At 43.3% G+C, this 252,343-nt stretch overlaps 2 protein-coding genes across 3 annotated transcripts; both read right to left on the reverse strand.

Moving 5' to 3' along the window:
* Nucleotides 1-18,052: 18,052 nt before the first annotated feature.
* MINAR2 (membrane integral NOTCH2 associated receptor 2) lies at nucleotides 18,053-31,584 on the reverse strand. The gene is made up of 3 exons (XM_079995873.1): nucleotides 31,295-31,584; nucleotides 19,311-19,556; nucleotides 18,053-18,233 (listed from the first exon to the last, which is right to left on the reverse strand). Exons 1-3 carry the CDS (start codon nucleotides 31,457-31,459, stop codon nucleotides 18,054-18,056), a joined length of 591 nt encoding a protein of 196 aa, XP_079851999.1. The 5' UTR covers nucleotides 31,460-31,584; the 3' UTR covers nucleotide 18,053.
* A 1,491-nt stretch (nucleotides 31,585-33,075) lies between these two features.
* On the reverse strand, nucleotides 33,076-161,262 carry ADAMTS19 (ADAM metallopeptidase with thrombospondin type 1 motif 19). Of its 2 annotated transcripts, none has more exons than XM_079995339.1 (23): nucleotides 160,863-161,262; nucleotides 155,476-156,080; nucleotides 133,001-133,142; nucleotides 126,731-126,903; nucleotides 125,920-126,003; nucleotides 123,638-123,795; nucleotides 118,015-118,058; nucleotides 94,214-94,319; nucleotides 85,581-85,721; nucleotides 83,150-83,300; nucleotides 80,868-80,969; nucleotides 78,835-78,965; nucleotides 75,729-75,901; nucleotides 70,693-70,820; nucleotides 68,931-69,051; nucleotides 64,687-64,767; nucleotides 57,168-57,325; nucleotides 54,735-54,888; nucleotides 53,455-53,590; nucleotides 52,095-52,299; nucleotides 50,914-51,066; nucleotides 36,816-36,993; nucleotides 33,076-34,625 (listed from the first exon to the last, which is right to left on the reverse strand). In XM_079995339.1, the coding sequence occupies exons 1-23, from the start codon at nucleotides 160,945-160,947 to the stop codon at nucleotides 34,474-34,476; spliced, it is 3,561 nt and encodes a 1,186-aa protein (XP_079851465.1). In that variant the 5' UTR covers nucleotides 160,948-161,262; the 3' UTR covers nucleotides 33,076-34,473. The 2 variants fall into 2 exon arrangements, with proteins under 2 accessions (XP_079851465.1, XP_079851464.1); XM_079995338.1 differs by having other exon boundaries at nucleotides 132,977-133,142.
* Between the last annotated feature and the right edge of the window lie 91,081 nt (nucleotides 161,263-252,343).

Raw genomic sequence — 252,343 nt, forward strand, 5'->3', positions numbered from 1 at the left:
GGGGAGGGCGGGATATAAATAAAAAAATGTATTATTATTATTATTATAGTCAACGCTCATTCCTGCATATTTTAACTATAGCCACTCTTTATTACTTCTCCACTCTTGCAACACCCACAAATGTCACTTGCACTGTCAATTTTGTCTCATTCTGCCCACATTTTCACCTGTGTGCTATGGTTTTCCATGTACAGTGGTACCTCTGGTTACGAACTCCGCTTACCTGGAAGTAGGTCTCCTGGTTGCATACTTTGCCCCAGGATGCGAACGAAAATCATGCACTGGAGGCCCCATTAGCGAAAGCATGCCTCAGGATAAGAACAGTTTCAGCTTAAGAACAAACCTCCGGAACGAATTAATTTCGTAACCAGAGGTACCACTGTATCATTTCCCCACTCATCTTTAAATACCGGTTCTTCTTGCTCTCTCATTCCGTATGTTAAACCTGCTAATTCCAGAAATAAACCAGAAATAGGCTGGCCTGGATTATTTTTCGGAAATTGGGTAAATGTTTGAAATGTTAGATATGTCTAAACCAGGCATGTCCAAAGTCTGTTTTGGGGCCCAGTCTGACCTGGCGGTGGTTTTAATCTGACCCCTGTGGTAGTTTATTTCCTGGGGTAAAATCATAAAAAAGCTCAACAACTTCAATTCTTTGGTTGGCCCTTCGGTCGGCCCTCATGGTCCTTCACTTCATCAAATCTGGCCCTCTTTGAAAAAAGTTTGGACACCACAAAGCTCAACAGTTTTGGGTCTCCCACTGAACTCAATGTCTCTTACTCCTGAGTAGGCACAAGACAGCGCTGTGGGAGTTATTTAGGGTTGCCATACATTCAGGAAATTTCAAACATGTCCTCCATTGGGGGCCTACCTGCCCACCTGGGGGTATTTTTACCTTTTATAGCAAATGTTTGGGATTTGGGGGGTTTGGGTTTGGGTTGCGACAAGGGTGCGGGCAGCTTGGGCTTGGCTGGCCAGAGGGTGAGTGGGTGCCAAAATAAGCTCAACTGCTTTATGGATGATTGCTGGAATTTTACCTCTTGATATATGGCAACCCTGTATTTGGGAGCACAGATAGTGCGTACTGCTGTCTTCTGCACAGATCTACATGAGAAATAAGGTAAAGTAAAGGTAAAGGTACCCCTGCCCGTACGGGCCAGTCTTGACAGACTCTGGGGTTGTGCGCCCATCTCACTTAAGAGGCCAGGGGCCAGCGCTGTCCGGAGACACTTCCGGGTCACGTGGCCAGCGTGACATCGCTGCTCTGGCCAGAGCCAGAGCCAGAGCCGCACACGGAAACGCCGTTTACCTTCCCGCTGGTAAGCGGTCCCTATTTATCTACTTGCACCCGGAGGTGCTTTCGAACTGCTAGGTTGGCAGGCGCTGGGACCGAGCAGCGGGAGCGCACCCCGCCGCAGGGATTCGAACCGCCGACCTTTCGATCGGCAAGTCCTAGGCGCTGAGGCTTTAACCCACAGCGCCACATGAGAAATACCCTCCAACATTTCTCTGAGTCCTTCCCAGCTCTATCTGGGATTGAAGCTAGAAGAGAAAAGAGATCCCTTGTTTCTGCTTATGGAAGGGTAATCTCATGCTTCTCTGGGAAGAAGGGACGATTGGCTATGAAACAGATTGTGACTGTAGTGATGATTATATGCCTTATGAGTAAATGGCTAGCATTTACTTTAGGTTTAATTTGGGCCAAGGGACAGCACCAGATCCTGTTTTTGAAGCAAGGATCAGTCCTGGGACATGCAACATAGTAACAGGGGGCTTCTGAATACAGTGGTACCTCGGGTGACAGACGCTCCAGGTTACAGACACTTCAGGTTACAGACTCCGCTAACCCAGAAATAGTACCTTGGGTTAAGAACTTTGCTTCAGGATGAGAACAGAAATCACGCGGCGGCAGCGAGAGGTCCCATTAGCTAAAGTGGTACCTCAGGTTAAGAACAATTTCAGGTTAAGAACAGACCTCCAGAAGGGATTAAGTTCTTAACCTGAGGTACCACTGTATAGCCATGGAGTAACCACAGGCATCGGGGAAAGCGTCAGGAAGACACATCAGCCAGTCCACACATGCCAGGGAATTGGAGGAAAGAGCTTCTAGGGGAGAAGTTGTGGCTTCCCAACAGCTTGAGCCTTCGCCCCTCACCGTTTTGAAACCCAACCACTGTGTGGTTTCACAGAGCAAAGAAGGAGAGGGCATAAGTACTTGCAGCCCTGTAGCATGTTGGCCAACCAAAAATAAAAAGTATAGTATGGCATTTAGAGACGCTGCAGGCATGTGCAATGTTACAGTGACAATGGTTGGGGGTGTGTGTGTGTGTGTGTGTGTGTAAATGCTACTCTTGCACTGGCACCTTTGTGGTGGGACAGGAGATAAATAATGCTTGCATATACTAATCTCAGCTGCGGAAAAAAACATGTTCCCCTCTTTATTTTCCACTCTCTTGGGAGCAGGAATTTAATCTTAATTATTTACAATTTTTGTTTAACCCACAAGAAACAAGGGCTTTTTCCCTGGTTAGGTTCAATTCTAATCCTTCTAACCTCCTTTAGGGTAGGTTTGTGGGTATGGCAGAAGGAGATTGGATCTGCCCATGTGATGCCCACCTGGTGGAAACTCTAGCTCACATGGCCCTTAAATGTAAAAGGTATGATGATCTCCGCCAACAATTTTTAGACCAACTATGTATCCCAATATGGAAACCAGAGACAGAGGTTAGACGCTTCTTATTACAGGGAAGAGACCAAGAGCTCACCAAGACAGTAGCTAAGTTCCTCTATTTGATTTTTTTGCCACCGAAGTACGCTACAGGATCCTGCCCTTGCTGGAGACCCACAGAGATGAAATAGATTGCTTGCCTCTTCTTCCCTTTGGCAAATGACTGTACTGTTGAAATGGCGACAAAATCACACTGGCCTATTTATTCTGAATGTTTGTATGTGATGCCAATAAAGGTTTGATGATGATGATATACTTTCATAGGGGAGAGTAGGGAAACAATACTACCTCTGGGGATTGGGAGCAGAGGAAGAAAGAAGTATTGGACCAGTACGACTGTCTCCAAAGCAGCAAACAGATAATGCTAACAGTGCTACAGACTTCAGGGCAGCAAGGAGAAAGAGACAGCATTGGGCAATTGAATTTATTAGGTTTTATGCTTCCTATAAAATGAAACTGTCAAATGAAACTGTGGAAAGGGCTGGAGGGCAACAGCAGGATGTGTAGGGGGCAGAGAACTGTACTAATTTCATCTCAACAGGCACTAAAATTACTGAGCAGAAATTGTACAAACAGTGTGCAGTAAAGCCTAGAAGAGGACCTTGTACTAAAAAAAAGATGCATAAGATGCACATGACTCTGAATGTTGCATGCCTGTGCCACATTCACTCTCCCTCTGGCATTGTTTTAGGGATGAAAGAAGTGGAAGCTTAAGACCATGGGTAGACGAACTAAGGTTCTCAGGCTGGATCAGGCCCAATTGCCTTCTGGATCCAGCCTGTGAACGGTCCGGGAATCGCCGTGTGGATCACCAGCACGTGCGTTCTTTCCCTCTCTGTCACCCAGCAGCGGCGGCTCCTCCCTCCCTCCTCCTGGCTTCTCCCTGCCCTGCCTAGAGGAGGAAGGGGGCTGAGCTTTCTTGGTGCCAGCAGCAGCAGCAGCAGCAGCAGCGCTCGAGTGGCTGCCATTTTAAGCAGCCCCTCTCTGGAGCCCTTTCGCTCACCGCTCATCATCCCTCCACCACCACCACCACCATCGCCAGCCCCTGCTGCTCGCAAAACACAGGTAAGCAGCCACCAGGACTTGTGGTAATCTTGCTTCTTCTTCTTCTTCTTCTTCTTCTTCTTCTTTTCAAAATATAGTCCGGCCCCCCACAAGGTCTGAAGGACAGTGGACTGGCCCCCTGCTGAAAAAGTATGCTGACCCCTAGGTTAATCCATGGTTTGGGCTTAGTGTTCCATTAAGGGGGGCAACCTGTACATTTACCTGTACACAAGAAAAGCATGACCCCTGCTTAAGACACTGACACACCTACTTAGAATTGTAGAGTTGGAAGGGACCTGAAGCATCATCTCGTCGAACCCCCTGCAATGCAGGAATCTCAGCTAAAGCATCCATGGCAGATGGCCATCCAACCTCTGCTTAAAAACCTCCAAGGAAGGAGAGCCCACAACCTCCCGAGGGAGACCGTTCCACTGCTGAACAGCTCTTACTGCCAGAAAGTTCTTCCTGATGTTTAGTCGGAATCTCCTTTCTTGTAACTTGAAGCCATTGGTCCTACCATCCAGAGCAGGAGAAAACAAGCTTGCCCCATCTTCCATGAGGCAGCCCTTGAGATATTTGAAGATGGCTGTCATATCTCCTCTCAATCTGCCTTTTTCCAGGCTAAACTTACCCAGCTCTTTCAACCTTTCCACATAAGTCTTGGTTAGTAATTGAGGGTAATTTCTTAGCCTGTGGTTTCATACATATTGTTACATCCCAACATCCAAGTAGTGAAAGATTCCAGGGGTTCCAGACACTTATTGGGATTTGGTTTCCTTGGAATGAGGGACAGGAGAGACTGTGGTGTCTTTATGATATGTAAATTTACACATATATACAATCTATGCCTAAGATGGAGGGGCTCACAGCACTGACACTCCAAAAGGTCTTCTCCCATAGTCACAGCCTTGGAATAAAACATCTCTCTCCCTCTCTGATTATGCTATTGTTATTTATTGTTTGTGAAATATACTCAGAGTCCTGTAGTGATTTCATGCTCTTTATTGCAGCTTGTAAAACAGTGCCCCCCAAACCTCAGGCTTTTATATACATTATTTACACAATGAGTCCCATCTGATTGGCTGATTCTGCTTCCCTCCTGGAGCCTGATTGGTCTTTTCCTGCAGGCCAATCAGTTGTTGCATTCTACGATCCTTCCAGTCTAATAGGCTGATTAACTCCCTCCTGGAGCCTGATTGGTCTTTTCCTGCAAGCCAATCAGTTGTTGCATTCTAGGAAGGCTCCTAGAATGCAACAACTGATTGGCTTGCAGGAAAAGATCCTATTGTTCTAGGATCCAAGCTTAGTACATAACAGTTCGTAAGCCAATTGGGGGTTCCTTCTAAGAAAAAGTGGCATAGAAATCAAATCTCTCAGCTTCTGCCTGCAGCTTGCTTTCAGCTCAGCTTACACACAACTCCTGGCTGTTGTCATTCGACCTACCAGCCAGCTGATGGGGAGAAGGAACACCCATTTTTCCTCTGGCACAGAGCAACTTCTTTTGTAAATCTAATGATGGCACTTAGGTGGCACCTACGTCCATTATCCCAAAAAGAAACTTGCTTGGCTAGTTCAACAATGGAAACCTCCATTAGATTTTAAAACCTTGCTGGATTCAGGAGCCCAGAAATTATAAAGGGCTCAGGCATCAGACAAACTAATTCCCACCCACCCCAAACTCACAACATGCTAGCAAAAGGAGGAAGAGGTTCTAACGTTGCAGGAGTATACAAGAAATGGGCTATCAGCTATCTCCATCCTCTGGGATTTCTTAAGTAGTAGATCAATAGTATCAAAGTCTGAAAAAAGATCCAATGTACTTTGTCTATTTCTCTGTGACATATACAGTCTAAGTGTGAAACATGACTCAAAAGCCAGTTTCCAGCACTTCAAAAATATCCAGGAACTGCGAGGAGGAAAGGGAGAATTTGGTGCTTGTGCCATTCCTGAGTTTTGGTGGCATAGCCTAGCTTTTGACTACTTGCCAGCCGACAAAGTAGATATGAGTCGAACCCCCAACTTATTTCCAAATACAATTAACAGTGGCACAGTTAGGTAATTTTGGAATCTGGAATTAATAGTCTCATGCTCTCCCCCCCCCCCTTTAGATGGTAATGTGAAGTTACTTTACTTACTTCAAAATTTAATAAGCCAGCCCTGCTGAGTTAGGGATGCCTGGACATCTACCCCAAAGTCCTGCCATGACAGTGTGACAACAAGTAACAATCAGTGACAGTATCTCAAATCTCATATACAGTGCTTCTGCATTCCAATCAATATCTCCCCAATTCATCATGCAGAAAACAGACATTTTTTATTTGTCAAAGAGGTGGCAAATTCTGAGGATAACTCACTCTCCAGGCAGAGACAACCCGAATGCAACAGGCTGTTCACTAGCTGGAGCAACTGCTTCATATGACACTTTGCAGATTCAGTGGCAGCAGAAAACAACAGGTATTTTCCAGCACTGCCAATGTGTCCTGACCTCCTGGCCTACCTGGCAGACAAGGTGAAGTCCCAAGTGCAGAATCCAATCCACACAACAAAGTCCCAAGTCCCAAAAGCCAATCTGTACGACAAAGTTCCAAGTCCAGAAGTCCATCCTTGCAAACCAAGTCCAAAGATCAGGAAATGCAGTCTGGGGTCAGTCCAAGTAAGCCAAGGTAGGAGTTCAGTAGTCAATCTCAAAGTAGAAACCTGTGAAAGTCTAAGGAGAACACAGGCGAGGTCCCTCAACATGGGCCAGTTGAGCAGATACAGTACCTCAGCTCTGCTGCCTTCTGAGCATGAGGAGGCAGGTGACCCTCACCTGCTCAGCTTGCCCTAGCTGATGAATCACATGCCTCCTTCCCAACCTAGCAAGCTAGTGAACTAGGCTGCAGACCCTGGCCAGCCCGTTTCCTGGAATGCCCCATCTGCTGTTCCCTATGTCTTAGGACCCACCATGTTCGTAGGGGTGGGGGCCTCCCTGGCTCTGGCCAGGGGTCCCACTGCTCAGCTTCCTGTGGACTAGCCCCAGCAATAATAATAAAAAAATAATAATAAAATTTTATTTATATCCTGCCCTCCCCGGCCAAAGCCGGGCTCAGAGTGGCAAACAACAATAAAAGTAACACAGCATTCTAAAATCAATTCATTTTAAAATCAATTCAAAATCAAATTAATGGCAACCATTCAGCTAGAGTTCTGTGAGGATTACCAAAGGAGGGGGTCAGACTGTGCCTCGGCCCAAGGCCTGGTGGAACAGCTCCGTCTTGCAGGCACTGCGGAAAGATGTCAAGTCCCGCAGGGCCCTAATCTCTTGTGACAGAGTGTTCCACCAGATCGGGGCCACAGCTGAAAAAGCCCTGGCTCTGGTTGAGAACAGCCTAACCTCCCTGTGGCCCAGGACCTCCAAGATGTTTTTGTTTGAAGACCGTAAGGTCCTCCGTGGGACAAAAGGCCCCCTGCAACGTTTGGCAGTGAAAACCCCTTGTTTCAGTGCATTCCACAAAATGAGCCTTTGGCACTCTAACCCGCGGTCATGAACTGGCAGGATTTCAGAGAGTAGGAAGAGGATCCCGGTGAGGGGTGCAGCTGGGAGTGTGTCACACAGAGCAAGCTGGGTTTGGGGAAGGAGAGGTTGTTGTTGACAATACTCATAGGGTGACAGAGGATGAGGAGGAAATGGAGATCAGTGCACAGGAACCAGGGCAGCAGGACACACCAGCAGAGCCTGAGGGGCCCCTGTCTCTGCAAAAACAGCAGACTCTGAGGCATGGGGAGGAGTGGGCAAGGCACTCCAGGGTAGAATCTACACACGTATAAAAAACGCGGTGGAAATGCTTAAAAAAAAGTTTTGTAAAATACATTGAAATTGCCATAGCTATCATCACATTTGTATATTGCACTTTACAACAAACTTGAAACTTTTCCTTTGCAGCTGAATAGCTGAGTCCTAAGAGGCAGAGAAAGGGACGCGGGTGGCACTGTGGGTTAAACCACTGAGCCTAGGGCTTGCTGATCAGAAGGTCGGCGGTTCAAATCCCCGTGACGGGGTGAGCTCCCATTGCTCGGTCCCTGCTCCTGCCAACCTAGCAGTTCAAAATCACATCAAAGTGCAAGTAGATAAATAGGTGCCATTCCGACAGGAAGGTGAACGGCATTTCCATGCGCTGCTCTGGTTCGCCAGAAGCGGCTTAGTCATGCTGCCCACATGAACTGGAAGCTGTATGCCGGCTCCCTCGGCCAATAAAGCGAGATGAGCGCCGCAACCCCAGAGTTGGCCACGACTGGACCTAATGGTCAGGGGTCCCTTTACCTTTACCTTTAAGAGGCAGAGGCAGGTAAGGGCCCACTAGCTGGTCAGGTGGGGCTTGCTAGCTCTGGAAGGAGGTATGTGATTCCTCATCTGGAGTAAGCTGGGAGCAGGTGAGGGTCATATACCTCATCAAGCCCAGATGCTGCAATCAGCACACAGAGTAAGAGCTATGTCTGCTATGTCTGCTCAACTACCTGCTCCAAGATCTCTGTGGGACTGTGCTTCAGTTTGGACTTTGGAGACTTGACGTACTGACTTGCTGCCAGGTAAGTCAGGGGTTCAGGACATGAGGGGACCAATTACAAGCCCCATTCTGAGGTTCCTTCCTCCCTGTGGTGTTAAACACATAGAGGGGGCTATGTGGGCAAGCCTGCTCACTCTACTCCTCTATCGCATTCCCAGTCATCATCATCCACAAGTTGGGAGGCAACTCTCTGTAGCAGGTAGCCTCCTTCTATACAGGTAGGCTGCTTGCTCATTTTCGAACCCTACTTTCATGCAAGCTCCCCACTGCAGACAGTTGCCCTCTAGCTCACTGAGGATAACTGGGAAGGAGATGGAAGTGGGTGAGTGTGCACGCGCAATTCCTCTTTCATATTATTAATGCCGTGCGGAGCGGGTGGAGGGTAGAACATGACTTGGAGCAATCAGGTGAAGAATGATACTGTGATTGATACTACCTATGAATCTATCACCAACAGTACTTTAGGTAAAGGCAAAGGGACCCCTGACCATTAGGTGCAGTTGTGGCTGACTCTGGGGTTGTGGCGCTCATCTCACTTTATTGGCCAAGGGAGCCAGCGTGCAGCTTCTGGGTTATGTGGCCAGCATGACTAAGTCGCTTCTGGCGAACCAGAGCAGCATACGGAAACGCTGTTTACCTTCCCGCCACAGCGGTACCTATTTATCTACTTGCACTTTGATGTGCTTTCGAACTGCTAGGTTGGCAGGAGCAGGGACCGAGCAACTGGAGCTCACCCTGTCATGGGGATTCGAACCGCTGACCTTCTGATTGGAAAGCCCAAGAGGCTCAGTGGTTTAGACCACAGCGCCACCCGTGTTAACAGTGCTTTAGGTAAGCAGTAATTCTGATACCGCACCTGATATTTAAGGGAAATGCGACCCTATCCAGAGCAGGCATAATAAATCACATGGAACAGACTTTCTATTCTTAAGAAAAAAAGGGGGGTGGATCAATCACTGTGAATAGCTGCTTGTTTCTTTTACAACAAGCCTGAAATGCATGTCCTAAGTCACTGGTATTAGAGTTTGGATTGCAGCCCTAGTAAATATTCATAATCTAAGAAATGCCTATGGGAAAGTAACTCATTGGCAACTCTTGAGTAGATGGTTTCAGGTTTGCACCCTTCAATGAATGTTTCATTTTCTAAAGTACCATCCACTTTGATTAAGTACAGCTAAAGAAATCAGTTGTTCTGATTGCATTTCCGGCCCATAGAATAGATTGCAAACATTAATAACACAACAGCCTGTGATATTTGGAGAGGGTAAACTTGTAAGGCCAGGTTTTCCTGCATGTTTTGTGGCAGGGGTCAGCAAACTTTTTCAGCAGGGGGCCGGTCCACTGTCCCTCAGACCTTGTGGGGGGCCAGGCTATATTATTTTTAGGTGGAAATGAACTAATTCCTATGCCCCACAAATACCCCAGAGATGCATTTTAAATAAAAGGACACATTCTGCTCATGTAAAAACACGCTGATTCCCGGACCGTGCACGGGCCAGATTTAAAAGGTGATTGGGCTGGATCCGGCCCCTGGGCCTTGGTTTGCCTACCCATGTTTTATGGGTTTGGAGAAGATAAGGATGGGCACATCCTGCTTTGTGTATTAGTAGTAGTATTATTATTTATTCTGTAGTGCCCTTCAAGGATCACAGGGCTGTTTGTAATATAAAAACACAAAATACATAACATAGTAACAAACAAAAACACACAACCCAGACATACAGTTTAAAAGGCCATAGACTCTTTAATTAGCTAAATTAGGTGTTTCACATACATTGAATAAGTCTCTTCCATCCCATTTTCTGCAGCTTTTAAAAAATGTACATTCAAATTGTATGTGTTTTCTCCTAAAAAGCACATTTATATGTATTCCCCCTCTAAAATAAACATTTCCTATGCTCCCCCCCCCCATTGCAGGTGGCGCTGTGGGTAAAACCTCAGCGCCTAGGACTTGCCGATCGTCAGGTCGGCGGTTCGAATCCCCGCAGCGGGGTGCGCTCCCGTTGCTCGGTCCCAGCGCCTGCCAACCTAGCAGTTCAAAAGCACCCCCGGGTGCAAGTAGATAAATAGGGACCGCTTACTAGCGGGAAGGTAAACGGTGTTTCCGTGTGCTGCACTGGCTCACCAGATGCAGCTTGTCACGCTGGCCACGTGACCTGGAAGTGTCTGCGGACAGCGCTGGCTCCCGGCCTCTGGAGTGAGATGAGCACACAACCCTAGAGTCTGTCAAGACTGGCCCGTACGGGCAGGGGTACCTTTACCTTTACCTTTATGCCTCCCCCCTAAATTATGCATTTTCCTATAAAATACAAATTTTGTACACTTAAAAAAAAACTGCATTGAAAAATTCAGAGAAGTATGCAATCAAATTTGTGTACAAGTTCAGGAACTGCAAATTAAGCCAGTTTGCTTTAAAATGCAGATTGAGGAAAATTCTCAACCATCCCTCGCAGAAGAACAATAGACACAGCCTAAAGTGTAACTGCACCACCTTGTGAAGCAATATTGTGGCTGCAGCGGCCTTTTCTGGATGCGTTTAGGCTCGTCCTCTTTCTTCTCAGCGCAGGCATTCTTATTTATAAAGGTAGGGAATAATTTTAATAGGAAGACATCACAAGCCGCTGTATTGCTCTATTTCATGAGGTTAGTTACTGGACATTCCATTAGAGTACTTGAAAGCATTAACTTGTGTTCGCTGCCTTCTTGCGTAATTTAGCCAGCACAAATTGAGCAAGGACATTAAAAAGCTCTTAGGAGCAGGGATTTCTTCCAGCAAGAGTCTTCTCTCTTTGGCAAAATAAAAAAGCCCTTACTTTGGGGGCTCTAGGCCAATAATATTTTTAAATGCTGAAATAAACACATGGGAACATCTCTGGGGAGAAACAAAAAGGACATAGATCTTTTGTAAAACTTTCACAAATGAATGCATTTACAGTATTGTTGTGCACCGAGTGTTATTTCAACACACCCCTGGGGTTGGATTCTTGCCATAAGATTGACTGGGGTTTCTTGTGAGGCGGCTACACTGTCATAAGCAAACCTGATTTTAGAACTGTTGATCCCTAATTTCATTGTAAAACAGGCATATATAATCAATGTTACTGGCAGGAGGTTTCTGTCCCTTTCGCTGCCCATTCATTCCTCCAGTCTTACCAACTCCTTTGCCTAAGCACTGAATGTCGGCAGACGTATGTTCTCACTTCTGTCCAGATCTGGATCTGTGACTGAGCCAGGGTTGATTTTCAGCCAAGGGATGAGCTATGAAATCTGTTTTAATACCAGAGCTCAGCTCTGGAATATGCAATGTAATAAAGATAATTCCCGGGACTGGAGGAAAGGACTCTAAAACAGAGGGGTTGACTTACAGGCTCCTCTCATTTTAAAAACAGAAGGCAGAGCCACAGGACGACCTGTTTAGAGACAAATGCTTCCTCTCGTTCCTCACTGTTCTGTTTATTCCTTAGCCTCTTGTTGTTGTTGTTGTTGTTGTTATTTAGTCGTTTAGTTGTGTCTGACTCTTCATGACCCCATGGACCAGAGCACGCCAGGCACTCCTGTCTTCCACTGCCTCCCGCAGTTTGGTCAAACTCATGCTGGTAACTTCAAGAACACTGTCCAACCATCTTATCCTCTGTCGTCCCCTTCTCCTTGTGCCCTCCATCTTTCCCAACATCAGGGTCTTTTCCAGGGAGTCTTCTCTTCTCATGAGGTGGCCAAAGTATTGGAGCCTCAGCTTCAGGATCTGTCCTTCCAGTGAGCACTCAGGGCTGATTTCCTTCAGAATGGATAGGTTTGATCTTCTTGCAGTCCATGGGACTCTCAAGAGTCTCCTCCAGCACCATAATTCAAAAGCATCAATTCTTTGGCGATCAGCCTTCTTTATGGTCCAGCTCTCACTTCCGTACATCACTACTGGGAAAACCATAGCTTTAACTATACGGACCTTTGTTGGCAAGGTGATGTCTCTACTTCTCAAGATGCTGTCTAGGCCTGTCATTGCCCTTCTCCCAAGAAGCAGGCGTCTTTTAATTTCGTGGCTGCTGTCACCATCTGCAGTGATCATGGAGCCCAAGAAAGTAAAATCTCTCACTGCCTCCATTTCTTCCCCTTCTATTTGCCAGGAGGTGATGGGCCCAGTGGCTATGATCTTCGTTTTTTTTGATGTTGAGCTTCAGACCATATTTTGCGCTCTCCTCTTTCACCCTCATTAAAAGGTTCTTTAATTCCTCCTCACTTTCTTCCATCAAGGTTGTGTCACCTGCATATCTGAGGTTGTTGATATTTCTTCCGGCAATCTTAATTCTGGCTTTGAATTCATCCAGCCCAGCCTTTTGCAAGATGAATTCTGCATATAAGTTAAACAAGCAGGGAGACAATATACAGCCTTGTCGTACTCCTTTCCCAATCTTTAACCCATCAGTTATTCCATATCCAATTCTAACTGTAGCTTCTTGTCCCACATAGAGATTTCTCAGGAGACAGATGAGGTGCCCACTCTTAGGGTTGACATATTTCAAAAAGTAAAAACTAGGACACCCCAAAGGTTGTTGAGGTCTCCTGGGACAGGGCAGGCAGCTGAAGAGCTTGCATCTGTATGTTTTAGAAAGGGAAGCCTGCAAACAGCGACAAGAGCAAGCAATTACCCATTTCTTGGACGAATCCCTTATTAAAGAAAACACTTTTGATCCTGTTGTGTCGCTAGGTGGCAGGATCGTAACGCAGATTAAGTTTAGGAAAAAAGCTGTCGAGTGGCTTCTTATCCTATTTCCCCACCTTCCACGAGATGGCAGCAGCAGAACTAAAATGTGCCAATAATGACCTTAAAGGCGGCGGCCCTGGAGTGGAGGGGGGAGCCATGATTTTCATCCCTACTGTCAAACGCACAGAAAGAAGCCCTGTTAAGAAATGCTCTCTATTGGCTGCTTTCCTGGAAACTACAGAACTTTTGCTTTTTGGTCTCCACCCACCAACCTCACTAATGTATACAAATACATTTCCTTTTTCAAACGTTGCTTGCAGTCTACTTTAAAACAAGTGTGCTGGAAGTAGAGAGCTAGATAAGCAGTTATTTTGTGTGTGTGTGTGTGTGTGAGAGAGAGAGAGAGAGAGAGAGAGAGAGAGATTAATGCTCCATTGGTCTTGTAAATTCCATGGCACACTTTGCAGTATTTTTATTTTTTTTAGTCTAGCATGGATTGAGACCTAATTTCTACCCTGCCGTCTGAGATAGCAGCGCCATTACTTGCTTAGCACGCTAAGCGTATTATTGAACCATAAATTATTCTCGAACTCCTTCATTGTGTGGGTCTGCTCCAGGGTCTGCTATGGAATTCCCATTTCGGTTCCACATTTTTTGCTCTGCTCGCTGTGATATGTCAGAACAGAGTGACAAAACCAAATGCAACACTCCAAGAGGCCCTGATGATACACCCAGAGATAATGGATTTGGAGTGTGATGGGCTCTGTCAACGCTCCCCTTAAAGAATGGTCCCCTTGTGCAAACAAAGTCAATTACCCTGACCGTTGTTGTTTTCACACAACACACAAATATGTCAGGGGTCAGTCCCACAGAGGGGAAAAAGGCCGAGTGGTTCTGTGTGTATTCAGAAAACAGATGGACTCTAGTGCAGTTGGAGAATTTCAGACTGTAGACTAAATACCGTATTTTTATGTGTATTAGAGGAGGTTATTTTATTAGAAAATCATGCTAAAAGCTGTGGGTCATCTTATACACAGATTTTGGAGAGGTGGGACGGATGATTGTTGGATGCAGCAATGTCCGCTGGCTATTGGCTGCTGCATCAATAGGGTGGGCGATTGGCGCTTTATTTTGGCATTTGATTGGCTGTGGCTGTCCTGCATGTATGCGATTTCTGACAAACCCCGCCCCCCCAGAAAGCTCAACAAGTCTGGGCAATCTCACCCCATTTTCTCAATTTGGATTCTCCCAAATACACGGGGGCATGTTATACACAGGAAAATACGGTAGTCTTGTTTGTGTGTAGAGGGGAGGTCTTTTAGATGGTCATGTGAATTACTTCAAAAATGTGGTTTCTCATTATTGGGGAGGGGGCACCTCTTGCTAATTCTGCTGAACAGTCCTGCAAACAACGTGGGCTGGATCCAGACACATCAAAGAAGCGCTTCAGAAAAATGCATTGTAACCTTTATACAGTAATGAGAAACCGTGTCGGCAAAAACGGAACTCCACAGCGCCATCTGGTGTTGCGGTGTTATATTGCCTACGAAACACTTTTTCTTTACCAGTCTAGCTAAGACCTTGGTAACACTGCAAAGCTCATAGCTGTCAACTTTTCCCTTTTCTTCTGAGGAATCCTATTCGGAATAAGGGAATTTCCCTTAAAAAAAGGGAAAAGTTGACAGCTATGAAAGCTGCAGGGCTGACCTATCCCACAGAAAGCAGGAGGCCCTGTGCCTCAGTTGCTGTGTGTGCCATTGACCACGGCAGTGAGTGAATGCCCACCTAAGGTTTGCAGGCAAGGTGCTCCTGGGGAGTAATTTTCTGTGGCAGTTGCCATAGAAAAAGACATGGGAGCGGTGTCAGGCACGGCTTTAAGGGATGAATCCTTTCTGAGAGAGTAATGGAGGAGACTAAAGTGACCTAGGAGACTGAGCCCCAGGGAGCAGAAAAAAGAGGGTTCAAATTGGGAAGGAAAGATTCTCCGAAGTACAGCCCAATTCTTCTTCTCTTATCCTCATGTAAGAAAAACAAAAACAAAGCATGTCTTCATTCTGCTTGAACCCAGGGCTAGAAGGAGCTGCAGGAAAGGAATTTGAGTCATGTGTGCAATAACTCTTGCATGTGGCTCCCCACATCACACCTGCACCAGGCCTCGTGTTAAAACTTCTGGGTGACGCTGCAAAGCTGATCACAGCTACTCTCGTCCTGCTCTCTCCCCCTGACCCGGTAGCAGAGCTGCTGTGGCCGGACGCATCTCACTACGACCAAAAAGGGCTGTTCTCTGCCACTGGGTCAGATGTGACCAGGCGCAGTGGCGTCACAATGGGGGGGGCAATACACCCCACGTGGGATGTCTGCGGGGGTAACAAGAAAGCACCCCACGGGGGCACGAGCAGCCATCGCGCCGCCACAAACGCATGTGGAGGATCCTCCGTTTGTAATAGAGGATCCCAGCACTGGCGGCAAACCGCTGTGTACAGCGCATATGCGGCGTCGCACACATGCACTGTACGGAGCAATGCCACACATGCGCTGTACATAGCAGTTTTCCACCGGCGCAGCTCCAGCGCTGTACAGACGGTGTCGGGATCCCTCAGTCGCCGCTACAGCCACAAACAGAGGGATCCGTACAGTGCTGGAGCGCTGGCGCCGGCAAACCGCTATGTACAGCACACATGTGGTGTTGCTATGTACGGCGCACATGTGCCCTACGTAGCAAGGCCCCACCCCGGGTGTCACAGCACTTTCGTTCACCCCAACCAGGCGGAGGAGCTGCTGCTGAGGAGGGTGGGTGCCAGCGTGGCCGCCCACTCTCCTCCTGGTTTCCTCCCCCAGGGCGGGCCTGACTCTGGGGCTTGTGCGGCCAGGCACAAGCACAGCAGCTTAGGCACAACTCCTTGTGCGGAGCCAGGCCTTGGTTGAAGGAGCCTGCTGTGGGGGGTGCCTGTTTGTGCCCCCTCTCCAAATTCCATCCGGGGCCACGTCCACCTCCCCGCATCTCTGGGTTTTTAAGCAGAGGTTGGATGGCCGTCTGTCACAGAGATTCCTGCATTTCAAGGGGTTGGGGTCCCTTCCAACTTTACAATTCTGTGGTTCCTCACTTACGGTACTATTTACATAGCTGTCAAGTGTCCCTTATTTGAAGGGACAGTCCCTTATTCCAGCGCCATGTCCCGCTGCTGTCCCTTATTGATGGATGTCCCTTAAATGTCCCTTAAATGATGTCCCTTAAATTTCAAAGGAAGCAGCTCCTCTCCCTCCCTCCCTCCCTGCCAGCCAGGGAGGAGGGAGACTCCAACTGTGTTGCTTGGCTGTGTTGCTCACCGAATAAGAAGTCTAAGAATGACTGGGGGGGTGGAGCTTGCATGCCTTGTGTGTGGCTAGTTAATGCAAGCTGAGTGGGGTTTTGAATGCTGGACGCCATTTTGTTGCACATGCTGCTGCAAACTTTGCAGTGCAAAGCCAGGCCGGGGAGCCATCTTAAGTTGAGGCTGCATAGGCCTTGTGGTGCATGTGATTCAGATTCTATTCAGTTGAACCTCTGGTTACAAAGTTGGTTGGACAGTGTTCTCAAAGCTACCAGCATGAGTTTGACCAGACTGCAGGAGGACAGGAAGACTGGAGTGCCTGGAACAGGTGAGGCTGCAGGTCCCTTATTTTGGCTGCTGGTCCCTTATTTTCAAGGCTGCTGGTCCCTTATTTCCAAATCTGTAAGTTGACAGCTATGACTATTTACCCTAGGGCTGGCCATTTCCCAAGTTAGCTAAAGATGGAGTCTCCATATTCAGAGGAAACATGGCCCTGAATTCTATTTGTTGAGGAGCAAAAATATAGGTGGGCTGTTCTGCTGGTGGAGTTGGGCACTGTGGAAAACTGTAGTAGAAATGACTCTGAGCTGATGCCTGACAGAGGTTATTGGCAGGGCCGGAATTAGGTTTCATGAGGCCCTAAGCTACTGAAGGTAATGGGGCCCTTTATATGTCCAGCTGTCCTTTGTCAACAACAAATTGTCACTTTTTTTTTCATTGAATATATGCTATATGGTAACTTATGGACCTAATAGTTATGTAGGTTTTATTTTATTTTGTTTTTTTATCTTATATTTTGGAAATGTACATCCAGGATTTTTCCCTTTAAATTTTTTTGGGGGGGGGCCCAAGAGAGTGGGGTGCTAATGCTTGTTTAAAGGTAAAGGTACCCCTGCCCGTACGGGCCAGTCGTGTCCGACTCTGGGGTTGCGTGCTCATCTCGCTTAAGAGGCCGGGAGCCAGCGCTGTCCGCAGACACTTCCGGGTCACGTGGCCAGCGTGACGAAGCTGCTCTGGCGAGCCAGCACCAGCGCAGCGCACAGAAACGCCATTACCTTCCCGCTATAAAGCGGTACCTATTTATCTACTTGCACTTAGGGGTGCTTTCGAACTGCTAGGTGGGCAGGAGCTGGGGCCGAACGATGGGAGCTCACCCCGCCACGGGGATTCGAACCGCCGACCATACGATCGGCAAGTCCTAGGCACTGAGGTTTTACCCACAGCGCCACCCGCGTCCCTAAAGCTTGTTTAGCTTATATGTAAATCCCGCAGTGGTTGTTGGACTACACCTTCCATAAGCACCAGCCAGCATGATGATCCCATCAAAGAGATTGGCATTTCTAGTCCAGAATATATGGAGGGCACCATGTTGGCTACCCTTGCCTTAGAGGCACAAGATAGATTGGATTCTGCTGGCTCTATTCAGAGTTACCGCTGAGGAGACTGAATCAATCGATGACCCACTTGCCTTTGACAGATTCAGTACAGAAGATTTTCCTTCAAGGTGTAATCTAAAAGTCATCACATTTAAGAGGTACCTTGCTGTTGATTTAAAAAATGGATTGCAATGCTGGAATCACTGTGGCTTTTGAAAGACAACCAGCTATGCTGTGTGATGTTTCTAGCCCTTTGATGAAAACAAAACTACAGATTGCAGTTTCCAGTAAAAAAATTTTTTTCAAAGGAAAGCATTGTCCAGAAACTTTTATTGGCTGAATTTGGCTGTATCAGGTAAACAGAACACAAACTGTCACCGTTGTTATGATGACACAAACCAGCAATGTCAGGAGTAGCGCAATGAGGCAACATCGCGAGTGTTTCCTTTCTCTCTCCTTCTTTTTCAGCAGGGTGTCATATCCTGGTGTGTAAATATCTTCCAACCAGTACTGCAGATCGTTTGGGTTTTCCTGCAAGAAAAATGACTGGGTTCTTTCTTGTGCATAGACAATAAACAACAACAACAACATCATGCAGTTGAATATATTTTGGCTGCCACCAAAAAATGAACTATGGCCACCCCAGATATGTCCAAGGGTCCAACCTGCAACAGTTCAGACCAGGGGTCAGCAAACTTTTTCAGCAGGGGGCCGGTCCACTGTCTCTCAGACCTTGTCGGGGGCCGGACTATATTTTTTTTTGGGGGGGGGGAATGAACGAATTCCTATGCCCCACAAATAACCCGGAGATGCATTTTAAATAAAAGCACACATTCTACTCATGTAAAAACACACTGATTCCCAGACCGTGCGCAGGCCGGATTTAGAAGGTGATTGGGCCGGATCTGGCCCCTGGGCCTTAGTCTGCCTACCCATGGCTGAGACGCTTCCACTTAGTAGCATGAGGGCTAGATGGGGGCGGGCACCTTCATACCTAAAAAAGGTGCACAGCCGACTCAGTGTGATTGACCAGTTTACATTACTTGTGAAACTTTAGAATCCTGTCTTTGACATGGAAGCTTAATGGAGCAACAATAAACAATTTAGAAAGAAGGAAAACACAATCTGATTTGCATCCTGGCTTTTTGTGCTGTCGATAGAAACTTACTCCATTCACAGAACGACCCCTCCCATAAGTGCAACTTTCCTTCCATGAATGGAAGCGCTTTCCATTCACAGAGCCAAAATTTAGGATCTGGGCTTCTGCAAGCAGTCCCAAAGCTTAGTGCTCCCTTTGCTCTGTGCGGTACCCAATTTCCCCAGTATCTTAAATGTCCAGTATCTCAGGCACAAATAAAACAGTGTAGTTCTGGGGTTGCCAGCCTTTTGGGGCCCATGCTTATATTTGCAAACCAGAGAAAGTGTTGCTGGCATTACCCCAACCTATTGACTTGGCTGAAACAGAATGTTTCTTTCATGTCTAATTTCAGCTGTGGGGATAGGACATGTGTGAATCAGGGAAGGTCTCTATGGGTGTCTATGGGCATCACATTACCAACCCCAGTATATTTTTTTTGTGGGGGCAGATGCGATTTTGCGGAACTGTACCTTTAGATAGTGAGCCAGGCTAGAGTTTAAGGAATGTCTGTCGTAGTCTTGGACAGTCCAGGATGGGTATTTTTTCCCTTCCTTCCAGCTGTCATCAGGGAAGACATCACTGTAAAGAGGATTTCTTTTGATGGTTGATTTCAAGGTGATCGGTGTAATGTGTTTTCCAAGAGCTTTATCTATCGCTGCAGGATGGGGCTCACTCACTTCCACGACAGGCTGCTCACGTAAATTTTTCTTTTCTCTCTGGAAGAGACACATACGAAAAGGATGAAGGCTGTCATCAACATTTACCTAAGAGCATATTATTTCACAGACTTCCTCTGGAGCTTAACAAAGCCCTTTACAGTAATTATCAGCTAATCCTCATAGCTTTGAAAATCTTCTATTGAGAGGAACAGTCATCTTTGTTCTTGTAATATGGTCAAATTACTATAAGAATCTGAAAAGTTCTTTAAGAACCTGGTCACAAGAAAGGCTTGACTAAGATTCAACAATTATTCATGGAATTCAGATATAGATGAATACAAAGCAACCTGATGCCAAAGCACATTATTTTAAAGCAGCAATTTACCTACATATGCAGCCAAAGCTGACACCAGGCAGGAATATTTCCTTATTCATCATCACCAAAGCGAGAGAGTTCCTATTACTTTTCACCCTGGAAGTGGAATGCCAATTCAAAGTTCCCAGTTCAAAACCCCAAACTTTAGCCAGGTATCATTAATTTCACAAAAGACAATGGTTATTACACATTAATAAGTTGAATTACAGGTTTCCTCCAGACTATCAGCATTTTGCAGCAGAAATTCAAGTTCATGCCAGGAATTTAGCTTTGCACAGTTAAAGAATATTAAAGCATATTATTGTCCTAGAACACTGAATCTGCTTAAACAAACAGACAAACTTCATATTTTTTTCTTTTTTGTGGTTAGGAAAGTGATGAGGAAATGTGCTGAAAAGTGTGCACTGAACAAATGACAGATATGAACCCCAGATAAATACCCCACAAGCAACTCAGAAATACGGCTGCATGTTCATTGCTGTGCAACCTCCCAGCATAAAAATAAGAACAAATGCTCCATAAACACTAAACATGTTCACACACACAAAAAAACTTTGTGCAAACAGATCAGGATGAATGCTTAATTAACAGGTCGCATGAAGTAGCCTGTAGATTGAGAAGATTCTTTTGGATTTATTATTTTTTTGCCAGTGTGAAAGAGGGAAGCAACCCACAGAACGAGCCCAAAGGGAGCAGGGTGGGGGACAATGGTTGATTCAGCCGGCCAAGTGATGAGCTGACTGCCTCAACTGCTCTGTCTCCCTTGTCCTCTCAGTTGTGGCATAAGAGGGCAAAGAAATTAGGGAGGTGAATCTGCTGTCTGATGCCCCCATCTTCAAGAGAGGTTGAAACGTCCCTATCAGGACCACTTGCTGCTTTTGCCTATCCTTTTTTATGAGAGGGTGGCACACTGTTTCAGCTGGCATGCTTTTCTGCTCTGAAGGAATTTCCACCCTCCCTTCCCCACAGGTGGGCGGGCCTGGGCGGGTGCCTCCCACCTTCTTGGGCTGGCCTTTGACCCGCCCTCGGCCAGGGAGGACAATGGACGGCCTGCCGCGGGTGGGGTGGGGCTAAGGCCAAAGAAAAGAGCCTGACCCCTTTGTCCAAGCCTCTTTCAGTTTTCTTCCTTCCAGGCATGTAGGTCAAACTCCCAGGACGAGGTTACTGGAAGGGCATGCTGTGTAAGTTTGTGCTTCACAGTCCCCTCTCACTGGACCTCACCTGCCTGCATATCCTCAGCCAGATGGGCTGAGAGGGTTACCTGCCAAGGCCTGTGCCAAGTTTCCCATTTCTGAAGCTAAATAATGTTGTGGCAAATTTGAACCCATACCCTGGTCTCATTCTTTGGGGAAAAGGGTAGGCACCACAGACAGGGTTTAGTGCGTGTGCCCGCAAAGGGATTTTCTTGTGTAGTAGCCTGCCTGACCCAGCAACTGAACCTCCATTGTTCTGCCCGGACGCTGAGGTCCAGCGCCAAGGGCCTTCTGGCGGTTCCCTCACTGCGAGAAGCCAAGTTACAGGGAACCAGGCAGAGGGCCTTCTCGGTAGTGGCACCCGCCTGTGGAACGCCCTCCCACCAGATGCCAAAGAGAAAAATAACTACCAAACTTTTATAAGACATCTGAAGGCAGCCCTGTTTAGGGAAGCTTTTAATGTTTAATAGGTTATTGTATTTTAGTGTTTTGTTGGAAGCCGCCCAGAGTGGCTGGGGAAACCCAGCCATATGGGCGGGGTATAAATAATAAATATTTTATTATCATCATCATCATCATACACCACCCGATTGTAAAACAGACAGGCCTCAAATCAGTTGACTGTTAGGTAAATGGCGCACTGCCTTACTGCCATCCCAATGACTAAAAAGGTAAAGGTAAAGGTACCCCTGCCCGTACGGGCCAGTCTTGACAGACTCTGGGGTTGTGCGCCCATCTCACTTAAGAGGCCAGGGGCCAGCGCTGTCCGGAGACACTTCCGGGTCACGTGGCCAGCGTGACATCGCTGCTCTGGCGAGCCAGAGCCGCACACGGAAACGCCGTTTACCTTCCCGCTGGTAAGCGGTCCCTATTTATCTACTTGCACCCGGAGGTGCTTTCGAACTGCTAGGTTGGCAGGCGCTGGGACCGAGCAGCGGGAGCGCACCCCGCCGCAGGGATTCGAACCGCCGACCTTTCGATCGGCAAGTCCTAGGCGCTGAGGCTTTAACCCACAGCGCCACCTGCGTCCCATCCCAATGACTAGACTCCAGTAATTACAGGGGTCCCCCACCAACATTCGATTTCACTATGGTATGCAGGTACGCCACTGTTGTTCTGAACAAATTTGGGACTTTAGCCTTTTTTGGGCACAGGAGATGCATTGCAAATAAAAGCTACGTGAATCAATTATATCATGTATATTTAAGCTATTTCAGTTGGATGGTGCTTAAAAAGATGACTTTGTTCCCAGTCCTTCCCCAACCTTTCGTTTCTTCTTAAAAAAGCAGTCCCTCTTGCCATCCATTCTTGTGTATGGGGGATATTTACTTTGTCTCTTCTTTTTCCTTCATGTGGTATATTGCCTTTGTAAATAATGCCTGAATGGGGTTTCCATCAATAATGTCCAAATACATTATTACTACCCACTTTTCGTACTCGGTAAAGGATGCAAATTTCTCTCCTTATTTGTTCATAGTACTACACCTCGGTGCTAATTATGCAGTACTTAATTAATAGATGCCACGAGCCTAATTTTACTTTTTATAATATTTTTGCTAAAAAAATTCAACATAAAATCCAAAAATCAACCTAATTTACAAAACATAATAAATTTAAAAAAGAAAAAAGGAGAGAAAGAGAGATAAAATAACTGTATATACATATCCAATTATTTATCTACACACAGAGTAGACCTTCCCATCTCCCACCTAAGCCTACTTCTTCTCCTGGTCTCTCAGTCTGAGAGACCTTTTTCTACCCTGTCTTTCATGCAGGGATCCCGCTCCGCCAACTGTCCCCTTCCTGTGTATGCCATCCTCAGTCTGAAGTATTTGCACAGCTTCGAAAAGCTTTTACAGAGCTACGACTAAATACAATAAGCTCTGCTTATAGAGATGGGAGACACAGAGGCATACCAAAAAACGAACGTGTTTGCATTAGGGGATGTTCTGAAGTAGAGGACCTTATGCATTATATCTTGCACTGTCCGTTATATAATGATGCAAGAAAAAGATTTTTGGTACCTATAATGACAGGGTCCCCTGACCAGAACCCCCTTGACATGATGTTATATCTCCTTGCAGACACAGATAAGTATGTGACCTGGTGGGTAGCACTTTTTGCAACTGCTGCTAGGAAAATTAGAGCAAATTATATAGCCAAGGTAGCCATTAACTGTAAAGGAGACGAATTTATTTGATCCCATCTATCTACCTCAGGCTATGCTCTATCTTTGTCACCAAACTCTGAGTATAAATTGCACACTGTATTAATTGATACTGTTTTTAACATTAGTGACCATGTGATGATTTTAGCTTATGAATTTTATTGTTTAATGTTTTAATTTGTACATTGGGGTACTTTTAGCTTTGTTTAGAGTATGTAATGTTTTAATAATACAAATGTTTTTAGTCTTTTTTTACCAATTCAGTATATTTTCTTTTAATTGTCAAATAATTCTGTGTACATTGCGGCAGCCTTTGGCTATGTGCAATAAAACTGACTGAGACTGAGACAGTCCGAAGTAAATATATTTCTTTATATTTGGAAGCCATTTCTCTCTCTCTCTCTCTCTCTCTCTCTCCTGCTCCTGCAAGGGTCAATATTTTAATAAGGAACAAACAATAATTGGACCAAGTACATATCCCCAGCTGGGAGTTTGTATCAAACAATTGTTGCTGTTGGCGATACTGGCACAGATGCATCTTGAAGTGGGAAAACTGACGGATCTGGATTCTGATAGATTTCTGGTCGAAGCACCTAGAGTAGAAAGCACCTTTTCCTCTTTCCTACGTGTAAACTCACAGAATGTTGACTTCCTGACAAGGTTTACGGTTTCCAAGCAGAAGCCACGACCGTGAACTGCGATCCTGCACCACCATGCATCAGGCAAACCCCTCATTCCCTTTCCCCTTGCTTCAAAAGCAGAAAACAAAATCAGTTGTGGAATACGCTCCACAAGATTTTCCCAGGTGCAAGTCATGGTTTGAAAAGCAAGACGTGCAGGAAAAGGATGCTTCTTCCAATGAGCAGCGTCTCTCAGAGCCAATCAGATGAAGAAGCGAGGGAGCCAATCATGGGAAGATTAAACTAGACTATCTGGGAAGATACTTGCGTACCAGATGGAATTCTGATTGTTCACCATTAAGGGTTGCAGGTACACACACCATGCTTGCAAAGCAGAGACAAAGATGTAATCAAATGCGAAATAATTGCTGTCTGTTTTCGGATTGCAGCCAGAGAGATTGCAAGGAAATCGTTATAAGAAACGCTGTGCAGGAGGATTCTGGCATTCACACCCCTTTCACATGCCTAAGTTGCCAAGTCTGTTTTAGAGCTCTAAAATTATCCTCGGCTACTGCTAGGGAGTGAATCGATCTGCAGTGCCCGCCAGCTGCAGTTTTAGCTCCCGTCAGTTTCCATATGCCATTTCTGAGCCCTGACATATCCTCAGATCAGATTATCGTGCGTGTCTTTTGTGAATCGTAGTTTGCCCCCTCGAGCTTTCATGAGCCTAATTGAAATGGCACCACCGCAATAGCTTATCGTGTGTGTGTTTGTGTGTGTGTGTGTGTGTGTGTGTGTGTGTGTGCCGTCATTTCATCACCCTATTATGTATTTAAAGTTCTTCAGAGATGCTAATGGTGTCTCAGGCTTGCAAACTGGACGTGGAAAAGAAGGGCTGTTTTACTACTGGTGCTATTAGGGTGGGGTGGCAGATGGATGTGGAAAAAAGGCATAAAAATAATGCGATCTGAGTGTGATGGTTATTTTAAAAAGTGTTGGGGGGAAAGAAGAAAATCAGATATCAGGATGTACAGTGGTACCTCGGGTTACATACGCTTCAGGTTACAGACTCCGCTAACCCAGAAATAATACCTCAGGTTAAGAACTTTGCTTCAGGATGAGAACAGAAACTGTGCTCCGATGACGCAGCAGCAGCAGCGGGAGGCCCCATTAGCTACAGTGGTGCTTCAGGTTAAGAACAGTTTCAGGTTAAGAACGGACCTCTGGAACGAATTAAGTAAGTAACCAGAGCTACCACTGTACTCTTAAGAGACAATGTGCCGTGGTGTTAGTACACTCTTAGGTCACAGATGTGCTCCCACATACCACTGGGGACGGCCATAAGAGGGATCATTTATTCAGTGACAGATCTCATGTTCTGCACACAAAAGGGCCCCAGTGCAATCCTTGTCATCTCAGGTAGCAGGTAATAAGAAGACCCCTGGGTCCTGAGAGCCTTGAATACTAGTAGCAGTTAGAATAGACAGTAAGGCTGGGCTATATATTGATATATCATCGAAAACCACTGTGAAGACCATATCGTGATATGGGTTTCATATTTATTGACCTGGCAATATATTGCGAATCATGTGTGTGCTATGCAAAAATCACAATGTGGGATAAACCTTGAAGCCAGCCACTGCTTCTCTCCATTCCTGCAACCCGTTAACTCCGCCATCTCAAGTCTCCCCTGCCTTCTGCAGGGGGCAGTGAATCATGAGCAGGCACCAGAAAAAATCAGAATGCAGGAAAAACTGTGAACCCAGCCAATGCCTCTACGTAGATCCATCCTTATTTCAGACATTGTGATATATATATATTGCAATGTTGAGCTGGTGATCTATCACTATGTTGAAAACCAGGTGTTGTCCAGCTCAAATGGACAGTGCTGAGTTAGAGAGACAATTGGCCTGATCTGTATAAGGCATCGCCCCGTTAAAGAGGAGTAGCCACAGTGGTGCCTGGCAGATGATATTGGATTACAGTTCCCATTATCCTGGACTACAGACCATTTTGTCCAGAGCTGATGGAAGTTGGAGTCCAACCACGTCTGAAGAGAATTACCGTATTTTTTGCTCCATAGGACACACTTTTCCCCCTCCAAAAAATAAGGGAAAATGTGTGTGCGTCCTATGGAGCGAATGCAGGCTCCTTGGCTTCAGCGATAGCAATGTGAAGCCTCCGAAGCGCAGAGGGAGAGCTCCCCCTGCGCTCCGGAGGCTTCGTGTTGCTTTTGCTGAAACCGCCTGAAGCTCCCAGAGCGCAGCGGGAACTCCCCCTGTGCTCCGGGGGCTTCAGGCAGCTATCCGCAAGCCTTCGGAGCACAGCAGGAGTTCCCGCTGTGCTCCAAAGGCTTGCGGATAGCCGCCTGAAGCCTGGAGAGTGAGAGCGGTCGGTGCACACCGATCCCTCTTGCTCTCCAGGCTTCGCTTCGCTGGAGAGGCGCTGCATAGTTTTCCCTCTCTGCTCAGCGCCCCTTCAGCGAAGCGGGAGGAGAAACTGAAGGGGCTCCATTTCTCCTGCCGCTTTGCTGAAGGGGCGCTGAGCAGAGAGGGGGAGAATTCCCCCCCCCCCGTTCTCCCCCTCCTATGGTCCGGTGCGTCCTATGGTCCGGTGCATCCTATAGAGCGAAAAATACGGTACATTGGCTGCCCCCTAACACGATGAATTAGTGCCAGAGTTTGAAATTTCTTGTGGAATTGTGAGAGCAATTGTTAGAAGAACGAAACTTTTTCGTAGGGGCCATGGACAGCATCTGGCGATGCAGGAATGTCTGGCCTTCTGTGACCTTCCAAAAGCATCTGGCTGGCTGCAATTAGAAGTAGAACACTGGCTTGCATGGAGATGATTCAGCAGGGCAGGTCTTGTCTTCAAAGATGTAAATTAGTTTCAGTTCAGCCACTTTTGGGGGGTGAGTAGGTCACATTCAGTAATGGGTTTTCTCCCCCATTGGTCCTTACTGATCAGCTGCATGGTGGTGTCTGAGAACTTTGATGCATCCAGATCTCATTTTTTATCATCACCATGAGCAACGTTGTTCAAGTATACGCACTTTGTAGAGTGGCTTAGGCAACTGCACCTCCAAGCACATGTGGACCGAAAGCAAAGACAGACCAGAAAGTAGTATAATTGCCCCCCCCCCAGGCCATGTGACTTGGTCCACAGGCTGTAAAACTGGCTGGTGTGTCCAAGCGTAAGTGGAAGCATTGCAAGAAGATGGGCATTGAAGTCAGTCCTCGCTGCGACTACTACAGAGGTTAAATCTAGGGAGGGAGGAAGCTTACGACTTTATTTGCATCATAAAAGCCTCCACATGGAATTCTGATTGCTTACCATTAAAGGGAAAGCCTGCAGGAAATTGTTTTTTGGAACCTGAGGATCAGACGACCTCTAGCCAACTCATGTCTGCTTTTTGCAGTTCACACACAACCCTCTTACATCCTGATGCTACAAATTTTCCTGGAAGTTCGTGTGTTTAATTTGGCTTTCTAAAGTCTATATTTGATGGGTAATTCAGTTGCCCTAGTTGGTTCATGCCAGTCTGCATGGTATGGCTCAATGTGCTCTCTTACTGTAGGGATAACCTACAGGAAAATCTACTGTAATGAATATATAAGCAACACATCCAACTGCTAGGTAGTGCTGTACCATAAGTTTAGTGCTTTACTTAAGTCTTGTCTTCTTCTTGTGGCAAAGGACTTGTTTGGTATTGTAACAGATCCATTCCTTGCTCCAAACTAGTATTTCCAAATGCCCCAGGTTAATCACATGCTATTCCATCCCTGGGCATAGAATACCCTCCAATATTTCTCCTATGAAAATAGGGATATCCTATTCAATCATCATTTTATTTATACCCCATCCATCTGCCCCAGCCACTGTTCCAACATACATAAGAATACAATAAAACATTAAGCATTAAAAAAAACCTTCCTTATATGGGGCTGCCTTCAGATGTCTTCTAAAGGTTGTATAGTTACTTATCTCCTTGGTTTGGAGGAGTCGCATAACTCCATCCCCTCCTCCATTTCTCCAATGAAAATAGGGGTGTCCTATGATTCTATGATTCTGTAAGGAAAAATGGGACATTCTGGGATCAAATCAGGAACTGGGACGGCTTCTGTAAATCCAGGAATGTCCGTGGAAAATGGGGACACTTTGGAGGGTATGAATGGCCTAGACTAGACGCACAAAGGTCAGATTCTAGGATTTTTTTGTGGCTGCTTGCCAGGAAAGAGCCTGAACATCACATCTCTTAAGATTAATCTGCAGCCATGGTTTTATTAGTAAGAGTCTCACACCCTCCAGTTGCAATGCTATTGTGGTGTGGACCTGAGAGATCTGGGCACAAGTTCAGTTTGAGCTTGGAATTTGTTGGGTGGCCATAGGTAAAATGACTAGCTTTCAGGTTCAGATTGCCACCTGCAGCATGATAATGAGACAGGTTTGCTTCCTATGGGTTTCATGTGGATAAACAAAGGGTGTATAATTTGTTTAGGGGAAAGAGAAGGTTAATTGTAGTCATTCCACCTAGTGGCCATATGTTCTGAAGCACCAAACAGCTAATTGTCAGGCTTATTGTGTTTCTAACAGGCATCCTTGTGCACAAGCCCAGCTGCTGCCGCACGTGTGTAGTTGGATCGGGGCCAGGGAGTCTAAGTGTGTGGTTTAGCAAAGAAAAGGAAGACCGCTCTCTCTTTCGCGGAGCAAACATTTTCAGTGCAAAGGCCAACACGGCTTGGGCAGGTTTTACCTTCCATTATCTGAAATTAGATGAGAGGGGAGGAAATAGACTCCCCCAAAGCAGATATTTTTAAAAGTCAAAAGATAGACAATTGGTCTGAAACCGGAGTTACCTGCCATGGCGGCCTCAGAATTTGGTGGAAAATAAATGAAAACACTTTTAGGCAAAGGAAAGCACTTTCAGAAGCACAGGGGGGGGCACATTAATCTGAATGATCTCTCGGTAAAGGTCGTGACAATCTCACAAACACAGCACGGAGGCAGCAAGTCCTAAGAAGCAAGTGTTTGTTAAAATAAAATGAATTCCAGGGCTGGGAATTTAGGTGGCTTTCAGGGTTTAATGACTTCAGGAACCCGGAGGTCACTCACATCTCTTCTGAAAAGGAACACGAAACCCCCTCTCCTATTCCGGTCTTAACTAACCCTTAACCTCATTAGGCCTTTCGTCCTAAAACAAAACATGCTATTCATCAAGCATTCATTCTACACACTGCGTACATCATGTTTATTTTGATATCTGGAACACGAAAGACATATGCAGTTTCTCCTTATTTTTTGATCGTTAAAACAAGGGGGGGTGTTAACAGTTAAGGCGGCAATCTCAAACGTAATTATTTCCAAGTAAAACTTGCTGAAATCAGTCAGACTTATTCCTAAATTAGCATGGATAAGATCAGGCTTTAAGTTTGGACCTATCAAGGAATGTGTTTCTGTTTAATTTTACATTTCAATAAGACATACTCCCAGAAAGCTCTCTGAAGGTTTAAAATATAGGGTTTCTTTTAATGCCCCACATCTCTCTCTCTCTCTCTCTCTGCCAGGTTGGACCATACTTTCTTCTTCTTCTTTTAAAAAGGGAATCTCCTCTAAGCCGTGAAGAGAAACCTGAGAGTTTTTATTGATCTGCATTATGAGGTACCAAACACATACACTGGGAAGGGGGGAAGGGAGAGAAATCCAAATACTTTAGTGTAACACTTGCTGAAAACCCCTTTTATTAAAGGGTTGTGCGAACCAAGGGCGTGTGGTTGCTGTGGGGAAAGCATTTAAAGTCTCTTCTAGATGGCCATGCGCAGGATTCGGCACATTGGCAAGTGCTTGAAAAACAGCACTAAACAGTGAATGCTGCTGAAGGCTGAATGTTGGCGAATGTGCACACTTGGCTTACTGTGGACAACATCAACGTTTTCAGCAGCCATCATGAGCTGTGTGGCAATAAGTCTCAAGTCCTGTGCTCAGAACTCAGGGTCCCTACACATGTGTCCCAAGTGTTCTTGTGACACAAGTGAGATAAGCTGAGCTAGTGTTTAAGGAACATGTGTTCTATCCAGTGCTGGATTTACGTATAAGCTAAACAAGCTACAGTGGTACCTCGGGTTAAGTACTTAATTCGTTCCGGAGGTCCGTTCTTAACCTGAAGCACCACTTTAGCTAATGGGGCCTCCTGCCGCCGCCACACCGCCAGAGCAAGATTTCAGTTCTCATCCTGAAGCAAAGTTTTTAACCTGAGGTACTATTTCTGGGTTAGCGGAGTCTGTAACCTGAAACGTATGTAACGTGAAGCATCTGTAACCCAAGCTACCACTGTATACCTTAGGGCCCCACTCTCTTGGGGGCCTAAAAAAAATTAAAGAAAAAAACTGGATGTACATTTCCAAAATATAAGATAAAGAAACAAACTAAAATCTGCTTACAGCAACAGTGTTTTGTGTGGTGTAGGCTCCTTAGATGTAAAGTAATGGGCCCCGTTTGCTAGCCCGCTCCCTAAAATATCACTGGTTTTCTCATTTCTGTATATAGGGTGCCTACATTCTGCATGGACTGGTGGCATGGCAACATGTGCAAATGGCTTTAGATACCTACTAGGTCCATAAATTACCATATAGCATATTTTCAACACAAAAAACAGCTACAATTTGTTGACAAAGGACAGCTGGACATATAAAGGGCCCCATTACCTTCAGTAGCTTAGGGACTCATCAAACCTAAATCCAGCCCTGGTTCTTTCCCACACAGCATCTCTGTCACAACCTTCATAATTGAAGGTTCCTTCCAGATGCTTCTTTTGTGGGTGAGATTCAACGGCATACCAGTAAAGTCAAGTTGCATAACACATTTGCATGCCTGCCTGCCCCCAATTGGATTTTTGGCTATAGGAAAAGTGATGGGGAGCTGCACCGGAGAAAGGTAGGGTAAGAATTGTTTGACGTGACATTGTATGAGCTCCCTGCAAACCAACAAGATGAATGCTCAATAATCTGCCGGTATCCTATAACTTCCTTGCAAATTTGTGCAAATTCAGGATGAGTGCTCGATAAACAGCATATAGGGAAGAGACCAGAGAGGACTGGTGATTGTTTTGAAGTGGTACCAACTGATCAGTGGTTGCTAGCTTTCATTTTAAAGTGTATTCCCTCGCCCCTCAGATTTGCTTCCTTTAGGTTTGGTTTGACTGTGAAGCCCTCCAGTTTAATGCCATACAACAATATCTACCAAAAACATGTAACGATCATGCCAGCAAAAATGAATTTAAAATATCAAGCCACTTAAGTCTAAAGCACAGGAGCTAAGCTAAGTCAGGGATGTTCCCAAGATGGGATGTAAGGTTTCACAGTCCAGTGAAGTTCTCAGTAAAAGGTACAACAAACTATTGAATTACCGGTAGTAGAGGTGAATCTGCAGCTTTAGCTACTTACCTGCGAATAGACTCTGTTGTGCCATTGCTGTTGCCCAGTAAAATGTGCGTCTGGAAAATTTGCTAGCCAGGTTTGTAAAAAGACGGAGGTTTTTGCTAAGGATTTCACGTCTAGCTGCAGGAATTTGTCGGGGTGGTTGTTGTTTGGCAGTGCAGAGAGATCCATGTTTCTCTGTTACATATTGGTGAAAGCCCGTTTCTCTACCCTGGAGCAGCTCCCAACTTCTTCTATAATTAATTAAGTGAACGAGGATATTGCCTTTCTCCTACCTGAAACTGTAGCTGACTGGTGTCAGGCAGATACATTTCCTATTGTCTGCACATGAAAACGAGCAACATGGCTGCTCCCTTTAAAGCAGCCTTTCTCAACGCGTAGGTCCCCAGATGTTGTTGAACTACAACTACACCCCTACCTAGCAAGGCCAGAGCTCAGGGATGATGGGAGTTGTAGTCCAACAACATCTGGGGACCCACAGGTTGAGAACTGCTGCTTTAAAGGATTAGCCGATGTTTCCAAGAGCTGGTCTGAAGTGAAAGGAAAGCTCTAAACGTGATGATCAGTTACCGGGTGCCCGGGATGAGTGCAGCAAAAGTTGCAGAAGTAGCGATTTCTGCAGCAAGTAGGCATAAAAATGACACCAGAACTTACAGTGTAAAATGTAGCTTAAAAAAACCCAATCCCAACTTTATTGCTACGGCAGCATTTCAGATGTCTATTGAAAACACTCTTGACTGTCACAAGATAATCACTGGCATGAAATACAGCACTGCACATTGTGGTAAAGGTAAAGGGACCCCTGACCATTAGGTCCAGTCATGACTGACTCTGGGGTTGCGGCGCTCATCTCGCTTTATTGTCCGAGGGAGCCGGCGTACAGCTTCCGGGTCATGTGGCTAGCATGACTAAGCCGCTTCTGGCCAACCAGAGCAGCGCACGGAAATGCCGTTTACCTTCCCGCCAGAGCGGTACCTATTTATCTACTTGCACTTTGACGTGCTTTTGAACTGCTAGGTTGGCAGGAGCAGGGACCGAGCAATGGGAGCTCACCCCGTCACGGGGATTCGAACCGCCGACCTTCTGATCAGCAAGTCCTAGGTTCTGTGGTTTAATCTACAGCGCCACCCGCATCCCTGCACATTGTGGTAGAAAGACCTTAATATCCCACATACACTTATGAGGTCTGAGCTGGCACAGTGATGGATCAGAAAAGAAATTGTGTAGTGGACAACTTGCTAAAAATGCAGCCTGACCGAGTGTCTGGCAGTGAAAGTGGTTACATTCCACAGAAATAAAACAGGACTTAAAACCTCCCCCCTTTGCAGGGAACAGGAACTGACTAATAAATAGCAATTTAGAATTTATCCTCATAATATTTCTTTGAAGACCAGTGCTCCAGAAACTGTTGGGCTTACATTGGCCATGTTGGCTAGGACTGTTAGTCTGCTAACTGGACTGCTAGTCCAATGACATGTTGGGAGCACCATGCTGGCTTATCCCCCTGCGCTAGATGGGTAGCGTGGTCCACCTTCACATATTTGGTTTTCTCCATTTCATTTCTTATTTTCAACAGAAATCAACCAACATTATAAGGTTTGTGGGAAGGGAAGATATATATAAATGGAGTTTATATACATATATATTTATTGAAGATGTAAAAATCACGTGACTCACATACAAAATTTTCTCATAAGGAAAATGTAAGTTGCCTTGTTCACGTTTCACAAAATTGCAAAACTATCTTTATAAAAAAATCTTTTTTTTAAAAAAACAAAGCTTATCACAAAAAAACAACCTGAAAATTTAGCCCAATTCATGTTAAACATTAGGTTTCTCTCCATGTGCAAACCACATGAGCACCAAGAGCTAGGCGTGGATCGTTCGCTGAAAACCCTTGAGATCAAATGACAAGTTTAAAAACAGTACAGATTTCTTTCATAGGATGTTACAAACTCTAGAACGATGTTTCTCTACACTACATCAAACAGTGCAACCGAGATTCAGTGTTAATCTTTACAGTGTTTAATTGATTCAATACTTGTGTTCAAGTATATGTTCATACACATGATTAAAATCCCTACTTTGTCATTTTGTCTATTTTTGTTTATAAAAGTTTCTAAGTTACAGTAGATCATTTCTTACAGTATGTTTTTAAGGGCATGGAGAAACATGAGGTGTCACGCTGGGCCGCTAGTGATCTGTGGTAGGAATCAAGAATCCATGACCCTCCAGATGTTATAAGACTCCATCAGCCCCAGGTTAGCACCACAAAAAATTCAGTTATAATAGGAGCTATAGTTCTGCTATATCTGGGGGACCGTAGATTTCCCATGCCCGCTTAAAGGAATCTGCCTACAACTTCGTGGAATTGATTCTTACAATTAAGTTGGTTGAAAATGGGCTGCTGTGATTATGAAAATTAATCCTGGGAAGCTGTAGCTGTGTCAATAGATGTTCTGGGTCCAATGTCACATGCAAATAAATATTGGGACAGTTCGGAAAGTCTGATTCAGCCCTTAATAAAACAAGAATTGATTTTTCCAATACATTCTGTAATATAACCTGTTCAATGCTGTTAGATCAACTCACCCCAGAACCTGTTGCAAAAATTTCTGAAGTCAATCTGACACAAAGCATAAAAAAATTACAATAAAATAAAGGGGGTCTCATTTCCATACACAGCAAAACTATTAACCTAAAAAAAAAATCCAAAAAAATCAGGGTAATATGATGACTTATTACTTTGCACAATCTTGTGGACAGTTAAGTGTGTTTAAGTCCCATTAACTGCAAGTGAGCAGGACTAGCACACTAAACAATGCACAGTATCGTCCTCATTATTTGTCTTTTGGAGGTTGGGGGTGGGGGAAAAAAAGACATATTGGCCTACTGAATATAAACATTTAAAATAGTAATTTTAAAAAAAAATCTGATAAATGTATCCAAAATAATTCATATAAAATTAATTATGGAAACTCTGAGCATAAAACAAAACAAAAAAAAAAAAGCTGTTTAACCAAAATAAAAAATAAAAATGTATTGGCAGGCAAAAATAAATTAATTTGATTAAATTATATGTAATCTGATAATATTTGGTCTGAAAAAGCGTGCTCTTGTGTGTGTTTATAAATAGTGTCGCTGTGAAGAGCTGAGAGCTACCCAGCCAGTCTGCCTGCCAGAGGTCAACTCCTTTGCTGAATTTTCTGAGCATAAAAGTCTCTGCACGTCTCACAGCAACGCTGGTACCACCTCATATCTTGGCAGAGATTCTTCTCTCGTATCACTCTGCAGTATACAGGCCACTGGTCTCCAAGGCACTTGAATGTTAAGGCAGCTGTGGAACAACACAAAACCAAACGGGGCATCAAAATTGCATTTCTAAGGTGTGAAACATACAGTGGATGCATAGCACAGGAAGCCACTTACGTACAGGCAGCAAAACAACAACAACAAAGTGACTTGGGAATGAAACGCAAGTAACAAGGTGGTTTTATAGAAGCAAAAAGGGCAAAAAAAAAAAAAGCTTCAAAACTTAGAGATAAAGGATGCAATTTACTAGGAAGTAAGGCGCTGTGGTCTAAACCACTGAGCCTTGGGCTTGCCAATCAGAAGGTCAGCGGTTCGAATCCCCGCAACGGGGTGAGCTCCCATTGCTCGGTCCCTGCTCCTGCCAACCTAGCAGTTTGAAAGCACATCAAGTGCAAGTAGAAAAATAGGTACCACTCCGGCAGGAAGGTAAACAGCGTTTCCGTGCGCTGCTCTGGTTCACCAGAAGCAGCTTAGTCATGCTGGCCACATGACCCGGAAGGTGTACGCCGGCTCCCTCGGCCAATAAAGCAAGATGAGCACTGCAACCCCAGAGTCGTCTGTGACCGGAGCTAACGGTCAGGGGTCCCTTTACACTTTACCTTTAAGCACCATTTAACACAGGAGCATAAGAACAGGGCTGAACCAGACAAAAGACTAGGTGATATCTGGTTTTCAACATCGTGGTATTATCACCAGCTAATAACAGGGGTCAGCAAACTTTTTCAGCAGGGTGCCACTCCACTGTCCCTCAGACCTTGTGGGGGTCCGGACTATATTTTTTTGGGGGGGGAAATGAACGAATTCCTATGCCCCACAAATAACCCAGAGATGCATTTTAAATACAGTGGTACCTCGGGTTAAGTACTTAATTCGTTCTGGAGGTCCGTTCTTAACCTGAAACTGTTCTTAACCTGAAGCACCACTTCAGCTAATGGGACCTCCTGCTGCCGCTGCGCCGCCAAAGCCCGATTTCTGTTCTCATCCTGAAGCAAAGTTCTTAACCTGAAGCACTATTTATGGGTTAGCAGAGTGTGTAACTTGAAGCATATGTAACCTGAAGCGTATGTAACCCGCGGTACCACTGTAAAAGGACATAGCATACTCATGTAAAAACATGCTGTTCCTGGACCGTCCATGGGCCGGATTTAGAAGGTGATTGGGCCGAATCCGGCCCCCGGGCCTTAGTTTGCCTACCCATGAGCTAAACATTGTGATGCACTGATATATCACCATGTCTGAAATAAGGATGGAGCTATGTAGAGACACGGGCTGGCTTCATGGGTTTTCCCACATTGTGAATTTTGCATCACACACACACTGATGCGCAATATATTGCCAGGCCAAAAATTATGAAACCCATATCACGATATGGACTTCAAACCTGTGTTGGACAATATATTGCCCAGCCCTGATAAAGACCCATCTAGTCCAGCATCTTGTTCTCACAGTGGAAAACCAGACGCCAGCTAGATCCTAACACAAAGGGACCCTTACATCTTAAAAGATAGCACATTATTTATAACATAGAACTATCTCCCACTGAAGCCCCGCAATGTGCAGACTCCCTGCCTGTGTCCTAGGCAACCAGATGGCTCCAACAACTCACACAGATGGAGCTGCATAGGTCCTCTGGGGTCCTCTGGGTTCCAGATCATGAGGATGAAGAAGAAGAAGAAGAGTTTGGATTTGATATCCCGCCTTTCACTCCCTTTAAGGAGTCTCAAAGCGGCTAACATTCTCCTTTCCCTTCCTCCCCCACAACAGACACTCTGTGAGGTGAGTGGGGCTGAGAGACTTCAGAGAAGTGTGACTGGCCCAAGGTCACCCAGCAGCTGCATGTGGAGGAGCGGAGACGCGAACCTGGTTCCCCAGATTACGAGACTACCGCTCTTAACCACTACACCACACTGGCTCTCTGGATCTGGAACACAGCTCTAATGAATTGATTTTAGAATGCATTTCAATTAATTGATTGTGATTTTATGTAAACTGTGTTATTTTTATTGTTGTTAGCAGCTCTTCGGCTGGGGAGGGCGGGATATAAATAAAAAATAAATAAATCATCATCGTCATTGTTATTAATGTTCCCCACCCACAGGATGAGCAGCGGTGCCATGATTTTGATCCTGGGAGAGTTGGGGAACCGTGACACGCATATGAATGTGACAAGACAAAGAATAGTCACCCCCCCCCATATGACCTCGCAACTGCTTACCTAACCTAGGAGATGTAATTGTGTTCACATTAATTTTTTCATTGCAGGGCTGCAGGTGGCAGGGTCTATATGCTGCAGGTTTTTCAGAGGAGAAACACTCATTGCCGTGTCTTCCCGTGATCTTGTGCATGCACTGGATGACTCGGGACTGCATTCCTTTGCCACAGGTAATGGAGCACTGCAAGGAAGGTAAGAGAAACATGTAAGCGCTTTTGCCCATGGAACAAAATCTTATCCAAGCCTGATGTTATGATTGACTCAATGTCTGAATTTAAAACAATGAGAAAATATAGTTTCATTTTGCACCATCTTACATGGAGCACATTCTTCTCCCAAACATGTGTTTTCAAGCCATGTAAATTGCATTTCCAGAACCCTGAAGGATATATTCTGATATATGAAATAGCATTGGATATGGTTTTCCCAGTAGTGATTATGGAAGTGAGAGCTGGACCATAAAGAAGGCTGATCACCAAAGAATTGATGCTTTTGAATTATGGTGCTGGAGGAGACTCTTGAGAGTCCCATGGACTGCAAGAAGATCAAACCTATCCATTCTGAAGGAAATCAGCCCTGAGTGCTCACGGGAAGGACAGATCCTGAAGCTGAGGCTCCAATACTTTGGCCACCTCATGTGAAGAGAAGACTCCCTGGAAAAGACCCTGATGTTGGGAAAGATGGAGGGCACAAGGAGAAGGGGACAACAGAGATGGTTGGACAGTGTTCTCGAAGCTACCAGCATGAGTTGGACCAAACTGCGGGAGGCAGTGGAAGACAGGAGTGCCTGGCGTGCTCTGGTCCATGGGGTCACAAAGAGTCAGACACGACTAAACAACTAAACAACAACAACATATCTCTGATAAAGACCTGTCTAGCAGTTAAAGCTGAGAGTGTAAAGTTCCCAGGCAGCTGAAGCTCACCTGTAAGGAACTGCTGGAACAAGCTCTAAAAAAGCATTGTCCTCATATACAGTATTGTGTGGCTTGAGTAAAATACTCAAGGACAGGAGACTTCCTATTTTTATCCAGCTGCAGTCTGTTAGCTCTAAAAAGGCCAAACTTCGACCAAATCATTATTTTTATTGAAGGAATACAGTATCGGATCATGGTTTACGATCCTGGCTTCTTTCAACAAACCATAGTTTAAATCAATCAGATGAGCGCTGGTTAATTTAAACCAGAAAGTGGGCACTTCCAATCTCTTCCCTATGAACTCATCAGAGGAAGAGAAGGTAATGAGGAATGCATGAGGTTCCTATCAGAAAATAATATTGTTGCTCGTCCTCCATTCATTGTCTGCTGGTTGCAACCAAGACAATATAGCTGCAAATGGGTGGCTTTTATAGCGTTTCTGGAAGGTCAGAATCTCTGTACGCTCTAGTGTGTGGCGGCCACTGGTACTTGAACTAAGGGAACCAGAAATGCCTTTTCTTCCATGTATGCGGCAACCTTATGAGGAGCAGAAACCTAGACAAACACTGACTTTGTAGTTAGAACGTGAAGTGATCTTAGTAAATCAATTCATTTTCAGGTTTAACCACTGGCAAAAAGGTATTATTGTACGCACACATGATATGTGTTGCTTCTGCCTGTAGCTGATGAACAAGAATTCCTGGACAAAAACTAATAAGCATAAACAAAATGTTCTAATAGGCAGCCAGATTTTCTTTGTGGAAACAACACTTTGCTGTTAATCTCTGCATTTTGAATGCAGCCCTAAAGGTACTGTTAAACTGTTCAAGCAGCAACTCAAGCAGAATATTTTTGTCAAAGACTGTACAAAAATGATTCCTGGATGAAGGTACTTGAAAGCCATTAAGGAAAGAATGATGGGTGGTATTTTTTCTGCAAAAGCAGCGGTGATCTATTTTGAGACTCTCTTCCACATAATTTAAGTAACTGAACTGTAAACACTATATCAAATTATCTTTCAACTTGGCACCCGCAACTCTCACCCTAAATTCTCCCTTTCCTCTGCCTGAGAGAGACATATATTTTGAAGCTGAATCCCTAGACCAACGGCTGAGGAAGGTGCCGTAATGCTACAAGCCACTTCCAGCTGGCCTCAGTACGAAGTAAATTAAGGGAAAAATTGTCACTGGCAGAGAGCAGCATTTAAACTCTGAACCTCAGCCAAGATAATAGGCAATCACTGCCGAGCTTGATAAAAATCTGCAATTGGAAGTGCCAATCTGTAACAGTGTTAACAACATAGACTTGGACAACTTCTTCCAAGAACAAATGATTACTCAGGTTGCAATGCAGAAATCACTTGTTCTAGAGTTATTACACAGAAGACAAATGAACACAAGAATGGCGTTCCTGGATCCGACCAAAGGCCTCCTGAACACAAACCAGACCAGCATCTTAAATGAAAACTGCAAGGTTACTGACTGGCCTGACAAAGGATGGCTTTAAAAAGAAGACGACGCCTGGTGTGGTGGTATGCTTGCTGGCCCCAACCCACCTATAAAACAGGATTTTAAATATATATATTTTGAGTTTGTCCAGGCTTCTGTACTTTGATATGTTCAAAGGCTGGACAGCAAGCTGGCAGGATGTAGCCTTGCTGCTAAAAGACTGTAATCCACTGCAGAGTAGATTGAGATGATAAGGGGGAGAGGGAAGAATTTCTGTGGGCTGCAGAGTGAGTGCCTCCCACATACCGTATTGCTAACAACTCCCTGGAGTTATTGCAGAAATCATCTCTTTCTAAGTTTTTATCTAAGTGCCAAAATGTGTACATCCACCCATCTATCAATCTTCCTTCCCCTTTTTGAGTTCCCTTCAAGAACAGATCACAAAATGTTGCCCCACCTTTAAAAAGAACCCCATCCTTTCACGTACAGAACAAGTATTTCAGTGAGAAGGCTGAGCTAGTTCAAACCAACCCCTGTTTATCAACCTGACTAAGGCTTTTGACACTGTAAATCATAATGCCCTGTGGACTGTCCTTCTGAAAATTGGCTGCCCAGATAAATTTGTAAATATCATATAATATGACAGCAACAATTACAGATAACAATGGCTCTCAAAGTGAACCATTCACAGTGGGATCAGGTGTTAAACAGGGTTGTGTTATTGCCCCAGCTCTATTCATTATTTTCATTGCCATGATCCTACACTTTGTCAAAGGGAAACTCCCCATTGGGGTAGAAATCGTATATCGAACAGATGGAAAGCTCTTCAATCTGAGCAGGCTGAAAGCAAAGAGTAAGGTTACCGTAACTTCCGTCATAGAGTTTCAGTATGCTGATGACAACGTAGTGTGCGCACGCTCAGAGGATGACCTCCAAACTATCCTAAATATCTTCGCAGAAGCTTACGGAAAGCTTGGCCTATCACTCAACATCCCAAAAACCAAAGTGCTGCACCAACAAGTACAAAATAGCCCCTCTGCAGCGCCACAAATCCAACTCAGTGGTGTAACGTTGGAAAATGTCGATCACTTCTCCTACCTAGGCAGTTATCTTTCCACAAGGGTCAACATTGATGCCGAAATCCAGCATCCTCTGAGCTCTGCGAGTGCAGCTTTCTCCCAATTGAAGTGCAGAGTGTTTGAGGACCGGGACATTCACAGGGAAACCAAAATGCTTGTTTACAAAGCTATTGTACTACCAACCTTACTGTATGCTTGTGAAACATGGACCACTTACAAACGCCATCTCCAACTTCTCGAAAGATTCCATTAATGGTGTCTCCAAAAAAATTTACATGTCACTTTGGAAGACTGGCAAACTAATGCCAGTGTACTGGAAGAAGCAAAGATCACCAGTGTCAAAGCAATGATTCTTCAATGTCCCCACTGTGGAAGGACGTGTGGGTCCAGAATTGGCCTCCACAGTCACTTACAGACTCATTGTTAAAACTGTGTTTATGGAAGACAATCTGACTCGGCTATGAGTGATCGCCAAAGAAGTGCATTTTCTACTATGTACAATCCTTCCATCATTAGGAAGAGGGTTTTTTTATAATGCCTCTGAAAAGGTGAGAGTTTTATTCAATATTTCTCTCTCTATTTTTTTAAAAGAGGATTTTAAAAATGTCTGCTGTGCCACCAGTAAATAAAAGTGGGGTGGATACTTCAATATCAGAGTTGTGCTGCATTTTCTGTTGAAACCATGCAAAATATCTATTCCGTATTCTACTCCATATGGAAACGAGCTGTCTGCCATTTTTATCCAATTTCTCTGAAATTCAGAGTTACAACAGTTAAAAACTGGAAGCACAAAAGCTTCCCTTCTCTGCCACAGATTCCGGACACCTCCAGCCAGCTTTTGTTGACAATAGCTTCAAGTTATCTGTAGATAACTACAGATAACTGTGAACCATTCACTTTTTGTCTACTGTATCTCATAGGGCTGCTGCAAGGATAAACAGGGGGTCGGGGGGGGGGAATCTAGGTGCTGCCCTGAGCTCCTTGGATGAGGGCGGGGGCATAAAAGAAGCACAATGATTCAACACGATTACTGCTTACATGTCACACAACCGAAAGCTTTGACTAATACTTTCCATGTTTCTCAAACATGAATGAATTTATAGGAGCCTTTGCTTTTCTCTTAAACTGAATTTTTTTAAACTGTAGAATATTAACTTCATTTTAAGATGCTTGCCTATATTGCATTCCAATTTCCTCCTAGTCTTCTTAAGTTGCAATGTTAGTTTTATTATAAACCAACTAGGAACTGATATTGCTTCACACCATTCCATGAAACCACTTTTCACACCTATATAATATCTCCTTGAATTTACACGCTTTAAGGGTCTCCTATAGCAACCTTTGTACTCATTGTGATTGTCTAGAGCCTCCTCCGAAAATATTTTTTAAGGCAAAAATCCCACCAGATTCCACTGGACTTAACTTCCAACTTACTATGCTTACAGTTGGAACTGAATTTTCTTTTTCAAGCTGTTTCTAATTCTCTCAAATTCCGTTCAGAAATATAATTTCTCAGAAATCTGATGTCACAGGGACTCCAAATGAAGTAAGCCCTCCTTGCAAATACTTCACCACTAAGATTAGCTTTCAACAGCAAGCTCGTTTCTGAATATAGGTCCATTATAGCAGCTAGATGCCTCTTTGAACGCATTCTACCAGCTGTTTCATTGCTTCAAGATGGGACACTATATCTTGTTCTGATCAGCCTCTTGAGAAACATCCTCAGCGGCAACTTGTGGCAAAGCCTTGTTACAAAGCGTGTTCTCCCTAAAATGAGAGCACGTGTCGCGGTGTGGGCCGCCAGGCCAGCCCTCTGTTGCCAGGCAGGTTAATAGTTATTGCCTGGCACAATGATTAGCTGACCGGGTTGCTGGGGCAAATTGCATGTAGCAAATTGGGTGGGTGGGACCATAGGCTTTAAATATTGGGGCATACTGCTTTTGCTTTCTCTTTCGCAGAGTGCATCGGATCACCCGCCCGCCCGCACTGTGTTCCGGTTGACCTTGCTTTGCCTGTCATGGGGTCTTCTGCCATTGGGGCAGGGGCCTAGTAGGAATTTTGCCATTTGGCTGATTGGCTGGTGCCATTTCGTTTTTGCCTACTACTTAGCAATTCGTCACAACTTGTAAGGTTGGTTAGGCATTGGTTGTAAAAATTGGTGGTGGAGGGGTCAGGATAGGCTGTGTCTGCCCCTCCAATGGTGCTGGAAGGGAATTCCGTTAAAGGAATCCTGGGGCTTGCCACGATTTTGTCCAATCCCTGAAATGGGACAAGGGCCGGCAAGCCTTGGGAAGCTGGTTGGGTGAGTGGTGAGGGACTGACGCTCAGCTCAACTGATCCCCCAACATTGTCTTTCCCTTCACTGGCTTCCGATGGAGTTCGGAAAGTCAGTTCTGTCCGGGGGGGGGGGGGGGGGCAGATAGTCAAAACCAATGTCTAAGCAACCACTCACAGATTTTGTATTTTAATAAAGTAGTGGCCAAAATAGTACCAAAAACCTTAAACTAAAATTACGTGTGATTTCTGAATTATTTTGAGGGGTGGCTTGGGGACCTACACACGCAACAGACTTCAGTACTTCATGATCGGAGCCTTCACTTGGTGTTTGGAGATTCCCCCCTCAGCCTACCCCAGACAGCAGCCCACCACAGTAAGAAGCGTCACGGAAGCCAGGGATAATTTTTTCAGGGGGTCAGGGGGCTGGCACTGGACGGAATGGGAAATTCCAGCTAATACTAGCCCCTTCCATTAGCTTTTCTCGTGATCCAGCCCAAGCAAGAGCATTGAGACTGCTGGGTATGATGGTAGGTCATAGTTATGAGGCAATAGTTATGAGTTATGACTTTGTGTCAGTGCATCCTTACCATACATTTAAAGGGCATTTAAAGTGAATGGCTCCCCCCAAAGAAGCCTGGGAACTGGAGTTCACCCCTCGCAGAGCTACCATTCCTAGCACTCATAACAAAATACAGTCATACCTCGGGTTACAGACGGGTTCAGGTTGCGTTTTTTCAGGTTGCGGACCACCGAAACCTGGAAGTACCGGAACAGGTTACTTCTGGGTTTCTGCAGTCGCACATGCGCAGAAGCGCTACATCGAGCTTTGTGCATGTGCAGAAGCACCGAATCGCAACCCGTGCGTGCGCAGACGCGGGTTGCGAACACTACGGGTTGCATCCTACACGCATCACGTTCACAACCTGAGCATCCACTATACAGTTCCCTGGATTCATTGGGAGGGAAGTAATTTGCTTTAGATGGTATTGTGCGGACTACACATTATCACAGATGGTCAGGACATTGGAATTCTTCTTCTTCTTTGGCAATCACTCATAGCCGAGTAAGATTGTCTTCCATAAACAAGGTTTTAACAGTGAGTCCGTAAGTGACTGTGGAGGCCAATTCTGGATCCACACGTCCTTCCACAGTGGGGACATAATTATTTCACTATTAATATATTTCTTCTTAATTGTATCTCAGTTCATTACTTTGATAAAATACATATTTTGTTATGTGCAAATGGCTTTAGATACCTGTTAGGTTCATAAATTACCGTATAGCATATATTCAACACAAAAAACAGTGACAATTTGTTGTTGACAAAGGACAGCTGGATAGACAGGGTGAGTCTTTAAAAAAAGGCCCCAGGGAACATGTGTACTCTGTATCCACGGGGCCTCTTTTAAAGGACTCGCCCTGTATAAAGGGCCCCATTACCTTCAGTAGCTTAGGGCCTCATCAAACCTAATCCAGCCCTGCCAATCTAGTCCAGCATGCTGTTCTTACAGTGGCCAACCAGATTCCAAGCAAGACTGGAGCACTTTTGAATGAATAAGCAGCTGCCTTCTTTTAAGCTTGTAACTTGCCACCAGCCCCCAAACTGATAATAGCTCATTTATTCATAAGATGACATAGCAAATAGCTAGCCGGCCTACCCAAAATGTTTATATTGGCAGGTTTTAGTAGAAGAAATCACATTTTGTTCTAGATTTTTTTTTTTAAAAAAAAAGTTGTTTAAAAGGCAGATGAGTTCAAACAATAAATATCTATAAGGGGGGAAAGGTAGACGATTATGTCTCAAAGGATGGGAAAATACAAAATGAAGAACATCTGATTTTTTCACGGAAAATATCCAATTTAGGATAAATTTGTTCGAACTGTATCATCAGACATGTCTTCAAATTGACATGAACAGAACTCACTTAGAAACGAACTTTCTGCTTGACTGGAAACATGTCTATACTGATTATACAATCATTCCCAGTTAGATCAGGACTCCAGAGTTCAATCATTGGTGTCAGCGTCAATTTTAAGGAATGACAGGCTTGTTGGGAAAATGAAAGGTATACTATATTGGCTAGCCTCTAGACACCCTGAAAGAAGAGGCCTAGACTTGAAACTTAAGTAAGATTAAGCTCGATTTTTAAAAAGGTTTTAAAAAGAAAAAAAACCTGATTGATACTAGAGCTATACTAAAACGGCCCCTGAATATTCAGTCTCCATTTGTGGACTGTAAACTAGGGGCAGGGGTGTCAAAATTGGACACTTACTTTTTGCAGCACTGTAGTGGGAGGGACAGATTCAGTTTATAAGCACTAAAAAATGTCATCTCACTACTGTCATGTCTGCCCCCCATCAGGGCTTTCCCCCCAGCCAGAACTCAGTTCCAGAATCTCTCCGGTGGGCGCCATTGCCATTCTAAGAGAACGAGGGAGGCGTTTATGGTGAGTTGCAGCACCTCTTTTTCTAGAAAAATTGCACTGCCTGAAATGATGCTGCGTCTGGGTCATTTGGTGGTTAAGGGAATTGATGGAGAGCTTACCTAGAGGGGAACTGTATTGCTGTCAATGGCACTGCCATCACAGGCAACCGTGAGATATACAGTGGTACCTCAGGTTTCAGGCGCTTCAGGTTACAGACTCCACTAACCCAGAAATAGTACCTCGGGTTAAGAACTTTGCTTCAGGATGAGAACAGAAACTGCGCGGTGGCAGCAGCGGGAGGCCCCATTAGCTAAAGTGGTACCTCAGGTTAAGAACAGTTTCAGTTGGAACCAGGCCTTTTCTATAGGGCCACCCCAGGTTACAGATCCAATAGGGCACCATCTCAATTGTCTTTTCAGCACCCGTTGAGGACTTTCCTCTTTCCACAAGCCTTCTAAGTGCACATTTTTATCCTAGTACTGGATCTGAAATAGTTTTTATATATGCTTTCATTGTATTGTGAAATTGCTTTGAGATTCTTTGCAGGAAACAATTACTAGACAACGATGTAGTCTAGAAGAAACAAGGAGGGACAGGCAATCACAAATTTCGCCCAAGTTGAGCTACACTCCCCTAGAAACCGTGGCAGTGTATATATGTGTGAGACTATGTGTTTCTAAAACCTCGAGAACCTAGCTAATAATTATGATAAACGAGCCGTATTTCCTCTTTCCCTAATTTTTTGCCTTTTAGTTGTGTGAGATAGAGGCCGCTATACTGTAATTACCTAAGAATTCTTCGATTAGGGAATAAGAAAATGCATCTGTTCTCTCATTTTATTTTTTGCGGGGAATTTCACTTGGTGACCCCCTTCCTCCTTTACTAAGGTAGAGAAACAAAGGAGCAATTTAAACTTCAGCAATCCTCTTGTACTGACAACTTTGTTTTCAGAGTGCCTTACACTAATGGCTCTCTCTAGACCACATGGCTTGTTCAATGCGACTCCCTAGGCAACTGTAAAGTGTCAGGATGCATTTAGTCTCTTACGCTCAGCATTCTCCTTTGACACTAGCCTCAGGGATCCAGCACACACACTAAAAGTACAAGACTGTTGCAAAGGGGGAACTTGACAAAACACACAAAAGCAAGGCAATGCAGCTAACTTAACCTTTTCACCAACTAGTAGGCAAGTTACCATTGCTCAGGAATGACTGCTTTTAGCACTAAGGCTGCAGACCTACACATGCTTTCTAGGAACTCTCACTTACTCAGAACCTGTGTACACATTGTTGATTTAAAAGGCAGCCAGATTATTCTTGATCTCAATTCAGATTGAAGCTGGTTGGGGGAAAACATGTCATAACACAATTTTTCATAAGAAATGATGGGACAGGCACAGCACAGAGATGGGTTGTGGCCAGGATGGATAAAAATCTGATTTTTTAAATTTAAATCTGATTTTTTAAAATTTAAATTGGATTTTAAAATAAAATGCTTTTGGAGAAAAAAAATCTTTCTAAAGATAAGTTTTCTATTTAAGTTATATTATAGTCCAAAGGCTATTCATCAGGAAATAAGGATTTGTTTTAAGTTTTTCATGTGTGCTAAAACTCAGACTAAGTTTTGTTTTTAAAAAACCCACAGTTTAACCACATCAGTTAACAAACATGGATACATACGTTATTGCTTTAGTTAAATAAATTGTTATTAAGGAAATGATTATTTTTCTCCTTCCAATAAAGTACAGCAGAAAAATTGTCCAAATATAAACAGTTAACTTATTAAACCTCACAATAATGTCATAATTATTTCTAATAGTATAACCAAATCAGTAATTTTTGATATAACTGTAAAAACTACTCTGAAAATTTATTATTCCAAAAATGAAACCTTCATCTGGTTGTAAATATTAAGATTATACCAGCAAGAATGAGTCTTTTTTTTTTTTTTAAAAAAAAATGATTTAAATCAAGTCTTGCTGACTAGTGATTTAAATAAAATCCACCCTGGTTGTGGCTAACATTGTGTGTACTTCCCAAAACAATGGTGGCAGCACACTGGGTGCAGAGTTAACAGGAATGTATAGACAGCCTGAGTAAACCTGGTTAGGCGTAGGGTGCAGCTATTTATGTTGGGGAAAATGTATATAGCATAGCAGGCTATTAGCCATATTTTTTAAAAATAAAATCAAGTCACCTTTTAATTATTTGTTTAATAAATAAACAAATCTCCTAGCAGTTTACTAAAACAGTACTTATCAACAGTGTTAGAAACAGAGATATGAAAGCTGGGAGCTAACTGGCACCTTAAACCCAGGTTATGGGCGCAACAACTGAATGTCTAGGCTCACTTTTTTATAAGAATACATAGCTGAAAATGACTGAACTGCAGCTAAAATATGTTCATTTTCCACGTGGTCTAGTCCTTCCGCTGCCCATCCCCCTAATATTATTCAGAGGGTCTCTTCTCCAGTCTGCAGAGAGCAGCTGGAAGTGGGGAGGCAGAAAAAGGTCCTCCTTGTTAGAATTCCTGCTCCGTGATTGCAGTCATGGGATTGTTGTCTATCACATGACGGTATATGTTTTGACTCCACAGAGTGGGAAGTGACGGAGACAGGATGTTTGTGTTACTGTGTTCCGTGAAGTGGGACTATTCTCCTTTGTTCTTCTTCTTTTCTGTCTGATGCTAGAGAGAGAGGGAGCCATGTTGCAGTGCTCCGTGTGTGTTTATATGTAAATAAAGTAGATTAGCCAAAATGCTGAGTTACTAAGGTCTGTTACGCAAGCTGCAAAGACTCTGCGGATCCCTAAGTGTGCTGATGTCTGTTGGCATTGGTCGCTGTGATGGTGGGGCAGAAGAAAGCTTTTGAAGCTCCCGAATGATCGACTAGATGAGAGGAAATATGCCAGTCGGGCATGTGTCTCTGCCAGGGTCCTACTCGAGAGTAGGATGAGTTCCTGACACTCCTTTCCTTCCAGCACTGGCAGTTTTAATCTGAAATCTTAGGCACAGTTCTGCGCTCAGAGCTCAGAAACGGCTTGCGCTAATGAAATTCCCTGTCGCAAAATCCGCCTAGAACAATGGGAGTTTCAATCACTGCTTATCAAAAAAATTCTGATGAAGTCAACAAACTTGAAAAAAACAAGTAGACATAATAAAAATAGTGGGGGGGGGAAATCAACATGATATAAAAGCAAGCATGTATAACAAAATTACCATCTGGGCTGGCATGCGGAAACAAGTAAGATTTTGGAAGGCATTGAGAGCAGTAGAACGTAAATGCCTGCCTGATTTTAATAGGAAGAGCGTCCCAGAGCAAGTGTGCTACCAGACTAAAAGATTGATTTCCTCCCCAAGTGCAATCTACTGTGTCAGCTTTCGGGTTCTAAGAACAATTCCTTCTGCTACTCATTACCTGTATGCTACAAAGGGGGATGAAACAGCAACAGTTTGAGTCTTGGATACGAATCGCTAAAACTATTCACATATCAGGATCGGTAACTGGATCTCCTCACTGCTACTGCCACCATATTTTTAACCCTTGCTAGTTGCACATGGAGATCTGTTACATACAGCTGCAATAGGTAGGCAGGCTGGATGAACCTATCCATTTCCTTTTCTCTCTGTATCTCTCTCTCCCCCCCCCCTCCATCAGTTTGCAATTAAAAAACAAAACAAAAAGCCTTCATGACGAAAACTCCATTAGAATTTTAGTGCATATCCCCCCCCCCCAAAGAAAATATACACTATGTAAATTTTTTGCCTTATATATACACATTTCTGCAAGGATTTTCACCGGATATAATGTGTGGTTTATGTTATTTTCCCTAATATATGCATTTTGCTGCACACTTTCTGCCGCCGAACGCATTTTCGTTCACATTATTTGGCTGCCCAACTGGATCGCGAAAGCCGGAAAAGTGCAAATTTAAAAGGAAAGCTGGGTTTCGGAAAATGAAAATTAGGCAGGTGCACATTAAAATCCTAACCAAACTGCAGTTCTCCTCTATCTCTAGGGACAAGGGGAGATACAGCATTAGGGCAGGGTCAACATAAGCACAGAGGGCCACAGTGCCTCCAGCCTCCTAGTCTCTCTGCATAGCCTCTTAACTGAATATTGATGAACTCCATGATGGTGCCAGTTGACGCAGCTTACACTGGTATGCCCATTTTTATTTCTATTTTTAAAAGCCCTCCAATACTTGTCCTCATGAATATGAAAAGCATCCTAACTCTGAGCTCCTTCCAGTTCTTTCTACCACTAAGCTCCTTTGGCCTAAGAAAATCCGGTTTATACATTGAATTGTGTGCAAATTGTACCCCACGGAGGGTCACTTATGAATGCTGACCCAAGACAATTAAAAAAGCTTGCTTTGCTTTTCCCTGGATCCCACACTGCCATCAGCATGACAGGCACACAACACAGACTGACGTTAGTTGCCAGCACTTTACCGCTTAGAGCCACTTTGTTTGCTACTAGCATCTATTAAAGACCTGGGTGTATAGCGCTAAAGTTTCAGAGAACCTGACACGATACATTGAGCTTAAGGAACAAGTTTAGCATCCCTTTTATCTGGCTTCTGTTCCGCTGAAATGCTGAACAATAGAAACCTATAATCTTTTATTTTTCTGAAACATTTTAAAATCCATTTTTTATATCTTTGCTTTGGTAACACTGTCTTTTATGCTCTACTTTTCACATTGTCGTTTATTTTACCAATCCTCTAAGTTCAAAGTTAAAGGGATGCTAAACCCTAAACAGAAAGCCAAATGGTATCCGATTAAGCTTCCTGTCGCAACATGTGACATTTGCGTTTCTCAAGCTGCATTTTGGCACCCGTTTGACAAGAACTTGGCATTTCTCAAAAGAACAGCTTCCTATCAATGTCCAGCGGAAAAAATCCCAAAGAGCAAAACCGAGGGTGATAGAAGGCTGCACTAATTATTCTGTATCACAGACAATCAGCAGTGAGCAAGGATATGGCTCTTCAATTTCTTTTTCTAATTGAAGCTATATTACCATGTAAGCTGCACCAGCATGTTGCTATGCACTAGTTTGAGGGTGGGATAGTATAGTCACGGAGAGAAAAAGACAGGAAACATGTCAAAGCTGAACTCATTCCTCTGCCGAGAAATTTAAGATGCATACTGCTTTGATATAAACCTTTGAAAATCTCAACTGCGAAATACACAATTCAGCTGAATATCCACACAGGTCTGCTCATTTCCCTTACAGCCGCACGAGATACTTGCTTTAATCAAGTTCACAAATGACAGCAGTGTGACTGCAAAGGTGACTATAAAATGCTTCTGGTTAAAAACCTGCAAATGACACACACACACACCCGCCCCCAATTTAAATTGTTATGTGATCTGCAAGGAGATTTCACTATGGTTGCCAGATTTCAAAAAGTGAAAATTTGGATTTCACCAGACATTTTAGCCGTATCCACCCAGACCCTGCAGTATTCCGGCTATGTCTGGGAAATTCCTAACTTCACTCACTTTCAAAAGGGCAAATCTTTACATATAAAAGAGCAGTGAAGCAAATAAAGATTCTAGAAAAGAGCATATAGAAAACGACATGCGATGCAAACTGGCATTCTTTAAATAACAGGTTTCTATTTCTTACAGTGCTGCAGATGAGCTTGGAAGTCCGTCAGGAAGACTTAGTGAATTTCGGGATCTGACTCTAGACTATAAGGTCACAGTTAAAACACTGCCAGAGGGAGAGGGGATTTGGGAGGGGGGGCTGGGCCAGATGGGAAATGGAGTTTGACAATATCTGAAAGGCCACAGGTTTGCCACCCCCGATCTATTATGTGCCTTGTGACAACTTTACCACATTGTTCTGTTCAGTCTGCATTGGTCTTGTCTTTCATTGGAGAAGTACTGTAGCATATTTGAAAATGGCTAGTAAATATAACATCATAGCGCTAGTACAAAGTATGTTGTACCTTAGACCAGTCTCCCATTCTCCAGACGTAGCATTTGGAATAGTCTTCACAGTCTTCTGCTTCTCTAGGCCTTGTAGACAAAACACACTTCTTCCGAGGATTGGTGCATCTTACAGTCCGATGGCGTACTCCCTTTCCACATTTTACAGAGCACTGTAGAAAGGTGTTTAAAATGATGCACACACAAAAGACACATCATGGCATTCTGCACAGAGATCTATAAAAAGGTAAAGGACCCCTGACAGTTAAGTTCAGTCGCGAACGACTCTGGGGTTTACTGGCCGAGGGAGCTGGCGTTTGTCTGCAGACAGTTTTTCTGGGTCATGTGGCCAGAATGACTAAGCCACTTCTGGCGAAACCAGATCAGCACACGGAAACACAGTTTATCTTCCCGCCGGAGTGGTACCTATTTATCTCCTTGCACTTTGATGTGCTTTCGAACTGCTAGGTTGGCAGGAGCTGGGACCGAGCAACAAGAGCTCACCCTGTCGCAGGGATTCGAACCGCCGACCTTCCAATCGGCAAGCCCAAGGCTCTGTGGTTTACACCACAGCACCACCCGCGCCCCTACAGAGATCGATAGCTCTCTCTTTCTTTTGCCTAATAAATGCAATCATTAAAATGAAATTGAATGGGCAAAGTGCAGATACAAGAAAACATTGTGGAAGGATTCAGACAATAAATGCAGTTAATGTGCAATGTTCCTATTTGCTCCCTGAGCCCAACTTTACAGTGCCAAGGTTTGGAGGGGGGATATGGGACTAGCTAGCCTCATCTATTTAGGGGACCAGTTTGCTTGAAAATGGACACTGATGTGATATATCTGTTCTTTGCTTTAACTGGCATAGCCAGGACACTTTTTCAGTTGGAACTTACCAGAACTCAGTTCAGGTGGGAGCTATTGCCATTTTAAGAAAACAAGGGAGGCATTCCTGCTGAGTTCCAGCACCTCTTTTTGTACAAAAATAGCACTGGGCACAGCACGTGCTATGTGAGAGAAATATACATTCATAACTGGCACAAATTAGACATAAGGAGCTGTTTTGTTCTCATACTTGCATATGCAAAATTCTGCAGCATTCACCGATAAATCACAAACTCAACTTTTGTGTTCTCCCCGAATGTAGGTAATACAAATGAACAGAAAATAAAAGCATAGAAAAACAATGCATATACTCCACCTCGGACCATACGCCAGCCTCCCACACCGTCATGCAGTCCTGGCCTTCACAGCGCTGCGCCGAAGGGGGTTTGGGGACAAGACAGTCTCTCTCACGGGCTCTGATCAAAGTCCCATTTCGAAGCTGCTGAGTGCAGGCGACTTGTCTGTTCTGTGTCCCCTTCCCACATGTCCTTGAGCATGGAGTCCATTCTGTCATCATCCATCTGTAAAGGCAGGTCAAAGCATGATTACTCCTCGAAATATTTTCTAGTGAGGTTTAAGACACATTTTAAATTGACCTCTGTGATAAATGCAACACAAGTGCTTTTTGAGGGTCATCGGCCCTCAATTTTGAGGCAACGGCGTCTTAACTTTCAAATTACAGCCTTCCTTCTGCTATTGCATGCTTTTATCCAGTGCTGTTTATAGCAGCTAAGAACCAAAAGGTTGATTCGAGAATACTCTTCTGCAAACAAAGGGCTCCTTTGGAGCAAGACACAGGTCAAGCAGAGGCTCTGACTGGATGCAGGGGGTGGGAGCTGATCTTTGCAGATTCTTCCTCTTCCCTGCAACTCATTGCATCCCTTGAAAAACTGCTCTGAAAGGGCTGGGAACTCTCTGGAAGAGCACAGTTGGTGGCATTGAGAGCACACAGAGAGGAGGTACAAACTCAGCAACCTGCACAAACAAACACACACATGCACTCAGCAGCATTTTTTGCCTGCTGGGCAGCACTGTGGAGCAAAACAAAGGCTCTTTTTACCTTTGTAAAAGGAACCCTTCTCCCTCTGGTCAGTGGCAGAGCTACCTGCCCCAGCACAGGGTGGGGCTAGCCGGCCCGTGGGGACAGTACTAGTCGCCCGCATGGCAAGCATCCCTAGCCACCTGTCGCCCGCACAACAAGCATCAGTGGGGCACAACTAGCTGCCCACGGGGAGCGTCCGGGAGGACACCACAAGTCGCCCACAGTGATAGCGTTACTAGCGGCCTACATGGCGAGCATCTGGCGATGTCACCCCCCCACACACAGATGACACCCGGGGCGACCGCACCCCCCACACCTGCCTTCCTCTGCCAGTTCCTCTGGTTTGATGCCATTGTTGAAGGTCTTGGAGTGCAAACAGGAAGAAGAAATCAGAAATCATTGCCCGGGAAGGAGGGTTTCAGGACCCACACGAAATTGCTCAGTAGGCTGGATTTGCGGGTGATATGGCAGGCATTAGAGCCAAAGGAGTGGATAGCTCAGATATCTTTTGAGTTATTGCGGATGCCTTGGGGCATTCTTTCATCTCAGCTGGGACACCCACCGGGTGAGAAACGGGCGCTTTCTGAGCATAAGCATCAACTAAAACACTCATTAAATAATGACTCACTATCACCTTGTCTGGCATGGCTGCTCATTGCACCTTCGGAGCTGTGGCTCAGGTTTCGTTAAGTATTTGCATTTCTTGCTGTCCACAAAACTGATATTCTTATTCATGATCTTTGTGCAGGATACTGTTGTCTTTCTTTCTCCTGGTAAGACACAAAAGGGACGTTTTTGGAACGAAAGGAAAGCTTTGCGCAGGGAGAGGTGGGCGGGCTCTGTGCAGCCCCCTGGCCTGCCCAATCCTTGAAGCAGGTTGGTGTGTGGCTGAGTTAGGAGCAGGTCCCAGCTGGAAGAAGGAAGTGGCGAGGGAAAGATTGTAATTTTCTTTCAAGATCAAATCAATATTATTTTGATGTTGTTGCGGGGTCCCGAAAAGGCATGGGGCCTATTTGGTAATCTGGCACTGACTCAGATTTTGCAAGTAAGGGTCCCTCTAGTAAGTCTCTAAGAAGAAGAGGCGACTTGGGGTTCTGAGGATTCTTGTTACCTTAGGGCAGGACAAACTCTGACACTTTTCTTTTAAAAATGGTCTCTCAGGCAGCTGCTTTGATTAAAAACGCTGGCCAAAGAACCACTTCCTGCACTTCTTCTTTTGAACAGCAGGTTCTCTTGTCAGATCAGAAATTGCTTTTGGCCACCCCTTCAGTTTCAAAACTGCATCTGTCGTGCAGAATGAGACACTGTCCTCTGAGAAACACAACCCAAAAGACCTGTTGGGCACAGGGAACGAGGTGTGTGTTATCACAAAGAATGACATGAATGGCACTCTAAGCCAAACTTTGACTTTAGCTGCTGTCCCATGCTGAAATGCCTAAAATGCCTTGGGAAGAACAAAACAGCTGCAATCTCTCTTCAGAAAGCATGCGTTAATCCATGGTTTGGGCATAGTGTTCCATTAAGGGGGGCGACCTATACATTTACAGGACACACGAAAAGCATTCTGTGTCCTAGAAGTGAGTGTCAAACACTTATCCGTGAAGTTCCATGCATGTTTTAGAGACCATGGACCTCAACTATAATTTTAGGTCAAGAACTAGCAGTTTTGTGAAGTTTAAAAAACACCCTCCAAAAATATATTTCTAAGTAAACAAATCTGCCTGGATCATGTAACAGTTTTTTTTTTTTAAAAAAAAAAGGAAAGAAAGAGAAATCAAAATATTTTGAACTTTCCAGGACGTGATATTGTCCGAATGGCAATAATGGCAGCCCTAGCGCATCAGCACCAACACCATATCTTCACACAACCCACTGAATGTTTTGCTTCTACCACAGATTTTTAAGAATCATTACCTCCTCCGCATACGGCATCACAGTCCTCCCAGCCTGAGTGTGTCCACATAAAAAGAGGCTCCGACCCTTTGGAGCTCTGATTCTCAGGCAGAGGGTCCAAAGGAATGGTGTATTCATAGTGTAGCCCGTAATTCTGATCTTGAAAGAGCAGAACCTGCAATATATAGAATAAAAAATTGGGGTGTCTCGATATCACATTGGAGAACGGTGATATTTCTACATTTGAGGGGAGAGAGGTAAAGCTCTGTGGCAGAGCAAATCCTTTGCACCCATCTTTTCCACGTTCAATCCCCCATCACGGTCAGCTTAAGAGATCCTTCTCCTGATGCTCTTGAGAGCGATTGGCAGCGACAACCAACAGTACTGGGATAGACAGATCCATGGTCTGAATCAGTACAAGGTGGCTTCATCTGTTAATATGAAGAAATGCAGCACTGGCTTGCATCTGACAGACATTCTGACATTCTCACAGAAGTCATTTGAGGCAATTCTCGTAGGGAAAATCAGAGGGTTTATACATGCAGTGCTAAATTTTGCCTGTGGATGCAGGCAACCTCTGAAAAAGGCTATTCTTACAGAACAGTTCATGTAAGTAATAGTTATCAGCCTGATTCAAAGTGTTGGGGCTGACCTTTAAAGCCCTAAACGGCCTCGGTCCAGTATACCTGAAGGAGCTTCTACACACCCAATGTTCAGCCCAGACACTGAGGTCCAGCTCCAAGGGCCTTCTGGCGGTTCCCTCACTGCGGGAAGTGAGGTTACAGGGAAACAGACAGAGGGCCTTCTCGGTAATGGTGTCCGCCCTAAGGAACACCCTCCTATCAGATGTCAAGGAAATAAACACCTGACTTTTAGAAAACATCTGAAGGCAGCCCTGTTTAGGGAAGCTTTTAATGTTTAATAGATTATTGTATTTTAATATTTTGTTGGAAGCCGCCCAGAGTGGCTGGGGAAACCCAGCCAGATGGGCGGGATATTCATCATCATCATCATCATCATCATTATCACTGTAACAGGAGGCAGTGACTAAGATCAAGGGATATTTCCCTTTAATAATTTCCATGGTCATCAACAGAATTTTCTGGGAGAAGACAGAGCTTTATCTGCATATACTCACCATCCATTGTTAAAACCAACAACTCAAAAGCAAAGTATGCATTGCAAAAAGCGGGCAATATCCAGCTAAGCCATACTAAAGAGTAGACTTACTGAAATCAAGAGACATACGTCCACTGATTTCAATGTGTCTACTCTGAGTGTGACTAACACTGGAGATCACCCAGCATTAAGATGTCAGGAGAACTTTAGTCATAGTGATTCTATCTGCAATAGTCATTTTAAAACTGCAATAATATAGCGTAAGTGTATTGTGCTAACTCCTGCCCCAAGGACTTAAGACTTCAAGTAAGCTTCTATTTTTAGAAATACATTTTTCATCATAAATTTGAATCACAGAATAATTTCGCTTCATGACTACACACTCTTTCTAGACCCAAATACTGGTCAATACTGTGTTGTTACAAGGAAAGCTACTTCCAGTTTAGCCAGTGATTATCACCATAACGAAAACTTCACTTTTCATTTTCTCAACCCCCTTTGCCTTGTTGCCATCCTATTCCAAGATTATAGGCACAAACATCAGGGGGGGGGGACCTCACTCACTGAAAGGGAGAATAATTACTTGCAAAGATCAGCTCCCTCCAGCAAAATTTAAGGAAGAATTATTCAAGAGGAAATAGTTCTTTGAAAATGTGTTCTGCAAATTCTTTGAGCACAACTAGATAGAAATAGCTTTTATCCACTGCTAGGGTTTCAGCATACCTGCAGTTGTGAAGGAAACATTTTATAATCCATAATGTGTCCCTAAACGATCCAGCTCCTTTGTGCTAGCAATTTTGAATTGATATCAGCTTGTTTATTCTTCAGTTAATGGTCCAGGTTATGTAGAAATCCCCACACTGACTATAGATACATATGTCTTTGACAATTCTCTCCATTTGAAGAGATTGTTGCCATACTTCACTGCAAAAAATGGTGAGTGTTTGCCTGCCAGGGGTGGAAGGGAATTTTGTTTGGTCTTCATTTTTAAGTAAACCAGCCTAATCTACATAATTATTCCCTGAATTTATCATTTCTCTGAATTTTGTGGTACTGTTCTCAGCTCAAAAATGTACTGAAATGTGTAAAAACTGAACACTTTAGCATTAAATTCATTTAGAAATGCATACACTGGGATACAACTGTCAAATACAAATTTTCATACAGATTTTAAAATCATCATCACCATTGCCGATTAACTCAGAAATGGGATGGAACAGATTAACCAATGAAAACAAGTGAAATCCATATGGACCAGAAATAGAGTTATCCACCAATCCCTAGTATATTAGGATTTATTATAGCATAAAATAGTTTTAAAATGGTCATCCATACCAATAAATGCAAAGGTGATGTGGTTGGACCTTTGGCTGAGATTTTTTCCCACAGACCTCTCCTAACGTAATGAACAGTGGTACCAGCAATGTTGAATGTTCCAGAATGTTCTATCTTCCAGTCACTATTAATAGACTGTTTGCCGGCATCTCGGAGAGCTGTAGATAACATTGGGAAACAGTATAGAAGAAAATGGTTCATTTTCCAGTTGTTCTATGAGAAAAAAAAATTTCTACGCTGGTTCAGTTACAAAGCTATTTATGAATAATAAGCATGATAAAGAAATCTCAGCAAGAAAACATTTTATCTGTTTCCCAGTTGGGATAAATGATAAAAGCCATATATTTAGATTTGTCTAAATTCTTTCCATATTTAGGACAGGGTTCAATAAAATAGTGAGTGGTTGAGATAAAGGGCTGCAGGATTTAGTTCACCATCATGCAATATGGATAGTACAAACTATACATTATGGATTCATTGTTTGTGTTACATGAATGCACTAGAACGCGGTATTTTAAAATTAATTACAACAGCAGCTAAGAAGATGCAATAGAATCTCATTACTGCACTCTGTGAACTTCCTGTGCCAACGTAGCTGGATCTTAAAATGTGCTTTGAACACAAGCTATTGAGCAATAGAGCTTTGAAATTACTAACTTAAAAAAGATGTGGTGATGGCAAGTATCTTAGATGGCTTGGGGGGGGGGACTTAAGAAGCATAAGGTTGGCTTATTTGTTCCAATCTATGATAAAACTCAGGGTTGTATTCTACTAAGAGCAAAGCCATTAACATTAATGGACCCAAATTAGTCATGCCCATTAATTTCCGTGGGTCTACTTTGAGTAGTAGTTAGTTGGCTACAACCCTCAGTTTCCCGCATTCACCTCATCCTGCACCTCATTATCTTCTTACCACAAAACTTATCAGGTCACAAAACTCCAACAGAAGCTACAATTAATACATCTTTCCATCAAGGGAAAGAGCTTTTTAGGCTAAGCCAATCACAAACTTGCAATCTGTGGTGTGAGGCCTTTGCAAACCCAGAGCTCCTAGATCATCTTTCAATAGCATGCCCCAAAGTATGCCCCACAGAAGGGCTCACGGTTATCTCTACAGCTGTGGTGGTCAACTGGGCCATCAGGCTAGGAAAAGAGGGTGGAGCATGAGAGGTATGAGTGGGTCAATGGTGGTGGTGGTTGAACAGATCACACTGGCTGGCAGGTGGGGTGGACATAATGGTGGTAGTCTTTACTCTTTGTATTTGTCGCAAGTCACCGCGAGACCTTTGTGGTATAAAGGGGCTAATAAAGAACAAAAATTGAATTTGGAGTTCTGGTAGCTTATCAATTCCCAACAATTTGCCATATCCTTCCCCAACTTCATCAGTATGATCACCATTTGGATGTCAAACTAACAAAAACCATCAAGCAACAGGGAAGAAAGTTAACAATTAAATGCCCAGGAGTGGAAGAAATTATTGGTCCAGCAATGTTGGCCCCGGGCAAACCTCACTGGAGAGAAATTCTTTAGAAGGGGGTTACTACTGAAAAGGTCCTCTCTCTTGTAGTAACAGGAGATGACCTAACAGGCCATGCAGGTTCAAATGTAAAGTACAGGGGTCCCAAGCTATGTAAATATTTACAGAGCAAAACCAGCCCTTTGAATTGCACCTGGAAATGTATCAGAAGCAGCACACCCAGGCCAGAATAAGTGTTATATATTTGGATTACAGGATCCTTGTTATGAGTCTGGTTGATGAATTTTGCACTAGCTTTAATTTATGGACAGTCTTCAAGAGCAGCCCCATGGGCAATGAACTGCAGTAATCTAACCTGAGTCTTATTGGAGCATAGGAACAAAGCTGGTGGATGCTCTGTACCACAGAGGTCACGTATACATCAGAGTGATGTATCCAGAAGCAAAAGGAAATGATTATTATGAGACTGGGGACAGTTGTGCTCTGATGTCAGCCTCCCAGAGACAGGTGGATAGCTGCTGTCAGAAACAAAATCCTATACTTGGTGGAAGTTGTTCTGTCCCACTGGATATGTTGAAGAAAGAACTAGAACTATTAAACTTGTTCCACAGCCATTTCCACCCAAATATGTTGGATAAATAGCAATTATCCCAATTAATATGGTCTGTTTTCCATCACCTTTGTGCTCAAAGCAGTACATCCAGCCTTCTGGCTATCAACATGATGAGCTTGATAAATAACCTGCAGGATTTGAAAGCTCACAAAGCTCTTAAGAACCTTTTTGATCATGGCGCTCATTTGTATCTAAGTTGGTGTGGTTAGTACATGTGCAAATACCTCATCTATTCTTGCGAAGTGCTAAATGTTAGCACTTACATTTCTAGACATTTTTAACTGTGGCTTTTGCAAATAGACATTAATTTGATCTTTCCTGCCAGGAATAACTTTTTTTGGCCGACTCTTTCCTCTCCCAGGCCCAATCAATCCCCAAAAGCATTTAATGAGGTCAACTCAGATACACTTCAAGGAATTGAGGGATACACAACTTTGTCATTGCTGATATATAATTCTTCATTCTCTCTCTCTCTCTCTCTCTGTAATGTGAATCTTGAATGCCTCAGGCCCCTTAATCAGATATGTGAAGTTTGACTTGATGGCTTGATGTCATCCTCTGGACAAGACTGCCCTAAACATTCTTTCTCACTGAAATTCCATGCTTGGCATTCGTGATGTGAAAGTGCCTTAACTGTTCAGTCCTTGCCCAAATCTCTTCATAAAGTTGTATGTTAACGTGAGTCATTCCTGGCAATCAACTGCCGTCCTATCCATATTTGTACTGTTTTGTTATGTTTCTATGGGAAACAATGGCAATAGCACCATCAACTGGCGGCGATACAACTACATTATCCAACAATCACGCATGCCACTAAGGCACAGTACAATGAATCCAAATAGCACAAAATTCCTAAAACATCCTTGCAGCATCCAGTAATGTTACAGTTCTAAGAGGTTTCTTTTTCTGATGTAATATCTCGACATTTTAAAGTCTTCTAACTAACCATTGAATAAACGTAGATTCTTCTCCACCCAATGGACAGCCATCTTTGGTACAGGAGTACAGCAGCATGGTTGTTTCACAGCCATCTTGTTTCTGAACAATTACCCAAAGCACAAAATGCTGATATTTTAGGAAGTGTAGCTAGCCTATCAGATACAGGACAGTTGGACCTTATGTGGGTATTCAGCTCCAAGGATTCCGTATATACACAAAAATCACATATACCCAAACCCTTGAATTATACAATGCCAAGTTCATTCCCTCACAGCAGACAAGCCAATACTGTCTTGACATAAACAGTGTCCACATTCAAAGCCTTCACAATTTGTACAGGTAGGTCATATATGCAAACAGCTTCATTTCAGGGAAATGGGCAATGCAACTCAAAATCTTCCCGTGCCCTTCAGTTTGTAAATGGTATAACGAGGCCTGATAAAAGTATGCTCTGGTTTTGAAGAAGAAAAAGGGCATGTGCATTACATCCCAAAAGCTGTAAAGGGGACACCTCAGTCTTAAAACGGTCAAAGCAAATTCTTTTCAACTCCAGGGGAAAATTTTTTGGGGGATGTGATCAAACCAAAGCAATCTACACACATTTACGTGAAAGGTAAAATTCTAGCTGGCCTTGCATTCCGTATTGAGACACTGTCACCAAGTCTAATGTCAACTCTTTGTTGGGAGTTGCAGTCCAAAATATCTCAAAGGCCTCAAGTTGAGGAAGGCTGGAGAAAGTCATGCTTTACTTGTTTAAAAACCTACCAACCTTTTCTAAGGTACTACCTTGTGGAGTGAAAATAAATCGAGACTTATGAGTTTAGAGTCACTGGCTGCATGGACTAACTGCCTCTCAGTGGCGTCAGAGCCACTGGCCATTGGTGTGTGTCTCATATGTGGGCCAACTGCAAAAAAACTTTTTGTTTAGTATGTCTCTACAGAACCTTTCTGCAATTAAGTAGCAAAAGTGTACAATTTCAAAATAAAACCTATCAGTAGAAACACCTACACATAAAGACCAGATAAAAATTACAGCATGAAAACAGCAGCTAACTAAAATGCTGAAAACAGGCAAAAAATACATCTAAACAGGGGTTTTCTGTGCTGCTAGACTAGCAATTGTTGTTGCTTAGTCATTTAGTCGTGTCCGACTCTTCGTGACCCCATGGACCAGAGAACGCCAGGCACTCCTGTCTTCCACTGCCTCCAGCAGTTTAGTCAAACTCATGCTGTTAGCTTCGAGAACACTATCCAACCATCTCGTCCTCTGTCGTCCCCTTCTCCTTGTGCTCTCCATCTTTCCCAACATCAGGGTCTTTTCCAGGGAGTCTTCTCTTCTCATGAGGTGGCCAAAGTATTGGAGCCTCAGCTTCAGGATCTGTCCTTCCAGTGAGCACTCGGGGCTGATTTCCTTCAGGATGGAGAAGTTTGATCTTCTTGCAGTCCATGGGACTCTCAAGAGTCTCCTCCAGCACCATAATTCAAAAGCATCAATTCTTCGGCGATCAGCCTTCTTTATGGTCCAGCTCTCACTTCCATACATCACTACATCTGCTCTGCCTGAGAAGGCAGTTGCAAAGCTTAGGAGCAGTCACCAAGAAGGCCCTATCTTGTGTCCCTGCCAGATAGGTCTCACTGCTGAGCTATGGTCCTTCCCTATAAACAGGGTTACCAAACTGTTTTGTCAAAATTGTTATTTTACTGACTTAGGGGTGGAGCTAAAACATGGCCCGTATAAGAGCCCTGGAGATTTTTTCTGCGGCCCTCAATGCTTCTCCCCACAGAAATATTTTGGCAGTGGCAGCAGAATTTTAATGTTTATAAAATGGGTCTGTTGCACATTGTACCACTGTCCCTGGTTAAATTGCTGCAGGGGAACTGTTCCAAATGTTATTGTGCTCCCAAAGGTACTGAAAAGTTGCTTGTGGGAAGCACTGCTGCAGCGCTCTCTGCTCCGGACAAGCCATTGTCTATATCTCTTTCTGCTGCTTCGCTGCGCAATAATCCATTCTCTGAAGCTACGGATGCAACCACAACTGGGAAAAGCAGAAAAGCAGCAACCAAAGCGAGTGCCCCTCATTTATGGGGGTAATCTTGCTATTCATTTTAGAGGAATTGATTTGGAGGCAATTTGGAGACATTAATCCGCCTGCATTCTGTGCAGCAGATGATGGGAACTGGCTTGTAGCAGGAAAAGTATGAAAGAATTGGCGTTGCATTTTTCAGGGACATCCTTTTGCCTTGTACTCAGGTTCCTGGGCAAGTTCTTGTCAATAGTTTTACTGGGTGGAGTGAGGGGTTCCATCCCTATAAAGCACACCCAGTCCAGAAAATTCTGTTGGCTGGCTAGTAGAGGAGCTCTCTTGAAAATCTTCAAACCTCAGGTTTATGTCACAATCTGATCTCCACTAATTTGGGGCTTTATGAACTGACATTTTCAATTAAGCCCAGTTGGCAGCCAGCACTTCTCTTGTAACAGAGAAGTCACATGTTCTTGATAACTAGTCCAGGTCAACAGTCTGGCTGCAGCGTTCTGGACCAGCTCAAGTTTTGGAACACTTTTCAAGGCGGTCCCACAGACAGCACATAAAATTAACCCATTCAAGATGTAACTAAGGTATATGTCATTATGACATATGTAACTAAGGTATATGTCATTATCTGACATTCCAAGGAATGGATGTAGTTTATTTTATTTATAGCATTTCTGGGTCACCAAATAACCAAGGATTTTGAGGCGCTTTATACAAGTTAAAAACAACAAGTTGTTAATGCAGCAACCTCAGGTATGTGATAATGCTCTTGGCCACTATTCCTACCTGGGCACTCAAGCTTGAAAAGAGGTCCAGGGTCACACCCAAACTGGATTTCCAAATCCTTAGAAATCCAGCCTCTAATTAGCATCAGTTCCCATGTATGTGTGTGTGTGAGAGAGAGAGCGCGCATGCAAAATGGGCTAAATACAGGACTACGCTCATTCAAATTTTTTATGTTAAAGAGAATATAATGTGCGCCCGTTTTTAATAATTCTAACTACCACAGAAAGTATGATTTTAATCCCGGTTATTAGACTTGCAAATTGATTCCGTGCATACTTATTTGCAAGAAAGCTCTGCTGGTTTCAAGGGGGCTTGTGCCTTAAGTAATGATCCACAGAATTGTATCTTTTGTGACTAAAAAAGGAGTAACTGCCTCGTATCACCTTTCAGTTTTCAGCCTACCGCTTTGGCAAAGTTAGATTCCTCTAAATAGTTCCACAAGGCATAAGCAAATATCAATTGAGCATGACAACCCTTAATACTCCTAAATCTGGCTATTTTCCAAAATGTGCTTTCAGTTGCTGTCAGTTGTACCTATTGCGTTAGCACTTACAACCAAACCTGAAGCTTGGACTCTGACTGGCAATTTTTCTCTTCCAAAATAGAATTGATCCTTTGATAGATTGGAAGAGACAGCAGGCCCCGCGGAGTCTTCATTGTTTCCACATTTTACAAAAGCAATTCAGAACCCTTTGTTGGGGGGGGGGGAGAAACCTATTGATTTTACACAGTTGTATGACTCTTGAGAGTCCCATGGACTGCAAGAAGATCAAACCTCTCCATTCTGAAGGAAATCAGCCCTGAGTGCTCACTGGAAGGACAGATCCTGAAGCTGAGGCTCCAGTACTTTGGCCACCTCATGAGAAGAGAAGACTCCCTGGAGAAGACCCTGATGTTGGGAAAGATGGAGGGCACAAGGAGAAGGGGACGACAGAGGACGAGGTGGTTGGACAGTGTTTTCGAGGTTACCAGCATGAGTCTGACCAAGCTGCGGGGGGCAGTGGAGGACAGGAGTGCCTGGCGTTCTCTGGTCCATGGGGTCACGAAGAGTCGGACACGACTAAACGACTAAACAACAACAACATGTTTTGATACTTGTATCAATTAATTTTTTTAAGATTATCGTTTTTTAATCAATTATTACAATTGTCAAACAAACTGATAACAGCCTGCAAACAACAACGACAACAACTAAGTAAGCTTGAGAACCACCGTTTAGGATGTACAATGAAAAAAACGTGCTGTTTTTATCTTTCGTACCTTGGATTTAATTTTTAATCATTTCTGTCTTCTGAAAAATCTTTTACCTGCACTTTGTTCATTTGGATTTAATTTCTTTGATTTTGGGTTTTCAATAAAGAAAATGGACATGGGAGAGGGAAGGTCTACCTCCTTGTGGACCACAATATGTTATTGTTCTACAGTTCACCGGGGGCTGACTGGGGCTAATAGGAGTCCAAAATCATCTGAAAGGCCACAGGTTCCTCATCCGGAAAGTAATTACTTGCCTAAAGCTATTTAGTGACCCCAGTGTGACATTTGAACTGGGGTGTATTCCACACTCATAGTTTCTGTTTTGAATCTACGAAGAATATTTTTTTTAAAAGGCATAAAGTTTTCTATCTTTTTTGTCAAGAACGTATTACAATTACGGACAAAACACAACTCACCTAAGTAACTGTGAGCAGGTTTTTCTTCCACAACCTTGATTCTTCTTGCCCCTGCAGGTATCACCAATGCTTCCACATAACCTAATTACAAGATGAAATATTCCATGTGATGTTCGTAATCAACAAACACAAAAGATTTGTTTTAAAGAAATACAATAGTGTTCATGTCTGATTTCCTCTTCTTGTTTATGAAGTTTTAGAATCACATTTGCCTCTCATTCTGTCAGTGTCCCTGGACTGACCCTCTGAAACCTAGATTATTTTTTTTACTGTGTACTTGGCACTGTTGTCTTCTTATTGAATCAGCCAATATTAATTTATTGACTCTCCCTTGAGTTGGATAGTTCCCGGGTCAAGCAGAGAAGCTGAAGGGGTTGTCACCAGTGCTGACTCCATGGAGCCAGAAAACATAGGTGGGGGTGAAGACAGGGGGTAAAGTGGGGAACCTTCACACTTCATGAAATATTTTCATGAATCTGCTTTTCTTTCTGGTCTGTGTCTGGAGCATCAATAACAGCCTGATCTGAATAGATACAATAGGGACTGCAGGGCATTCAGCTCATAGATTAGCCACAATCACAATAATCTGGTGGCCAGCCATACAGTGGTACCTTGGTTCTCAAACTTAATCCACTCTGGAAGTCCGTTCCAAAGCCAAAGCGTTCCAAAACCAAGGCACACTTTCCCATAGAATGCACATAGGCAAACTCGGCCCTCCAGATGTTTTGGGACAATTCCCATCATCCCTGACCACTGGTCCTGGTAGCTAGGAATGATGGGACTTGTAGTCCCAAAACATCTGAAGGGCCGAGTTTGCCTATGCCTGGCATAGGAAGTAATGCAAAATGGATCAATCTGTTCCAGACTTTTAAAAACAACCCCTAAAACAACAATTTAACATGAATTTTACTCTCTAACGAGACCATTGATCCATAAAATGAAAGCAATAAACAATGTACTGCAGTCAGTAGCTGAACTGGGTTCCACACAGTCACAAAAACAAAACAAAAGAGCAGCAAATACAAAAACGCAAAATAAATAGCAAAAAAAGACAGACCTCGGTGTAACACTCAAAACGGAAGTGTGGCACTCAAAACGGAGCACGTTTGGCTTCCCAAAAAAGTTTGCTAACCGGAACACTTACCGGTTTGCATTGTTTGGGTTCCAAGTTGTTTGAGTACCAAGGCGTTTGGTACACTGTACTTCCAAGCAGGTGGAAGTGCCTGAGCAGTTAATGCTCTTTGTTGACTTCTGCCTTCTGGACTAGCCAGAAGGCCATCAAAAAAGTTTGCTAACCGGAACACTTACCGGTTTGCATTGTTTGGGTTCCAAGTTGTTTGAGTACCAAGGCGTTTGGTACACTGTACTTCCAAGCAGGTGGAAGTGCCTGAGCAGTTAATGATCTTTGTTGACTTCTGTCTTCTGGACTAGCCAGAAGGCCATCTTGGCGGTTCTATTGTTAACAGGCAGGTTGTAAGCAATGCTGGACAATCCCTTCTCGCCCAATGCAAAGTTCATGAATACCATAAATAAAATGGCTGTCACCTGGTTCAACCCAGTGTGTGTTTTTGTCCTACCTCTTAGCTCATGCCTGTCATATGGACTTGGATTATGGCAGTGTGAAACTTTAATAGCTTGTTTAAATCCCACTGCGTTTCCACAAAACTCCCAGAATGCTTGTATTTCCAGAGACCTCAATAATTAAAATTCCCCAATGGATTTCTCCACACTGCTCGTGAAATAATAGTCTTTCAACATATTATTCCCTTTCAACAATGTACATATACATGGTATAGTCAGAGGCCACCACAACCCACAAGTAAAACAAACAGCGACAACATAGCATTGTTGTTTGACATCTGTATCTTGTATCTCTCTCACCCACATTTGTTACTGTCTGCTGATAATATAGTGTACTTCTTTTTACATTTCCCATTTCTACTAAATATTTTTACCCTAAACTGCACATAGTATGTGTAGTTTATGTAAGATTCAGTAACAAGTAAGAGGGCTATGTCCTATGCCGGATATAATATTTTATTTCAATTAAACAATGTTTCCTGCAACTATAAATGGGTAGCGTCCAAGAGACTCACAGATGATGTTCTCACCAATCTGATCCACAAATTTCATAATCTGCAGTGAGACTCATTCATAGATTCTAATTCCCTTCAGGATCAGGCCACACACATCTATTGTGTCAATGAGATTACATAATACCCATGTGCCTTTAATATCAAGAACATAAGAATATAAGATGATCCCTGCTGGATCAAACCAACATTCCGACATGAACAGTTATGTTTCAGAAATAAACTTCCAGTGTTTACTTTTCCCCACCGCGGGGGGCAAGGAAATGGGACTCCCAGATTTCCTTTCCAGACTCATCAGAAATGACTTGGCAAATTCTGAATAAAATTCTGAATAACCCTATCCAAAATAAACAAATATAAGGCATGTGTGTTATATGTCTATACAGTGATCTACAGTTGAATGAACACAAGAGAGTAAGGCATTCCTTCAAGCATTTCTTTGGGCAGAAACCACAGCAATGACACTGATTCAATGAAAACAAATAGCGCTTTATCATTAAGACCACAGATAAGCACTGTGGTTGCAAACGTCCATAGAGTTATGCACGCATAATTCTTGAAGAAAAGAATGGGATTTGTAACCGTGTAACTAGGCATAGGATTGTAGTCCATGTTTTTACAGCCTTTTAAGTTGTTTTAAGTTGTTTCCATTGAGAAATATGCACCCGGCAAGCTATTTCTGAAACTCAGGGAAGGGGGAGAGCTTCATAAAAACTGGCTACTGTGTTAAAACGGAGACAAAAAGCCCAAGTGTTCATACACAATCCCTTTTGCGTTTGTAAAGTCAGATTATGGCAAACATGCTTAAAATCTGGGGTCTACATTAGAAGGCATTTCTGTGGTTTACGTTAGTTATTAAAACAGGAAAACATTTTTCTTTCAACAAGTACTCAGCCATGTAACTGGAAAGATTTAAACAGATTTCCTTATGGATATTTATTTTTGCCAGTGTTTTATTGGTCAGTTTAAAATCTCTATAAATATAATTTCAATATCCAATCTCTCCAACTTTCTGTCTTCTGACTTAGACCTTCAGGGTAATTTGTGATTTTGCCTCCCTTTTCCTAAATTATCTCCATCTTAGGACACAACCACACCTGAAGACTCAAAGCATGTCTTTAATTTTATTTTCTGAACCCCTGAATGATTTGGTATAGATTGTGATGTTTACTGCTTTTGAAACGTCTTGGCTTCTAATTCGGTTTTTTAAAAATACTTGCTGACTTACTCTGAATATTGAAATTTAACAATTTTGAAGACGCCTAAATTAAAGTCCCACTAATGGTTCCCCCCTCCGGTTTCAAAAATATATGCTGACACCTGATGCTTGGGCTAGATATGGGAAACAGTGAAATCAATTAAACTTATCACTTGCATTTTGCACAGAAAAGAGAAAAAAATTCTTGATTTCTGGAAGAAGTGGACTAATTTTGTAAATAATTATGATAGGATATTTGATACACCCTATTTTTTCATGCACTAGGTGGCATTATGCATGACTTCCAAGGGCCCAAATGTCATTCTGCCAGCAAACCTCCAACTACGCCAGCAGAATGTTACTTGTGCTGTATCCTGAGGCTCCCTCAGATGGCCTCACACTAAGTAAATGATTGCATCCCTAATGCAAAATTTTAAAATTCAAATTCAAAATGTTTGCTCTTCTGCAAAGTAACACACATCAGAATCTGGACGACTGTTTAGCTTCTCAGCTATTTCATTTAGGGGGGGAAATCATGTTAAGTATAAATACTGAATTCAATATATATTGAATCTTTGGATATTTGCTCCCTTTTCTTTCCTTCATTTAATGTTTGAGCATTGGAGAGCCGCTAATCCAGATAAATGTTTATGTTCAACTATGGTAAATAAACCCAGGTATCATGTGTCAAAAAGTATGCAGTGGGGTTTACTAAATACTTGTTCCCATCTGTTCCTAATCACCCCCATCTCAGCAGTAATAAGTCTGAAACTGGGTATAAGGAAAGCCTTTTCTTGCCCTTATCTGCTTATCATGAATGGAATGCTACCACTTAATCAACACAAAATATGAAAAGGTACTAATCGATTTATCTAATGCAGAATGCTCATTACATTTACAAATTTCTGTAAAAAAGCATTAAATTTGAAAGGTTGGGGTTTTTTTTTTTTTACCTGCTCCCCGAGTGTGATTAAAATCTCCTTTAACAACTCTGCACGATTTCCCATCTCCATTGCAGACGCCACAGTGGTCTTCCCACGCCAAAGATCCCAGGATGCCATCACACCCAAACTTCTGGAGGCGAAAAGGAAGCATCAAGTATTAATATTACAATATAAGGAATTGACTCTGACAGCCAAAATAGATGTGAAGTTAATGGTGTATCTGGCCCTTATATCCTTGCCCCTCCCCACTTTCTGTTAAATAGCAGTTGAGAAGAACTGGGGCTGGGTGGAGTGGGGGAGTTCTTTGCTTTCTTCTTCTGGACTCCCCCCGCCCCCAGTGGTTGCTAAGTGCCCCCATTCATCTTGCATTCCTCTACAACAGGAATGTCCAACAGGTCGATTGCGATCTACTGGTAGATCCCCGTGAGGTTTTGGTAGATCACGGGTTGATCTCTGGCTCCCTTTCCTCAGCATCGTTGAAACTGACTCCTCCCCTGCCCCCTACCCCTGCCCTCCATTTTGTTGTCTGATTAGTGGAAGGGAAGACGGAGCTATCTCTCTGTGGCTGTTTTCATTCAAAGAGATATTATTGTGAGTGACTTTTCCCCTTTGACCCTTGCCTTTAAACCCCCACCCCCATGGAACTTCCCTCCTAAGAACGTATTTGTATAAAAACTGGGCTTTCTTCCTCCCTAAAAAGAAACTCAATGACTTCGACCTGAACCCCCCCAAAACAGGGGTAGATCATTGCCAGATTTTAATTCTGAAAGTAGATCGCAGTCTCTCTGGAGTTGGCTATCCCTGCACAGTTGGTAGAGCACGAGACTCTTAATCTCAGGCTTATGGGTTTGAGCCCCACACACTGGCCAAAGGATTCTGGCATTGCAGGGGCTCTCGTGGTCCCTTCCAGCTCTACAATTCTACAATTCTTTGATTCCTAAGCAAAGAAAGGCAACAGTCATGCCTAACAGTCTTTGGTTGCATCCATAACTCTTCTTAGGTTAATGGGGAAGGGAAAGAGAGATTCCCGTAAAATAAAAAATAATCCTAAAGCAAGCGATTAAAGGAACTGAACACCCCCGATTGTTTAACAGTAAGAAATTAACACTGAAACCCTATACATTTTGCTCATAAGTAAGTTATGTTTTCAACGAAGCTTACTCCCAGGTCAGTGGGCATAGAAGGGAAAGGACTCCTGGACAGTTAAGTCCAGTCAAAGGCGACTATGGAGTTGCGGCGCCCATCTCGCTTCAAGCTGAGGGAGCCAGAGTTTGTCCGCAGACAGCTTTCTGGGTCATGTGGCCAGCATTGACTAAACCACTTCTGGCACAACAGGAAACCAGAGCGCATGGAAATGCCATTTACCTTCCTGCCGCACCGGTACCTACTTAGCAACCTACAAGAATTTTAAAGGTCATTTACTTTACTGAAGAATAAAAGCTCAGCAGAGATAGTCCTTCATCATGCTGTTGATGTGGTTGAAAGAGAAGTGGGCATAACAGGATGCTTCTCCCGTCAAGGTATGCAGATGAGGAACAAGTCCCCCATCACAAGCAGGGACTATAAACACTGATGCTAGCTTTAGTTTTAGGAAGATGCAGAACCCATAGGGACCAGAAAGAATGCATATAGCAAGTACTAAATTGGCCCCCACCACCCCCATCCCACAAAAGCAGACTAAAGTTTAAAAGCAGGATCCAGGGAACCAAACATTCAAGAAATACTGCACAATAAATAGATATTAAAACCTGGCTTCTGAACACTGATTTACCTGACATCTGCCATTCGCACATATATCCATTTCCTGATGACCGCATGGAGTTCCATCCATCACTTTCTCCGTTACTAGTATAGGCTGCTCTTTTCCATTTGGAGAGCAAAATAATGCACAAGGTTTTTCTGTTCGAGTAAGTGGAAACCGGGTAAGCTTGATAAACCTCATTTCGTAGATACAAAATTCTGCTTATACTGGTTGCAATACCAAGCTACATTTCTGCTATATTCCAGATGGGAATTATGGACACCTCTTCAGATGTTTTACATCAGAGTTAGGTCAACATGCAATGAAGGCAGCAGCGGGGGGAAAGCATGCAAACTCCAACCCTACCATGATCACCATACTGTTCACCTCCACAAGTTTGAAGGCAAATATTGGAGTCTCCTGTACTTGTAGTTGTTCTCTATGGGTTTTAAAGGTAAAGGGACCCCTGATCATTAGGTCCAGTCGTGACCGACTCTGGGGTTGCGGCGCTCATCTCGCTTTATTGGCCGAGGGAGCCAGCATACAGCTTCCAGGTCATGTGGCTAACATGACTAAGCCGCTTCTGGCGAACCAGAGCAGCGCACGGAAACGCCGTTTACCTTCCTGCCGGAGCAGTACCTATTTATCTACTTGCACTTTGACATGCTTTCAAACTGCTAGGTGGGCAGGAGCAGGGATCAAGCAACGGGAGCTCACCCCGTCGCGGGGATTCGAACCGCCAACCTTCTGATCAGCAAGTCCTAGGCTCTGTGGTTTAACCCACAGCACCACCCGCATCCCTTCTATGGGTTTTAGAACCCTGGAAAAACAGTACTTTGATCTCCAAGACATGGGCAGCAATGGAAAAGGACAGTTGGCATCCCACCTGAAGGCTAGTTTTCAATTCTCCATGGAAAGGGCTTTCCCTATTGGCTTTCCCCAATGGCTGAAGGACGACAGCAACCTGGGCAAGGTAGAACTGGGTGGGCTTAGTGCTGTATGACTGAGCTTTCGCTGTCCTCCTCATCTGATGGAGGTTCAGCGCTGGCATTTCTTTGAAAGATGTCCCTTCATCGAAGCAATCCAGAGAAGAAAGGGGAGAGCAGGGGTTAGAGAGAGCAGAGGAGGTGAAGGATCAGAGTGAATCAGGGGAAGGTGCCTAGAAGCCAGAGCAGGGTTTCCCAAACTTAAGTCTCCAGCTGTTTTTGGACTACAACTCCCATCAACCCTAGCTAGCAGGACCAGGGATCAGGAAACTGTAGTTCAAAAGCAGCTGGAGACCCAGGAACACTGGGCCTGAAGAAAGGCACAGGTAAAAGAAGAAGTGTATGAAAGAAGATAGGGAAAAAACATTTTCAAATAGGCCTGAAGAGAAGTAACAGCAGGAGCAAAAGGAAGCAAGCTAGCTGCTTATAACGGAGGCAGGAGCAGAACTGAATCGTGGCCATGCCTACTTCCCAAAGGGTTGTTTCCTGTCTTCCGCTAGTGGGAGGAGCCATCAACCCAGCCCACCAACCTTTCACTGGGAATGGGAAAATGGCAATGGAAGGGGCAGAGCTACATCCTCTTCTCTATTGTGTGTTTACTTAACCCTGATGCAGAGCACCTGAAGAGGATTCGAGACATGCAGTATTAAAACGAACGAGAGCTACACAAGATCGCAACGTCCCTCTCATTTTAGTAGGTTAAGCACAAGGAAAGCTCTCCTTCCAAGCAGACTTACTAATGAAGGGCATACACTAAAACCTTCCTTGGTCTCCTGCAAGGAGAATGGATGGGTTGAGACATAAAAAGAGAGTAATTTTCAGTGAGGGACTCTTCCCAAATGAAAACAAATCAAGGGTACCCTCTGCCGGAGATGCACAAATGTTGGCTTGGCTTCCAAGCCAGATATTATTTATGGTGGCTGAGGATACCTCAACAATGTTCTCTGGAATTTGGGGGAAGGCAAGCATGTTCTCCAATAGCCTGCAGAAGGTAATAAAAGTTTCTTTTGAGCAGCTGATGTATCTTCTTCTCTCCAAACCACAGCACAAATTAGAGAAGACCCTCTCGGTCCCTCAGTGCTCTTTCACGGGCAGACGTTTGGGAGGAAAGGTCAACTCTTTAATTTGTGCTGCAGTTTGCTGAAGTTAAGAAGCACTCATCTCTCCTTGATGCTCAATAGAGAATTGAACCATTATTTTTTTTTTTACCTTCTGCAAACTGCAGAACAAGTGACAGCTCTGCAGAAGTGATTTGAGGGCTACCGGAAGCCCTGCTCAGTGGGGACATGTCCCTGGCATGTGTTTAAAGCTTATTCAATTCACCTTAAATACAAAAGGAATAAAAAGTTATTTTCTTGACCTCATAACTAAAACTCTCTTTTCTAAACAACCACATTTGATACTCTGTCTAAATAATATTCGCATCAAATAAAAAGAAGAAATCAGTTTCATCCACACATCCCTTTGGCCCTTCATTAAAGGGACAAAAGTGGTTGTTACTGTAATCCAGTGATCTTTTCTTCTCCAGGTGTGGGAACTCTGTCGGGGCATTTGTGTAGAATTGGCACACCCAAAAGAACTGAGTGATGAGAGCCTAACCCATCTTTTGAAAATGCAGGAGGTATAAGTGAATGGCATTTATGCACAATCAGACATCTATCAATAGGACACTATTTTCTGTTAAATCTCATAATAATTAATGGAATTTGCATAGCATAATCCAATGAAACACAAAAAAAGACTATATCAAAGCATAAATGCTGTCCTTGTGACTATTTGAGGCATTTGGGCTTCAAATCCTGCACTTTCTACAGGAGCAATGTTTTTTTGTTTGCAGAGTCATACGCCACTGACATTCACATGAACTGTGTGAATTTCTGTTTCAAATCTTATCAGCCTCTTATCACTTGTTTCAGGTTATGATAGGACACTGTCCTAAACAGGGGGGGGGGGGGGAGGGGATTGAGCCTCATCAAATATAAAGAAGTTAGATAAAATCTGTAGGTGAAATCCACATTTCATTTAATTAACCGTTGTGACATATCCTCAAATACTAGCATAGCTTAATATCACGAGTGTTATTCATCTTCAGGCTTTACATTAACAGAACAAAAACAGCTATTTTCTTTGTAGAAAAGGAATATGGTAATTTGAAGCCAATGCATCTGTAGAGTAGATAATGTTCACATTCCAAACAGGGTAGTATGTAAAATATTTCTATTTTTTTAGACCATCAAGATAGGACCATTGGTTCATCAAACTCAGAATTGTCTACAACAGGGCTCAGGAACCATCTGGCTGATGGGCCAGATCCTGATTTTCCTCACCTCCCACAGGCCACAGTGATAGATGGGCCTGTCAATCCCCAGACTCCACTATAACTGAACCTCAAAAGGAAAGAATGGGATGAACACATTAAGGATGCTCCTATTTATTCCTTTATTCTTTCGTGTCCCAGCTTGAATTTAGCTTGTAGATGCAAATGAACATTTTTTTCCTTTGGAGTCTGTGTTGAGTTCAAGCCTTCCCCAACCTGATGCTCTCAATACAATTTGGACTATAGTTCCCCCTCCTGCCAGCTGCAGCCGATGGGACTTGTAGTCCAAAACTTACAGAAGGCACAAAGTTGGGGAATGCTACAATATACGAAGGATTTAGGTTTGGCAATCCGTATGCTGGATTTTAAAGAACATATTCCATGGCCAACTAAGATATACATTAGTTGCGGTTGCTTGCCAAAATACAGTGCAAGGTATGTAAAACATTTGAATGCTAAAAGCCATGCTTCCTTCTTCTCCTTTGAAAAAATCCACAGTCTTTCTTCTTATTTCTGTTGTGTACCCGGCCTGACAAGTATGAAGCTGGATTACACAGAGATAGACTCACAGTAAAGGTAAAGGTAAAGGTACCCCTGCCCGTACGGGCCAGTCTTGACAGACTCTGGGGTTGTGCGCCCATCTCACTTAAGAGGCCGGGGGCCAGCGCTGTCCGGAGACACTTCCGGGTCACGTGGCCAGCGTGACATCGCTGCTCTGGCCAGAGCCAGAGCCGCACACGGAAACGCCGTTTACCTTCCCGCCGGTAAGCGGTCCCTATTTATCTACTTGCACCCGGAGGTGCTTTCGAACTGCTAGGTTGGCAGGCGCTGGGACCGAGCAGCGGGAGCGCACCCCGCCGCAGGGATTCGAACCGCCGACCTTTCGATCGGCAAGTCCTAGGTGCTGAGGCTTTAACCCACAGCGCCACCTGCGTCCCAGTAGCATTATGTAAACTGAAATTATTACATTAAAAAAAAGAAGAAGACTTGAGTCGTCAGGTTGTTTTTTTGTTTACATTTATAGAGCAAAAAATATCCTCTTGAATTATATATATGGAAGCTTACAAAAGAACAATATGAGTGGACTCTCTGTGCCCCTTCCACAGCAAAAAGACTGATACTGATGAATTGGGATAATAAAAATGCAGCTCCCTTCTACAGTTGGATTGAAGACTTATTCAAACTCGCAACGTATGAACATCTTGCATATAAACGCAGACTTGCCATGGGCAAATTCAATGATATTTGGAATCCATTCTTACAAATACTGTAATAGATTAAGATCTGGTGAAGTACAATAGCAACCTTCAGGTAGGTAGCCGTGTTGGTCTGATGTAGTAAATAAATAAATAAATAAATAAATAATAACAACAATAATATTTTTTAAAAAAAAATCTGAAGAAGTGTGCATGCACACGAAAGCTTATACCAGAACAAACTTAATTTGTCTATAAGGTGCTACTGGACAATTTTTTATATTTTTATTTTATTAGCAACCTTGTAAAATATACAGTTTTGGGTTTTCCCCCTCCCCCCCTTTATTTTCCTTTCCACATGGGTTCTGCTTTTCTTTTTCTTTCTCTCTCTTTTATTTACGTCTCTCCATGTTCAGTGCACATGTAATTATGTACTTTTTGAACTTTCAGTAAAGATGTTTTTTTTTTATTTTAAAAAAGTTTGTCATTTTTTTGCTAGTGAATCACTTGCAGTAGCATAACACATATCAGCGCAATGCTAGCAGCAGAAATGTGAGTTAGGCTTACCTTCGTCAATAACAGCCTGCCACTGGTGGATATGTTTCTGATATGATGCTCTTACACTGAAGACCTGGCATTGCCAGTCCCTGAACGCAGGCACTCCAGGGGGACAAGAGGGATTCTCACATATTTTGTACTGTATTCTGGAACCGTGACATTCCCCCACTTCATGAACTGGACTAGGGAAGACAAAACCAAAATAGTAAACTTGTTTGCAGGGGATATGTTGAGGACCTTATACAGCAGGAACAGATTGCCCCCCCCCCATTGTTCTTTGTAGTCAGAGATAACGTCAGTGATTATCTCTACTTGGTTAAAGGGTCACTTTTAAGTAGCAGTTAAAGGTACTTGAGGCGAAAGGGAAATCTAGACCAGGGGTCAGCAAACTTTTTCAGCAGGGGGCCGGTCCACTGTCCTTCAGACCTTGTGGGGGGCCGGACTATATTTTGGAAAAAAAATATGAGCGCATTCCTATGTCCCACAAATAATCCAGAGATGCATTTTAAATAAAAGCACACATTCCACTCATGTAAAAAAACCAGGCAGGCCCCACAAATAACCCAGAGATGCATTTTAAATAAAAGGGCACATTCTACGCATGTAAAAACATGCTGATTCCCAGACCGTCTGTGCACATTCTACGCATGTAAAAACATGCTGATTCCCAGACCGTCCGTGGGCCAGATTTAGAAAGCGACTGGGCCGGATCCAGCCCCCGGGCCTTAGTTTGCCTACCCATGATATAGACCAGCCTTTCTCAACCTGTGGGTCCCCAGATGTTGTTGAACTACAACTCCCATCACCCCTAGCTAGCAAGGCCAGAGCTCAGGGATGATGGGAGTTGTAGTCCAACAACATCTGTAGTCCGACCCACAGGTTGAGAACCGCTGATCTAGACGGTAACTAATGGCAAGCTCAAATGGCAACTGTCTTGAGGTCATCTTCTGCAGGAACATTATTGTCCCAAACTAGAGCTGAGTGAAACCATTCAGAAAAGGCAAGCCTTCCTCCTTCTGTCACAGATTATAAGAGAGAGAAGAGTGTTGCATTTGGAGTCCCTACACATGCAGTGAAAGGGCTTGTGTGCAGAGAAGGGTAACAGATGATCAAAGGTCTGGAAACCAAGGCTTATGAGGAAAGGTTGAAGGAGCTGAGTATGTTTAGCTTGGGAAAAAGGAGACAGAGAGGAGATATGACAGCCATCTTCAAATATCTCAAGGAATATCTCAAATATCACATGGAAGAGCGAACAAGCTTCTTTTCTCCTGCTCTGGATGCTAGGACTCAAACCAATGGCTTCAAGTTACAAGAAAGGAGATTCCGACTAAACATCAGGAAGAACTTTCAGACTGTAAGAGTTGTTTGCCGGTGGAACGGTTTCCCTTGGAAGGTTATGGACTCTCCTTCCTTGGAGCTTAATACCAGAGGTTTGATGGCCATCTGTCATGGATGCTTTAGCTGAGATTCCTGCATTGCAGGGGTTTGGATGAGATGACTCTTGGGATCCCTTCCAACACTACAGTTCTATGATTCTACGACAGTTTTCATAGATTATGGGGGGAATTCAATATTACGTTCTTCTGATCATTCTGTCTGCACAAACTTTTCTGCTTACCAGATGGCTCCCAGTATGTTCCGAGCAAAATTCAAAGTGTTGGTGCTGACCTTTAAAGCCCTAAATGGCCTCGGCCCAGTATACCTGGAGCATCTCCACCCCCTTCATTCAGCCCGGACACTGAGGTCCAGCTCCGAGGGTCTTCTGGCGGCTCCCTCACTGCGAGAAGTGAAGCTACACGGAACAAGGCAGAGGGCCTTCTTGGTAGTGGTGCCCGCCCTGTGGAACACCCTCCCATCAGATGTCAAGGACATAAACAACTATCTGACTTTTAGAAGACATCTGAAGACAGCCCTGTTTAGGGAAGTTTTTAATGTTTGATGGCATAATTATTATTATTATTATTATTATTATTATTATTCTGTTGGGAGCCAGCCAGAGTGACTGAGGAAACCCAGCCAGATGGGCGGGGTATAAATTATTATTACAGTGGTGCCCCGCAAGACGAATGCCTCGCAAGACGGAAAACCCGCTAGACGAAAGGGTTTTCCGTTTTGGAGGTGCTTCGCAAAACGAATTTCCCTATGGGCTTGCTTCGCAAGACGAAAATGTCTTGCGAGTTCCTGCGGGGTTTTTTCCCTTCCCCCCCCCCTTTTCCTAAGCCGCTAAGCCGCTTATCAGCTGATCCGCTGATAAGCCGCTTAACAGCTGATTGCTAAAAGCCGCTAAACCGCTAATAGCGCTAATCCGCTAAACTGTCAATGGGCTTGCTTCGCAAGACGAAAAAACCGCTATACGAAGAGCCTCACGGAACGGATTAATTTCGTCTTGCGAGGCACCACTGTATTATTATTATTATTGAACAACCCTGGCTCTCCTCCCTCTGTGCAATGTTCTGGGGGTTCTTCTGACCCTCCAGAGAAAATTTGGGGGAGCTGCAGTGGTTGGAGGGGGAAGCTCTGTTGCACGAACGGGATCCCCTACCCTGGCTTCCTCTTGGGTTGGTTGAATCTGGGCCACGGTTTCCACAGTGCATAGCCGGATTATGGCTAATGCGTATACAAGCTCCGTGGTTACAGGCCTCTTATTTATACTCTGTTGTGAACAAGAAACGGAATTACAATTGGAGAATCGAGGGGATAGGGCTAAGTAGACAATATTTGGTTCCATTCATTAACCACGTTAATTAGTTCAGCCTGATTTGTGTTGGGGTCTGGGGGGGGGGAACAAGGTGTCCCCCACCTCAATGTCCCCTGGGTGCAGCCCCTCGACCTCCAACGTTCACGCATTTAGCATGGATGTAAAAAGAGGACTTCTAAGAACATTCTGCTGAACACACTTAGAAGACTTTTAATTGCAAGCCCTGCGTTATGGTTTTCAGTTGCTTATTATATCCTAACCCGGGATGGCTTGTGACGAAGGAGAGGCTAGAAAGAGTTTCGGCAAATAAAGAAGACTTGCCAATATGTAGTGCATCTGTGCGCAACCAGGTTGGTACAGCTATATTAGTAAATAATATTGCAAGGACAAAAAAAAGCTGCAACTGTCGTTATCTACCCTGAGCATCTACGCTGTCGGCTGCTGACTCCAGTGTTGCAGGTTCTGCTGCAAGTGGTCCATGCGCTCCATTCACCCTCCATGCGTCCAGCGAATGATGTCCTACTGGTACATTCTCCAGCCTTGCACCACTATTTAAAAAGTCAATTTTCAGATTAATGTGTGTGTGTGTGTGTGTGTGTGTGTGTGTGTGTAGGGGACACATGAGCAATAATTCATTGCAATAATTCTGTTCAAACCATATGCCACATCGAAAGGGTAACCATTTTAGCTCTGATCCAGCACCTGTCAGTATATACATGCAAACAGCTCTCTGTATTCTCAGCTCACTACTTAGAAGGAAAACCAGAACCAAAAAGGAAATTGTCAGGTCCCGCATCTGCTTCTCTGCCCATTTTGATGGGAGTGCAAGGCTAACATTGGAATACATAATGCACATCTCATTCCCTTTCTCCCTCAAACCTACTATTTGGATGAATCCTGTAACATTTCATGCCTATTGACAAATCTATCATATTCCTAAAGTCTGGGCATTCGGTACTCAAAGGGACTGTCATATTTTCTTTTTGGAAGTCTCGTTTTCCCCCATTGGTGTAGAATGACTTTGCTTCCTGTTAATCAAGTAGTAATAGGACAATCGGAGTTGGGGGAGAAATTTCTACAGTTCACATTTTACTACAAACCAACTGAGTTTGCATTTCCCAAACCAATATGCAAACCAAAATACAGCTGTTTTTCAAATCCACACTGAATTTGTGGGGGTTACACTGACCCAAGTAATCTCAGTCACTCCAGCTTGGACAAGCACAGAGACAAAGCAGACACCTTACTTGCACTTGCTTCAATTTAAATCTATGTGCCTGCCTGACCTTTCGTTCCCACTAAAAATATATATATGGATTTTCTCCACTTTATGACTGCACATAGTCAGAAGCATGCACAGCTTGTGCAAGACTCATGAATATTTCCCATTAAAGAGTTATTTTTATGCTACTGTTATAATAAACCAGGACAATAATTCTGGACGAATAATACGGTGCTTTGGGAATTCTTAATAGGCACTTGAGATGCATTTGGTAACATAAGTTTTTAAACATCTTTGTATTAAAAAGACATACAAGTGCAAAATCCACCAGACAGATAGGTTATGAGGATTTATAATATTCTGGGGGTGAGGGTTTGGGACTAGAAGCAACTGAACTGATCACAGTAATCCAGAAATAAGGGAGCCGGTTTGTCAGATAAATATGACCAACAACTTTCCCATTGATTTTAATAGTTTTGGATTTTGCACAATACTATTTATTTCATTCAGTTGCATTTCCCTTCTGAAAAAGGGATATCAGTTTCAAGTACTGGATGTGCTTCATAATGGAATGAGAAAACGAGGTGCCAGTTTTTATCCTGCAGCGTGACCATAAAGAAGTATTTTTATTCTATTATAAAATATAGTTGTATGAAATTGCCATGCAAAATACACACACGCATAAGCACCTGAAATTGGGTCAGGAATACAGAAAGAGTAATACATTGCATGCACAGGGGGGAAAAGACAACCTATTTCTTACAGACTAATAAATGTGTGATCCTGAAGTTCTCGTCTTACGCATTTCATCATGGGCCAAAGAATTACTGGGAAAGATACTAGAGTCCCATTGTATATCAGTGATGGCTTCAATAGTTAAATCAATCGATTTGTTAGAGAAAATGAAACTTAAAAATTTTTAAATCAACAAAAGGTCAACCCAATTAACTGGGCTTCAGATTAATTCAAGCACGTTTCAAACCTGTCATTGGTAAGTACTATTTAAACAGTCACTATCTATACAGAAATGAAATTCTCTTCAAAGATGATGCCCACTCTGCCATATGCACACGTCACTTAAAAGCAAAGAAAGCATGCTTTTATTTGCTTCAGAATCCAATTGGCGGGTTTTACACTCCAGAATTAAGGTCAGGAAAAAAACTGCAAAACAACCAACCAAACAGCCGATACACAAATGTGACTTCTTTAGAGTAAGGTTGCAAAGTACCTTTCCAGTGTCACAATCAGTTCCATCCATTGGTGGGTCCAGCTTAGTTTTGCATTCCTTCTCCCCTTCCACCTTGCACCATAATCCAGTGCAAATAACATGCTGGGGAGGAAAACAGACACTAAGAATGTAAAAGTTAGTATTTAAGTCCCGTTCCATGGCCAATAAGCACAGGACGCCTTTGCCCGGCGGTGCTGTGGCCCATAAAAAGGTAAAGGTAAAGGTACCCCTGCCCGTACAGGCCAGTCTTGACAGACTCTGGGGTTGTGCGCCCATCTCACTTAAGAGGCCAGGGGCCAGCGCTGTCCGGAGACACTTCCGGGTCACGTGGCCAGCGTGACATCGCTGCTCTGGCCAGAGCCAGAGCCGCACACGGAAACGCCGTTTACCTTCCCGCTGGTAAGCGGTCCCTATTTATCTACTTGCACCCAGAGGTGCTTTCGAACTGCTAGGTTGGCAGGCGCTGGGACCGAGCAGCGGGAGCGCACCCCGCCGCAGGGATTCGAACCGCCGACCTTTCGATCGGCAAGCCCTAGGCGCTGAGGCTTTAACCCACAGCGCCACCTGCGTCCCCCTGTGGCCCATAGATTGCAGAAAAATACTAGGCAAGGTTTTGCCCCGTATCCTCTCCATGTGATGGGCTCATGGGGAAAAGCTGTCCCGTAAGCCCTTGCTGAAGAGGGGTAAAGGTAAAGGGACCCCGGACAGTTAAGTCCAGTCGTAACCGACTCTGGGGTTGCAGTGCTCATCTCTGGCCGAGGGAGCCGGCGTACAGCTTCCGGGTCATGTGGCAAGCATGACTAAGTCGCTTCTGGCGAACCAGAGCAGTGCACGGAAACGCCATTTACCTTCCCGCCGGAGCGGTACCTATTTAACTACTTGCACTTTGACGTGCTTTCGAACTGCTAGGTTGGCAGGAGCTGGGACTGAGCAACGGGAGCTCACCCCGTCGCGGGGATTCAAACCGCTGACCTTCTGATCAGCAAGCCCTAGGCTCTGTGGTTTAATCCACAGCGCCACCCGCGTCTTCTTCTCCTTCTTCTTCTTGGAATTCATATACTGCCCTATACCCAGGGGTCCCAGGGCAGTTCACAGAATAATGAATATAATGCGTCTGCCTGGGCAAAAGTTCTTTGTCTATTTCATGAGAAAGTGGCTGCTTTTAAAGGCAATAAACAGAATGTGATTGAACTCTGCCAAGCATGGATATCAATAAAAACTATGCTTTGGTCACAGAATAAAATCTGTTTCCAGTGCACTCAAGTCATGGATGCTGTAGATCACAATTCAAAATGAGGAAGGAATTCCCAAGTAGCTCATGTAAATTTTAAAAATGCATTGGTTTCTCTATCCATCTTCTGCCAACCTAATCCCACTCATGCCAAGGATTCAGGTATGGTTATGGTAATTAGCTAGCATTCTGGCTCCTGGAAATACAAGTTTAGGCTTAAGAGCTAGAGATGGATGAGGTCCTCATGGATCACACTTAATTGGCTTGAACATGAGCCAAGCTTGTTGTTTAGTTGTGTTCAACTCTTTGTGACCCCATGGACCAAATCAGGAAATAGGTTGGCCTCATTCACTGTCCCTGACAAAAATCAACTGAAATCTATTTCTTCACTGATTTCAAACTTTGAGGTAGCTGCAGCTCAGAGAATGGCTGAAGGGCAAACTCTTGTGTCGGTTACCGTTTGCTCCCCAGATGTTTTTGGGGCCGGCCAGCCAGGAATATACTCATTGCTTCTGTATATCTTAAGCAATATATGCAGCTAGGTTTATATTCAGAGATAACTGCTAGAGATAATTGCTCTTTCTGTGTATTTTGATCCTTCTAGCTTTATCCTTCTGGCCTGAAGTTGCCTGTAAAATCAGCTGTGATATTGGATAAAGCTCTTAATATATTTCCTCTACAATCTGACTCTGGGTCTTATCCAAAAACCAGTAATTTTTCTCCTCAGTGACAGAAATTCTAGCTCAGTTACAGAAGCCTTGTTTTTCTAAAAACAGCAGAACTGGGAAGGGGGCGAAGAAAAGTGTCAAATCTGCTTCACCTTAGGAATATACAGCAATCTTCTTGCCACAGAACACCTGACCTTTATATACTGAAAAATGCAAGGGAGGATGGGAACAATTTAAGGTAGCTTTGGGTAGCTAGTAAGAGTAAACATTTTGGAACCACTCTATATTTCTTATTTTTCAACCCCTCGTTGTTACGGAACACAAAAAGCCAAAGAATGGATGTACTAGCTAGTGGATAAATTAAAATGTGTCATCACTGTTACCTGCATTTCTTGGCAAAAAGAGGCCGTTGGTCCAAAGAGAATTTGACACTGTTCATCTGCAGTGTATGTCATCCCTGGCAGTTTTGAAGGAATAATCACAGAGTTAAGGCTCTGGGGATTTGTCTGTAGCAAACAGTTACTGGCCTTTGACCTGGCAGTATAAAGAGGTTTAGAAGTTGGTGAATAGTAATAGAGGCTGGTTATTGTACTGACATAAAACATGCACACACTACAAAGAAGGAATTATACATCTTAAAGTGAACGCTTAGAGAACCATTCTGTTTCATTTAGTGAAACGCTAAGGTTTTAAATTAGTGTAAAGGTTGAACTAACAAATTATGACCATGAACTTGCATAATTCACATATTGTTTCAAATTAACCAGTTATTCAATATAAATTGGGGGGGGGGATAAAAATGAAACAAACAAAATCTAATGGAAGAAATTTCCCTTGTAAAGGTACATAAATTAAGCCAGGTGCACATCTGCATTTAATGCCTTTTTTTTGTAAAAGGTAAAGGTACCCCTGCCCGTACGGGCCAGTCGTGTCCGACTCTAGGGTTGTGCGCCCATCTCATTTAAGAGGCCGGGGGCCAGCGCTGTCTGGAGACACTTCCGGGTCACGTGGCCAGTATGACGAAGCTGCTCTGGCGAGCCGGCACCAGCGCAGCACACGGAAACGCCGTTTACCTTCCCGCTATAAAGCGGTACCTATTTATCTACTTGCACTTAATTGTGCTTTCGAACTGCTAGGTGGGCAGGAGCTGGGACCAAACGACGGGAGCTCACCCTGCCGTGGGGATTCGAACCGCCGACCATGCGATCGGCAAGTCCTAGGCGCTGAGGTTTTACCCACAGCGCCACCCGCGTCCCTTATGTACACATTTTTTTGTACACAGTCCCTAATCCAACCCAACACATGGGCAGACTCCTGCCAGATAATTCATGAACAGTATTTTGTGGGCCTTCTTTGCTGGATTAGACCAATAGCTTGCTCCCTAATATTCCAAAAATGAACATTGAATGCAATTGCTCTGCCCCATTTTGAACAGACGTGTCTTTGAACATAAGGTAAAGGACCCCTGGACGGTTAAGTCCAGTCAAAGGCGATTATGGGGTTGTGGCTTTCAGGCCAAGGCTCATCTCGCTTTCAGGCCAAGGGAGCCAGCATTTGTCCACAAACAGCTCTCCGGGTCATGTGGCCAGCATGACTAAACCACTTCTGGAGCAACAGGACACTGTGACGGAAGCCAGAGCGCATGGAAACGCCATTTACCTTCCCACCGCAGTGGTATCTATTTATCTACTTGCACTGGCATGCTTTCGAACTGCTAGGTTGGCAGGAGCTGGGACAGAGTGACAGGAGCTCACCCCGTCACAGGGATTCGAACCACCAACCTTCTGATTCGCAAGCCCAAGAGGCTCAGTGGTTTAGACCACAGCGCCACCAGCATCCCATCTTGAACATAAGAACCTTTATTGTAAAATACAAAGAATCACAGAATTGTAGAGCTGGAAGGGACTCCTATGGTCATTTAGTCCAACGCCCTGCAGTCTCAACCACATCATACATGACAAGTGTCCATCCTACTGGTAAACCTATTTGGTGTTTTGCAACTTTCTGACTAGTTGCAGGACCTTAGCCAGACCTAGCAGAGTATACGCAGAATCCACGGAAGCAATTGGCGGCTTGGCTGCAGACAGGATAGACGAAGCAGGAACCAGGAACTTGTAGTTAGGTGTTTATTATATACAGTGGACTATTTACAGGAACAGAACACGGATCTTTAGCTAGCTCTCTCTGACACGACTCACAACTCTCAACTCCTACACTGACACAGAACTCTGAATACTGAAATACTGAACTAACACATTCCAGTTAGTAGGCCATTAATTATCACTCCCTTGAGAGAGTTTGACTAATCAGGGAGCGGTCTCCATGTCTCTGTTATCATCAGGCAGACTTACTCCTTCAGATTGCCTTCTGGCTGTCTGCCAAACCTTAATTGACTCTGTGTGAGTAGCTGCACGTACACAGTTTCCCAACACATCTAACCTCTGAAAAGTAGGTGTTGAACAGTTCCGCCTTCTCTCTGTCACCCAACAACATTTCTCCATCTTCTCCACCCAAGGGACCTCCTACCTGCTTGTTCTTCCTCTTGCTTTGAACATAGCTGAATAAACCTTTAAAAATTATTTCTACCCTCTTCCTTCAATTAGCTCTCATGTTCTCTTGCTGGATAACTCCAGTAATACTGAAAGCTGAGACACCACACTTTCAAAACTGTTCAACAGTACCTTTTGAACCTGATACAGAAGCTGCTACAGGGTGCTGAAAACTTGGCATGTCTGAAATTTATAGCCATCAAAGAAAATAAATGAATAGATGTAAAAGCTGACATTAAGCAATTCCACTTGTTGAATGAATTACCTGAGAAATCTTTCCAGATCTTCCCTGCTGCACCGGGACCACGAAACATCTCCAAGATTCTGCCCTTTGATCCATTCTCCAGACATGATATGGAGACCATCTGCACAAGATGGGTGGTCATTGTCATGATTTATTCCCATGCTAAAAATGTGAAAGTATTGAAAGTAGAGCTTATTTTAAGAGGGAAATATATAAATAGTTTTTAAACTGCTCACAGAAAGGCAGTAGTTTCCTCCTCCCTTTTAAAACAGACATACTTCCCAGTAAGCGATATTCCTATGTACACAATATTTCTCTTTTAAAACCGATTTGACCCCATATATTTACCTATAATCCATATTTAATCACACACAAACACACAAACACACACTGGTGGCAACACGTTGTAGTTATTCAAAGTTATTCAGCAGTTTAGTACATCTGACTCAAAAATTTGTCCCACCAAGTTTAATGAAACTTGCTGCTAGTTAAAGACTGAAATCCCCATAGGAAGCTCACTAAATTGAACAGGACTTCAGATGTGGTTAGGACTGCAGCCTTCATGAAGCAAGATCAACAAGACTGTTGCTTGCCGGTCTGCTCAGAAGTTAGGCTGCTTAAATTTTGAGAACTGAGTAAATTTCAGAACTGCTAATGTTGCTCCCTCCCTTGCAAGCCTTTCCCCACCTGACTGACTCCAGCTACAAAAACTGAGGCTGCTGAAGAGGCCCGAGACCATCTTGGCTGTGTCTTAGTGCAAACCAAGGTCACCAAGCCTGAGGTTCCACATCCGTCACCCACCATGAACCACCATTGGCAGGATTGGCAGCAACAGCAGCAGATATATGTTCTATGTTTACAATAATACTTGATTCTCTTGCCAGTTACGCTGTTTTAAATATGCATTTTCTATTTGATTTCCTCTAGTAATGTTTTCTTTTGAAATAAGGTATTTATTTCTAACTTGGTTGTGTTAAATCTGCATTCTGCAGTGACCTAATTTGTAATGTTTTATTTTGAAATCTTTAAGAAATATTTTAGTTTCTTGTTAATTATGTTGTTTTGAATGTATAATTTATATCTGACTTTCTTTTGCAATGTTTTATTCTGGATTTGACATTTTGACGTAGGTTGTAAACCACTTTCAGATTTTTTTGGGGAAAAAAATGAAAGCGATCTAGAAGTGAAACGAATTATTTATTTATTTTATTGAATTTGTATATATCCATAGATCTCAGGGCGGCTCACGACATAAAATGGCAATTTAAAAACCACAAAATACATAATAAAAATAAGAAAGAAAAAAATAATAATAATTCCCTCTCTCACAACGCATTTAATGCCCAATGACTCTAACAAGCATCTTTTCCGAAGGGAAGCATGGAAAAAATATATGTTATTCGCTCCCCACCCCCACCCCATCTTATTAAATAAAGGACTGTCTACCCATCCCAATATTCACCATTTCAAAGCTTGAAAAGATTCAGAAATACCGCTTCTGAAGGCGGACTCCTTAAAACTGTTTGGTGGAGGGAAGAAAGAAGGTGGAGGGAAAGAAGGAAGACTGGAGAGATTTGGGGTTGAAAAACCAACTAGATTAACAGCACAGCTAAGGCTACATATAAGGATTGTACGTTCTGGGTTTCTCAAGTCGCACAAATCAGATAAACTACTTTTAGGGAAGCATCGTAGCTACTAAGACTACAGCGTAATGCAAATCCTCCCCTCTCTCTCTCCTCCACCTCACACCAACAATTGTAGCTGTCTGGCCCAAATCCAAAGTATGTGAATTCTGCACTTTCCCTCCTGCAGAGCAAACCAGTTTCCATCTGTCAAAGAGCTTTTCTTGCCAGGCATCCTTACGTTAAAACATCCTGAACTGACAGCCCAACTAACACACTCCTGTCAGCCAATAATCCAGCCAAAACTAAAGCCGAACGAAATCTTGCACAACAAATTCAGTATTTCTGGGATGACACAGGCATATTAATGACTGGTTGCATCGAGACTGTAGCTTTTTCAGCAGGGGGCCGGTCCACTGTCCCTCAGACCTTGTGGGGGGCCGGACTATATTTTGGTGGGGGAAATGAACGAATTCCTATGCCCCACAAATAACCCAGAGATGCGTTTTTAATAAAAGCACACATTCCACTCATGTAAAAACACCAGGCAGGCCCCACAAATAACCCAGAGATGCATTTTAAATAAAAGGACACATTCTACTCATGTAAGAACACGCTGATTCCCGGACCGTCTGCAGGCCAGATTTAAAAGGCGATTGGGCCGGATCCAGTCCCCAGGCCTTAGTTTGCCTACCCATGCTCTATCCCTACTAACTTCAATCAAGCCATGCTGCCAGATAACAAGGGGCAAGTTTTCATTTGACAGGGGACAAGTTTTCCTTTCATTTGATCAACCATAATAATAACTGCGTAGGTTTAATAAGTAACTATACTTCTTGGATTCAAAATGGAGTAAGGAAGCATTCTGGGGCTCTGAGGGTTTCCTAGGGAGTGATAGTGGAAACAAAAACCATTGCATGGTGGTGCCAAACAAGGACTTTGAATCCACATTTGTAAGCAAGCGTTTTTACGAATTGTCGTAAGAGTTCTTCCTGACAAACTCAAGATGGTGACTCCCACTTGTGTAATAGTAGAACATCTGTGTGTGAATAAATTATGGTATGATATTGATGACAACTGTTGGATTGCTGCTTGCCTTTCCAATACGGTTTGCCCTCACTAAAGTGGATCATCACCAAAGCAAAAATTAAGACCACAGTTTTACACATACAGGCCTGTGAGCATAGGCGCCGATTCCATGGAGCTCAGCCCACCCAATAATTTAAGAAAAACAAAGCCACTCCCGATCTAGAGAGGGGGTGGGGTTGCGGGCTCTCGACCCATCAACAATCTCGCGGGGCTGGCGTCAGCCCCGCGAGAAGCGGGGATTCCCCCTAGCTCATTAATATTCACCGCCCACGGCGGCAGCCAATCGGCTGCCGCAAAGGGCGGGCCCTCACAGGTTCACTTAAGGTCGGGGCAGCCTGGGGCTCGCCCCTTTCGTTCCCCCAGCAGCAGCGGTTTGGAGGTCTTGGCCCCCCCCCCAATATTTTTTATAAGTCGGTATGGGCCCCCGCCCCCCCAATATTTTTTATAAGTCGGTGCCCCTGCCTGTGAGTCATTTCCATCGAACTCAATGGGGGTTTATTTGGGGCAGACATGCATAAGAATGGACTGCACTTTCACACAGATACCAAAACACAGAAACCTTGTCGTGTAGCTATAGAAGACCTATTTACTGCCAAATAATATTACTTGCAAAAAGTACCAATTAAACTGAACAGAAAGGAAAACAGAAGCTGAAGAGCCAGAATCTTATTATAAGCAGCAACTTAGTTGTTTAACGGAGAAGACTTAAACTACCCCAAAGTTAAAAACATCTGTTCAAAAGGTCAATGAAAGTGGAAAATACTAGTGAATCCCAGTTGTCTTGTATGTCATTGTGTCATTTGTCAGAATCTAATGTGTGAATATTTGTGGCTGACTGGAGAGGCCTATATGACTCACTAAAAATTTATGGAGAAACTGTACAAGTAAGGAGCTTGCGGCCCCCACTTACATAATCCAAAAGGTAATTGTCTGTGTTATATGTATTTACAATGTACTGTATTTGTTACTCTATAGAACGCACCAGACCACAAGATGCACCTAGATTTTGGAGGAGGAAAACAAGAAAAAAAATATTCTGAATCTCAGAAGCCAGAACAACAAGAGGGATCGCTACGCAGTGAAAGCAGCAATCCCTCTTGCTGTTCTGGCTTCTGGGATAGCTGCGCAGCCTGCATTCGCTCCATAAGACGCACACACATTTCCCCTTACTTTTTAGGAGGGAAAAAGTAGAGCAAAAAATACGGTACTTTCATTCTGTTTTCTAATTTCAGAACACTTGATTCTACATGGTGTTATGATACCCTGTAGAATCGGGTGTACCAGGTGAGTGTGCTGTTGGGATCTAGCAATGTTCCTGAATGGCTAGGTTGCGATTGCAATAGCTAAGGGTACATTTTTCTCCCCTTTACACCTTGGTGTGTTTTGTTTATTTACACCTGGGCCAATATTTATGCCTCAGTAATCTCATGGATTGACTATTGCAAGGCACTCTCTGTAAGGATGACTTTAAAAACCAGTTTGGAATTTTCATGTGATCCCAAACAGCTAACTAACAGTATAACTGAGGGCTCTTATTGTTCCATTCCTGGCTAAGCAGGATGTCGCGCATAAATGTTGTTGTCATTGAGGATGCCACATTCAAGGGAGCAATCTGTATCTCACATGAACACAGTGGGAGTGTTATCTGAGTAGACATGCACAGAGTTGCACTCCAGGTATCTGTCAATTCTGTATGGGTTTTTGGGAGATTCTTGTGCATGAATTTATTCTGTGTGTGGAGATCAGTGTACACTGATCAATGCACAATTTTCGCAGTAAGGCTCTGTTCCGATGGCACGAGTATCCAGAATTGGCCTCCGCAGTCACTTATGGACACACCGTTAAGACAATATTCATGGAAGACAATCTTACTCAGCTACGAGTGATGGCCGAAAAAGAAGGTACAGTCATACCTTGGGTTGGATGTGCTTCAGGTTGAGCGCTTTCGGGTTGCCCTCCGCGGCAACCCGGAAGTAACGGAGCACGTTACTTCCGGGTTTCGCCGCTCGCACATGCACAGACGCTCAAAATGACGTCACGCGCATGCGCAGAAGCGGCAAAATGCAGCCCGCACACGTGCCGACGCTTCTTACGTTTCATTCAGGATGTGAATGGGGCTCCGGAACGGATCCAGTTCGCATCCCGAGGTACCACTGTATCTGTAAGAACATCCAACTGTGAATGCTTTTCTTTGCCACTACAGCAATTCAGGTCTTTAAATAAACAATTCACTGCTTTGGGGTACAATCCTGCAATCAGTTGGCAGTGGAAGCAGGCTCTGCAGCAGAGAGGAGCTCTGCCCTCAGGACCTGTGATCCTCAGATGAAGGACTGTGTATGAATAAGCAAACATATTAGGGGGAAATCTCTTATCAGGTTTTAAAGCTGAATTGCAATAGCAAGAATATTCCTCTTATTAATCTCTTTTCCATCTTTGCCCTACTTCTCTTCTAATTCTCTCTTGGATACTAAATTTTCATCTCAAATATCTTTCCTAAGCTTGAGGAAAGTTGGTGTTCACTTGCGCAGGATATCTGTGAATAAAAATAAATCTATAAATCTGGAGCGTTACCGCTTATCCATATCCAATGTACACTTTTAGTGTTGTTGTGTGAATTGTGGTTTGGCTGGTCTGTCGCCTTATTGCTCTGTTTTATTTGCTGGTGCTCCGCTTTCGGTTCTGTAACACCCGCTGCTCTCAAAATGCTTGGGCAATAACGGCTGTAAAGCTAATGCGATCCCCTGCCCGCCCCAAAGTTAGTATAATAACAAGACTTCTGGGGACAGCGGAAAGGCAGAGGAATGTGGTGTGTGTTTGCTGGGGATGTTTTCGCCTGCCTCGTAGCAATTGTCACAACTTTGTAAGGTTTGGCGGTTAGGCATTGGAATAGCGTTGTGGGGGGAGGGGAGGGGAGGGGCGGCAATCAGCTGCCCCTCCATGCTCAAAGGTATTCCATTACAGGAATTTGGGGGTGTGGATCTCATCCAAAGCCTGCGGAGGGGCTAGGGTCAGCAAACTTTTTCACCAGGGGGCCGGTCCACCTTGTGGGGGGCCGGACTATATTTTGGAAAAAAATATATATGAACGAATTCCTATGCCCCACAAATAATCCAGAGATGCATTTTAAATAAAAGCACACATTCTACTCATGTAAAAACACCAGGCAAGCCCCACAAATAACCCAGAGATTATTTGTCCCAGAGATTGAGTCCGCGGGCCAGACTGAGAAGGCAATTGGGCTGGATCCGGCCCCCGGGCCTTAGTTTGCCTACCCATGGGCTAGGGCAATGCCACGACCCCATCGGGAACCCAGGGGATGCTCAAGTCGATCCACATTGGCGGGGCTCCCCCTACTGGCGGTTTACCCTTACCAGACTTCCTGCAAGGCGGACAGGAAGTCAGATATAGTCTGTTGGTGCCAGTGCCTAAGCCAATACCACTCACATTCTGTAACACAATAAAGTTGTGGCCTAAATTTGCCCATTAACATTAACCTAAAATTCTGTGTCCTTGTGTCTTTATTCTCTTGGGGGTGACTTGGGGGCTTTGACACACAACAATGATCGACTGAAAGGAATGCCATTGGAATACTTTGTGTTTCCAGGATGCTGATCACAGGCAGGGAAATGGGCAGACAGAGTAGAATAGTCAGAGTGACATTGGCATTTTTCTAAAACAAATGGTTTCGCAGGCCAAATTTGACACCCTGTCTAGTAGGAGTAGAGAAATCTCCCCATTAATGGCTATGAAGATGTTGGGGTGCCATAGCCAAAACCACACAACTGCATGCTTGCTGACTATACAAGTGTCATCAGCTGCAACTATCCACAGAGCAAACGGTGGATGTTGGCCGCAGAATGCACACATGTAGAATCTCAGACAAAAGAAACAGTCAGGACCAGATAAACCCTTTGGTAAGCCTTCATTGACAGTCCCACAGTCCCACATTCACACACACACACACACACACACAGTCCCACAGTCCCACATTCACACACACACATCTTGTACTTTCTGTCCCTTCTAGCCAGGACAGGACCAAGATAACTTCCTGCAGGGCAACTTTTCTCTGTGCTTTGGTCCATAACCAAGAGAAGCCGATGTGGTTTTCACCAGAGCAATCTTCTTCAAAAGCCTGTTGTAGTATCGCAAGGTTCTACAGAATGTAATTTAAAACCAATGCCTTAAAAGATTAAGGGTTAAGGCTTTCTGGGAAATGATCTATAATGAACTAAAAAAGGTATTTAAATATACCTTCCCTAAGAAACCAGAGGCCTTCCTTCTGGGCATTGTCGGCCAATTGGTGTCAAAGAAAGATAGAACACTCTTTATGTATGCAACAACCGCAGCAAGAATACTTATCGCAAAGTATTGGAAGACACAAGATTTGCCCACTCTGGAAGAATGGCAGATGCAAGTGATAGACTATATGGAATTGGCAGAAATGACTGGCAGAATCCGAGACCTGGGAGAAGAGTCGGTGGAAGAGGACTGGAAGAAGTTCAAAGAATATCTCCAAAAACATTGTAAAATGTTTGAATGTTAAAATGATGTTGGATATAAAGATAATATGGCATCAGTGACATAGTAAAAAGAAATATGCAAAAAGGTATAAAAAAAAGGGTATGACCAGAGTAAAATTATGTCGAAGCTAAATAAATGATATAAGGAATTAAGTTATAAAGAACAGGTGATAAATGGATTTAAAAGGAAAGGAAAACCGAAGACATAATAGGTTGAAATGTATAATACTAAATAAGATTGGAAAGAGGGTAAGGAATTGCTGAATTTGATTGTGTAAAGGGGAACGCAGAAAAGGGAGATGTGAGGAAGTCAGGAAAGAGGGTTATGAAGATGGTTAGTAAAAAACTAGATTTTTATGTTTTTTCTGTTTGTTTTTTTCTGTTATGCCTTTTATTGTGTTTAAATGTTTATGTTGAATATTTGTTTTATTATGCAAAATTTTAATAAATATTTCATAAAAAAAAATAAAAATAAAAGATTATTTGACAACAAGAACAGGTGTTGGATGGAGGATGCTAAGGAGGCATTTGTAGATGAAAATCTTTGGCTAGGGGGTTAAGCACCTTTCCTGATCCAGTAGATCAGGCATGACTAAACTTGGCCCACCAGCTGTTTTGGGACTACAACTCCCATCATCCCTATTTAACAGGATGATGATCAGGGATGATGAGAACTGTAGTCCCAAAACACAAGTTTGGCCATGCCTGCACTAGATGAACCAATGTGAGTATCCCCTTTTGTTCCCCTAAACTTGGTGCATGTGGGTTTGGAAATTTCACATATGCCTAGAAAACACATAGGTGTAGCTTCCGGTTCCAGAAATTCAAAGATATACTCTGCTTTACAATTAAATTTCTTGCTCTTTTTGCTCTCCTAACCAGCAGCAAATACTTCAAACGTTCCCAAATCAGATGTCAACAGAAATTTCATTTGCCTTCCATTTATTTACTAGTTTAATTCTAGTTGTTCATCCCAAATCATCTCAAAACTGTTTATTGAATATATCCAACACCAGCCAAGTACTTTCACATGTCGTGGATTCTCCTTCCTTCAAGGTTATTAAGCAGAGGTTGGGTGGCCATCTGTCATCTATGATCTAGTCGAAGTTCCTGCATTACAGAAGGTTCGACTAGATGACCCAAGGGGTCTCTTCCAACTCTACAATTCTATAATAATTAGATTTAAAAAAAAAAATCAAAAGAAAATCAGCCATGGTATTATTATTATTAATAATAATAATAATAATAATAATAATTGAATTTATATACTGCCGTATACCCGGAGGTTTCAAATATAGGTAAGAAGGGTTTATTTATTTAAATGTACACATGAATACCAAATCTCCTTTTTTCAGACTACTAGCAGTGTTTAACTTGGAATGCCAACATAAAGTTGAATAATCTTGTTTTATCTACTTACTTGTGACCCATCTCATGGGCAATAGTAAATGCGAGATTCAAGCCATTATCCTCTGCAATAATACATTTCCGCTTTTCGCTGCACATCCCATTCAAATACGCTATACCTAGAAAACACAAGGATCACAGGCAATCACTACACTTCTTATTTTTATTCACTTACAGTGTTTTGGTGCACACGTGCTATATAAGAACAATATTGTTTTCCTGTATGTTGCAAACCTGCAAACATTCTGTCATGACTTTTACAAAAGGCAACATGCTACAAAAGGACAGCTGTAATGTGTGTAATGAATGACCTGAGGTACTGGAGAAGGATCTGATCGTTCCCACTCAAAAGTGCCCAGATGACATAAAGTAGGGAAGTTTTTGATGTTTGGAGTTTTAGTCTGTTTTTAATGTTCTGTTGAAAGCCACCCAGAGTGGCTGGGGAAACCCAGTCAGATGGGAGGGGTAGAAATAACAATAAATTTTTATTTATCTATATTTTTATAATCCTCTATGCGGACATCATTTCATAACCAGAAGCCACAAAAGAGGCCTTCCCCTAGGGAGCTCAAGAAAGCCTGTACAGTATAGTTTTGCCTATGACCACCCAATCTTTATTATGTTATATTTTATATTATTTTATTTATATACCGCCCTATACCTGGAGGTCTCAGGGCAGCTCACAGAACAAAATGAAAATATAAAACCACAAAATATAGAATCAAAATAACAACAACCCAACAACCCCCCCCTAAAAAAGCACATTTTAAAAGGGCATGGGATGTCAATCAAATCAACCAAAGGCCTGGTTAAAAAGGAACGTTTTTGCCTGGCGCCTAAAGGTGTATAATGAAGGTGCCAGTCAAACCTCTTTGGGGAGAGTGTTTCATAGATGAGGAGCCACTGCAGAGAAGGCCCTGTTCTCCTGTTGCCACCCTACGGACCTCTCAAGGAGGCACACAAAGAAGCAACCTTTTATAGCAGGCATGGCCAAACTTGGCCCTCCAGATGTTGTTGGCCTACAACTCCCATCATCCCTAGCTAACAGGACCAGTGGTCAGGGATGATGGGAATTGTAGTCCCAAAACACCTGGAGGGCTGAGTTTGGCCATGCCTGCTTTATAGCAACCCTGATAGGTAAGTTACAGTGAGATTAGTGACCGGTGAAAAATGACTCAGCTGAATGAACCAGTATCTCCTCAGTATAACTTTCTGTCATCCACTGCGAAGCTAAATTAGGCAAAAAGTAGGGGGAAGGAATGCAAAGCAGCAGAGATTCCAAGACACACACATACATCTCTATTTTTTCCATAAGGTAAGAAATAATTTGTCAATTTCTAAACTGTTTCAACTGAACTGAGCTTAAGGGTTTTTTTTTTCTGAAAAAGCAATCTGCTACACAAGCCGGCCACATTCTGATTGCAACAAAATTATTAGCGGTATTAAACGTTTGGGAGAAAGGAGGATTCCTTGGCGGTGCTCAGCGTTTTTAGTTTTTTTTACATCATGTGTATCACAACAACACTGAGTAGGAAGCTGAAGAAAGAGGGGCAAAGGTCTCCCAAGTTAGCACCTCATTTAAAACGAGCAGGAAAAACAATTCTTAACATGGTCCAAATGTTTTAGTATGTCTGTCAGCGCACAGAGGAACCTCTCCTACAATGCCTCCATTGTTTTGTCTCAAGCACAGTAGCCCAGAGTATGGTTAGATGACATACTGACCAAAAAAAAAACAAAAACCTAAAAAGCCCACATATACAATTATATACATTTGTCATTTTTATTTCGGAGCAGTTAACAACGATCGTGTCTTCTTGTAGAGGCATAAGGTAAAGGTAAAGGTACCCCTGACCATTAGGTCCAGTTGCGGACAATTCTGGGGTTGCATGCTCTTCTCACTTTACAGGCTGAGGGAGCCGGCGTTTGTTCACAGACAGTTTTTCTGGATCATGTGGCCAGCATGACTAAGCCGCTTCTGGCGCAACGGAACATCGAAACCAACCAGAGCAGCACATGGAAACACCGTTTACCTTCCCTCTGGAGTCGTACCTATTTATCTAAAGGTAAAGGTACCGCTGACCGTTAGGTCCAGTCGCAGACGACTCTGGGGTTGCGCGCTCATCTCACTCTATAGGCCAAGGGAGCCGGCATTTGTCCGCAGACAGCTTTCGGGTCATGTGGCCAGCATGACTAAGCTACTTCTGGTGAACCAGAGCAGCTCACGGAAACCTTTACCTTCCCGCCAGAGCGGTACCTATTTATCTACTTGCAGTTTGATGTGCTTTTGAACTGCTAGGTTGGCAGGATCTGGGACTGAGCAACGGGAGCTCACACCATCACAGGGATTCAAACTGCCGACCCTCTGACCGGCAAGCCCTAGGCTCCGTGGTTTAGACCACAGCAACACTCTGTAGAGGCATACTGGAGGCAATATAATAGGAAACTTACTAAGCAGTGTTCTCAGTGAAAACATTTTTTTGAAAAAGTTCCTAGCAATACAGAGGAAAAATCAATTTTACTTTGGAAAGTTTCCCTTTGGGCTTAGGGTACACTAATGAGATATATATCTCAAAACTATTCCCGTCTGAGATGTAAGGCTGTTTGTTTGTTCAAGAGTGTTAGGGGACCTGGGACTGCAACTCAACAACATCTGGACGGCTGAAGATTACCTGCTGATTCAAACCACTTTACACCCCACCTTTTCTTATAAAATGCCAGAGGTGGCTAACAATACACTCAGAACATGTTTTAGAAATTCATATTGCACAAAACACTCTTTTAAAAATCTAAAAATTGATATGTACAAACATATAAATGATCAGCTAAACACACACCATTACAAAAAATATATTACAATATTTTGAGGATCTGTTGTGGTTTCCATATTCTCTTAGCAGCAAGACAGCTCATAGCATGACAAGGGGCACTTTTGCAGTCAGTTCCTTCACTATAACATAAAGTTTAATTCACTTTGGAAAGTGAGACTGCAAATCCTCATATTTTATTTTCTGTCTGAGCCATATTTTTCATTAGTTTAGAATATTTTTGTGTCGGTTTTTTTCTTTCCATTTTTGACCAAGTGAACTCGCCTTTATATTTCTGTAGACCAGAAACTCTTCATTCTACATAAGTTCACTACTTATTACTGGATGCCAAACATTTCAAGTTAAGATAAAATCTGCAGGATGTTTCTCATATTTAAAATTTCCTGACTCACTGTTTTGGAAGATATGACTTATCTGGAAGCATGTTGCAAGCAAAACATATAAAACCAGTGATCTTTATTATTTCATTTCTTATTAAACATAGCTGACCTTGTGCTTGAAAGCCACATCAAACAGTAGCTACTGAATGTAAATCAGTCAACTACCAGCTGTGAACTAGTTTCAAGTCTTGTCCTTTGTTATTAATTTCATGTGTTAAGAAAGAGAAACTGGCTTCAGCTGAGCAGCTGCTCCTGCTTAGTCATTCCAACATTAGGTAAGAGAAAGATGTTCGTGTGTGTGTGTCCTCTACTTCTTCCTGTGGCTTATTAGCACAGCTGGAATGGTTTCAAGGTTAAATCCATGATGGGAGTGCGAAACTGAACAATTGATCTTCTGTAATGGTTAAGCTGCCGGCTAAAGATATGAACTGGATCTTATTCAAGTTTACACAGAAGTACAGTGGTACCTTGGTTCTCAAACTTAATCCATTCCGGAAGTCTGTTCCAAAACCCAAGCGTTCCCAAACCAAGACACACTTTCCCATAGAAAGTAATGCAAAATGGATTAATCTGTTCCAGACTTTTAAAAACAACCCCTAAAACAGCAAATTAACATGAATTTTACTATCTAATGAGACCATTGATCCTTAAAATGAAAGCAAAAAAAATATGTACTGCAGTCACACAATCAATCAATCAGTAGCTGAACTGGGTTCCACACAGTCGCAAAAACAAAAACACAAAATAAATAGCAAAAACACACAGACCTCAGTGTAACACTCAGAACAGAAGTGTGGCACTCAAAACAGAAGTGTGGCACTCAAAACAGAGCACGTTCGACTTCCGAGAAAAGTTCGCAAACCGGAAAACTTACTTCTGGGTTTGCAGTATTTGGGTTCCAAGTTGTTTGAGTACTAAGGCATTTGAGAACCAAGTAACTCCCACAGTAACTCCCAAAGCAATCAGAATGCATAAGTTTGCAACTTTAATGCATGAAGAAAAAAATTATTAATAAGCAATGAAACCTGAGAATTGGATCTAATCACAAGAATAAATGCAGAATCATGTACAAGCCCATGACTTAGGTTTGTAAAGTACTTTCATAATCAAAAGTTGTCATCAGGCCATGTATTATAGCCTGATATTACAATGGCTGAGAACTACCTCGTGTATATGCTCTAATTATTATTTTTTGTCAGTGCTTACATTTATACTACGTTATGTTTAGTTTTGGGGGTTTTTTAAAGTGAAAAATTGCTTCACATTCCTGACAAAATCTACTAAAAACCTTCAAACTTAAGTGCATGTGCATGACCTTGCTGTAGAATTAATCAGTTGTATATAAATTAAATTAAATTAAATTAAATTAAATTAAATTAAATTAAATTAAATTAAATTAAAAATAAATAAATGAATGAATGAATGAATGAATGAATGGATGGGGGCATGGAAGAACTTGCCTGCAGACAAATTGGGCCAGTCTGGGGTTTGTTTGTTTTTTGCCTACCTCATAGCAACTGTCACAACTTGCTGGTGGAAAAAAGGCATTGGGTTTGTTCCTTAGTCTAAAACAGGCATGGCCAAAATTGGCCCTCCAGCTGTTTGGGGACTACAACTCCCATCATCCCTAGCTAACAGGACCAGTGGTCAGGGGTGATGGGAATTGTAGTCCCAAAACAGCTGGAGGGCCAATTTTGGCCATGCCTGGCCTAAAACAAATGTGGGGAGGAAGGTTTCTGTCTGACTCGCCAGACGGGGTCAACCAGGCTACAGAACTCCCCAAATGGCATCCTGGAGGGATTCCTCTTTTTGATATGTTTCATGGGAAGATCCTTAGCCCAGGATTGACCCTGGCTGATGCAGGATACAAAAGCCCAGTAAAGGTAAAGGGACCCCTGACTGTTAAGTCCAGTCGCGGACGACTCTGGGGTTGTGGCGCTCATCTTGCTTTATTGGCCGAGGGAGCCGGCGTACAGCTTCCAGGTCATGTGGCCAGCATGACTAAGCCGCTTCTGACGAACCAGAGCAGCGCACGGAAATGCTGTTTACCTTCCTGCCAGAGTGGTACTTATTTATCTACTTGCACTTTGATGTGCTTTCAAACTGCTAGGTTGGCAGGAGCTGGGACAGAGCAACAGGAGCTCACCTCGTCGCGGGGATTTGAACCGCCGACCTTCTGATCGGCAAGCCCAAGAGGCTCTGTGGTTTAGACCACAGCGCCACCCGCCCAGTACCTACGCCAAAAAAGCCTGCTTACATCTGTAATCAATAAAGTTGTGGCCATTTTGATCGCAATATGCTGTTGTATCATTGTTACTGCTTCACGTGCCGCAGCCCTGGTGGCATTGGGCACTGAGCCTGGGCCCACAATCGTGCAGAGGTGAGACTTTTATGCCAAAACACATGCTGCTATGCTACTGCAGGAAGTTCTTCAGGACTAACCAATCAGTCATTTGATAGGCAAAATGTTTAGATGGCATTAAATTGTGGCTAATGACATCCATACTGAGAGAAGGGTCGATTTCATGAAATCTGAAAGCATTTTTATTCATCCAAAAATACTTGATTTATTTTATTTATTCCTCCAAGGAGCTCGAGGTGCTGTACATAGTCCTCCCACTGAGCTATATAAAGCTGTTATATGATACATTTAAAGTAAAATCCACACTCCTTAAAATTACATGCATCAATACTGAAAAGCAGTACTTACAAAGGTTACTAGAATTTATCACATTTATTTTGCAAGAAAAATAATCTTTTGTGTGTTTTGCATTCTTACAATGTCTTTGAATGTGAATTTTATTATGTTGAGTACAACATAAGGCTTCAGTTGTTTGCAGTAAGTTAAGCCACTGAAATAGCAAATATGATCTATATTATGTTCATGTGTTTCTGTTTTCTTTGACTATATACAAGTGTTTTTCAGACACGCATGCTTTGGAGCACGACTTGGGGGAAATTAACTTTGACTTGCTATTTCTAAGAAACTAATATTCATTTTCTTTCAGCACATCAAGTGTTTCCCATTACTGAAAGAGGAAAGGAGGGAGAGATAAAAAGCTTTCTGCGCTGTTGTTGCTTAAAAAGTGTAAATAATATGTGGTACTTTTGAAAGTGCTCTGTTCAAGATTGCTGCCTGGGACCACTGACGACTCATTTGTCACTTAAAAGATGTATCAGTGACCATACATGCAACAATGAGGAGATAAGAGAGCTTTGAAATATCAAGCAGTATATAGATCCCTATAAATAAATAAAAATAGCAACAATTTAATGTAGAATAATCACAAGGAAGGGACGCAGGTGGCGCTGTGGGTTAAAGCCTCAGCGCCTAGGACTTGCCGATCGAAAGGTCGGCGGTTCGAATCCCTGCGGCGGGGTGCGCTCCCGCTGCTCGGTCCCAGCGCCTGCCAACCTAGCAGTTCGAAAGCACCTCCAGGTGCAAGTAGATAAATAGGGACCGCTTACCAGCGGGAAGGTAAACGGCGTTTCCGTGTGCGGCTCTGGCTCTGGCTCTGGCTCTGGCCAGAGCAGCGATGTCACGCTGGCCACGTGACCCGGAAGTGTCTCCGGACAGCGCTGGCCCCTGGCCTCTTAAGTGAGATGGGCGCACAACCCCAGAGTCTGTCAAGACTGGCCCGTACGGGCAGGGGTACCTTTACCTTTACCTTTAATCTCAAGGAAGAACAGCCAAGCACTGGAATAAGAGAGAGAATTAAACTACACTGGCAAAGTTATATATGTATGTATAGGCACCATCTTCTGCCCCTAAAACACAGTCCTCCAGGCAAAAATCAGACAACAAGGAAACAATCCCTAGCAAGACAAAAAACACACTTAAAAGTTTAGCAGGATAAAAATGCCTCAACTGTCTATCTAAAAGACATTAGAGAAGAGACCAATCTAACTACATTTGGGAAAGAGTTGCACAAAGTGTCACCACTGAAAATGCTGTTCTATCCTAATATAACATATGTGGCTAGTGAAAAACAACTTGTATCTAAATACCTTCCAGATATTGCTGGACTATAACACCCATAATCCCTGATGATTGGTTATGCCGACTGGGTTTTCACTCTAGCAACTTCTAGATGGCAGCCCCAGCCTAAATATCTACGGCAGCTTCTTATTTTTTGTTTAATGGTGTGAATAAAACCAATGTGAATTGAAAACGCCAGGGAACATTCTTCATTTAGTGTCTCCGAAACATATGGGCCACAATTAATAATAATAATAATAATAATAATAATAATAATAATAATAATTTTATTATTATTTATACCCCACCCCAGCCACTCTAGGCAGTTTGCAACAAATATGAAAGCATAATGAAAACACCAAGCATACAAAACTTCCCGATACATGGCTCCCCTCATAGTGTAGCTCTTTATCTCCTTGACATCTGATGGGAGGGCGTTCCACAGGGTGGGCACCACTATCGAGAAGGCCCTCTGCCTGATTTACTTTTGGCAGAGAAGGTCCTTGGAGCTGGACCTCATCTAAAGTGTGCTTGTTTTCACACAAAAATACCTAATTTCAGCTTATTGGAAGCTTGGATATGGTGACATGCAACACCTTCATTTGTAACCTGCATTCCCAGGATTCTTCTGTCACTTGAGGACCAGTCCTGAAGAGCACCTTTAGGAATTAGCCTGGGCCTAAACACGCCTTCCTGTCTAGTCTTCAGACCAACGAACACTCCATCTAGCTCAATATTATTAACATTGACTGTCAGAAACTCTCCAGGATTTCAGACGAGTGTCTCACAGCCCTACCTAAAAATGCCATGTATTGATCTTGAGACGTTCAGCATGCAAAGCAGCTGTTCTTTCAATGAACTATGGCCCTTCCCAGTTAGTGGCTGAAACTGCAGCACAGAGCAATCCTGAACAGCTTTTTAAAACAACAGATGAAAAGGAGAGGTGTTCATTCTTCCACAGTTTTCTGGCCACACACATAAAAGAAGCACTCCTTGTGCATTTCTGGCATACTCAAGACATCACAATATTTTTCAAATTGTATGCAATTTGCCAGACTGAAGAAGACACACTGTCTCTTAAGTGCTTTTCTGCAGATGGAAAGTGGATCAGTCTCTCACTTGAAGAGCGGAAGCAGAAGACATCTCTTGACATTTATCTTGCGACGACACATGGCAACTGGAGATAATAGCCAGTTTTGTTTTTGAGAGTGACAGTCTGTGCCCTTTTCCATTGCCTATCCTTCTAATAAGATCCAGGAATATGTATTCATATTCTCTCACACGCTCGGTTAGGTTTTTGGAGCAATAGTAAAGGGAATTTGGCCATTTCACTTAAAAAGGAGAGGAGCACAAACGACGGTCATTTGTGGTGCTTAAAGGCTCCAGCTGGAAAGAGCTCACAACTGTTTTGTGAACACTGATTTGCTCTTCTAAGAGCGTGCTTTAGAACTGGCTTACGTGCCAGTATTGCTCTGTGTTCTCTCAGTTTGTTCTTTGCAGCTTTCCCACTACCGAAAATATAATTCCTTTGACTACAGTTTTTCCAGGGGACGGGCTGAGTCAAAGAACACATCACATGCACATTATCACGTGCACATTATCAATGTCATCCATGATGACATGGAATTTGATGCAGCTATAACAAAAACCAAAGACTCCTTTACTGAGTAAGGACAAACTATTCTGAATACATAGACGTATTTGTTTTATTGGAACTGATTTTGAAAAGCTTGCACTCTTCTCAGCACAAGGGAGTTTTGCAATATAGAATGGCTACAGCCATTGCATCCTGGTTAATTACAGTGGTGCCTCGCAAGACGAAATTAATCCGTTCCGTGAGGCTCTACGTATAGCGGTTTTTTCGTCTTGCGAAGCAAGCCCATTGACAGCTTAGCGGATTAGCGCTATTAGCGGTTTAGCGGCTTTTAGCGTATCAGCTGATAAGCGGTTTAGCGGCTTAGGAAAAGGTGGGGAAAAGGGGGAAAAACCCACAGGAACTCGCAAGACATTTCGTCTTGCGAAGCAAGCCCATAGGGAAATTCGTTTTGCGAAGCGCCTCCAAAACGGAAAACCCTTTCGTCTTGCGGGGCACCACTGTATTATTATTTATTTATACAGCCACTCTGGGTGGCTTCCAACAAAATATTAAAATACTGTAATGCATCAAACATGAAAAGCTTCCCTAAACAGGGCTGCCTTCGGATGTCTTCTAAAAGTCTGGTAGTTGTTGTTCTCTTTGACATCTGGTGGAAGGGCATTCCACAGGGCGCGTGCCACTACCAAGAAGACCCTCTGCCTGGTTCCCTGTAACTTGGCTTCTCGCAGTGAGGGAACTGCCAGAAGGCCCTTGGAGCTGGACCTCAGTGTCCGGGTAGAACGATGCGGATAGAGACACTAAATAATGGTATTTATCATCACTCATATATCAAGCGAGAGTTTAGCTTAGCATCTAGAGTAGCCACTATGAAGAGAAATTAAAACATGCTAAGAATGCAGCTGCTGCTTATCAGTATTCACCGTGAATACCTGTGTTCAGCTAGTGAGGTGTCAGATCTTAGAAATAAATAAACAAAAGGGAAGGACAGGAATTTACTAGGACTTAAACTCCAGAATCAAGCCTCTGTGTCTTCCCTCTGAGACAGTCACAAATAACACAATTCACAATTTATATCATGCTGCTTCTTAATTCATACATGATTCTGAAGAGCGTACCTCCATTTTTTCATCTTATATGAAGCCAGGCTAAATCTCAAAGATGGAGTGAGACACAAGAAATTATTTTACCCGCCTCATGTATCTGAGTCTATAAAAACACTGGAAAAATGTGTCTAACCACCAGTTCAGTATGTTTAATTTGTTCAGCGCAAAACATTTTATTTTATAATTCCCAAAGCCAAGACAGTAAATAAACTGTCCTACACGGTAGCATATGAGTGGCAAGTCTGCTCCGACCATAACGCTGTAAAGATGGACATGAGATTAATCCCAACCGGCTCCTATAGATGGAAGATGAATGACAACTTGTTCAGAGACCAGGAGATCATCAAAAAGGCCCAAAAAGCTTTGAAGGACTACTTTGAGATAAATTTGAACACCACGGTGGAAAAAAGAATCATCTGGGATGCAAGTAAGGCGGTTATGAGGGGGTTTCTGATACAACAGAACGCTGTAAAGAAAAGAGCACAAAATGAGAAAAAAGATAAGATTTTGGAGAAAATTAAAGAATGTGAGAAGAAGCTAAGATTGAAACCGAAGTCAAAGGAGATTTTGAAAGAAATTAAACTTTACCAAGCACAATACTCCAAATTGATAAATCAGGAAGTGGAGTGGAAAGTTAAGTTAATGAAACAAAGATCATTCGACTCGGCAAATAAATGTGGAAAACTGCTAGCATGGCAGTTGAAAAAGAGACAAAAATTAAACACGATCACCAACCTAGAGATTGAAGGAAGAAATATTCAGAACCCTGCGGAGATTAGGAAGTGCTTCCAGAGATACTTTAAACAACTATATACTCAAGGGCCGCAAAATGAGGTTGAGATAGAACAATTTCTGATAAAGAATGGATTACCAATGTTGTCTCAAGAAAACAGATCAACCCTGAATTGTAAAATAACTCCACAAGAGATTGAAGTTGCCATTCAGAACATGCAATTGGGCAAATCTCCTCCAAATATTATAAGATATTGAAAGACTACTTGATACATCCACTAATGGAGGTTTGCAATGAGATTATGGAGGGGAAAAAAGCACCGGAAACGTGGAAAGAAGCCTTCATCACATTGATACCTAAATCTGAATTGGAAAAGACACAACTTAAGAACTACCGCCCCATTTCCCTTCTAAATGTGGATTACAAAATTTTTGCAGACATTTTAGCAAATAGATTTAAAAAGGTTTTAAGTGAAGTGATCCATAAAGATCAGGCAGGCTTTCTCCCAGGAAGACATTTGTTTGCTAACACAAGGAACATTATTGATATCTTGGAACTTTTGCAAACAAATATTAATACAAGAGTAGTGTTAATATTTATTGATGCGGAGAAGGCCTTTGACAATATTTCTTGGAAGTTTATGAAGAAAAACCTGGAAGGGATGGGAGTGGGACGGGGATTTGAAAATGGGATAGATGCAATCTATTCAGAACAAAAGGCTAAATTGATAGTTAACAATGTGGTGACAGAAGAGTTTAAAATTGAAAAAGGAACAAGACAAGGTTGCCCTATTTCCCCTTTGTTATTTATTTCGGTCCTGGAAGTGCTCTTGAATATGATTAGAGGGGACCGGTTGGTGGAAGGAATTCAGGTCGGAGCGAAGCAGTACAAACTCAAGGCTTTTGCAGATGACCTAGTTTTGACCCTACAGGAGCCAGAATCTAGTACGAAAAGGGCTTTACAACTGATTCAAGACTTTGGTCGGGTGGCGGGATTTAAACTAAATAAACAAAAAACTAAGGTATTGGAAAAAAAATTAACAGCTTCAGAGTCAGAAAGGTTTCAGAAAGAGACAGAGTTAAACGTGGTTAAAAAAGTAAAATATCTAGGGGTGAACATAACAGCAAAGAATCTGAATCTATTTAAGGACAATTATGAAAAGTGTTGGTCAGAAATTAAGAGGGATTTAGAAAGTTGGTCAAGACTGAAACTTTCCTTGTTGGGCCGAATTGCTGCTATAAAAATGAACGTATTGCCAAGGATGTTGTTTCTTTTTCAGACTTTACAGATTGTGGATAAAATGGAGTGTTTCGGGAGGTGGCAAAGAGATATCTCTAAATTTGTCTGGCAGGGCAAAAAGCCCAGAATTAAGTTTAAAATATTAACTGATGCTAAAGAAAGAGGGGGGTTTGCCCTGCCAGACTTAAGGTTGTATTATGAATCAGCAGCTTTCTGCTGGTTGAAAGATTGGCTGCTTCTTGAAAACACTGATGTTTTAGACTTGGAAGGATTTAACAATGCTTTTGGATGGCATGCGTATTTGTGGTATGACAAGGTTAAGATTCACAAGAATTTCACGAACCATATTGTAAGGAAAGCAGTGTTTAATATCTGGATAAAATATAAAGACTTATTAGAAAACAAGACCCCAAGGTGGTTATCACCTATGGAAGCTAAGGCTGTGAAAAGACCCAATATGGAGGTCAAATGGCCGAAATATTGGGAAATATTAGAAAGAGATGGAGACAATTGGAGACTGCAGAGTATGGAGAAACTTAAAGATAAAGTGCGAGATTGGTTACATTAAGCTCAGATTAAAGAGGCTTTTAAATTGGATAAAAAGTTAGGATTCCAAGTGGAAAAATCGAAATTGGAAACAGAACTGTTAGAACCTAAGACTAAATTACTTTCAAGAATGTATAACTTGCTGCTGAGGTGGAATACACAGGATGAAACGGTTAAATCAGCTATGATAAAATGGGCACAGGATATTGGGTATAATATTATGTTTGCTGACTGGGAAAAGTTATGGACTACCGGTATGAAGTTTACGGCATGTAATGCCTTTAAAGAAAATATTATGAAAATGATATATAGGTGGTACATGACCCCAGTCAAGCTAGCTAAAATATATCACCTGCCAGATAACAAGTGTTGGAAATGCAAGGAAACTGAAGGAACATTCTTTCACCTCTGGTTGACTTGCCCTAGGGTTAAGGCCTTCTGGGAAATGATATATAATGAGCTGAAAAAGGTATTTAAGTATACCTTTCCTAAGAAACCAGAGGCCTTCCTTTTGGGCATTGTTGGCCAGAGGGTGTTAAAGAAGGACCAAACATTATTTATGTATGCAACAACAGCAGCAAGGATACTTGTCGCTAAACATTGGAAAACTCAAGATTTGCCCATGTTGGAAGAATGGCAGATGCAACTAATGGACTACATGGAGTTAGCAGAAATGACTGGCAGAATCCGAGACCTGGGAGAAGAAGCAGTGGAGGAGGATTGGAAGAAATTTAAGGACTATCTTCAAAAACATTGTAAATTATATGAGTGTTAAGAAGGATGAGAGATTTGAAAACAACAGGGCACCATAAAGTTAGCGGAAAAGATTATGAGAATGAGTGAATTTCATGAGAAAGATAAATTTTGAATGAATATCATGTTAAAATTAGGTATTCAGGATTTTGATAAAAATATTCAAAGTTAGGGATAAAATATTGGAATTGTGTATAATAAGAATGAAAATAAGGTGATAAGTTGCTGGCTAAAGTTTTATTAACTTGGAATGTAGGAGCGAGAGACGTGAGGAAGTCCAAAAGGGGAAAATGAAGAAAAGATGGTTATTACAAGATGTAAAATCTTATGTTTGTTTTATTTTTTTGATGTTTTCTGTTTATTCTGTCTTTTTTTCTTTATTGTATTATCAAAACTCTTAATAAAAAATTATATATATATAAAAAAATATGAGTGGCAAGTCTAAGAAATTCACTGAGAGTGCAACCTGTCCGCTTGGCAGTAGGTCCCATTGTTTACTGAGGTTGAGCTCAGTAAATAGAGCAGGAACGCAGCATTAAATGTTTGTCATTCATTCATCAAAATAGTTTCACTGGCGAATGAATTTAGAGCAATGTTTTGAGTGGGCAGGTCATTTCGCATGAATGATCTTCATGTTTTTCTGCTTATATTAATTCACCTTTGGCTACCATAAACAATGATATATTAATAGGAACTACCATATTTTTCCATGTATATGACGCCCCTGCGTATAAAATGATCCCTACTTCTTTTAACCCAAAATTAAGAAATCAATAATTTTGGGTTGCCAGAGTTCTTGAGAGTCCCATGGACTGCAAGAAGACCAAACCTATCCATTCTTAAGGAAATCAGCCCTGAGTGCTCACTGGAAGGACAAATCCTGAAGCTGAGGCTCCAGTACTTTGGCCACCTCATGAGAAGAGAAGACTCCCTGGAAAAGACCCTGATGTTGGAAAAGATTGAGGGCACAAGGAGAAGGGGATGACAGAGGATGAGGTGGTTGGACAGTGTTCTCGAAGCTACTAACATGAGTTTGGCCAAACTGCGGGAGGCAGTGGAAGACAGGAGTGCCTGGGGTGCTCTGGTCCATGGGGTCACAAAGAGTCGGACACAACTAAACGAGTAAACAACTCAAAGTTGTTGATTGCCCCACTGAAAATGATGTATAGGACGACCACCCACCCATTTTTTACTCAAAAAATTAAGGGGAAAAACCATTGTCTTATACACAGAAAAATACGGTATTTTCTCTTACAATATCTCTTCCTTCTATTCTGTGACTAGGCTTTGCTATGATGTCATTTCTACTATCATATAATATTAGTGATAATAGCATTACCTTGCACACACACACATTGCCATGGGAGCTATTTCCTCATAATGTGGTTCCAATCTGCTGCATCCAAACCAGGAACTGTGGTTTGTTTTGCTCCAACAAACTATAATCAGTAAGTCTTGGCGACAGATCATGGTTTGTTGGAAGCAAAACAAATGATACATTGTACTGACATAATGCAAAGCCCATGGTTTGCTTCCTTCTAGTACAAGCAGGGAGAAGTGGGAAGAATCAGACCAGATGCAATATGCTCATGCACATAAACTATGGTTTATGGCATACCATGATGTGCCAATGTGGCCAGATTTTAGATACATTCCAATTGTACCTAAATTGGAGAAAACTTACCTTGCCTGTTTAGGAACATATATAATAAGCTGTCTGAGGGAAAGTCAAATGGATATATATTGGTCTACCAGCCTAATCCCCTTCATGGATCACTGCCTTGCCGTGGCGAAGGGGCTTGAATAACTCTGAGAAGCTATGAGCTATGCCGTGCAGGGCCACCCAAGATGGACAGGTCATAGTGGAGAGTTTTGACCAAACGTGATCCACCTGGAGCAGGAACCGGCAAGCCACTCCAGTATCCCTGCCAAGAAAACTCCATGGACAAAGACAACAGGCATATAAAAGTTATGACGCTGGAAGATGAGCCCCTCAGGTCGGAAGGCGTCCAGCATGCTACTGAGGAAGAGCGGAGGACAAGTACAAGTAGATCTTGAGCTGATGAAGCGGCTGGGCCAAAGCCGAAAGGACGCTCAGTTGCGGATATGCCTGGAAGCGAAAGGAAAGTCCAATGCTGTAAAGAAAAATATTGCATAGGAACCTGGAATGTAAGAACCATGAACCTTGGTAAGTTGGATGTGGTCAAAAATGAGATGGCAAGAATAAATATTGACATCCTGGGCATCAGTGAACTAAAATGGACAGGAATGGGCGAATTCAGTTCGGATGACCATCATATCTACTACTGTGGGCAAGAATCCCGTAAAAGAAATGGAGTGGCCCTCATAGTCAACAAAAGAACAAAAGCTGTACTGGGATGCAATCTCAAAAATGATAGAATGATCTCGATACGAATCCAAGGCAGACCTTTTAACATCACAGTAATCCAAGTTTATGCACCAACCACTGCTGCTGAAGAAACTGAAATTGACCAATTCTATAAAGACTTACAACACCTTATAGAATTGACACCAAAGAAGGATGTTCTTCTCATTATAGGGGATTGGAATGCTAAAGTAGGAAGTCAAGAGATAAAAGGAACAACTGGCAAGTTTGGCCTTGGAGTTCAAAACGAAGCAGGGCAAAGGCTAATAGAGTTCTGCCAAGAGAACAAACTGGTCATCACAAACACTCTTTTCCAACAACACAAGAGACGACTCTACACATGGACATCACCAGATGGGCAGCATCGAAATCAGATTGATTATATTCTATGCAGCCAAAGATGGAGAAGCTCTATACAGTCAGCAAAAACAAGACCTGGAGCGGACTGTGGCTCAGATCATCAGCTTCTTATAGCAAAATTCAAGCTTAAACTGAAGAAAGTAGGAAAAACCACTGGGCCGGTAAGACACAATCTAAGTCAAATCCCTTATGAATACACAGTGGAAGTGAGGAACAGGTCTAAGGATTTAGATTTGGTGGACAGAGTGCCTGAAGAACTATGGATGGAGGCTTGCAACATTATACAGGAGGCAGCAACGAAAACCATCCAAATGAAAAGGAAATGCAAGAAAGCAAAGTGGCTGTCCAATGAGGCCTTACAAATAGCGGAGGAGAGAAGGCAAGCAAAATGTGAGGGAGATAGTGAAAGATACAGGAAATTGAATGCAGATTTCCAAAAAATAGCAAGGAGAGACAAGAAGGCCTTCTTAAACAAGCAATGCAAAGAAATAGAGGAAAACAACAGAATGGGAAGAACCAGAGATCTGTTCAAGAAAATTGGAGATATGAAAGGGACATTTTGTACAAAGATTACCATAATAAAGGACAAAAGTGGTAAGGACCTAACAGAAGCAGAAGACATCAAGAAGAGGTGGCAAGAATACACAGAGGAACTATACCAGAAAGAAACGGATGTCTTGTATACCCCAGGTAGTGTGGTTGCTGACCTTGAGCCAGACATCCTGGAGAGTGAAGTCAAATGGGCCTTAGAAAGCACTGCAAATAACAAGGCCAGTGGAAGTGATGATATTCCAGCTGAACTACTTAAAATTTTAAAAGATGATGCTGTTAAGGTGCTACACTCAATATGCCAGCAAGTTTGGAAAACTCAGCAGTGGCCAGAGGATTGGAGAAGATCAGTCTACATCCCAATCCCAAAGAAGGGCAGTGCCAAAGAATGTTCCAACTACCGCACAATTGCACTCATTTCACACGCTAGCAAGGTTATGCTTAAAATTCTACAAGGAAGGCTCAAGCAGTATATGGACCGAGAACTCCCAGAAGTGCAAGCTGGATTTAGAAGAGGCAGAGGAACCAGAGACCAAATTGCAAACATACGCTGGATTATGGAGAAAGCTAGAGAGTTCCAGAAAGACATCTACTTTTGCTTCATTGACTATGCAAAAGCCTTTGACTGTGTCGACCACAGCAAACTATGGCAAGTTCTTAAAGAAATGGGAGTGCCTGATCACCTCATCTGTCTCCTGAGAAATCTCTACGTGGGACAAGAAGCTACAGTTAGAACTGGATATGGAACAACTGATTGGTTCAAAATTGGGAAAGGAGTACGGCAAGGCTGTATATTGTCTCCCTGCTTATTTAACTTATATACAGAATTCATCATGCGAAAGGCTGGGCTGGATGGCCCAAGCCGGAATTAAGATTGCCGGAAGAAATATCAACAACCTCAGATATGCAGATGACACAACCTTGATGGCAGAAAGTGAGGAGGAATTAAAGAACCTTTTAATGAGGGTGAAAGAGGAGAGCGCAAAATATGGTCTGAAGCTCAACATCAAAAAAACGAAGATCATGGCCACTGGGCCCATCACCTCCTGGCAAATAGAAGGGGAAGAAATGGAGGCAGTGAGAGATTTTACTTTCTTGGGCTCCATGATCACTGCAGATGGTGACAGCAGTAACGAAATTAAAAGACGCTGGCTCCTTGGGAGAAAGGCGATGGCAAACCTAGACAGCATCTTAAACAGCAGAGACATCACCTTGCCAACAAAGGTCCGTATCGTTAAAGCCATGGTTTTCCCAGTAGTGATGTATGGAAATGAGAGCTGGACCATAAAGAAGGCTGATCGCCGAAGAATTGATGCTTTTGAATTATGGTGCTGGAGGAGACTCTTGAGAGTCCCATGGACTGCAAGAAGATCAAACCTCTCCATTCTTAAGGAAATTAGCCCTGAGTGCTCACTGGAAGGACAGATCCTGAAGCTGAGGCTCCAATACTTTGGCCACCTCATGAGAAGAGAAGACTCCCTGGAAAAGACCCTGATGTTGGGAAAGATTGAGGGCACAAGAAGAAGGGGACGACAGAGGACGAGATGGTTGGACAGTGTTCTCGAAGCTACAAACATGAGTCTGACCAAACTGCGGGAGGCAGTGGAAGACAGGCGTGCCTGGCGTGCTCTGGTCCATGGGGTCACGAAGAGTCGGACACGACTAAATGACTAAACAACAACAGCCAGCCTAATAAGTTAGCACAATATAGACAAAACCCAAGCAAACTAAAGCACTTTTAAAGATTATTGGTTCCAGTGAGAAGTTAATCACATGGCTAGCTCTCAATGGGATTTTCTTGGAAACAAATATGTATAAGCCTTTCCTAACTTAAATTTAGATGTGCAAACTACTTATGACGTCAAATAGACTTAGACTTCTTAGTGAAACATTTAAGTACATTCAGGTTAATATTAATGCTTACTCCTTCCTGTGGAATGGATAAGATTGCATACCATGCTTCAATTTTTGTAAACTTTTAACAGCCGTAAATTGTTCTCTTGACATCACTTCAACATTTTTCTTTTAACTTTCTTTGGCTAGCACCGCAATTTACAACATGTTAAAAATTCCTGGAATGTCCTATCTCAGTTGCCCTATAAATACACTGGGAGAAGATTTGTTACTTCGTACTTGTTTGCCTTCTGTCTAATCCTTACAAGTGATCTATTTAAATTCCAAATTCAACCTTCCACTTTTAACTATTAATCTGTCACATTCTCAGAAAAGGAAAATCACAGGTACTGATCTGAAGTAACCATAATCTTAAACCAATGGTGCTACAGCTGTTATGATACAAGATTATGCCCCAGTATACTTTATGTTAACAATTTATATTAGCATTTGGTAATCTTTCTTCTTGCAGTTCTTGCTTTCAAAATAATAACATTCATATCACTGTTGACATAGTCATCATTTATACTTAGAAAATATCTGATTGTGTTTTTATTAAAGGTATATCAATGCAATGGAGAGTATTGCTCATTCTTTAAAAAAAAAAATACAGTACAGACAAGATCAGGGGTCAGCAAACTTTTTCAGTAGGGGGCCGGTCCACTGTCACTCAGATCTTGTGGGGGGGGGGGCCAGGCTATATTTTTTTGCGGGGGGACGGACGAATTCCTATGCCCCACAAATAACCCAGAGATGCATTTTAAATAAAAGCACACATTCTACTCATGTAAAAACACACTGATTCCTGGACCGTCCACGGACCAGATTTAGAAGGCGATTGGGCCGGATCCGGCCCCCAGGCCTTAGTTTGCCTACCCATGGACAAGATCAAGTAGTCCAAAGAAACTGCAACCAACTTCCAACCAAACTTTTAACTTGACTTGTTGAATACTTTCATTACTGTCCTTCCCAAAGCGTACAGAAATCTCGCTTCAATGTACGTGATTGGACTAAATGGCTGTGATCCAGAGGGCTATTTAGGTATGCTCACTTTCCTTCCCCACTTTGACAAGTAGACCCACAAGCCATATAACAAACTGCTTTTGAAACCCTCCTCAGTTTCAGGGCAATTGCCATGTGGCATAAGAAGCTGCCATATGATGAATATTGGCAAAACTCCTTTGGCTGCACAGAGCCAACTACACTCTTGTTTCAAACCCAGGCAATGTCATTTAGACCTCCTAAAATTTACAGTTCTAGGATTCCATGAATATGTTTCTGTATGAAGACCAGTATGCAGTTTTAATTCGCCCCAAATTGGTACCCTTAATGATTTTTCTGTTTGTCACCTCTGGTGCTTGCTAAAATTAAGGTCTTGTTCCAAGTTTACGGAACACGAGTATTAACTTACATCAAGTGCATTGAAAGGCACCATATCTTTTCTTAAAGCTTTTGCAGATGACCTAGTTTTGACCCTGCAGGAGCCAGAATCTAGTACGAAAAGAGTGTTACAATTGATTCAAGACTTTGGTCGGATGGCGGGATTCAAATTAAACAAACAGAAAACTAAGGTGCTGGGGAAAAATTTGACAGATACAGAGTCAGAACGGTTTCAGAGAGAGACAGAACTAACTGTGGTTAAAAAAGTAAAGTACCTAGGGGTTAACATAACAGCAAAAAATCTGAGTCTTTTTAAGGATAACTATGAAAAATGTTGGTCTGAAATTAAAAGAGACTTAGACAGTTGGACAAAATTGAAACTTTCTTTGTTAGGCTGAATTGCTGCTATTAAAATGAATGTATTGCCAAAAATGTTGTTTTTGTTTCAAACACTACAGATTGTGGACAAGACGGAGTGCTTCCGGAAGTGGCAGAGAGACATCTCTAAGTTTGTCTGGCAGGGCAAAAAGCCCAGAATTAAGTTTAAGATATTAACTGATGCGAAAGAAAGAGGGGGCTTTGCCCTGCCAGACCTAAAGTTGTACTATGAGGCCGCAGCTTTCTGCTGGCTAAAAGACTGGCTACTTCTCGAGGACACTGACGTTCTGGATCTGGAAGGTTTTAACAATGCTTTTGGTTGGCATGCATACTTATGGTATGACAAGGTTAAGATCAATAAGGCCTTTAAGAATCATATTGTCAGAAAAGCAGTGTTTAATGTCTGGACAAAATATAAAGACTTATTGGAAAATAAAACTCCAAGGTGGCTTTCACCGCTGGAAGCTAAGGCCCGAAAAAGACCCAATATGGAGGCCAAATGGCCAAAATATTGGGAAATACTAGAAAAAGATGGAGACAATTGGAAATTGCAGAGTTTGGAGAAAATGAAGGATAAAGTGCGAGACTGGCTACACCACGCTCAGATTAAAGAAGTTTTTAAAAATGACAAAAAGCTAGGGTTCCAGGTGGAGAAATCGAAGTTGGAAACAGAACTGTTAGAGCCTAAGACTAAGGTACTTTCTTCTTTTTTTCTTTTTTTTTGTAAATATTTTATTAAATTTTCAAAATACATAATAAAAAAGAAAGAAGAGAAAAATATAACCAACCATTCAATAAAGTTTTTCTTATATAACTAACTGGACTTCCTCGCGTCTCCTTACCCTGCATTATTTATAAACAGAATTTCAGCAAATTATTACCTTATTTCATACCTTATTTTGTACTTTCCAAATATTATACTTCTAAATTTAAAGTAATTTTTCTCAATTACTCATACCTTAAAATTAAACAAAATATTGCCTTAAATTTTGACCTTTTCTTACTTATAACTTAATTTTCTATTTTACAAAACCTATTTGCTGGAGCTTGTATTTTCTAGATCGTGCAAATACTTAACATTCATACAACTTATAATATTTTTGTAGATAGTCCTTAAATTTCTTCCAGTCCTCTTCCATTGTTTCTTCTCCCAAGTCTTGGATTCTGCCAGTCATTTCAGCCAATTCCATATAGTCTATCAATTGCGTCTGCCACTCTTCCAGTGTGGGCAAGTCTTGTGTCTTCCAGTACTTTGCAATGAGTATTCTTGCTGCTGTTGTCGCGTACATAAAGAAACTTCTGTCCTTCTTTAACACTTTCTGGCCGACAATGCCCAAGAGGAAGGCCTCCGGTTTCTTAACAAAGGTATATTTAAATACCTTTTTTAGTTCATTATAGATCATTTCCCAGAAGGCTTTCACTTTAGGGCATGTCCACCAGAGGTGAAAGAATGTCCCCTCAGCCTCTCTGCATTTCCAACATTTATTATCAGACAGGTGATATATTTTTGCAAGCTTGACTGGGGTCATGTACCACCTATATATCATTTTCATAATATTCTCCTTCAAAGCATTGCATGCCGTGAATTTTATTCCGGTGGTCCATAACCTTTCCCAGTCCTCAAACATAATGTTATACCCTATATCCTGGGCCCATTTTATCATGGCTGATTTAACAGTCTCATCCTGTGTATTCCATTTAAGCAGCAAGTTATACATTCTCAACAATTCCTTAGTCTTTGGTTCCAACAATTCTGTCTCTAATTTCGACTTCTCCACCTGGAATCCTATCTTTTTGTCCAATTTAAAAACCTCTTGAATTTGAGCATAATGAAACCAGTCTTGCACCCTATTCTTTAATTTTTCAAAGCTCTGCAATCTCCAATTGTCTCCAATTTTTTCTATTATTTCCCAGTATTTCGGCCATCCGGCCTCCATATTGGGGTTTTTTCGAACCTTGGCCTCCGTTGGTGATAACCACCTCGGGGTCTTACCTTCCAATAAGTCTTTGTATTTTGTCTAAGACTAAGGTACTTTCAAGAATGTATAACTTGCTGTTAAAATGGAATACACAAGATGAAATGGTTAAATCGGCTATGATAAAGTGGGCACAGGACATTGGGCACAACATTATGTTTGAGGACTGGGAAAGGTTGTGGACCATTGGGTTGAACTTCACTGCATGTAATGCTTTGAAGGAAAATGTAATGAAAATGATATATAGATGGTACATGACCCCAGTTAAACTTGCCAAAATATACCATTTGTCTGATAATAAATGTTGGAAATGTAAAGAAAATGAAGGAACATTCTTTCACCTCTGGTGGACTTGCCCTAGAGTGAAGGCTTTCTGGGAAATGATATATAATGAGCTGAAAAAGGTATTTAAGTATACCTTCACTAAGAAACCAGAGGCCTACCTTTTGGGTATTGTCGGCCAGAAGGTGTTAAGGAAGGACCGAACATTTTTTATGTATGCAACAACAGCAGCAAGGATACTTATCGCTAAGCACTGGAAAACCCAAGATCTACCCACACTGGAAGAGTGGCAGATGCAGCTGATAGACTATATGGAACTAGCCGAGATGACTGGCAGAATCCGAGACCTGGGAGAAGAGAAGGTTGAAGAAGACTGGAAGAAATTTAAGATTTATTTTAAAAAAGCATTGTTATTTGGTTGAATGTTAAGAAGGATGCTAGATCATAAATAATTGTGCACCACTAAACTAGATGGAATTAGGATGACAAGTGAGATTGAGGAAAAAACATAAACCTTTGGGAGGATTATTAGATTATATTTTAAATGAGTGGGATATAAGAATGTAAACAAGATGATAAATTGCGGGTAAGAATTGACAATGATGCAAGTGGGAGCGGGAGACGTGAGGGAGTCCAATGAAGTTAAGAAAATATGTTATGATATATGTTTCATTGTTTTTATTTCTGCATTTATGTTTAAAAATTTTAATAAATATATATATATATATATAAAAAGAAAGGCACCATATCTTTTATCACTTAATATTATGTATCCTACAGATTCACTTTGACTGGAAAAAAATACATTCCAGATAATGCTTAATAACTGTAGTTTTTCTTTGGATATTGAATTGAGAACCCTTTTTGATTGAAATGAAAAAAATAATAATATGAAGATAAAGGTCTAATCTAATGCAGTTTCACCTAAGGTTCTGGATATGCATATCAATGAAAATATGTATTTCAAAATGTGGAACTTGATTTAAATAAATTATTTAATGTGCATCTTTTCTTGATTTAAATCAATCCACCCCAATTCATCGTAACATGTGAGCTAAACAATGAGTGACAGGACCTCATTGCTCCATGGGCTTCCTCTCCTGTAGCTCACATCACTGATTGGTAGGACAAGGAGATGAGCTAGCCAATAGGAAAGAGAAGAAATGGAGACGGTGTGATGAGACATGGAGCACCAACAACTCTTTTGTCTCTTACGATGCCTAGGTTAGTCCCAACTAGTCACTGAAAGCAACGGAGCGGTATATAATTAAGTTGCATCAATGTCAAAATGCTTAGCCTTGGTCAACTCGCTAGAGTACCAAACACGTCATCATTATGCATTTTAACTGCCTATAAGCATTCATCCCCACATAATCAAGCTTCCACAACTCCCTATAGTGCTGTATTTTAAAGGCATTATTGTTATTTGTTTGTTTGTTTGTTTGTTTCACTTACCAACAGTATCACATGGTTCATCTTTATGTACACAGAAATCCTTCCTAAAATTGGGAGGGAAAAGAAGACAAAGCCTTAAGACAATTGTGCTGTCAGATGCTCATTTATGCAATTTTTAACCGCTTAATAAATGACAAGGCTCCTCTGTTTCAAAAAAGAACACGTGAAGGAAATCCTGAAATTATGAAATTACACTTCAACCTTAAAACTACAATTTATTTCCCATTTAAAGTGCATGTGGCATCAGGTTGATTAGTTATCTTCCTTAATCATCTGAAATTCACAGATTTGTCAGATTTTTCATCCCCTACTGAAACTAAAGAGACTTCCACATGGGTACTTATCCTGAGATCAGTGCTGTTCATGAATGCCATCTCTGGGGACAGGAGGGGAAAGAGATTTACTTTCCATGGTTTCCTTGATGTGTTGAGAACCTTGGTGTACTCAAGCAGGGGAATTAGGGAAGACACCACAGGGGAATGTAAATTGCCACTATCTCCAGTCCAACTGTGCTGTTTTCAGATCACTTAGATTGTCATTCATTTTTAAAAGATTACAGTCACGGAAATATTCCAGACTGGAGTATTCTCCCTAATGGGATCATAGTCTTGCATTTAAGCCCCAAACAACCTGACTCTACAACAGTGTTTCCCTAACTTGGGTCTCCAACTGCTTTTGGACTACAATTCCCATCATCTCTGACTACAGATCTTGCTAGCTAGAGGTGATGGGAGTTGCAATCCAAAAACAGTTGAAGACCCAAGTTGGGGAAACACTGCTCTGCAATAATAAAAAAGAGGTTATAAAAGGAAAGTATACAATAAAATATGGAAGTGTTCCCTGTTTCTAACCACTATGATAATCTCAACATACAGGTGACTCTCAATTTATGCTGGGATTACATTCAGCTCTGGCTCCGGCCTGGTGGAACGCTCTGCCTCATGAGACCAGGGCTCTACAGGATCTGATTTCTTTCCGCAGGGCCTATAAGACAGAGTTGTTCCACCTGGCCTTTGGCTTGGAGCCAATTTGATTCCCTCCCTCTCTTTCTTTTTTCCTTTCCTTCTCCTCCTGCGATGAGGCTACATTTTAATATTTTAATGTTTCAATATTTTAATGTTGTATTTTAATTTTGTTTTTAAGTTGTAATCATTCAACTTGTTTTTATTATTGCTTGTAAGCCGCTCTGAGCCCGGCCTTGGCTGGGGAGGGCGGGGTATAAATAAAAATTATTATTATTATTATTCCAGGAATAGTGTCTACAGCCAAAATCGTATATACGACTCAGCTATACTGCTGCACATAAAACGTTTTAAGTGTGTTGTAAAGTGTATTATACAAATGTGACACTAGATGGTGATGGTGAGCTATGGAGAATTTGATATATTTTTCAAAACGTTTTTTAAAAAAATGCATTTTCACAACTTCTTTTATATGTGTGTAGATTCCACCATAGTCAAAGCACATTGGGTTCAATAATAAGATTGACAAAGTCTTTTTCCATGAACACCTGCCCCCTTCGTTTCTTTTTTTTAAATTTGCCAAACATGTAAACATGTGCACAAGTTAAATCGCGTAGGCTGCAAGTTAGCTGTACAAGATTACAATATGCCAGTATCTGCAGTACAAGATATGAATTACCGTATTTTTCCTTCTATAACACACAGATTTTTTCTCCTAAAAAGGAAGGGGAAATGTCTGTGCGTGTTATTGAGCGAATGTGTGGTCCCTGGAGCCAATTGGTGCTAGGGGAGGCAAAAAAAAAGCAGGCAAAAATCAAACCGCGCGTCTCCTAGAAGGGAAACCTGAAAGAGGAAGCGGCTGCTTTCCGGCATTCTGCCTCAGGGTCTTACTGCCCACCCACCTCTGTTTCCTTGCTGTGTTTGCTCAAACGGAACAAAGAGCAGGGAAAGCCCCTCCCCTCCAGGCAAGCAGAGGGGAAAGCTGAAAACTATTGCCTGGGGCTGCAATGGTGCAAAAACGTGGTTAAAAAGCATGGATCTACATGGATCCTCAGGATCTTTGCATTGGGTCAGCCCAAATTCACCATCAGATCACATAGCATGTCCATGGTTACAGCCTGCCCCCCAAAAATCACGCACCCACTGTTGCCTGGGGCTGCAATGGTGCAAAAACGTGGTTACAAAACATGGATCCACATGGATCCTCAGGATCTTTGCATTGGGTCAGCCCAAATTCACCATCAGAGCACATAGCATGTCCATGGCTACAGCCTGCCCCCCAAAAATCACGCACCCACTGTTGCCTGGGGCTGCAATGGTGCAAAAACGTGGTTACAAAGCATGGATCCACAGGGATTCTCAGGATTTTTGCATTGGGTCACCCGAAATTCACCATCAGATCACATGTCTGTGGCCACAGCATGAAGCACAAAAATGATACATCCACTGTTTCATTCAGAATGTTTTTTCCCTTGTTTTCCTCCTCTAAAAACGATGTACGTGTTATGGTCAGGTGCGTGTTATAGAGCGAAAAATACGGTATGTGTTAAGGCTGATGCAAACATATTAGCAGTTAGACATAGGGTTTAATGTTTGTGAATCTGGAGGGGGAAAGCCTGTGGGTGTTATGAATGCACTTACATAACTGCTCTTAAGGTTAATATCTGTTTAAAGAAGGAGAAAGAGGAGAACAAATGTAAAATATAACAAGGCACAAATAGAATGGAAGTTGTACTTTGTCAAAAATAAAATTGAGATTTGTATATGCACACCCTAATAAGTAGAATATATGTGGGCTGAGATGCTTTCATTCAGCTGATTTCTATCCTGGTTGAAGTAAACTTCCAAAAGTTTAATTATGAGAGTTTGGGGAAATAGAACTCTTAAGTCTTGGCAACGGTGAAGTACAATAGCATCCTGTGCAATGAGACAAATAAAACATTCCCTAATTTCCAAGAATAAGAACTGTATTCCTTGGAGACTAGGCTGCCCAGTAAAAGTTTATGATACTCCAGATACACCTATAAACAATTCATTATTTATTTGTGTCCTCATTTCTACTTAGGGAAGTTGCAGGAGGGTCATCATATAGCATCTGAATCTACAGAATGGATTGCAGCGTTGCTCTAGCAATTATTTTTTCAAATTCTTTAAGTGACTTTATTATTAATTAGCGCCACTAAAATCTTAGTGGGCCAATGGTACAAAATGTACTGGAAAGGCTAAAAACACATTTAAATGCACATTTAATTTAAACACGTAAAGGAAACCATTGGTAAGTATGTTCCTGCAAGAGGTATATAAAAGGCATGCACACGATTTATATGGCCAAATTTGCCTTATATTATGTGTCCTGTTTCCCCTCGAACTTGATTAACGCTAGCTCCCCCCCCCCCAACTCTGTCTCCCCACTCGGTTTCACAGAGCCCCTCTCATCCAAAATCTTCTTCCCTTCTTCCCCCCAATGCCAGCCCCTCAATTTCTGGCCTCCCGCCTTTTGTGGAAAGCTTACAAGCAATGGCTCTTCGTGGTAGGCTGGGTGATTTTCTTATCAGTAAATGTGTCTGTGAAGAAGGAAGCCAGCCTACAATCTGGAGCATTTCCCCTCTCCCTCCCACTTCTCTTTCCAAAAGAGATCAGTTCTATCAGTTGTTCCCAGTCCCTAAAATTAAAGATGGGAGTAAGCCAAGCTCAGCACTGAAGTAACATCTGAGCTTTCAGATTTTATTGTCTTCCTGTGAGTGGATCTTTATGCTCCAAATGCTTTCTTTTTCTTTGCAAGCCTATAGGGCTTGAGGACTGAATCAATCTCTGAAACAACTGCTATCACTCAGTACAAGTATCAACACATATGCTCGCAGTTCAGCACTGTGGTAATAAATGAGCCTTCCTCAACTTCCACCAACCCCAGGAAGCATGGTCAATAGTCAGGGATGATGGAAATTGGAGTCCAAAACCCCTGAAAGTCACCATGTTGGGGAAGTCTGTAAAGTCACCAGGTTGGGGAAGTCTGTAAAGGTAAATTGAAATAACACATTATTCTGTTCTAACTCCCATCTCATTGAGTAACCAACTAGGTATCTCCAACCCCTTGAAAGATTCCATCAATGGTGTCTCCGAAATTTTTTTGCACATGACCTGGGAAGACAGGTGAAGTAATGCCAGTGTACAGGAAGAAGCAAAGTTCGCCAGTGTCAAAGCGATGATTCTTCAACATCGACTTCGTTGGACTGGTCATGTTGTGCAGATGCCTGATTATCATCTTCCTAAGCAACTACTCTATTCAAAACTTAAAAATGGAAAGTGTAATACCAGTGGTCAACAAAAGAGGTTCAAAGACTGTCTCAAGTCAAATCTAAAAAAATGTAGTATAAACACTGACAACTGGGAAACACTTGCCTGCAAGCGCTCCAATTGGAGAACAGCCTTTACCAAAGGTGTCATGGACTTTGAAGACACTCGAACTCAGGACGAAAGGGAGAAACGTGCTAAGAGGAAGGCATGCTTGGTAAACCCTCATCGTGGTCAATTCCCGCTCGGAAACCTCTGTCCCCACTGTGGAAGGGCGTGTGGATCCATAATTGGCCTCCACAGTCACTTACAGACTCAATGTTAAAACTGTGTTTATGGAAGACAATCTTACTCGGCTACGAGTGATTGCCAAAGAAGAAAGATTTGTCTAGAACTGTACTGCATATTCCATGTGGAAGTCACAATAAGGGATACTTTGGTATCTTCTATTATCAGGTCAAGCAATCATAAGTTGCAAGTGATTTACCAAGCTTATAAAGGGGATAATAGTCCTTCAAGTGGGAGCAAAATCTAACTTTTAAGAGATTTATGGCAGTTTTCTGAAGCTTAAATGAGGTGACTAATGGCAAAAAAGAATCTGAGGCAAGAATGGGCAACTGCTAGTCTGTCATTTCCATAAATTACACTTTACTCATAAACTAAAACCTATTAAATACAGCCATAGAAGAGGTCCTTAGGGTAATGCAAAGCCTAAATATTCAGCTACTCCATATAAAGCCTACTATTATACAGGAATCTCTTCAAAGAAACATATAAAACAGGCAGGTATGGAAAGGGTGAGATGCATAGCAAATGACAAAGAAATACAGCAGGGAAGGATGGTACAGGAAAATCTCACGTGTACTTAATATTAAATCTTCCAGAACTACGTCTTTATGCTCAGCCCAGATACGATGTGTCTTAACTCTAGAAGTCAGGTGCTAGTATGCTAAGAATACTGGAATGCTTCTGTTCTGTCCTTTGAGATGTTCCTTCATGATTCAGCAAGCCTGTTTCCCTTCTAATTCTCCTCACATAAACAGTCATAGATGTACAAATACTGCAGGCATCCAAATATCTAAGTCAGTTCTTTCTTTTTTTAAACAAAAAACAAGATAGTGTAGAAGACATCTTGTTTCTCCATCACACCTGAGGAAGGGGAACACTAAACACTGTGGGCTTAAGTGGTTTCTGTTCATCTTTTGAGGTGTTTCCCACCCCCCCTTCATTCCTGCATCTGACGCCTTTCTTTTTTTGCCTATTTGCTTCATTTTGGGGATTTCCATCATCGATCAACTCATCAGAGTGCCTGCAGAATGCTGCATGAGGTTCCCGGCCATTAACAAAAGGGACAAAAGCGTGCAACTTACCTCGTGATTAATATGGCTGCGTCTACTGGTGACACATCTTCACCCCAGCTTGTTGACATCTCTAAATGGATGTCATTTTTCTTACCAAATTCTTCATGTTGCCATTTGCAGAAACTCTCCAGCATTTTTTCACCATGATGTCCAATATACATGTCAGCCTAAAAGGTGCAATGTTTCACTTGTTGTAACATATGTATCTACACGGCTTTTTAAAGCAAAAGAGAGTGTGTGTGTTTTAAAGACTTCTAAAAACATATAATAGAGAATTTTGTCGTTCCTTAAATATTCAAATATTGGTTGCTATTCCACAATCAATATTAAAACATCTATTTCATTGCAACAACCATAATGTTCCCCCTTCCAGCTGACTACAAACATGTGTAATTAAAAGTCTGACTCATCTAAACTTTAGATTCTCTAAATATTTTTGTTTGCATCAGGGAATTTGGATAAATAGAATCATACTGTTTACAGAGCTGTTTGACCTGAATTACATATTTTTGACTTAAAAGACACATACACAAAATGTTCTATACACCTTCAAACAGCTTCAGAGATTTAAGAGCATCTTCCCTTAACATTAACCTTAAAATAATATCCTCATGTTGTTTCGTAGAGCCAGGCTATAATTGTGTTTGTTTCAGCAAAGGAAGACCTCACTATCTTCCTCACATTATTTTACCAATCCCCACCGTGTATTTGAAGCTGCTCATGACATTGAAATAGCTGAGGAAACCTACTCAGGTGAAAGCTTTTGTGCTTGTGATTGATGGCACACATAGCTCTGTCGGTAGAGCACGAGACTCATAATCTCAGAGTCATGGGTTTGAACCTCATGTTGGCCGAAAGCCTCCTGCATTGCACAGGATTTCAACCACAATTCTATGTTTCTATGAATGGAGGTTTCCAAACATAATTTGTAAAGTAAAGGTAAAGGGACCCCTGACCATTAGGTCCGGTCGTGGCCGACTCTGGGGTTGCGGTGCTCATCTCGCTTTATTGGCCGAGGGAGCCTGTGTACAGCTTCTGGGTCATGTGGCCAGCATGACTAAGCCGCTTCTGGCGAACCAGAGCAGTGCACGGAAACGCCGTTTACCTTCCTGCCAGAACGGTACCTATTGATCTACTTGCACTTTGACGTGCTTTTGAACTGCTAGGTTGGCAGGAGCAGGGACCGGGCAACGGGAGCTCACCCCGTCCCGGGGACTCGAACCGCCGACCTTCTGATCGGCAAGTCCTAGGCTCTGTGGTTTAACCCACAGCACCACCCACGTCTCACATAATTTGTAGTAAGTACCAATAACTAGGCACAAGGCACAACTCGCTGCCATTAAGCAGGGGGACAATTTAGTGTGTCACCAGACAGAATGGCTACAAGGAGCTGCCCCGTTCCCTTTTGAGCACCTCCGCTAAAAGTGGAGACATGTTTTTCACTGCTTGAGAAAGCTTCACCAAAATGTGTCCTCCCTCATCATTTCCACCCAACCTTATAATTTAAGAGAGTGTGTCCTTTAGCTGTACAGATGTCTATTCTAAATAATAATAATAATACATATAATGCAGGTTAATTATGTGTCCAGGGCAGCTGTCTACCAGCTCCACCTGGTACGCAGGCTGAGACCCTACCTGCCCGCAGACTGTCTCGCCAGAGGGGTGCATGCTCTAGTTATCTCCCGCTTGGACTACTGCAATGTGCTCTATGTGGGGCTACCTTTGAATGTGACCCAGAAACTGCAATTAATCCAGAATGCGGCAGCTAGACTGGTGACTGGGAGTGGCCGCCGGGACCACATAACACTGGTCCTGAGAGATCTGCATTGGCTCCCAGTATGTTTCCGAGCACCATTCAAAGTGTTGGTGCTGACCTTTAAAGCCCTAAATGGCCTCAGTCCTGTATAGCTGAAGGAGCGTCTCCAGGCCCATTGTTCAGTCCGGACACTGAGATCCAGCTCCGAGGGCCTTCTGGCGGTTCCCTCATTGCGAGAAGTGAGGTTACAGGGAACCAGACAGAGGGCCTTCTCGGTAGTGGCGCCCACCCTGTGGAACACCCTCCCTTCAGATGTGAAGGAAATAAGCAGCTATCCTATCTTTAAAAGACATCTGAAGGCAGCCCTGTTTAGGGAAGTTTTTAATATTTAATGCTGTATTGTTTTTAACACTTGATTGGGAGCCGCCCAAAGTGGCTGGGGAAATTCAGCCAGATGGGCAGGGTATAAATAAATTATTATTATTATTATTATTATTATTATTACATGGAAAAGGTAAATGCAGTACTTTCTTACTGGAGTCTCATGAAGCAAAACAAGCTTAGTCACTCGAAGGTTCACTCGAATCCCAAGGCTCTTGTGTTGGAAAAGATTGAACACCTAAAATAAAATGGATTAAAATAACATTTCAGAATTGTAAAATGAAAATCACAAATCTGCTTTGGCGGTCTGACGAGTTCCAAGTGTTTTATACAACAATTTTATATAACAATTGGGTCTGGGCAATACACAAACACGGTCTCCATGTTCAGAACAACTTCATCATCTTTTTTTAGGGGGGTGGGCAGAAAGCTCATCTTCATTTGCACAGAAAGATCAACTTTCTTTGATGGAATTAGATGCTCATGTTCACATCCAAGCACACAGAGCACTTTATGTAAGTGAGAGTGGAACATACTGTTGACTCCTTAATATTTTTTTACTGAATGTTCAAGGAATATCATAGTGTACTAATGTAAGAAGGCTAGGCTGGGGGGGAAGCAGCACTGTTACATCTCACAAGACATCTATGGAAGCCTATCGAGAAGGGCCAAAAAGCTTGAGTCTAAACTGGAGATGGGAGCTTGGGTCAGATCCTGCGCCTTCGTAAGAGTACTAATCAGGACTCTGACCCACACTAGGATCCCACCTTCCAATCCTAATGACTTATACAATTAAGCTATGTTCTGTGCTTTACTGAACCTTCAAGCTAATTTAAATTGACGGTAGCGTAGACCAACTGGGACAAATGGCATCCATTAACTTACATTCATAGTTTGCAGTGGGTATGACTTAGTTGGCGATCACCCAGCTTATTATCTTTACAGAAAATCTCAATGTTCCCTACCATATTTAGAATCGTTAGGATAAATCGTCTAGCTGCATCTGCCCCGTGATAGGATATCATAGCCGGATCTGCAACAACTACAGTCTCCACATTATATTCTTGAGGTAATTTATAGGAATATCTTTTTCCACGTCCACTTTCTGTTCCTTTTTGGCTCTTGGGTAGTCTTTTCTCTGCAACAGAAACAAGTAGTAGACAAATGATCGCGTAAAGATGCTTTATACTGAGTTATGCTATTGGACCATCTCTATCTGGAGATGCTAGAGTTCTTCTGCATCCAAATATATGCTCTATGATTGACAGAAAGGCATCCTAGCCATTTTTAGCAAAAAAATGTTTCACTGGGATACATGTTTTATGGCTTTTGTTCAAACCTCTAGTGATTATCAACTTATAAATGAAATATTTACCAACCATGGCTTATACAATGCTAATGAATATAACGGTACACTTCCTGCTCAGGGCCGGATTTAGGTTTGATGAGGCCCTAAGCTACTGAAGGTAATGGAACCCTTTATATGTCCAGTTGTCCTTTGTCAACAACAAATTGTCACTGTTTTATGTGTTGAATATATGCTATATGGTAATTTATGGACCTAATAGCTCCATAAATGGGATGCGGGTGGTACTGTGGTCAAAACCACAGAGTCTAGGGCTTGGCGATCAGAAGGTTGACAGTTTGAATCCCCACGACGGGGTGAGCCCCCATTGCTCGGTCCCAGCTCCTGCTCACCTAGCAGTTTGAAAGCACATCAAAGTGCAAGTAGATAAATAGGTGGGAAGGTAAACAGCGTTTCCGTGTGCTGCTCTGGTTCGCCAGAAGCAACTTAGTCATGCTGGCCACATGACCCGGAAGCTGTCTGCGGACAAATGCCGGCTCCATCAGCCAGTAAAGTGAGATGAGCACCGCAACCCCAGAGTCATTCGCGAATGGACTTAACTGTCAGGGGTACCTTTTCTTTTATCTTTAATAGCTCCATACACAACACAAAACACTGTTGCTGTGTGTAGGTTTTATTTTATTTTATTATCTTATATTTTGGAAATGTACATCCATGTTTTTTCCCCTTTAATTTTTTTTGAGGGGCCCCACAAAAGTGGGGCCCTAAGCTATAGCTTGTTTAGCTTATACATAAATCCGGCACTGTTCCAGCTCTAAATGTTTAGAGTAACTGGCATGTCTGCTCATTCTAGTCATGCTCATATGTCCAACAGATAACCGACTGGCCTCAACAATCAATTAACTGCTTAGCACAAGTTGCATAGCATTTGATCGATTTATGCTGCTTCACATTTCTCTGGTTTTTAATGCTACTAACTTTGCTCTATAGCAGATTCCCCTGAACTAAGACTAATGAGGCACACATAGTTCACTTAATATTTTTTACTGTAGAAGCAGGAATATACTGTAGATTTAGGGGCAACATGCTTCCACAAGCTCAAAATTCAGAAGCTACACGTATATTTTTCATCATTAATTCAACCTCAGCTCTGTGAATCAATCACAGCTCCCTAAAATGTATTTCTACAGCATCTGTGAAGTTAAATAAAAAATGTGAGAGGTGGATTCTCATGTTGCAAGTGCACACTAAATTATAATTTCTATTCCAAAATAGGAATCATAAGTATTTCAAATCTCATTTTTATTTTTCTTAATCATGGAATGCAATAAAATAATCAAAATTGCTTTCCTAGGAACTGGCAAGAAACATTTATGGACAATAACTTAAAAACTGTTCAGAAGAAGGATGGAGAATGCTAATAAAACAATATGGCGCTTTCATCTCTCCCCCCCCCCCCTTCAACTTGCAGATATAAAAGAATCACAGTTGCTGGGGGGGGGGAATGCTTAAAAACTAAAGAAAATGTCCCTATGTGATAAAATGTTAGTGAAAATACTTTCATTCTATCCCTTCTGCAAGTCTATTAATGTTGGTGTTTCTGAGTACTTTGCACTGGGTTTTAATTTTATTTTTTTAATTTACAACAAAAAGGCTATTATGTATACAACTGTCACATTTAATAGCCTTCTTCCACTTCAAGAGATGACTGGTTCCAGCAACATTCTCTGTTTAAAATTGCTCTACTTCCCCCTTTGGTCTCTCAGTAGGAATCCTAGAAAGCTGAAGAGCCTCTTTAAATGCAACCACTGCCTATGGAGGAACTGCGAAAACAGACCACACAGATGAGGAAGAAAACAAAAAAGGGTCTGTGTGTGGGAGTCTTTCAAAACACACACACAAAATAACCAAAAACAATGATAGCTCCTTGTCAGGGAACTGCCATCAGGGCCGGAGGGAGAGAGCGGGCTCCAGAGGGGTCCCAGAGAGCGTCCCGGGATGGGGAGAGGCAGCCCATCTGCTGGGGAAGAGAATCAGCATAGCACCAGTGGAGAAGGGGGGCAGATGGGGGAATCGGTGAGGCGGTCCCATGACTCCTTGCCAGGGACCAGCGGGGAGAGTAAGGGTCCTCCGCTGCCCACACCCTCCTTGCGCAGAAGGCTTCCGTGCAGGGAGAGTAGGAGGAGACTAGGTGTCAAAGAGCTTCTTTGCTTGAAGAAGTTCAAGAAACGCCCACTGACGGATTCTGCCAGCGATTGAGACAGCCACGGGCGAGTGGCTGTCCGGACAGAAGAGGTTCACTCAGGCAACCCAGCCAGGTGTTGGCACCGGCTTACGCACGAGCAACCCCTAGAACCATTACACTCCTAAAGATGTTATTACGAGCTAAACACACGGAAAGATGGAAACTGCTGTCATTTGCTTTGGGCAAAAGAATGAAAGGGTAAAATAAATGTTTTTTAAACTGCTCAAGGTGAGGTTCCACAGACAGGGAAACGTAAGTGGGTTGTGTCCATACCTGCCACTTTTGAAAATCCAGGAGAAGGAGAAAGGGTCTCTTATCCCCACGATTTCATTCATAACAACAGTAGTATTAGTAATAATAAATGACATGGGAGATGAAGCACACATTTTGATATCATCATTCATTCAGATAATATTGCCAACATAAGCAAGAAAGAGCAAAACCCACGTAAATCGATTCAACTCTTGACGCTCTGAGGCTGAACAAGATTGAAGCATTGCAATATTCTGTTTAAAATGCTAATTTTCATTTAGCTTATGTTACAAAGTGTGCATGTGATGAATCTAAGGATTCGTCAACAGCAATTTACTGTGTGTTTGCATGCCCATTTAATTTGTCTAGTCCAGGCATGTCCAACAGGTAGATCGAGATCTACTGGTAGATCGTGGGGTGTTCCTGGTGGATGATCCTGATCCTGTTAGATCTTTGGCCCCTCAGTAAAAAATGGGGGAAAACAACTTTGGCTTCCTAAAAAAAGCTCAACAACTTTGGTCCATCCAATGGGTAGATCACTGTCATTTTTTTATACTGTGAGTAGATCGCAGTCTATTGGGAGTTGGAGGCCCCTGGTTACATCATTACCCTTAAACAACACCAATCTTGATGCTTTCCCCTGTAAATTAATGTTTACCCGATACAGGGTTAATCCAATAGATTGGGGGGGGGATTGGGATCCAAATTGCTCCACTCAGGGTCACAGATGTTTGGGGGGGGGGTTGGATGAGTAGATTAACTGTCTACTACTTCCCTTTCCATGCCCACAAATTTCTCCGTGCTTTCATTTCTTTCCTGCTAATCTCATAACTATTTCCGGTATGCTCCTATTCTAAGACATATTTTACCTTTTGATCTCGCACTATTGCACAAAACTAGGAAACCACAGAAGCATTTTAAAAAAAAAATCTATGCAGGATATGTTGAGGGGGGAATGAATTTTGTGCTGACAATTTACAATTGCTTCAGGTTTTTTTCCGGTGTGTTAGTAAGTGCAACATCAAGAGTGAGCCATATTCTTTTGATCACTCAAATCTGCACAAAACTCAAAATTGCACAAACTTGCAATTGCCTGACTGTGTGTTTTTGCACACTTCCTGGGCGGGGATTTTTTATTTTTAAAAAAGAAAAAAGACAGAGACAGTGCATGCATGCACAGCTATCTGCACACATGCCCTGTAAGTAAAAAGGTAACGGTAAAGCGCCCCTGGACGGTTAAGTCCAGTCAAAGGTGACTATGGTGTTGTGGCACTCATCTCACTTTCAGGCCGAGGGAGCCGGTGTTTGTCCACAGACAGCTTTCTGGGTAATGTGGCCAGCAGGACTAAACCGCTTCTGGTGCAACAGGACACCGTGATGGAAACCAGAGCGCACAGAAACACCGTTTACCTTCCCGCCGCAGCGGTACCTATTTATCTACTTGCACTGGCGTGCTTTCGAACTGCTAGGTTGGCAGGAGCTGGGACAGAGCAACAGGAGCCCACTCCATTGAGGGGATTCGAACTGCCAACCTTTCGATCGGCAAGCCCAAGAGGCTCAGTGATTTAGACCAGTGTTTCCCAACCTTGGGCCTCCAGCTGTTTTTGAACTACAGTTCCCATCATGCCTGACCACTGGTCTTGCTAGCTAGGGATGATGGGAGTTGTAGGCCAAAAACATCTGGAGGCCCAAGGTTGGGAAACACTGGTTTAGACCACAGCTCCACCTGCGCCAGTACTTAGGTGGCGTAACAGAATCAACAAATTTGAAGGAAGAGACAACACAAAATGGAATGCCTACTGGGAAACACTGAAGTTCCTCCTCATATGCAAATACAAATATATGCAGATGTTTAATCCAGTCTAATTCAAAGGGGGGTGAGGAAGTGAATTAACGGCTAGATAATGCTCAAATGTGAGCAAGCCCTAAACGAATTAACAAAGTAAGCTTAATTAACCTGGAAACAAACTAAAAACCCTGAAGTGGTTTTGCAAGAACTGTATTTTGACGCAGTGAGCTTGGCTCTTGAGCAGTTTACCATAACCACAACATTTGAGAACCACAATGAAGAAGAGGCAGATCAGAACAAGGACAAAAAGGGAATCAGCTTTCATTGCAGAAGAGAGTGTGATCCTATCCAAAAAGTGAGTTGGCAGGTTGATTTGCGACTTGTCCTGTTAGAATCCTGGCACATCAATTCTAAACACATTTACTTGGAAACTGTCTTCAGTTAAATTTATTTCCAAGTAAAGGAGTTTCTGTTCACTGATTTTAAACAGAGACTGAGGCTCCGTGTACTTGGAAGCAAGTCTCACTAATTTCAGTGTAACTCCAAGTAATATTGTGTTTAACGGGACAAACCAAATTATAGACTACTGAAATCAATGGCACTTTCTACAACTCAACAACTATGGAATAGGGCTGATTGTCATTTAAAGTAAGAGTACTCAGGTAACCAGAGTAGTAGGGACACGGGTGGCACTGTGGTCTAAAGCACTGAGCCTAGAGCTTGCCAATTGGAAGGTTGGCGGTTCGAATCCCTGTGACGGGGTGAGCTCCCATTGCTCTGTCCCAGCTCCTGCCAACCTAGCAGTTGGAAAGCACGCCAGTGAAAGTAGATAAATAGGTATTGCTCTGGTGGGAAAGTACCGTATTTTTCACCCTAGAGGACACACTTTTCCCCCTCCAAAAATGAAGGGGAAATGTGTGTGCATCCTATGGGGTGAATGCAGGCTTTCGCTGAAGCCTAGAGAGCGAGGGGGGTTGGTGCGCACCGACCCCTCTTGCTCTCCAGGCTTCAGGAAGCTATCCGCTAGCCGTGGGAGAGCTGAGTGAAGTCGCGCAGCTCTCCCACGGCTAGCGGAGAGCTTGCCTGCACCCAGAAGCTTGGGGCACACTGAGCTCAGCACGCCCCAGGCTTCGGGCTTCGCGCAGCTCTCCCACAGCTTGTGGATAGCAGCCTGTTCTGGGGGCTGGGGGCTGGGGTCGGGGAAGCTCGGGCTTCCCCTGCCCCAGCCCCACACCTGGGGGGAAAATAATTTATTTTCTTTATTTCCCCCCCCCCAAAAAAAAACTAGGTGTGCCCTATGGGCCGGTGTACCCTATGGGGCGAAAAATACGGTAAATGGCGTTTCTGTGCACTGCTCTGGTTTTGCCAGAAGCAGCTTAGTCATGCTGGCCACATGACCCGGAAAAAAACTGTCTGTGGAGGCGGAAAAACGGCAGCTCCCTCGGCCAGTAAAGTGAGATGAGCGCCGCAACCCCAGAGTCATTCGCGACTGGACTTAACTGTCAGGGGTCCTTTACCTTTACCTTTAACCATAATAGTGACTAGAGATTAAGAAAAAGTTATTTGTTTCTTACAATAAGTGCCTACTGCATTAAATAGGTTAACAGGGATTACATTACCAGTAATAACACCACAGTACTGACTATGAGAAGCAGGCTTTTCAGTGGCTTTCTCAGGTATGGACCTTTTACGCCTGTAGACGCGATGCGCATGACCTGTCACAGCCAAAGTGTGATTGAGTGGTTCAATAAATATGAAGTCGTCATTCAGCTGCAAAAAGCCCATCTGCAGTGGGAAACAAAAAAGCAACAGATACGGTGTGTTATTTAACGAGGCTCCACCATGCCACATATACAGAATAAATTTCAAATAGACCCTTAATGCTTTAAGACTTCCTGAAAGAGCCAGAAAATGCTTGTGATGATGACACGTAAGTTACATCAGTGCAAGAATTCCAAACCATGATATTTTGGAGGCAGGTCCAGCTGTACAGATATAGGCAACTTAGGTGCCAGGTCCTGTTCCATTAGCCTCTTTCTTTCCAAACGCTAAAATAAATGTCATTTACTTTGACTTAATGTGGGTGGGTGGCTATGAGCCAGTAGCAGATGCACAGTGAAATATTTAGATTTCTCAAAACTTGCTTTGGAGGGCCCAAGTGGTTGTTTAAATATGTTCAGCACAATCTATACACTCGTCTTACAACATTCCACATTATCATTTATGTCTTTGTTTATTAAAATGAAGGACAGTTATTAATAAAATACTTCTGGTCAGAAAAAACACACCTAAGGCTGCTTCAAGTATTATTATTCCTTCTACATGGAAATCATCTCTGTCTTGGGGAAACAGTGCAAACTTTTCCTGCTGCAAGTACACATGCTGGGAATCCAAATCTAGGCCAGTCCTATCATTGGGTAGGTTGAGGCAACCACCTCAGGGAGCAGATGCTGACGGGTGTGGAGCAGGCAGAGTTTATTTATATTATTTATAGATATATGGCAATGTACAATTGAAACATCATAAAATTGCAATATTATAAAATACAGAATTACCTACATTCAATTGAATTAATTTCTGTAAAAAAAAAAGTGGAGAAACAGAAATGATTTCAGCAAGCAGCAAAAGATCAGAATTGTGGGTGCCTGCCTGATTTCGGAGGGAACAGTGTTTCAAAGTACCGGTGACATTAAGCTGCTTTAGTCTGTATAGAAACTCAATGAATCAGGGACAATGAGGAGGGCTTGGCCAGATGGCTGAAGTGACCGAACCCAAAGAATGCTCATTAATGGTTCTTCGTCATCCTGGAATAAAGTGGCAAGTGGAGTGCCACAAGCTTCTGTCTTTGGCCTGTTGTTGTCCAATGTATTTATAAACAACTTGGACGAAGAAATTGAGGGGATGCTCATCAAATTTTCAGATGACACCAAACTGGGAGGGTTAGCCAATACTAATGAAGACAGAATCTGGATTCAAGATTACATTAACAGATTGGAGATGGGGACACCTTGCTTGCCAGTAGTACAATTGAAAAGGACCTATGGTTCTTGGTAGACCACAAGCTTAGCATGAGTCAACATTGTGATGCAGCAGTAAACGTAGAAGTAACATGAGTCAACAGTGTTACGCAGAAGTAACAGTACCTGCCTTGGTCAGACCACACCTAGAATATTGTGTCCAGTTCTGGGCACCACAATTGACTAAGGATATTGACAAGCTGGAACTTGTGCAGAGGAGGGTAACCAAGATGACCGAGGGTCTGGAAACCAAGCGTTATGAGGAACAGCTGAGGAGCTGGGTATGTTTAGCTTGGAAAAGATGAGACTGATAGGAGATATGAGAGCAGGGAGCGGTCTTCCTTCCAGCACTCATGGCAGCAGCAATGTAACTTTTTCCTTGGCTTTGTACACTAAAAATAATACCTTTATCTTCTTTTGGTAGTGTACTGGCAGCCAGGCAGAGCTTTCAGCACTAGTACAATATGCTGATATGCCTGTCCAGGCAAACATCATTCCACAGCATCTTGTGCTAGTGGCAATCTCCAAACCAATGTCAAGAGCAGCCCCACATAGTGCACTGCAGTAGGCTAGAGATCACCACTGTGATTCAGCTAACCTTGTCCAGGTATGTCTGTAGCTGACATAGCAGTCAAAGCTAGAAAAAAGGACTTAGGATACCTGTGTCTCCAGCGACAGTATCAGATCTAAGAGTACTTCTAAGCTACATATCTAACCTTCCAGTTTCCTGAAGTTGGGAACTATTCACTCACAGGGCTTCTGTCTCACCAAGATTCAGCTTCAGTTTACTGGCCCTCCTCCAGCCCATAACCAACCACAGGCAGTGGTCCAAGACTTACACCGCCTCTCCTGATTCAGGTATTACCAAGAAGTAGAGTTGAGTGTCATCAGCATACTGATCACATACAGATTCAGTATCTGTGATCCCATAGATACTTGCCTGGGAGTAAGTTCCACTGAACTCAATAGAAGAACTTCTGAATAGATAAGGAAGGGATGGGATTGTCACATCCAAGCCACTGCTCAATCGTTAAGCTTACTGGGTGGCCTTGTACAAATCACTGTATGTTAGGCCTAAGCTACCTCGTGGAGTCATTGAGAGGGAGAATGATGTAATTGTAAAGCACTGAGTACTTTAAAAAAAAGATAAACAGCAACAAACATAAAAGGAGACTGCTCATTTTATATCAGGAGCACGCCTCTGTGTTTTTACAAGAATCTCATTAACGGACAAAGAAAAGTAACTTTTTATTGCTTTAGTGAAACACAACATCTGGCAATATATCAATGAAGATAAGAAACAGGTTTACAGAATCATACTTTGAAGTATTTTCTCATGAGTTACACCATCTAATGAGTTGTCATTGGAGATAAGAGAGAGACTGTGTGTGTTTATATAGGACAGGCCATTTGTTGACCACCACTTGATGGGCCTTAAATGACAGCATGCGCCGAGATGGCAGCTTGCACCAAATGTGTATAGACTTCCAAACTCTGGAATGACAGGTACTGGGTCCAATCTTGCATCAAAGTCAAAATCCTGACCTGAATTTCATTTCCACCCTAGCCCAGGTGTACAGCAGCTAGTTGGAGTAGTTATGCAGTGGAAGTGTTTTAAATGGCTTCCATGTGGGCATTGCATCCCATTGCGAACCCCCTCTATGTGTGTGAGACAGCTACATTACTCTCTATCTTTCAAAAAGAAGTAAGCTATTTTGCTGCCATTATATAAGCATATGCATACAGATTTTCTAACATATATAAGAGAAAAGGGAGCACATCTCAAATTACAGTTTTTCAATTCAACCACAACTAGTGAATTCTGGGGTGTTAGAAACTATATGACGTCTTAATTGTAACTGAGATAAGATAGCCCAATCTTAGAGTCCTGTGTGGACTCTACACATACAGTTGTACCTTGGAAGACAAACACCTTGGGGGTCGAACGTTTTGGCTCCTGAACGCCACAAACCCAGAAGTGAGTATTTCAGTTTGCGGAATTTCTTTGGAAGCAGAACGTCCAACACGGCTTACACAGCTTCCAATTGCATGCAGGAAGTTCCTGCAGCCAATCGGAAGCTGTGCCTTGCTTGTAGAACATTTTTAGAAGTTGAACGGACTTCCAGAATGGATTCTGTTCAACGACCAAGGTACGACTGTACTCTCTTTTGAAAAGATCTATGAAGTTTTGTGACACATTTGCTAATCCATTTTTTGTCCCTGCTTTTACCTTTCTGTCTCTGCCCACAAAGTTGGTAGCGGTTATCAAAACAGCTGTCTATGTATCATGAGATCATGATCAAACAGAACACCCACAAGACAAATAGCATGCAGAAAAACCAAACACACCGATGAAATAGTCAAGGCTCGGCCAGCTACGATTAGATAAATAAAAGAGTCAATCATTCTGTTCTGAGTACAGCCCTCTGTCATCAACTATCTTCATTTTTGGACAGATAGAGAAATGATACCCAAATGGTAGCCAGTAAACTCTGTCTTTGATTAACTGTACTTCCTGACATACTTGCTGTGCTGGATCTGCACAACATATTTTTCTTAAAGTTCTCTGTCCACCTGCTGATGGCTGATCTAAATTTGTTGGATGAAGAAAACGTCCTGTCTCTCATCCATGTTAACTCCCTCCTTAAAAAGTACTGTGGGATTTTTCAGCTAGTTGCACAACACAAGTTTCCAGAGAAGCGGATCCATCCCAAGTCCGTGCTGAACAAGTTCACTGTGTGATACAAAGAACACATGCTGTTACTTGAAAGGCCTTCCGCGTACAGTTGCTCAGTTTGATGGCTGACTGTGTAAACCAGCTGAGTGAGTGGGCTGATTCATCTCATGGAGATTCTCAATGCCACAAAACAGTCTTTGCAACAGCAGATGAGGGCACAGAAATTCTCCCTGCAGTGGGAGAAATCCACCGGGAGACCCACTCTTCACATTATAACCCCTGCCTCAAACAGCCACCACGTGACGTTTGTGACAACAATGCTACACACATTGGATCCATTTACAAACAAACCAGTTTCAATATGAGGGCTTGGAAACAAACCTTAGAAGAAGCAAAGTCGGAATCAGGAAAGGCGAAGGCAAAATGGGAGATAGAAAGGGAACAGTCGAAAAAGGCTTCTGAAGAAGATATGATCCACTTGAAATTGCTTTGTTCAAAATATTGTTATCATTCTTGCATTGAAGTCAATGATACAATGAAGACTATGTTAGAATTAACGGTTTGCTGGGGAATCTGGAAGGACACTAGGATTTTTTAACCCAGGAGTCAAGGAATCTCACTGACACCTTCAGCACAGAAGAACCACTGAAACAGCTTGCATATTGAGAACCACGTCGATAGAGCACTTTCAGTTTTGAGAAAAGCAAAATGTCGAAAGGTACCCAGTAAAATTGAGTCCTTGGAGGGGGGGGGGGATGCCGAAAATGATTGATTGCAACAAAAAGGAAGGTTGTTGTTGTTGTTTTTTTAAAAAAAAGCATTCCACACAGAAAGTTACCAGATATAAACTCCTCGTGCAAATTAAAGAATATGGAACAGTTAAATACGAATAAAAGTCAACACATCAGTGGCAGTTAAAATAAAGGATCAACATCAGAACTGTATTATTTGGATTAAATAAGCGGATTGGAGCAGGAAAAAGTAATCAACATCTCCCTAAAATCTCCTAAAATCAGAACATGGGAGGTCAACCAAAATGTTTAATTTGGAATTTGACAAATGGCTTTTTTAATTGAATTATGATTTGGTATTGTATTAATGTGGTCTATATTGGTTTGTTATTAATGAAAAATTAATTTAAAAATTATGAAAAAGAGAAGCAAGTTAGAGATATATGACTAAAGCTGCTTTCGATGCTCACAATATGCCCCATTTAAACTATGCATGCTATACTTTTCTTTAGACTCTAGATCTAGAAGGTTTAGTGCTTTTCTACACTGTGCTTTTATTCTATGTCAATTCTTTCTTTTTACAGCTAACTCCTTTGGAATCATTCATTCTTTTCAAGAAAGCTTAACTTTAATTTAATGTAAGTTAAAGCTCATTTGCAGAAGATGTTATTCTTTTCACAGGACTATTTCTTAAACAGTTTATTTTTAAGTAGGCTCGGCTGTATACTTTCTTGCCAGCAATTACTCAGGGGTGCCATTGAAAATTTGTGTTAACAAAACCATGTTGAGAGACTGGAAGAAACCCAGCATACAGACTCCCAGAGCTCATCTCGAATCTATGCAAGCCCCTGATAAGTTATATACCAAAAAAAGAGTGTAGCACATTTGAACCATATATCACATTGAGATAATAATTAGTACCGCATCCTGTGTATCATTCCCAAGTACTGGAGGCTACACGGAAATAATTAAATATGATGTAAGCTAAACTTCATAGTTAAGAACTTGGCTTTGCCCTGCAAAATAACATTCAGAAACAATTATTATTCCATATATAGCATTCTAGCCTGCAGAAAGCATGACAGATTTATATACTGCTTTTCTTCTTCTTTACTCCTGAGATGTGCATCTGGGTGTGTTCCAGTCTGAGGTAACAGAATTCAATGTAATGACAACACAGGATTCACTTAGAGAGGATTTGCAAGATACAATTACCATGAGCGCCATTTTTGAAGTTTCAGAAAGCGATACTGTTAATCTGGACGTGCATTTTCTATGTTTAAAAAAATACACGCATTGCAGAGGAGAACGTGACGACCCCTAGGAAAATGAAAAAGCTGAAAGAACCTTGTGGCATCTTTAAAAGCCAAGAGATTTATTAGCGAGTACAAGGCTTAAACCACTGAGCCTAGGGCTTGCTGATCAGAAGGTCGGCGGTTCGAATCCCCGTGATGGGGTGAGCTCCCGTTGCTCGGTCCCAGCTCCTGCCAACCTAGCAGTTCGAAAGCACGTCAAAGTGCAAGTAGATAAATAGGTACCGCTCTGGCGGGAAGGTAAATGGTGTTTCCGTGCGCTGCTCTGGTTTGCCAGAAACGGCTTAGTCATGCTGGCCACATGACCCGGAAGCTGTACGCTGGCTCCCTCGGCCAATAAAAGCGAGATGAGCGCCGCAACCCCAGGGTCGGTCACGACTGGACTTAATGGTCAGGGGTCCCTTTACCTTTACCTTACAAGGGTTGAAAAACTAGATCCTACTTAACCAGATGCACAAAACTGGGTTCTGGATAATGAAAGCTTATAACACAATAAATCTGTTAAAACTGCCACAAGACTCACTGTTGCTTTTTACTATAACAGTCCAATCTGGCTACCCTGTGGAATCACCTGTCAGCCTGTGATGAACTGGAGAAATTGCAGGTGGGTGACCCTCCTGCATCATCTATAGCTGAATATATACAAATGAAACAGGCAATTATGCTATGGACACTGAAGGTGATTTTGATCAGAGGGGAAGATTGAAGCTCAGGATGTGATTGTGAGCCTTTCCACCACAATCACTGCACTATATCCTTGTGAAAGAATAATTAAGACACACCAAATAAATTATTTTTAACTTGCTCAGCGCCCATCTAATTTCTTCATACAGGGTGCAGAAGAAGGCTACTAATCAATCTCAATATGCTGAAGCAATAAATTTTGCTTAGCAGTTACATGGAATACAATGTTCATACATTGATTAGACAGTTCAACTCAGTGTTTTTCAAGTCTTTCCAAAACTTCATAAGTGAATGCTTAATCGTCAATTTTTGTACTCATAGACTGTTGTTTTTTTAAAAAATAATATTTATTAAAATTTTGGAAATTACAAAAAGAAAAAAGAAAAGTTAAACATAGAAAAACAAACAAAAACAAAAACACTACATAAAACATTAAATTAGCAAAACAAAACAAAAACAATTAAAAACACTTCCAAACTTTTCAATCTTAACTTTCATACACTTGTTTCATTAACTTCCTCAACGCCTCCATTTTTGTATTCCACTTCAATTAACTATTTCAGCAAGTCCTTTCCATCTTCATCTATTTTCTGTCTTATAGTTAATTTTAACATATTGTAACCTAGTTTCCCCCCCCTTTTAATGCATTAACCATCTATCTATACCTAGTTCCTTCTAACATTTCTGCCAAAGCCATATAACTTTATTCCACCTTTTTTCTAAAGCTCCTTAATTTTACAGTATTTCTGTAAATAATCTTTAAATTTTTTCCAATCTTCCTCCACCGACTCTTCTCCCTGGTCTCGGATTCTGCCAGTCATTTCCGCCAGTTCCATATAGTCCATCAACTTCATCTGCCATTCTTCCCAGGTGGGTAAATCTTGTGTCTTCCAGTACCTCGCAATGAGTATTCTTGCTGCTGTTGTCTGTACTCATAGACTGTTTTGAATTCATTTTGGCAAGCAAGGGGTGTATTATTATTTTATGGGCATAAAAGGAATATGAAGGACGAAATGAAATTATAAACATTAACGGAATATAAAGAACGAACTTGAAATATTCTGTAAATATTCACAAATTTGTTTTTTCTCCCTATATGTAGATCTCTTAAAAATCAAGGTACAGTACTTCAAACAAGCAAGAAATTAAGTCTCATATTTATTTCAGTGGAAAAACTACATCAGTTTCCTCTTCTTATAGGGTCTGTTCTCAAGAGATCTGACATCACAGAGGTTTTTCACTATAACTGGCATTTTAAGGCAACTGGTAGAAGCAATTCGTAATAAACTGATCTCATACGACATTACCAACAAACTTACAAGTGTATATATGGTATTTTCAACTTCTATTCAAACAACTTAATCACAAGCTAACCTTTGAAAATTCTGGAGCCATGTTTTGTAAAAGACTGTTCTCATTTAGTAGCTCCTTCTAATGACTGCTCCCCACATCAAATGGGGGGGGCACCTTTTGCGTGGTCACATGCAGCCCCCCCCCCCAGATCCCAATGCAGCTCCTGGTAGTTCAGGCTGGCTTCATCCCCCCCCCCCAGGCTGGATACCTGGAGGTCTCCGCCTACCTCAGCCAGTCACCCAATCCCGCCTGGGAAGGCATTGCCAGGGGATCGGCCAAGTAAGGGGAGGGACTGCCCTGCCCACACAGCAGAAGGTGAATCTTACCTGCGAAGTGTCAGTTGGCTCCAGAGCTTCTCCCACCCTCACTTAAGACTCTTTTGCAGGTTAACCTCTTCTCCACAGGTACACAGGCGCTGCTACATCATGGTCGCTGTTGAAGGGCCGGAAAGGAATTCTCCTGCATTGGCAGGTTAGCCTTTGCCGTAGCAAAACGTCACAACTTTGGCGGTTTCAGGCCTTGGGCGGAATCCTTTAGTCTATCTTCCTAAATGGGGGGGGGGGGTGAAGTGGTGACCCACAACCCCCTTGCAGTGGTGATCCCAGGGTTCCCTGTTAAAGGGGTCTTGAGGGGAGGCATTGGCCATATGCCAAGAGGTTGTCATTGCTCTCCCCTGCAACAGCGGTGAAACGGGGGGGGGGGGGGCCTCTTGCTTGAACATATGTTCTCCAGAGCCAGCCCAATCCCCACACATTCTGGATAACCCTGATGTCTCCCAGATCCCCGGCTGGGGACTGGGAAGGATAAATGCCCAATGCCTGAGCCACATCTGAAACGTAATAAAGTTGTGGCCAGTTTTAATCCCATAGCACGTTGTCTTGAGTCATTACAGTGGTACCTCGGGTTAAGTACTTAATTCGTTCTGGAGGTCTGTTCTTACCCTGAAACTGTTCTTAACCTGAAGCACCACTTTAGCTAAATGGGGCCTCCTGGTGTCGCTGTGCCGCTGGAGCACGATTTCTGTTCTCATCCTGAAGCAAAGTTCTTAACCCAAGGTACTATTTCTGGGATAGCGGAGTCTGTAACCTGAAGCGTATGTAACCTGAAGCATATGTAACCCGAGGAACCACTGTATTCCACTTGGGGATCGCCTGGGGTTGGGGGGACTCCGCCTGTCCACGTAAATAAAGACTATAATAATAATTACATTTACTGCATATCTCAAGCCTTTGTCAATGAAATGTGCTCCAATAGGACTGAAAAAAAATCTATAATGTCTTTGTGTCCATCTTCTACAATTCCATGTTCTAGGTAGTCCTCAACTCTGATGAGGTTTGAATTGCCATGTGGTATTTCAGGGGCCTCCCACCTTAATTTAGTGAAGATGTAATGTTTTTACCCATGCAGCCTTGAGGGTCAATACCACCCCATTAGGAATGATGGAGCAAACAAACAAACAAACAATGCATGTAAAGTACTATGTATCAGAGTATTTAAACCTATTAGTTGTGTCTACAGATATTCAGTCCAGAAGCTGTTTTTAACATTTTGGGTGAGCAGAGGCTGAAGAAAACAAAAACCCAATATTTTGTCTATTATGAAAACAGACAAGTCACTCACTTCCCTTTTAAGGAATGTTGTGTACCCCACAAGGCTTCTTAAATCTTAGTACTGAAGCAGAGGTATTCACTTTTTTATATATAAAAGGGTGCAAAAAAACCCACCTTATTTTAAAATTACAGCAGTGAGGTTACAAGGAACCAGACAGAGGGCCTTCTTGGTAGTTGCACCCGCCCTGTGGAACACCCTCCTATCAGATGTCAAGGAAATAAGCAGCTATCCTATCTTTAAAAGACATCTGAAGGCAGCCCTGTTTAGGGAAGTTTTTAATATTTAATGCTGTATTGTTTTTAACACTCGATTGAGAACCGCCCAGAGTGGCTGGGGAAACCCAGCCAGATGGGCGGGGTATAAATAAATTATTATTATTATTATTATTATTATTATTATTCATTTTTCTCAGTGAGAATTCAAAAAACATTCATCTGGAAGCTGACCCCAAACCAACTTCTGCCCACCAAGTTCCACTCCTGACGCCACGTTTGAAAGACGATGCCATTCTATGAGAACAAAGGAGGTGTTTGTGGTGAGTTCCAGCACCTCTTTTTCTAGCAAAACAGCACCACATATAACACCATCGACAGAGCTTCCATGTCACTAGATGTCAAATTTCACACAACGCTTCTCACTGGAGCTCTTTTCATACATTCAACGGCCAGATCTCAGAATGAAAAGTGCAGAAGTGAGTAATGATGAAGTGGCATTTAGCCTCAGCCCCTCCAAACACTAGGGTATCCAATTAAAGGGATCCGGGGGGTGGTCATGTCCACAGGGCCAGGACCCCCAGACAGCAGTCCATGTGGCGGTCACCCTGTTTGATGTAAGTCTTAGGAACGTGTCATTTCCGGTTGGTGGGCCGGAAGTATTTTCACTTGCCCCATGCCCAAGCCAAACCTCTTTCATCTGTATTCAATAAAGTTGTGGCCTGTTTTGATCCAAACCCATCTTAAAAAGGTAAAGGTAAAGGGACCCCTGACCATTAGGTCCAGTTGTGGATGACTCTGGGGTTGCGGCGCTCTTCTCGCTTTATTGGCCAAGGGAGCCGGCGTACAGCTTCTGGGTCATGTGGCCAGCATGACTAAGCCACTTCTGGCAAACCAGAGCAGCGCACGGAAACGCCGTTTACCTTCCCGCCGGAACGGTACCTATTGATCTACTTGCACTTTGACGTGCTTTCAAACTGCTAGCTTGGCAGGAGCAGGGACTGAGCAATGGGAGCTCACCCCATCGCGGGGATTCGAACCGCCAACCTTCTGATCAGCAAGCCCTAGGCTCTGTGGTTTAACCCACAGCACCACCAGTGTCCCTTTGATCAAACCCGTCTTAGGGGTCTTTTATTTACCAGGGTTGGGGACTGTGGAGCACGACACCTGGACCTGTAAAAGCATCTCTAACACCAATGTCGCGTATTGCCAGATTCCTACAAGAAAGTCACTTCAGCAGGGAACTGTAACCCCCAACTGTAAGTTACGCATCCATACAAACACATGCAAAACATTTGAAGTGCCTTTGCCTAGAAGCAAGCCCCCACCACCTCTTGAACAGTACTGTAATTTAACACTCCTATAAAAGAGCTGATTATATATCTCAACAGTGATTTTGAATTTTATGCCATTTGCAACAAGCTATTTGTTTTATGCACCACACCACATTAATTATTATGAATAGCATTTCATATATGAAGCATATATGCTTCAAATCAGGGTATATATGATATTATGATCGTGGAAAATAGTTTTAAAGATGTAATTTATTAAACTGCTGTTTTCACAATTGAAAGCCAAAATCTGCTGTAGCCAATATATGTTCACAAAAGCATGATACAGTAAATATATCATGCCCTTGCTCCTAGATTTATTATGCAGAAATCCATGAAGTCTTACTTCAAACCAATAATACACATTTATTCCAACAAGATGGAGCTTTGGTATTAAACGACACTGTACGTCTATTTTGCAAAATTGACATTTAATATTTTCTCCCTTAGATGTGTGCCCTTATGGGTTTTGCATTATTTTTTCTCGTGAAGACGCCATCTGATTTTGTATTTAGATTGTAATTTATCAGAATCATTTAGATTGTGATAATTCTACACACTAAACTCTATACACTCAAAACCTCTTAAACCTGAATTCATTGGGTGAAATAACAAATTGGAGGCAAAAAAATACCTTACTTTAACTATCTAGCATTATAAATGACAAAATTGGTCCTGTATATTTTATTATTATGTGAACTATGAATATTTACCCAACCGTGAGCACAGACATTTATTTACCATCTTACAGAAAATCACAGTTCTGCCCAATAACTGCCAGCTCTTGTTTCTGGAAAGTTCTGGGCTATTAATCTTCAAGTAAGTGATACTGCTTAACACACTTGCGTGTGCATAGAAAAAGTCTAACAGAAGTCCTTCATTCCATAATTGCTTGATGTTTAATTGGATATAAATTCTGCAATATTGCATGAACAAAACTATTACGTTATGCTCCTTGAAAATGAAGGATCTATTTGGAAATAATGTTATTGTTCTAATACCGAAATAGCGTTGTTCTGGGAGTTATTGGAATAAGTACCTCCAACCCCAACCCCCAACTCAATTTCAGGGAGTGAGCCGGGGGTGGGGGGAATCCACATCATGCAAATGGAAGTTCCTAGACAGGACTTCTGCTGATGGGATTTTTTAGGAGAATGCCACCCTCTTAAACTGATTTTAAAAAATCAATGACATTATACAGTGGAACCTCGGTTTTCAAGCGTCTCAGAAGCTGAATGATTTGGAACCCAAACGCCGAAAACCCGGAACTGAATGCTTCCATTTTTTAACTTGCATCAGAAGCTGAACAGCTCCTGAGGCGCATTTCTCCACTGAAATTGCCAAGCACCCATTGCGCCTCAGTTGTCTAACGTTTCGGAAGTTGAAAGGTCTTCTGGAATGCATTACGCTTGGCAACTGAGGTATAGGGTTATAAAGGCCAGGACTAGCCTCCTGAGAAACAGTTTCTATGCAAATGCAATTCTGGTTCTAAACACAGCATAAGGAGTCTCTATAGTATATTGTATTTTAAAACGGGGTTTCAGAGTTTTTAGGGGTTTTTGAATATTTTATGTAGATTTTCAATTTCATTGTTCTGTATGGGACAATGACAATAAAGATATCGTATACTGTATATACCGTATATCCAACCACTGTACTGCAACCCTTTTGGAATTTAGATCTAGCCACCTCAACTTCAGATTGATAGGAACAGATCAATAGATGGTCTTAAGATTGGCTTGTCAAACAAATGTGCTTATGAACCGCCCTGAAGAAAGGCTGTTCCCCTTCTGTTTCACAATGATTGTCACAGCGTTCTGTTCACCTTCAGAAAGCCAGCTGGACTGGCAATTTTTCATAAACAGTGCATGTTACATCATGGCAATGTAAGTAGAAGCCAACTGCTCTCAGTCTTAAGGACAAGCTTGTGGAATGAAGGGTGAATAGCCATTTTAAATATGAGATGCAGGCAGTACATGTAGTTTTGCATTCTGCCGCTGAAACTGTGCAACGGTTCTCAAAGAGTGTCATTTGCTGAGTAACTACAGCTGCCATACCTGGCTTCTCCTATGAGGTGCCCCATCCAACTAGTGCTGGCCTGAGTTGACCCAGCTCTGCTTTGAAGATCTGGTGGGAGTCCAAGGTAGCGCAGCTGAGGTAATTAAATAAGCACATGCAATTGTTGGAAGATAGTCACATTCAAAAAATGAAGTCACTTAGTGTTGGCTCGGGGCACACTTCTACATTTCTGGATATAAAACTCATTCAGAAAATGAATTTTGACTTTTGTACCAGTGGACCCGAGAAAAACATTGTATAATATACAGCATGTACCCACAAAAAAATAATTTTTAAAGTCAACTAGCATGAAAGGCATGTGGCATCTGCAACTTACAAGGCTGTGAAAGAGAAACAGTATCATATATATATATATATATATATATATACACACACACACACACACACACACACACACACAACTATTTTGGGAAACAATATTCAATTTCTTTCCTCTCCACCAGCGTTTTTATAAACTTAAGAAACAGCAGGCTTCCCCATCTGTTTCACAAGACAGCTAAGTTATATATGGAATATATAATTAGATATTTCACTTCTTTATTCTGTAATAGGTTTTCTTCCAGCTGAATATTCAAAACCAGTGCAAATTGCTTTTAAACAGTATTTTAGTAGGCATTAAAGTGCTAAAATTCAAAGATGGTTTGATGCACAGGAGCCTCAAAACAGAGAAACAGTCAGAAAACTGACAAGTGCATGTGCCAACATGGAGGGGGAAAGAGTAACATATGAGGATATTACTAGGAAAACAGACCAAGGGATAAAGCTCAAACCATATGACCAAACTGCACTGGGGCTTACTCCCAAGTAAGTGTACGCAGAATTGTAATGTTATTTAATTAAACAGCAAACAAAGAATGGGTTCCAAGTAGCCTGGCATGATTTTTAAAAACTAATTTTAGATGTTAAATGGTTCTTCATGTAATAGCTCACATTCCATATCCATTAAGGAATGATGCTTTGTAGAACATCTTGGTTACTTGGAGAACAAGTTAGCCAAAAAAGAAAAAGAAAAGAGCAAACTGCTATTTTCACAAAGCAATTATTCCACCTCAATTCAGGCATAATCTGGTTACGATTAGTGAGTTGGCTACCCACTTTAATGATTCAGAGAGTGAATTGGCTGCCCTCTTTAATGATTCTAAACATCTTCTCAAATTTGTCAGTGGAATTTTTCCAGACTCACCATCTAGACTTCTTCAGATTATGGATATGAACTACAAAATGTTTGTGCAGAAACCTGGGATATAGAAGTCTTTCCTCCCTTATCACGTTGTTGCTGTACTGGGGACACCAACACCGATTCATCTCATCTATTCCTAGAAGCTGCAAAAAAAGGACTTCTTGATATAAACTGCCTGCCCAGGTACAGTTTATAACTGTATGACTGTATAACCAGCAGAGTGGCCACTTTTCAGGGAAGATGGTGGTGGTTATAACAGAACTCTATGGGAACCATTTAATAGCCTTTATCGTCATACCTCAGGTTGAAGTAGCTTCGGGTTGAGCGTTTTCGGGCTGCGCTCTGCAGCAACCCGGAAGTAACGGAATGCATTACTTCCTGGTTTCGCCGTTCGTGCATACGCAGACACTCAAAATGACATCACGTGCATGCGCGGAAGCAGCAAATCGCGACCCATGCATGCGCAGACGCGGGTTGCGTTCGCTTCAGAATGCGAACGGGGCTCCGGAACGGAACGGATCCCATTCACATCCAGAGGCAGCACTGTACTGGGGAAAGGATTTTAGTCTAGCTTAACGTGCAGCTTCCAGATAAAAACTGTACAAGTCAATGTGGGATTATTATGCTTGCTATGTTATAAACCTGGAATACAGCCATCCTTGGGGGTGGGGGATAACTCAGCATTTGTTGAACTAGCTTACAAGAACATAACAGCCACTAAGATGTTACACTTGGGGTTAATCCATGCTATATCTTATAGCTTTCTGCGCCTCCATTTTCTTGGCTGTCCACATCCAGATTTTCTCAAACCAGGGATACTCTGCAGAGCCCTGCTATGAGAAAATCCAGATTGAGGGAGGGAAAGGCTGTGATTTGGAGAATGTCATATTAAATGCTTGTGTGGATCTGCCCATAAATGCTTGTGTGGACTGGCCCATAGTATTAAACCTACAGAGTTATTCTTGCTTACAGGAGTCCAGTCCAAAACAACACCAGTTAATCCTAAAATTAGAGTGAAACGGTCCTCCGACCTCCAATGTTAGATTTACCAGGAAGCAGATTAAGGCTGTCTGGTTACAGCCAGTAATTATGGACTATATTATTTCCAAAGGAAACCAGAAAGCCTTGCTGTTACAGTGAGGTGGCCCTTATGATAGGAGAAACTATACAGCATGGGAAGCACATCCATACACTCCCTGTGGTCTTGAACCAAACAGACCACAAGTCCTTTGAGTCCCCCTTAAGGAACTCTTCAAAGAAGTTGAACAACAGTCGCAATAGACTGCTGGTGATTTCTGCCACTCCCAGTCCTTGGGACCAGACTGACTGCATAGCAGTTGGGTGCAGAAGGGGAGAGTGATGCTACTGAAGACTTCAGTCCTTTCTCAAAGTCTCTACTTTCCTTCCTTTGGCCGCAGCAACTGCCCGGTCCGCCCAGCACATATTGTGGATCTAGCTGGTCAACAGGCACAAAGGAACATAGGCACCTCCTTCCCTAACTGGCTAAATGGCTAGAAAGGTTTTGTGTTTTTTTGTTTTACACCAGCACCACTCTGACCTGATCGTGAGTTTAGCTTCTGGGCGGCTCTCAGTGTAGGATAGCTTGGCAAGTACAGTGAAGGTTCTGGAGAAGAAAAATGAGCTCCCTGAGTCACATGCTAAAATGAAGGAAAACTTCCTCAGACCTGTCCCTTTCAAGGCCATGAAGATAGAGGAGACAAGGGAAGGTCTTCCACCTGGAATTCACCTTATTATGAGGCCTTGTGGGGTGGTGATGTAGACAGACTCATACTGGCACTTGTGAAGACCACGAGCAGGAGAAAGTTCATCCAATGGTCCCGAACTAAGAAGGTTCACCCAGAAAAGAAGTTGAAGAAGGAAAGCTCTTTTACCTGATAGGGAATTCATAGGAGGAGGAGGGAGTTGATTGTGTTAGGCTATGTGACAACTGAAGATCCCATAAAGGATCAATTAAATTGTTGCCTATTTGAAACTCAAAACTACTCTGTTGTCTCTTTATTCTGTGGACTTAATAGGTCTAGAAAGGTACTAGATGAGTCTGGCTGGAAGTCAGTGGTCTAGCTTCAGTTCTCTATCGTTGTTGTTGTTTAGTCGTTTAGTCGTGTCCAACTCTTCGTGACCCCATGGACCAGAGTACGCCAGGCACTCCTGTCTTCCATTGCCTCCTGCAGTTTGGTCAAACTCATGCTGCTAGCTTCGAGAACACTATCCAACCATCTCGTCCTCTGTCGTCCCCTTCTCCTTGTGCCCTCAATCTTTCCCAACATCAGGGGCTTTTCCAGGGAGTCTTCTCTTCTCATGAGGTGGCCAAAGTCTTGGAGCCTCAGCTTCAGGATCTGTCCTTCTAGTGAGCACTCAGGGCTTATTTCCTTAAAAATGGATAGGTTTGATCTTCTTGCAGTCCATGGGACTCTCAAGAGTCTCCTCCAGCACCATAATTCAAAAGCATCAATTCCCTTTATGGATCACTGCCTTGCTGTGGCGAAGGGGCTTGAATAACTCAGAGAAGCTATGAACTATGCCGAGCAGGGCACCCAAGATGAACAGGTCATAGTGGAGAGTTTTGACCAACTGTGATCCACCTGGAGGAGGAACCAGCAAGCCACTCCAGTATCTCTGCCAAGAAAACTCCATGGACAAAGACAACAGTTCTCTATTAGTTCTCTCCAAACCCTTACTCGATCTTTCTTGTTTCACTGGTAGGTTTCTCCTAAACCACCTCCATGCTCCTGTATCCATGAGCGCATGAAGACACAAGGACCTGCTTTCTAACAAGTAAGATCACTAGTCCACCTACCTGGAACTAATTCCCCAAAGTCTCAAGCAGAAATCTTTATCAGCCCTGTTACTTCAGATTCTTTTAGTTAAAGGTGCCAATAATTGAACCAAGAACTCTTATCACTATTCTTCCATGGAGCTTTGGGTTCTTCTTAGAAACTACTGAACGGATTTTTATTATACCAAGCATTTCTATATATCATTCTCTCCATGTTGTTTGCAATATAGTTGAAAAAACCCAATATTTTCATCCAGGTTTTTTTCATCCTTTCTCTATTCCAGTCTTGTGTCTCCACCCCTCCTCTTCCTTTACCCTATTGGTCTTTTCATTGTAAACCTTTGCACATGATCTGTACATTCTGACCAGTTCTTGTACCACCACAATTAAATGCTGTTACTATATACTCATAATAAAGAAATAAACATTGTTGCTGTTGGTGGGAAATTGTCTTGGTGCAATTGCATTTGCATATTTGTCAGTAGTGCTGGCAGTACCTGCATTAAATCCATTCAGCTCTTAGATTCATATTAAGTAGTGGAAGTTCAGGTCTCCATCACATCATACCTTCAAAGCTGTCCCCTGAGTTATGTGATAAAACAAATCTGTTTCGTTTCCATTTGACATTTCCATTGATGTCCTCCCACCTAGACCATTTCTTCTGATGGTAAATCTGATAGTGCCTGTTTAAACATATCTCTCCACAACTCAAACAAGCGATAAATTAAGGTAAACAAAGAAAAGCCTTTTGAACTCTGTGGCCTTTCAGTGAGAAAGATTATCCCCAATCAGCTTCATGCCCTTATGAACAAACTTTCTCCTTGTAATTTGTTAGAAAAACTCAAAATACCATGAAAGTTTGTGGAAATGCCATGCCATAATTTATTTTTCTAAGATGAAGCAATCTGCAATTTTTAAAGAAAACTAATCTTAGATTCGGAAGGATTTCCGTTGATGTTGGGGAGGGAATAAGAAAGAAAATGTGTAGATAAAAATGAGCATAAACTTCTAGATAGATGACTGACTCAGATTGGTCATGGTCAATGTTGATCATTTCAGAGGATAAAGAGGGACCTCTTTTTTAAATCCCAGTTTTCAGTCCCATCAGTTTCTGCACACTATTTTATGCTCAATATCTGGAGAAAATGTATACTCAAACAGGTACTTTCTGACATTTTAGATAAATAAATGTAGCTTACATTTGCTGGATCTGCATGTCCCCATTCCCTACCCTTGGCTTACCAGGAAAATGTTTAGAAGTTTACAGGAGGGAAAGACAAAGGGTAGAAGTGTGCAAAGAGAGATCAAGGTTTCAAATCAAACAACAGCTATCACCATATGGCAGGCAAGCTACGACTGTAGCAACTCATCCTGTAGATCAGGACAACCTCCCCTACAATGCCATCAGCAGCAAAAACAGAGAGAGAGATAATTGTGTAGAAAAAGCTACCTAATATATTCCAAGTGACAATTAGAGTCTGCTTGTGCTGTTTTGCAAAGAAGAATCAAGCGCTTAAACCAGCTATAGGCTATTAACATGTGATGATGCACAGTGTAATATGCAAACAGAACCATCTGCCTTTGGCTGGGCCAATTTTACCATATATATAAAAAACAGACACAAACCTTGTTGGTGGACTTGGGGAGAGAAAAGGAAAAATATAAACAGCAATAATTCCCTAGATCCCCACTATATAAACACGTGTAAGTATGTTGACACCTATCAGAACAATAGCAATACACTTTACAAAAGAAGTATTCAGTTTTGACTGTTCATCCATAGTCTGCATTGTACCCATATGCCGGAAAAATTGAGACACCCAACAGGCAAATGTTTAAAACCTGGCAGTTACACTTTAGTTTAAGCAACAACTTATCAGTATCAGTTAAATGCCATTTCCCCCAAACCCAACAGTTTGAGTCTAAACAAGCAAACTGAACTGCAGCTTAAACATCAACTTTTCCACCCAATTTCACTTTAAAATCCTATCAAACCTGGCAAATCCGCAAGTTTTAACAGCAGTAAACTAAACTAACTCTAGTCCTCACCCAAAAAAAATGCTGGCAAGCTATTTTCAATGTTCTTCAGTTGAAATCAGATTTTGGAATGGAAGCCAGCGATGTCTTCATAGCTGTAGCGCTGTTCCACAGATTACAGCCAGCCAACCACAAAGAGCACGATATGCTCACTTGAGATGCCATTGACTCTCTTCAGCCTCAGAGCCACTGTCAACAACACCCCTGTCCTCCTTCTATATGGTTCTGCAGGCATGCAGATTAATAAAAGGCTAAAGGAAAAGAGTAATTGCTTTGCTTTAAATCATTCCAGGATTTTACATCATCCCAGCTGCCCATACTCTCTCCACCCACCCTGAAATATCCTGGGACTTCTGCTCATTGCAGAAACCATTGCTGTTGTCGCTGGGTCTCATTCTGATTTCTAGCTGGTGCAATCCAGGATAAAATCTGCTGAACTCCTACCAGTAGTTAACTGCAGTCTCCAGGGAACTGTTGATACATTCAAAGGTTGTTTCAAGTCCAGCAGGGCCCAAGCAAAGACATAAATGGCCTCACCTGCCCTTAAAGCCAAGCCATGGTTTACAACTCTGTGCTGGAGCTGTAATGAGCTGAAGTAAAGCCTTGAGCTTGCATGCGCTCCCTTCCCCTCTCCTCTTCCCTGCGCTCGCTCCCTAAATCTCAGCCTGGTTGTTTGGATGGACCAGAGATCATATCACAAACTCCGAACAAAACAAGCCAACTTCAACATGGGTTACGTTTAACAAACCATGGGTTTGTTTAACTAACAAGAGTTCGCGATAAAGCAAGATTCCTGCAAAGCTTCAGAAAAAATGAAAGTGAACACTGCCCAAATTCTTCCTACACATTGCTACAGCAGCCTTTGTTACTGGGGTTGTTTGCTACCCGAGGCAAATTAAAAATTAGGTGATCCACAATGAGTGATATTGTATGCAGGATGATATTAGCACATTCTTGGGCCCTGATCCTTAGCACCAGCTCTACTTGACTTTGGATATACGCTTGCATATGTTATTGTTATTTTATTGTATACGTTTTATTCTGTAACTCACCTTGTTAGTTTTACAATGAGACTTATTTTAAACAAATGAACAATTTATGTATGGATGTGATCAGAGAAAAGCCACCCTATTCACTGTGCCGTAGATCTCCTGAGACCACTCACTGCCCTGGTTCAAACACAACACTAAGCCATAGTTTAGTGCAGGCACAGGCAAACTCGGCCCTCCAGATGTTTTGGGACTACAACTCCCATCATCCCTAGCTAACAGGTCGAGTGGTCAGGGATGATGGGAGTTGTAGTCCCAAAACATCTGGAGGGCTGAGTTTGCCTGTACCTGGTTTAGTGTAATGTGCATGAGTCTTAGGCTTGTGTGCTCCTTCACTCACCTTATCCAAAACAGCTGCAAGGAGACGATTAGCCCTCCAGGTTAATGGCCAATGTTGGAGTTGCAGTCCAACAATGGGGTGTATGGGGTGTTAGGGGAGGGGTAGTACCTCTTGTGGAGGACATGTTGTGATCCATCTGGAGTAGTTTGTCTGTCTTTGGTCCCCGACCATGCATTCAGCTCTCACCTGCTATCAGGATGCAACAACAGCAACATTCTGGGAAACGATCTTTGGCTGGCCAGCTAAATCAGGTGAGGGTAGCTGATAGGTCTTAAACTCTAAGTGAGTTAGAGACTTTGCCTGTATGCAAAGAAAGGCTCCAGCAGATTGAACAGACAAGTCTAAAAGGTCCAACGGTCAAGAAGGCTGTAGAGAAGTCTTTCTCAACCTCTGGCCTTGCTAGCTAGGGGTGATAGGAGTTGTAGTCCAACAACATCTGGGGACCCACTGGTTGAGAACCGCTGCTATAGAGGGAAATGAGGGGCAGAGTGGGTCACCCTTCTAAGAGAAGGAAAACTCTGATCCTAAACCTCTGCTGCTGCCTTGTGGGATATATTTGGAAGAAGAAAATGCTAAGGAGTAAACTCTACACAAATCCAGAGTAGAGTTCCTAAGGCAGTTGGATGGCATCTTGTATGTCTCCTTCTGGCAACTTCTGCCGCCAATCTGGTGCCAAACATACAGCTCTGCTTTCCTTTGGACCACATAAACAAGGCCAAGAGGTTGGTCTGGTCACCTGGGCAGCCCAAGACCTCCATTCACTCTGCCCAGGCTTGCGCCGTGGGGGTGCCGCTTCAGTGCTGCTAATGCGCCGGTTTGACTTCGCCCCCAGAGAAGCACTGACTACAGATGGGTTACAGGGTAACCCTTACCTGGCAAGCCAGGTAAAACCATGGGGATGTGTGTGGCATTTGCCCATTCTATGGGGATACATTAGTATTGGGGGAGAGAAACGGTTAATAGGTTGACCAATAAGAAATCCCTAAGGCTGAGCCTACCTGACTTTGAGGCTCAGCCCAGAGGTTTTGACAGTTAAGTTTGGTTGGTTCTTTTTTTGGAGGGGGGGGGAGATAAAGGAGTCAGAGTGAGTTAGAGACAGGGACAAGACTGAGAGGGTATAGAGTGACAGCATTATTTTAAAACTTTTTTGTGTTTGAAATAAACTTTAAACTTCATGGTTAACTCTACCTGACTGAGACTCAATACTTCACTGGGGAACCCTGGGTTTCCCCCTCACAAAATTGGTGGCAGCGGAAGGATAAAGTAGTGGTGTACAAGTCAATAGTCCGTGAAACAACCGGGGGCTCTATACGAATGCCACAATGTGTAAAGGACAGCACAAAGAATAACCTTTTCCGCAAAGAAGGAGAAAATACAGGAGGTGCTGAAAGAAAGTGTTATGTACTGAAGTTCTCACCCTGGGCCAGCAACTGTAGTTTTCACTCAGGTCCACATATGCAAATAAGGGATTGAAAGTGACATTCAGTGATTGGATAGTTACAGAAAGTGGTTACTGTTACATTCTAGTGGAGCTCTATATAAGCAGGCTGGCTGAACCCTTCAGTTCAGTTCTGTTCTGTTCTGCAAATAAACAAGAGCTGTTTGAAGAATCTCTGTGTCCTCTCATATGTTCACCCACAACTTAACAGAAAGCACCCCAAAAAACATACAAGACTGGGAAAATGCTAGAATTGCAAGCCTTACCAAACCACCACAAGTGCTGAAGGAAGCAAAGGAGCCTGGGTAATGGAGCACAGACCCGCTGTAGTAACACGATCTCTCTGTCTGGGTCTGGGCAGAGTTCGGGAGACTCCTCCTCTCGCTCATCAGTCGTTCTTCCACTGCAAAGCCTGGGGCCAGGAAGCGGCTGTCCCTCTTGAGCAGCAGGTAGAGCTCCTGAGCAAAAGCTGGTATTCTCAGCAGCACTTCGTCCCCGTCCTCTGAAGAAGGCGGCAGAGGCGAGGGAGGGGGCAGCTGAGAAGTAGCGTTCAATCCCTGAGGAAGAGGAGACCAGTGATAGAACTCCTGAGACTCATATTCGTCCTCGGAGACCTCGTCCTCAGAGGTCTCCCCAACCGGCTGCAGCTGCCTGTCAGATGAGGAAGATACTGAGCGGACCTCGCGAGAGCTGCCCACCACCTGAGTGGATGCAGAGGTAGCGCTAAGATTGCTGCTACTATTCCCACAGTTTCCATCAGTGCTGCAGCTGCCTCCTGCGCCACTGCCTCCATTGGGTTCCTGCTGACCCCTGCTCCATAGTGCCGGGTAGACAATCTCCCACTCCTCAGAGTCTCCCAAAGGTTGCAGACCTGCATAGGGGGGGGAAAGATAGGCTGAAGTTTAATGCCAGAACCAGTCCCTGACCTTAACAGTTGCCACAAATGATAGATCAATATTTGAGCCAGACTTCAGATGTGACTGTTTAATTTCAATGCTTCAACTACGCTTGGGGAGGGGAAGAGGTAACTATCCATACAGTGGTACCTCGGGTTACATACGCTTCAGGTCACATACGCTTCAGGTTACAGACTCCGCTAACCCAGAAATAGTGCTTCAGGTTAAGAACTTTGCTTCAGAATGAGAACAGAAATCGGCCTCCAGCGACGCGGCAGCAGCAGGAGGCCCCATTAGCTAAAGTGGCGCTTCAGGTTAAGAACAGTTTCAGGTTAAGTACGGACCTCCGGAACGAATTAAGTACTTAACCCGAGGTACCACTGTATTCTGTTAGTCTCCAATTGCATACCAAGGCACCGCGACCCACGGTCCCCTGGTGGATAACTAAAACACACAAACAAGCAGATTTTGGTTTATGGGTTCAAACAGGCCACAACTTTATTGGTTACAGATGTGAGCGGTTTGGCTTAGGCACCGGGTGAAGCCAGACTATATCCTGACTCCTGCCCATCTCCTGGGAGTCCAGCTAAGGGTAAACACCCGACAGGGGGAGCCCTAAGACGTACATTAAAAAGGAGCACCCCAAAGGGTCCCCGCTGGGGTAGTGGCATGGCCCTGGCCCACGTCCGGGCATCGGACAGAATCCACACCCCCAGATCCCTTTAAAGGGGTACCCTTAATGAGGAAGGGCAAGATGAGGCCACAACCTTCCCTCCATCTAAACAAGGGCTTACCCAATGCGAAGGATGCAAGAGGACGGCCTCCCCGCCACACTGGAGTTTAAATTCCCCATGGACACGCCCCTCATCGGTGCTGAATGGTTAGCGAGGACCGCATCTTGAGTGGCGCCCTGCCCAGCGCCGATGGCATGGGGAGGCAACAGCAGGGAGTGCACCAGTCTCTAGCCCTCAGCCAGGTGACGCGGGACCCAGCCACAATGCCGGCCACCAAATAAGGTAAGCGGACTTCCCATCAACCCCAGTCAACAGAATGACATAATGGTCCAGGGTGATGGGAGTTTATATATGCTGGAAGCCACCCAGAGTGGCTGGGGCAACCCAGTCAGATGGGCAGGGTACAAATAAGTTGTTGTTGTTGTTTTTACAAACAAACCTCACAGTGGTTTACATGTTGTTGTTGTTGTTGTTGTTGTTGTTGTTGTTTTACATGTTGCTGTTGTTGTTGTTGTTGTTTTTACAAACAAACCTCACAGTGGTTTACAAAAAAGCAAAACAATAAAATCAAGGAAAAATTACAGCAATAGTTAAAAACATACAAAAAGTTAAAATACTACAACCGGTCAAAATTCACAAATTTCTAAGCATCTGTTTAGGCTTGTCTAAACGATAATGTTTTTAGCAAGCACCAAACAGAATGCAACAGGCAGAGAGTTTTAAAGTGTGAAGGTGCTGCCACACTAGATGACCAAGTTTTTACAAATGCATGGTAATTCGTACAACAAGCTGGAGTGTTACAACATCTGGAGGACCAAAGGTTCTCCATCCTTGGCCAACACAGTGACACAAATAGAGCTGGATTTGAATGCTGTGTTTTTTCTTTCCGTGTGTTAGGCTATATAAGATCCTAGATGATATATCACCTATGTTAAAGAAAGGTGAAAATGCTTAAATTCATACCAGTGTTGAAGACTGTTGCTTGTTTTAAAAAATAAAGGACCAGATTCAACTAAGTAGGTGCACTAGCAGAAGCCAGCACAGGTCCTGCTAGCACAGTTGGACTTTCCCTCCTTTCCTCCCCCCAATCTGGGGGGTCTTGAGAACCCCCAGATCAAGCAGGGGGAAGAGAGGGGAGATCATTCCATCAGACAAGTTAAATGCTTGCACTGACAGAATGATTAGAAGAGCCCAATGTTGAATATACTTCCTCTCGAAGTATAAACTGCGTCCTTTTTTAAACTAAATATAACCCAAAGCTTCTTTTTAAATTATAAGCCATTAAATAGGGATGATATATTATCCATTTAAATAGTTCTGTTTAATATTTCAAGGGGGTGTGGAGTAGTGGCTGATTTTGCTTCTCTCACTCGGTGGCTTCAGGCAGGCAACTTTCTCTCAGTCACATCGCCCCATCTGCAGCACGATGATAATAATTTCCTCTAATTATGAACCTGGGTGGTTAAGTGCTATCAGTATGGTTTGGAACCGGGCCACCTGAAAATAAAGCTGTGGTAATTTAATAGCTGGGGGATGTGCAGAAGTATATACATTTGTAGCTTAAAATAAAATGTCAATTAAAAAAAAGTTCTTTCTAAAAAAAAAAGGAAGGAAAGAAAAAACCTTCAGAAGGAGCTGCAGTTTCCAGGGCTTTTCTACTGTTGGAGGAAAAACAGGAACTGGAAGTGGGACGGAGACTGTGGTTGAAGGGAGAGGAAAAACTTATTTCCCAGGATGGATCCCAGTGGGCTGGAGATACAGTTGTACCTTAGAAGTCGAATGGAATCTGTTCCAGAAGTCCATTCGACTTCCAAAACGTTCAAAAACCAAAGCACAGCTTCTGATTGGCTGAAGGAAGCTCCTGCAGCCAATTGGAAGCTGAGGAAGCCCCATCGGATGTTTGGCTTCCAAAAATCGTTCGAAAATCGGAACATTCACTTCCAGGTTTCAGTCGTTTGGGAGTCAATTTGTTCGGGAACCAAGGTGTTCGAGATCCAAGGTATGACTGTATATCACAACATTTTGTTGCGGGTATTGTTGTTGTTGGCATCCGTCGGTCTCAAGAGACATTTTGTCGCTGGCCCCGCTTATAATACTAACCATTACATCGTAAGAATGACACTGGGAATCCGTATGAACATAGAAACCTGCCATATGCTGAGTCTAGACTATTGGCCCATTTTGCTCAGCACAGCTGCTCTCCAGAGTTTCATACGCGGAGCCCCTCTCTCAGCCCTACCTGAAGATGTCAGGGGTTGAACTGGGAAACTTCTGCATGTATTCCACAGCCCCCCCTCCATCACTTTGGACACTATGGCATTTCAGGTGTTGGTTATTACATGGTTATTATTCACATCTTACAAAAACAAAATACAAACAGGACACCGTACAAAGAGGTGCAGAATGCCATTCGTCAAGTTTTCTAGCGTTTCACATGGTGGCATGTGCCGTATTCTAGATGTCCAGAGTACAGCAAAATTACTATACAAGAACAAGCCAGATTCAATGCTCAGCAGTCCCGTCCCATCGTATCCCACATCCCCCTGGCTCCTCTGCAATATGAATTTTTTTTACACACAATAAGGAAAGTACTATCTGGCATATTCTTCTTCTACTCGTGCAAAAGCCTTACAAAACAACAGACCTCGCTGCACAGGAAATAGCTGCGAAGCACTCTGCAGTTAGCTTAGGTGAAGCAGGCAATGTACTGTACAGAGAAACAGAGTTTCCTTGCAATTGACTACCTAGTCTTGCTCATCAAAGGAAACAAGGCTACAGAAGTAATTCAATTTATTAAATGTTGACCCTTAATGCTTGGACATGATCCATATGAGAGAAAGAAAATTAAGAGAGCTCTTGTCTCAGGGGAATATGTGTTCTGCCTTTTGAACCCAGAGAGAGGTAAGGAGGCATTGGGACTGAGGAAGAGAGAGGAATTAACTTGGCCAGCTGCATTTGCAAAGTTTGTTGCATGCACTGCGTGAAAATACAGCATATGGTATAAACCACGAACCTATATATCATTTCTACTTTTTAATGTGTTCTTTTACAGCACAGTGTCTAAAGACCTAAACTTCACAGATCTCCTTATAGGTAATGAGAACACAAGAGATCATTCCTAGGAAATGAAAGCTCACAGTCTGAATGTTATATAAGACACATTTTGAAGAAACATTTGTAGGAGGACAAGTATGCCAAACCAAGATACTGTCTTAGGGTGTGTATCAGAGAGTGCATCACTGCAAGGAAAGCAGAGAATGAGTTCCCTCCTGTTTTATAATGGCTAGTAAAAGAAGCGCTTAATTTGAGTGGCGGCTTAACTTTCAATCTTATACTGCCAACAATTATAAAGCGTTTGCACGGCTGACTGGAGAGCTGTCCGACTCTGAACATGTGCAGAGTGCTGTATTCCTCACATCCACGCCTGGCGCTGTGCATTTGGTGACGGGATGGGCCAAGGCATTCCAGCCAACCTGAAGCCCGATAACTTGCAGAGATACTGGTGCAACACGAGAATCTTCCTGTGCAGAAGTTTGCGCTCGCCCAGGATCCTCAAATCCAGATCTTTCATCTAGCAGAGCTGACAAATCTATCCACAAACCCACTTCGTGCCCCACTGCTCCCTTGTCCCTTTCCCTGGCCAGTCCGGTAAAACATCTGGACACCTCTGGGAACAATAAGTGTGTCCGTTTATTAAACGGACCAGATTCAAAAAGGAGAAAATTGAGAAGGCGTGCCGGGCAGGGGAGGGAGGAGAGAGTAGGGCTGGCATATGTTCCTATTTCCCCGGACACTACCGGGAATGCAAAGGCAGAAATTACGGGGGGGGGGGGGCATTTCCGAAATGCGGGGCTTTGTCCTGGATCTTAGGCAAGTCACATTTTTATTTTATTTTTTTTGCTCACTATTTTGGGGTCTTCCTTAAAAAAAAAGCTCCACGACTTTCGGGGAGTTCTGTTTTCTTTTTTTAAACTTTTTGAAATATGGCAAGCCTAGGAGAAAGAGAGAAAAGGCTGAAATTACCTGCAGCGATCCCATTTGACAGGAAGCACAGCTGATAAAAGAGGCAGCAAAGACGGCTCAGTCGCATCCCTCGTCTCTCCTCCATCCACGGAGGAGAAGTGGCCGGATCACCTCCCTCGTCTCCCGGTGGCGGGTGTTTTCCTTTTGGTTTGGTGTTTCGTTTTGGGAGAGCGCTTGGCCGCCGCCGATCGCCTCCGAGGGCTTCTTCGCGCCCCGACGTGGAGCTTGCCAAGCCGCCTCTCCCTCCGCTTTGCCGGAGGGGAAATGAGAGAGAGAGCGGGCTCAGCAGCAGCGGCTTCTTTAAAGGAGCAGCAGCAGCAGCAGCAGCAGCGCGCTCCGGTTCCCAGGAGGAGGCGCTGGGGGTGACCTGCTTTGCAGAAAGGCGCCCAAGCAGAAAAGGCGCCTGCAGCTGCAGCAGCAGAAGCGGAGAAGTGGTGTCACCGCACATACACACGCGCGCGCCCGGTCCCGCGCGCGCGCGCGCCCGCCCACCCCCGGCCCGATCCGCACCGCCGGCGAGCCGCGGAGAGAGCTCTCCCTGGGTGGCAAGTGGGCGGAGGACTGAAAACGGACGCGCGGGCTCCCCCGAACTCCGGGCGCTCGCCTGCCGCCGATTGGCTACCGGCGGCGCTCCGATTTGCATGCCGCTCTCGCCGGCCCGCCCCTTTCGCGCACGTGCGTTCGAGGCCGCGGGGCAGGTAGGTCTGCGGTGGGTCCGGCCAAAGAAGGGGGGGGCAGCTTTAGTGGACACACCGGACTGCTGCAGAATGAATGAATGAATGAATGAATCTTTATTTGCATCAGCCATGGCCATAGCAATAAAACAACAATACGACTTACAAAGAATAGAAATAAAAAGTCAATTATATAAAATACATTTGAGAGTTTTGAATCAATAGTCAAATAGTGGATCTTATTCTGATTGCCCCAGCTAAGAACCTTGCAACCTTTGCTGTCACCTGCTCCTCTTGATGTGCCAAGAGAAAGGACACTGTGGCATAGCTGTCAACTTACAGATTTGAAAATAAGGGACCAGCAGCCTTGAAAATAAGGGACCAGCAGCCAAAATAAGGGACCTGCAGCCTCACCTGTTCCAGGTACTCCAGTCTTCCTGTCCTTCTGCAGTCTGGTCAAACTCATGCTGGTAGCTTCTAGAACCTTGTCCAACCAACTTTGTAACCAGAGGTTCAACTGAATAGAATCTGAATCACATGCACCACAAGGCCTATGCAGCCTCAACTTAAGATGGCTCCCCGGCCTGGCTTTGCACTGCAAAGTTTGCAGCACCACGTGCAACAAAATGGCGTCCAGCATTCAAAAACCCCCTTAGCTTGCATTAACTAGTCACACACACACACAGCCTCCCCCGCTCGCCAAGAGATCGCCAGTCACCCACCATTTTAGTCAACCAGCTCCTTTCTTTTCCCCCATAAGTCAATCGAAGGAGCCTCCAAAACAAATTCAAAAGCCCCCTCCCCCAGATCTCCTTTCCTTTTCCCCCACCATGTACCCCCGCTCCAGACAGACCTTTTCGCCGGCAAGGGTGAGTGGGCCGTCGATGACGTATCCATCCGATTCCGATCCGAGCACTCAGCACAGGTATGTTCAACTTCTGAGCCCCTCTGAACCAAAGGCAGAAAGCCCAGCCAGCAGTCAAACAAAGCCTCAAGGAAAACCACTGTCACCTCTCCGCTGGGAAGTGCTGAGCAAAGGCGAGTCCCTAGGCAATGCAGCCGATTTGATAAGCACAAGGTGTGCAAGCTCCACCCCCAGTTATTCTTAGACTTCTTATTGGGTGAGCAACACAGCCAAGCAACACAGTTGGAGCCTCCCTCCTCTCTGGCCGATACGGAGGGAGGGAGAGGAGCTGCTTCCTTTGAAATTGAAGGGACATCATTTAAGGGACATCCATCAATAAGGGACAGCAGCAGGACATGGCGCTGGAATAAGGGACTGTCCCTTCAAATAAGGGACGCTTGACAGCTATGCACTGTGGCAGTGGTTGGGCAACCCGGAATGGACAATAAAAGAGGGGTGATAACCTCATTCCTCAAATCTTTATAAAACAGAGTGCAAGCCAGAAGGGCACGCACCTCCAATTCGGTACTGCCATCTCCACAGGGACATAAGTATTTATCGTAACTGCTGCAGAAGTCGAAGCGCGTGGGGCAAAGGCATCTCATGATTCTCCCTTCTTGCCCTTGGAAGGAACCAAGATAATGGGGCGATTGGCCACGGGAGGCTTCACGTGCCTGCCACCCAGAGAAGCAGAGCAATAACTTTGGCACCCCGGCGCTGATACACACATGCGCACCGAGGGAGCCAGCGTTTGTCCACAGAGAGCTTTCCGGGTCATGTGGCCAGCAGGACTAAACCGCTTCTGGTGCAACGCAAAACTGTGATGGAAACCAGAGTGCACAGAAATGCCATTTACCTTCCCGCCACAGCAGTACCTATTTATCTACTTGCACTGGTGTGTGGGATGCAGGTGGTGCTATGGTCTAAACCACTGAGTCTTTGGGGCTTGCCAATCGGAAGGTCGGGGTTCGAATCCCCGTGAAGGGGTGAACTCCCGTCGCTCTGTCCCAGCCTAGCAGTTTGAAAGCAGGCCAGTGCAAGTAGATAATTAGAAGTGTTAGAAACTGAGAAGTGAAAGCTAGGAGCTCAGTGGCACCTGAAACCAAAGTTATGGGCTTCTCAACCAAGTGTCTAGGCGCACTATTTTTATAAGAAGAATACAAAGCTGAAAATGAATGAACCGCAGCTAAAATCTTAGGTTCGTTTTTCACATGGTCTAGTCCTCGTCTTAAGACTGCAAAAAGCAAAGCCATTCTTCCCCTGCCCGCCCCCCTAATATTCTTATGAGGTTTCCTTCTCCATTCTTCAGAGAGTGGCTGGAAGTGGGGAGGCAGAAAAAGGTCCTCTTTTCCTTGCAGCAGTGGCAGTTTTAATCTGAACCCAGAGCTCAGAAACTGCTCACATTAATGAAATTCCTTGTCACAAAATGCGACTAGAACAACGGGAGTTTCGAACACTGATAAATAGGTACCGCTGCGGTGGGAAGGTAAATGCCATTTCCGTGTGCTCTGGTTTCCATCATGGTGTTCTATTGCGCCAGAAGCAGTTTAGTCCTGCTGGCCACATGACCACGAAAGTTGTCTGTGGACAAACACCGGCTCCCTCAGCCTGAAAGCGAGATGAGCGCCGCAACCCCATAGTCACCTTTGACTGGACTTAACTGTCCAGGGGTCCTTTTTACCTTTACCTTTTTACACTAGGTCTATTTTTTACATAAACCTATACATATATATTTGTGCATGACTCGACCTGTTCAAGTGATCTGCTCTCCTTTGCAGTGAACACATAGGTCACATGAATAGGGCCTACACCTGCATGCAAATGTATACAAATAAACTGTGGTTCACGCTAATGAAGTACATATATATGTTTACTTGGGGAGTATCTCCCATTAAAGTGAGGCCTGCTTCCAAATAAAGCATGCATAAAATTGTGCTGCACCACCTTGATGCACCCTGCAGAAGGTCAGAAAGACCCAAGTTGTTCTACAACTTCAGTGTGAAATGGTGCACAGAGACACCACAAAACTGAAAACCTGCACTGTGTGCCAAAAAAAGAATCCCTTTACATTCTACAGTTATACCTTGGGTTACAGACGCTTTGGATCGCATGATTTCAGGTTGCGCACCGCGCTGAACCTGGAAGTACCGGAACGGGTTACTTCTGGGTTTCACCACTTGCACATGCGCAGAAGCGCCAAATCGCAGGTCGCGCGGGTTGCGAACGTGCCTCCCACACGGATCATGTTTGCAACCTGAGCGTCCACTGTACTACAATACATTTTTATGGCTATACATACAGATAGGAAGCAGTGTTTTATTAAAAAAAACAAAAACCTTGTCTTGTTCAGGGTGTATTTTGACTCTTTGTGGAAACCATGTATGACTCGGCCTCCCTGAGTCTAGAAATGATTAAGTGGTTGGTGAGACTATTCATTCAGCTTGATAACATCAGAGATACAACACACCCCCACCTAGATCAGATTTAAAAAGTGCGCACACACAACCTTGTTCTCTTTAACTGATTTATATATTAAAGGCAGTGATTACACTTTCAAAGGGAGACATGGATGGCAAGTTTAGAAGGCATTTCTACAGTAATTTATGATTACAAAAAGATATCCTAAAAGGTATAAAAAAACGGTTGACAAATAAATACCCAACCTTGCTCCTAATTAAAGTAATAATAATATAAAAAATACATGTTTAGGCACCAAGATGTAAAATGTTGCTTGAGGCTTGGTCTCTGATCTCCATGTTCAAGAACCGCTTAAAATACACAGCAAGGATGTGTTATATCAAGCATAATAGCTCTAAACAATAGTCATTAAGTGCAGGGAATACCTTAGTGCATTTCCCAAGACATAATTTAATATCACCACCTTTATAATAATATTATTTAAAGGGCAACTGCAAGGAAAGTCCTTGCAACTGAGGCAATGATAATGATATAGGGCTGCCATATGTCTGGAATAAGGCAGTCGGATACAGTGTCCAGGCGGAAATCGTTGAAATGTCCAGAAAAATCCAGACACATGGCAACCCATGTCGGAAGTCTAGTTTTTGGCGAATCTCCTTCAACAACTTTGGCCCAAAAAAGCAAAGTTTTTGAAATATGGCAACCCTTTGATAATATGCGTAGTCTTTGGAAGATCATGGCCACTGGGTCCATCACCTCCTGACAAATAGAAGGGGAAGAAATGGAGGCAGTGAGAGATATTACTTTCTTGGGCTCCATGATCACTGCAGATGGTGACAGCAGTCACGAAATTAAAAGACACTGGCTTCTTGGGAGAAAAGCAATGACAAACCTAGACAGCATCTTAAAAAGCAGAGACATCACCTTGTCAACAAAGGTCCGTATAGTTAAAGCTATCGTTTTCCCAGAAGTGATGTATGGAAGTGAGAGCTGGACCATAAAGAAGGCTGATCGCCGAAGAATTAATGCTTTTGAATTATGGTGCTGGAGGAGACTCTTGAGAGTCCCATGGACTGCAAGAAGATCAAACCTCTCCATTTAAGGAAATCAGCCCTGAGTGCTCACTGGAAGGACAGACCATGAAGCTGAGGCTCCAATACTTTGACCACCTCATGAGAAGAGAAGACTCCCTGGAAAAGACCCTGATGTTGGGAAAGATGGAGGGCACAAGGAGAAGGAGACGACAGAGGACGAGATGGCAGGACAGTGTTCTCAAAGCTACCAGCATGAGTTTGACCAAACTGCGGGAGGCAGTGGAAGACAGGAGTGCCTGGCGTGCTCTGGTCCATGGGGTCACGAAGAGTCAAACACAACTAAACGACTAAACAACAACAACAACAAAGTGTCTTGAGTTCAGTGTGGCTTCCTCCCAGACAAATGAGATTAGAATTGCAGCCTAAATGGCAAGGTAGTGAATAAGCAGTGCCTAAGCTTCTGGGTTAAAGCCTCAGCGCCTAGGACTTGCCGATCGAAAGGTCGGCGGTTCGAATCCCTGCGGTGGGGTGCGCTCCCGCTGCTCGGTCCCAGCGCCTGCCAACCTAGCAGTTCGAAAGCACCTCCGGGTGCAAGTAGATAAATAGGGACCGCTTACCAGCGGGAAGGTAAACGGCGTTTCCGTGTGCGGCTCTGGCTCGCCAGAGCAGCGATGTCACGCTGGCCACGTGACCCGGAAGTGTCTCCGGACAGCGCTGGCCCCTGGCCTCTTAAGTGAGATGGGTGCACAACCCCAGAATCTGTCAAGACTGGCCCGTATGGGCAGGGGTACCTTTACCTTTACTTTTACCTTTAAGCTTCTATGCTATAGAAACAGTGAAGCCGTAGCTTTGAAGCTCTATAGGAGGGATGAGAACCTATGCCCCGCCCCCTTCCAGATCATGTTGAGCTTCCATCAGCTCCCGCCAGCAGGGCCACTGGTCAAGAACAATGGGAGTTGGAATCCACCACTGTCTGTAGGACCACACGTTGCTCAACCCTGCTCTACAGCCTGTAGTGAAACAGAAAATGGGGTACATGGAGGTGGAGAATGTTAATAAATGGCTATAGGTTTCCAAAGTGGGTGGTACCATCCCCTGAAGAGCTGTGAAATTGCCTGGGGGGAGCTAAAAGGCAAGGGTGCTGCGCTGGTGGTACAAATGACTTGAAAAGCTAGTATCACTGAATCAAATTAGCTTTGTTGAATCGATTAAAGCTAGAACCTTCAAAGTACAGTCGTACTTCGGATCTCGAATGCCTTGTGAGTCGAAGATTTTGGCTCCCGAATGCCACAAACCTGGAAGTGAGTGTTCTGGTTTGCGAACGTTCTTTGGAACCTGAACGTCCAACGGGGCTTCTGCGGCTTCCGATTGGCTGCAGGAGCTTCCTGCAGCTTATCAGAAGCCATGCTTTGGTTTGCAAATGTTTTGGAAGTCAAACAGACTTCCGGAACGGATTCCACATGACTTCCGAGGTACGACTAGTTTTAACTGGATTTGAACGAATGCAATTATTTGTTACTGCTTTGAATTTTACTGTGCTATTGTCTTCCATAGTGAGTTGTGCAAAACACTATTCTTAATAATGGGGGGGTTTTTTTATATAAAGTAGGGTAGGGGGCATTGGGGATGAGTTTATGGGACCAGGGGGGCAGTGGCTCAAAAAAGTTTGGGAACCCCTGCTATATAACATGGTTTACACGTTGCTATGTACTAAGTTAGTTGGCCTTACCATCAGCCTCATGAAGACCAGCACCCTGGGTGAAGATGTCACCCAGGATGTCATCCATGCATCATCGTTGGTGAGCACATGCTTGAGGCAGAGTAGACAGTTTTGTCTATCTGGCTTCCACCATAACCAGCAACCTCCACATTGATACAGAGCTAGACAAGCATATTGGCAAGGCGGCTACGGCAATGGCTTGCCTCTCCAGAAGGGTATGGGAGAATGTGATGCTTACAACCAAGACCAAGACGAAGGTCTACCAAGGTTGCGTGTTGAGCACACTGCTTTATGGAAGTGAGTCACGAGCAACTTACAACTGCCAGGCGAGACATCTCAATGCCTTCCACATGCGCTGTGACAGGAAGATTTTGGACATCACAGGGCAGGGCAAAGTCTCAAACAAAGATGTCCTCTCCCAAACCCACATTCCCAGTATGTTGGTACTCCTGTCTCAGTGACATCTGTGTTGGCTTGGTCATGTCCACAGAATGGAAGATGGCAGGATCCCCAAGGACGTGCTCTATGGGGAGCTAGCATCAGGCACCAGACCAATTGGCAGATCAACTCTTCATTACAAAGATGTCTGCAAACATAACATGAAGGCTGGGAATGTCAACTGCGCCGTGTGGGAAAACCTTGCGGTTAACCGCAGTGCCTGGAGACAAACAGTTAGGTAATGCATCTGTCAGGGGCTCAGGAGCAGAGGCACAGAGAAGAGGGGAGATGGAGAGCGAAGGGGAAGAATCTGAGGGCAGCGTAGGAGAAGATGACAGTGGCCTGAGAGATTCCATGAGCCTCTCCAGCGAATCGGAAGATTCACAGAAGGGGGCACCAGTGGCCAGGGCAAGGGGGGTCCCAAGGGGGACACCCCAGAAGCAAGGGGCCAGCGGGGACTCCCAGAGCAGCAGTTGGAAATCAGGACCAGCTTCCCCACCAGAGCATAGTGGGGGGGAAGAGTCCCAGGTATCGGGAGTAGCGTCTCCCCCAGCAGGGAGAGGAGAGGAGTCAGGGCTGACCACGCCTCCATCGGAGAGTCAGGCAATGGAGGGGAGGTCAGAATCCCGGAAGAGGGAAGCAGTGACAGAAGTAGTGTAACGGTCAGGAGGAAGGTCACTGGGTTGGCGCGAGAGGCAAGTTCAAATGTACAGGAGCGTGGGACAGCAGAGAAAGAGGATTGGGAACCGGGTCCTAAAGCCCGCCGGAGGCAGGGGGAGGAGCTAAGCGACTCAGCGTCAGAGGAGTCCAGAAAGGGGAATGCCCCAGCGGGCAGGAGGACCCAGAGGAGAAGAGAGCAGCGGAAAAGGTGGAGCAGGGCTAGGATCTTAAACTGGTGTCAGAGGGGAGGAGATTCAGACGGGACTTCGCCGATCTAGGGTTTAAGATGTAGGGCTGCGCGCTGCGGCTTTGAAATGGAAATTGAACTTCAATAAAGACTTTTGTACATTACGACAGCCTAGCGTTGGTCCTCTGTGAGCTGGGACCTAGAGGCAGCTCTGACAGCATCCATAGCAGTGACCAGAGTAGGGATGACAGCTGGGAGGAGCTCAGAAGAGAAATGCCATGGTGCATCTGCAGCAGCACAACTGGATGCCTTCCTCTGCCCCAGCTGAAACAAAGCAAGTGTCTCCCATACTGGTCTCTACAGCGACAGCAGACATTGTAACTGCGGATGCCTGATGATCGTCTTCCAAAGCAACTACTCTATTCCGAACTTAAACATGGAAAGCATAATGCTGGTGGTCAACAAAAGAGGTTTAAAGACTGTCTCAAGGCAAATCTAAAAAAATGTAGTATAAACACTGTCAACTGGGGAACACTGGCATGCGAGCGCTCCAGTTGGAGAACAGCCTTTACCAAAGATGTCATGGGCTTTGAAGACACTCAAACTCAGGACGCAAGGGAGAAATGTGCTAAGAGGAAGGCACGCTTGGCAAACCCTCACCGTGATCAGCTCCTGCCCGGAAGCCAATGTCCCCACTGTGGAAGGACGCGTGGATCCAGAATTGGCCTCCACAGTCACTTACGGACTCATTGTTAAAACCGTGTTTATGGAAGACAGTCTTACTCGGCTACGAGTGATTGCCATAGAAGAAGAAGAACCTTCCAACAGTTTGACTTCACTCCCAAAGGTCCTTTCCTCCATTTGTCTCCCTAGATTGATGAATGCCAACCAAACCAGTGGTTCCCAAACTGTTGTCCATTCAGGTGGCCTACAGTCTGTCTCTGGATTCGTGGTTTGAAGATGGGAGAGGGCATATCCTTAGCATTAAATATTCAAACTGATTTTTAATTGTATTATACAGTGGAACCTCGGTTCTTGAACATCTCAGTTGACAAACATTTCAGAACGCAAACGCTGAAAACCCGGAAATAAGTGCATCTGTTTTTGAACGCACCTCAGAAGTCGAACGGCTTCCACTGTGTGTTTATGGAAATTTTTGATGTTTGAAGTTTTATTCTGCTTTTACTGTTCCGTTGGAAACCGCCCAGAGTGGCTGGGGAAACCCAGCCAGATGGGCGGGGTATAAATAATGAATTATTATTATTATTATCATTATTATTATTCAATTTTCTCAATTGAATTTGCCAACAGCCCTTTGCGCCTCGGTTGTCAAACATTTCAGAAGTCGAATGGTCTTCCGGAACAGACTGCATTTGACAACTGAGGTTCTACTGTAATTGCATCTATTATTTCTCGTATTCTGTTTTACTATATTAGCACTTGAATTCTATGGACTACAGTACAAAATGATACAATATATAAGAAATAAAATAAGCAATTAAAATACAATTAAACATCATGCAGCATTGAGCACAGAACATTTACTACAACGGGAAGATGGTCGGCTAAGACTCAGCAATTTTCAAGTGGCTCATAGGAAGAAAGGTTCGAGAACCACTGTGCTAGGCTAAACTCCAGGGTGGGCTACTGTATTTTAAAAAAAAATATTGATTTACATATAAGAAATGACAATGTATGAGGGCTTTTTTTAAAAAAAAAAGTTCAGCATTGTTCTATTGTTGTTATAACATCATTTTCTGTCCTGGGAGAAAGGAAAATATATATAGAAACCGCCAGCAGCCTTTGATACAGTTAAGTGTATGGAATAAGAATTGGGAGAGACAGCGTGAGAGCTTCCTTTAATCATCTGTATGGCAGTCTGAGTAAAAGACAGGGGGCAAATTTAGCTAAATTCAGATGGCTTGGCTTTGTTCACTAGAGGCTGGGGGGTATTTAACTCCGAAATACATTGAAACAAAGATCCAGAGCAAGTACGGCAATGTTTTTTGGGATGGAGGGGAGAAATGCTTTAAAATCTCATTTCAGTTGTGCTGTGTGAAGCCAACACGCATAGGAGCTTACTTTTCTGGGAGGTGGGGGACCGAAATACAGAGCAGATACATACATACCCAACCCTTGTACTGCCAAGCCCAACTGCCCCCAAGTGTCATTTAATTTCTCCAGGTTAACTGCCACCACTAAGTGCTGTTGTTCAATCCCTGATACCAAAGCCGCTCACTTAGGCAAACTACACAGGGCCGTCTGAGCCATAGGCGCTAAGGGGGTGTGGGGCACCCGGGTGCTGGGCTCTCAGGGGCCCCAGGCCAAGATTTCAGGGCCTGAGAGTTGAGTCTGGGGAAGAGCCCGCTCGTCAGTCGGAGCGTCGCGGCAGGTTCTTCTCCTGCGGGCAACTCTGTGCCGCGAGTTTGGGGGCGACCGAGCCAGCGAGACACTGAGGCCGCCAGCCGGCTCTGCCCTCCTGCGCGCCTGGGACTGGGCAACCTGGAGGGGGTGCCAGGCGGATCTTTGCACCCTGGCACCACATATCCTTAAGACAGCCCTGAAAATACGACTGGGAAGTAACACTTTGTCGCCTCCACTTTTCTTCCTAAGGCTGCAACCCTATAGCCGTATACCTGGCAGTAGCGTCCTCTTGAACCTGATAGGGTTTGCCTTTAAAAACCAGCCCTAAGCCTTTAGAGGGAGGCCCTCACAATAACCTAGTGGCCATGGGCAGTGTGAGTTGCGCTGACTGGTAATCCTGCCCCACAGGAACATGCAAAACAGTGCTTCAAAACAGTTCCTGCAAAAACAATGAAAGGGGCACGGTTACATGAAACCTTTCTTTCCTCCAGCCCCTGGCTCCAAGAAAAAAGTATTCTCCGAAAAGAACACTTGGCTCTGCTTTATAAAATCATAAAATCAGCCCAGCCAAAAAAGAGCTGGTAATGGGAATGATTAGAAGAAAGAAACCATACAGAGATATCCCAGAAGAGCCTTCTAAGTTGAGGTCAGGCATAACTGAAGAACACCTTCCATTTAAATTGTTAGTTTTTGCACAAGCAAGTTATAAGTTGAAGCAAATCTTCACAAAGGTGAGCAGGCCTGTGCAAAGTAGCTCGCTGATCCATCAAGGTTTGTAGAGGGTTTCTACTGAGATTAGGTAAACCTCCAGATCAGAATGTGAGAAGGTTGTTCCAGATAGTAATGTGTGTGTTTTTAAACTGAAACGCTGCAACATTTTCCGGAATTAAATTTCATTTCATGTTTCCTATTTTATTGTTTTAACAGCAGGTATAAAAGTACAAAGGAATTAATCTAAGTTTACTTTTGAGGAATGGATGTTATTAAACAGGGCTCCCACTGACTTCATTAGTTTTTAACAAAGAAACTGGCTGTAGCATCCTACTGGCGAAAGGGATGCTGACAGTTGTCACTATAATTAAAAAATAAATTCAGAGAGGAGGTGAGTCACAATGGGGTTTTTTGCTCTGATCAGCACACACAGGGGATGAGAATTCCCCACATTCTATACATACAGTGGTACCTCAGGTTACAGACGCTTCAGGTTACAGACTCCGCTAACCCAGAAATAGTACCTCGGGTTAAGAACTTTGCTTCAGGATGAGAACAGAAATTGTGCGGTGGTGGCGCGGCGGCAGCAGGAGGCCCCATTAGCTCAGGTTAAGAACAGTTTCAGGTTAAGAACGAATTAAGTTCTTAACCCGAGGTACCACTGTATTTGTAAAAATTATTTAGATTGTGGGTGCATTTTATTAATCTATAATGTCTAGTAATTTTAAATCAAAACAGTGATAGGACGGGAAGGGTCTTGCTTATTGGTAATGAACAGGCCCATCAAAACTGTGCAACACCATTGCTGGTTTTACGGAATGTTGTAGAGTATTTGTCTCACAAGAAATAGCAAGATAGCACAGCTTTGTATTTGTAAAAGCTGGGGGAAGGAGGAAAACAGTGGACCGAGTCACTGCAAACTCTGGTGACATTCACAAACATGATATACACAGCAAAAGCAGAGACTCTTGATATTGCTTCTTGTTCCCTTTGAAGGGGGACTAAACTTCATTTCATTTCCCACTCAATCCCTCTCTAAAAAACAACCCCCATTCATTTTGCCTGTACAGAGGACTGATTAAGGCCTCCCTTGCTTTCAACATCTCAAGGTGCCTTTTGCAAATGCAGCTAATGTACCTGCGTTACACCCTGATTTTTGATATATTCACTCATGTCCTGCAGGAAGTTACTCAATGCTGTGTAAACTACAGCAGGCCAAATGCTAAAGAGATTATTGGCGGGCATTTGTGAGCTCACAAATCTTCTTCTTGAGAGGTTAGACAACATTGCATCGAGCAAATGTTATCCCACAGTTTACTGTCACTTTCCTTGTCAGAAAAAGCCCAGCAAGACTTTTGCACAACAGCTCCAGATGAACTTTAATTGCACAACCTGAATTTGCCAGTATACAACTGAATTCCATCCAAAAACAGCAACAGTCTGTAATAGCGCCCAAAGTAACTTCATGCATCTCAATATATTGTTGGCACAGCCAATATGAATAAGCACAATTTGGATCTAGTATCATCTGTTTACATGAGATTCCGTTTTTTAAATTATTATTTCTTCCATCCCCACTGACCACTTTTGTTGTTAATTACTTGAGCATATGTTGTATGCCTCTTGGGAGTTAGTTAGCATTAAGATATATTGGTTTCACAGTGTCAAAGTATAGTGAAAATATGCCAGATCAATAGAAGAAATTTTGCCTGTTTGAATTATTCCTGCTACTTTAGGACAACATATCGTATGTCTGCTCAGATTAGAAACAGAAGTGCATGCCTTCTGGTTCCTAGAAAACCTTGGGAATAAATAAGCCATGCAAAATTCAAGCTGAACTGCATGCTTTTTAAGAATTCGGGCAAATGTAAATAGAAAGCATTTGTTATCCTTTCGAAAGTAGAAATGTTTCTTCATTCTATAGAAATGTGCGCTCTCTTTCCGTAGATCTGAACAGTTAATCTCATTGCCAGCTAACTCAGTTTAGACTGTAATACTATACTGCTACTAACATGCTCAAAGTAGAGGTTTATACAAAGTGTATGTATTCAAGACCACTTCAAGAAGTTTTCTTCAGTGAAACTTGCTTTAGAGCGAATCAGACAGTTATAGCTAAATTCTGCAGTAGACTCCGAAAAACCTGTGGGGGGGAGGTAGCTGTCAAAACTATCATGAGCTTAATTCTTCATTTCTAAAGTGGTGGCATTTCAGTTTCATGGCCCTGCAACTGTAAATATGCAGTGTTAAACCTCACAGTAGTGTGACCCTATTACAAGGCTCTAAGGCTTGTGCAATGAAGTTTAAATAACACAGTGGGATTTTCTCTTTGTAAATAACCTATAAGCCATTTCCCAAAGTCATACTGTGAAGTTAATCTAGATCTTTGTGGGTGGTAGATGTGAGTAAAAAAAAAAAAAGAACATGCACACACACTGACAGCACATTACTTTTGTTCCTTTGAATTGGGAGTACTGTTTCTTTTATGATACCTCCAGCCTCCTACTGTATAGTCAAATATCTGTGAATGGTGGACCTTTGACTCCATTCACATCAGTGAGCCAAAAGTTATTCCCATTAAAAAGTTACAAGTTTTTGCACAAGAGGTCTCAGCTGAATTCTTGGATTGTCCCTCTTACTAGCTATTAACTTGCTTCTCCTTATTTTCACTCATTAATTGAGTAGAGCGGTTAGTACATCCCCCTAACAAGGCCCAGAATCTGGTTTTTGAACGGTGGCTGTTGCGTAGAAAACTAGCAATTAATATTTACAGGAGGCAAAGAACTGCATCCAGTTGACCACACGGTTAAGTCATTCTGTAGCTGGCATCAGAAAGGCTCTGTCTCAGAAGCTGGAGCCAGGAGTACGTCAGCAGTAAAAAAAACCTGGTGTCCATGAAGTTAACTCGTTATTCAAAGAAACAAAACAGCTGAGTCATAGTGGTCACAGCAACCCATCCCATTAGGTCTTGCCCCAGTGAGACAGTTTCAGATAGAAGGTCTCCCTCTTCCCACTGCTCTCTAAGGCTCTTCTTGCAGTTCCTTCCACAGCAGCCTAAGGCTTCATCGTCTTGTCTAACATTGCTCCACCCTGTTTATTTCTCTGTATGTTCTGGGAGACCGGGGGGATGGGAGCTGGTCGTAGCAGGAGGGAGAGACTCCCTAGATTCTTCAGCAGACTGCCTCATCTCTGTCTCCTGGGCCCCCTCCTCTCCTGACTCTGAGTCTGGACTGCTCTCTGCCACAGCCTCTTCCTGCTCACTATACCCTGTTGCCTCTTCAGCTTCTGACACATTCTGTTCCCTCTTTGTTTGTTTTAATACTGCTGTACAGTGGTACCTCGGGTTAAGAACTTAATTTGTTCTGGAGGGCTGTTCTTAACCTGAAACTGTTCTTAACCTGAGGTACCACTCTAGCTAATGGGGCCTCCCGCTGCCACCGTGTGATTTCTGTTCTCATCCTGAAGCAAAGTTCTTAACCCAAGCATCTGTAACCTGAGGTACCACTGTATTTTCTATTTTTGTTACTGTTGTTTGATTTTATCACTGTTTTCATATGACTACAGTGGTACCTCGGGTTAAGTACTTAATTCATTCCGGAGGTCCGTACTTAACCTGAAACTGTTCTTAACCTGAAGCACCACTTTAGCTAATGGGGCCTCCTGCTGTTGCCACACCGCCGAAGCACGATTTCTGTTCTCATCCTGAAGCAAAGTTCTTAACCTGAAGCACTATTTCTGGGTTAGCAGAGTCTGTAACCTGAAGCATATGTAACCTGGAGTATATGTAACTCGAGGTACCACTGTATTTTATATTGTTTTACACAAGCCTCTTAGAGGGTTGGGTTTTGTTGTTGTTCTTAAGCATTATATAAATCTCGATAAATAAATGAAATCCTGTCTAAGAGGCTCAATTCTTGCTTCCAAGATGGTTATTGTTCTTCAGCTTAAAAGCATAAATTATCAAGTGCATAATCAGTGTAGCTATTTAATGGGAAATGGTATAATTGCAAAAGTGAAATTAACTTTCCCAGTAAGAACTACCCTGAGGAGGGCAGGTGAGAAGGTTGAAATAAAACGTTCTAGCTGTAGAAACCTGCCTGAGGTTAATATTTCTGCCAACACTGACAAAACAAGTTTGATAAATGGTCTTAAAACACTTTCTATAAAAATATAAACATGTCACTAAAATAAAATTATTCCTGCTTGCAGTTGATAAATGTCTGTCTGATCAAATTTTTAAAAATTCCTCGCATTGTTTTTAGGCATCTTCCTTTGTTGAACCAATTGTACCACCTTCCAATTGTCCAAATTCTGTATTAAATTACTGCTGTACACCTGAGTTCAAAACAGGCATAGATCACATTGAATAGGAATGGTACACAGGTGAAGTAGTTGCCTCACTTCCCCTTTGCGGAGTCTTGCAAATGAGCTGATGCTGCCCCCCCCCCAACACTTCTGTATTTGGAAGGGAAATGCTTCAGATGATGCTTAGTGTGTCTTTTCCATGTGCATATCTTCACTAAGAAGTAATATGAGAAGTCCAGAATTAGCGACTGGAGTATGGAATCGCCCGAGAAAGATGTTAAATTATTTTTGTATGCCACAACCGCTGCTCGAATTTTACTAGCTAAGAATTGGAAAACACAAGAAGTCCCAACAGTGGAGGAATGGCAGATGAAGATGATGGACTTTTCGGAGCTAGCCGACCTGACTGGAAGAGTCCGCGACCAGAAGGAGGAGGAGTACCAGGAGGAATGGATGAAATTCAAAGACTATTTAGTTAAATATGTTAAGTTAATTTAACTGAAAAAGCTTGCAAATACCAGATAGGCTTAGGATTTAAATAAGTAATGTGATTAATTAATATGTTTAATGCTGAGTTGGAAAGAAAGAAAGATGTTAAGTTAATTTTTTAAGAATTTAGGTTTTGGAAAACCGTTAAAATGGGATACACTGAAATTCAACCAGGGGGATACGAGGAAGTCACTTAACAATGTTATGAAGTTTGGTTTAAATACGGTTGAGATTTATGTTTGCTTGCTTAAAAAAATTCTGGAAAATTAATTTTAAAAATTGGGGGGGGGGGTGAGAATTAGCGACTGGAGTAAGGGCATCTTTAATTAAATGGAGTCATACAGTAAGCCAACTTAAACTGCTGTTACAATGCATGCCATAGGATTTTGCCATCACTCTGCAAAGAGGGGGGAAAGGTATGAAAGAATGATAGAATCATAAAGTTAGAAGAGACCCCTTGGATCATCTAGTCCAATTTTCTGCAATGCAGGAATATGCAGTTGTACGACTCCCAAAACAGTTTGAAAACCACGGCACGGCTTCCAATTGGCTGAGTTGGACATTCGGCTTCCGAAAAATGTTCACAAACCAGAACACATACTTCTGGGTTTGCGGCATTTGGGAGCCAAAATGTTTGAGTACCCAGGTGTTCGAGAACCTAGGTATGACTGTAGTGGCTTAAAATGCAGCTAGGTCATTCCTCCCCACCCCACCCCAATTCGGACCAAAGCTTGTTTGGGGGGAAACACATCAAAATGCATAAGAAAAAACCAGGATAGATATAGATTGTCCATTCTCTGAACGCTGCTTTTCAAACCAGCAGTGAGAGCACACTGGTTGCCGAGTAATCAAGAGGGTGTGTACAGCCTAAGTCTCTGGTAGCATTTTTCAACTTGGGGCAAAATGGAAACAATTTGGTTTGTTGGCTCCACATCAAGAAGTTCCCGTTTCTGCCTTAAAATCTCTGCCCTCTGGCTACATGGAGCTAGGTAAGAAGGAAGGCACAGAAGATAGACTTCAATTAAATGGAAGATTGAGTATCAGCTGGAAAAGACCAGGTTGACAGAGTAAACTGTAATTATGTAGATTCAAAGCTAGGAAATGTCAATTAACAGGGTGCTAACAGGCATTTGGTGCTTAAGATTAATTTGTTAATGTTAGCAAAGGGCTCTTGAAGATGGAAAGTGTTGCAAACTAAGTAGTATAATCAAAAATCAGAATGATTCCCCTAAAGGAAAATATGCACTGGTTTTCTCAAACTGCTCCTATAAAGAGCCATCATTTCTGCATATTTTCTTCAAAATGTCCACATTTTGGGATGTGGGGAAGAATGCATTATCCTTTCTTTTCCACCCCCTGAAATATAATGTGAAAACTAAGCAAGTGAGGCACGAGTTCCATAACCAGTCTAACAAATGCACAATATCCTGGACCAATAATACCTAGAGTAGTAAAAATATTTTCCACTGGTGGCTTATATTAAGTTTTTATGAGTAAAGAAAAACATACATTCTGAAGTGTGGTGGATATGTTTCTTTCCACCACAAAGCCTTGCACACACACAATTCTGTTCTTCAAACCACCTAGGTTTCAAAACTAGCCCCTCTCCCTATGAGTAGTCAGTTCTCGTATTCTGTACTTAATGTTTTATTCAATTGCTTTGCTTAAAAAAATGCAAGCTGCATTGTCAGGATGTGCTTTTTAGGTGGGGTGGAAATAAAACAAATAGTCAGCCGTTCTCAATGATCAATCCCTGTTCATCCATGCTGAGTATGGCCCCAACTTCAGATTCCTCCTCAATCTGGAGAAGACCATTCCTGACTGACTCCCACAATTTTAGAACTTTATTTCTCACCTGCCCTGAATTCATCTTCGTGATCCTGTCCCATCTGAACTTCAGCTGCTGCTTTTAGAACTTGACCTCTTGCCTGTCTTGGACTGCACTACCTACTCCTGGACCTAATGACCTTGGATGTTGAGTATGGGACTGTTGGAAATCGTGGGCTGAACTACTTTGCCCTATCAGAATGATAGTCAGCTTCCACCATATTTCAAAAATTGACTGTTTCAGGCCCAATCCATGCAAAACACTGTGGAGTCCTGAGGCAGAGTGCGCAGTTAGGGGAGCTGAGAAGACAAAGTCATTTCCAAGTCTTCTTGTGTTTTGTATTCTCTTGTTGGGTCTTGCTTCCGCCTGGTGGTATGCCATGATTGGCTGCAGACTGAGTTGAAATCTTCACCTCTCTTGAATGGGTTGGGGTAGTGACCTAAGGCTATCCAGTGATATTGGCGAGTGTGTCTTAACTCACACCTCTTCTTTTGTAGACATGACATGCTGCTATCATTGATGAGACTAACATCTGAGCGAGTTCCTCTGCTCTGTTACCAAAACTCCAATTTCGATTGGAGGAAGTATGCGTGGAGGAACACTGACAGCAACATGGTGGTGTTAAACAATAACAGACATTTAAGTAGAGCAAGCAGGGATGGAGGCACAAACAGGATAATAGAGGTTTGACTAGAGCAAATGGAGGAGGAGACTGAGGGGGAAAGTGGTGGTTTAAAACAAGGTTTCAATGCAGCAAGAAGAGAGTTGGGAACAGAACTGTTGTGGTATCTTTTTGGTGTTAGCTTCTGTGCTGTACCCATCTCTGCTATTTCTCATTGTTAGAGTTTTTTTAAAAACAAGAACAACAGGTGTTGTGTATTGAAGTTCTCACCCTGGCCACCAGGAGTATCATGTATATAGTTTTCACTCAGGTCCACGTCAGTTACTTTAGGTGGGAAACCCTGGGTTGTTGTTGCTACAATGTTGACAGCCTGCTGCCTATAAAAGCAGGCCGGCTGAGCTGTTTGCTGTTCAGTTCTGTTCCAGCTTACAAATAAAGAGCTGCTTTGGAGAAATTGCTGCATCGTCTGCTATGTCTACCCACTATTTAACAACAACCCTCCTTTCCCGATCTGTTCAGACCTCTCCCACCACTTTCTGATCTGAGTGTCCTTCCATTCCAGCTCCCATCCCGTTGCCATTGTGCAGCCTTCTTTCTCTTATGCTCCCCTACTCCACTCTGACTTCATACAAATCCCAGTTCCTGGTGAGTGATTCCAACTCCCCCAATGGGAGCTGCATGATGACACACTTACATTTTTATTATATAGCAACATATTATATAGTAAAATATAAATTTTTAACAAAAACAAATGATAAAAAGTGAATACTTTCTTCTGTCATCAGGTCTTTGAGGATTCCCCATTTGTTTGTTTTGATCCCTGTTATCAGTTTAATTCTATTTGTTTGAACAGCATGGATTGTATTTGACTGATTTTTAGGTGTTTTTATACTTGATTGTAAACTATTTTAAGGGAGTGGTAAAGTAGTGTATAAGTTTAAATATAAGTAAAATAGCACCCCAAATTACAAGTCGAAGCAATAGTTTCCTGCAATCTGATAATTTTAACAGATGTTTCATATTAAACTATTCCTTCTTAAAGAACTGCTTCAGTGTCTGCAGCAGGGCTTTTAAAATAATAAATAAATAAATAGCTATACAACTTTAGATTATAAGAAAAATCAGACTATGCCAAAAACCTGACATAAACATTTGTATAAGCTTAAATGCCTACCTAGCTCACCCCCTTTCTTGTTTCTGACTCAGATCAGGTTACCTTTTCTGCTACTGTAGAAATTGATGGAACCGTTTTCTTTTAGAATTGCATGGTATTTTTATAGCTAAATATGGACCTAATTCCTGCACAATTTGAGGCCGAAATCAAAACAATTTGACTTCAGTGTCTTTCAATATCCCCAAATTCCTGACTTAACTGTCTGTTTTCCAATCAATTCCGATTTTCCACTGGAACCCTCTGAGATCTGGTTACAGGTATAGAGTACAACTGACGTACCCAAGGAAACACAGGGTGGTAACACCTCTATTGTCTATGAAGACTCTTGGCACTATACCCCAATAAAACTGCCCTACACAAAGAAAAATGTTTTATCCCAGTTCTGGTGATGCAAAAAGTATAAAGGTATGTACTTCCACCTTCAGTGGGAGTGCTAACCAGGGTAAAATTTTTGTGAAATGATATTTATAGAAATTAACCAGATTATAAAACAGAGTTACCAATAGCAACTTAAGCACGTCTGGGAATATGGGATGGTCCTGATGAAGAAGGGACCAAGTAATGGGTTAACGTAATATGATTATTACAAATATTTTGAAGTATTTTGAGGGGATTACTAAGGAAGAATGGTGTAACTGAGCATGGTTAATGGCAAGGGTTTGCCTGGTAAGGAGCAACCCAGACCCTGAAACTTTGGGGCCCAAATCTGAGAACTAAGGTGGCCCCTAGTGATATAATAGGGTATGGGCTTCAATTATATCAAAGGGGGTGGGCCCTGGTGATGTCATTAAGGATAACACATTATTTACTCCAGTCACTGAAAGAACATCATTCAAATGAAAAGATGTACAGTGGTACCTCAGGTTAAGTACTTAATTCGTTCTGGAGGTCCGTTCTTAACCTGAAACTGTTCTTAACCTGAAGCACCACTTTAGCTAACGGGGCCTCCTGCTGCTGCCGCACCACCGGAGCACAATTTCTGTTCTCATCCTGAAGCAAAGTTCTTAACCTGAGGTAATATTTCTGGGTTAGCGGAGTCTGTAACCTGAAGCGTATGTAACCTGAAGCGTATGTAACCCGAGGTACCACTGTATGAACAAATAAGCAAATATATCACTGGTTGGAAATTAAGATAGAAATCTTGGCTGAAGATGGGGTTCCTGGGTCCCGCTGAAATGAGAAGAATCAGTAACTAATTAATTAATTAAGAGGCCCAAAGGAATTGCTATGTAGTGAAACAGGGATTGAACGCTGACAAAGGCTGCGAGCAAGGGAAGCAAGTGGGAGACATTTTAACCCCACTGTTCTCTAACCGAAAACGTGCACATTCAGCACAGACCTAACATACAGCAAGAGGCAAAGGATTTTGTGACCTAACAAATCTCAAGCTCCCAAGGAAACTAACCCAATAAATAATAATAAAAAGTATGCAGATAGAAAGCCAGCAGGGGTGTGGAGGCTATCCTGCACATCTGTAACTCTTTGTCCACTGGAAAAGAAATAGTTGTGTGTACAGAGGGAGTGCTTGGTGCAAAGAGCTTGTGGCCTTCAGGAAAAGAGTTCATTCCCTTGAGGCCAAGGTGGCTGACCTGGAGAAGCAGAGGATGGTGGATTTGAGGATGCCACAGCTGTGCCCTGCTCCCCCATTGTCATGGCGAAGGGGCTACAGAGGAGGAAGGTGTCTGAGGGGGAGGGAAGAGGATACTTGGGGATTATTTTTATTTTTTTTAGGATTTGATATCCCGCTTTATCACTACCCGAAGGAGTCTCAAAGCGGCTAACATTCTCCTTTCCCTTCCTCCCCCACAACAAACACTCTGTGAGGTGCGTAGGGCTAAGAGACTTCAGAGAAGTGTGACTAGCCCAAGGACACCCAGCAGCTACATGTGGAGGAGCGGAGATGTGAACCCAGTTCACCAGATTACGAGTCCACCGCTCTTAACCACTACACCACAATTATCCTCTTGTGCTGCCAGGGGGCAGGAAGATCCTGGCAGTGGGTGATCCAATCATTAGTGACACAGGTGGGCATACACACTGCATGGTGCCTTGCCTGTTTGGCACAGAGATTGGGGATCTAGATAGCATGGTAAATAGTGTTTGGGAAGGGGTCCGTGATCGTGGTGCATACAAGCATGAGGAAATATAGCTGTGCAGTCCTGAAAACCTAATTTAGGTTGCCATATTAAAAGCTAGAACCTTCAAAGTACAGTCGTACCTTGGATCCTGAACACCTTGCGAGTCAAACATTTTGGCTCCCAAACACCTCACACCCGGAAGTGAGTCTTCCGGTTTGCGAACGTGCTTTGAAACCCGAACGTCCGACAGGGCTTCTGCAACTTCCAATTGGCTGCAGGAGCTTTCTGCAGCCAATCAGAAGCCGTGCTTTGGTTTCCAAATGTCTTGGAAGTTGAACGGACTTCCGGAATGGATTCCGTTCGACTTCCGAGGCACCACTGTAGTTTAAGTTGACTTTCCCTGTAGGTGTAGCTGCGTAGTCTCAATGCATGGTTGAGATACTGGAGTCAGGAGAAGGAATTTTGATTTGTTAGGCACTGAGGAACAAGCTAAGTCTGTTCATATGTGAAGTATTCCCCTTGGACCAGGATGGAACAAGACTGTTGGCATTTAAAAATAAAAATGTGACAAAGCAGCTTTTAAACCAATTGCGTGCTCCTCTGTGAGTGGTGATACAAGGTCCAAGGAGGAATTGAGTGCTGGGGCTGTACAGTTGTGCCCTTGCCCAAAATGCCTAGGCTAGAGTGACTTTGAGATGGAGAATGAAATCAATGAGATAGCTAAAGGAGGAAGTGCTGTAGCAAAGTGACTTCAGTTATCTTTACATAGACTGGATATATGCATATTATATTAATGATGTTATGTACTGAGTTGAATAGGATCCAAAATGCAGCAGTCTGATTGGTCCTAGAACAATAGGATCCAAAATGCAGCAGTCTGATTGGTCCTAGAACAATAGGATCCAAAATGCAGCAGTCTGATTGGTCCCAGAACAATAGGATTCAGAATGCAACAGTCTGACTGGTTCTAGAACAATGCAGCAGTATGATTGGTCTGCAGGAGCCACCCAATCCAGTTCCAGGTGGAAGTGAATCCACAACATGTTTGGCCTACAGGAGAATTCCAGAATTAGTCAATCACATGCAGCCCATTGTGTAAATAATGTATATAAAGCAGATACTTTGAGGGGACTTTCATTCCTCCTCACCACTATGAGCTGAATAAAGAGCATGAAATCCACTCTCGACTCTCAGTATATTTCAAATGACAAGGAGAAAGTTCCTAAAGGACTGTGATCATGGAACCAACCAGGGGGTTGGTGACCCTATCTTTAATCTTAAGTGGTGCCTGTACATGCTGTGAGATATAAGTGTTGCTGAACCAGTTAGAAACAAGGATCATACTGCTATTAAATTCAACCTATGTGTAAGTGGGCACGTGTCAAGAAAGGCCAACACAATCACATTTAACTTCAAAATCTTCCCCAAACCAAGGGGACTCTTAAAAAAGAAGTTGAAGGTCAAATCTCTCCAGAACACTCGGGTATTGTTCAAAACCAGAATGATCAAAGCTCAGCTGCACTGTATAGCACACATCAGGAAAGGTACCTACCTTTCTAATAGGATGCCAGCATGGTTAATGAGCAGAGTCAAGGAGACTACTAGGCTGCAGGCGAAAACGTTTTTCTATAACCAGGACTTTGTCTGATTAAACAATTTATGGTCTTTTAAATGTGTTTATGGGAGAAGGGCTATTGGTTTGTTTTTAGTTTTTGTTATGTATTTTGGGTTCTCATTTTGTACTTTTGTTGATGTAAACCACTCTGGAATCTTTGGATGAAGGGTGGTATCCAGGCCTTCTTAAGCATATCCGGTGCCGTGGTGCAAAGATCCCTCTGCCCCCCCCCACCCCGGTTTCCCAGAGTTGTTGACCTTTTCCCAAGCCTCTGCGGGGATCGCTCTCCTCCCATGGAGGCTTGGGAAGGAAGCTGCATGCCCGCCAGCCATATGGTTGATGGGGCACAGCTGGCAGGCATGCAGGGAAAGGGGAGGCCACTGGCAAAGCCACACAGCTCCCCCACTTGCTGGGGCGCCCCTGAGAGGCCAGCGCCCTGGCACAATGCGCCACTAAGCACAATAGGAAAGACGGCTCTGGGTGATATTATTATTAATAGTGTTTGGAAAACACCATTTGTTTGGAAAATGGAAGCCTAATCCAAATGAAGGGAACACAAAAGCAAGCAGAGAACAGGAGATTCAAAAGAAGAAGAAGCCAATGCAAGGAGCACATCGCTTAAAAACCTAAAGATTACTCACACACAAAAATCTACATCTGAAGGCCTTTAATACGTTTTAAGTGGTGACGACTTCTCTTCTTCCTCAAGCAGCTTAACCACACAAAGTGATTTATTATCTTTTTAGAGGCAGAGACTGCTCCCAGTTCCTCAAGTGGATAAGGTGGGGCTTTAATGTTGAGAAACTATGATAGAAAATCCCCAGTCACTCATGAAGCTCAGTTAATGGCCTTAGGCTGTGAGAGAATGACCTACTTGGCTATTTAGAGGAAAGAGCAGAATTTGTAGAGCACTTCATACAATGAAACAAGAAATAGTAATCAATAAAATATGTATTTTAGGTCTTCAGCTAAAAGCTTCTGGCTCTTTTAAAGCTAAAATTCCTTCGGAAAATCAGTATACGACCACCATGTTCAGTTTGCACTCAGTCTGCCCCTCCTCAAACTTATGCCAGTAACTGAAATATTCTCCAAAGGTGAAAATTCCTGCATTTCACATACTTCTGAAAGTTCCTTTCAGAGCCTTTTGCCTGAAAGGAGAAAATCATAACCTTTCATTGTTATTTTCAAAATTACTGCTTGTTTAAATTAAAAGCGATATTATTTTCCCTCCGAGAAAGACCCGCATTCATTTTTTTCCTTATTAAAGCCATTCTGCTTTTCAGAAATATTTCCCTGGCGCTTTCTTTTCTGTCTTGATTGTAATTAATCCTGACATTTATCACATTTAGGTAAACTGGTGAAACAGTATCCATGTAAACTCTCAACGGCAGCCGTGTATGCAATATATTTGGTAGTTTCTGAGGAGAGACGTTTGCGTTTTTAGATTTGAAAAGTTTGAACAGAGGATTCCAGCTGTGAGATACCAGGAACAATCCAGCTGCAGGGCTTTAATGGGGGAGAAGGGTGTTTGTAAGAGCTGCCTATTCTTCCTTTCAATCAATTACCATAACAAATTACTGGATTTCGGCCAGAAAAGGCACAAAAGCTCAATGTGTAGCATTGTTTTTGGGCTTCGTAAACTGTTACATCTGAAGCCTGGCCTAGATAAAACCCAGATGGGGGGAAAGGACAGGGCAGCCAGCACTGTTGGTGTGTCTGAAATGATAGCAACTCAATTTTCGCCCAAGAAAACGTTTTCATGAATGTACTTCCTTTTGAAGAGTACTTGAGGGCCGGAGGTCCAAAGGCCTTTGAAATCGATGTCAAAGGTACCCTTGACTTCAAAGGGCTCTAGGCCTTTTACCGTTGCAACAGGTATAGCGTGAGCGCAGAGGCTAACACATGTCAGATGTGACCCAGAGAAGAAATCCTATCAAGGACTGAGTACAGGAAACTTATCCATTCTTTCTCCGGCATTTCTGCAGGGACTCAGCCAACATGGGTATCAATCACTGCCAGCTGAGTTGGTGGTTTTATGATGCGAACATCTGCCTGCTGTGAAATGAAAATCACCCACTACTTTCACATAAACCAGTGAGCAGCTCCCTGTCGCAAGAATACTGAGCCGTGCCCTCTTTCGTGGTGCGCATCAAGGGAACCTTTTGAAAAATGGCGTGCGGTCTGAAATTTGGCTGCTAAGATTGTCTAATGCATAAAGGAAAATATCTGAACTAAAGAAAGCATCTGATCTCATACATCAAACTAAGGAAACCATGAATATAGTCGCATGCATCACATTTTCTCTTGCTCTGACATATTACAGTGGTACCTCAGGTTAAGAACTTAATTTATTCTGGAGGTCTGTTCTTAACCTGAAACTGTTCTTAACCTGAAGCACCACTTTAGCTAGTGGGGCCTCCTGCTGCTGCTGCGCCGCCAGAGCACGATTTCTGTTCTCATCCTGAAGCAAAGTTCTTAACCTGAGGTAATATTTCTGGGTTAGCGGAGTCTGTAACGTGAAGTGTATGTAACCTGAAGCGTATGTAACCCGAGGTACCACTGTACATTAAATTATACGTTACTGCTGTATCCCAGATTCAAAAGAACCATTCCAGCAGAGGGACTGTTTCTCCCCCCGCCCCAATACAATGAAACTGACATTTAACTGCCTCTTCATTTTCAAATCCTTTACCAGTGTCTAAGCTTCTAATGCATGGGTAGGCAAACGAAGGCCCAGGGGCCGGATCTGGCCCATTCGTCTTCTAATTCCAGCCCACGGACGGTCTGGGAATCAGTGTATTTTTACATGAGTAGAATGTGTGTTTTATTTAAAATGCATCTCTAGGTTATTTGTGGGGTATAGGAATTCGTTCAATTTTTCTCTCCAAAATATAGTCCGGCCCCCCACAAGATCTGAGGGACAGTGGACCAGCCCCCTGCTGAAAAAGTTTGCTGACCCCTGATCTAATGAATGCCCCTGGCCACATACAAATGAATACTTCAGTGAATACATAAACTCCCCACGATACACATTTTTCACTGGACTGACTGTGGCATGTTTGTTCCATGGCATGTAATGTGGTATTGATTGTATGATTCTGGACTTGGCTTGATTTCCCAGTTTGACCCATAATGAGTGAATTTCTAGATTACACATAATGACAGCCAAATATTGTTTATTTATTAAATTTGAGTAACACCCTTCCTTCAAAGAGCACAGTACAGTTCATACCATAAAAATACAAAATGAGAACACAAAATATATAGTAAAACAAAAACAAACCAATAACCGCCCCCCCTCCCACGAACACATTTAAAAGTACATGGGATGCTAATCAGCCAAAGGCCTGATAAAAGATGGACATTTTCGCTTGGCAGTAGGCAAGCCTCCCTGGGGAGAGAATTCTACTACGAAGGAGCTACCACAGAAAAGGCTCATTCTTTTGTTACCATCCTCCGAACCTCTCATGGAGGGCTTCAGATTATGATTGCAAGGTCTTGGTTAGTTCATATGGAGGGAGGTGGTCCCCCCATATGTAAACGTTAAAAAGCCCAGATGTTTAATAACATTGAACCCTGAAGACCCTCACTTTGAAGGCTCCACAGGGCCAAAGAACCTTCCCCAAGCATCATCTTCTGGAAACAACCAGTCAAGTAGGACCAGAACCACTGTGAAGCGGTGCCACCCACACCTAACTCGGACAGTTGCTCCAGAAGGACGCCACGGAGGTGTTAGAATTCCTGATCTATGATTGCAGTCATAGGATTGTTGTCTTTCACATGACGGTATATGTTTTGACTCCACAGAGTGGGATGTAACGGAAACAGGGTGTTTGTGTTACTGTGTTCCGTGAAGTGGGACTATTGTTCTTTGTTCTTTTTCTCTTTGCTGTCTGATGCTAGAGAGAGAGGGAGCCATGTTGCAGTGCTCCGTGTGTGTTTATATGTAAATAAAGTAGATTAGCCAAAATGCTGAGTTGCTGAGGTCTGTTACGCAAAGCTGCGAAGACTCTGCAGATCTCTAAGTGTGCTGGTGTCAGCTGGCATCGGTCACTGTGATGTTCGGGCTGAAGAAAGCTTATGAAGCTCCTGAACGATTGACCAGGAGGGAGGGAACATGCCAGTTGGGCATGTGTCTCTGCCAGAGTCCTACTCGAGTGAAGGCTGAACTCCTGACAGGAGGATGGTATCAAAAGCCACTGAGAGGTCGTGGAGAATTAACAGGGATGCATTTCTGTTGTCTTCTCTCCCACCAGAGGTCATCCTACAGGGCAACCAAAGCCATTTCTGTGTAAAAACCGGGCCTAAACCCCAGCTGAAATGGATCTAGGAGAATGGTTTCCTCCAAGAGCGCCTGGATCTTGGAGGACAACAGCAAACCACCTCTCTCTACTGACAATATGGATCAACCTTCAGGCCCTTGATTTCTAACAATGTCTGGCCAACCTTGCATCCAAGGGTTTCTCTTGCTTAACCTGCACAAGTATTTCCATCGTACAGTCCATGGTGCCAATAACAAGACTCTATAAACATTTATTTAAGGACGCGGGTGGCGCTGTGGGTAAAACCTCAGCGCCTAGGACTTGCCGATCGCATGGTCGGCGGTTCGAATTCCCATGGCGGGGTGCGCTCCCGTCGTTCGGTCCCAGCGCCTGCCAACCTAGCAGTTCGAAAGTACCCCGGGTGCAAGTAGATAAATAGGGACCGCTTACCAGCGGGAAGGTAAACGGCGTTCCGTGTGCTGCGCTGAAAAAGCCACACAAACAAAAAGCACAAAAAAAATAGCAAAAACAAAAGCTCCAAATATCACCTCTGTGTTGCGTGGGTGCGCGGGACTCAACAGCCGACAGACTCAATAGGAAGCCTCTGATTAGCAGCGGAAGACTCAATTTACAAATGGAACATACTCAACAGGAAGCGGAACATGTTCAGCTTCCAAGGCAAAGTTCACAAACCAGAACATCTACTTCCTGGTTTGCAGCGTTCTATTTCCAAGTTGTTTGTAAACTAAGCTGTTCTAAAACCAAGGTACCACTGCAACAGACTCTTGCCTCATTACATTGAGGACATATATGTCACTGAGAAACAAATGACCTAGCTTGGGAACTCATGTATTCTAGAAATTTGTTTAAGGCCAAAATAATACTTGATCGGCAAACATTACCAAAGTGGACAACTATATTAACGTTAGCTGCATTCTGTAGCAGTTCTGAGAGACAGATAGATAGGATACAGAACCCCAATAATTTTTAAAAAACTTATTTTTAGATACGCTATGTTGTAGATGTCATTCCAATGGTGCAATATAGAATGCATATAAAAAGGTCCAAATTCAATGCAAATTTGTTACTATAACTGAGTGCAAAGATGCCACAGCGGAATAATCAAACACAATCTGGCTTTGTTTATATGAGAAATATTAAGCTATGTTTTCCACGAAGGAATGACATTCCCTCTGGATACACATAGCGATCACAGGGTTATGATTAATGACTATGGAGGGTAGGAGTGGAGATTAGCTTCAAGGGAGGGTCATAAAGAGTACTCAAGTTAAAGATGACTATACTCAACGTTGACTTTTGTAGCTCTATTTTTTAAAACATATCTGATGAACTGAGAACTGATGTAAGTGGAGAGTTATAGACATTCCACCCTTGATTGTATATTACTCTTTTTCTCTCTGGAATGGGTGCAGTGTACATTTTCTGTTATTTAATTTTGTTTCAAAATTCTGTAACTGAATAATTTGTCATTGTTAAATCCCCCCCCCCTACAAAAAAGGAAGAAGATTCAAGACAGAAAGATCACTGGAAATCAGAGCATATTGCATTTCCGCACGTTTCATTTAAAAACAACATTTAAACGTCTCAGTGCTGTTGTGATATGTGGGATTAAGGATATTTTAGCATTCTTGAATAGCTTTTTAAAGAAAACCAGGGCAACCATTTTAATTTCCCACAATGCCCCAGTGTGATGCTGTGTCAGCAGCACTCTGGGACAAATAAACGATGGAATTTCAGGATATCGGCAAAATGTCCAGGTTTCTGAAACTTCCCTCTGACTATTAGAGAACTTTCACATACAGCTGAGAGAGAAAAATATCTGCTGTACCGTGCTAGTATAGAGAATGTCTCCAGAGCACCAATGAATATAACCACACACAAATAGCAGATGCAAACTTAAGATTCTAAGTTGTGCAGCTATTAGCAAGCGAAACTGCCCGCAACATGATCCAAATCATGTTTACTCAGACTAACGTCCCACTGGATTCAGTGTGGTTTATTTCCTAGTTTGTGTGCTTAAGGTTACTGCTGTGGGAATATTCCCTGCACAATGTCACAAATGCTATTAAGACATTTTCCTATTCTAAAAGAGGGGATATGCTAAAAATCAATATGATCCAATTAATGTGCTCTCTAGTCTATAGCAAAGCTGGAGAATATTACAATTTTCACCTACGGCTTTTAAAGTTGTCTTTAGGTTGCAATATTATGCAAACTTACTTGGGAGTAAGTCCCATTACCTTTCAAGTAAACAAGCACGGGACCAGGCTGTTAATTTAGCTTATGCCGCCAATCATTGTTAATGACCTTTTAAAGTCATTTGCAAGTGGGATTTCTGTCATACTGTACTGCCATCAGGCTTTTTATATATGTCTACATAATGCATATGGCTGCAATGTTTACATGTCTGGAAATTTGAATGAATTCAACAGCACTTCCAAGCTTGCATGTGCTATATTTAGAGAGAAAATCTTTGCCTTTAAACTTAACTGCTTGAGCCTGTGAATGCAGTTCATTCTCGATTTCTTTAATACCGTACCAAGAATTTAAGCGGAATGGTATCTCAATAGGTATAGAAATAAATATATGTATTATGTCTCAAAATCATAAAAAAGTCCCTTCTTTTGTTTCAAGTGTGTAGGGGATGGGGAGAAAGTAGATAAATGCAGACGGGGAATTGTTGTGTTAGGGAAAAATCTGCTCCTGCGGACACACACTGTTGTCTTCCCCCAATTCCTGCAAAATATAGGCTATGGCTCCTCACTTCTCCCCATCATAATGATGGGCATTTTGCTAGCAACATACACCACTCTGTAATTACATTTCCAGACGGAAATATGGGCAAGAACTTGACCGAGGAAGGCACTTTAGTTGTCAGATTTACTTGGTGGACAATAGAAAACGGCAAGGAAGCACAGGGGATTGGAATGATCTAATAGAGAGTTCATCAAGTTGAATTTCATGTGTTTGCTTTCCAAACCAACACCCTTCTGTAGCTTGGACACGGACCCTAATGGATACACTTCAAAATAACAGTGAGCATCTAAGCCTGTGTGGGTTGAAGAACATCTCACAGGGCTTTGTCCTAGCCAAGGTTAGTTGAGGCTCTCAGAAAAGTATTAAATGAAACCTCCGCTTTCAAGCCTCAGAAGATTTTCAGAGTTAAAAAGTTTCTATTTGCTTTAGCGTTTTTTCTTCCAAAAAGCTAATGAGCTCTTCAAATAGGCAAAAATCTGTTTATTCCCACCTGGCAACTAATAATACAAGTGAAACAGATATGTGTTTTCCATTGAGGTTCCTACCATTTGCTCTTGCATTTATATTATTGGCTTGTTCAAAGGAAAGAAATAGTAGCTTGAGCTCATAATATATTGGGCAAAATTTCAAGAAGATTAGGGCACGTGGTGAAGGATTTTGGATGGAAAGCATACATTTATGGCAAAGAATCGCTTGTGCCAGAAATCCAAATTGCACTGGAAATCATCTCTGCCTTGTATCAGCTATGTCCCAGCCATAGACTCTCCTAACAGCAGGGAAGGTCTAACACCATTGTCACAAAGCCAAAATGAATTCTGAATTATACCAGCCCAGAAAATGAGCAATCTTGATTGGATAGAGCTGCACATTCAAAAGTATTAGGCACCCAGATATACACATTCAGAAATATTCCATCTGAAATGTACTGATGGGTAATAACTTGCTCATAGGAAGCTTGTAAATCAAAGAAAAGTCCCAGTTAGGACTCCTGTCCTTGACATGGTAACTTACACATGCAGGGAGATTTTAAAGTATGGAACCTGTGTGCATTCTACTGGTTCCTTCCACTACTGGTTACTGGGAAAGCAGGACACAACTCACCAAATTCTAGGAGTTTGCACACAGCCCTATTCCAGATGAAGAAAACTCATATACAATCTATAAACATGTACACAAACGGGCTGGGACAGGTGTTGCAAGGGTCTTGGAAGACACATTTGGACAAGGGAATCCCCAGGAAAGCTGGGTTTTCCAACCTGCACTCTGGGAGGTCAGACTAATCTTTAAGGTTTACTCTGTGGGTTAACTTCCCAATCCGATTACAGAAGCTGTACATAGGGGCTCACAAGCTATCACTCTTTTTAGATGGCACCCAGTCGCATGTCGTCTAATCTCCTTTCTAACAAATCAGAAAGGGTCATCTGGAAGCGCCCTCGTTGTTCCGATCAAATTACAGATACCTTGTGTAATGTATAGTTTGCCCATCACTTGACTCTTTGTGAAATTCTTAACGATAATAGGCTTCCATGTGAGACAGAATAATGCCCAGCTAAAAGCACATTTGGGTTTTGCATGTCTTTGTTTATAACTAAAATGTATCTGCTGCTCAGCCACTTGTGCAGCCTGAAGAGCAATGCCCCCTGCTATACATACTAAACATACCTTAATAATAATAATAATAATAATAATAATAATAATAATAATTTATTATTTATACCCCGCCCATCTGGCTGTGCCTCCCCAGCCACTCTGGGCGGCTTCCAGAGAAAGCAAAAATACAATAAAATATCACACGTTAAAAACTTCCCTGAACAGGGCTGCTTTAAGATGTCTTCTGAATGTCAGGTAGTTGTTTATCGCTTTGACATCTGCTGGAAGGGCGTTCCACAGGGCGGGCGCCACTACCGAGAAGGCGCTCTGCCTGGTTCCCTGTAGCTTTACTTCTCGCAATGAGGGAACCGCCAGAAGGCCCTCAGCGCTGGACCTCAGCATCCGGGCAGAATGATGGGGGTGGAGACGCTCCTTCAGGTATACTGGACCGAGGCCGTTTAGGGCTTATAGTGGCCTTATAGTGAACACTGGGCCACAGCCAACAGGGTAGTGGCAAATTCAGAAGTGCAAGGTGCCTTCATCATTGTCACAGCCATGTATCCTGACAGCCGCACCCCCTTCTTAGACTACACAACCTAAGATTGTATAATAATCTTATAAATAAACAAGAATAATTAGGGATGCATTGCAATGCTCAGTGTAGACTGCTGAGTGTTGTCTTTCAGCAAATCTGCTATTTTCTGGGCAAGTTCATGGGCAAGTGATTTGGTGTGTTCTCGGGGCTTTTTTTCAGATGGAACGCAGTTCCAGCACCTCTCAGGTGGGTGCCATTGCCGTTATAAGAATATATATTCCTTGAAGTTCCACGGTAGATAACATAACTTGCACACAATTCTCTTAGAAAGTGAAGCACCTTGTTTTTTCAATGTTCCTAAATGCTCCGCTTGGGAGCATACAGTACAACAATTCCTCAGTCTTCGTTTTGCCCACTTTTTCCAGAGTGATCCCATGAGCTAATCCTCAGTGGCGGACTCACTTCTTTTCACTGATTGGCTGCAATCAGCACAAATGATGAGTAGCTAAAAAGTTTCTTTCGTGTTCTTTGGGTGGCTTTAGGGCACTATAATAATAATTTATAATAAAATAAAATAAAATAAAATAAAATAAAATAAAATAAAATAAAATAAAATAAAATAAAATAAAATAAAATAAAATAAAATAAAATAAAGAAGTAAAGTAAAGTAAAATAAAATAAAATAAAATAATTTATTTCTACCCCGCCATTCTGGGTGGCTCCCAACAGAATATTAAAAGCACAATAAAACATCAAACATTAAAAACTTCCCTGTAGACATAGCCCCCCGCAGCAGAAATAGTAACATGTCTTCAACCCCGCACAACCCCAGACACCTCTATACCTCTGAAAAGGACAGGTGAACTCTTTACATTAATCCTGTAATGTTGCACATAACAGCTACATGAGAATTCCATAATTCATGGCAGAAATAATGTACTTCTTATGTGTGCCGTTGGGATTCTGTGACTGCAGAAATATCATCACACTTGATCTTAGTCGAAAGGCCCAAGAGTCTATCCTGGAAAAAAGCCTTCCCTTCATGAGTCAGCCATCATATGAATACACTGTTAATGTGTTTTCCTAATGATCCTCTTCGTGGAATTGGATGTCAGAGCTCATAAATGTTATGCAAAGTACCACAGCTGTCACCAAAAAAAGAGGAAGCAGAATGTCTCCATCCTTTCCTTTCCTACATTCTGCTTTACTTACATCTTTTTCATGTTCTGACATCACAACACTACTCACTATTCCACCCCACCTTATTGGGTGGCGCTGGTGGGGGAGTGCACTGTGCTGTGATGTCAGGATGACAAAAGGTGAGTCAAACTAAACCTGGCAGAGAAACGGAAGAGAACAGAACACGTGGGTTCTGTTTTGGTGGCAGCTACATGTTTCAGCCAAAGGAGGAAAACGCTACCAGTTTTGAATTAGTAAAATGAATAAAACTTGAATACTTAAAAAAGAAAAAAAAAAGCAGCTGTTCTCCATTGCCACTGAGGAAAACTCAAGAATAGCAGCCTGAATTGTGACTGAATATTAGGAAAAACTGTAAGAACAGCTGAGCAATGGAACAAGTTGCCTAGGAAGTTCTCTAGAGGCTTTTGGGGGAGAGGCTGGATCAACAGTGTCAGAAATAATTTAAGTCAAAGGAATCCTGCCGTAGTGCAGGTGGCTGGACACATGACCTGGAATGCACCTTCTGGACTTGATGATTCTAGATTTTCTGAAATCACAGCAAATATGCAATTGCTATAAAACTTATGTGGTCTTTCCATCCTTTGTAACAGATTGTGTGAGTGAGTTAATGCAAATTCCCTTTACGGAAAGATTTTATTTTTAATAAATGAGATATTGCAGTGTTCACTGTCCAGCAGCATTTCTGAGCGAGGGAACCATGTCCTTCAATGTTCTTCCATGCCGCAAATTCCCTGCCTGTGGAAGGCTCTCTGATATGCTGATTTTCTATTTGCAATGAGATTTTTGGTGAGAATATTCAAGTGTGCACTTGTTCTCCCGAATCGTCTACCGTTACATGAACGGCACAACATTTCTTTACCTTCTTCCCTTAAGTCTGTCCTTGCAACTCCTTTTCTTAAAAACAAATCTTCAGATCCATCCCCCCTTTTCTACCAGCCCTCTTCCTGATCACTTCCAAACTGGTTTTCACTCAGCAGAGGCTTCTATAACTAATGTTTTCATCCATCTTGTTGTTGTTGTTTAGTCGTTTAGTCATGTCCGGCTCTTTGTGACCCCATGGACCAGAGCACGCCAGGCACTCCTGTCTTCCACGGCCTCCCGCAGTTTGGTCAAACTCATGCTGGTAGCTTCAAGAACACTGTCTAACCACCTCGTCCTCTGTCATCCCCTTCTCTTTGTGCCCTCAATCTTTCCCAACATCAGGGTCTTTTCCAGGGAGTCTTCTCTTCTCATGAGGTGGCCAAAGTATTGGAGCCTCAGCTTCATGATCTGTCCTTCCAGTGAGCACTCAGGGCTGATTTCCTTCAGAATGGAGAGGTTTGATCTTCTTGCAGTCCATGGGACTCTCAAGAGTCTCCTCCAGCACCATAATTCAAAAGCATCAATTCTTCGGCGATCAGCCTTCTTTATGGTCCAGCTCTCACTTCCATACATCACTACTGGGAAAACCATAGCTTTAACTATACGGACCTATATATATATATATATATATATATATATATATATATATATAAAGAGTTTTTTTAAAAAAAAATACAATGGAAAGAGAAAAAACAGCATATGCAAATAACAAACAGAAAAGAAGAACAGACATAGTAAGTGGCATCGTGTAATAACCAACTTTTCTTCATTTTTGGACTTCCTCACATCTCCCGCTCCTGCATTCCATATTAATAAAGCTTTAGCCAGCAATTTGTCACCTTGTTTCCATTCTTATTATACACATTTTCAATAGTTTGTCCCTAACTTTGAATATTATCTAAATCTTAAATACCTAATTTTAACATAGTATTTATTCAAAATTTATTATTCTCATAGAATTCGCTCATTCTCATAATCTTTTCGACTAACTTTATGGTGCCCTGTTGTTTTCGAATCTCTCATCCTTCTTAACATTCATATAGTTTACAGTGTCTTTGTAAATAGTCCTTAAATTTCTTTCAATCCTCCTCCACTGCTTCTTCTCCCAGGTCTCAGATTCTGCCAGTCATTTCTGCCAGCTCCATGTAGTCCATCAGTTGCATCTGCCATTCTTCCAGCGTGGGCAAATCTTGAGTTTTCCAATATTTCGCTACAAGTATCCTTGCTGCTGTTGTTGCATACATAAAAAATGTTCGATCATTCTTTAGCACCCTCTGGCCGACAATGCCCAAGAGGAAGGCCTCTGGTCTCTTAGGGAAGGTATATTTAAATACCTTTTTCAACTCGTTATATATCATTTCCCAGAAGGCCTTAACCCTAGGGCAAGTCCACCAGAGGTGAAAGAACGTTCCTTCAGTTTCCTTACATTTCCAACACTTATTGTCTGACAGGTGATATATTTTTGCTAGCTTGACTGGGGTCATGTACCACCTGTATATCATTTTCATAATGTTTTCTTTCAAGGCATTACAAGCCGTAAACTTCATACCGGTGGTCCATAACTTTTCCCAGTCAGCAAACATGATGTTATAGCCAATGTCCTGTGCCCACTTTATCATAGCTGATTTAACCGTTTCATCCTGTGTATTCCACCTCAGCAACAAGTTATACATTCTTGAAAGTACCTTAGTCTTAGGTTCTAACAGTTCTGTTTCCAGTTTCGATTTTTCCACCTGGAATCCTAACTTTTTATCCAATTTAAAAGCCTCTTTAATCTGAGCATAATGTAACCAATCTCGCACTTTATCTTTTAGTTTCTCGGTTTCGGTCATACTATCAATCCTTTAAGGCTTATTTCAATAATTCTTCATCTGTTCCACTTTCTGCAAGAATTCCTCAGGAATCAGTATTATGCTGCCTTCTATGCTTTTAATATTTTCTCTCTCGGTTCCATTACACATTCTTTTGTTCTTCAGCACCACCTTCGTGCCAATGAATTTTGGTTCTACTTCATTACATGATATTGCACTGCATTCCTTGCCTCCATTTCGGGCTTGACATCAGCACCTAGCATCCTCGGCCAGCTGCCAAAACCCCAGTATCCAAGCAGGAAATGATGACATTTAAAATTTCCCACAATACCCTGGAGTTTCTGGCTTAAGTGTTGCCTTGTGGGATTATGGGAGCCTTAAAGGTTGGGGCACCATGGGAAATTTAAAATTGCAATTCATAGTTGGATCTTCACTGAGGTACAGGAGGGGATTGGCAGAGGACGCCATGGAGAAAGGGTGGTGGTTAAAAAGTACAAACAGTGTAACATAATTGAAAAAGAGTACTATCACAATGACTAATCGTAAGGTAAATATTGTGGCAGCAGACAGCATAAAATTAACAATAATTCAAATGGGGTGTGTGCAGTTATGCAGGGCAGGGCTTACCTGGGCCCCCACAATATTTCATTCATGTTGGCACCCCTGACAGATGCAAAATACATCACAGATCAGTTTTAAGTGGGTGCCTAAAATGCCATAGGGTGGATGCCTATCTGATGTTCATGTCAGCATCGCCCTTGAGCCAGTGTCACCAACTGGACTCATCCACTTCAGCCCCAAATGGGCTAGGCGAGCTGGGTAGCACTTCCAGAGACCACCTTCTGCACAGGAACAGGTCAAAGTGCTGTGGACTCACAGCTTAGAGTTGTGAGCACTGGATTCACTTCCACAAGAATACAGTCGTCGCACAGCAGAGTATAGCAGAGTGTAAACGACTCGGGGAGCAGCTCTGTAGAATATCTTCTTTATTCTATCTACAACTATAATACAACTATATACAGAGCTAAATGAGGTCTAAGCATAAATGAATGCTGAACTGCACTGAGTGTCTGCAGCTGCTCTTAGCAGCAACCTTATCTATACACACGATCTCTAACACTCATTCTTTCTCTCTCCGACACACTGACTGACTGACTGACTGACTGACTGACTCTTTGATGTGGTGCTGGAGTAGAATAAGTAGAGAGCAGAACACCGCCCCCTCCTCTCTGGAGAATCAGCAGAGACATCAGGAGATTCTTGGATATGGGAGGGGTGAAATCTCCTCAGTTCACTGGGAGCACAATCCAAAAGGCAGGTGTCACCACACTAAAGACCCTGTCCTTAGCAGACTTTGGATAACCCTCAAGAGAATATGGTACGACCAAGAACCTCTCTCCCAAGGATCAAGGTGACCAGGGAACAGTACACAAAGGAAAGTGTTTTCATTAGGTGGCCCATGTTTCTAGCCCTGATTGAATCTCCTCCTGCTTTCCCTTTTCTTCCTAATGTGCATAAGCCTGTGGGCATGACCTATTTTTCTTTCTTTCTTTCTTCTCATTTGCATACAGCACTTAGCAACCTTGATGTGGTTTTAAATAGTAGCATCGGCAATTCTGAACGCTCAGCTCAGCTCTCATATCACTTTGGTCTAGTGGTAAAAAGCTCTGCACCAAAAGACCCAGCTCACTGATCAGATTAAACTAAGCGAATTGAGCACCTTTTCTAGGGTTTCTTTTGCCTCCGTGATTCAGTGGCACTTTGTAAGTGGTATATTAGGGGGAGGATGCAGTTTCCATTTAAGAAATCGTGCACACCTTAGGTTTACCCTGTCAAATGATAATTGCACAGGTATCTGGTTTCAGCTGGCAGGCAATGGTTGCTCCTTTTCTATCTCTGAAGAATCTGGGTATGGGAAGGAAAGGGAAAATTCTAGGAATGTAGCCAGGTAACCTTTAATATCGTCAGAGTCCCATTCCTTCTTTCTATACTGAGTGGCTTTTCTCACTATAAGTCCTGACAGGCCTGGACAGTGGATTCAGGAACTACAAGTTAACATCTTTTCACTAAATGATTATTGGCTTGTGGTAACACAGAAGAGGGTTTTTTCATTAGTGCCACCAATGTTGTGTAATGCTCCCCCAGGGACGTGGGTGGCGCTGTGGTTTAAACCACTGAGCCTCTTGGGCTTGCCGATCGGAAGGTTGGCGGTTCGAATCCCTGCGGCGGGGCGAGCTGCTGTTGCTCTGTCCCAGCTCCTGCCAACCTAGCAGTTTGAAAGCACGCCAGTGCAAGTAGATAAATGTGTACTGCTGCAGCAGGAAGGTAAATGGCGTTTCTGTGCACTCTGGTTTCCGTCACAGTGTCCCGTTGCACCAGAAGCGATTTAGTCATGCTGGCCACATGACCCGGGAAGCTGTCTGTGGACAAACGCCGGCTCCCTCGGCCTGAAAAGCGAGATGAGCGACGCAACCCCATAGTTGCCTTTGACTGGACTTAACCATCCAGGGGTCCTTTACCTTTTTACCTTTAATGCTCCCCCATCATAAATGCAAGACAGCACATCGGTACGATTGACATGCTCCCATCTGTTGAGGTCATTCCCCCAATCTACTGACTTGAACCTCCCATTTCAATTGCTCTTTTAACCATTTTAATTGTTCTGTTGACTTAATGGGCTTGTTTAATTGTAAATTCTTATTGTGAACCATAATTGCATGTGACTATACTTTTTATAATCAGTTTCATATTTGTAAACCGCTTAGAAGCCACTTTGGCAATTAAGCATTATGTAAATTAAATTAATCATAGATTCTATACATTCAAACATGTATAGAAGTGGTACAGAGATTGTGTCTGTATGGGTGATATGCAAATATAATAAATAAGTGTCTTTGTTGTTCCTTGAATTTTACAGGCTAACAAAAAAAGCAAGTGATTGGCAGGTCCACATGTAGCAAAAACTTGGAGCACAGCAGTAAATGGCCCAGCAAAAGGTAGAATAACTACCTCCTTCCCATCGGAAAGAGCAAATGCAGATGCAATTACTTTGCGCCTGTCACCATGATGGGAACAGAATTTTGCAGACCACCATATGCAAAACATTTGCTAACAGCATCAGATGCTACATTATAAATTATCTAGACTTTCTATAATCTATGGCTTGGAGGCAATTAAATGAGGCAGACAAACATTTGGCCATAGTATTCCGATCTAAGGCTGTGCGTGCACATGTTTTTACTTTGTGTGACTGCGAATAGAGAAAATTAAATTAAAATTAAATTAGATCTGACAGTAGCCTCATTTTGTTGGGAATAGAATCTCCAGCAGGGTCTGTGTGGTCCAGAAAGAAGAGATTTTAAGCATTTTCCAGAGTTCCCTAATCCTGATTAGATGCTGCATGTCCTTAAAATTACTTCCACTTCCCGGAACTTCTAGGGGATCCTGTTTTATTTTCTTTCATATGTTTTCCTCTTTGAAGGGATACAGCATATCAAAAACAAAAGCAGTATCATGTGGTCGGTGCAGCCAATGAAAAATATGCCTCACAGCTCACTCCCTGCCCCCATTTGATACATAACATGGCAATAAAGGTAAAAAGGTAAAGGACCCCTGGACGGTTAAATCCAGTCAAAAGCAACTATCGGGTTGCTGTGCTCATCTTGCTTTCAGTCTGAGGGAGCCGGCATTTGTCCGCAGCTTTCCAGGTCATGTGGCCAGCATGACTAAACCGCTTCTGGTGCAACGGAACACTGTGACAGAAACCAGAGTGCACGGAAGTGCAGTTTACTTTCCCGCCACAGTGGTACCTATTTATCTACTTGCACTCGTGTGCTTTTGAACTGCTAGTTTGGCAGGAACTGGGACAGAGCAGCGGGAGCTCACCCCATTACGAGGATTCGAACCGCCAACCTTCTGATCAGCAAGCCCAAGAGGCTCAGTGGTTTGGACCACAGTGCCACCTGCATCCCTTCACATGGCAATAGTGAAATATGTGCAAAAAGAAACCAAAATTAGAGAGATCATGGCTCCTTTGCAGATAAATGAGAGCCAATTTGGTATAAAGGAAACAGTGCTGTACTTGAGGTGGGGAAACCTGGGTTCAGAAGGTGGCTTTGGACAGGTTACCATCTCAGTCTCCATCGCAGGGTTGTTGTACTTATAAAATGGGATAGTCCTCAACTGTGCCATCCTGCGGCCTTTGGAAGAAATGTGTGAGAAGTAAATATTAAAATCTGGCTTTGTTCAGAAGGTGCAAAGGCAAGACATTGCGAAAGAGCGAGAGAGAGAGAGAGAGAGAGAGAGAGAGAGAGAGAGAGAATGAGAGAGAGAATATGAATGTAATGGAAACATTACATTTGTTCAGCCCGGACACTGAGGTCCAGCTCCGAGGGCCTTCTGTTTTTTTGTGTTTTTTTTATATATACATTTATTAAAAATTTTAAACATAAATGCAGAAATGAAAACAATGAAACATATATCATAACATATTTTCTTAGCTTCATTGGACTCCCTCACGTCTCCCGCTCCCACTTGCATCATTGTCAATTCTTACCCGCAATTTATCATCTTGTTTACATTCTTATATCCCATTCATTTAAAATATAATCTAATAATCCTCCCAAAGGTTTATGTTTTTTCCTCAATCTCGCTTGTCATCCTAATTCCATCTAGTTTAGTGGTGCTCAATTATTTATGATCTAGCATCCTTCTTAACATTCAACCAAATTACAATGCTTTTTAAAATAAATCTTAAATTTCTTCCAGTCTTCTTCAACCTTCTCTTCTCCCAGGTCTCGGATTCTGCCGGTCATCTCGGCTAGTTCCATATAGTCTATCAGCTGCATCTGCCACTCTTCCAGTGTGGGTAGATCTTGGGTTTTCCAGTGCTTAGCGATAAGTATCCTTGCTGCTGTTGTTGCATACATAAAAAATGTTCGGTCCTTCCTTAACACCTTCCGGCCGACAATACCCAAAAGGAAGGCCTCTGGTTTCTTAGTGAAGGTATACTTAAATACCTTTTTCAGCTCAGTATATATCATTTCCCAGAAAGCCTTCACTCTAGGGCAAGTCCACCAGAGGTGAAAGAATGTTCCTTCATTTTCTTTACATTTCCAACATTTATTATCAGACAAATGGTATATTTTGGCAAGTTTAACTGGGGTCATGTACCATCTATATATCATTTTCATTACATTTTCCTTCAAAGCATTACATGCAGTGAAGTTCAACCCAATGGTCCACAACCTTTCCCAGTCCTCAAACATAATGTTGTGCCCAATGTCCTGTGCCCACTTTATCATAGCCGATTTAACCATTTCATCTTGTGTATTCCATTTTAACAGCAAGTTATACATTCTTGAAAGTACCTTAGTCTTAGGCTCTAACAGTTCTGTTTCCAACTTCGATTTCTCCACCTGGAACCCTAGCTTTTTGTCATTTTTAAAAACTTCTTTAATCTGAGCGTAGTGTAGCCAGTCTCGCACTTTATCCTTCATTTTCTCCAAACTCTGCAATTTCCAATTGTCTCCATCTTTTTCTAGTATTTCCCAATATTTTGGCCATTTGGCCTCCATATTGGGTATTTTTCGGGCCTTAGCTTCCAGCGGTGAAAGCCACCTTGGAGTTTTATTTTCCAATAAGTCTTTATATTTTGTCCAGACATTAAACACTGCTTTTCTGACAATATGATTCTTAAAGGCCTTATTGATCTTAACCTTGTCATACCATAAGTATGCATGCCAACCAAAAGCATTGTTAAAACCTTCCAGATCTAGAACGTCAGTGTCCTCGAGAAGTAGCCAGTCTTTTAGCCAGCAGAAAGCTGCGGCCTCATAGTACAACTTTAGGTCTGGCAGGGCAAAGCCCCCTCTTTCTTTCGCATCAGTTAGTATCTTAAATTTAATTCTGGGCTTTTTGCCCTGCCAGACAAACTTAGAGATGTCTCTCTGCCACTTCCGGAAGCACTCCGTCTTGTCCACAATCTGCGAGAAGTGAGGTTGCAGGGGACCAGGCAGAGGGCCTTCTTGGTAGTGGCTCCTGTCCTGTGGAATGCCCTCCCATCAGATGTCAAGGAAATAAACAACTATCTGACTTTTAGAAGACACCTGAAGGCAGCCATGTTTAGGGAAGTTTTTAATGTTTGAAGTTTTAAAGCGTTGTTGTTGTTGTTGATATTCTGTTGGGAGTCACCCAGAGTGGTTGGGGAGATCCAGCCAGATGGATGGGGTATAAATAATAAATTATTATTATTAAATATTTGGAACATTTGCTTTCTTTACAGATACGCAAGCAAAGCATCATGGACGCAAAGGGGTAGTGTGATTTGTTACACAGACTGCACACAAAATCCTCAGAGGGAGGTCCCGAATCCCTAAAACTCTTCACTTTTGGCCAACTCACAGCTTTCTCTCTGCATCTGTCTTCAAAACCGCCAACTTGAACTTTCTGGCATACAGTCACCAAAGTACTTTCCTCAGACCCACCCGTCCCCCATATGAACTTTCATAGCCATTCATATTCTAGACTCTTATAATCAGGCATCTCCAAAAAGCAAAGCAGAACACACACTCATAACCTTTTCATATTACACGTTTCAGGTTAGTGATCAAATCGAATTTTGCATTTCTTTGTAAGGTTTTAAAGAGTATAGCTGTGTGTGTGCTGTTGTTTTAAAAAATCTTGACCAAATATGTTTTGCATTTATAACAGCAGCTTTAAATTTTCAACCAATCTTAAATTTCTACTCTATTTAACCGAGATGTTGTCAACAAAAACTGAGTTAAAAATACATTGTAACCTTCTGTGGTCCCTCGGGGCAGGCTGGGAAAGAATCACAGAAGGCAAGAAAAGCAGGGGCCATCACTTAAACAACCCCTGTCCTAAATGCAACAGTTTTGGTGCTGGGTCCTAGTTTAATAATATGGAATTGTTTAATAATATGGAATTGTGTCTTTTTTAATAAAAAAAAATCTGTTGCATGTTGCATCTTATGTCAACCTTGGAAAGATTTTTATTCTTGAAAGATGGTATAAAATTTATTGAATAATAAATGAAATTAATATAATATAATATAATATAATATAATATAATATAATATGCAGTAAATTTTGGGGCCACTTGGCTGAAGTTCAGGAAGCCTTATTGGTGGCTAACTGACACAGTCACTCATTCCACAGTTTCAAACATCCCACCCTTTCCAGAATAAACCATGCTTCCAAACAAGAGGGCTTGTTTTTCCCCTCTGTTTTAGGGCTCAACTTCTCTGCCCCCACTTCCACCTTTACTCCTCAATGAACGCATATTCCACCATGAAACTGGATGCCACCACAATTTGATATGGATGCCGACAAGCTGGGAAAGCAACAGACTCCACCCAGATGCAACATTTCCTCTCAAAATACACACATTAAAACAGATTTTGATACTTTTTTTAAAAAAGAAAAAGCTGAGAAGTGAACAGCAATTTGGTTTTTAGCAGATAGCTTCTCTTTGATCTGCACATTAGCCTGGGAGGAGTGGATCAGGCCAATTTTATTTCTGAATTTACGGAGAATGAATTCCTCAGGCATCCCTAAAACTTAAGGGAGCCTCTCTGTAAGGTCTACTGAAATTAGAAAGACATACTTTCAAGAATATTTATTAAGGACTGGGCATAAAGAGAGAATAAGCTGGACGCAAGTAATCGTGGAACACTAAGCTTTATTGCATGTGGTAGTGTCTGATGCGAGAGTTATAGGTTAATGTGACCTTGCTGTGCTTTAAAGGAAATTGAACAATGCGCAAGAGTAGAGCCAATTACTAAAGCTGTCATCCAAAATGTATTTGAAGTTTGTCCTCTAGATATACAGGACTTCCATTCCCATTTTTTAAAAACCCCCAAAAAACCCACCTTCCATGACTCTTTCTTAGTACTACAGCACTCATCTGCCACTTGCTAACTCTTTGAAATATTCCAGACATGTCCCTGTTTTCTGTTTTGCCTCCTCTCCATTACTTTCTACTAGCTGTTCTTTTTTAAATGATATACGATGGGGTGTTTTGTTTTGTTTTTACCTTGATGAATAACCTGGGTGTTTCATAAGCAGACTTTCCTGAACTGTCGCATCTTTAAGGCTTCGAATTAGGCATTTACGATGCAACTTTAAATCGAATCATACGAGAGTTCCTACTCAAATGTTAATAACAACCTTTGGCAGCAGAGATTATGTTGTTAAAAACACAAAATAACAGAGATGAAGAGTTTACAAAAAATTATGTTTTTAAACACACACACACACACACACACACACACACACACACACAAATAATAGAGCTAGAGAGTTTACAAATAATGAGAAGTTCATTTCTATTACTTTTTGCAATTCCAGATTTAATATAATGCATGAGCAAACATGAAGCCCTGATTCGGAGTTGATAAATGGACATAATCTGTTACAGATTTGTCACAGTGGATAAAATTAAGTACACTAGCTTTACACAAGTCATGTTGGTACCATCACATTTACATGACCATTGAGCTGAGGGCACATATAGGGCACATTCACAAGAGCAAGCTGAAGGATAAATCAGGGCAGATCCACAGGACCTGTTTCGTTTATGTTGTTCTGCGGATTATAAACCATTTCAATTAAATAAGAATGTTAGATTACAAAGTTGTTATGATTACACCAGCACCACCATCAATTTTTCACCCGGCTATTTCCTGAAATCTCATTGAATCCCTTGAAAGAGCTTATTTGAATTGTAAATGTTTATTCTTCGTTCATGTATATTATTGTACGAAACCTCTGTTGCAATGTGACCCCAGCCCAAGAATACATAGACAAGAAAATTAATGGCACCCCAGTAATTAGTTGGTGCGTGGAAATAAGTGGTCCTTTCAAGTAGGTTTCAAATAGGTTTTTCCACCTGAAATTCATATATTTTTCTGGTATGAAAGAATATAGGTTTTCATGTAATAGACCATGTTTACAATCCAGGAACAATCTAAGATCTTACAATCTAAGATCTTTGCTCAGACACTTTACATACACTACATAATTATTTTTGCTTCCTTAGAGACAGATTTCTGTCTCACTGTCAGCCTACGAAATGAGCATATTAAGTAAGATCACTTAGGCTATGCTTGCCGTCCTGTACACCCTAAAACTGATTATCTAGATCCATTTCAATCTGATAACATTTAGTCTTGCATATACTGAACTTTAACAATATATAAATTGGGTTTGAATAAATATTTGTTGACCTCCATGCCTGTTCACTCCAACCCTGCTACTGCTTGGCAGATGGCATTCTAAGGAGCAAATCTTAGCAATTCTGTGGTGGCAGTGGAACATTAAGGAATAAAGAACTATAGTACATTTACTAGAAGGTATTGTTTGTAGCACAGAGCCTAGGACTTGCCGATCAGAAGGTCGGCGGTTCGAATCCCTGTGACGGGGTGAGCTCCCATTGCTTGGTCCCAGCTCCTGCCAACCTAGCAGTTCAAAAGCACGTCAAAGTGCAAGTAGATAAATAGGTGTGAAGGTAAACGGTGTTTCCGTGCGCTGCTCTGGTTTGCCAGAAGCGGCTTAGTCATGCTGGCCATATGACCTGGAAGCTGTACGCTGGCTCCCTCGGCCAATAAAGCGAGATGAGCGCCGCAACCCCAGAGTTGGTCACGACTGGACCTAATGGTCAGGGGTCCCTTTACCTTTACTATTGTTTGTAGGATCATAAGGACTCCCATTCCTTCGCGTTTGGTATTGCGGCAGTTGGAATGAGGAAAGCAAGGACCTAGCAAGGACCTAAACAAATTGGACATCCGGGGGCGACCACCCAGCAGGCAAAATTCAAGTGCCTCAGCAAGGACTGAATCTGTCTAAATGTTACCTTTATAAGGGGAAGTAATTGGGAAATAACAGCCTTAAGGGCTGATAATTTCTCAATTGGCAAGCGAGATGTTTGGGAGACCGTATCCAGTTGGATGCCCAAGTACGTCAGTGTTGTGGTAGGGCCTGTTAGAATTCCTGCTCCATGACTGCAGTCATGGGATGGTTGTCTATCACATGATGGTGTATGTTTTGACTCCACAGAGTGGGAAGTGACGGAGACAGGATGTTTGTGTTACTGTGTTCCATGAAGTAGAACTATTGTCCTTTGTTTTTTCTCTTTGCTGTCTGATGCTAGAGAGAGAGGGAGCCATGTTGCAGTGCTCCGTGTGTGTTTATATGTAAATAAAGTAGATTAGTCAAAATGCTGAGTTGCTGAGGTCTGTCACACAAGCTGCAAAGACTCTGTGGATCCCTAAGTGTGCCGATGTCTGTTGGCATCAGTCGCTGTGATGTTTGGGCTGAAGAAAGCTTTTGAAGCTCCCGAATGATCAGCCAGGAGGGAGGGAACATGCCAGTTGGGCATGTGTCTCTGCCAGGGTCCTCCTCGAGTGTAGAGCAAGCTGCTGACAGGGCCTTCAGTCTTCTCAGCTGCTAGCGGGACTCCTATTTCCTCAGACAGGGCTGCCAGTTCTTCTAACGGGTAGCACACACAGTGGTATTCCAAAGATCCTGGTAAAGGCCGGCGCCATGTGGGTGGATGTGAGGGGGAAACAGAGCAAGGAGGCTGAAGCTGCTAGATCCGTGGCATGAGGCTGAAAGGGGCGATTCAGCATCACACCGGGATTTAATTGCCCCGGCCACGCCCCCAAGCCACCCGATTGGCTGCTCGCTGCCTGGCATGGCCGGGCCCCCTCAGTGTGATGCAGTGGGGGGGTAGGCCTGGCGGCTTGACCGCAGCCCCCCCCCCAGGAAGCGATTTACTATGGTGGCAATCTGTGCCAGGAGAATAGGGTGAGTGTAAATTCAAGAGTAGCTCAATCTTCTTAATGGATGTTCATGATTTATTTATTTTCCAAAAAAACCCCAACCCTTATAAGTCTACAATGATCATTTGCATTACCTCCAAAATTCATTTTAAGCAGTGTTTTTTTTTAAGAGCCATTAATTAAAACTGAGTCCAACATTCAAAATTTCATTTACATTCTGCTTTAAAAACCTAAGATTTTCCATGGTGTTTTGTTTAATCCTCCCCAACAGTAAGAGCTCCAGCTTACTGAAACTGAAACTGAAATTGTTCAAAATCCTTGGATGCCAAGACTTAAGTCTGTTGAGAGAACCCCAGCAGAGATTTAACATGGAAAAACATTCAGTAAAGAAATATGTCAATATATAGGCTGTAGACCCTATGACATATGCCCTTTCCAGTCAATTCTAAAGTACTGTATTTCACTTTAAAATCACCTTCCAAAGTTTCCCACTTCCTCTAACATAGAAAAAGGCCATGTATTTGGTAAGTTATAAAATGGTTTACTTACAAACTCTCCAAAGGTCAGATTCATGTGCTTTTCCACACAGCAGTCAAGAAAGTTGCGGTAAGTCATAGCTCGGTAACAAAATGGTAAACTGTTGATATAGGAAAATGCTAGTTACAGACTCCATTCTTGTCTAAAAAAAGAAAAGAAAAAATTCTGGTTAAATCCATGTGGCTGGAGGGGGCAGCTCAGAGCTCATCACATCCTTAGTCTCATCACATGTAGACTAAGGCTTGGTTACCAATTTCCTGTCAAGCTGAAGGGAAATGATGTAGGCAAAACCTGGCAGGACATCTTATTCTATGGCATTAACCCCTTCATGCATTAATTAGACAGAGGCAGGGTGGTTATACGAGGCTGGTTTATCGTACAGAAATATGCACACGGCGTGGGGGGGATGAACAAATTCCTGTGCCCCACAAATAACCCAGAGATGCATTTTAAATAAAAGGGCACATTCTACTCATGTAAAAACATGCTGATTCCCGGAACGTCCACGGGCCAGATTTGAAAGGCGATTGGGCTGGATCCAGCCCCGGGCCTTAATTTGCCTACCCATCCCATGCTCTTGGGAGTTGGATTTACCTAGTATAGGCTAATGGTTTATTATGCTTTTGGAGTTGTGCTATATCTTTGAGCTTTTTTCCTTCCAGTCTGTGAAACTTTATGGGCTATATTTTTTATTCTTTGTTTTCTATCTTTTTGCTAGATTTTCAGATGTGTTTTTTTTAAAAAAACAACACCAAATAAAAAAATATATTAAAATAAAACAAAAGAAGATGGCTATGTGTCTCCACCAATATAATCTTCCCAGTTTTATTTGAATTATGAGTAAACCTTCTACTTAAAGAGGACAAAACAGACCTCTGAAACCTCTAGATTGGCCATACCTTCTGTAGATAATAGGAGCTTGCCTGGTCAGCAGTGGAGTTCTTTCCCTTTGTTAAATTTTCCAGCTTTAGTGCAACTTAAGCTTCACAGCTGTAGTTATCAGTGGCACCTAAACAAGTTCCATATTGTTTTCAGCACAGCTGTTGCACATGACCTGCTGGCTAAATCAATTTCAACTCAACATTAGCCCTAATGCAGAGTCTCAGTTGACTGCAAGGGATTTGAAGGAAATTGCAATCTATTGTTTTCGCCCTTAAAGTCAGTGGCAGCACTTCCTTGTTTGTCTGCCAATACTGGGCTCAGTGCGGGGAGCAATGGTAAGCTGTTCATTCCCGGGGGGCCGGTTAAGAGGTGTTCCATGTGGATGAAACGACCGAGAAGATTGAGATAATGGCAGTGGGAGAGAAGGAAGCTGGGAAAGCCAAGTTAGCAGGTGCACTGATGACTTAGTAGAGATAAGTTGAAAGCAGTGAACTGGATTAAATCCACGGAACATTTTTAAAGCCAGAAGGGCCATTTAGAGGTGGATTGGAAGGCTGATATGCAAGAAAGTTAGAGAATGTTCTGTAAGATCGTGCAGATATGGCCATATTAACTAGAAGGAAAATAGCTGGACACATCCCTCTGGAGCCTTTCAAATTAAGATAACAAAGATTTATGAACATTATAAAAGAGGTAACTGCAACTGGCAAGATAAGGAGTGATTAGAGCGGTGATGAGGATTTTGTCAGAAAGGTCAGGGAGAGGGCAAATTCTGGTTATCTTATAGGCAAGAAAAATATGCATCGAGAAATCCAAGCTGATACAATTTATTTTAACCTTTGTGTGAAGAATATTCGCTGTCCTCTGAAAAGGATATCGAGGCATGGAACATCTTCGCTCTGCCAGCACCTCCTACATCTGCCACCAGAGCTATGGGCTGCAAGAGATATCAGCAGCAGCTACCCAGTGAGTAAGTTCTGGCCTGTGTGGGACTAACATCTAGCTGCTTCAGTCAGTGCTAGGTCAGGAGACGGCATTTGTTGGAACGTCAGAGAACAATAACCTATATACACCCATGCCTAGCTGCAGTGGCAATTGTCTCATTGCCTGTTTTATTGGGTTTTACAAATACTGTAAGCCATTTTGAGGATTTCATTTAATAGGCAGGGTATAAATGTTGTTGTTGTTTAGTCGTTTAGTCATGTCCGACTCTTCGTGACCCCATTGACCAGAGCACGCCAGGCCCTCCTGTCTTCCACTGTCTCCCACAGTTTGGTCAAACTCATGTTCGTAGCTTCGAGAACACTGTCCATCCATCTCATCCTCTGTCTTCCCCTTCTCCTTGTGCCCTCCATCTTTCCCAGCATCAGGGTCTTTTCCAGTGAGTCTTCTCTTCTCATGAGGTAGCCAAAGTATAAATACTCTGAAGTAAATGAAATGAATAAAGCAGCAGTGCCTTAAGAGTTAACTGTTTTTGCTTTCCACAGTCACAGCAAATCTCTTTAGGGCAAATATCTGAGCACATGAAAAAAACAGATAGAGAAGAACACAAACCAAGGAGAACCAACTTGGTGACACTTGCCAGCACTGTTTGGCTATTCTAGTCCACTTCTTATGTGTACCAGTTCAGTTGTCAGTTCTTGGGATCATGATGGATAACTCAGAGAACATCAACTCAGTGTGAAGCGGTAGTGTGGGGGTGGGGAGCAAATTCTGTGCTAAGGTTTACTAGAAATGGTATTGGGGGGCAGAGATGACTAGGCCTTTTTGTTGTTGTAATGGCACTGTGTTATGCAACACGATGGTGCAACCGTGTTTAGAATGCTATATAGAGTTCTAACTGCCCCATCTTGAAATGAATATTGTAGAACTGTAAAAGCTGCAGGAAAGGATAACCAAAATCAGTGGCAGAGGGCCTTCTCGGTAGTGGCACCTGCCCTGTGGAACGCCCTCCCACCAGATGTCAAAGAGAAAAACAACTACCAGACTTTTAGAAGACATCTGAAGGCAGCCCTTTTTAGGGAAGCTTTTAATGTTTGATGGATTACTGTATTTTAATATTTTGCTGGAAGCCGCCCAGAGTGACTGGGGAAACCCAACCAGATGGGCAGGGTATAAATTATTATTATTATTATTATTATTATTATTATTATTATTATTATTATTATATTTTACACATGTTGGAAGCTGCCCAGAGTGGCTGGGGTAACCCAGTCAGATGTGTGGGGTATAAATAGTAAAATAATCCATATGGAATGGGACGTCCCTATTTTCAATGGAGAAATGTTGGAGGGTATTACAGCCTGGGGGACGCAGGTGGCGCTGTGGGTTAAAGCCTCAGCGCCTAGGACTTGCCGATCGAAAGGTCGGCGGTTCGAATCCCTGCGGCGGGGTGCACTCCCGCTGCTCGGTCCCAGCGCCTGCCAACCTAGCAGTTTGAAAGCACCTCCGGGTGCAAGTAGATAAATAGGGACCGCTTACCAGCGGGAAGGTAAACGGCGTTTCCGTGTGCGGCTCTGGCTCTGGCTCTGGCTCTGGCCAGAGCAGCAATGTCACGCTGGCCACGTGACCCGGAAGTGTCTCCGGACAGCGCTGGCCCCTGGCCTCTTAAGTGAGATGGGCGCACAACCCCAGAGTCTGTCAAGACTGGCCCGTACGGGCAGGGGTACCTTTACCTTTATTACAGCCTGGTAAAGGAGTAAGCATATACAAAACTGTTGAGCGCAACTAGCCAAACTGTGTGGGGCAATGAGTTCTTCGGCCAAAACATGGCAATTGCTGAAAGCCTGCAAAAAACCATTCACCCAAAATATATGCCAGAAACTTGCAATGTGACATGAATCACTTTATTTGCACATACAGCCACCTACATAATCAGGCCAATAATCTGTGAGTTCCTTAAGATTCCAAAGGTGTTTGTATATCGATGGGCAGCGCTTTTATCATTACATGCTAGGAGCAGTTGAAAGCCGTATGAATAAAAAGGTTTTAATTTTAAGAATTGTGTTTATGTAACTTAAGTGGCATTTCAGAGCCAGATTCACCCGAACCCTGTCTAGTCTGTGTGCTTTGGGAGCCAAAGCCAACCACATTGGTTTGGCTGGGGGTTTCGATCCCACCACAAGGAATACAGATAGAGCTTTAATCAGTCTGTTCTGAGCTAGAGACGTTTAGAAACTGAACCATGCCAAGAGCAGTGCATCATATCCGGAGTCTTCCATTTTATTTTCAAGTCAGGGCTTTTTCTCCTAAAGAAAACAACCAACTGTTTTATTTACATTGATTAAAAAAAACCCCTTAGATTGTTGTTGGCAGCATGCAGAGTGATGGTTTTGTCTCCCTGAGTCCACTTCACTCTGAGCTCCTTCCCCTTGCTCTCTTTTCTCCTACAGCCAAGAGAAATGGTTTCATTAGAGCAGAGATAGCTAACCTTTGGCCTTCCAGATGTTGCCAAACTACAGCTCAGTCAGCATGGCCTACAGTCAGGGATGGCGGCAGATTTAGTTCACTAACCTATGGAGGGCCACAGTTTGCCCCTTGCTGAATTGGAGGATGCAACTGGTTTTGTTGTGACTAACATCTGTGCACCAATCATATCTGTTGCGTGTGGAGGTCGCAAATATTCGTAGTGGGTTGAGGAAGAGCTGTGTGCATCTGCAAACACTATGCGGATGATACCTAGCTCTACCTCTCTTTCAAATCAGAACCAGTGAAGGCGGTGAAGGTCCTGTGTGAGTGTCTGGAGGCGGTTGGAGGTTGGATGGCGGCTAACAGATTGAGGTTGAATCCTGACAAGACAGAAGTACTGTTTTTGGGGGGACAGGAGGCGGCAGGTGTGGAGGACTTCCTGGTCCTGGATGGGGCAACTGTGCCCCTGAAGGACCAGGTGCGCAGCCTGTGGTGTAGTGGTTAAGAGCGATAGACTCGTAATCTGGGGAACCGGGTTCGCGTCTCCACTCCTCCACATGCAGCTGCTGGGTGACCTTGGGCCAGTCACACTTCTTTGAAGTTTCTCAGCCCCACTCACCTCACAGAGTGTTTGTTGTGGGGGAGGAAGGGAAAGGAGAATGTTAGCCCCTTTGACACTCCCTAGAGGGACGCGGGTGGCGCTGTGGGTAAAAGCCTCAGCGCCTAGGGCTTGCCGATCGAAAGGTCGGCGGTTCGAATCCCCGCGGCGGGGTGCGCTCCCGGTCCCAGCGCCTGCCAACCTAGCAGTTCGAAAGCACCCTCGGGTGCAAGTAGATAAATAGGGACCGCTTTCTATAGGGAAGGTAAACGGCGTTTCCGTGTGCATCTCTGGCTCGCCAGAGCAGCGATGTCACACTGGCCACGTGACCCGGAAGTGTCTTCGGACAGCGCTGGCCCCTGGCCTCTTGAGTGAGATGGACGCACAACCCCAGAATCTGGCAAGACTGGCCCGTACGGGCAGGGGTACCTTTACCTTTACCTTTAGGGTAGTGATAAAGTGGGATATCAAATCCAAACTCTTTTTCTTCTTCTTCACAGCTGTCCATGGAGGCGCAGGTGAATTCTGTGTTTATCAGCTCCATTTGGTACGCAGGCAGAGATCCTATCTGCCCACGGACTGCCTCGCCAGAATGGTGCATGCTCTGGTTATCTCCCGCTTGGACTACTGCAATGCGCTCTATGTGGGGCTACCTTTGAAGGTGACCCTGAAACTACAACTAATCCAGAACGCGGCAGCTAGACTGGTGACTGGGAGCGGCCGCCGAGACCATATAACACCGGTCTTGAAAGACCTACATTGGCTCCCAGTACGTTTCCGAGCACAATTCAAAGTGTTGGTGTTGACCTTTAAAGCCCTAAACGGCCTCGGTCCAGTATACCTGAAGGAGCGTCTCCACCCCCATCGTTCTGCCCGGACACTGAGGTCCACGCCGAGGGCCTTCTGGCAGTTCCTTCACTGCGAGAAGCCAAGTTACAGGGAACCAGGCAGAGGGCCTTCTTGGTAGTGGCACCCGCCCTGTGGAACGCCCTCCCAGCAGATGTCAAAGAGAAGAACAACAACCAGACTTTTAGAAGACATCTAAAGGCAGCCTTGTTTAGAGAAGTTTTTAATGTTTAACATACCACTGTATTTTAATACATTGTTGGAAGCCGCCCAGAGTGGCTGGGGAAACCCAGCCAGATGGGCAGGGAATAAATAATAAAATTATTATTATTATTATTATTATTATTATTATTATTATTATTATTATTATTCCACTGAGAAATGTGGTGGATAGGTTCAAATTGAATGTGGTCATAGAATTGTAGAGTTGGAAGGAACCACGATGGCTGGAACCCACAACCATGAGATTAAGAGTCGCATGCCAGACCCTCTAAGTGTTCCTATTTTCCAGGGACATCCCTGATTTAGAGAAGCTGTCTCAGTTTCTGATTTGATCCCGGAATGTCCCACTCTTCCTTAGGATTTTCACTGGAGAAATGTTGGAAGGTATGAAGTTACCTGTGATGGGATGATGAGCTGCTTGTGCGTAAAAGCTTAGTCCCTCAGGGTTTGCTCAGCTTAACAAAACTCTGTCTTTAGTGGAGCCCTTAAGCATGGCTCCCTCAGTCGCTGGCAGAATCCAACAGTGGGCGTTTGCGGAATCTCTTCCAACATAAAAGCTCCTTAACGGAAACGCGTCTTCTGGACTCTCGGCGTGACAGTTTCCGGCGAGGTGTGGGTGTCCCTATAGGAGGTCCTGAAACCTCCTCACTGTTTTCGCTGGAAGTGTCCCAGAGCCCTTCTTCCGACTCCCTTTCCCTCGGAGCTCCTTCCCTCCCCCTGCTGGTTCCTTCCTCTGCTGTTAAGTCTCTCCTAACCTCCTTGAGCCCTTCCACCACCTGCTCTGATGGCAGTTCCCTGACATTACCCAACCCCTGAGCCGTCTGAAGGCAATCCTGTATAGGGAAGTTTTCTTAATGTTTAATGTTTTATTATGTCTTTATATATGTTGGAAGCTGCCCAGAGTGGATGGGGCAGCCCAGTAAGATGTGTGGGGTATAAATAGTAAATTTATCATTATGGAATGGGACGTCCCTATTTTCATCAGAGAAATATTAGAGGGCATGTCATGCTCTACTGACTGAGTTGTGTTTGATACAAGTCCCTCACCCCTCATGTACAAATTAGACCTGACATAAATTCTCCAAGTGATTCATTCATTGGCTCAGTGAATGGTTATATTACTCTTTCCTAATGGTCGAAGGTAACTCACCCATTGTGGAGTGAGTTGTCTGCAAATCCTTATGAATACATATTGAAGAGAGCAGCAGAGACTTTTTAAAAACAGTTTTTGTTGATGCGCCTACAGTTTCTCTTCAGTCTCACCTAGAATTGCTCTAATCAGTCTGTAATCTGCCCTGCTGCCGTACATGCTATGTGATAAGTCTGACAACATGTTTAAGCTTATTTGTCTTTTTTTGGCTCAGGATGAGAGAGAAACTCTCCTGCCCCAGATCAGAATTACCATTTTGCAGATACTCTTGAAGAAAAACTAGGGCAAGAGCCAAGACCTATAGGCCACTGGAAATACATGTAAAGTAAAACGATGGACAAAGTTTACGCTAACAGTTGTTTCCTCTGATATGCCGAGTGTGCTGCAGTTTTGTTTTTTTAAAGTGCCCTTTGAAGCTGGCTTTGGGGTTATCACCTTTTCCTGGAAATTCCCCCTGCGCCTTTAACAAGGAGTGTGATAGGCAGAAATTAAACAGATGAAGCTTTCCCATCACTGCCTGACGATAACTGGCAAAAACATGGCATGCTGAACCTTTAACTGCCATGCAGAAGTTCATTTACTGATCACATTTAGAGCTCACATTTCCTCCAGGGAGGTCCAGATGGCATAGAGAGCGACACCCCCCGCTCTGCATTGTATCCTCACAAGGACCCTGTGGGGTAGGCCAGGCTACGTTAGTGTGAATGGCCAAGATTGCCCTCTGAGCTTCATGGCTGTGTGAGGTCTCTCCAGCCTTAGTCAGAGAATGTACTGTATTTAAAAAGGTAAAGGGATCCCTGACCATTAGGTCCAGTCGTGGCCGACTCTGGGGTTGCGGCACTCATCTCGCTTTATTGGCCGAGGGAGCCGGCGTACAGCTTCCGGGTCCTGTGGCCAGCATGACTAAGCCGCTTCTGGCGAACCAGAGCAGCACACAGAAACGCCGTTTACCTTCCCGCCGGAGCGGTACCTATTTATCTACTTGCACTTTGACGTGCTTTCAAACTGCTAGGTTGGCAGGAGCAGAGACCGAGCAACGGGAACTCACCCCGTCGTGGGGATTCGAACTGCCGACCTTCTGATCAGCAAGTCCTAAGCTCTGTGGTTTCCAGACACAGCAATGCCTCAGCAGAAACACAAACAGACAAGGACATCTAACCAATCTGGACAACAGGAATCCTTTATCACTTGATTTAAACTAGGGCAGGCTATGCCAACCGGCTGCCCGCCAGGTGTTTTTGACCACAGCCCAAGCCAGCAGGGCAGGGGTGGTGCTGTGGATCTGGCCTCCCGGTGCAGAGCAGGGGTGGGAGGAGGATAGAGATGAGGTTGAGGCAGCGGCGTAGTGTGGGTTGTCAGCACCTGGGGCAAGGCAAGTAATTTGCGCCCCCTAACACGGGGCAAGGCAAGTAATTTGCGCCCCTAACCCCTAACCTGCCGCCGCTGCCAGCTTCTTCTTGCAGCTGCCTGGGCTGGTCGGGTGTGGTTCTCTCCCGTGCTCAGCGCTGCGCTGGGCGGCCGCTGCACTGTCCCTCCCCCAGATAGTTCCTCCCTCGCTCTCTCTCCGCTCCGCAATGCAACGCACGCCTGGCACCCTCCCCCTCCACAGTGGGCGGCGACCCGGCAGCTCGGATCGGATTCGCACAGCCAGCACTGCAGTGAGAGAGAGTGAGTGAGCCAGGTAGGGGCAGAGAGCTGCGAGTGCGAGCGCGCGCCCCCCCAAATGTTGCGCCCGGTGCGCCTGGCCCCCCCTGCACCCCCCACGCTACACCACTGGGTTGAGGTTGTTCAGGTGCAGGGACTAAGCCAATCCAGCACTCTTACTGGTGTGTCTCAAGCACCTCAACCTCACCACCAACCTGCCCAGCTCCCCCACCATCCCTGGAAGCCAGGTTCATGGTGGTTCAGCTCCCCAGCTAACTGCTGTCCAAAACATCCGCAGGCCACCAGGTTGGCAAAGGTTGAACTAGTTAATATATACAGATGTATGAAGTTCTCTCCCCTTGCTCATTATAATGATTCCTGTGAGCAATCTTGGGTTAACGTAATTGCCATTTCTTGACCCGTCATGAATGCCTGCAGTGTTACTATGCTGAGTCTATAAATTAACCAGAAAACCATGCTTAGACTTGCCAGAGATCAGCGTTTGGCCTGATTAGTTCATGTTTGTGATGTAGATTTTGTCCACATCTCGAACATCTATATGATAAAGACTACTGTAAGATTTTGTATTTAGCAGCAGCTGGCAAGTTTCTCTGCAACACTTCTTTTAACGCATTGAAGCAGGGTTTGGAAATTTGTCCTAGACCAAGATTCACATCGTAAAGCTTGGCCAGCACGTATGCAAACACATCTGTGAGTCGTAGAAATTAGCCACGAACAAATGAGAGCTGGGATTCTGAGGATTCATGTTAAGAGTACACACATGGTTCACAAAGTATGCACTCTGCTTTCAAATTTTAGATGTTAATACCTTTTAAATTGAGGTCTAGGATCACACTCTTATCATATGGTCCTTTTGCCCTAAAAAGCCATTTCCCATTCCTGGGGAGATGACATTGCGGGCTGGGCACAAGCCTAACCCACACGCATGGGGCGGGATAGCCCCTGCACCATTGGCCACATCATCCCTTGGACCGACCAATGGAGTCGGTCTGGGGGCATGGCTTGGGCTATTTAAATCGCCCACGGTTGAGGACTCGCCCCCTTTTGCTTCCTGCTTGCGCAGTTCTCCCTCCCTAAGGTTAGGCTCTTTATCTCTTGACCTTGCTATGGACCTCAGTTGGTTGCCTTGGTTGTCCAAGGGGCCTGGTAGGATTTTTTTCTACTTGGCTAATTGGCACCAGCCATTTGGTTTTTCACCTACCTCGTAGCAAATTGTCACAACTTTGTAAGGTTTGGCAGTTAGGCACTGGAGTATTAGGTTGAAGGGGAGGGGAGGTAGTGGCCATCACCTACCCCTCCTAATTCAAGGGTATTCCATCTGAGGGGCATGGTCTCTGTCGGAAGCCCCAGACAGGGGGCTAGGGCCATGGCACAACCCCTAGTGGTGACCCTGAGGGAGTTCCTAGTTGATGTGCATCAGCAGGGCTCCCCCTACTGGTGGTTAACCCTTCTAAGACTTCCTGCAGATGGGCAGGAGTCAGATATAGTCGGTTAGTTTCCAATGCCTGAGCCAATACCACTCACATTCTGTAACCAATAAAGTTGTGGCCTTTTTAGCCCATTAACCTAAAATACTGCTCTCATGTGTCTTTATTCCTTAACATCTCGGGAGGGTTTGGGACCTTCCCACGCAACCACTCCTGTCAGTAGCTTACTAAGGTACTGAACACACTTGTGAATATCGTGGTGTTGGGATAGACTTAAATGGCATGAGGGAACATGTGCCACCAACTTTTTGTCACAGTCTTCCTTTGCTAACAGCACTGTAGAAGGAGGCATCAAGGTAAATCTTCAAACCCTTTTATTATTATTATTATTATTATTATTATTATTATTATTATTATATAATAATAATTTATTATTTGTACCCTGGCCGTCTGGCTGGGTTTCCCCAGCCACTCTGGGCGGCTTCCAACAAAGATGAAAAATACACTAAAATGTCACATATTAAAAACTTCCCTGAACAGGGCTGCCTTCAGATGTCTTCTGAATGTCAGGTAGTTGTTTATCGCTTAGACATCTGATGGGAGGGCGGGCGCCACTACCGAGAAGGCCCTCTGCCTGGTTCCCTGTGACTTGGCCTCTCGCAGTGAGGGAACCACCAGAAGGCCCTCGGAGCTGGACCTCAGTGTCCGGGCAGAACAATGGGGGAGGAGACGCTCCTTCAGATATACTGGACCGAGGCCATTTAGGGCTTTAAAGGTCAGCACCAACACTTTGAATTGTGCTCGGAAACGTACTGGGAGCCAATGTAGGTCTTTCAAGACTGGTGTTATATGGTCTCGGCGGCCGCCCCCAGTCACCAGTCTAGCTGCTGCGTTCTGGATTAGTTGTAGTTTCCGGGTCACCTTCAAAGGTAGCCCCACGTAGAGCGCACTGCAGTAGTCCAAGCGGGAGATAACCACAGCATGCACCACTCTGGCGAGACAGTCTGCAGGCAGATAGGGTCTCAGCCTACGTACCAGATGGAGCTGGTAAACAGCTGCCCTGGATACAGATTTGACCTGTGCCTCCATGGACAGCTGTGAGTCCAAAATGACTCCCAGGCTGCGCACCTGGTCCTTCAGGGGCACAGTTACCCCATTCAGGACCAGGGAATCCTCCACACCTGCCCGCCTCCTGTCCCCCAAAAACAGTACTTATGTCTTGTCAGGATTCAACCTCAATCTGTTAGCTGCCATCCATTCTCCAACCGCCTCCAGACACTCACACAGGACCTTCACCGCCTTCACTGGTTCTGATTTAAAAGAGAGGTAGAGCTGGGTATCATCTGCATACTGATGAACACCCAGCCCAAACCTCCTGATGATCTCTCCCAGTAGCTGGATGTAAATGTTGAAAAGCATGGGGGAGAGGACAGAACCCTGAGGCACCCCACAAGTGAGATCCCAGGGGTCTGAACACTCATCCCCCCACCACCACTTTCTGAACACGGCCCAGGAGGAAGGAGCGGAACCACTGTATGACAGTGCCCCCAGCTCCCAGCCCCTCAAGACGGTCCAGAAGGATGTTATGGTCGATGGTATCAAACGCCGCTGAGAGATCCAGCAGAACTAGAAAACAGCTCTCACCTCTGACCCTAGCCCGCCGGAGATCATCAACCAGTGCGACCAAGGCAGTTTCAGTCCCATGATGAGGCCTGAATCCCGACTGGAAGGGATCCAAATGGTCCTCTTCTTCCAGGCATGCCTGGAGTTGTTCAGCAACCACTTGCTCAATCACCTTGCCCAAGAATGGAAGATTTGAGACTGGGCGATAATTGGCCATCGTGGCCGCATCTAAAGATGGTTTTTTAAGAAGCGGTTTAATAACCTCCTCTTTCAGCGGGTCCCTCGCGGAGGGAAGCATTCACCACCCCACGAAGCCCATCGCCCAGTCCTTCCCGGCTAGCTTTTATAAGCCAGGATGGGCAAGGATCCAGGAGACAGGTGGTTGGTTTCACTCGTCCAAGCAGCCTGTCCACATCCTCGGAGGTAACAGATTGGAATTGATCCCACACAACTTGACCAGACAGAACTCTAGCACTCTCCCACCCCGGTCCTGCTCCCACGGTGGAGTCTACTTCTTCCCGAATCTGAGCGATTTTATCTGCAAAAAACTTTGCAAAATCATTGCAGGAGAACATGTGGCCCGTACTGGGCCCCGATGTTGCAGGTGGTTCCACTAAATTGTGAACCACCTGAAAAAGTCTCCTGCTGCTGTTTTCTGCAGATGCAATAGAGGCGGTGAAGAAATTCTTCTTCGCCGTTGCTATCGCCACTTGGTAGGCTCGACGTTGAGCTCTAACCTGTGTCCGGTCAGATTCGGAATGAGTTATCCGCCACCGGCGCTCTAGCCGTCTCAACGATTGTTTCATTGCCCTCAGATCCGTGGAAAACCACGGGGCTGTCTGGGCTCCATGCAATCGGAGAGGGCGCTTCGGAGCCAGTCAATAGCCCTGGTTAACTCCACATTCCAGCGGGCCACCAGGGAATCAGCTGAAAGGCCATCAACATGGGATAAAGCATCCCCTACCACTCTCTGGAAACCATTTGGATCCATTAAGTGGCGGGGGCGGACCATCCGAATTGGTCCCACCTCCCTGCAGAGGGGATGGGTCGCAGAGAAGTCCAGTTGCACCAGGAAGTGATCTCACCATGGCACTTCTTTCGTTTCGCTTTTACTTAGTGTCAGATCACCAACATCCATAGAGGTAAACACCAGGTCCAAGGCATGTCCGCGGCTATGGGTTGGGCCAGACTTATTCAGGGACAGCCCCATGGAGGCCATGCTTTCCATGAAGTCCCAAGCAGCCCCTTGTAAGGTCGTGTCGGCATGGATGTTAAAATCCCCTAGGACAACCAAGCTAGGCGTCTCCAGGAGAACATCCGCCACAACCTGAAGCAGCTCGGGCAGGGAATCCTTGGTGCAGCGGGGAGATCAGTACACCAAAAGGAATCCTGTACTGCCCCTATTGCCCAGCTTCCAGAACATGCACTTGGAAAACTGGGTCTTCCCAATAGGACGCCTGGTGCAAACTAATGACTTCCTAAAAATCACTGCAACCCCCCCTCCTCACCCACATGACCTGGGTTGCTGTGCGTAAGAGAAACCTGGTGGACAAGCAGCGGCAAGGACAGGCCCATCTGCTTCATCCAACCAAGTCTCTGTTACACATGCCAGGTCAAGTCCTCCATCCATGATCAAGTCATGGATGGCAGTGGTCTTATGAATCATTGACCTGGCATTGCACAGCAGCACCTTCAGGTCACGTGGGTATCCCTTGCTGATTCTAGTATCCATCCGGTCAGGACCAGACCCGGAGGCAGGGATAGTCCTCAGACAACGACTAAACCTGCCTCCTCTGTAATGACATGGTCTGGTCTTAGCGTAACTCCTCCTCCTACCCGTGATCACTGAGATCGGTTGTCCCAGTGCATCCCCCCCTGTGGAACATGCCCCAGCCATTTTGTTGGCTGGGACCTACTCCCCGGCAGCCCTGACCCCTCCCCTTAAGAACAAAATAACACCTTAAAAAAAAAAACCAATAAAACAATACAAACAAAAAACAGTAAAAATTACAAAAACATAAAATCAAACAAATTCCCAGGCCCAATAAACATCCATCCCACCCCCACCCCCCAACATACAAAAAATTCAAAAGAAAATTTTTAAAACATTTTAAAAGCACTCTGCACCCCTCCAGCAGTAACAGCAACTGTCCTAGTGAGGCCCATCAGGCCCTGCCCTGGGCCAGGTGGTAAGTGGCAGGATGGAGCAGGGCCCTCAGACACTCACGCAGGAGAGTCCTCCTGGGCAGCAGAGCACAGCAGTCCCTGTGAGGTTTCAGGCCCCGCCCTGGGCCAGGTAGATGGTAAGCGGCAAGAGCAGGGCCCTCAGACACTCACACAGGAGAGTCCTCCTGGGCAGCAGAGTGCAGCAGTCCCTGTGAGGCTTCAGGCCCCGCCCTGGGCCAGGTAGGTGGTAAGCGGCAAGAGCAGGGCGCTCAGACACTCACACAGGAGAGCATAAAAGCATGCATTTTATGGAAAATTACCCAGGGTTAACAATCGGCAGAGTATTTCTTTGAGAAACAATGAAAACAAATTCACAGCAAATGGAAGCATGTGATGAATTACTAATCTCCTTAACCGTTGACCGCAAAACATGATTTGCACAAAACATCACACCAAACCATGTCTTAGTATGACTGCATGAGCATGCAAGTTCTGGAGGGGAGATCACAGCTGTTTTGATCCTCTTCTGGTCTTCCTGCATCGGTGCTGCCATAAGCTAAGCCATGGTTTGGCTCAGTGGGTCATCCACTCTAAATAAACTATGAACTGTTCTTGGGCTGAGCTTTAGATGATACGCTCATACAAGCCATGGATGAAGATTTGTGAAACTGAAATGTGCTGGAAATACCTTCCTGTTCTCAGTCCAATCTAATGCATGTTTACTCAAAATTAAGCACCACTGATTTCAGTGGGGCAACATCCCAAGTATGCGTGCATAGGATTGCAGCCTTCATTTCCTTTTGTATCTTTCACATTCTGGGGCCATCAAAGCAACAACTATTTATTTTAGCAGACAGCTTTAATCCTGCCTGCTTTTCAAAGAAGTGGAGTATTCTAAGGGGAAAAGAGAATTTATTTTCTTAGGATTATAGTCAGGTCAGTAACAGCATAATACAGGTATTTGGGTTATCCCACCCCCACCCTAACTACATTAAACATCTATTGAGCACGTACTTCAACATATCTTAATTTAAATTAGGGTCTGTATCCTACTCCACATATAATTTTATTGCAGTTCTTAGTGAAAGAAATGTATACATGTCACTGAGAGAAAGAGTCTCCTATGAAGAATATCCCTTCTAGTGGATAACATTAGTATGATGTGCATTTAATTGTACACTTTTGCTTCGCTGCAAGAGACTTTCGCCAAAGTACTAAGCCAAGCACGCTAAACAAATCGGTTTTATGTTTTGCTTGGCAGCATCAAGGCCAAAGTAATTGAGTTAAGTACTAATTGTATGGAAGGGGCTTGGTGTTCCATGGCTTATCTGTGTATTTCTCGCATTAATATTCTTCATATCAAACTTGCCTGCCCCAAACAAATGATATGCATTCTTAACAACTGGAACAACTGGAAAGAGGTTGAGACAGTTCAAAGTGTGCACAGGTAGCTACTAGAAATTGCATTAGACGGTATCTTAATTTTCATGGTGTGACAGCACACATTTGATCCAGAAATCAGGTTTCCCATTTTGGTTTCTAAAAGGATGGTTTTTATTGTGATTATGTTACCAAACTGGCATGGAAACTGTGTCGTTGTGGCTAGATCCCACACACAGTACTGGTAATGTCTAAGTAAAGAGGAACCATGTGGGTTGAGAGCATAGCACGATTTCTCCCCATTGCTTGTCCTAAGGGCACAGTGATGTTAATATGAAAAGGAACCCTAGCAATCACCAAGCCAGAATCAGAAGAATCTTTATTTGCATCAGCCACTAGCCATAGCAATAAAATAAAATGTACTGAAGATAGAGGTGAAAACTTAACTATAGAAAATACTTTTTGGGTGTTACAAGTCTATACACACACACAAACACACACACCCGAGTATGAAGTAAGCTCCATCATGGTGTCTTCTGGTAGCTGGCAGAATCAATTTCTAGCTTGTTTGTATATTTGTAGATTAAGGGCACAAGGAGAAGGGGACAACAGAGGACGAGATGGTTGGACAGTGTTCTTGAAGCTACCAACGTGAGTTTGACCAAACTGCGGGAGGCAGTGGAAGACAGGAGTGCCTGGTGTGCTCTGGTCCATGGGGTCACAAAGAGTCGGACATGACTAAATGACTAAACAACAACAAGGCCCACCCAGTGCATAATTTTATTTACATGATAAAGTTTCCACACCACTAAGAGGATTGCTTACAAAACAGTTATAAACAACTATTTAAAATATTTAAAAAATTAACACCACCAACAAACTAAAAGCACAAGTCTGCATTCTGCAGGTCTGGGCAGGCTTGTCTAAACAAAAATATCTTTAGCAGGCACCAAAAGGAGTAAGGCGAAGTCACCTGCCTGATGTCAGTACAGGTGTGAATTTCAAAACGGAGGGAGCTTTTATTATTGTAGCCAAATTCACCCCATCACTGCTTCCACATAGAAATAAGCGCAAAAGTAGGACATAATTTGCTGTACAATCATGCCTGCTTGACTCCATGCAGTTTCATGGTTTTTCTTTGTTTGTTTGTTTTCATGCTTTCCATATAGCAGCAGCATTAACATCTGAAACCATCCTAAATGGCTTCATTTTCTATTTTTCCTTCTTCAGCAAGTAAATGGAGATGATACCATTACTCAGCCGCGGGCTCTGAACCACAGTACATTTGCCACGTTCCAGTACTGCAGGATCTCCTCAAATCCTCGTTCTAATCCTTTCAAAGATTAGATCAATGCACTACATAATTAATTGCATACTCTCTTAAGGAATATACTTCTCCATTAGTACAGCTTGTACAGAAGAATAAAAGCTTTGTTATCTTGGACCTGCCTTTTTTTGGATTGTTCCTTCCATACACCCTTGTATTTGTTTATTACTCCTTTATTGAGAGCTGGTGGTGTTCTTGACATTGCCCAGGCCCAAAGGAAGACAGTTATAGCTTCATAACATTCTTCTTGTTTTATTTGATCAAGTTGCTTTTTAATGCAGTCATTACTTTAGCATCAAAAGTGCGAGGGTATCTGTCCACTTTCCCCCTTTTTCTCTTTGCCAGTCAAACATTTGTTCCGCATCTCCTTTCGTTAAACAACTGTTGCCTGTCCTGAGTTAGTCTCGGTCACCTCCCTGACGGACAGGACTCGCTCTGTTTCCCCTACTTGAGCACTTCCAGCCCACGCTGTTCCTGTACAGCATTTTGCTGATACCTTAGATCTCCGTCTCACTCCAAATGACCTCATGCAACATCTGTAGTTGCGCTGGATTAAAGGATATAGGAAACCTTACTTGAACTATGTTCTGGGGCACGAACCATTTTGAACCATACCCTACCTCCCCTATTCTGCCTGCACAGGCAAAGGCATAAAGTAGTGGTCAGGGAGGGGAAAAAGCATAGGTTCAGATAGTCTTCTTAATTCTACAGAATCCCACAAAGTGTCTGGCTGAATACTATGCAGAGCAGCAGTAATCTGGCACTGCTCAAAGTAAGAGTCTTTGGGGACCCAGGAAATTTAAAACACAGAGAAGCAGCATGGTTATACAGTGGTACCTCAGGATGCGAATGGGATCTGTTCTGGAGCCCTGTTCGCATCCCGAACAGAATGTAAGACGCGACAGCATGTCTGTGCGTGTCGCTGCTTTTGCACATGCATGTGACGTCATTTTGACCGTCTGCGCGTGCATGAGTGGCGGACCCTGGAAGTAACGTACTCCATTACTTCCGGGTTGCTACGGAGCGCAGCCCAAAAGTGCTCAACCTGAAGCGTATTTATCCCAAGGTATGACTGTATTATGGGACGCGGGTGGCGCTGTGGGTTAAACCTCAGAGCCTAGGACTTGCCGATCAGAAGGTCGGCGGTTCGAATCCCCGCGACGGGGTGAGCTCCCGTTGCTCGGTCCTTCTCCTGCCAACCTAGCAGTTTGAAAGCACATTGAAGTGCAAGTAGATAAATAGGTACCGCTCCGGTGGGAAGGTAAACGGCATCTCCGTGCGCTGCTCTGGTTCGCCAGAAGCAGCTTACTCATGCTGGCCTCATGACCCGGAAGCTGTATGCCAGTTCCCTCGGCCAATAAAGCAAGATGAGCGCCACAACCCCAGAGTCGGCCACAACTGGACCTAATAGTCAGGGGTCCCTTTACCTTTACCTTTACCTTTACCTTTATATGACTGTATTACAACAACTTTTGTACAGCCATCTCTTTAATTACTCACTTGATCGCCATAGGTGACCAGGAATTCCACCCCAGCAAGTGAACAGGGGAAGCTGAGGAAGGAATAACCATTTCCTCCAATTCTCCCTTTACCAGCTTGACCAACACAGTAATTCTGACATTCCCAGGAGAACAATTCAGTTGTGAAAGGCAGAGCTGCCAGAACTCGAGCAAAACATCACACCATTTGGGCACGCTGGTGCCCAGCTTTAGTTGGTGAGATGGACTGATCGTAAGGATAAGTTACGCACGTTTGCTAAAAGATCAACAATTTCACACTGTACGAGAATTATTCTGTCCAAGTGTAACTGCTTCATCTCCAGCTCGCTCTTCTTTCCAGATCTTTGCTGCTGCCTCTGTTTTAGAAGGGGAGCCACAGTAATGGTGGTGTGGAGGGCAAATCTCTCATTCTTGGTTCCTCTCAGTTTCTCAAGCTTCAGGGTGGGCAAAAATGCACTAAACTGGGATCCGGTCACTTAATACAATCTCACTCCCAGGGGGGAGGAAGAGAGAAAAAATCTGCTTAGTAATGTCTTTCCTCTTTGCTTTTGGGTTATTGAGATCTTGCTCTGACGAAAAGTATTCCGTCTTCTGAAAATCAATTCACATTATTATGGCAAAATGAAGGTACAGTGGGAAATGACAAAGGTGTACAGAGACCTATGCCTGTTTTACCTATGACTCCAAGATGTCCTAAGGGAGAGATACTTACCTCTCTGGTTAAAAGAGTTTCAGTGGAGACAGCTACTCTTGAGTTTGGTGGCAATGTGAAATCGGTCACCCAGAGCAGTCAATATGATTGTGACAAGCATGGCTCTAATGAGCTACAGGAAAGCATTTTCTTGCCATTGTTACAGCTTTTGTACTGATGTCTATTTCTAGAAAAACAGAATACACTTATGTAAAGCCACAGTAAGAAAGTATGGAGTATTGTATAACAATACAGTGTCTCCAAGGTTCCAAAATCAATTATCTGGATACAGCCTAGCATAAAGAATAGTCTGTCCCTGCCAGTAGTTCAGCCAGTAAATTGGTTTTGCTATCCATCTGTTTCATTTCCTACAGCTTCAGGTAGTCTGAAATAGTTTCAGATGTATAATTTTGATTGTCAGAATCTGTCATAATTTTGACTTGATTATGTGTTTCCTAGAGATGGCCTTGTGATCTGTCACTTACAAATAAAATAAATTTTAAAAACCTTTAAACACTGAATAGTTCATCAGCGCACAACCAATTTGACAAAACTTATTTTCTTCCTTCCTATGGGTATGGTTTGATAGAGTTTACCAAACCTGAAGCTAATGCTGCAAAATGCTAAATCTATACTGATCTGGAAAACGCTATAAAAAGGCTATAAAAGAATAGCTCTCGTTGCAATTTCTCATTGGGACAAACCCAGGTACCAACATGCCAAAACTGATGTTGTGGGTAGGGAGCCTCTGACCTACTCTTTCCTGTTGTTGTTGTTGTTGTTGTTTAGTCGTTTAGTGGTGTCTGACTCTTCGTGACCCCATGGACCAGAGCACGCCAGGCACTCCTGTCTTCCACTGCCTCCTGCAGTTTGGTCAAACTCATGCTGGTAGCTTCAAGAACACTATCCAACCATCTCGTCCTCTGTCATTCCCTTCTCCTTGTGCCCTCCATCTTTCCCTACATCAGGGTCTTTTCCAGGGAGTCTTCTCTTCTCATGAGGTAGCCAGAGTATTGGAGCCTCAGCTTTAGGATCTGTCCTTCCAGTGAGCACTCAGGGCTGATTTCCTTAAGAATGGAAAGGTTTGATCTTCTTGCAGTCCATGGGACTCTCCAGCACCATAATTCAAAAGCATCAATTCTTCGACGATCAGCCTTCTTTAAAGTCCAGCTCTCACTTCCATACATCACTACTGGGAAAACCATAGCTTTAACTATACGGACCTTTGTTGATAAGGTACTCTTTCCTAGGGATGTGTTAAGGCAAACAGCAACAACAACAACAACATTTATCCCCCCCAACATTTATCCCCTGGTTATAGTTGAGCATGCAAAACCTGAAGAATAAATTGATGCAAAAATATGCCATGGGCAAATACTAAAGAGTGGGAAAAGACGGACACAGACTTAAGCAGCCTAAATCCACAGAAGAAGACACTGTCTGTGCCTCTCAAAAATACAGCCTGTTTTCTAGCCCCCTGGCACTGATAATAATATAAAGTACTTGTCCTATGGTGGGAAGTCTAAGGGTGTTGGACCAAAGTGGTAGTGAATGCCTGAACACTCCAGGAAAAGCTCTTCATCTCAGCAAGAGAGCACAGTAGTTTGCCATTCCCCCCCCCCCAGACAATGAAGAGATTGCAGACCTGTAATGGAAATATGGCTGTACATCCAGCAATTAATATGAAGCATGACAGCCATGGCTCTCAGCTGCAAAACTTTGGGGGAAGGAGTGGATTCAGGGAACTGTTGCCACGTGGTAGATCATCTCTTCTTTCAAATCCTAAAATAAATGAATGGTACTTTTCTAAGCATTTGGGGTTTGTGTGTGTGTGTGTGTGTGTGTGTGTGTGTGTGTGTGTTGTTGTTTTTTTAAAAAAGAGAAAGAGTAGCTGGCCTGGCCAAATGCATCAGGCAGATGTGGCCGGAGAACCTACCTGAAATGCCAGCTGGATTTGTGCTAGCATTCTTGGAGAGTCTGAAGGCACGAATGGCTGCTTTGAATTTAATATCTGTTATTTCCTGATTGCACGGCTTTGCTTACAGGGCATTGACTGTCCATTCTGCAGTGCCCACTTTGAAGACTCCTCCTCACAGTTCCCTTTAACGCCCCCACCTCCCGCTTCCTGAAAATGAATATTTCACTAAATAAATCCCAAATAATAAATTGTGTTCTTTCAACATTTTGGCTCCAGTGACCCAGCTCTTAACCAAAGACAGACAGCAATTCACAGTAAAGCGTACAGTCAAATGGTTAACACATTTTAAGATACATTTTTTGGCAAAGATGGAAATTTGTGAAATAGTTGGATTTTTATTTTACATTTTTTAGTTTAAATGAAGCTGCTGGTGTGTGGGGAGGGGGACACTAGCATGACCCATACTACTAGTATTATAAAAGTTATTTACAACATGCCCTTTAATTATACTCTTAAAAACTAAATGGACAGCAGGCGTTTGCCAACAAACTACACACATATACACATGTTTGAAGCCAATCTGTCAGCTTGTGTTTATTGAAGGGATAGCCGTTAATCACATACTTTATATTTTATTTATTTGGCTGCTAGCTCACTTAAGGTTCCTGTTAAGAGGCATGGAGAACCCAATATCTCTACATGGCTTTTCATATGGAATTGGGAACCAATTGCCCAAATGGAACAGTGGTCCACTTGGCATGCACATCTGAGCAAACTGCTAAAGGGGTTTGGTGTTGGAAATAGTTTCTCACATGCATTCTTGAGATGGTGACCTTCATTAGCCTCCAACATTTCTACAGGGCATTTCCTATCTCGAAGATCTTGGGGAAGGAGTGGGAAGCACAGAGGCGGCCATTAGCCAGGAAATTACAAAATGCAACCTTTTTTCAGGGAACAGCTTTGTGTCAACATTGGCTATAGCCAGCCAAGCATGCAGGGACCCAGTGTGAGTTTTGGCAGGATTCGGGCCTGAGTGAAATGGAACGTTGCAGCATATCCAGAGCAAGAGACTCAGTCTGGAAACAGAGCCGCTTGCAGGCTAGGGTCTGTTCTAGTGAGAGGATCAGGGTTTAGGTAAAAGGTAAAGGACCCCTGGATGGTTAAGTCCAGTCAAAGGCGACTATGGGGTTGAGGCACTAATCTCGCTTTCAGGCCGAGGGAGCCGGCGTTTGTCCACAGACAGCTTTCCAGATCATGTGGCCAGCATGAGTAAACCGCTTCTGGTGCAATGGGACACTGTGACGGAAACCAGAGCGCACAGAAACACCATTTACCTTCCTGCCAAAGCGGTACCTATTTATCTACTTGCACTTCTACTTGCTTTCGAACCGCTAGGTAGGCAGGAGCTGGGACAGAGCAACAGGAGCTCACCCCGTTGTGCGGATTCGAACCGTCAACCTTTTCATCGGCAAGCCCAAGAGACTCAGTGGTTTAGACCACAGCGCCACCCGCATCCCTAGGATCAGGGTTTATGTGGATGTGATGGGGCAAGGAGCAGATGGAATGAGAGAGAGAGAAAGGAACAAGCACGTTTACAAGCAGAAAATATGTACAGCACAATTAAGAAGCCAAAGCAATGCCAGTCTTACTATTGCCCATCGTAGGATGTAGAGGAGGAGGTACACTGGGGCTGTATTTTCTCCTTTCCCCTGCAGGCTTGAATACAATGCAATATACAAAAGGGTGCAAACAAGGAGACTCCCATTGGAATCTTGACTGAATCAGAGCCTCCAAATGTCCTTATTCTCCATGGATTTAGAGAAGCCATCTCAGTTTCTGATTTGATCCTCGAATGTCCCGCTTTTCCTTAGGATGTCCCTATTTTCATTGGAGAAATGTTGGAGGGTGTGGAATTATCCGACCCCCGAGCGATTTGAAAGCAATCCTGTGTAGGGAAGTTTTCTTAGTGTTTAATTATGTTTTTATATCTGTTGGAATCTGCCCAGAGTGGCTGCCTAGTCAGATGTGTGGGGTATAAATAGTCAAATTATTGTTATGGAATGGGAATCCCTATTTTCATTGGAGAAATGTTGGAGGGTATGCTGATCAGAACTATCAGCTGGATTTATTAGATGATCAAAAATTTATGGAGAAAGCTAAAAAGACCTTGGCTGATTATTTTGAAATAAACATTCAAGGACAGGTTAAATTACAGACGGTCTGGGATGCAAGCAAGGCGGTAATGAGGGGACTGTTTATACAACAGAATTCATTTAAAAGGCAGCTGATCCTAGGCCATAGGGCAATGCCCATAAAGGCAAGCAAATAAGTAGCAGAAAGAGGCACAAATTGCCAACTACCAAGTAGATATGGGGTACTGACAATGATTACATAGCTAGCCAGCTTGGTCTCCAACACAACCAACCTCAGCAGATCACACATGCAGTGATACTAGCACGTGGTTCCAAAATACCACACACACAGCAATTTCTAGGGCAACCATTCACAATGCCATTGTGGCTGGCATGCAAGATGAAGGGCAGTGTAGCTTTGTGCCGAGGAAATCCTATGGCCCCCACTCACTCCTTAACTTTCCTAGCGATGAGGTCGCTCCTCTGTTTTCAGGCCCCAGGCAAGCCATGTGCCTCTTAGATAGATGCAATGGCCACATATCTGCAGCTCACTGATCTGACAAGCCCACCTTTTCCTTTCCACTGAGGGGTGCGGATCATTCTGATGGAGACTTGCCATTCTGTCAATTACAGGCATGGATTGAATTGCGTGGCGAGTTCCCGCCCCCTCCCAGTGGAAATAATGACACATGACACAATTATTAAGGTTAATGAGCTAAATAAGGCCACAACTTTTATTGGTTACAGGTGATGAGCGGTATTGGTATTGGCTTAGGCATTGGTCCTAACCGACTATATCCGACTTCAGCCCGTCCACTAGAAGTCCGGGAAGGGTTAACCACCAGTAGGGGGAGTCCTGTTGATGCACATCAACTAGGAACTCCCCCGGGGTCACTGCTAGGGGGCATGATTTAGGCCCTCACCTTCTTAGGCTTCGGACAAGGGCATGCCCCCCAGAATCCTTTATCGGACTACCCTTCAATATGCAGGGCAGGTGATGGCGCAACCTCCCCTCTTCCATCTACAGAGCAATACCAATACCAATACCAAGAAAGTTGTGACGATTTGCTATGAGATAGGCGAAAACCAAGTGGCTGGTGCCAATTTGCCAAGTGGAAAAATTCCTACCAGGCCCCTCAACGGCAACCAACCTAGGTCCATAGGAAGGTCAAAGAATCAAAACCTTATAGGGCGGGAGGGTGGGAAAAGCAGAAACAGCTGGTAAGTGGCAAAGAGGGAGACCCCCAGCCATGTCCTGCTTTAAATAAGGCAGGCCACACCCCCAGAGCCAGCTGATTGTCTGGCCAGGAGGTGACGTGGCCAGGAATCCCCCCCAATCACGCGGGGGCTGGGTTCCAGCCGCTGTGTGCATGGCGGGGCCGTGAAGCCCGCAACCCCACCTCCTCCGAAGGGCGGAAGTGGCTTTGCTGAAACCAGCAATGTGCCGTTTTGCTTTGTTCAGGAGGGTAGGTGCAGATCTGTGGCATGGGTTGAAATTTTTAATAGAGGAACAGTTAGGGCTAGAGGCATCAGCTTGCAAGGGAGATGTATTGCGTGCATGAACCTTGAGCCTCCCTCCCTAAGCCAGGCAGAAGCTTCCCGGGCTTTGGGAACGAGGCGCCAGGCCTCTGACAGGTTGCTGGAGCCCTCCTGCCTCCTTCCCAAAGCCAGACGGGCTTTGGGAAGATGGCAGGAGGGTTCTTGGACCTGTCAGAACATTGCACCTCCCTCCCTAAGCTGGGCTGTGGCTTCCCGGGCTTTGGAGGCCATTTAAGGATTTAGCATAGGCCCCCTAGTCCACTGACCACATGCCATGAGTGCAGACTGCCCTGAGCATTTCTTCTTCCTGCCCCACTCAGTCACTAAAGGTCTCCCTGCCCCCCAGGCTCTGCTAATGCGACAGAGAGAAGACACAGAGAGGGAGCAGTTACAGAGAAATCTCACGGAACAACCAAAAGAAAGACGGTCTAGATCAGAGAGGGGAAATGAAAGTAGGCAAGTCATTGCCAAAAGTCAGGGTCTTGTGGGGTTCAGCCAAGCTATCCCTGAGGCAGGGTTGGTCTAGCTGGTGGGGTGGTCCCTCCCCCTGGAGATGCTGCAGAAGGCTGGTGTTGACTTTGTCTAATGCTGGCCAGAAGGAGGTGCCATTTTGAGGTGAGGAATGCCCTCCAGAAAATAAAGTGCAAATTGGTCGAACAAAAATCTATACATATTTTTCGATAGTATGCAAGAACATTGTCCTGTTGAGATGTTATAAATTTCTTTGCACTTCGTGGTTATCAGAAGGAACCAGGTTCAAAGGCACTTGCATAACGATGTCAGCCAAAAACTGCTTCACTAATTTTCCCCAGAGCCATGCCTCGGCTCCAGTTCAGTCATTACATAAGCCGTTGGACAGCGCAAGGTGACACTGACATTTTCTGATGGCAGGCCAAATAGATATTTCACAAACTTACATGAGAAATTTGCATAGAACTTATTTTTTAAAAAAAGGGGGAGGAATGTGGGTTTGGAACATTTCTCGCAAAATCTAACCCAGAGACGATATACGCTCACTGTTCTCAAATCAGTACGTAGCATTCTATCAAAAAGGCAGTTGTTACTGAATAGGAACACATCAAACTTAAATTCTTGTCCTTAAAAATCTCCCAAAGTATTATGTTGCTCTATAATTTAGCATTTCCAGTCTTGGCAGACCAATATTCTCACTGAACAATGGATACTAATGTTAATAAAATGCACTGGGCATCTGGGAACTTGCATGCTTGCAAATTGTAGTAGATGGCAGTTAACACAAAATTCATTGACTCTTCTACAATGTACTGTATTATCAAACACTTTTAAGGAGCTTATTTCCTATCCCCAACAATGATTGATAAAAACCTGAGCACTGGGAGATAGTTCTGCTGGTCCAAAAGAAGAAGAAGAGGAGGAGGAGGAGGAGGAGGAGGAGGAGGAGGAGGAGGAGGAGTTTGGATTTGATATCCCGCTTTATCACTACCCGAAGGAGTCTCAAAGCGGCTAACATTCTCCTTTCCCACAACAAACACTCTGTGAGGTGAGTGGGGCTGAGAGACTTCAGAGAAGTGTGACTGGCCCAAGGTCACCCAGCAGCTGCATGTGGAGGAGTGGAGACGTGAACCTGGTTCCCCAGAATACGAGTCTGTCGCTCTTAACCACTACACCATACTGGCTCTCTCTCAAAACAGATTAAAAAGTCTTTAGAAAAAGTGAGGGGCAAAAAAACTGTCTGATGAGGACTGAGAATGCTCAGTGGGCACTGAATGGAATGGGATATCATAGAAGGGGGCATGGAACCCTGGAAAAAATGGAACCCTGAAAAGGAACACTGCACACAGTAACATTTTGTAAACATTCCCACTTCTCTGTCCCTGTTTCTGAGCTCCTGAATGTGGTAGTCACGTAGGAATTACGTCTCTGAAAACGGAAGTTGCATTTTTGGCAATTACTGCCAATGCCACCAGCTACTGTTTCTAGGCAGGCTTAAAAAAGAAAGTCACATACTCCATCAGCACACATGCAAAATGTGTTTCAAAAGTTCATGGAGCACTTTGAGAGGTTTTTCATGTTGCTTGACTTACACACTGTGATATTATGATCCCCCCCCCCCCGCATCAAAAATAATTGTGCATGCCTTCACTTTGCATTGTTGTTCCTGAAACTGACAGAATCTCAGTAGCGGAAAAATTTCTGGATATACTTTCAGAAAATGTATCCAGTAAAAATGATGTCTTACGTATAACTACACAGCTTAAAGAATGAAATCATACAAATCGTTCCTTTTCCTTATTTATTTTTTTTCAGTAGGAGACCCAAAGGCCCAATATATTCACATATAAGGGAGGGCGGACATAAATTCTCATACCCTACAACATTTATTCGATGAAAATAGGGACACCCCATTCCATAATGATATTTTTTATTATTTATACCCCACACACCTTACTGAGTTGCCAAGTAAGGGGATGAAATCAGAAACTGGGGTGGCTTCTCTAAATCAGAGACATCCCTGAAAAATAGTGACGCTTGGAGGGTCTGAGTTCTTCCTTACCTATACCTTTTCTATCTTATTGTGATAAGTCTGCCGGCTGTTTACCCTTCCTGTGAAAGACTCTATGCAACATTGCTTGAATAGGCCCAGAGGGCTTGATCTGTGAAATCATAGAAAGGCTCCCACTGATTTCAGGGGACATTTGGATCAGGCATATTAAATACCGAACTCCAGCTGTTACTATATACATGAACACAAAACCACAGTGCTAAATTAACAGCTGAACGTGGTTTGCAAATGTGATCTGCATTCTAAAGCCAAGTCTTTGTGAACTTTTAATATAAATCTACAATGTGAAAAAAGAAGTTTAACAATAAATCTACTATTAGTATAAATGACTGGTGACATTTTTCATACTGATAGGACTTTTTTTGTTGTTGCATTATCTCAACACCACATGTTCTTATTCACATGGTTGTTTAGAGAACTGAACAGTATTTATCTGATGGATTTGAGTGGTTTTCATAACAGATTCTTGAATATAACTTATTGCAGTGGTGTGATACACTAACACTAAGAGATATATATTCAATCCTTAACCACCAAACACTCATCAAAGCCCTTTGAAAGTCTTTTTTTTTTTTTAAATACTCCAGAAATTTTCACACAGAATCCTGAAACTGAGCAGGGGAGAACATTAATCTCAGCAGGCCTGCTGAGTAGTCAAAATGGCACACAATGTGTGTGCAAAATTGTAAGCAGGTCAGGAGGGCTGCAAATGCCTGTGAGAAATTTACAGTGGAGCACTGTCCTGTTTGAAAGTTGGAGAGGGAGAAAGAAGTTGTAAAAAAAAAAGAGAAACCAACTACCATGTGGGAATCCTCTCAGAAATAAATCAATTACTGAACCCTCATCTGCACACAGGGACATGGGTGGCGCTGTGGGTTAAACCACAGAGCCTAGGGCTTACCGATCAGAAGGTCGGCGGTTCGAATCCCCGTGACAGGGTGAGCTCCCATTGCTCAGTCCCTGCTCCTGCCAACCTAGCAGTTCGAAAGCACGTCAAAGTGCAAGTAGATAAATAGATAAATAGCGGGAAGGTAAACGGCATTTCCGTGTGCTGCTCTGGTTCGCCAGTAGCAGCTTAGTTATGCTGGCCACATGACCCAGAAGCTGTGCGCCGGCTCCCTCAGCCAATAAAGCGAGATGAGCGCCGCAACCCCAGAGTCGGTCACGACTGGACCTTATGGTCAGGGGCCCCTTTACCTTTACCTTTACATCTGCATACACGTTTCTCACTGGCTCCTCAAAACGCTCACTAGCACAATAGCACAAAGAAAATGGCTGCCCAATTTGACCTCTGGTGTGTAAGAGACACACCCTCCAAGTGTCCCTATTTTCCAGGGACGGTCCTGGAATTATGAAAGCCATCCCGGCTTCTGATTCCAGAATGGCCCTATTTTCCCCACCAGAGGCGCCACTGCCATGCTCAAGGAGGGGTATGAGCTGGCACTTGTCCTGAGAGACTGTGGCAGCGGCTGCAGCAGTGGTGGGTGTGACGTTAACATATGAGAGTGCTGGAGGTGAAATAGTTAAACAGGTTACCCAATCAGAACCCAGGGGGGTGGAGTCAGAGGGACTATAAAACCAGCTCTAGGAGGGGCGAAGGAGGAGTTCGTTGGGAGTTGGGTGGTTGGTTGGAGTGGGAGTGAATTGGGATAGAGTCTGTGAGTAGGATGAGATAGTGTAGCGAAATAAGCTGAGTCAGGAACAGTTAGGAGCTAGGAAGACAAGTAAATATCTGAGAGGTGGTTTAGTGAGTGAGAGCAGGTAGCGGAAGCTATAGGTCTGGATAGACACCCCATGATTGTAATTGACCGATACCGTTTATGAAACCATTGCTTGCTAAACTGCAATGAATAAACAGAAGTTTATGTTCCAATTTGACCCTGACTGGACTCAGTATTGTATCAGGTAGGGCCTGGGTGGGGGCAGCGAGAAATAAAATGGTGGCACAGGGATCAATAGACGGTGACACGTCCGGGGACCCTGTGTGATTGCCACAGCGGGCTGTGAGGGAGCATCCTGTTTCCTCTTCGTGGCGTCTCCATAGCCGCTGCTGCCGGCCTCCTCCTGTGGGCAGCTCATAGCAGCTGCTGGCGAGCAGGCGAGGAGGAGAAAAGGCTGAGACCAAGCCCCACATGATGTGCCAGCTCTCAGGGGCAGGCAGAGGGCAGGGCCACCCTGGACAGGAAGAAAGGGGGAGCAGATCAGTGTGCAAGGAGTCTCGATTTTTTAAAAAGAATGCTTTGTGCGTCCACGTCTAATCTCGCCCATTTCTAAAATTTATTTATTGGTGTGTTTTTCTTCTTTTTGTAAATCTAAGGTAAAGGTAAAGGACCCCTGATGGTTACGACCAGTTGCGAACGACTGTGGGGTTGCGGCGCTCATCTCGCTTTACTGGCCAAGGGAGCCGGTGTTTGTCCACAGACAGTTTTTCCGGGTCATGTGGCCAGCATGACTATGCCCCTTCTGGTGCAACAGAACACTGAAACCAGAGCAGCACACGGAAACGCCATTTACCTTCCCACCAGCCCAGTACCTATTTATCTACTTGCACTTTTTGGCATGCTTTCGAACGGCTAGGTTGGAAGGAGCTGAGACCGAGCAACGGGACCTCACCCCGTCACGGGGATTCGAACCGCCGACCTTCTGATCAGCAAGTCCAAGAGACTCATTGGTTTAGACCTCAGTGCCAAAATAAAATTGGGATCAAGGGTTTTTCTCTGGATGGTGTACACACACACACACACACACACACACACACATATATCTCACTATCTGTTTTGTATAAGTTTTCGTACATTACTATGGAGTATTTGTATTCCTTTGTTTGTGTTTTTTGTTTGTTTTTCTTTTGATTGTGCAGTTTTACAAGCTTGTGTGTAAGCATAAATAAACTCAATAAAAAAAATTAAAAAGGGGGTTTCTCAGGATGGTGAAGGGTGTGTGTGCTGTGTCCTGTTGATATAGTGGTGGCAAAAAGTGGAAGGACCAAAAAATGGGGAGTCGAGGAGGGTCAGTTGGGGGGGGTGGAGTGAGAAATGTCCCTATTTTCATCTTGTTGGAGGGTATGCAGAGATGGTCCCTGTTAGGTTCCACTTTCAGGCTTTGGCCCAAAACACGTTCTGCATATCTAGGAGAGTAAGAGATCTTTTATTTGGAACACCATTAATCTTGAGTGAACCAGGAGAGAGACGGGGCTGCAAAGTCACCATTCATCATTCCTCCCCAAAGAATCCTGTGAACTGTCATTTACCCCTCACAGAGCTACAGTTCCCAAAACTACAGTTCCCAGGAATCAATGGGGGAAGATGTACCATATTTTTCACTCTATAAGACGCACTTTTTCCCCTTCAAAAATTAAGGGGAAATGTGTGTGCGTCTTATGGAGCGAATGCAGGCTCCTTGGCTTCAGCAAAAGCAACGCGAAGCCTCCAAAGCACAGAGGGAGAGCTCCCTCCACACTCCGGAGGCTTCGCGTTGCTTTCGCTGAAGCCGCCTGAAGCCCCCGGAGCGCAGCGGTAACTCCCACTGCGCTCCGGAGGCTTCAGGCAGCTGTCCGCAAGCCTTCGGAGCGCAGCAGGAGTTCCTGCTGTGCTCCGAAGGCTTGCAGATAGCCGCCTGAAGCCTGGAGAGTGAGAGGGGTTGGTGCACACCGATCCCTCTTGTTCTCCAGGCTTCACTTCGCTGGAGAGGCGCTGCACAGTTTTCCCTCTCTGCGTAGCGCCCCTTCAGCGAAGCGGGAGGAGAAATGGAAGGGGCTCCGTTTCTCCTGTCACTTTGCTGAAGGGGCACTGAACAGAGAGGGGGAGAATACTTTTTTTCCTGCTCTCCCCCTCCTATGGTGCGTCCTATAGAACGAAAAATACGGTATGTTGGAAATGTGCTTTAAATGTATCATGTGTATACAACCTGGGAGTTGCAAATTTCAATTTTAAAGCGTTTGTTTTTTCTCTTACTATTGCTTTTGGCATGGGGAAGTGAATAAAGCAGTTTAACTCACCAAATCACAAACATAGCCCGAGTTCTTTAGCTGAAAGAACAAGTGGAGTGAAGCTGTTTTCTATCATCCCTGGGCTTTAGCAGCAAGGCTAGAATACAGGGCTTCCCTGTTGGATGTTTTCTACTACCAAAACAGAGGCTACCAGGAATTTGCAGGATGTGGGGAACCAATAAGCAAAAAAGGGATTTACAGTGGCACCTAAACCCCGAATTACCTGGGCGCTGCTTTAGAAAAGCCCTTTGAAACACTTCTATTCTCTGGTGTGGCCTAGACAGCCTTGTCTAGTCCACACACACACACACAGCTAGCAACCCAGTCATTGATAAATCATTGTTTCCCGGCACATTGACAAGTTTTTCCTAAGCGTCCATGGCCAATTATTGAATCATGGGCCCTAAAATGACTCCCCCACTGACAATGGCCCATATGGAGTTCGCCTCCCGAACAGATGTTTTTGCTCTGTTATTCGTATGGTCACTGACCCCATTTTAATGCATCATTCTTTTCCTCTCCGTTAAAGATTCAAATTCAGATAAAACTTCAGGGGGTTTTTTTCTAAGGCAAACAGTAAATAAATGTCCCCTTGTCAAACCACTGAGAGCCTCGTTAGCTTCAAAGTTTATAGTGGAGATTGGAGAATGGAGACTAAAACTCGTTGCCTCCTTATTTATGTGCTTTGGTACACATTATTTCACATTATTGTTACATGGTGATGTCATCACGGCTGTTCCAGCTCTCCAGCCTTCCATTTCAAATTCAATGTAGCTGGAAAATAAAGAGCTATAAGGTTGGCAAGCTGTCCCAGCACATAGACACACACTGTTAGGAAAATAATAAAACAGATCCCAGGCACATGTAACTAAGTTCCACCTCATTCTTTGTCCCATTTAGAACATAAGCATGCTCTCTCTCTCTCTTCCCACCCCCACCCCCTGCAAAATTCTGCTGTCTGACTAATTTTCTAATTTTCAGAAAGCAAAATTGTCTATGCTGAAATCTGAACTTGCATTTCACCTTTCCCATTTGAGTTTCAAAAGCTGACATGTGACTTTGAAGGTTGCTTTCAAAACCAAAAAAAGAATTGCTTACACGAATGAAGTTTACGTAAAATATTAAACCTACGGTAAGTCTTCTATCAGATACCATTAAGTGTTAATTGCTATGTGTCCCATTCAAAACTAGAGGTGGCGCCATTAGAGCCAGTATGGTGTACTGGTTAAGAGCGGTAGACTTGTAATCTGGTGAACCGGGTTCGCATCTCTGCTCCTCCACATGCAGCTGCTGGGTGACCTTGGGCTAGTCACACTTCTCTGAAGTCTCTCAGCCCCATTCACCTCACAGAGTGTTTGTTGTGGGGGAGGAAGGGAAAGGAGAATGTTAGCCGCTTTGAGACTCCTTCGAGTAGTGATAAAGTGGGATATCAAATCCAAACTCTTCTTCTTCTTCTAGAAACAATAGACACAGGGAGCAAATTTCATCAGAACTGCAGCACACAGGAAGGTGAGGTTTAACTCTTTGCTCCAGAGCTTCAATTCCACTCCCTCCCCCCAGTACTATTGCTAGCCCTAAACTCAAAGTTCCCATTGGTGGAAATGAGAGCTTTCTCCCTTAGACTAACTGGTGTAGACAGGAAAGATTTTCGTAAGGATTGCTGCTGAGGAGGGAAATATCACCGTCTCCTACTGATGGTAAGTTAGGAAATGGAGTCATGTTTCTTTCCCCTTCAATGTGCTCCTCTTTTGAGTAGGTAACAGACCTCCACCCCTGCTTTATATATGGAAGGCAGCAAACATGTTCTTAACATATACACATATGCACAGTTATCTTGCTCATCTAGTTTGACCCTAAAGCTGCAGCACATTCGCTCGGAATGAGGTTTTATTGCATGCAATTGGGTGTAGTTTGTTTTACACTGTTAGGTGGTTCATCATCAAACATGCTAAGTTGTCCCATTCAGAGCTCATCGGTATAATCATTTTATTACGGTCCATGACCAGTATCAAGGCAGAGCTCATCATTTTCATTGAACTTAGTAAAAGTAACTGCTGAGTCCCATTGTTTACTAGGGTCTTCACCAGGTCAACCTACAGCAGAGATCTGAACCACATCCTGGAATGTAAAATCTGGAGTGTGAACTCCTTTTATCCCAGTAGTTTTGCCAGTGTTTACTTAGGTCCTTCTCTCAGATATCCCTCTAGCCAAAGCCTACCTATTATTTATTTGAACTGGGAAAGCAAGCTACCGTTCCAGACTTTGTACATGTTGTATGAGTTCTACCCTCAGGGTAGTTACTTTTTCCTCTTCCATCTCCAGCTAACCCAATTTTTTTCTGATGAGTCTCATTGGCAGCTACTGGAAGCATGCAAAGCTTGGTGTTTACTTGCAGTGCCGGTCCAACACATTTTGCTGCCTGATGCAAACCCGAAATGCTTTCACCACCAAGTGCAAACAATGTAAATGTCTTGTTACATCATTTATATGCCAATTCACACTTTCAGCTGGTTGTCACCATCACCATACTGCAATCTGAAGTAGATTGTTTCACCCTGAAGTGGCTGCAGCCACTACACTTCCTAACTTCCTGTTGCTGAGCCTTTGCTGAGCCTAACTTCCTGTCGCGTAGCCACTATGCTTCCTAATTTCCTGTTGCTGAGCCTCTGCTGAGCCTATCTTCCTGCTGTGTAGCCACTACGCTTCCTAACTTCCTGTTGCTGAGCCTTTAAGAGCTGTTAGATCAGCAGTCAAACCATAAAGATGTCACAAGCACAGGCTCAGAGTCATGTCCAATATTGCGAGGGCTGTGTGTGCCTCCCGATGTGAAATTCGTGTGCCAGGCCACATTGGTCAGCCCAGGGTGACATCCTGCCAGGCTGCACCACGTCCGGAGATGCCCCATGGCCCTGAGTGACATCCCGCCAGGTCTGCTCTGCCCCCTCAAGATGGGGGGGGGGGGGAGCAGACATGGGGAGGGCTGTCGAAGCCTCAGCCCCAAAGAGTTGCCACGCCTAGTCACAAGGAATGTCCCTACTAAGTACATGTGTGTAGTTAATGTCCCAGATTCCATCCCTGAAATCCCAGGTTACTTTTCCCCCTTTAGATAAAAAAAATGTCAATGTACTGTAATATTAGATGAAAAAACAACAACAACCACACAAGGCCTTTATATATATATGACATTTCTATTTTCTATTTTTGAAGTCAGCATTAGAAGCATTCATACCATTCATAATGGGCCATAACTGAGTAAGTTGCTGATTTCTGTTGGCATTAAGTAATAACTGACAGCATGAGAAAACTTGAAATGGCACTTTCTATCATATGTGGTGGAAATGTAAGGTAGTAAAAGGATTTTGGGAAATGATACATAATGAGTTGAAAAAAAAATGTTTAAAATTATCTTTTCTAAAAAACAACAACCCAAAGCCTTCCTTTTAGAAATTCTAAGTGCCGAAATCCAAAGGGATCCGAAAAGACTATTTATGTATGCAACCACGGTTGTGCGAATGTTATTGACCCAGAGATGTAAAGAAGATAAAAGTCCCTACCAGAGAAGAATGGCAGATCAAATTGATGGATTATGTCAAAAATGGTTAAAACGACCAAAACAATCAGGAAGACCATAATTTTAATAAGGAATGGGGGGAATTTATAACTTATCTTAAAGACCACTGTAAACGGTTAATATCGTTAGTAGGATTGGAATACCACTTGTAGTTTAATGGTGAATTTTGGACATAATGGAGAGGTAAAAGATTTGGATTATCATAAAAGATGGAGGAGGAAATGATTAATAATAGGACCCACAAAGGGGAGGAGGGAAGTCCAGGAGATTCCTTGTTTTTATGTTGTATGTTGTATTTTATGTTGTATGTTGAATATGTATTTTATGTTGTATGTTGAATATGTGACTGCAAACTTTTAATCTGAAAAAACAAATAATTTTTAAAAAGAAGAAGAAGAAGAAGAGGAAGAAGAAGAAGAAGAGAAAACTTGAAAAGGTAAGGAAACTTTGTGTCTCGGCTCCAGGACATAACTCTCTACAGTACATAACAATCACGGAGATTCTTCAGCATTCCTCAAATGCAGTCCCAGCAATTGCTCATACATATCACACATTGGTTTATGTTTGCAGAACTCAGGACAGCTTGTGCCTAAGTGAGTTCTCCACACTGGTTCCAAAAGAGTGACCAATGGATTCCTTCACTTTTAGCTACATTATCCAAACACTCTTTTTCTTTCTTTCACTGCACTGAGAGTGACTCTGAAGCCAAACAGCTGGAAAACATGCAGTGTGTATATTACACTTCATACATTATTACTACCATCTCTGTTAACACATTGCATACTTTAACAAAATCCTTCTTCAACTGACACTTGTTAGAGTCTGGGATCCAGTATGATCAATGGTCTACTACCAACATCTGTAAATGGGAACTTAATGTCAAAAAGTGCTTTTGGAGACAAAATATTGGTATAATATTTAAAATACAGATTCAAGTGTTCCACTTTGGAGAAGTTAGTATTGTGGCATAACAATAACATACTCGAGAAAACTCAGTATTTGCAGTGATTTCGTTGTTCCCGCTAGCAATAGAATAAATGGAAAGTGTAGCTTTGTCATTAACAGGGTTGCAAAAATTATGTAACCAAAAGAAACTGATTTTACTGCTGTTATCACTGAAATACCCTTGTAGATGATAGGAAAAACTGCTCCAAACCTCAGAAAATGAGCATTAAAATGGCAAACTCTTGTACTGAGGTTGCAACTCAGTTTGATTATTTATTTCCATTTGTTGTTGTTTTTATTTCCTTGTGAGCAACAGGTTGATACATATATATTCAACAAGATATATCCTACTAAACCTAACACCTGAATTTGCATTCAGCTTGCATACTTTGGCCTGATGAATTTTGCACCCCTGATAAATAATAATAATAATAATAAATTTTATTTATATCCCGCCCTCCCCAGCCGAAGCCGGGCTCAGGGCGGCTAACAACAATAAAACCGTAACACAACACTCTAAAATCATTCATTATAAAATTAATTCAAAACAAACCACTGGCAACCATTGGGCCAGAGCTCCGCGAAGATTGCCGAAGGAGGGAGTCAGGCTGTGCCCTGGCCAAAGGCCTGGTGGAACAGCTCTGTCTTGCAGGCCCTGCGGAAAGATGTCAAGTCCCGCAGGGCCCTAGTCTCTTGTGACAGAGCGTTCCACCAGATCGGAGCCACAGCCGAAAAAGCCCTGGCTCTAGTTGAGGCCAGCCTAACCTCTCTGTGGCCTGGGACCTTCAAGATGTTTTTATTTGAAGACCGTAAGTTTCTCTGTGGGACATACCAGGAGAGGCGTTCCCGTAGGTACAAGGATCCTAGGCCGCATAGGGCTTTAAAGGTTAAAACCAGCACCTTAAACCTGATCCTGTACTCCACCGGGAGCCAGTGCAGCTGGTATAGCACCGGATGAATGTGATCTCGCAGCGAAGACCCCGTAAGGAGTCTCGCCGCGGCATTCTGCACCCGCTGGAGTTTCTGGGTCAGTCTCAAGGGCAGCCCCACGTAGAGCGAGTTACAATAATCCAGTCTGGAGATGACTGTCGCGTGGATCACAGTGGCTAGGTCAGGGCGAGATAGGCAAGGAGCCAACTGCTTAGCTTGGCGGAGATGGAAAAATGCCGCCTTTGTTATAGCTGCAATCTGCGCCTCCATGGAAAGGGAGGTGTCCATTCTCTCTTTACTTACCACATTCTCTCTTTACTTACCACAACCACATACCATTTGTGTACACAAAAAGACAAAAAGAAGAGAAAGCATGTCAGATTCTACACAAAAATACAAAACAATGTCAAACATCCTGCCGGCACGTTAAATTAAAAATTAAACAAGAAACCCACGGAGAATCAAAGAAGGAAAGGGAAAGGGTGGTGGTGGTATAAGACGTGTTATTAATCTGCACCCCTTCCTTTCCCCCACGACAAAATATTAATTATTTTGCTGGAGGTGCGAATCAGCTCAGACTAGGGATGGAAGAGAAATTCAGTTCACTTTGCATTTTCATGAGAGTCTATGCAACCTGCACTTCCTGGGGAAAAAATGTGAACTGAAATGCAGCTATTCTGTGGAATTTTCACTTCTCTGAATTTTGTGATGCTATGCTATTTCACCCTAGCCTGAAAATGAAGCAATTGCAGATTGACACCAGAGTTGTGCAGCGTCAGTTGAATTGATATGTTAGATACCTGCTCCACTCAAATACCGTACTCTGGGCCCAAACACCCAGCTATAAAAATGAGGAGCATGAGGGAAAAGGGAGTTTAGGAGATAAGTAGGAAGGAAATCATAGTACAGGAACTGAAGCTGCGTCATAGGAAAATTGGAGCGAGGTGACCAGGAAACAATACATACAGATGTTGAAACAGTCCAACAGGATCAGTCTAACAGACCGTGTCATCAAACAATGGTAGGATGGGACATGCCAATTACTGCAGCAACACGTCATCACAAACCACACTGGCATGTCAGTTGTACAGGATCTTCCAGGGAGCGGATAGCACTGTGGTCTAAACCACTGAGCCTCTTGGGCTTGCCGATCGGAAGGTCAGAAGTTCGAATCCGTGCAACTGTTTTCCATTGTACCAGACTGGCTCTCATTTATCTCCAAAGGAGCCATGATCTCTTTAATTTTGGTTTCTTTTTGCACATATTTCATTATTGCCATGTGAAGGGATGGAGGTGGCGCTGTGGTCCAAACCACTGAGCCTCTTGGGCTTGCTGATCAGAAGGTTGGCGGTTCAAATCCCTGTGATGGGATGAGCTCCCACTGCTCTGTCCCAGCTCCTGCCAACCTAGCAGTTCGAAAGTATGCCAGTGTAAGTAGATAAATAGGTACCGCTGTGGCAGGAAGGTGAGCGGCGTTTCTGTGTGCTCTGGTTTCCGTCACAGTGTCCCGTTGAGCCAGAAGTGGTTTAGTCATGCTGGACACATGATTCGGAAAGCTGTGGACAAACGCCAGCTCCCTTGATCTGAAAGCGAGATGAGCGCCACAGCCTCATTGTTGCCTTTGACTGGACTTAACTGTCCTTTGCCTTTTTTTTTTTTTTAACAGGATCTTCCATGTGTTCCAATGAGGTGTTAGAAACATTTAGCATCAGAATTTTAGCACCATGTTGCCTTTAAACAACTAGCCCTTGTTGATTTCAGAGGCAATGAAATTCTATTTGTACACTGATGAGAGCAAATAATTCATGATCTGTTGCTATTTCACACATTTGCAAAATTATTCAGATGCTGTATTACTCAAGCCATTGTCACCTTGCCATGCAAGAAAGGATCTTGCCTGGTAGGGAAGGTTATATTTTGAAATGAAAACACTCATAATTCAACATTTTCAGCTTCACTCCATGAGGTCAAGGAGTGCTGACATAATATCCCCAAAGTGCCCTGGGAAATAAAAACGGTGATGACAAGAGAATGGAAACAACTTGTAAGTCAGAAAGATAAAAGAATGGGAGGCTGTTTTATAGAAATCACTTCCAAGAGTTGGACATCTAATTAACACAAATTCGTTCTCATCCAGAACCTTTGAAATTTTCTGTTTCTGAAAAGAAAATATACTGATTTTTTTTTGTTTTCTGTTTTATAATCCTTTAAATCGAAAACATATGAAAGAAGTTTATGCAATATCATGTGGAAACCATTATGTGCCTCTTTAGTTTTCAAGCTTATGAACCAAGTTCTGCACTACTTACATAAGTTGTAAGGGGGAGCTTTTCAAGAACAGAACTCCTCACAAAGCGAAATAAGCTGTACGCTATTAAATATTCTATTGTAAAATGTGGCAGTCTCTGAGCATGTGCTAGTACAGTAGAAGCACAGAGTTATTAATTCTTCGCCCTTGTTTTAGCTCTAGAGTGTTCCAAACAGACCATCTATATATCTCAACTGAAAAAGCATACTTTAATTCCTGTGGATTGAATTCCTGTACACAAATCCTGTACTCTGACTACATGATGCAAATGATGTATTGATTCAGAATTTGGGGAAGCATCAGATCACTAGCTATTTATTGATTTATTTCATCAAATGCATATACTACTTGATTGTAAAAAACAAACAAACCTCAAAGTTGTTTTCCAAAAAAATAAAACAGTAAAATTGTTGGTAAAAACATCTGGAAACAAGAATTTAAAACATTCAAAAAATAAAATCGGTGTGAAACTGCAGAAAAAGATTAAAATACAAATCAACATTCTACATATCTGGGTAGACTTGTCTAAACAAAAATCATTTTCAGCTGGCGCTGAAAATTGTACTTTGGGGCTGTATCCTTGAACTATGTTAACTCTTCTTCTTTTCTTGGATGGTGAGAGAGATATATGGTTGTGTTCCTGTCTGCAGAAATCTCTGCATCTGTAGAGCTGAAATGTATCCAGCTGTACAAAGGTACAAAGAGTCCGGACCTGTCAGGGAACTGTCATCAGCTCAGAAGCGAGAGATGGAAGGGCAGTTGTGTTATAGGGAGCCTCCAAAAATCTTGTGAAGCAGTTCCTCTTCCAGCGAAGCGGAAAGCCCCACCTCCAGTGGAGAAGAGGGGCAGGGACCAGAGGATGCTAGGGAGAGCCTTAACACCGAGCCTGAGCAAACCAGAGAGGCGGGGAGCACACCCTTACCAGCGCCCATTCTGCGGAGTAGACTCTGGCGCAGGGAGAGGCAGAAAAGGCTGGGGGTGACGCAACTTTTATGCTGGGGGAGGTACAAAAACCGACCACTCCCAGATTCTGCTAGCGATTGAGCCAGACATGAACTTACGACGTTCTTCACTATATATAGTTTGCACCAAGAATAAAGCCTGTAAATGACAGGTCAGAGTCTTGCCTGGTTATTCTTGAGCGTCAGCATCTGACAGGACCCTCCAAGTTTCCCTATTTTCCAGGGACAGTCACGGCTCATCAGAGAAATATTGGCAGGTATGGAATAAGACTTCCCTATTTCATCAGAGAAATGTAGGCACGTGCTGATGCTGGGCACCCATAGTGTGTGGCCCAAGTCAGTGCCCATGGAGAGTCATATCTGTCATACTGCCAGCCTTTGCTTTTGGTCTGTCCATCACTGGAGAGCAGAGAGGGCAGAGTCCAATCTTTTTGTGCCAGTCCTCTGTTGTTGTTCTTGTTTAGTCGTTTAGTCATGTCCGACTCTTCGTGACCCCATGGACCAGAGCACGCCAGGCACTTCTGTCTTCCACTGCCTCTCGCAGTTTGGTCAAACTCATGCTGGTAGCGTCGAGAACACTGTCCAACCATCTCGTCCTCTGTCGTCCCCTTCTCCTTGTGCCCTCAATCATTTCCAACATCAGGGTCTTTTCCAGGGAGTCTTCTCTTCTCATGAGGTGGCCAAAGTATTGGAGTCTCAGCTTCAGGATCTGTCCTTCCAGTGAGCACTCAGGGCTGATTTCCTTAAGAATGGATAGGGTTGTTCTTCTTGCAGTCCATGGGACTCTCAAGAGTCTCCTCCAGCACCATAATTCAAAAGCATCAATTCTTTGGCGATCAGTCTTCTTTATGGTCCAGCTCTCACTTCCACACATCACTACTGGGAAAACCATAGCTTTTACTATACGGACCTTTGTTAGCAAGGTGATGTCTCTACTTTTTAAGATGCTGTCTAGGTTTGTCTTTGCTTTTCTCCCAAGAAGTAGGCATCTTTTAATTTCGTGGCTGCTGTCACCATCTGCAGTGATCATGGAGCCCAAGAAAGTAAAATCTCTCACTGCCTCCATTTCTTCCCCTTCTATTTGCCAGGAGATGGGACCAGTGGCCATGATCTTCATTTTTTTGATGTTGAGCTTCAGACCACATTTTACGCTCTGCTCTTTCACCCTCAATAAAAGGTTCTTTAATTCCTCCTCACTTTCTGCCATCAAGGTTGTGTCATCTGCATATCTGAGGTTGTTGATATTTCAGTCCTCTAAGTATTGTTTTTAGAAGACTAAAACTAGGAGGAGCTTGTGGACTTCATTAAGGCCTCCCTACCCTCTTTTGAGATGTGTGTGCATATCTTTAGAATAGGGAATATCATTAGAAGCAACCTCTGTCCTTAAAATATTTTGGATTAAATAAAAGTGTTCTAGAAAGATAGGAAAAACACTTCAGGCTGCTCTTCATTTGATCTTGTTTGGATCCTTCTTAAATCCATTAACAAAGGAGTGGTGGTGGAATCATATGAGTTGAACGGGAGCAGGATCAGAAGAACCTACTTTTTATGAAGAAAAGTATATAGATAGAAAGCTTCAGTGTCATTTCCAAGAAATGAGGAAAAATAAGAAATTATGCATTATTGGCCAAATCATGGTTGCTTTTATTTTGCTCCATATCATCTGGAGTTAATGAAACATTACAGAGGATGTCTGTATTCTCATATGAACACAGTATCTTATATTGCAGCGCTGTGCATTTAGGGTTTTATGACATTAAAAAAAGAGAGAGAGAGCACATAAAAGGACTGGTAGATAAAATCATGCCATATAGTCGATGGCTCAATTTCCTGTAGATAGTTCTGGCCATGACATATTAAAATAATACTAAGCCCCAAAGATTCTGATACAAGCTTAAGGAGGGCAGATCCATGAAGAGAGGCGATTTGAAGAGAAAGAAAGGGTAACACAGGCCCATTCAAGGACCACCATTGACTTGTGATGAAAGCCAAAAACCCCAGTTGGGCATTGTTGTTGTTTAGTCGTGTCCAACTCTTTGTGACCCCATGGACCAGAGCACGCCAGGCACTGCTGTCTTCCACTGCCTCCTGCAGTTTGGTCAGACTCATTTTTGTAGCTTCGAGAACACTGTCCAACCATCTCGTCCTCTGTCGTCCCCTTCTCCTTGTGCCCTCAATCTTTCCCAACATCAGGTTCTTTTCCAGGGAGTCTTCTCAGTTGGGCATTGGGACAATCCTTTGTTTTGGATGGAGGGGAGGGTTGTAGTCTCTGCCTGCCCCTCCAAATACTTGGGTATCCCGTTAAAAGGATCCGGGGGGAATGGCCAGGGCTGAGTGCCCAGGCGAGGCCAGGGCCAAAGGCACTCCCCCAGGCACTGGACCCTGTGGGGTTCACCCTATTTGATGTAAGTCTTTTTTTAAAAAACAACAACTTTTTTTTATTCAAAATTAAAACAAAACATATTATCCAGAAACATATCATCCTTATTTCCCCCCCCATTTTTCCTCCCTCCCCCCACGCTCCCCCACAAAACCCACCCCCCCACCCCCAGCTTCCCTCAGTTCCAGTCTTTGATTTCTCTAAGAATGCTGTTTTCTGCATGCTACACAGTTGTATAGATCCTCAAACTATTTAGCTGATTATTATCAATAGAAAGTTTGTGAATGTTTATTCAAAGCCAGCCAAAGAGTCCAGTTCGCTTTGTTGCGTCTTCAAATACTTCGCAAAGGGTTCCTATTCATCTTTAAAGTCATAGTTATCCTTGTCCCGTAGTTTATATGTCAGTTTTGCCAGTTCTGAATAGTCCATCAATTTTTCTTGCCATGATTCTTTAGTTAGGGTTTCTTCAGTCTTCCATGCTTGTGCTATTAGAACTCTGGCGGCCTGATGTAAGTCTTAAGAACCCCTGCCTGGATTAACCACGCGTCACTTCCAGCAGGTGGGCTGGAAGTATTTAGATTGCGCCATGCCCAAGGGAGACAATACTCCCTCAATAAGAGAATGGCAAATAAGATTTTGTGAATATATAGAATCAGCAAGACTTACAGCAGTGGTAAGAGGCAAATCAGACCAAAAACTGATGGGAGTCGACGTGCGTGAAGGAATACATCAAAAAACATTGTTCTGGTATTAATATATCAATATGCAATTAATGAAACTTACAAAGTAAAAAATTAAGAAGAAATGGGTATAAGATGAGACAGTAAAAAATAATATTGATAACACAGCGAAAAGAAGAAACAAAGGAATCCACATATAGGTGGAGGGAAGTCAAAATTTATGTCTGTATGTTTAGTTTGTATGTTTGTTTTCCTTTTTTGTAATCTAATTTTGAGAGGTGTATGTATCTATGTCTAATAAGTTTGTTTAGTGTTCTGGTTTGTGTTTGTAAGTATTGCATTTATCAATAAAAGGTTTTTTTTAAAAAAGATTGTGTCATGCCCAAGCCAAACCTCTTTCATCTGTAATCAATAAAGTTGTTGCCTGTTTTGACCCAAAACTAGTCTTATTGGTCTGTTACTTATATGGGTTGGGGTATGGGAAGCCTGGTCCTGCAAGCAAGAAACCCCGATATCCTAATCTTAATCCAGCAGTGTTCGGCACAGTTTTAGTCAAATCTTCAGTCAAAAGTAATACTTACTTTTACCAGTTTCAGGAATTACTACGGGTAACTTGCACCCACAGACTCTGGTGCGCCAAACCTGCAACAATATTAAAACAAGCAGTTGTGCAAAAATGTCTGCTATTAAGGGAAATGTGCTAAAGGGAATCGTGTTTTGCATTGACAGAATAATGCAGGTTAACTTGGCGGGGACTGGAAATATCATGGAAAAATCTGCTGTAGTTGGACTGTCTTGATTATCAATAAATGTTCTTAAATTTTGTATATACATATTACCAAAAAACCCCCACAAAAAATGAAATATTCTTGGCCGATACACCTAACCTTCAAGAGGAGAGGGGTTTGGTTGGAATAACAAGCTTGCATTATCAGTTCATTCTCCATTCCTTCAAGTAAATGTACAGAAATCTTGGAAAATATGGAAGCATAGTGTACAAAACTACATACAAAAAACCCAGAAAGCATCTAATGATGAACAAAAAAGGGAGAAATGCTTCTCAGAGATATTGGAAAGAATAGTCGTTTATTGTTGTATTATCCCAATCC

This window comes from Podarcis cretensis (genome assembly GCF_951804945.1).
Source record: "Podarcis cretensis genome assembly, chromosome: 11".
In the NCBI taxonomy this organism is placed as follows: domain Eukaryota; kingdom Metazoa; phylum Chordata; class Lepidosauria; order Squamata; family Lacertidae; genus Podarcis; species Podarcis cretensis.

Coding starts and splice junctions, on each gene's coding strand:
- MINAR2 (XM_079995873.1), bottom strand. CDS start 31,459: ATGGATCTCTCTGCACTGCCAAACAACAACCACCCCGACAAATTCCTG. Junction 19,557..31,294: donor ACAACAGAGTCTATTCGCAG/GTAAGTAGCTAA, acceptor TGTCTCTTCCAG/AGAGAAAAGAAAAATTTACG. Junction 18,234..19,310: donor GCCTGGCTCACTATCTAAAG/GTACAGTTCCGC, acceptor TTTTTCTTGCAG/GAAAACCCAAACGATCTGCA.
- ADAMTS19 (XM_079995338.1), bottom strand. CDS start 160,947: ATGGAGGAGAGACGAGGGATGCGACTGAGCCGTCTTTGCTGCCTCTTT. Junction 52,300..53,454: donor GAGCAGCCATGCCAGACAAG/GTGATAGTGAGT, acceptor CTGCCTTTACAG/ATGGATGATGACAGAATGGA. Junction 36,994..50,913: donor GAATGGGAGACTGGTCTAAG/GTACAACATACT, acceptor CCTTCCTTGCAG/TGCTCCATTACCTGTGGCAA.